Consider the following 207064-nt stretch of genomic DNA (forward strand, 5'->3'; position numbering starts at 1 on the left):
CACTTGTCCAGGGGTCTGCCGCGTGCGGCTGGCGGCGCAACGGAGGCCGGGGATGCGGCCCGCGGCACGAAGAGGCAGTCCGTGACTGCGTGCCACGCGGCCGAAGATGCGGGTGCTCGGCGGTGTCTCCGCTGGGCGAAGACCACCGCCGGTGACGGGTAGGGACCTGGCAATCATGTTGCCAAGCAATGAAGCAACAGAATGGACATTGAACATGACCTGAGAGTTGCTTTGTCTACCATCACTCCAGACACTCCTCAAAAGCAAAAAGCATTCCCAGTTCTCCCATTAGTTCTACCTAATATGTCTTAATAACTGTTTATTTATTTATTGGGTTTTTGCCTCAATGGCACTAGCCATTTCACTAGCGCTGTGATTATGGCACAATTAATGTTCACTATTACTGCATTATTCATTGTGCAAAGTATCAGTTTGTTTACTGTTTAAAAAGTGCACATGTATATATATATATATTATATATATATATATATATATATAATATACCGCACCCGAATATAGGCCGCACCCTAAAAGTTAGGTGCTTTTTTTTTTTTTAAGAAAAAAATTCTTACTAAAAAAACCCATAATGGAATAGATATGCTGCCACTCTGCTCCCTCAGATATGCTGCCACTCTGCTCCCTCAGATATGCTGCCACTGCCCCCCCGATATATGCTGCCACTCTGCCCACCCCCCGAGATATGCTACCACTCTGCCCACCCCCCGAGATATGCTACCACTCTGCCACCAAGATGTGCCCCCCGAGATATGCTTCCACTCTGCCCCCAAGATGTGCCCCCCCTTAGACTTACCAGTGCATACTCCCCGGGGTCTTGCAGGGCGGGCGGGGGACATCTACGCAGTACGTGTATACAACTTCCACCATGGGAAGTGCCGGCAAGGAAGATTGTTAACGTACACTGCGCAGACGTTCACCGGCTGCAGCGATGCGAGTGTAAACAACCTCCGCTGCCGGCACGTCTGCGCGATTTGCTTAGACAATCTCCCCTGTGGAAAGTGCTGACAGGGGAGGCTGTCTCAGCGCATCGGAGAGTAGGATGCAGGTCCCCTGCACCACTGCGGGGGATCTGTATCCTAACCCTGCCCGGCGCCTGGAACTGCATGTCCCGGGTGTCGGGCGATACGAATTGCGCATTCCTGCACTAGACCCCGAATATAGGCCGCACCCTCACATATTTGGGCAAATACGGTATATATATATATATATATATTTTTTTTTTTAATAAATGGAGATTTTAACACTATTTTCTCATTTTACTAGGGTGTTTTGGGTATTGTTTACAATTTACTTTTTAACACTTCGACGCACCGAGTGCATGTGGATAATTTTATTTATATATTGTTTAGAATTTAGAGTTTGTTGTGGGGAATTGCACACTGGTGAGCTTCATTGGGTACTGGTTTCTCCCAATATTTTTATCTTTTGTACAGAAATGTCAGACATTAAAGATACTACCCATCATGATCATCTTTTTCTCTGGCAACATAGAATGTTAGTTGTTGCATTGGATGTCCACATTATTTACGCATCAATCCTCCATGCTGGGGTAATAGATGTTGTACTCTGGACTTTGAACTATAATATGTAAATGAAGTGGGTAGAAGAGATCAAAAAGTATACTACTACCTTTCTACTTTTCATCTTTATTATGAATTTTTTTTTTTTGAGATACACTCTTCTTACAGATAGAGAGAAGAGCCATGGGGTAAGATGTTTCCCATATACACTCACTGGCCACTTTATTAGGTACATCTTGCTAGTATTAGGTTGGACCCCTTTTGCCTTCAGAACTGCCTTCATTCTTTGTGGCATGCTTTCTACAAGGTGCTGGAAATTCACTAAGGGGCCCAAAGTGTGCCTAGAAAATGCCCCCCACACCATTACACCACCACCACCAGCCTGAACCATTGATACAAGGCAGGATGGATCCATGCTTTAATTTTGTTTATGCCAAAGTCTGACCCTGCCATCTGAATGTCACAGCTGTAATTGAGACTCATCAGACCAGGCAACTTTCTTCCAGTCTTCCATTGTCCAATTTTGGTGAGCCTGTGTGAACAGTTTCCTGTTCTTAGCTGACAGGAGTGGCTCTCGGTGTGGTCTTCTGCTGCTGTAGCCCATCTGCTTCAAGGTTCGTCGTGTTGTGCGTTCAGACATGGTATTCTGCATACCTTGGTTGTAACGAGTGGTTTTTTGAGTTACTGTTGCCTTTCTGTCGTATTAAACCTGCTTGCCCATTCTCCTCTGACCTCTTACATCAACAAGGCATTTTCATCCACACTGACGGTCACTGGATATTTTCTCTTTTTCAGACCATTCTCTGTAAATCCCAGAGATGATCGTAAGTGAAAATTCCAGTAGATCAGTAGTTTCTGAAATACTCAGACCCGCCCGTCTAGCACCAACAACCGTGCCACGTTCAAAGTCACTTAAATCCCCTTTCTTCCCCATTCTGATGCTCGGTTTGAACTTAAGCAAGTTGTCTTGATCACGTCTACATGCCTAAATGCATTGGGTTGCTGCCATTAGATTGGCTGATTAGCTATTTGTGTTAACAAGCAATTAAACAGGTGTACCTAATAAAGCGGCCAGTGAGTATATATGGTAAGATCTACATGTCATAGGAGTTTGGGGGAACATAGATGACATTTTGCTTTCCTGAATGAGCTTCACCAATTATGTTTTCGAGGTGAATAAAATGGACACTAATTTGAAATTTTGTGTAAACCATGGTTAGGTAGTTTTTCTTGCCCCATATGCAGTCAACATAACAGTCACCATAAGTGACAATATTGTTCATCCACACACCAGCAGATGGTGTAAACCTAATACTTTACTTTAGTTGTGAATACCATGTACTTCTCCTTTACCACATTGTTATAGATAACTTGGTTATAATATGATAAAAAAGTTCTGTACGTTAAGACTATGAATATACTATGCACTTCTCCTGTGGCATGTCATTATAGCTAATTTGTATATCCCATGTAGAGAAAATGAGCAGGAATGACAAATGAAGCCGGTTGAATTAACAGGTTAGATAGCTGGCTATCTACATCATCTATTGATGTCTATTACACACGAACACACAGAAACATTATGACAATGGGAAGAATATATATCAAAAAAAGTGGTTCCCAAAAATAAGTAATAATATTTTAACCTTAGAAATATATGCAGATACAATGATCAGACTCCAAAAATTTGAATAACACAAAAGGAAAAAAGAAAAGAATACATAGTGCAAAAATGTACAATTGTATCAGAGAAGGGTGCCTTTTTCTATAATGCCAATAGGGTAATCTAGCAGATGTGAAAGGTAACAAGAATGATATAGGTCAGGGGCGTCCACCGGAAATTTCCCGGTGGGCCGGCTGGTCCGTGGGCCGGCAGCCCACATTCAAAGTGAATAAAATTTTTGGTGAGCAATGTTGGAATTGCTCACTCCTTTGGGCTTAGGTGGTATGATCCTCACCAAGGATATAGGATAGATGGTTTTTCCGGATAAAATATATAAAAAAGTAGAAACAAGTCCAAGAGCAAGAATAACTAACTTATTTAAAAAAAAACAAAAAAACTATTTATTCAAGCTGGTAATAAAACCTAGTGAAAATATAAAATAGAACATCACGCGTTTCGCGTAACAGCAGGCTTCCTCAGGGTGTGAAAGATTCAAAGCGGCTGTAAGACCGTGTCATGATCCTGCCCAGTCTGCGGAGCTGCATACCTCACTCTTGTTTCAGTTTCCCTGTTTTGCTTCAATCCATTCCTGGATTTCCTTTTATGTCAGGGAACTGGGTCCATACAGACGACTGTAAAGACCCAGCGCGCCCCAAAGATTGTGTTAAGGAGTTACGGTGCAGTAGTGGAGTCTCAGGACAGGGCCTGGTGAAGGGAGACTGCACTCTCCCAGGTGGTTATCTAGGGATGAGCAGCCACATAGCAGCGCCCTGACATAGCAGCAGATGTAGTCCAGAATAAAGCAGAACTAAACTTGGCTGGATGTGGAAATCCGAACAAAACTTGGATCTGACAAAGCAAACAAAACTTAGAGATATCCTACAGGCACCCTGGAGCAGGCATGAGGTATAGCACTGGAATCATGTGCAGGATGCTGCAGGCTGGGAGTATGGAAGCTAAGCAGAGTATCGACAGAAACGTAGCAAGCAAGGAGGACAGAGCAAGGAACAGGGAGACCGAGCAAGGAACATAACCAGACAAGACATACATGATACAGGGAACAAGGCAAGGAACACAGGGGAAGGAGTGAGGAGCCAGAATCCTTGGACGCTTCTCCTTTTTAAGCAAGGATAGGACTACTTAACTGGGACATGGGGAGTTGTTCATTGATTAATCGAATCGATTTTTATCTTTTATGAAAAGAGGTTTTTTTCAGAGCAAATGCTCTGAAAAACTCCTCTCCTTATATAATCCGACCTCAAACAGAGATCGGATTATAACACTAGAATCCCGATCCCCCACAACGCTGCAGGGGACCTGGATTCCCCTCACTGTCGGCCGGTCTCTCACTTCCGTCTGTCTCCCCCTCCCATACACGCCTCTGACTCCTCCCCCTCCCCCCCCCTCCCATACATCACTCTGCCTCTCTCCCGACTCCGTTACTGACAGGCACTTTCACTGCGGCTTCATAGAAGCCTCAGTGTAAGTGAAGGGCAGTAACGAGGGCTGTCTGTGCGCATCGTGCAGACCCCCACCAGCTGACAGAGGATCATCCTCTCTGTCAGCCTGTGGGGGTCTGCATCGCACAGACAGCCTCCGTTACTCACCTTCACTTACGGCGAGGCTTCTATGAAGCTGCAGTGAAAGTGCCTGTCAGTAACGGAGCCGGGTAGAGAGGCAGAGCGGTGTATGGGAGGGGGGAGGAGTCAGGGGGGTGTATGGGAGCCACCCTCCCATACGCCACTCTGGCTCCTCCCCCTCCCATACGGCACTCTGCCTCTCTACCCGGCTCCCTGGTGTCTTGTGAACCTCTGTTGCTGACAGGAGGCAGAGTGGAGTATGGGAGGGGGGAGGAGGCAGAGTGGAGTATGGGAAGGGGGAGGAGGCAGAGTGATGTATGGGAGGGGGAGGAGGCAAAGTGATGTATGGGAGGGGGAGGAGCCAGAGTGGTGTATGGGAGGGGGGAGGAGGCAGAGTGGAGTATGGGAGGAGGCAGAGTGGTGTATGGGAGGGGGGAGGAGGCAGAGTGGAGTATGGGAGGAGGCAGAGTGGTGTATGGGAGGGGGGAGGAGGCAGAGTGGAGTATGGGAGGAGGCAGAGTGGTGTATGGGAGGGGGGAGGAGGCAGAGTGGTGTATGGGAGGGGGAGGAGGCAGAGTGGTGTATGGGAGGGGGGAGGAGGCAGAGTGGTTTATGGGTGAGTTATAGTGGTGTATGGGGGTATAATGAATTTCAGAGTGGCATATCTGGGGAGGCAGAGGGGTGAATCTGGGAGAATTTCAGGGTGGTGCAGGGCATTTATGGGGAGCGGAGTGGCATATCAGGGTGCACAGTGGCATATAGGGAGGTATAAGGCATAAATGCGGCGAGTGGCATATTGCAAGTTATAAGGCATATCAGGGGGGCATAAGACATATCTGGGTGTAAAAGGTATATCAGGGGGCTCAGTTGGATATCACTGGCATATAAGGAGTATAAGGCATATCGGGGGCACAGTGGCTTATCAGGGGCACAGTGGAATCTCTGGCATATAAGAGGTATAAGGCATATATGGGGCAGAGTGGCAAGCTGGGGGTCAGATGTGCATAACTGTGGGGAAGTTTGGTAAATAAAAGAAAATATAAACAAGGCTTTTTTTCTCAGTTTTTATTAAATATGAAAAATAGTTAACATATGAATTAATATTTACTAATAACTTTGTATTAAAACCTAGTTTGAGAAACACTGTGTGTGAATAGAGAGAGGCCATTGCAATAAAGAGATGAAAGTGTAAATTGTACGTTTTTTATTACATTATTTTAAATAAAAAAAATTGCATTTTTTTTTATCCGATTAATCGAAAAAATAATCGGCCAACTAATCGATTATTAAAATAATCGTTAGTTGCAGCCCTAGTTATGAATCCCCGGTGCGTAGTCCGGGCAGCGTGTAGAGCTCTATGCGATTCGCGTAGACAACTTCCGCTGCAGCCGGGAAGAGGTGCGGTTAGCAGCGGAGGTCCATCATGTCGACCTTCCCCGGCTGTCAGAGATCACAGTATGTGTGTGTGTGTGGGGGGGGGACAGGGGATCCAGGTCGCTGCAGGGGATCTGGATCTTCGTCTCATAGTCAGACCTAGTTGATGTCTGATTATACGTCTGATATAGACTACCCGATTATAAGACGAGGGGTATTTTTCAGAGCATTTGCTCTGGAAAAAACCTCGTCTTATAATCGAGCAAATACGGTAATAAAAGGAATGGAGCACTATAGTTATGAAGAAAGGTTAACAAATGTAAATCTGTTTAGTTTAGAAAAAGGCTCCTCAGAGGGGATATGATAGCATTATACAAATATATTCGGGGCCAATACAAACCATTGTGTGGAAATCTGTTCATAAACAGGGCTATGCATAGGACACGTGGTCATGCGTTTAGACTGGAAGAAAGGAGATTTAGTCTAAGGCAGAGGAAAGGGTTTTTTTACAGTAACGACAATAAGGATGTGGAATTCTCTGCCTGCAGAGGTAGTTTTATCGGAGTCTGTACAGACGTTTAAACAGCAGCTGGATGAATACTTGGAAAAACATAATATTTAGGGATATAATCTTAATTATGAGGAAACAGCTTATTGATCCAAGGAGAAATCTGACTGCCATTTTGGGGTCAAGAATGATTTTTTTTCTCTGGTTAGTGCAAAATTGAAAAGAGCCAAACTGGGTGTTTTTGCCTTCTTTTGGATTAACACATATAGGAAAGACTGAACTTGATGGACGCATGTCTTTTTTCAGCCTATATAACTATGTAACTATGTAATAACCTACAGCCTCCCTGTGCCCTGCCCCCTCTACTTACATATCCATGCTATCACAGACATATTCATTCATCACAAACATTAATTCCCTCATTCACATATACTCATTCATACACCCTCACCCACCCTTACCTGAACTGCAGCTCTTCCGGTGCCGCTCACAGACTTAGGCAGGGGCGTAGTCTCCCTCTGTGTTTCTCGCAGTCTATTTGAACTTCTCTTAACCTGCCCAGGGGAACAGGAACGTAGCAGAGTCACGTGAGATGACGCGCATTCACGTGACTTTGCTGGGTTCCTGCATCCCCTCGACGGAGCAAGAGACGCTGTTGAGCAACACAGAGGGAAGCAGCGGGGCCCCTGCGGATGATTGTTTTCTGTGTTTTTTTCCGGCATTTTGGCGATTTTCGGCCTATACGTTTCAGCCACCGATATATCGGTGCATCCCTGCTGTCTTGGTGTGTGGGTCTCGGTGTGGCAGAGCCTTTCTTGATGTGTGTGTGTCTGGGTGTCGGTGTGGCAGAGCCTGTCCTGGTGTGTTTGGGTGTCTTAAATCCAGCTTGTACCCACAGTGTGCTCCAGCCTTGTGCAGTTTTCTTTGGCTAAACTTGTTTTAAATGGCTTGTGGACTGACTTTGATAGAATGACATATAAAAGTTGATCAAAAAACCGTCTGTCCACTGCTTTTTTCATTATCGCCAAACTAACCCTGTATTAAAATGCATTATAAAGCTAAAAGGCCATATTTTCTCTCAGTGAAAAATTAGTGCGGCCCACGCACACATACATTTCTGATGAAGTGGCCCACTGCAGAAAAAACTTGGACACCCCTGATATAGGTCAATATAAACATAGTAAATTTATTACACAAAAGTAGTACCTAGATTAAAAACATGCAGCTTCCAGTATCCATGTAGTATAATCCAGACAAAGAATCAAAATAAACAGCTCAGTGAATGTCCACAACATGTTTCATCCTATCGGGGGTTCCTCCTGGCATGTACTAAGCTTAGAAACAAAGTCCCTTTTATCCAATTTTCAAATGCCAAACTCCCAGGTTTTCCGTTAAAACGTCATCATGTTAAGACACAGATGCTGTTGCCTCCGATGAACCCCTTCAATCCCCTATAGACGTACCGGTACTTCCAAACAACGCATCCCAAGAATCCCCTATGGTCGTACCAGTACGTCTGTTATGGAACCAGAATATATCAGCAAGAAACGCTTATTGCTTTAATGAATATAAGCTGGCCTCGACCAATATAAAGGGTCACACCTCACTCAGGGATGTGGGAGACACAAGCAGCAGTGCTTTCAGTTTGACTTATATCAGTTTCTGCAATTATACGGTTGACCTAGAGAATGCTAACATAATCTTTTTTGCAGCTGGCTGCCGACCAACTATATCATTTGCATATAATGATTGCTCGCTTACAACCCCTATCACATATAAACTTTGTACAATTTTCTGCCTTGTTCCGCATAGTTTCAGGATTAACCAATTAACACGATTTACATAATCTGACGTCCCTCTTTCCGGACACTATATAATCTATAATATAAACAAAATAAAGCAGAGTGATTTTGGACCTGACCCAGAGTGTGTCGTGTGTCTTATTTCTCTCTCCGTGCACGTATATTTATATTCACATAATTTGGAGCAGTTCAACAATTGAAGAAAGGCTTTATTGGAAAGCATCCAAAACACGTCCAGCCCTTCCTGCAGTGGCAGGGACACAGCCTGGACTCCCCCCTGAGGGGGGAATTGTCAACGATTTTCATTATCGATTAGTTGAATCGATTTTTAGCGATTTATAAATGGTCTGAAAAACTCCCCTCCTTTTATAATCCAACCTCAAATAGAGATCGGATTATAACACTAGAATCCAGATCCCCCGCATCGCTGCAGGGGACCTGGATCCTCTCTGCCACCCAGTGAGGGTCTGTGCAAAACGCGCAGACATCCTCCGCTTCTCCCCTCCCCTCCACTTCCGCTTCTCCCCTCCACTCCCGCTGGGGCTTCTATTACTGAACCCGGCATCACGTGACCTTCCGGTGCGGCTTCCATCATGGAAGCCCCAACGGAAGTGGAGGGGAGAAGCGGAGGCTGTCTGTGCGCATTGCACAGACCCCCACCGGCTGCTAGAGAGGATCCAGGTCACCTGCAGCGCTGGGGGGGATTTGAATGTTAGTGCGTGATGTGCGCAACCTCTGCTACTTCCCTTCACTTCCAATTCTACCTGCCCCACCAGGGGTTAATATAGCAACAGGAGAAAAACGGGACAAATAAGCACTATTGGGTAAGATAAGCCTGGAGTCTTATCTTTATTTTTATGCTCATTTGCCCCGTGTTTCTTCCGTTGATATTTTAACCCCTGGTGGGGTAGGTAGAATTTTTCGGGATCTATTAATTATATCAGGGCTCGACTAGGTGTTTGTCAGCCTCTTACATCCACAGGAGTCTGGGCAGACAGCACAGCCACTCAGAGTCCGCCCCCGAGCCTGAGATCACTCCCACGGAGTGATTCTGTAGGCTGAAACCGCGATTGCAGGAAAACCTGCAATAGCGTTTTCAGCTGCCACAGGCAGCTTCAGGAAAGGGGGTTGAGTGTTGATTGGGACCTGACACAACATCCCCCTGCTGCCTGATCGCTCAATGAGAGCGAAAGTGCAGCGTTAACCCCTTCAATGACGCATTTTAGGGGTTACACGTTTTGTACGGGGCTCTGCTGCTGGTGGTGTGCCTGGAAGCCCAGGCAGACCAGCAACAGCAAAAATTAGCCCCCACAAGCCCTTTGATGATTCCATGAGAGCGACAGTGCAGCGTTAACCCCTTCAATTCCACAATTGTGTATAACACATTTGTGGCATTGCAGGGGTTAACATTTGTCCCCACAAGCTTGTGGCATATAGGGAGGTAAAAGGCATTTCAGGAGGCAGAGTGGCATTAAAGGGGTTAAAAGGCATTTCACAGAGCACTCTGCCTCCAGAAATGCCTTACACCCCCCCATTTAACACTCCCCCTCCCTCCTCCAAACTTACCGGTGCTTCTGAGTTGGGGGGGGGGGGGCGCGCGAGCATAACACCGGAGGATCCTGGCTCCTAACTTTTTTAGCTTGCGCCTAGATTCACAACAAATTTGTCAAGCCCTGAATTATGTGCATTCTTTAATTTGTGTTTTTTATGTTTTGATTGCTGTAATATTTGATTTATTGTTTGTATTGTCCATATATTTTTATATATTTATATTGTATTGTGTATTATCTATTCTTTTTTTGTCTATATTTATTAAAGCATATATTTTTATACCTATTTTAGCAATGTCAGTTTTTCTTATATCGGGGGGCATAAGACATATCAGGGGGGCACTGTGGCATAAAGGGGCTATAAGGCATATCAGTGGGCACAGTGGCATAAAGGGGCTATAAGGCATATCAGGGGCAAGTCAGAGGGCAGATGTGCATAACTGGGGGGGCAGGCCGAAAAAAAGGAAATAAAAACAAAAATATTTTTCTCAATCATAGCTTTTATTAAAAAAAATTCTTCACATAGTTTAGATGAATTAACATTTACTGGTAAAACTTTTTTCCTATAGGGTCGTCTTATATTCAGGCTTTTTCTTTTTTTCATAAATTAATATTCAGATTTTGGGGGGTCGTCTTATAATTAGGGTGATCTTATAATCGCGCAAATACGGTAATTAGATTAGAAGGTCCATAAAGGATATATATATATTTTTTTAATATAGAGTAATTGTGTATATATCGCAATAAAGTAGCATTTAGAATCTATGATACAAGCGATATATACAGAAAATGCATGAGACATATACACAATAACCATATTGAGATTTGAAATATGAAATTAATAATAATAAAGGCCAGAATACGGCTTTTTTTTAATTATATATATATTTTTTTTTTATATTTTTTTTTCTCCTTTTTGGGCCGTCATTTTATATACAGTTTTGTAGAAAATACAAATATAATAATTAATTTTTTAGATTTGAAATATGACATTTTCAATAAACAAAGACCGCAAACCCGATTTTTATTTTTTTTATTTTCTACCCCATATAATTGATAACCACAGATGGCAATTCTTTTTCTGTGGCTCAGTGGAGGTCCAGGAAGTGGGGAAGGACCTATTGGTACAATTTCTACCATATGTATGTGATGAACAAGGGGAAGCATTATCTCTACCTACCTTACTGTTTGTTTCCTTAGTAATTCATGTTGTTATGTTATTTGTCTTTGGATACTATGTTTTATTTTTTCATGTCTATGTAAGTTCTATTTTTATTTTTATGGTCTGTAACACGGACCCTTCTTTTACTTATGCCGGGTATATGTGTTGACAAAAATAAGATTCAAAACAAAATGGTTCGTTTCTTATCATTAAATGTGGAAGGATTAAACAGTCCTCATAAGCGACTCACTCTACTTAAGTTACTAAAAAAAGAAAAAAATGATATCTCTTTACACCAGGAGACTCACTGGCTTAATTCTATGGGAAATTATATGAAATGTAGAAATAAATCCAAAGTTATGTTTTCCTCTATGATAGGGGGAAAAAAGAGGTGTAGCAGTTATATTTACAAATAGAATAAAAGTTGATATTTTATATCAAGAGACGGATCCAGAAGCTAGATTTATAATATTAATTTGTAAGATACAAAATGGAATGTACACTATAGTAAATCTCTATGCTCCGAACATTAACTTAGTGGGCTTTGTAGAGAACCTATATATCGTAGAGTTGAAAGATATGCTAAAGGAATGCTGATATTGGCTAGAGACTTTAATTGCATTTCTGATGTTCTAATGGATAAAATTATAAAAAGAAGGGGAATCCCTTGGAAAAGAAATACCTAGATCTGCCAGATTACTGACATATTTCATTAAAAAAAAAACTTCGATATTTGGAGAGTCTTCAACCCTTCTGTTAAGGAGGTCACACATTTCTCTGCGCCACATGCTTCATGGGCGCGGATAGATTTAATTATGGCAAACAAATTACTAGTTGATCGTAGTAAGAAAGTTTTTTAATCAAAGATATACTATGGTCCGATCACAATGCTATCATTTGGGAAACTTTCTCAAACAACTGCCAAATTATATATAGGGAATGGAGGTTAAGTTCTAACTTATTGAAACAACAATCACATTTAGACCATTTAGAAACTACCACTGAAAATGTTTCGCCCCTCCTCTTATTGAGCCGAAAGCCTCCCAGGAGCTCTTGAGTAAATCTGCAGAACCTTCAGAGTGATATCTGGGAGAAGTAAATAATTCAGACACACACAAGGTGTTCGTTCTCAGTCACTTCTCAATGTATTCATTGTTGCGAGCGGTTTAAATACTGTTTCAAGGAGACTGCTACAAAACCATTCACAAAGTAAACTTCATAAGGTGCTAGTTTGGTGGTGCTATTAGGAGTCATTCTTATTTCAGCCAATACGGCTGGTAGATGGTCAGGCCATCTATGAAAGGTTCCATTTGTGCCTTTGCGCAATTTGTCCATTCAGGTTCTCCCAAACACAATCCTCTCATTAACATCATATGCTGTAGTTTAAAAGAACCCTCATTCTGAAAAGGGCTATCAGAATTCATTGCCTTAGTCCACTATATATGCCAGGGACTCTAACCCTGTATAACGTCAGGGACTCATACCCTGTATACACCAGTGAGACTCTAACTCACTGCCACAATACTTTCGGCTCAGAGGAAGAAAACTATAATTTGAGAATAGATACAGAGACACCGGGGGTCATACGGACAAAATATCACGTACTCACCCGATGCGTCTGTATCCCACTTCTAACACCAGCTGAAAATGTTTCGCCCCTCCTCTTATGGGGGACACCTCTCTTGAGCCGAAAGCCTCCCGGGAGCTCTTGAGTAAATCTGCAGAACCTTCAGAGTGGCAAGCACAGATATCTGGGAGAAGTAAGTAATTCAGACACACACAAGGTGTTCGTTCTCAGTCACTTCTCCATTTATTCATTGTTGCGAGCGGTTTAAATACTGTTTCAGGGAGACTGCTACAAAACCATTCACAAAGAAAAATGTAACACTCAGCATATAGTTCAGGGGCGTCCAACATGCGGCCAGGGCAACCGATCTTACGCGAGCCGCACCTCAAGCCCTGCTACTTACTTGTGGGAGGGTCTTCTGGACTGCACAGAGGAAGCGGAGTTCACGTGACATCCTACTTCCTCTGTGCTTTAGCAGAGAAGGCAGAGGGAGGCCGCGCCCCCTGCTGAAGTCTGTGAGCGGCATCGAGGAGCTGCAGTGCAGGTAAGGGGGTGGGGAGGGTGTTTGAATGAGTGTGTGTGATTGAGGGAATGAATCTGTGAATGAATGATTATATGAATAAATGAGTGTGTGTGTGTGTGTGATAGCGTGGATGTGTAAGTGCTGGAACCTAGGCATGATGGGACTGTGATTGCTGTTAGCAATCACACTCCTATCATGCCAAGTCAGCCAGTACATGCTGAAACCTGGCCAGCTGCCCCCCTTGTGTAGTGATGCTGCCAGCAGTATGGGGTCTGCACATCACTTACAGCCACCCTGTACCAGCATGTACTGGCTGACTTGGCACGATAGGAGTGTGATTGCTAACAGCAATCACAGCGAGCACAGTCCCATCATGCCTAGGTACCAGCATTTACACTCCTATCATGCCAAGTCATATTGCTAATTTTGTCCAATTGTGTGTTACCTACTTTTATTAAACATGTGAGTTTTTATTATTATTATTTTTAAAGGTGGGGGTCATTTTCGGTTTTGGCTAAGTGAACCCTGAATGTTTTGGTCCAGAATTTTCATTTTAGTTCATCCCTAGAATAAATCTAGGGAATCCTGAATTTGTAGTCGCAAAACTTTCAAGGCCCAGAAATCAGTGAGAGGAAGAGTAAAGGTTTTGTGTCATTTTACTTTATTTTAATCTGCATATTTTATTAAAGGCCATATTTTTTGTCACAGTGAAAAATGAGTGCGGCCCGCGCACGTATACAATTCTGATGAAGTGGCCCACTGCAGAAAAAACTTGGACACCCCTGATATAGTTGGTAATACTAATCTTATTTACACAAGAGTAAATATCTTCCTAGCATACAGACAAGTAAACATATGTTATCTCGTTACTTAAGGATGAGAAAGAAATCATTAACAAGACTTGTCTACGTTGGCAAAAGTGTCTACAACAACATGTATATTTAATATAAAATGGTGTTCATTTAAATTCTATATTTACAACCACTAACTTATATTTCCAAGAAAATGATAAGGAGAATATATCTCGTGTAACACAGTGGTGTGCTTATAAAAGTGTAATTCGGGGCCACTTGATTAAATTAGGAAGCTTGGAAAATAGTAATAGAGGTCCTGATCTTTCTACTTTATACACAAATTTATACAAACTTGATATGATAAATAAAAAATCTCTCCTTAAAAAAAGAATATATGAATTAGAATTAGAAAAAACAAAAAAAATTTAGAGCAGGTCTTCTGGCATGGAAGCCTACAGCAGTCATCAGAGACTCCCCCTGCAATGGCTGGTCTATAGACCAGCAATTGCGTCCCAGCTGCCAGAGGCAGCTTCAGGGACAGGGGAGAGGGTTCTTCGGTCTCCACATGAGTGAGGAGACCAGCCCCAACACCCCCCTGCTGCCTGATCGCTCCCTGAGAGCGACAGTGCAGCGTTAACCCCTTCAATGCCACATTTGTGTATGACACATTCGTGGCATTGCAGGGGTTAACATTTGTCCTCACAAGCTTGTGGGGACTAAATATCAGTCAATGCTGTGCTCCAATGGAACATCAGCATTGAAAGGGTTAAAAAGAAAATAATTAAAAAAAAAAACCAGCACTGACCTGAAAGTCCAGGGTGCTTTCAGGTCAAATGCTGTGGTTTTAGTAAGTGGGCTGATGATGATCAGATCACTCCTGACCAACTGTTAGTTTAAAAAAATCCTGGCTCCTAACTTTTTTACCTGGCGCCTAGATTCACAACAAATTTGTCAAGCCCTGGTCTATGCCTTGTTTACGTGGTCCAGCAGGATTAGGGGCATTGAGCTCCTCGGTAGGGTCTTGTGCAGGATGTTCATAGGTTTGTTCGGTGAGTTGTTCTGCCACTCGCAGGTCAATTCGATTGCGGTGGTAGAGACTGCCTTCCACTGCCTTGAACACAGGTACCCAGTCTCCAGCGACCAGACCAGTCCTGTCACCAATCATACGGATTGGCTCTCCAATGCTTAATTCAGGTTAGTCTTTGGCAGAGACGTCGTATGTCCGTTTGGAGATCCGTTTCCTCCGTCGCAGTTTCTCTAGTACACCTGTTACCACACAAGGTTCAAGTAATTTGTTGGCCACTGGCAATTAAGTCTTCAGTCTCCTTGACATAAAGCGCTGTGCAGGACTACTGTCCATCCCTTCAGTTGGGGTGTTCCTCCAATGTAGAATGGCTTTCCATGGTTCATTTCCATCATACTTGGCCTTCTTGCAAAGATTCTTTATTATCTTTACAGCTGATTCCGCTTTGCCGTTAGCTTGCGGGTGCCGTGGGGAAGAGATAAGATGCTCAAACCCCCAATCTGTAGAGAGCCGTCTAAATTGTTCACATGCAAATTGAGGTCCATTATCCGAGATTACCCTGTCCGGCTGTCCATGACGTGCAAACTGTGCTTTACAACGCTTGATCGTAGTTTCAGCAGACAGATTGGGAAGGAGCTCAATCTCCCAAAAGTCAGAATAGTGATTAACAATTACTAGAGGATCTTGCCCTGCATAATTCAATAAATCCATGCTTACAATTTGCCAAGGTCAGGTGGGCAGAACATGCAACATCATGGGTTCTTTCTGTTGTGCCTGTGCATATTCATTGCATGCTGAACAACGACTAACAAAGTCTTTAATCTCATCCTGCATGTCGGGCCAGTATAAGGTATCTCGTGCCTGCCAATAGCATGCTTCCCCACCAATGTGACTGACATGTATACGTGTCAGCATCTTCGATCTTAATGATTTTGGAATGATGACCCTTGACTCTTTCTACAGTACACCATCCTGAATGCCGATTTCATCTCGGAAAGTCCAGTATTCTCTCACAATTAATGCCACCTCTTCCTTTGAATCTGGCCAACCATAAAGAACAACAGACTTAAGTGCTTGCAAGCTTTCGTCGATTTCTGTGTGCTGTCTTATCTGAAGCAATCGTTGGTCTGTGACATTTAAATAGTCTGAATAATTAATCTGCAACAGGTCATCCAGGTGCAGTTGAACATTGCAAACTGTGTGTTGTGTACACTCAGGTGTACTACCCGCTGCTGTAGCTCTGCTAAGAGCGTCACTAATGTACATTTCAGGTCCAGGTTTATAGACTAGGCAATAGTTTTGTAATGTGAGCAACATGCTCCGTAGGCGTTTGGGTGCACACAAAAGTGGTTTCTTGAAGATAGATATCAGAGGCTTATGGTCAGTTTCTGCCGTGATCTCTTCACGACCGTAGAGGTAATGATGAAAGTGCTGGCAGGCAAACACAATACTCAGACATTCCTTTTCGATTTGTGCGTAGTTTTGCTCAGTAAGGGTCAGTGCCCTTGAAGAAAAAGCGATAGGCTGGTCAGCTTGCAATAGGCAACACCCAAATCCACTTTTGCTTGCGTCACTTTGAATAGTTACAGGTTTTGTAACGTCATAGTACTTTAGGACGGCTGTATCCTTGACCAAACGTTTGATCTCCTGCACCGCATTATCATGCTTAGGAAGCCAATGCCAAACTGCATCCTTGTCCAGAAGTCTTCTCAACAGCTCACAAACCTCTGAGAGATGCGGCAGGAATATTGCTAGGTAGGTAACAAAACCTATGAAGTGCTGCAGGGATTTCACATTCGCCGGCTGGGGCATATCCAGTATGGCTCTGATTTTTTCTGGGTCGGCCTTCAAACCCTCCAAGGATAGTATGTGTCCATGGAAGCGGACCTCTTTGACCTTGAACTGCAGTTTTTTCACGCCAAGTTTTAGTTTCACAACGATTCATCAGATCAACCAGTTTGCCATCATGATCTTGCTCTGCTTCCTCATCTGTATCCCCACAACCAACCACAAGGATGTCATCAGCTATTGGTTCAATACCACCGAGTCCAGCCAATAGTTTATGTTATTTATGTTGATACACCTCTGGTGCAACGGATACTCCAAAAGGCAATTTAAGCCATCTTTTCCTGCCCTAGGGAGTCCAGAAGGTTGTCATGTAGCTACTTGCATTATCCAATTTACATTGTAAAAATGCATCCCGGGCAGGCCCAGACTGGGACAAAAAATAGGCCCGGGCATTTAAGCCAGAGCAGCCCTTATTTATTTATTTATTGTTAAAGCCCACCCTTCATGTACCATCTTTGCATTTAATCATTCACACAAATCATTAACACATTCATTAATGCAGTCTCACAAATCATTCAAGCAATTCATCCACACATGAATTCATTAATTGTCATACGCATTCACACAATTCATCCACACATTTATTCATTCATTCTCATATGCATTCACACTACCCCTACTCCCCATCTTATCTGCCCCTTCTTTGTTCCCCCTTTTCACTATGTACCCCCTTTCCCACTTCTCAATATGTATCCCCTCTCCCCATTTCTCACTATCTAACCCCCCTCTGCCCCTTCTCACTGCACCCCCCTCCCTCACCCTACTTACCTTGTTGCCGGAACAAGCAGCAACTGCGACCAGGCCCGCGGCAGGGCCGGATTGACTTAGGGGCTGATGGAGCTGCAGCTCCAGGCCCCTACCTTAAAATAGGCCCAGTCAGGACTGGGCCTATACGGCCTCTATGGCCGCATTAACGCAGGGGCCCTTAAGCCCGCCGCAACTGCGACTGGGTCCGCCACTCTAAGGGGCCAGGAAGCCCCCACCAGGGCCGGCTTTAGGGGTCTGCGGCCGCACAGGGCTTAAATTAAAACATTGGGGGTTTTTTTTTAACTTTATTTAACATCCTCCATGTTAAAAAAAGTTAAAGTAAAAAAAAAAAACCTGATGTTTTAATTTAAGGCCATTGGAACTTTAAGGCATAAGGCCGGCCCTGGTGGGGTTTCCCGGCCCCTTAGAGTGGCGGACCCGGTCGCAGTTGCGGCGGGCTTAAGGGGCAGGTGCCCCTTATGCCCTGCGTTAATTAGGCCGTAAAGGCCGCATAGGCCAGTCAGTCCGGTCCTGACTCGGCCTATTTTAAGGTAGGAGCCTGGAGCTGCAGCTCCATCAGCCCCTAAGTCAAACCGGCCCTGGCGCGGCCCGGCCCACCGGGCAAATGCCCGGTGCGCCCGATGGCCAGTCCGGGCCTGATCCCGGGCATCAAGAAGTGTGAACAGACATGCCTTAGGCAGCTTATACAAAACATGCTCGAGAGTTGGCATGATGTAGTGGGATCGCCTCAGTGCCAGATTCAAGAATTTGGGATCTATACATATTCTTAGCTTATCAGGCTTCTTTACAATCACCATGTTACTTATCTAATCAGTTGGTTCAGTCACTGGTGAAATATTACCATCAGCCTCATACTGGTCGAGTTATGCCTTAACTGCCTGCTTAATGGCTACTGGCACTTTGCGTGGTGCACATTGGACTGGAGGGACACTCACGTCAAGGTCAAAATGAACTTCCCTTGGTACAGATTCTACAGGTCCAGTAAAAACATCACTAAATTCTGTAATAGCAGTTGTTTTGTCAAGGGCCCTTTGAATTGATTGTCCATCACGTTGAGCTCTGCAGGGATAGAGAAATGTATCAGCCCTAGACGCTCACAGGTTGAGCCGGATAACAGTGGCTTTTGGCAGGCTTCCACAATTTCAAACTCTAGCTTGTGCCTCAGTCCACGTATGACACATGCAGTCTTGAAGAGTCCTAGAGATTTCATAAGATCACCTGAGTATAAATTTAGTCTGGCTAACTTCATTTTGTCTCTCAAGCACATCACATGTTGCTCCTGAATAAAGCTGGCAGGATTGGGGCTTATTATTTAAATTTAAAGTGACAAACCATTTCTTTCCTCTGGTTTGCACAGCGCCGATCAATTTACCGCTGTGTGGCTCTTCCTCATATGCAGATGAATTCTCCATAGTGTGTAACTTTCCTATTGATGGCTATTGATGGCAAAATGATTTATTCTTCCACAAGACCTACAAGACTTCCCATAAGCTGGACACTGCTCTTTAATTCTTTGATGCAGAGTCCCACAATATTTGCACGCTGTAGGCTTGGCAGCATTTGTGCTAAACAGGAGGCGTTGTTGCTGCTGTTTGCTTATGTGGTGTTGCTGCATTGCAATGTTTATGCTGTCGGTCTGCTGTTTGTCCTGGTCCATAACTTTCATACGTCTGTCAGTGAGCTCCGCTGTACGGCACGTTTCAATGGCTTTGTTTAAAGTTAAGTCAAGTTAAGTTAAGTCCTTCTCTTAGGAGACGCCTGCGTGTACTCTCACTAGCTATACCGAGAACAATTTTGTCCCTTATTAATTCATCCCTTAGTGTACCATATTCACAAGTTGCTTCCTTTTCTCTCAAGCGTGTAACAAAGTTATCAAGAGATTCTCCCTCTTCTTGTTTGCAGCATCCAAACACATATCTTTCATATATGACATTTTTAGCAGGTTTGAAATAAACTTCCAGTGCATCTACAATTGCTGTAACATTCTCTTGCTGCCCTGCTGTGAGGTTCAGATTGTGCTTATACACATGCCTACAATCACTGCCCATGATTCTCCTCAGAGTTGCTGCCTGCACTGCTGCAGATTTCTCATTCAACCCTGTAGCCAGGTAATAATCTTCAAATCCAGCTCTGAAAGTATCCCAATTGCTGCTCCATTCCCTACTGATTCTCATGCCCTCAGGGGGAGGTATGCTATTCATGGCTGCCATGTTTAAGCTTCTGAGCTCTCAAATGTCAGAAACTCCACAAAGAACAGTCTTAGGTTGTAACTTGTACAGTATCCCAAAGCTGCTGTGCTCCAAACAAGAGGCTCAGTTCTGAATCTAGCCACTTCTGACACCATGTTTCATGTTAAGAAATCAAGACACTGTAAGCTGTTAGTTTGAGCCAGAGACTAGCTTAGCGCACCGACATCTTTTTTTCCCCCAGTTTGAGGAATCATGTTGAACTGTATAACTACATCCAGGTCAGAGGTTGGACCAGGGAAACAGGAAGTACAAGGCAATATTACCATAAACAAACAGTCACAGTATTTGCATAATAACTCCACCATAACAACTCCACCATAACAACACCATATCCTACAAGAATGGAAAAAAAAATAGGAAAACACTTAATCTAACTAATAGGGTTTTAGATAATATGGAATTGGATGCTATATAATCCATTATTCCTGGTATAAATTTAAGGATATGGAAAACTGTTGGAATCATGGTAATCAAATATATTTTTCTCGAAGATAATATAAAACCATTTGATCATTTGTCTTAAGAGTACAACCTACCCAGCTCAGAAATATTTAATTATCTGAGAATAAAATCTTTCTTAACACAAGCAAGATATAAAGCTGGCAAGGAACTCCATTTCAAACTTTAAAATTTATTTAATAAGAAATAAATAAAAAAGTAATGTCTAAATCATATGAAGTAATTAAGAAAATGGATGAGATTCCACCAACTTTAATTTTAACTAAATGGGCCAGAGACTCAATGAGACAAATTACAGAGAAAGAATGGTATAAAGCAATAAATATAACATATCATTTAATTCATTCTATAACAATTAGAGAAAATTACTTTAAACTTATAAATCAATGGTATCTAAACCGACAAAACAAAAAGCTATGTTTTGAAATGCCTCACATACATGTTGGCGATGTAATCAGGAAAAGGGAGATTTCCAACATATATGGTGGACTTGTAAAGAAGTAAGACCCCTTTGGAGGTTTTCTTTTGAACTCCTAGAAAATATAGATATTAAGATTAATAAAACAGTAGAAATAGCTCTTATATATATATTTCCACCTAAGTTATTCTTAAAAAAAACATAATAATTCACGTATTTGCAGCTTCTAAACTGTTGATTGCTAGGAACTGGAAAGAAAGAAAACCTTTCTCTCAATTACAACTGAAAAATCAGGTTTTATTTCCATTGCAGATGGAGAGTGGTCTCCATTGGATTAGTCTACAACAGAAAAGAAAAACAATTATATATGAGGAACGGCTTATTAAACTAAAGAATTTATGAACCAAATACTAATCGACATATATCCCCGGCCTTCTTTTAATTTTTTTTTTTTCTTCTTCTTATGGGAAGTTATGAACCTAATGTATAAATAAGCAAATTTAAGGTACAGATGTTTGCGATCTTGAATACTTACGTATAAAATGCTTAAATTTTTTAATTTTAGCATAAAATAATTGAATGAGTAATACATAATTAGTGCTGAATTATTAATACCTTATTTGTATTCTTTATCTTTGTTTTTATGTTTGTCTTTTTTCTTCTATCCTTTTTTGTATTTTGAAAATAATAAAAAAAAAAACAAATGAAAATTTAAAAAAATGTAAATGTTTAAAATAACTGGATGTTAAAAACAAACAGCAGAATAAAAATGCATTTCTTGTTTTTATTTCCCAACCTGCCTCCCCAGTTATGCACATCTGAGCCCTGGCTTGCCACACTGCTTCCCAGATATGCCTTACACCCCCTGTATGCCTTATAGCCTCAGATATGCCACTTTGCCCTCCCCAAATATGCCTTATACCCCTGATATGCCACTGTGCCCCCAGATATGCCACTTTGCCCCCCAGATATGCCACTCTGCCCCCCCCAGAGGTTGGATTCTAAAACAAATGGTATTTTTCAGAGCATTTGCTCTACAAAACAATCATCTTATATTCAATAAAATCGATTCAACTAATCGATAATGAAATTCGTTGGCAACGATTTTCATTATTGATTATTATCGACTTTATCGATTAGCTGTTGCAGCCCTAGATCAAAGAAGTATTGGCCTGAGATTGCAACACATGTCTAACTTGAGGTAATTTATAAAAATCTCTTGACAGAATATTTTAGGCTTCCTGTAGCGTCTGAAAAGATTGTAAAATATTACCCCTTAGTGAACACCAGTGTTTTTAGTTGTAAGTTTAGTTTGGTAGGATAAGTAGTTCCAATGTAGATATAGTGGTAGGGGAGGGGAGAAAGTTCCAGTAAATGAGACACTAAAAGTACGGTTAGAAAGGTAGGATTTAAGCCATGAAAGAGCCATGTCACGGATGCCATGAGCATGGAGGGTCTGTAGGAGAAGGGGGTGGTCGACTGTGTCGAAGGCTGCTGAGAGGTCCAAGAGAACAACCAGTGAGAATTGGCCTTTCGTTTTAGCTGTGAGGAGGTCATTAGTAATCTTAGTCAGTGCAGTCTCTGTTGAATGCTGTGGACGGAGACCGGATTGTAGAGGTCAAGTAGAGAGTTTGACGAGAGGTTGTTAGTTGATTGTAAATTAATCATTCCAGCAGTTTGGAAGCAGAAGTGAAACTGGCCGGTAGTTTGATGGGATGTGGGATCAAGGGAAGGTTTGTATAGAATGGAGGATGGGAATACACCAGAGGACAAGGAGAGATTAAAGATGTGGGTTAGGGTTGGGGTAAGGACACTAGAGGGGGGTGGTAGGAGATATGAAGGTGCAGGGTCGAGGGGACAGGTGGTGAGGTGGGAAGACAACAGGACCTTGGAAACTTCGAGTGGTGTAACTGGGCTGAAGCAGATGAGGATGGATTGAGGTGAGGAGGGAGGTTGCGGTATTATATGATTGACACTATGGGGGAGGATGTTATCCCTGATCATGTCAATTTTGTTTTTGTAGGTGGCAAGCTCTTGGGAAGAGAAGTTGGAGGGCAAGGGAGGTGCTCTGGGTCTGAGAAGGGTGTTAAATGTGGAGAATAGACGTTTAGGGTTACGGGAAAGAGAGGTGATTAATGAAATTAAATATGTTTGTTTAGAGAGATGGAGGGCCAATGTATAGGAGCGGAGCATGAATTTGTAGTGAATGAAGTGTTCAGGTGAACGAGACTTCCTCCACAGGTGCTTAGCGGTAAGTGAACACCTTTGAAGGAGGCATGTCTGTTTGGAATGCCATGGCTGAGGTGGACGGCGTGGGGGATTGCGTACAGTTACAGGGGCAACCATATCTAGGGCTGAGGCTAGTGTATGGTTATACTGAGCTGTAGCTGTGTCGGGACAGGATGAGGAGGATATACTTGAGAGGAGTGGCCGTAGTGTACCTGAAAGCTGTGGAGTGTTGAGGTTGTCTGATGTTACGGTAGGTTTGTGGTGGTTTCTTGGGTAGGGAGGGTATGTGTGGTATGTTGAGATTAAATGTAAGCAGGCTGTGATCAGACAGACAGATGGGAGAGTTGGAGAACTGAGATGTGGAACAAAGGTGGGAGAACACTAGATCGATTTGATGACCACCACGGTGCGTTGGGGAGTTAGTCCATTGTGAGAGTCGGAGGGAGGAGGAGAGTGAAAGTAGTTTGGAAGCAGCACGTGAGGATTGGTCATCAATAGGTATATTGAAGTCCCCTAGGATTAGTGTAGGGATGGTGGAGAAAAAAAAGTGGGAAAGCCAAGCAGCAAAGTGATCAAAGAAATGTGAGGTGGGGCCAGGAGGCCGGTAGATCACTGCAACACGAAGAGCAATCGGGGAGAAAAGGAGGTCAGAGTGTACTTCAAAAGATGAGAAAGACAGAGAGGGAATTGGTGGTAGACATTGAAAGGTGCAGGAGAGAGAATATCAACACCACCTCCCTGTTTGTCTCCAGGTCTGGGAGTGTGTCACTTTCAGCCTCCCTGTGCCCCCCCCCCCTGTGCCCCCTACACATGGATCCATGCTAACACACACTCATTAATTTACCTTACCTGAACTGCAGATCTTCTGGTGCCGGACGCAGACTTTCGTGGGGCCCGATGTTTCCCTCTGTGTTGCTTGAACAGGATTTTTCTAAAAAAGACGCGTCTTATACATGGGGAAATACGGTAATTGAAAATGATTAAGGTGAAGGGGCACAGCATGTGTTTTCGGGATGTTAATTTTGTGATAAGAAATTTGTGCCTATTGATCAAGTTGCAGCAGCGCTGGTAGTTATGTAGAAGGGTCTGTTAAGGCAACAGATACCATTTTTGACCATATCATACAATTCCCTATAAAAAAAATAATAAAATATGGGAAAAATTGAAAAAAAGTCCCTTTTCTCACTTCTATTTGAAAAATATTTTACTAATCTACCAAAGCTAATGAAAAACCTGCTAAATAGATTCTACTATTTGGCCTGAGATTAGGAATTCCTAGTGTTTTTAATATGCCGTATTGGCTCGAAGATAGGCCGCACCCGAATATAGGCCGCACCCTAAAAGTTAGGTGCTTTTTTAAAGAAAAATGTTTCTTAGTAAAAAAAAAACACTTAGTGCTGCCCCCCAAGATATGCTGTCACTCTGTCCCCCCCGAGATATGCTGCCACTCTGCCCCCCCAAGATACGCTGCCATTCTGCCCCCCCGAGATATGCTGCCACTCACCCCCCTGAGATATGCTGCCACTCTGCCCTCCCCCGAGATATGCTGCCACTCTGTCCCCCCCCAGAGATATGCTGCCACTCTGCCCCCAAGATGTGCCCCCCCCCTAGACTTACCAAAGCTGACTCCCGGGTATCTGGCGGGGGACATCTACGCAATACGTGTAGACAACTTCCGGTGCCGGCACTTCCGCCGTGGGATGTGCCGGCAAGGGATATTGTTAAAGTGCGTCGTGCAGACATTCACCGGCTGCGGCGATGCGAGCGTAAACAACCTCCACTGCCCCAGGGGAGGCTGTCTCAGCGTATCCTGACCTGTATCCTAACCCTGCTAACCCCGATACAAATTGCGCATTCCTGCGCTAGACCCCGAATATAGGCCGCACCCCCACTTTAAAGACATACGGTATATTTTTTTATGGTTATAGGGCAATAAGTACATGTAGCGTTTTGCTGTGTCAAAACCAGTTTTTTTCCCAAATCTAGCAATCCTGTCCACATGTCCTATTTGATACATCTTTGAAGCCGACCAATTCAATGTATCCCCTTGAAACCATATATGTGTGAAACTAGATACCCCAAGGTATTTCATATAGTGATATTTTAAAACTTTCCATGTGTGGATTCTACTACCAGCCAAAGTCTGTGTTAGAATTTTTTTCCACACACAAGTTGTACTATACATTTATAGCTACTGGTATACGTCACCAAAATATATTTCAGCAATATCTCCTGAGTACAGTGATACAACCTATGCATAGGTTTGTTGGGTTGTTTGGGGGCTGATTCAATTTACCCCATCAAACCATATTTTTAAAAACTAGACACCCCAGGGTATTTCGAATGATGGTATTTTAACTCATTCACATAGATTGGCAAACACCCTAATATGTGTTCAGCAAAATCTCCTGAAAACAGGGTGTAACGGGTTCACCAAAAGAGCTGTAGTAACTCCCAGAGATCACCCACATGTATCCTCCTGTTGTCCCCGGAATCACTTCCAGCACCAGTCAGCATGCGCACCTTGGAACCCTGCTATGTGTACCCAATAAGTATACATACAACTACCTTGAACTGAGTACAGCAGGAATGAACAGTTTATTGTTGTAAAACATAGACTGATATAGCCACAGAACTTAATTAACATAAATCAACATTGATAAACAGGTACATGTAGACAACCCAACCTTTAATCCCCTTTAGCTACTGAATATCCTCCTGGTAGCCATCCTGTTAATGGGATTACTTTACACAATGGAGTTCCTGCCTGTTTGGCAGCCAGGCTGGAGCTATCTCTGAGTACCTTTGGCTCCTGTATGACAGGTCATTCTGTCACATAGGGATACCACCATTCATAGATTTTCCTGGATGTTTGGGGGCTAAAAGACTACATATGGGAGGTGCACATTTTTTTTTGCTTTTCATTTTGACATCTGGTCAGTCTGCACCCGAGAAACCATACATTTTTTTTAAACTACACACCACGTGGGTATTTGAAATACTAGTATTTTAACTCTTGCCAAGCCAGGATCTTTGGGAAGATACAGTGCTAATTTTAGCACTTTTTCATAATAGTAAATGTTTACATTTTTAAAACTTTTTATTTTTTCCATTTTTTTATATTTTCACATTGTAATTAGAAAGCTGGGCTTCATTGACTTGCATGATTGAATGCAGTACCTGTATTCCACCTGCAGGGTTTCTCAGGAGGATCTGGAGAGACTCTCTTGGAAACGTTTTTCTTTTTTAATAAGTGCTGCCATCTTGTGAGAGGCAAAATCTCTTGCAATGGCGCTTGTGACTGCTTTTAATTAAATGTTAAATTTAAAAAAAATTACCACACTTTTATTAAAAGTAAGTAACACAGCAAAATTGGACAAACATATTAAATAACAATACTGGTTTCCTGGACATGATAGGAGTGTGACTGCTGTTATCAATTATATATATATATTAATATTGTCGAATTTTTGTGTCCAATTTTGGTGTGTTACTTACTTTTTTAGCTGTTAGCAATCGCACTCGATCATGCCAAGTCAGCCAGTACGTGCTGGAATCTGGGTATGCCTGGGCATGATAGGAGTGTGATTGCTGTTGGCAATCATATATAGTTAACATAGCAATCACACTCCTATCATGCACAAGCAGCCAATACATGCTGAAACCTGGCTAGATTTGGTTATTAAATAGTTCTGTGTGTGCTGTAAGGGAATTGGGAATGGCCTCATATCCCTATAAATGACTTATAATTGTTTATTGACATTTGCTGTAACTAAAGTGTAGTCAGAACGTCACCTTATGGCAGATAATAAGTTAGTAGCATGAGCTGCCTATTTAATATGAGGTCTTACCTTTTTACAACTTGTTGTAATTAAGCTATCAATATATTTAAATAAGTTGGCCGTAAGGGAAGCAATCAAGGTACACTAGGGGGCGCTCATGTAATCCATTCAGTGAAAATCCAAAGTTATATAGGAAAAAAGAAAAAATGAAAATATATAGTGTAGATGTATAATTAAATTGGTCAGTCCTACGTGTCGCAGATTTGCACTCACAATGTTCCTTAGATGATCAGTGCGTAGCAGGGGTCACATAGGGATCCAAGTTGAAAATATGTGTGTAAAAGAAGAACACAAAAAGGATCCAATAGTGTATTACTGTTATAAAGTGCAAAAACGGAAAGCGTGGAGATGTACTTACACTCAAGCAGGTGTAAATGAGCCTGTAGTTCCTGGTCACAACAAAAACAGGTCCTGTCTGTGTGATCCTCCGTCCAGTGGAACCAATAGTTGAATGTTCAGAAGTGTACAGTTTGTCATGCATTGACTGTCCACAACACAAGTGTAGTAAAATAAATATTTATTTACTGAATAACTGTCAGGCACCACCAGGATTCAAACCTGCAACCCTGTGGATTCTGGGTTTATCACCTATCCACTACTCCACCAGGTGGATCTTGGACTGCACTGTCCTTCTGCCTCTCCTTGGACCATGCTGTTCCCTAATGCTCTTGAAACACCTGCCCCTCGTTTGGTCAATTAAGACTTAATATAAACCAGGCATCAGCCTAGCCTCATTGCTAGAGCATTGTGTTCCTGGCCCTGTATACTGAGCTACTGCGTTGCTGCATTTGATCTGTCTCCTGTGTATGACTCTTGGCTATGTCAACGATCCAGTTTTGTGTACCAGACATACCTACCTGTCCAGCTGCTTCCAAGCCTTGTGCCCTGCCTGAGGGCTTCCTAGCCGCGTGCCCTGCCTGAGGGCTTCCTAGCCGCGTGCCCTGCCTGAGGGCTTCCTAGCCGTCTGCCCTGCCAGTGGGCTTCCTAGCCGTCTGCCCTGCCAGTGGGCTTCCTAGCCGTCTGCCCTGCCTGTGGGGTTCCAGTTTCCTGCCTGTTTTTCTCCTGCTCTCTCTGAACACCTAAAGATGTCGCCTAATAGAAAATCTAAAGCTAAAGTAGTGCACAGCCCTGAACTGGACGTATCAGCCGGCCTACATCCATGTTCTGAACCTGCCCCTGCATTGAGACTCCTACCTGATCCGGCACCGAGTGCCCTGACAGAATGCTCTAGCCATACTATGGAGTCCGCAGGGGTGCTATCAGCTTTAACCCAGTTAACCGAACAGATCATGCTAATGGCAAACTGCATAAAGGAGCAACACAATTTTTTTTGTATTGATTTTCAAGGACTTCCAACTCCTAAAATCCATGATTACGTCCACAGTAAAACCTAGCCAAGACAAGCTTCCTAGATCTGCTTCCACCCCTGAATTGAGGTACATGGCACAACCTTCTGCACCTGCTTTTGAAAAAACCACCCACGGTCCTGGACTATTCACTGAACAAATGCTAGTCCAGCAAAATAACTTTAAATTACTCCTAAATGAGTTAAAAACATTGAAGACTATGTTATTGCCTGTTTTGTGTCCCACACAGCAGCCTACACACAGGGTGGCCTCAGCTCCAGAGGGTTGTACCACTATTAAGGCCACTAAGCCCTCTGTGGTGGCAACCATGAACTCTAAGCTACAAGTTTGTCCCGTGCCCGCTTTGGCATCTGTCTCTACAAGGACCCGTATTTCCCAGCCCAGAGCACCCCTGTCTGTTGACAAGTGGACCCGAAGGCGGGAGCAAAACCTTTTGTTTCTATTGTGGGGAGCAGAATCATTATATTAGCTTTTGTCCTATTCAGCCCCCAAGAGCTCAGCCTAACCCTGAAAGGAGAAATACATCTCCACAGGAATCAGATCCACGGAGAACACTCTTAGTCCCCAACCAGAAGGACTCCTCAGGTACCTGCATTACCAAGCCGCCTTCAAGTATGGACTGTGTCCATTCATCCTCTGTTCATCAGGACCTTGGGTCCTATACATCCCCAGTAGAGGATGCACCCTGTGTCAAGCATGGTCTACTAACTGGTACCGTTCTGACTTCGCCTCTACAACATGGTGTCCTCACTGCAACCCACAGTAAACCCAGCAAAGCTATACAGCAAAATCCACCCACTCCTGTGACTTCAGCTTACGCAGAACCTCTTCAATTATCACCTGATCTCATGGTGGCCTCCAATGGGACCATCATATGGAGGAAAGACCAGGCTATTTTTGAGCAGGCCCTTTGTGCCCAGACACAAGGCCACAAAAAGAAACAACTCTGAAACAAGAGGCTGTCCAGAGGCCAGCATTTAAGGGAGGGGTTATGTCAGGCACCACCAGGATTCAAACCTGCAACCCTGTGGATTCTGGGTTTATCACCTATCCACTACTCCACCAGGTGGATCTTGGACTGCAGTGTCCTTCTGCCTCTCCTTGGACCATGCTGTTCCCTAATGCTCTTGAAACACCTGCCCCTCGTTTGGTCAATTAAGACTTAATATAAACCAGGCATCAGCCTAGCCTCATTGCTAGAGCATTGTGTTCCTGGCCCTGTATACTGAGCTACTGCTTTGCTGCATTTGATCTGTCTCCTGTGTATGACTCTTGGCTACGTCAACGATCCAGTTTTGTAAAGCATTTCAAATACCGAAGGGGTGTCTAATTTAAAAAAAAATGAATGGTGGCCGGGCTCAAAGACTGACGAAATGGGGGGGGGGGGCACACTTCCCAAATGGCCTTTTAGCCCCCAAACACCAGACAAACCCATGCATGGGTAGTATCATTGTACTCGGGAGATGTTGCTGAACACATATTGGGGTGTTGTTTGATAGTGACGTATACCTGAAGCTATTAATTTATACCTGTACAATTTGTGTGAAAAAAATACAAAACAAATTACTACCACAAACTTTGGCAAACGCTGGTGGTAGAATCTCATGGATATTAAGGGCTAAAATACTAGCATTTGAAATACGCTGGGGTGTCTAGTTTTCAAAAATATATGGTTTGATGGGGTGAATTGAATTAGCCGGCTTCAAAGATGGCCCTATTAGGACATGGGGGCAGTAGGACTAGATGTAAAAGTTCCAAGTTAAAAAGTGCTCACTTCCTAAATGTGGCGTTTTACCTCCCAAGCAACCCGACAAACCCATGCATGGGGGATATCACTGTACTCGGGAGGTGTTGCTGAACACATATTGTGACCTATACCAGGATCTGTAAATCCATACCTGAAGCACAATTTTGGTGATAAAAAACACAAAATAAATTACTACCACAAAGTTTGACAGGTTGGTAGTAGAATTAGTGCATAGAAAGGATTAAAATAGCAGCATCTGAAATACCTTGAGGTGTCTAGATTGCAAAAATATATCGTTCGATGGGCTAAATTGCATTAGCCAGCTTTAAAGATACCCAAAATAGCACATGGGGCAGAATGACCGGATTTGGGAAAAAAATAGTTTTAAAATAGCAAAACAGATAAATTTAGCAATTACAATAATTTTGTACAATGTTAGGTCACTACTTCACACTGTGTCAGAGGTCAGGATCTGAGAGAGCAGCGTAATCAATAATCAATAGCAAGGGTCAGGATCGGAGAGAGCAGCGTAGTCAATAATCGATAGCCAAGGGTCAGGATCGAGAGAGAGCAGCATAGTCGATAATCGATAGCCAAGGATCAGTAACAGGAATCAATTAAGAGCAATAGGAACGCAATATAGAGCTCTGTCATTTTCAATCCACCGTCAGGGGTCGCCCCGCCCCCTGTGCGTGTGGTCGTTGACGCGCATTCCCCGCTTTCTCCATTCAGGAATGAATAAAAAGAGGCAGGGGCGCGCGCGCTCCTAGACACTGCTGCACCCAAAGTCGGCTGGTATTCGGGTTAGACACTCCGTCGGGGTCTCGGCTGCGGACCCTGACAAGTAATGATACATTCTGTGGTGATGGACCGCTGATTTAAAAGAGCTTAGGAAGTGATCAGCGATAATTGGTGCTGGGGAAATGCCTGGATAGGGAGGCATTCAGCCACATAGAAAAGCCACTCCAGGTACCTAAGGAGAGCGGTTGCAAGCACCACTGCGGGAGATTTTGCCTCTCGCAAGATGGAAGAGTCCTTTAAAAAGTAATCAAGTTTCTCAGCATTTAACCATGCAGTTTAATATCTAGCTCTCTACTGACAATGTAGTAAAATAAAAAAAATAAAAAAAATAGAAAATGGTAAGATGTAAAAATAATTCCTCATTGATGTCACCATAACAAATAAAAAGTCCAGAATGACCAGATTTCTTTTAAGAAAAATTTATTTTGAAATAGTAATATGCGATTTTACTTATATAAAATAACATTTAAAAAAACCAAAAAACATTTCTAAATTCAGGACAAATAGTAGAATCTATGCAGCAGTTTATTTCCATTAGCTTTTGTACAGTAAAATATTTTTCATTATTAGAATTAGAATTAGATGAGTATCTGAAGAAATGATAACTTGTGTGGGTATACTAAATGGGAGAGGAAAACATTAAAGCTAAACAAGAGCACTGCGAAAGTGTAAAAACAGCCTTGGTCACGAGGGGTACAAAAAATAAAGCAAGCTTTTACTCAATTTATGGATCTCCTGCTATAATAACTGCAAGCTCCGTATCTAAAGTGCGGAAAAATCTTTGACACGGCGCTTCCAGGTGAGGTCATTCTTGTCCTTCCTGTGCTACATTCAGATTATTTACTCCATCCATTCCCTGTGTAGGAAAAAAAATGAACAAGGAAGAAAAAGTGAAGCCTGTTAAATTAAGAAGTTAGAAATCTGGCTATCGACACCATATATTGATGTATGTTATGCACACGCACATGCACACATAAGTTCTTAGAAAGGGAAGAGAATACATTGTTAGAAAGTGGAAAACACACACATTGGGACAAAATGAGAAAAAGATGGTATTACATATCAAACAACAATTCTTCAGTTACTATTCAGATGCACATTATGGGCTCCATATCCAGAATCCCTGGATTTGCTCACACTGCCAACACACATGCAGTAGGTCCCCCTTGTTCTGTCCACAACGCCAACACTGGTCAGAGACTTCCCAGGAACATTTTAGGTACTAAGTACCAGCGAAAGGTCCCTTTTCCATCCATTCAGGGCCTTTATAGACACAACTGGTTTGATATTCCTAATTTATAAAGACACGGAGGCTCCCATTATGCTTATCTCTTTTCTTTATTCCCTCAGCAGCAAAGAAAATGTTAACAAACAGAAAAATGTAGATGTAGAAATACACCAATCACAACATATATATCCATAGCCAATGAGGGACCTCCAAGGATATCCCTCCTCCTCCTATATACTCGTCTACATCCTGAACAGCTTCCTCTTTTCTTTGCTGCTCCCTCAGAGATAAGTATTCCTGATTTGTTCTGTCATTACCGATCGATTTTTACATTATTGTTTTCCTCCTTCCGCCCCCGTTCGTCCGGGGCGGGTGGGCTATGTCATTTTCCCGTTGACTGTGCCCTTTTTATGTGATTTTCAGCGTTTTTTAAGCTCTGTTTTCGTCCTTACCTTTTCTGTTTTCCTCCGTCTGCCGCTCTGCTTCGTCTCTCTGCGGCCTCCCGGTTTTCTCCCGTCAGGTTTCGCGCATGCGCGTCGTACGTCTGACGCGTGGCTGCCATCTTTGATCAGGTAAGTTCTTGTTTTCTTCTTGCCAGACCATTACGCACTGCTGTTTCGTGCTGCGGCGGTCATTTTCCGGCAGTTCCACGTTGTTCTGTCTCTCCCTTCACTTCGCCGAGATTACTCTCGTTTTGCATCGTTCAGGTCAGTTATCACTTGCAATATGTTCCCTTGTAAGCCATCTGCTCCTGCTGAGCTGCCAATTACTTCTGGTCAGCGTTCTTCTGGCTCACATGGTAAGGGTTCCGGCCCTAATGATTCTCAAGGGGATGCTTTTACTTCTGAGGAGTTTCATTCACTCCTTGATGCTACTATGGCCAAATCTGTTAATCAAGCCTTGCAATCTGCTATGGATGTTATGTCCTCCAATATTTAAGGCTGTGCAGTTCCCTGTTATGTGTCATAACCCTGATTTTACTGGCCTTGACAATACTGAGGTTTCTGTAGGGCGTAAAGCTTCTTCAAAGTCTCATCATACAGCTCCCCTAAAGTCCTCCAAAACTAGTAAGACGGACAAGGTACGCCCTGTCACTGAGGACGTGGTTACACCACGTAAGAGAGCCCACCATCGGGCAAAATCGATGCGCAGGTGGAAAGAGGCTAAATCCTTTTCCGACTCGTCCGACTCTGAGTCGGCTTCTGAGAAGGCATCTGATTATTCTGAACAAGCTGATATTTCCTCTTATGAGGATACTGCTCACGAGGAGAGGGAACAACCTGTTCCCGACCGCCCTGCTGTTGACGGGGATACCCTTGTGGACCCCCGGGGCGAGCCCCTTTTTGATCCGGACGACCTGCAGAACCCTAGGTCGGCGGAGTGGTTCCCGTCACCACACGTCGCTCAGTACGTGGCCTCCAGAGTGAGTAAACCGCTGGATAAAGTGGCTCGCAATAAGCTACGGGCTGAATGCCCTAGGCCGTCCGTACCGGACGACGCCTGTGCCACACCCGAGGTGGATCCTAAGACCGCCCAATTTTTGGGGAAAACGGGCTGGAAGTCCAAGAAAGGCCTTGAGTTTTCCCTCCGAAACTGTCTGGATAAAATCGTGGATATCTTGGGTCCGACTACTAGGGCCTTCGAAATGGTGGAAGCTGCTCTATCCGACAACGCCCCAGTAGATCTTATGGAGCTACGTGGCTGGATTCAGCGCATTATCTGCCTTGTTGGCAATGCCAATACTGCGGTGGCATCAGAGAGACGCAAGGCTATCTTGCTTAAGATTGAACCAAAATTGGTCAACATGGCAGTATCTGAGCCTGGCCTACAGGCAAAAGGTTTACTTTTTGGCGATTCCTTCGTCAAGGATTTGGGATCTTTTGTTCACACCTTCACGGCTTTGGATAAGGCGCAGTCCAATATGCGCAAGGTGTTTAGAGGGAAGGTTTTTGGAGGGGCCAGTAGACACAGGGGCCGTCTATCAGGCCGTGTTTCCAGAGGATCATATACCGGTCCTCGAGGCCCCGCACTCTCCAGAGCACACTTCCAGGAGCACAAGCCGACGTCTTCGTCTTCGTCCTTCTTCCCCCAACGCCCGCGACCGTGGCAGAACAGAGGTGCTAGAGGAGCATACCAAGGCTGACGCCCTTACGGTAAGTGCAAACCTAACCTTTTTACCTCCCGTATTTCAGGTCGGGGGCAGACTGCGTTTCTGCTTCAATGCCTGGAGGGCACTAACGTCAGATCCTTGGGTCCTCGATACGGTACGGGGATATCACATCGATTTTGCTCAATATCAGCTGCCCAGGGTGATACAATTCTCGGAGGCGGACAGGGCTCTGGTTTCTGCAGAGGTTCAGGCGCTGTTTGCCAAACAGGCCATAACCCCTATCTCAGACACGTCTCCAGGTTTCCTGAGCAATTTGTTTCTGGTGGCCAAAAAGGGCGGCGGTGTTCGTCCATTGATCAACCTTCGCCCTCTGAATGCCTTTGTAACCTATCAGCATTTCAAAATGGAGGGCATTCATTGCCTCAGGGACCTGCTGCAGGTAGGGGATTGGATGGTCAAGCTCGACCTCCAGGATGCGTATCTGACGGTCCCCGTTGCCGTAGAACACCAGGGTTTCCTTCATTTTCGGTGGGACTCACAGAAGTGGAAATTCACGAGCCTGCCATTCGGCCTGTCGTCGGCGCCCTGGTGCTTCACCAAACTTCTGAAGCCGGTGGTGGGCAAGTTGCGAGAGCAAGGTGTGCGTCTCATCGTCTATTTGGACGACTTGCTCATTATGTCACAAGACGTAGACACTCTCACGCTTCATTTGTCGTGGACAACAACCCTCCTGCAAAACCTGGGTTTTCTGCTCAACTGGAAAAAGTCGGATCTCACGCCCTCTCGGTCGATGGAGTTCCTGGGTTTCCTGTTCGACTCGGTTCACGGGTCCATGCACCTCCCGGCTACCAAGGTGAAGTCGATCAAGAAGGAGATCAGGAGGATCTTGAGACAGCCGGCTATCTCCATTCGGTGTCTGGCGAGAATGATAGGGACCTTGTCGGCTTCCATCCAGGCGATTTTTCCTGGACCTCTGCATTACCGGGCGCTTCAACGGCTTAAGAATCGCTCGTTGCTCCAAGGCCTCTCTTACGATGCGGTCGTTCCGGTCGATTGCGAGGCGAAGGAGGAACTCTCTTGGTGGTTGACTCAGATGCTTGGAACGGGAGAGCGATATTCAGAGCTACCCCCGACATCGTCATAGATTCAGATGCCAGCCTGGACGGTTGGGGAGCGAGGTGCGGTCATTCCTCCACAGGGGGCAAATGGTCGCTGCAGAAGCGGCTCCATATAAATTGCCTGGAACTACTGGCAGGGTCTTTCGCCATTCGGAGTTTTTTGCGAGATTCCTTAAACTGCTCCGTGCTTCTTCGGCTCGACAACGTATCAGCGGTCAGATACATAAACCATTTGGGTGGGACAAGATCTCAAGCGCTGTCGGGTCTGGCCAAGGAGTTTTGGCACTTTTGCCTGGCACACAATATCTCTGTCCAGGCGGAACATATTCTGGGCCTGAGCAATTATGTAGCGGACTGGAACTCGCGCCATCTCAAGGATTCCGGTGACTGGCGGCTGTTCTGCCGTATAACCGACCTCTGGGGGCCGTTCGAGATAGATATGTTCGCCTCGCGGCTGAACACTCAACTTACCAGATTTTTCAGTTGGAGGCCGGATCCGGAGGCTTTGGCATCCGATGCTTTTCTGCAGGATTGGTCGTTCCACAGGAGTTATGCCTTCCCTCCATTTTGCCTTCTGGCACGCACGTTGCTTCATCTTCGGCGGTGCAACACTCTTCTAGTTCTCGTTGCTCCTCTGTGGGCCACTCAACCGTGGTTCCCTACTCTGCTGGGCATGTTGGTGGATATCTCGCGCATGCTTCCCTCCAGTTTGGATCTGTTGGTGGATTGGGAGGGGTCTCCTCATCGCCTCCTTTGTCAGGGCCTACTACCCTGGCTGGCTTGGAAGGTTTCCGGGGACCCTGGTATGTCCAGGGAGTTTCGAGATCGACTCAGGAGCTCTTGGAGGGAGCTTGGGCTCCAGGGACTAGACGGGCTTACTGTCATGCCTGGAACGTGTGGGAACGTTGGTGCGTGAGACACTGTGTGGATCCCGTTTCGGCTTCTGTAACAGTGGTGTTACGTTTTCTCACTGAATTGTTTGACAGCTTCTTTTTGCTTCTCAGGATCTGGTTTGTATTCCCACCCATTTTCTTTTATTATGTGATATGTATTGTTATTATTGTTATTATTATTATTATTTTTATTGTGGTATTACATTTTATTGTTTATGTGGTTGGTGTTCTGTCACTTGGCCTTGAGGGTGTAGTGCTGATGATTGTTTGTTTTGGCTCAGTCGACTGATTTTCTTTTTCTTTCAGCTTGAGGATTCCTGATGTCCGAGTTTCCGGTTGGTTTCCTGTTTTTCCGTCCGCATGGTGGTTGCCGTGACGGTTTCGGCGGTTTCAAGTTTGTGGTTCGACTGTTTTTTCTCCTATTCTTCGGTTCTGTTCAAAGAAAAGAGGAAGCTGTTCAGGATGTAGACGAGTATATAGGAGGAGGAGGGATATCCTTGGAGGTCCCTCATTAGCTATGGATATATATGTTGTGATTGGTGTATCTACATTTTTCTGTTTGTTAACATTTTCTCTTTCTTTGCTGCTGAGGGAATAAAGAAAAGAGATAAGCATAATGCTCCGTGTCTTTATAAATCATGACTTTACATCATAAAATAGTAAAATCTGGCAATTATCTCTGCGCATTTCAAGATCATGTTTTACATGTTGTGCTGAGATAGCAAGGCTGTTATGTTTACCTCATTAGCGCTAATAGGTCTCCTCACATATCTAGTCACAAAATATTTTATTCTTAAAAAAAGTAAATGCTTCATTCTGCCGCACTCCTTCTTCTTGGCATATTTGTTCAAATGATTTTAGTCCCTTGGAGTCAAATAAATCTTCTATAGTATTTATCCCCCTCTCTATCCAACTAGTGAGGTTCATATCTAAGCGTGACAAGGCTCAGGATCTGGTTCTTCAGGTTCATATCTTTTTTTAGTCTCTCCCATCCTTGTATCAATTAATTTAATATTAAGCTTGTCTCTCCAGTTTCTTGTTTATTTTCGCTGTGTTGGTCTCACTGAAGTGGCCCAAAACAGAGAGCCTAAGTCTTGCTGGTCAATGTACGACCATGTACCAGCTTTCCTGTTTTGCTCCCTCCTGTTGGGTGGCGATTGCCTGTGCCTCTTTGATAATCATCAACATTAGGAAACCCAAGGCCTCCTTGGGATTTCCTCAGTGCCAGGCACCTCGCACCTATTCTTGGGTGTGTATTTTGCCATATAAACCTCCCCATTGCTGACTGCAACAAATCAATCCAACTTTTTGGCATGTTTAAGTTAATCGTTTTGAACAAATAGGTCCACCTTGGTAAGACATATGATTTCAATATATATCTTACTCCACCATGAAAAACCAAGTGGCTTTCCTTCTTTTAGTTGTTTGGTTGTACAAGTCAGCAAGGGGAGAAAATCGAGTTACACAATTTTCTCTGGGTCTGCACTGATAAAATAAAAAATTCTGAGACATGTATTCTCTAATTGTCTTGGATATATTACTAGCCACTGCCATAGATTTTCCAAATGTAATTTGTATCCTGAATGGTTAGCATAATCTCCTGCATTAATTCATCCATAGAGGCTGTTGGTTCTTGTAATGTTAAAATAACGTCATTGGCATACATATTTAATTTTATGGTACCTTTTGATGTTTTAAAACCTACTATTTTTGAATTGGCGCAAATTGCCACTGTCAACGGTTCCATCGTCAGCATGTAGAGCAACGGTGAAAGTGGACACCCCTGCCTACCTCCGTTACGTATGACAAACCAGTCGGAGCAAAAGCCCAGACCCTTGACTCTAGCTGTGAGACAGACATATAGAGCCAAAATTTGAGCTTTCATCTCAAACGCCTTCAGGGCCTCCCCCATGAACATCAAGCTGACCTTGTCAAAAGCCTTCTCGGCATCTAATGACAGGGTCGTCATGGGTATCCCGGCTTGGTCATTATGGACCACCCCTGCCACAACCTGCTTCAATCTCTCCACCAACACGGAAGAGTATAGTTTTACATCTGTGTTCATTAGCGCTACGAGGCGGTAATTCACAACCTTTGCCAAGTCCTTCCCCTGTCCAAAGGGACTTCTCTAGTTTTGCCGAAAGCATTAAATGCCCGCGTGAGTTCCGATTTAAGATTCTGCTTCAACAATTTATAGAACCAGTTATTGAATCCATTCGGCCCTGGGGATTTTTTTCATTTTTAATCTGTGCTACTTCCTCTTCTGAAATCGGGTGGTTTCATTCTCTCAACTGGCTATCTGGGATGTTTGGTTTTCTAAATAGGCTTTTACTCTTTCCTCCGAGATCTGTAGGGGTAGACTGTACAAGGGATTATAAAAATCGCGGAACATCTCGCCAATCTTTTTCGGGGGAGTACTTCTTTATCCCTGTCTTTAACTTGGAGATAATCTTTTTTGGCTTTTTCTTGTTTCAGTGTAGCAGTCATCCCTCTTAGGGCTTTATTGCCCTTATAATACCGAGTTCTATGCAATGCCTTCAATGATCTATTTGCTTTATCTATTAATATATTATTTATAGCTTTTTCTTTCTTCTTAATCGACTGAAACAGGTTTACCGGGGGACCTTCTTTGTTCCTAGCGACCAGCCCATAAAGTTGTACATATATACTGATAATGACAGCTCCTTATTCCTTTTTTATCTTATTGTCGTTTGTATTAAATGTCCTCTGATAACACTTTTATATGCTCACCAGGTTACAGCAGATTTTTCTTCCCCTTCCCTAATCTCTTTAAAGTACAGATCTGTTATTTTAATGATATATTCCAAATTCTCCTTCCTTTTAAATAGATGATCATTTAACCTCCATTCTGGTCCTGGGACTCTTCCAACTCCATTATAATCGCTTTGTGGTCCGGCCATGTTATACCTCTTATTAAAGATTTTTTCATCAACTTGGTCGAATCCAATTTCCCCAAGACCAAGTCTATTTGAGAATAGGTAAGATGAGATCTCCAAAAATCCTTTTTGTTTGGGGGAAAAATCCGCCGTAAATCTAACCAGATATAATTCTTGCAGTTGTCTAGAGTTACTGATCGAATTCCTGTTGGTAACTTTGTCTCGCATGTTCCTACTATCTATCTGAGAATCCATCATACAGTTAAAGTCACCCATCAAAAGAATGGTTCTGTCAGGTAACTACATCCGTCGTCCGTGGGTACCTTTACCTGGCGGGGACTCCACTGCGGACCATGTGGTCGGCGGCAGACGCTGCGGACTGCATCAGCGAAGTCCAGGCCGCATCCCGGCCTCTGGTGTGGCGTGTGCCGCACAGGGCACGTCCTGGAAAAGGAGTGAGGGCGGGGGCCATGTCCTGCGGTCCATGACGCAGGAGGGCAGACCAGGGGGCGGGATAAGTGACTGACAGGTCACCATTGACTATGGGTATAGGAGAGGGTGAGCTGGGGGAGGAGTCAGGCTTTAGCGGGCTATTTAAACCTCCAGCAATGATCCATCACTGCTTGATTCTTCAAGTCCCTTCCTGTATTCCCATACCTCCTTGCTGGATTCTTGTTTTTTGGATTCTATGGACTTTGACCTTGTCTTGCTTAACAGACTTTGCTGATTCTCTCTCCCCCAGACCACGGATTGCTGTACAGTACTGTTTTTGCCTTTTATTATTGAACAGTGGAATAAAACCTTTGCTATTGCACTGTACCCTGTTTTTTGCATCTGCTACTTTACCTGGTGTCTCTCTGCACTGTGCTCCAACCCCTACATACCTGACATAACAGTCAAGCCATTATGGAGCCTGCAGGAGTCGCTGATGCTATCATGGCACTCACACAACAGATAGCAGCCCTGCAGCTCCTCTCATTGCACCTGAACCTCAAGTACAGCTACCTGAATGTTTCTCTGGGGATCACTCCAAGTCCTTAAATCCAGGACATATGCCACGCTGCCTCCTGAAATGCCTTATACCTCCCTATATGACACTCTGCCCCATAATATGCCTTTTAAGGCATTTCTGGAGGCAGAATGGCACATAAGGGGTCAAAAGGCATATCATTGGGCACAGTGGCATATAGAGGGTTAAAAGGCATATCATGGGGCACAGTGGCATATAGGGGGTATAAGGCATTTCTGGGGCAGATGTGCATAACTGCAGGTTGGAAAATAAAATGAAATAAAAACAAAATATTTTTTTCTCAATCATAGCTTTTATTTTAAAAAAATAGTTTACATAGTTTACATGAATTAACAATTACTTTTTTCCTATAGGGTCGTCTTATATTCAGGCCTGGCACTATTAACCCCTTCATGCCCACGCTTTCCACACCGTCACTGCTTGGCAAGTAGTCCTGACCGTGACACGTATCGCTTAAAGCCATCTTAAGACAAATGGAGGGGTCTATATATTCTTTATGAAGCAAAAAAATAATCCTGGTCTTCCAAATTGTTTCTTTTATACAATTTATCATAATCCATAAAACACACGACTGGTCAGCTGTGGGACAGGTAAAAAGCCCATATAAAACAACTGTATATCTTAAAAACTGAAGGCCACAAATCCATTTTAAAAGTGGGCCTGCTTTTTTCCATATGTCTTGTGCATAAAAGCCGTTCCAAAGTATATGCAACACTGTCTCATCTTGGATACACTAATCTCTGGGGCACTTAGCAGTGTCACCAAAACCTCTCCTGTGCTGAAATTGTCTAGTTGGCAAACATTTTTGCACTACCTGTCATGCAAGATCTCTCTGAGTTGGCAAGAAAGTGGCAACATATATTCTGCCAGACTATTCTGGACTCTATGAGAGAGTATTGTGCCACTTGTTCAGTTTGTTCCTTTGATAATATAGCAGCATTTGGTCCACTATGGGGCGCTTGTGTAAACCGGTTTGCAGTTCAAAAATAAGAAGAAAAAAAAAACTATGATGGTGCAGTGGTTCTTCTTATTTTTGAACTGCAAACCTCTTTTTTTTTTTTTTCTTCTTTTTTTTCTTCTTATTTTTGAACTGCAAACCGGTTTTTACAAGCGCCCCATAGTGGACCAAATTTACCTTTCTGACACCAGGAGTGTGTCGTTAAGGGCTACAGCTGGGTATCCGGTATAAAAGGAAAGTATATACTCTTTTTCCCTTGAGACACCCTTTCATACACCTTCTTGTTTACTCTATTGATAATATAGCAGCAGTCAACTTCTTAGGATTTGATAAAATATCCGGGCTAAAATCTTGGAGGTGATAAAATTGTATTGCTTTCCTTAAAACGACATACTGCTTTGGCGGATTTAAAAGCACAGGAGAGTTAAGAGACAGATTAAAAGTTATATTTCCTAAAAATATGACCAGCCGCATTGCGTAAAAAAGAAGCAAAGGTACATTCTTTGAAAAAGTTTTTAAAACACATAGTAAAAAAACTTTATATATAAAATACGCTTCACATCAGACATCCCTTTACCACCATTCACGTTTTGTTTGCACGCTTTCTCTGTTTTTAGTTTCTCACTTCTGTAGTTCTAGAAAAACATAAAATAAACATGCATAAGTTTCTTTGCGTACAAGTCAGAAGGGGGAAATACCGCTCCTCCTAAATACATCATTATTGACAAGAGTATTGCCTTAATGATTAAAATTCTCCCTTGCGTTGTCAGCTTTTGGGTTTGCCATAATTCTATTTTTTCTAAAACAATATCCCATGATCTCTCTCCATTATTTGCATAATCAAAAACCACTCCCAGAATTTTAATACTGTCACCTTGGGTCTGGACAGCAGGTGTCTGACTGCCATCTCAATCACCAATAGCAAAACAGTCACATTTGTTAAAATTCAGCTTAAAACCAGAGGCACATGTAAAATACTCAGTCGTTCTAATAGCTCTTTTCAAGGACTCTGGGGTTGTGCAATAAACACTAACATCATCCATGTGGCCCAGAGCCTTCACCTGTACCCCCCCCCCCCGGATGGGGGCGCTCCGGAAAAACGTATCCTTTCGTAGAAGGGCTGAAAGGGGTTCAATGGCACAGATGAAGAGAAGGGGTGAAAGCGGACATCCCTGCTTCACCCCAGATTTAAGAGAGACTTTCTGAGTTAAAAAGCCTTTGATTAAAATTTTGCTAAAAGACAACTTATATAAAACATTAAAATGCTGAATAAAATCATCTGGAAATGCAATTTTCTTTAAAACCATAAAGAGATATTCATGAGATACACGATCAAAAGCTTTTTTAAAATCAAGAGATAAAATGGCCAGTTTCTGTTTACGGTCTTTATGATGCCAGATCAGATCACATATTACATTTAGGTGTTCCCAGATAGCACGTCTTGGGATACCACAGATCTGATCTGGGTGAATAATCTTATCTATGACAGAGTTTGTTCTATTAGCTAAAATCTTGGCCATAATTTCTGCATTCAATTGGAGTCAGTTCTCCCCGTCTTCACCCGTTTTAAAAATTAGCGAAATAATCCCTCTTCTCCAGGAAGAGGGTAACTCCTGGGCATTAAAAGCTTCTATAAAAATATTAAAAAGATCGTCTTGTAAAGGTTCCCAAAAACATGTATAAAATTCAATAGGGATTCCATCTGCTCCTGGGGACTTACCAACATTAAAGCTTTCTGCTTAAACCTGCTTGATCATCAGATTCTAAAACATTAGTTATGCCCCCCCAGAGTATCTATGACTTTCTCATTAAAAAGGTTTTGGTACAACTGGCCTCCATTTCTAAAATTAGGTCTCTCTTTTGAGATATTTGTTTAAAAAAGAAGCAAGAGCACTTCTCCCCTTCCTCCAAGTGCTTTACCGGGACATTAAAAATAATTTCTTTACCTTTCAAATCTAAAACCTTTTTAATCTCCTTCTTTAAATTAAAAATCAGTTCATCAGTATTGCTTACACCAGCCTCTTTCAATTTAAAAAGTGTTTACAAATGCACATTAAGATCTTTAAAAACTGGTTTGCTCTCTTTTTTCTTTTTCTTGCCAGCAACAATAAAAAAGTTCTTAATCTTGGACTTGATGGTTTCCCACCAGTCCAAAAATGTTTGACTTGGTTCTCTCTGGCGCCGCCATCGCCCATATAAGATTTTAAAATTATTCCTGATTCGTTTGTCCTCTAGTAATAATAAATTGAGGTTCCACAGACCTTTCCTAGTTTTTGATTCGTTAGGAATTAAGAAGCTAGTTTTTAAAAACGTATGGTCTGAGAATACATTGTCTTCTAAAAACATGTCCTGGAGATTAAAACCAGCAGAAGACAACATAAAGTCTATGGGGGAGCTGACCTGGCCATTAGACCGTGTATATCCAGGGTCAGAGGGTTTTAAATGCCTCCGTTTCTAAGCTGGCGAGAAGTTTCATCTACCTTATGGTTCTCACCCGCTCCACTTCTATTTTTACCCGGTAATATACAATTAAAACCACCTCCAACTAATAGAGGGGAGGAACCTGTGGCAAAGAAGGAGATATGCTCAAAAATTTCTATTCTTTCATTCTTAACTGGTGAAGCATATACATTCATAAGATGCACATTAAAACCTTTAAAAACAGCATCAATTAAAATTGCTCTCCCGGGAGCAATTTCGATAATAGAATTTAAAACCACACAGAGACAGCTCCAGTTAACTTACAGACTGGCAGTACAGACTGACAATTAAATTATGCTTCTTGGTTGCTTCTCCTGTTCAGGCTTATAACAGCTTCCCTTCATGTATAGTCTCCACCACCAGCCTTGAAAACTCTTAACTCCTTCCTGCGTTTGAAGCCACTCCTCTCTCTTCTCTGTACATTTGTTGTATTTCTGTCCACTGTAAGTCTCTTCCTCCCAAACTTTACTTCATAGTCCGTGAGTGCTCCTTCCCTACATCTTGATTCCGGGACCTGTCCTGAATCAGATGCATTGTTCAGGGCTCATCACCCCCACCGCTCCGTTCTCCTCAGCAACGCCCACGTGACGCAGTATACGTCATCGCTCCTCCCCCTGGGGACTCATACTTGGATTGCAACATCAACTGTAGACCACGATAGATTGTTTAACAAATATGAAAATGGGAAAAACACTTGATTGACTAAATTTACTGATTTCTAAAATGTGATAAATAATTAACAAATATCCCTTTGGTTTCATCTCATCTTCTTTTTTTTCCCATTTGAAAATTATACTCCACAGTCTAGTTATGTATTCAGTTGGTATAGATGATCTACTGTCAGCGATGCTGACCTAAAGTTCTACGTTCTGTTGCTTGTCATATCAATTGATGGGGCATTGATAGTATGCAGTAATTACTCACATCAGGGGACATTAAATATTGAAAGGAATAAGGACAGTAGACCTGGAAAATGAAAGTTTTTTGTTTAAAATGACCTTAAAGAAACTTGCAAATTTTTTTTTTTTTTGCAAACCCAAACTAAAAATTTATTTAAGTGTGAAAGGCACAAAAAACAGTGATCTAAACTGTCCAAAAGGAGACAGACACTTCTGGTGCGTGCCACATTAAAAAACATTCAAAATCTGGATCACTTAAAGTTTCTGGATTCGTTGAAGGTCATAATTCTGATCCTAACCCTCTACGCTGTGCTCCAGAGAAACTGTCCAGCTTCTTTGATGTATCAGTGTCTTCTTTCACTGGCTTTTAACCTAATGACCTGTATGCAGCAGTAAGATGATGCAACCCGATTCACTTGGTGGTGGGGGAATTACAAAGGAAATTTAGAGGGGTGGAAGGGGTGGGTGTAGTTATGAATTCCATTCTAGTTTCTAGCTCCGTTCTCGACCATACGCAGCCTCTCCTCCTGGGTGGCCTCTGCCTCACAGGGGTGACCAGTTCTCTCTTCTTTTGTGCTTCCGTTCACTTTGTGAATGGGGGGGCCATATGATCCTCAGAATCCAAAGCTTCGGTCACCTTTGATGCATTCTGATATTAAAAATCTATCTCCAGAGTCCTTGCTGGATTTGACCTCACTGATTCCTGAGCTCTCATCTTCCAGCCTGCCACATACCTCCTCCATATACTTCTCCGGGAGCTTGTTGCCTAAAGCTGCTCTGCTTTCTTGACTATGGAGGACCTGTTTGAGGCGAGCCTTCGCAAAATCTTTCAGATTCTTCCACTTTTCTTTCTCTTTGGCCTTTATGGTTTTCATGACATCGATCCAGAGGTGGACCTGCTCTTCGTCACTGGAGTCTACCTCTTCTTCTATGGCCTCAGAGTATGCCAGTGGAGCCATACAGATTGTGCCACTGTTATCAAGGATCTCAAAGCAGCCCCTGCAGTAAATCCATTTACAGCCTGGGGTGATGCAGGCCAGGCAGTCTTGCCCTGTGCTGCCAGTGATTATCTTGGGATATGCCATGCAGTACTGTTCAGTGGCACCCAACAGCTGAGCAAACCAAAGGGGCTCAGCGGAGTTTTGCCGCTTGGACCTGCAGGAAGCTAGAGTGCCCTTGTCCTCTGCATTCATCCTCACGCTCCTGATCAAGGAGTCCTCATGTTTGTGCATTTGGTCACCACCTTGTTGTAAAAGAAGATTTTGATGATGTCAAAAGAGTATCCCTTCCTCTCACGTTTGGTCAGGTAAAGCGAACCTGGCAGGAGGAAGTTGTAGGCCTCTCTGGTGGAAAGGAGCAGGAGGGTTCTGCGCCCTTGCTTGGCTCTCATCACGTCCAGCTCTATGAATGACCGTGTTATGTAGATATTGTCGTGGTTATCCTCATAGAGGTACTAGCGCTGGTGCCGAGCGGCCATGATGTAGATGAAGAGGCAAACAAATGTCATTGAATAGCTGAACATGCTGAGCACATCCAGATAGGGGTTCAGTGTGCTCTGCACTTCGCTCATGATGCCAACTGCCACCTGCTTGATGCTCTTGCTGGAGTTCAGGTTTATGTCGAAGTCGTGAATAACCGTCACGTTAAACTCAAACTTTTCCTTGATGTTGCGTAGCATGTTGATGATTGGGTTTTTCACATGCTTTCGGACATATTTCTGGAGATACTTTGGCAGGAGGCATAGGATTGTAACGGTTTTAGCCAGTCCACACAGCGGTTTGAAGGCGTCCACAATGTAGCACAGGAATGACAAGAATGACATCACCTGGAAGCACTGATTCCGCGCCGTGTCAAATATTTTCCTGCACTTTAGATAGGGAACTTCCAGTTCCTCGTTACAGACCTCCCCGATATTGGCGATAAAACGCCACACATTCCGCGGCACGCGTCCGATGTGCTTCACTTCCGTCTGTCACCGTCTTGAAGAACTTTCTGGCCCGATTGGCCACTCCTTTCAGCCTCTCGCCGATGTTCTTCCGAATATCCAGCGCACTCACTAACGGCCTTTTAACTTTTTCCAGGAGCTCTTTCGTCTGGTTCATGGCCAGTTCCACGCCGCAGGACACGGACTCAGATGAGCGCCGGAAATTCTCCAAGGTGTTGGCTTCAGGTCCCCATAAGGCGAGCGAGAAGGCGACCAGGAGCACGATGGTCTTCCCCTCAATTGAGAAGAGCTGGGGCAGCATAAGGAACATTGTGACCCGCATCTTCATGAAGAAGGCCATGCCGAGCGTGAGGAGGATGCGGATGACCACTGAGGACACGATGCAGTACGTCAGGTTATCGTTCTTCACAAAGAGGACGATGGCCGCATACATGGCGGTGAGAATCAACCCAAAGGTGAAGGCACCACAGCTCCTCAGAGAAGATTTCACCGCGTTGTCCTCTCGGAGTTGGGCTCTCACCTCCTTTTTGTCCTTGTCAATGTAATCCTCGGCGCTCACTTCCTCGACCTTCACTTCTTCAGGGCACAGGTTTGACTCCCGGGGGCAGTCGCAGGGGCAGTTGCAGGGGCACTTGCAGGAGCAAGGACAGTTGCAGGAGCAGGCGCAGTTACGCCGGCATAGGCCACATGTGGTTTTGCAGCCGGTACACATCCATTTCCAGGGGCCTAGTGTTGTCCCCATCTCGTCAGTTGTTTTTGCGACAATATCTGCCCTGACTTGCGATCACAAAAGCAGGAGGAGAAATGGGTCAATATTCTCTCTCTCTCTAATATATATATATATATATATATATATATATATATATATATTAAATTACATACCCTTTAAGTCATAAAATCTGGTTGTAGTCAGAAAAATCTGTGCGGCACAATTCAGTGCTTGACTAAAAGATAATAAAGGGTATGAGCCAAAATGCATGTAAGGACCATATCACGTAATGAAACCACAAGGGTTTGCTTTGAGAGCAGCCAAACCACTTTACCAGCAGTTAGACCAAAGGGACTGTAGAAAGAGACCTGAGGTATCTAAAGTGTAAAATTACAGACACATGTTTCTAATTTAAGTTGGTGGAGATCCCAGAACAGTACTGAATGCCCAATTATTGCTTTGGCAGAAATCCCTTAACAGTATGCAAGGATCTCAGCAACTCGGAAATTGGGCTCATTTGCCTCTTATAATTCTAAGTTGGTTGAAGTCTATTATTCACAGAACTTGACAAACTCACTGGGTCAGCATTGAGAGGGTTAAATACCCTTGCTATAAGGTTTTGTTTTTGCTTTACTTGTCCAGTGCGTTTATTTGGTTTTACACCATTAAGATCAATTAAAGTTTAGTCAGGTCATTTAGTCCATTGTGGCTAACTCTGCTTTTGGAGCCTCCTCGTGTATACCGCCTTACTAATCCAACAGACATCCTGGCAGAGGTGCCCCTACCATCTAGGTGCCCTGCCCAAGGTTGCCTGGATGTTCATGCCGGTCTACCTTTTGGGGCTTACATCCTAATGACATTTTCACCACACCACAAGATTGCAGAGTAGAAAAAATGTGTCACGCAGAAAGACTTCATTTCTGCGGCTTATGTGTGTATGCAGGGTGGAAGCCACCAAAACCGGCTAGGAGAAAGGCTTAGCTGTATAAGTAATAGATACATTGATACTGTTCAAACCTGACATTGATTTACCCATGCAGCTTTTTCGCTGAGGCAGCTGTTTCAAAATTCATATCAGTATATTGGAATATTTGAACTCTCCTCAGCTGACCGTATACTAACAGTTTCATAAACTAATGAGATACATTGTTTTATTAGTGCAATTTTTTAGTGATTTAGTTTACTTCAGGGAAGCTGAGATCTGTCTCACTGTGGAACAGGCAGCATTATCTAGTCATTTCCCTGCCCCTTGAAGTGTTTTGACGCATATATTAATGTCTTAAATCTGTAATCTTGAAACATCGTGGCATATGTTTTAGTGTATGGAACTGCAAAACGTAGGACTTGGGGAAAGTGAAAGGTATAAAAGGTTCCCAGAATGTATTTTAAGTAGATTCAAAGTAAACCTGTGTTTAAACTCTGTTTAAAGTTTGTTGGTTAAATTATTTTACACTACAATGAGAGATGGACAGTGTGGAGAAAAACCAACTAAGGTCTAGATTGGTTAAAGTTAAACTCTAGCCACGATATGTCTTTTGATGTTTGTGATAGCCGAGGGTCGCCTATTATTTTCCTGTTTTTTATGCAAAAGCATAGAGCGATTAATCAGAATTCGTTTGCGCTGTTTCCCCGCCCTGAGCTTTTTGCCTTGCTGGAGATGCGTTCCATTGAACAGCTCTGGAGCCGCAGTGTCTCCAGCAGGTGTTTATTCCTTTTCTTTCACGTAAACAAAACCCCAAAATATTCAAGTAGGTCCTATGTACTTTAATATGCATTAATCGTTGGTAAGGCATTTTGGGGCTGGATTAATTCCTCTTTGTATGCCAAAAGCTCAGATTTTTTCCCCCCACAAAATACTCTTTGATTTCATAGATAACAGGATGCCACACTCCTAGGCCTGATGGCAGAAAGGGTGGTGGTGTAGGCATCCTTCTCTCACCTGACTGCACCTTCCAGCATATACCAAGCCCTCCCTCCCTCTCATTCTGTTCCTTTGAAGTTCACACAATCCATCTTTTCTCTCCACTCTCTCTTCAAATTGCTGTCATATATCGCCCTCCAGGCCCTACCTCACAGTTATTTGACTGCCTGGCTCCCTTTCTTCCTCTTTCCTAATATCCCCTGCCTTATTCTGGGTGACTTTAACATTCCTTTAGATATATCTAACAACTCTGCTAGCTCCAAACTCTTCTCCCCGACATCCTCCTCTGGTCTCTCTCAATAGACGCACACTGAGGGACACTCACTTGATCTGGTTTTCTCCAGATCATGCTCCCTTTCAGATTTCTCCATCTACCCCTTCCCTCTGTCTGACCACCACCTTTTATCCTTTTCTCCAGTGCTAACCCCTAATAAAACAAACTTACATCCCTCACATTCGGTCCCTCGCCAGATCCTGACGCTTGCACCTAAAAAACATCTCTCGTGTCCGCCCACTCCTCACCCAAGAATCCACAAAAACTCTGGTTCATTCACTTATCATTTCCCGTCTTGGCTACTGCAACACTCTTCTGGTTGGCATTCAACTGTCGCTGCTTGGCTTATCTTCCTTGCACGACGCTCCTCTTCTGCTTCCCCACTCTGTGAAACCCTCCACTGGCTCCCAATTGCCTTTAGAATTAAATTTAAAATCCTGGTACTGACATATAAGGCCATCCATAATACGGTCCCTCCATACATTTCTGACCTCATTAGCAAATACTCTCCTACTCGATCCCTACGTTCTTCCCATGGGCTAAGGCTCTCCTCCTTACTTACCACCTCTTCCTTTTCCCGTCTACAAGATTTCACTCGAGCTGCCATATATCTCTGGAATCTACTCCCAAGAAACCTTCAGCATTCACCCTCCCTCCCGACATTCAAGAAACATCTCAAAACCCACTTCTTCAGAGAAGCATACCATCTTAGCTGCTAGAACTTCCTTGTCATTGATACAACCACCACACTACCTCTCACCCTTTCTCTGTGCCTTATGTTTGTCACCCCATTCCCTCAAGATTGTAAGCTTGCGAGCAGGGCTCTCTCTGTCAATTCTTGTCTTGTCATTTCCCTTGAATTCATGTACTGTATTAAGCGCTGCGTAAACTGTTGGCGCTATATAAATAAAAGATAATAATAATAATAATAATAATAATGGGGAATGAGCTATAGTGGTAAAATGTGACTTGCACCCCATCTTTTTTTTTTATCCCTATGTTCATATCTACTACAATTTAAATAGAAGCAGTACACATTAGTACTCATAAACATCTGGGACTATGCTATGCAGCTTATACTACAACATGACCATTGAATCTGAATGCGGGAATTGACCATTCGGGTAATTTTCGTTTTAGTTTTCCCATTATATATTTTTCGGTAGCATTAAAATTTAAAGAGATGCTGAAACCTGTGAATTTGGCGATTAAAGCCAGCAAAACTAAATACCTCCCAGATGCGAATGGCTTTGAAAATGATGCATCAGTCTAGTTCTATATTCAGTAGGTATAGACGATCTACTGTCAGCAATACTGACCTAAAGTGCTAGCTTCTTGTCGTAAGAATGGATTGGGCATTCAGTTTGCAGTAATGACTGACATCTGGGGACATTAAATATTGAAAGGAATACGTACAGTAGACCTGAAATATTAATCCTTTTTTGTTAGTTTTCTTAAAAAAAAAAAAAAAAAGAACATTTAAAATGTCTTAAAAGAAACCTGCTATTTGTTTTCCCAAAGCCAAAGTCAAAATTTATTTAAGAGTGAAAGGCGCAAAAAACAGTGGTCTAAACTGTCTAAAAGGACGCCGACACTTTTGGTGGTTGCCACGTTCAAAATCTGGATCACTTAAAAGTTTCTGGATTCGTTGAAGGTCATAATTCTGATCTTAACCCTCTACGCTGTGCGTTTTCTTCACTGAGAGCTCCAGAGAAAGTGTCCAGCTTCTTTGATGTGTCGGTGTCTTCTTTCCCATGTGCCCATATAAAAAAGCCTTGAAGTTCACTCAGACTTTTATGCAGCAGGAACAGGATGCAAGCCGATTCACTTGGTGGTGAAGGGATTACAAAGGAAATTTAGGTAGAAGAAGGGGTGGGTATAGTTCTGAATTCCATTCTAGTTTCCACCTCCATTCTTCACCGCCCGCCGCCCTCTCCTATTGGGTGGCTTCTGCCGCGCGGGGGTGACCAGATCCCTCTTCCTTCGTGCTTCTGTCCACTTTGTGAATGGGGGGGCCGTGTGGTCCTCAGAATCTGAAGAGTCGGTGACCTCTGTTGAGTTCTGATATTCAAAATCTGTATCTTCAGAGTCCTCACTGGATTCAACCTCACTGATTCCTGAGCTCTCATCTTCCTCCCTGCCACGGACCTCCTCCTTATACTTCTCCAGGAGCTTCTCGCCTAACGCTGCTCTGCTACCCTGGCTACGGAGAACCTGTTTGAGGCGATCCTTCACAAACTCTTTCAGCTTCTTCCTCTTTCCTTTCTCTTCAGCCTTCATGGTTTTCATGGCATCGATCCAGAGGTGGACCTGTTCTTCGTCACTGGAGTCGACCTCCTCTTCGATAGCCTCAGAGTATGCCAGTGGAGCCATACAAATTGTGCAGATGTTATCAAGGATCTCAAAGCAGCCCCTGCAGTACATCCCTTTACAGCCTGGGGTGATGCAGGCCAGGCAGTCCTGCCCCTCGCTGCCAGTGATTATCTTGGCACATGCCATGCAGTACTGCTCATTGGTGCCCAACAGCTGGGCAAACCAGCGGCACCCGGGGAGTTTTGCCGCTAGGACCTGCAGGAAGCTAGAGTGCCCCCCGTCCTCTGCATTCATCCTCACGCTCCTGATCAAGGAGTCCTCAATGTTTGTGCGTTTGGTTATCAAGTTGTTGTAAAGAAAACAGATGCGCTCCTGCTCCCGGGATGGGTAATAATAGGCACAGATTACGCGCTGCAGCCTCCGTATGTAGACGCCAAATATCGCAATGAGGAAGCACAGGCCATACATTGAGCCTATGAGTATGTATCCTTTAAAGTCTGGGGCGGACGGAGCCACTAGGCATTTCTTTGACAAAACTGTCAAGTTCCCTCTCTGAAGGATGTCAAACGCAGACACCACATTGGAGAAGATTTCGCTGGCATAACCGGAGCCGTTGATCAGCACAGAGAACGTCACCGGAGCTCTGGCAACCACGTCCGCTTGCAGCAGGTAATACACCATGTCCAGCACCCAGTAGATGATGAAGTCCATCACCATCATGAATGCGACCACCAGAACATTTCGGAAGACGTTGATGATGTCAAAAGAATATCCCTTCCTCTCACGTTTGGTCAGGTAAAGCGAACCTGGCAGGATGAAGTTGTAGGCCTCTCTGGCGGAAAGGGGCAGGAGGGTTCTGCGCCCTTGCTTGGCTCTCATCACGTCCAGCTCTATGAAGGACCGTGTTATGTAGATATTGTCGTGGTTATCTTCATAGAGGTACTTGCGCTGGTACCGAGCGGCCATGATGTAGATGAAGAGGCAAACAAATGTCATTGAATAGCTGAACATGCTGAGCACATCCAGATAGGGGTTCAGTGTGCTCTGCACTTCGCTCATTATGCCGACTGCCACCTGCTTGATGCTCTTGCTGGAGTTCAGGTTTATGTCGAATTCGTGAATAACCGTCACGTTAAACTCAAACTTGTCCTTGATGTTGCGGAGCATGTTGATGATGGGGTTTTTCACATGCTTTCGGACATATTTCTGGAGATACTTTGGCAGGAGGCATAGGATTGTAACGGTTTTAGCCAGTCCACACAGCGGTTTGAAGGCGTCCACAATGTAGCACAGGAATGACAAGAATGACATCACCTGGAAGCACTGATTCCGCGCCGTGTCAAATATTTTCCTGCACTTTAGATAGGGAACTTCCAGTTCCTCGTTACAGACCTCCCCGATATTGGCGATAAAACGCCACACATTCCGCAGCACGCGTCCAATGTGCTTCACTCCGTCTGTCACCGTCTTGAAGAACTTTCTGGCCCGATCGGCCACCCCTTTCAGCCTCTGGCCGATGTTCTTCAGAATATCCAGCGCACTCACTAACGGCCTTTTAACTTTTTCCAGGAGCTCCTTGGTCTGGTTCATGGCCAGTTCCACGCCGCAGGACACGGACTCAGATGAGCGCCGGAAATTCTCCAAGGTGTTGGCTGCAGGTCCCTGTAAGGCCAGCGAGAAGGCGACCAGGAGCACGATGGTCTTCCCCTCAATTGAGAAGAGCTGGGGCAGCATAAGGAACACTGTGACCCGCATCTTCATGAAGAAGGCCATGCCGAGGGTGAGGAGGATGCAGATGACCACTGAGGACACGATGCAGTACTTCAGGTTATAGTTCTTCACAAAGAGGACGATGGCCGCATACATGGCGGTGAGAATCAACCCAAAGGTGAAGGCGCCACAGCTCCTCAGAGAAGATTTCACCGCATTGTCCTCTCGGAGTTGGGCTCTCACCTCCTTTTTGTCCTCGTCAATGTAATCCTCGGCGCTCACTTCCTCGACCTTCACTTCTTCAGGGCACAGGTTTGACAAGCAATTGCGGGAGCAGTCACAGGGGCAGTCGCGGGGGCAGTCGCAGTCCCGCGGGCAGTCGCAGGGGCAGTCGCAGGGGCACTTGCGCTTGCAGGGGCACTTGCAGGAGCAAGGACAGTTGCAGGAACAGGCGCAGGGGCAGGTACTCCGGCATAGGCCACATGTGGTTTTGCAGCAGGTACACATCCATTCCCAGGGACCTAGTGTTGTCCCCATCTTGTCAGTTGTTTTTTTGCAACAATATCTGCCCTGACTTGCCTCACTCAGCGATCACAAAAGCAGGAGGAGAAATGGGTCAAAATGAAGAAATAAAAGTCAGTCTCTTTACTAATCTTTTGCACTACTGGAGGTTCAGTCACTACAAGTAGCTTGCTGTCTCCTCTAGTACTGAAGCTCCACGCCCAGTGCGAGGTTATTATGCTCTGATGATGTCACAATAGCACTGCTGTCATGACAGGGAGAGCAGGGCACATGCCAGCACCTACGGGGGAGGGGCACCTTGCTTTTTATTAAGATAAACTGACATAACAGTTATGAGAAGCTTATTAAACTATCTATCTATCTATCTATCTATCTATCTATCTATCTATCTATATATATATATTTATCTCTCTCTCTCTTTCTCTCTCTCTTTCTCTCTCTCTCTCTCTCTCTCTCTCTCTCTCTATATATATATATATATATATATACATACATTAAATTACATACCCTTTAAGTCATAAAATCTGGTTGTAGTCAGAAAAATCTGTGTGGCACAATTCAGTGGTTGACTAAAAGATAATAAAGGGTATGAGCCAAAATGCATGTAAGGACCATATCACGTAATGAAACCACAAGGGTTTGCTTTGAGAGCAGCCAAACCACTTTACCAGCAGTTAGACCAAAGGGACTGTAGAAAGAGGTATCTAAAGTGTAAAATTACAGACACATGTTTCTAATTTAAGTTGGTGGAGATCCCAGAACAGTACTGAATGCCCAATTATTGCTTTGGCAGAAATCCCTTAACAGTATGCAAGGATCTCAGCAACTCGGAAATTGGGCTCATTTGCCTCTTATAATTCTAAGTTGGTTGAAGTCTATTATTCACAGAACTTGACAAACTCACTGGGTCAGCATTGAGAGGGTTAAATACCCTTGCTATAAGGTTTTGTTTTTGCTTTACTTGTCCAGTGTGTTTATTTGGTTTTACACCATTAAGATCAATTAAAGTTTAGTCAGGTCATTTAGTCCATTGTGGCTAACTCTGCTTTTGGAGCCTCCTCGTGTATACCGCCTTACTAATCCAACAGACATCCTGGCAGAGGTGCCCCTACCATCTAGGTGCCCTGCCCAAGGTTGCCTGTATGTTCATGCCGGTCTACCTTTTGGGGCTTACATCCTAATGACATTTTCACCACACCACAAGATTGCAGAGTAGAAAAAATGTGTCACGCAGAAAGACTTCATTTCTGCGGCTTATGTGTGTATGCAGGGTGGAAGCCACCAAAACCTGCTAGGAGAATGGCTTAGCTGTATAAGTAATAGATACATTGATACTGTTCAAACCTGACATTGATTTACCCATGCAGCTTTTTCGCTGAGGCAGCTGTTTCAAAATTCATATCAGTATATTGGAATATTTGAACTCTCCTCAGCTGACCGTATACTAACAGTTTCATAAACTAATGAGATACATTGTTTTATTAGTGCAATTTTTTAGTGATTTAGTTTACTTCAGGGAAGCTGAGATCTGTCTCACTGTGGAACAGGCAGCATTATCTAGTCATTTCCCTGCCCCTTGAAGTTTTTTGACGCATATATTAATGTCTTAAATCTGTAATCTTGAAACATCGTGGCATATGTTTTAGTGTATGGAACTGCAAAACGTAGGACTTGGGGAAAGTGAAAGGTATAAAAGGTTCCCAGAATGTATTTTAAGTAGATTCAAAGTAAACCTGTGTTTAAACTCTGTTTAAAGTTTGTTGGTTAAATTATTTTACACTACAATGAGAGATGGACAGTGTGGAGAAAAACCAACTAAGGTCTAGATTGGTTAAAGTTAAACTCTAGCCACGATATGTCTTTTGATGTTTGTGATAGCCGAGGGTCGCCTATTATTTTCCTGTTTTTTATGCAAAAGCATAGAGCGATTAATCAGAATTCGTTTGCGCTGTTTCCCCGCCCTGAGCTTTTTGCCTTGCTGGAGATGCGTTCCATTGAACAGCTCTGGAGCCGCAGTGTCTCCAGCAGGTGTTTATTCCTTTTCTTTCACGTAAACAAAACCCCAAAATATTCAAGTAGGTCCTATGTACTTTAATATGCATTAATCGTTGGTAAGGCATTTTGGGGCTGGATTAATTCCTCTTTGTATGCCAAAAGCTCAGATTTTTTTCCCCCCACAAAATACTCTTTGATTTCATAGATAACAGGATGCCACACTCCTAGGCCTGATGGCAGAAAGGGTGGTGGTGTAGGCATCCTTCTCTCACCTGACTGCACCTTCCAGCATATACCAAGCCCTCCCTCCCTCTCATTCTGTTCCTTTGAAGTTCACACAATCCATCTTTTCTCTCCACTCTCTCTTCAAATTGCTGTCATATATCGCCCTCCAGGCCCTACCTCACAGTTATTTGACTGCCTGGCTCCCTTTCTTCCTCTTTCCTAATATCCCCTGCCTTATTCTGGGTGACTTTAACATTCCTTTAGATATATCTAACAACTCTGCTAGCTCCAAACTCCTCTCCCCGACATCCTCCTCTGGTCTCTCTCAATAGACGCACACTGAGGGACACTCACTTGATCTGGTTTTCTCCAGATCATGCTCCCTTTCAGATTTCTCCATCTACCCCTTCCCTCTGTCTGACCACCACCTTCTATCCTTTTCTCCAGTGCTAACCCCTAATAAAACAAACTTACATCCCTCACATTCGGTCCCTCGCCAGATCCTGACGCTTGCACCTAAAAAACATCTCTCGTGTCCGCCCATTCCTCACCCAAGAATCCACAAAAACTCTGGTTCATTCACTTATCATTTCCCGTCTTGGCTACTGCAACACTCTTCTGGTTGGCATTCAACTGTCGCTGCTAGGCTTATCTTCCTTGCACGACGCTCCTCTTCTGCTTCCCCACTCTGTGAAACCCTCCACTGGCTCCCAATTGCCTTTAGAATTAAATTTAAAATCCTGGTACTGACATATAAGGCCATCCATAATACGGTCCCTCCATACATTTCTGACCTCATTAGCAAATACTCTCCTACTCGATCCCTACGTTCTTCCTATGGGCTAAGGCTCTCCTCCTTACTTATCACCTCTTCCTTTTCCCGTCTACAAGATTTCACTCGAGCTGCCATATATCTCTGGAATCTACTCCCAAGGAACCTTCAGCATTCACCCTCCCTCCCGACATTCAAGAAACATCTCAAAACCCACTTCTTCAGAGAAGCATACCATCTTAGCTGCTAGAACTTCCTTGTCATTGATACAACCACCACACTACCTCTCACCCTTTCTCTGTGCCTTATGTTTGTCACCCCATTCCCTCAAGATTGTAAGCTTGCGAGCAGGGCTCTCTCTGTCAATTCTTGTCTTGTCATTTCCCTTGAATTCATGTACTGTATTAAGCGCTGCGTAAACTGTTGGCGCTATATAAATAAAAGATAATAATAATAATAATAATAATAATGGGGAATGAGCTATAGTGGTAAAATGTGACTTGCACCCCATCTTTTTTTTTTTATCCCTATGTCAGGGCTCGACAAATCCCGGGCGCCAGGTCGCCATGGCGACTGAGATTTTTCTCCTGGCGCCCAGGAGTTGTCAGCCTGTCAAAGTTTGCACCGCGGTACAACAACGAACGTTGTACCTGAAGATTCCGACGATCCCGAATGGAAACGAAGCCGGAGAAGCGACGTTACGTGACGACGGTACGCGATATCGTCACGTGACCTATCGCGCGGCACGCATGCGCGATCTAGTCTCCCTGGAAAGAGCGTGCGCAGGACTAGAACACTCTTCAGACAGCACTGTGCAACTGCAGGGTAATTGTAAAAATGTTAAAAAATAAATAAAAGATTTTATTTCAATATATTATTTGTGCTTGTGTTTATTTAATTTACACACATCCAAATTTATGCAACTGTGCCCCATGATATACCTTTTAACCCTCTATATGCCACTGTGCCCTATGCCTCCAGAAATGCCTTTTACCCCTATATGCCACTATGGCATATAGGGGGTTAAAAGGCATATCATGGGGCAGAGTGACATATAGGGGGATATAAGGCATTTCTGGAGGCAGAGTGGCATATGGTAAGTTAAAAGTCATCCCTAGAGGCAGCATGGTATTAAGGGGGTTAAAAGGCATATCATGGGGCAGAGTGGCATATAGGGGGATATAAGGCATTTCTGGAGGCAGAGTGGCATATAGTGGGTTAAAAGTAATCCCTGGAGGCAGAGTGGCATAAAGGGGGTTAAAACACATATCTAGAGGCAGCATGGTATTAAAGGGGGGTTAAAAGGCATATTATGGGGCAGAGTGGCATATAGGGGGATATAAGGCATTTCTGGAGGCAGAGTGGCATATAGTGGGTTAAAAGTCATCCCTGGAGGCAGAGTGGCATAAAGGGGGTTAAAACACATATCTAGAGGCAGCATGGTATTAAAGGGGGGTTAAAAGGCATATTATGGGGCAGAGTGGCATATAGGGGGATATAAGGCATTTCTGGAGGCAGAGTGGCCTATAGTGGGTTAAAAGTCATCCCTGGAGGCAGAGTGGCATAAAGGAGGTTCAAAGGCATATCTGGAGGCAGCGTGGCATTAATAGGCATATCATGGGGCAGAGTGGCATATAGGGGGTATAAGGCATTTCTGGAGGCAGGGTGGCCTATAGTGGGTTAAAAGTCATCCCTGGAGGCAGATTGGCATAAAGGAGGTTCAAAGGCATATCTGGAGGCAGCGTGGCATTAAGGGGATTAATAGGCATATCATGGGGCAGAGTGGCATATAGGGGGTATAAGGCATTTCTGGAGGCAGAGTGGCATATAGAGGGTTAAAAGGCATCCCTGGAGGCAGCATGGCATAAAGGAGGTAAAAAAAGTCATATCTGGAGGCAGAGTGGCATAAAGGAGGTTAAAAAGCATTTCTGGAGGCCCATCCAGTCTACCCAACCTCTGAGTACTTTCCTTTTGTACCTGCCCTTATCTTATATCTAGCTTGGCCTTATGCCTATCCCATGCTTGCTTAAATGCCTAAGATGACCTCAATTATATGACTAGGGGTATTCTGGAAAAAAACCTTGTCTTATAATTGAGCAAATACGGTTATTTAGTAATAACGTGTATACTAAAATGCAAATATCTTTGTTAATGGATTCAGAAAAAATGAAGCGTACAAGAAAAGCTGGGATGCCAGAGACTACAAAGCAACTGCGAATGACAAATTTCTTTGCAAACACCTCATCTTTGGAAAGTGCAGTGGAACTGGATACTGCAGAAACAAACAGCACAAGAGAAAAGGAACCAGCAGAAGAGTCCCCTTCGACAAGCCACTCTCAAAATCCTGGAAAAAGGAAATTTAAGCAAGACTGGTGCAAGGAACTCACATGGCTTAAATTTGACCAAACCACGGGTATAGCCATATGCGAGGTCTGTGCCTCCTTCCCTGGTATTGCTGACCAAACATCTAAAACTGTGAAAGGGTTTTCAGGGCCTTTTAAACTTGAGACCTTCAAAAAGCATGGAAAGTCTCTCCAGCATGAAAAATGTTTACAGGCCAAACATGCACTGTTGGCTCCAGAAGCTACACCATTGGCTGCATGCTTGAAGAAAATGGACGAAAGCATGTTCAACCATATGAAGGTTTTATTTAATGTGGCCTATTATATTGCAAAAAACAACAGGCCATACACAGACTTTGAAGGATTGTTAGAGTTGACAGGGAAATTAGGAGTTGCTGTGAGAGAGGAATATGCGAATGATAAGAGATGCAAAGAATTTATCTCACATATTGCAGCTTTAATAAGGAAAGAACTCATCTGTGAGCTAAAAGAGGCAAAATATGTTAGTTTGCTGCTAGATGGATCAACTGACAAAGCAGGAGTGGAGGAACTAATACTGTATGTCAGGTATATCAAGAACAATGGGGTCAAAGAAGTTTTTCTGTCAGTCCTACCTCTTGATATGGCTACTACAGATGGGTACTTAGAAACTATTACTAAAGATCTGAAGATGCATGGTCTCCTAGACTGGCTTTCTTCAAGCCACCTGATTGGCATTGGTACAGATGGTGCTGCCAGCATGATTGGAGCTGAAAATGGACTGGTGCAGAAAATACGCCAAAACCTGACCCACGTAATTGGCATTCACTGTGTTGCACACAGGTTAAATTTAAGTGTGTTAAGCTCAGTTAAACAATCAAAATTCATTGATGACCTTGACTCTGTTTTAAAGAAACTGTACCAGTTTTACCAGTACTCACCCAGGAGAATGCGGCAACTGAAGCAGGTGGCTGAAAATCTTCAGAATAAAATTCTGAAATTTCAGTACTTGCATAACATAAGATGGGTGGCCAGCAAAGTCAGTGCTCTTTCTGCACTTGTCAAAGACTGGAAATGTGTGACAGTCCACCTTGAAAGTGTTGCTGCAGAAAAAGACAGTGCTTCTGCAGTTGCCCATGGTTTGTTGAGAAAACTCACGGATTTCAAATTTGTACATATGCTCAATTTTCTCCTTGACTACCTTGAAATTATTAAGAACCTCTCCCTTTTATTTCAAAGGGAAGAACTTTTCTTAAGCACAATCGAGTTGCATGTGAAAAACACGGTATCGTCATTAAAATCACTCAAAGATGCACCAAAACAGCATGAAGAGAGATTTGTGACAGGAACATCACTTAAAGGACTGTATCAAAACGTACAGTTACATGGGCTCAGCAATACTGTGACCTTATCAATCCAGCAGGAAAAAGAGAATTTGATTAAACATGCTGTTAAATACCTGGAAGAGCGATTTCTGGGTGGGAGGAGTATTGAAAGCTCCACTGCAGTGTTTGATACTTTTGCCTGGCCATCAGGAACAGCATTACAAGACTATGGTGTTGATGACATTACAGCTTTGGCTCAGCATTTTCAGAAACAACTATCGCCACCTGAAATGCATGACAAATGCATGCATACACTCCTAAATGAGTGGTATGAATTTAAGGTCCTTGGAAAAGGAAAGAAACTGAGTGAGCTTCTGGATTTGGCACTCTCCAATACTGAGAGGTTTCCAGTTTTGGGAAACTTGTTATCCATTGTGTCTGTGCTACCTGTCTCAACCACATGTTGTGAAAGAGGGTTTAGCTTAATGAACCTGATAAAAAATAAGTTCAGATCATCAATGCAAGAAGAAAGTTTAGGTGATTTGTTAATGATCAGCATGAATGGGCCATCAGTGAAAAAGTTTGATCCTGCAAAGGCTGTGGACCATTGGTACTTTAGTTCAAAAAATACAAGGCATGTTCATGGCCACAAAAAGCCAAGTGAAAAACACTAAGATATTATATAAGATATTATATAGATATTATATATATGTGTAAATTTAATATCTGTTATTTTTGTTGTTGAAAATAAAACTTCTAGTTTAAAAAAATCCTGGCTCCTAACTTTTTTAGCTGGCTCCTAGATTCAAAACAAATTTGTCAACCCCTGCCCTATGTTCATATCTACTACAATTTAAATAGAAGCAGTACACATTAGTACTCATAAACATCTGGGACTATGCTATGCAGCTTATACTACAACATGACCATTGAATCTGAATGCGGGAATTGACCATTCGGGTAATTTTCGTTTTAGTTTTCCCATTATATATTTTTCGGTAGCATTAAAATTTAAAGAGATGCTGAAACCTGTGAATTTGGCGATTAAAGCCAGCAAAACTAAATACCTCCCAGATGCGAATGGCTTTGAAAATGATGCATTAGTCTAGTTCTATATTCAGTAGGTATAGACGATCTACTGTCAGCAATACTGACCTAAAGTGCTAGCTTCTTGTCGTAAGAATGGATTGGGCATTCAGTTTGCAGTAATGACTGACATCTGGGGACATTAAATATTGAAAGGAATACGTACAGTAGACCTGAAATATTAATCCTTTTTTGTTAGTTTTCTTAAAAAAAAAAAAAAAAAAAGAACATTTAAAATGTCTTAAAAGAAACCTGCTATTTGTTTTCCCAAAGCCAAAGTCAAAATTTATTTAAGAGTGAAAGGCGCAAAAAACAGTGGTCTAAACTGTCTAAAAGGACGCCGACACTTTTGGTGGTTGCCACGTTCAAAATCTGGATCACTTAAAAGTTTCTGGATTCGTTGAAGGTCATAATTCTGATCTTAACCCTCTACGCTGTGCGTTTTCTTCACTGAGAGCTCCAGAGAAAGTGTCCAGCTTCTTTGATGTGTCGGTGTCTTCTTTCCCATGTGCCCATATAAAAAAGCCTTGAAGTTCACTCAGACTTTTATGCAGCAGGAACAGGATGCAAGCCGATTCACTTGGTGGTGAAGGGATTACAAAGGAAATTTAGGTAGAAGAAGGGGTGGGTATAGTTCTGAATTCCATTCTAGTTTCCACCTCCATTCTTCACCGCCCGCCGCCCTCTCCTATTGGGTGGCTTCTGCCGCGCGGGGGTGACCAGATCCCTCTTCCTTCGTGCTTCTGTCCACTTTGTGAATGGGGGGGCCGTGTGGTCCTCAGAATCTGAAGAGTCGGTGACCTCTGTTGAGTTCTGATATTCAAAATCTGTATCTTCAGAGTCCTCACTGGATTCAACCTCACTGATTCCTGAGCTCTCATCTTCCTCCCTGCCACGGACCTCCTCCTTATACTTCTCCAGGAGCTTCTCGCCTAACGCTGCTCTGCTACCCTGGCTACGGAGAACCTGTTTGAGGCGATCCTTCACAAACTCTTTCAGCTTCTTCCTCTTTCCTTTCTCTTCAGCCTTCATGGTTTTCATGGCATCGATCCAGAGGTGGACCTGTTCTTCGTCACTGGAGTCGACCTCCTCTTCGATAGCCTCAGAGTATGCCAGTGGAGCCATACAAATTGTGCAGATGTTATCAAGGATCTCAAAGCAGCCCCTGCAGTACATCCCTTTACAGCCTGGGGTGATGCAGGCCAGGCAGTCCTGCCCCTCGCTGCCAGTGATTATCTTGGCACATGCCATGCAGTACTGCTCATTGGTGCCCAACAGCTGGGCAAACCAGCGGCACCCGGGGAGTTTTGCCGCTAGGACCTGCAGGAAGCTAGAGTGCCCCCCGTCCTCTGCATTCATCCTCACGCTCCTGATCAAGGAGTCCTCAATGTTTGTGCGTTTGGTTATCAAGTTGTTGTAAAGAAAACAGATGCGCTCCTGCTCCCGGGATGGGTAATAATAGGCACAGATTACGCGCTGCAGCCTCCGTATGTAGACGCCAAATATCGCAATGAGGAAGCACAGGCCATACATTGAGCCTATGAGTATGTATCCTTTAAAGTCTGGGGCGGACGGAGCCACTAGGCATTTCTTTGACAAAACTGTCAAGTTCCCTCTCTGAAGGATGTCAAACGCAGACACCACATTGGAGAAGATTTCGCTGGCATAACCGGAGCCGTTGATCAGCACAGAGAACGTCACCGGAGCTCTGGCAACCACGTCCGCTTGCAGCAGGTAATACACCATGTCCAGCACCCAGTAGATGATGAAGTCCATCACCATCATGAATGCGACCACCAGAACATTTCGGAAGACGTTGATGATGTCAAAAGAATATCCCTTCCTCTCACGTTTGGTCAGGTAAAGCGAACCTGGCAGGATGAAGTTGTAGGCCTCTCTGGCGGAAAGGGGCAGGAGGGTTCTGCGCCCTTGCTTGGCTCTCATCACGTCCAGCTCTATGAAGGACCGTGTTATGTAGATATTGTCGTGGTTATCTTCATAGAGGTACTTGCGCTGGTACCGAGCGGCCATGATGTAGATGAAGAGGCAAACAAATGTCATTGAATAGCTGAACATGCTGAGCACATCCAGATAGGGGTTCAGTGTGCTCTGCACTTCGCTCATTATGCCGACTGCCACCTGCTTGATGCTCTTGCTGGAGTTCAGGTTTATGTCGAAGTCGTGAATAACCGTCACGTTAAACTCAAACTTGTCCTTGATGTTGCGGAGCATGTTGATGATGGGGTTTTTCACATGCTTTCGGACATATTTCTGGAGATACTTTGGCAGGAGGCATAGGATTGTAACGGTTTTAGCCAGTCCACACAGCGGTTTGAAGGCGTCCACAATGTAGCACAGGAATGACAAGAATGACATCACCTGGAAGCACTGATTCCGCGCCGTGTCAAATATTTTCCTGCACTTTAGATAGGGAACTTCCAGTTCCTCGTTACAGACCTCCCCGATATTGGCGATAAAACGCCACACATTCCGCAGCACGCGTCCAATGTGCTTCACTCCGTCTGTCACCGTCTTGAAGAACTTTCTGGCCCGATCGGCCACCCCTTTCAGCCTCTGGCCGATGTTCTTCAGAATATCCAGCGCACTCACTAACGGCCTTTTAACTTTTTCCAGGAGCTCCTTGGTCTGGTTCATGGCCAGTTCCACGCCGCAGGACACGGACTCAGATGAGCGCCGGAAATTCTCCAAGGTGTTGGCTGCAGGTCCCTGTAAGGCCAGCGAGAAGGCGACCAGGAGCACGATGGTCTTCCCCTCAATTGAGAAGAGCTGGGGCAGCATAAGGAACACTGTGACCCGCATCTTCATGAAGAAGGCCATGCCGAGGGTGAGGAGGATGCAGATGACCACTGAGGACACGATGCAGTACTTCAGGTTATAGTTCTTCACAAAGAGGACGATGGCCGCATACATGGCGGTGAGAATCAACCCAAAGGTGAAGGCGCCACAGCTCCTCAGAGAAGATTTCACCGCATTGTCCTCTCGGAGTTGGGCTCTCACCTCCTTTTTGTCCTCGTCAATGTAATCCTCGGCGCTCACTTCCTCGACCTTCACTTCTTCAGGGCACAGGTTTGACAAGCAATTGCGGGAGCAGTCACAGGGGCAGTCGCGGGGGCAGTCGCAGTCCCGCGGGCAGTCGCAGGGGCAGTCGCAGGGGCACTTGCGCTTGCAGGGGCACTTGCAGGAGCAAGGACAGTTGCAGGAACAGGCGCAGGGGCAGGTACTCCGGCATAGGCCACATGTGGTTTTGCAGCAGGTACACATCCATTCCCAGGGACCTAGTGTTGTCCCCATCTTGTCAGTTGTTTTTTTGCAACAATATCTGCCCTGACTTGCCTCACTCAGCGATCACAAAAGCAGGAGGAGAAATGGGTCAAAATGAAGAAATAAAAGTCAGTCTCTTTACTAATCTTTTGCACTACTGGAGGTTCAGTCACTACAAGTAGCTTGCTGTCTCCTCTAGTACTGAAGCTCCACGCCCAGTGCGAGGTTATTATGCTCTGATGATGTCACAATAGCACTGCTGTCATGACAGGGAGAGCAGGGCACATGCCAGCACCTACGGGGGAGGGGCACCTTGCTTTTTATTAAGATAAACTGACATAACAGTTATGAGAAGCTTATTAAACTATCTATCTATCTATCTATATATATATATTTATCTCTCTCTCTCTTTCTCTCTCTTTCTCTCTCTCTCTCTCTCTCTCTCTCTCTCTCTCTCTCTCTCTATATATATATATATATATATATATACATACATTAAATTACATACCCTTTAAGTCATAAAATCTGGTTGTAGTCAGAAAAATCTGTGTGGCACAATTCAGTGGTTGACTAAAAGATAATAAAGGGTATGAGCCAAAATGCATGTAAGGACCATATCACGTAATGAAACCACAAGGGTTTGCTTTGAGAGCAGCCAAACCACTTTACCAGCAGTTAGACCAAAGGGACTGTAGAAAGAGGTATCTAAAGTGTAAAATTACAGACACATGTTTCTAATTTAAGTTGGTGGAGATCCCAGAACAGTACTGAATGCCCAATTATTGCTTTGGCAGAAATCCCTTAACAGTATGCAAGGATCTCAGCAACTCGGAAATTGGGCTCATTTGCCTCTTATAATTCTAAGTTGGTTGAAGTCTATTATTCACAGAACTTGACAAACTCACTGGGTCAGCATTGAGAGGGTTAAATACCCTTGCTATAAGGTTTTGTTTTTGCTTTACTTGTCCAGTGTGTTTATTTGGTTTTACACCATTAAGATCAATTAAAGTTTAGTCAGGTCATTTAGTCCATTGTGGCTAACTCTGCTTTTGGAGCCTCCTCGTGTATACCGCCTTACTAATCCAACAGACATCCTGGCAGAGGTGCCCCTACCATCTAGGTGCCCTGCCCAAGGTTGCCTGTATGTTCATGCCGGTCTACCTTTTGGGGCTTACATCCTAATGACATTTTCACCACACCACAAGATTGCAGAGTAGAAAAAATGTGTCACGCAGAAAGACTTCATTTCTGCGGCTTATGTGTGTATGCAGGGTGGAAGCCACCAAAACCTGCTAGGAGAATGGCTTAGCTGTATAAGTAATAGATACATTGATACTGTTCAAACCTGACATTGATTTACCCATGCAGCTTTTTCGCTGAGGCAGCTGTTTCAAAATTCATATCAGTATATTGGAATATTTGAACTCTCCTCAGCTGACCGTATACTAACAGTTTCATAAACTAATGAGATACATTGTTTTATTAGTGCAATTTTTTAGTGATTTAGTTTACTTCAGGGAAGCTGAGATCTGTCTCACTGTGGAACAGGCAGCATTATCTAGTCATTTCCCTGCCCCTTGAAGTTTTTTGACGCATATATTAATGTCTTAAATCTGTAATCTTGAAACATCGTGGCATATGTTTTAGTGTATGGAACTGCAAAACGTAGGACTTGGGGAAAGTGAAAGGTATAAAAGGTTCCCAGAATGTATTTTAAGTAGATTCAAAGTAAACCTGTGTTTAAACTCTGTTTAAAGTTTGTTGGTTAAATTATTTTACACTACAATGAGAGATGGACAGTGTGGAGAAAAACCAACTAAGGTCTAGATTGGTTAAAGTTAAACTCTAGCCACGATATGTCTTTTGATGTTTGTGATAGCCGAGGGTCGCCTATTATTTTCCTGTTTTTTATGCAAAAGCATAGAGCGATTAATCAGAATTCGTTTGCGCTGTTTCCCCGCCCTGAGCTTTTTGCCTTGCTGGAGATGCGTTCCATTGAACAGCTCTGGAGCCGCAGTGTCTCCAGCAGGTGTTTATTCCTTTTCTTTCACGTAAACAAAACCCCAAAATATTCAAGTAGGTCCTATGTACTTTAATATGCATTAATCGTTGGTAAGGCATTTTGGGGCTGGATTAATTCCTCTTTGTATGCCAAAAGCTCAGATTTTTTCCCCCCACAAAATACTCTTTGATTTCATAGATAACAGGATGCCACACTCCTAGGCCTGATGGCAGAAAGGGTGGTGGTGTAGGCATCCTTCTCTCACCTGACTGCACCTTCCAGCATATACCAAGCCCTCCCTCCCTCTCATTCTGTTCCTTTGAAGTTCACACAATCCATCTTTTCTCTCCACTCTCTCTTCAAATTGCTGTCATATATCGCCCTCCAGGCCCTACCTCACAGTTATTTGACTGCCTGGCTCCCTTTCTTCCTCTTTCCTAATATCCCCTGCCTTATTCTGGGTGACTTTAACATTCCTTTAGATATATCTAACAACTCTGCTAGCTCCAAACTCCTCTCCCCGACATCCTCCTCTGGTCTCTCTCAATAGACGCACACTGAGGGACACTCACTTGATCTGGTTTTCTCCAGATCATGCTCCCTTTCAGATTTCTCCATCTACCCCTTCCCTCTGTCTGACCACCACCTTTTATCCTTTTCTCCAGTGCTAACCCCTAATAAAACAAACTTACATCCCTCACATTCGGTCCCTCGCCAGATCCTGACGCTTGCACCTAAAAAACATCTCTCGTGTCCGCCCATTCCTCACCCAAGAATCCACAAAAACTCTGGTTCATTCACTTATCATTTCCCGTCTTGGCTACTGCAACACTCTTCTGGTTGGCATTCAACTGTCGCTGCTAGGCTTATCTTCCTTGCACGACGCTCCTCTTCTGCTTCCCCACTCTGTGAAACCCTCCACTGGCTCCCAATTGCCTTTAGAATTAAATTTAAAATCCTGGTACTGACATATAAGGCCATCCATAATACGGTCCCTCCATACATTTCTGACCTCATTAGCAAATACTCTCCTACTCGATCCCTACGTTCTTCCTATGGGCTAAGGCTCTCCTCCTTACTTATCACCTCTTCCTTTTCCCGTCTACAAGATTTCACTCGAGCTGCCATATATCTCTGGAATCTACTCCCAAGGAACCTTCAGCATTCACCCTCCCTCCCGACATTCAAGAAACATCTCAAAACCCACTTCTTCAGAGAAGCATACCATCTTAGCTGCTAGAACTTCCTTGTCATTGATACAACCACCACACTACCTCTCACCCTTTCTCTGTGCCTTATGTTTGTCACCCCATTCCCTCAAGATTGTAAGCTTGCGAGCAGGGCTCTCTCTGTCAATTCTTGTCTTGTCATTTCCCTTGAATTCATGTACTGTATTAAGCGCTGCGTAAACTGTTGGCGCTATATAAATAAAAGATAATAATAATAATAATAATAATAATGGGGAATGAGCTATAGTGGTAAAATGTGACTTGCACCCCATCTTTTTTTTTTTATCCCTATGTCAGGGCTCGACAAATCCCGGGCGCCAGGTCGCCATGGCGACTGAGATTTTTCTCCTGGCGCCCAGGAGTTGTCAGCCTGTCAAAGTTTGCACCGCGGTACAACAACGAACGTTGTACCTGAAGATTCCGACGATCCCGAATGGAAACGAAGCCGGAGAAGCGACGTTACGTGACGACGGTACGCGATATCGTCACGTGACCTATCGCGCGGCACGCATGCGCGATCTAGTCTCCCTGGAAAGAGCGTGCGCAGGACTAGAACACTCTTCAGACAGCACTGTGCAACTGCAGGGTAATTGTAAAAATGTTAAAAAATAAATAAAAGATTTTATTTCAATATATTATTTGTGCTTGTGTTTATTTAATTTACACACATCCAAATTTATGCAACTGTGCCCCATGATATACCTTTTAACCCTCTATATGCCACTGTGCCCTATGCCTCCAGAAATGCCTTTTACCCCTATATGCCACTATGGCATATAGGGGGTTAAAAGGCATATCATGGGGCAGAGTGACATATAGGGGGATATAAGGCATTTCTGGAGGCAGAGTGGCATATGGTAAGTTAAAAGTCATCCCTAGAGGCAGCATGGTATTAAGGGGGTTAAAAGGCATATCATGGGGCAGAGTGGCATATAGGGGGATATAAGGCATTTCTGGAGGCAGAGTGGCATATAGTGGGTTAAAAGTAATCCCTGGAGGCAGAGTGGCATAAAGGGGGTTAAAACACATATCTAGAGGCAGCATGGTATTAAAGGGGGGTTAAAAGGCATATTATGGGGCAGAGTGGCATATAGGGGGATATAAGGCATTTCTGGAGGCAGAGTGGCATATAGTGGGTTAAAAGTCATCCCTGGAGGCAGAGTGGCATAAAGGGGGTTAAAACACATATCTAGAGGCAGCATGGTATTAAAGGGGGGTTAAAAGGCATATTATGGGGCAGAGTGGCATATAGGGGGATATAAGGCATTTCTGGAGGCAGAGTGGCCTATAGTGGGTTAAAAGTCATCCCTGGAGGCAGAGTGGCATAAAGGAGGTTCAAAGGCATATCTGGAGGCAGCGTGGCATTAATAGGCATATCATGGGGCAGAGTGGCATATAGGGGGTATAAGGCATTTCTGGAGGCAGGGTGGCCTATAGTGGGTTAAAAGTCATCCCTGGAGGCAGATTGGCATAAAGGAGGTTCAAAGGCATATCTGGAGGCAGCGTGGCATTAAGGGGATTAATAGGCATATCATGGGGCAGAGTGGCATATAGGGGGTATAAGGCATTTCTGGAGGCAGAGTGGCATATAGAGGGTTAAAAGGCATCCCTGGAGGCAGCATGGCATAAAGGAGGTAAAAAAAGTCATATCTGGAGGCAGAGTGGCATAAAGGAGGTTAAAAAGCATTTCTGGAGGCCCATCCAGTCTACCCAACCTCTGAGTACTTTCCTTTTGTACCTGCCCTTATCTTATATCTAGCTTGGCCTTATGCCTATCCCATGCTTGCTTAAATGCCTAAGATGACCTCAATTATATGACTAGGGGTATTCTGGAAAAAAACCTTGTCTTATAATTGAGCAAATACGGTTATTTAGTAATAACGTGTATACTAAAATGCAAATATCTTTGTTAATGGATTCAGAAAAAATGAAGCGTACAAGAAAAGCTGGGATGCCAGAGACTACAAAGCAACTGCGAATGACAAATTTCTTTGCAAACACCTCATCTTTGGAAAGTGCAGTGGAACTGGATACTGCAGAAACAAACAGCACAAGAGAAAAGGAACCAGCAGAAGAGTCCCCTTCGACAAGCCACTCTCAAAATCCTGGAAAAAGGAAATTTAAGCAAGACTGGTGCAAGGAACTCACATGGCTTAAATTTGACCAAACCACGGGTATAGCCATATGCGAGGTCTGTGCCTCCTTCCCTGGTATTGCTGACCAAACATCTAAAACTGTGAAAGGGTTTTCAGGGCCTTTTAAACTTGAGACCTTCAAAAAGCATGGAAAGTCTCTCCAGCATGAAAAATGTTTACAGGCCAAACATGCACTGTTGGCTCCAGAAGCTACACCATTGGCTGCATGCTTGAAGAAAATGGACGAAAGCATGTTCAACCATATGAAGGTTTTATTTAATGTGGCCTATTATATTGCAAAAAACAACAGGCCATACACAGACTTTGAAGGATTGTTAGAGTTGACAGGGAAATTAGGAGTTGCTGTGAGAGAGGAATATGCGAATGATAAGAGATGCAAAGAATTTATCTCACATATTGCAGCTTTAATAAGGAAAGAACTCATCTGTGAGCTAAAAGAGGCAAAATATGTTAGTTTGCTGCTAGATGGATCAACTGACAAAGCAGGAGTGGAGGAACTAATACTGTATGTCAGGTATATCAAGAACAATGGGGTCAAAGAAGTTTTTCTGTCAGTCCTACCTCTTGATATGGCTACTGCAGATGGGTACTTAGAAACTATTACTAAAGATCTGAAGATGCATGGTCTCCTAGACTGGCTTTCTTCAAGCCACCTGATTGGCATTGGTACAGATGGTGCTGCCAGCATGATTGGAGCTGAAAATGGACTGGTGCAGAAAATACGCCAAAACCTGACCCACGTAATTGGCATTCACTGTGTTGCACACAGGTTAAATTTAAGTGTGTTAAGCTCAGTTAAACAATCAAAATTCATTGATGACCTTGACTCTGTTTTAAAGAAACTGTACCAGTTTTACCAGTACTCACCCAAGAGAATGCGGCAACTGAAGCAGGTGGCTGAAAATCTTCAGAATAAAATTCTGAAATTTCAGTACTTGCATAACATAAGATGGGTGGCCAGCAAAGTCAGTGCTCTTTCTGCACTTGTCAAAGACTGGAAATGTGTGACAGTCCACCTTGAAAGTGTTGCTGCAGAAAAAGACAGTGCTTCTGCAGTTGCCCATGGTTTGTTGAGAAAACTCACGGATTTCAAATTTGTACATATGCTCAATTTTCTCCTTGACTACCTTGAAATTATTAAGAACCTCTCCCTTTTATTTCAAAGGGAAGAACTTTTCTTAAGCACAATCGAGTTGCATGTGAAAAACACGGTATCGTCATTAAAATCACTCAAAGATGCACCAAAACAGCATGAAGAGAGATTTGTGACAGGAACATCACTTAAAGGACTGTATCAAAACGTACAGTTACATGGGCTCAGCAATACTGTGACCTTATCAATCCAGCAGGAAAAAGAGAATTTGATTAAACATGCTGTTAAATACCTGGAAGAGCGATTTCTGGGTGGGAGGAGTATTGAAAGCTCCACTGCAGTGTTTGATACTTTTGCCTGGCCATCAGGAACAGCATTACAAGACTATGGTGTTGATGACATTACAGCTTTGGCTCAGCATTTTCAGAAACAACTATCGCCACCTGAAATGCATGACAAATGCATGCATACACTCCTAAATGAGTGGTATGAATTTAAGGTCCTTGGAAAAGGAAAGAAACTGAGTGAGCTTCTGGATTTGGCACTCTCCAATACTGAGAGGTTTCCAGTTTTGGGAAACTTGTTATCCATTGTGTCTGTGCTACCTGTCTCAACCACATGTTGTGAAAGAGGGTTTAGCTTAATGAACCTGATAAAAAATAAGTTCAGATCATCAATGCAAGAAGAAAGTTTAGGTGATTTGTTAATGATCAGCATGAATGGGCCATCAGTGAAAAAGTTTGATCCTGCAAAGGCTGTGGACCATTGGTACTTTAGTTCAAAAAATACAAGGCATGTTCATGGCCACAAAAAGCCAAGTGAAAAACACTAAGATATTATATAAGATATTATATAGATATTATATATATGTGTAAATTTAATATCTGTTATTTTTGTTGTTGAAAATAAAACTTCTAGTTTAAAAAAATCCTGGCTCCTAACTTTTTTAGCTGGCTCCTAGATTCAAAACAAATTTGTCAACCCCTGCCCTATGTTCATATCTACTACAATTTAAATAGAAGCAGTACACATTAGTACTCATAAACATCTGGGACTATGCTATGCAGCTTATACTACAACATGACCATTGAATCTGAATGCGGGAATTGACCATTCGGGTAATTTTCGTTTTAGTTTTCCCATTATATATTTTTCGGTAGCATTAAAATTTAAAGAGATGCTGAAACCTGTGAATTTGGCGATTAAAGCCAGCAAAACTAAATACCTCCCAGATGCGAATGGCTTTGAAAATGATGCATCAGTCTAGTTCTATATTCAGTAGGTATAGACGATCTACTGTCAGCAATACTGACCTAAAGTGCTAGCTTCTTGTCGTAAGAATGGATTGGGCATTCAGTTTGCAGTAATGACTGACATCTGGGGACATTAAATATTGAAAGGAATACGTACAGTAGACCTGAAATATTAATCCTTTTTTGTTAGTTTTCTTAAAAAAAAAAAAAAAAAAGAACATTTAAAATGTCTTAAAAGAAACCTGCTATTTGTTTTCCCAAAGCCAAAGTCAAAATTTATTTAAGAGTGAAAGGCGCAAAAAACAGTGGTCTAAACTGTCTAAAAGGACGCCGACACTTTTGGTGGTTGCCACGTTCAAAATCTGGATCACTTAAAAGTTTCTGGATTCGTTGAAGGTCATAATTCTGATCTTAACCCTCTACGCTGTGCGTTTTCTTCACTGAGAGCTCCAGAGAAAGTGTCCAGCTTCTTTGATGTGTCGGTGTCTTCTTTCCCATGTGCCCATATAAAAAAGCCTTGAAGTTCACTCAGACTTGCATGCAGCAGGAACAGGATGCAAGCCGATTCACTTGGTGGTGAAGGGATTACAAAGGAAATTTAGGTAGAAGAAGGGGTGGGTATAGTTCTGAATTCCATTCTAGTTTCCACCTCCATTCTTCACCGCCCGCCGCCCTCTCCTATTGGGTGGCTTCTGCCGCGCGGGGGTGACCAGATCCCTCTTCCTTCGTGCTTCTGTCCACTTTGTGAATGGGGGGGCCGTGTGGTCCTCAGAATCTGAAGAGTCGGTGACCTCTGTTGAGTTCTGATATTCAAAATCTGTATCTTCAGAGTCCTCACTGGATTCAACCTCACTGATTCCTGAGCTCTCATCTTCCTCCCTGCCACGGACCTCCTCCGTATACTTCTCCAGGAGCTTCTCGCCTAACGCTGCTCTGCTACCCTGGCTACGGAGAACCTGTTTGAGGCGATCCTTCACAAACTCTTTCAGCTTCTTCCTCTTTCCTTTCTCTTCAGCCTTCATGGTTTTCATGGCATCGATCCAGAGGTGCACCTGTTCTTCGTCACTGGAGTCGACCTCCTCTTCGATAGCCTCAGAGTATGCCAGTGGAGCCATACAAATTGTGCAGATGTTATCAAGGATCTCAAAGCAGCCCCTGCAGTACATCCCTTTACAGCCTGGGGTGATGCAGGCCAGGCAGTCCTGCCCCTCGCTGCCAGTGATTATCTTGGCACATGCCATGCAGTACTGCTCATTGGTGCCCAACAGCTGGGCAAACCAGCGGCACCCGGGGAGTTTTGCCGCTAGGACCTGCAGGAAGCTAGAGTGCCCCCCGTCCTCTGCATTCATCCTCACGCTCCTGATCAAGGAGTCCTCAATGTTTGTGCGTTTGGTTATCAAGTTGTTGTAAAGAAAACAGATGCGCTCCTGCTCCCGGGATGGGTAATAATAGGCACAGATTACGCGCTGCAGCCTCCGTATGTAGACGCCAAATATCGCAATGAGGAAGCACAGGCCATACATTGAGCCTATGAGTATGTATCCTTTAAAGTCTGGGGCGGACGGAGCCACTAGGCATTTCTTTGACAAAACTGTCAAGTTCCCTCTCTGAAGGATGTCAAACGCAGACACCACATTGGAGAAGATTTCGCTGGCATAACCGGAGCCGTTGATCAGCACAGAGAACGTCACCGGAGCTCTGGCAACCACGTCCGCTTGCAGCAGGTAATACACCATGTCCAGCACCCAGTAGATGATGAAGTCCATCACCATCATGAATGCGACCACCAGAACATTTCGGAAGACGTTGATGATGTCAAAAGAATATCCCTTCCTCTCACGTTTGGTCAGGTAAAGCGAACCTGGCAGGATGAAGTTGTAGGCCTCTCTGGCGGAAAGGGGCAGGAGGGTTCTGCGCCCTTGCTTGGCTCTCATCACGTCCAGCTCTATGAAGGACCGTGTTATGTAGATATTGTCGTGGTTATCTTCATAGAGGTACTTGCGCTGGTACCGAGCGGCCATGATGTAGATGAAGAGGCAAACAAATGTCATTGAATAGCTGAACATGCTGAGCACATCCAGATAGGGGTTCAGTGTGCTCTGCACTTCGCTCATTATGCCGACTGCCACCTGCTTGATGCTCTTGCTGGAGTTCAGGTTTATGTCGAAGTCGTGAATAACCGTCACGTTAAACTCAAACTTGTCCTTGATGTTGCGGAGCATGTTGATGATGGGGTTTTTCACATGCTTTCGGACATATTTCTGGAGATACTTTGGCAGGAGGCATAGGATTGTAACGGTTTTAGCCAGTCCACACAGCGGTTTGAAGGCGTCCACAATGTAGCACAGGAATGACAAGAATGACATCACCTGGAAGCACTGATTCCGCGCCGTGTCAAATATTTTCCTGCACTTTAGATAGGGAACTTCCAGTTCCTCGTTACAGACCTCCCCGATATTGGCGATAAAACGCCACACATTCCGCAGCACGCGTCCAATGTGCTTCACTCCGTCTGTCACCGTCTTGAAGAACTTTCTGGCCCGATCGGCCACCCCTTTCAGCCTCTGGCCGATGTTCTTCAGAATATCCAGCGCACTCACTAACGGCCTTTTAACTTTTTCCAGGAGCTCCTTGGTCTGGTTCATGGCCAGTTCCACGCCGCAGGACACGGACTCAGATGAGCGCCGGAAATTCTCCAAGGTGTTGGCTGCAGGTCCCTGTAAGGCCAGCGAGAAGGCGACCAGGAGCACGATGGTCTTCCCCTCAATTGAGAAGAGCTGGGGCAGCATAAGGAACACTGTGACCCGCATCTTCATGAAGAAGGCCATGCCGAGGGTGAGGAGGATGCAGATGACCACTGAGGACACGATGCAGTACTTCAGGTTATAGTTCTTCACAAAGAGGACGATGGCCGCATACATGGCGGTGAGAATCAACCCAAAGGTGAAGGCGCCACAGCTCCTCAGAGAAGATTTCACCGCATTGTCCTCTCGGAGTTGGGCTCTCACCTCCTTTTTGTCCTCGTCAATGTAATCCTCGGCGCTCACTTCCTCGACCTTCACTTCTTCAGGGCACAGGTTTGACAAGCAATTGCGGGAGCAGTCACAGGGGCAGTCGCGGGGGCAGTCGCAGTCCCGCGGGCAGTCGCAGGGGCAGTCGCAGGGGCACTTGCGCTTGCAGGGGCACTTGCAGGAGCAAGGACAGTTGCAGGAACAGGCGCAGGGGCAGGTACTCCGGCATAGGCCACATGTGGTTTTGCAGCAGGTACACATCCATTCCCAGGGACCTAGTGTTGTCCCCATCTTGTCAGTTGTTTTTTTGCAACAATATCTGCCCTGACTTGCCTCACTCAGCGATCACAAAAGCAGGAGGAGAAATGGGTCAAAATGAAGAAATAAAAGTCAGTCTCTTTACTAATCTTTTGCACTACTGGAGGTTCAGTCACTACAAGTAGCTTGCTGTCTCCTCTAGTACTGAAGCTCCACGCCCAGTGCGAGGTTATTATGCTCTGATGATGTCACAATAGCACTGCTGTCATGACAGGGAGAGCAGGGCACATGCCAGCACCTACGGGGGAGGGGCACCTTGCTTTTTATTAAGATAAACTGACATAACAGTTATGAGAAGCTTATTAAACTATCTATCTATCTATCTATCTATCTATCTATATATTTATCTCTCTCTCTCTTCTCTCTCTCTCTCTCTCTCTCTCTCTCTCTCTCTCTCTCTCTCTCTCTCTCTCTCTATACATTAAATTACATACCCTTTAAGTCATAAAATCTGGTTGTAGTCAGAAAAATCTGTGTGGCACAATTCAGTGGTTGACTAAAAGATAATAAAGGGTATGAGCCAAAATGCATGTAAGGACCATATCACGTAATGAAACCACAAGGGTTTGCTTTGAGAGCAGCCAAACCACTTTACCAGCAGTTAGACCAAAGGGACTGTAGAAAGAGGTATCTAAAGTGTAAAATTACAGACACATGTTTCTAATTTAAGTTGGTGGAGATCCCAGAACAGTACTGAATGCCCAATTATTGCTTTGGCAGAAATCCCTTAACAGTATGCAAGGATCTCAGCAACTCGGAAATTGGGCTCATTTGCCTCTTATAATTCTAAGTTGGTTGAAGTCTATTATTCACAGAACTTGACAAACTCACTGGGTCAGCATTGAGAGGGTTAAATACCCTTGCTATAAGGTTTTGTTTTTGCTTTACTTGTCCAGTGTGTTTATTTGGTTTTACACCATTAAGATCAATTAAAGTTTAGTCAGGTCATTTAGTCCATTGTGGCTAACTCTGCTTTTGGAGCCTCCTCGTGTATACCGCCTTACTAATCCAACAGACATCCTGGCAGAGGTGCCCCTACCATCTAGGTGCCCTGCCCAAGGTTGCCTGTATGTTCATGCCGGTCTACCTTTTGGGGCTTACATCCTAATGACATTTTCACCACACCACAAGATTGCAGAGTAGAAAAAATGTGTCACGCAGAAAGACTTCATTTCTGCGGCTTATGTGTGTATGCAGGGTGGAAGCCACCAAAACCGGCTAGGAGAAAGGCTTAGCTGTATAAGTAATAGATACATTGATACTGTTCAAACCTGACATTGATTTACCCATGCAGCTTTTTCGCTGAGGCAGCTGTTTCAAAATTCATATCAGTATATTGGAATATTTGAACTCTCCTCAGCTGACCGTATACTAACAGTTTCATAAACTAATGAGATACATTGTTTTATTAGTGCAATTTTTTAGTGATTTAGTTTACTTCAGGGAAGCTGAGATCTGTCTCACTGTGGAACAGGCAGCATTATCTAGTCATTTCCCTGCCCCTTGAAGTTTTTTGACGCATATATTAATGTCTTAAATCTGTAATCTTGAAACATCGTGGCATATGTTTTAGTGTATGGAACTGCAAAACGTAGGACTTGGGGAAAGTGAAAGGTATAAAAGGTTCCCAGAATGTATTTTAAGTAGATTCAAAGTAAACCTGTGTTTAAACTCTGTTTAAAGTTTGTTGGTTAAATTATTTTACACTACAATGAGAGATGGACAGTGTGGAGAAAAACCAACTAAGGTCTAGATTGGTTAAAGTTAAACTCTAGCCACGATATGTCTTTTGATGTTTGTGATAGCCGAGGGTCGCCTATTATTTTCCTGTTTTTTATGCAAAAGCATAGAGCGATTAATCAGAATTCGTTTGCGCTGTTTCCCCGCCCTGAGCTTTTTGCCTTGCTGGAGATGCGTTCCATTGAACAGCTCTGGAGCCGCAGTGTCTCCAGCAGGTGTTTATTCCTTTTCTTTCACGTAAACAAAACCCCAAAATATTCAAGTAGGTCCTATGTACTTTAATATGCATTAATCGTTGGTAAGGCATTTTGGGGCTGGATTAATTCCTCTTTGTATGCCAAAAGCTCAGATTTTTTCCCCCCACAAAATACTCTTTGATTTCATAGATAACAGGATGCCACACTCCTAGGCCTGATGGCAGAAAGGGTGGTGGTGTAGGCATCCTTCTCTCACCTGACTGCACCTTCCAGCATATACCAAGCCCTCCCTCCCTCTCATTCTGTTCCTTTGAAGTTCACACAATCCATCTTTTCTCTCCACTCTCTCTTCAAATTGCTGTCATATATCGCCCTCCAGGCCCTACCTCACAGTTATTTGACTGCCTGGCTCCCTTTCTTCCTCTTTCCTAATATCCCCTGCCTTATTCTGGGTGACTTTAACATTCCTTTAGATATATCTAACAACTCTGCTAGCTCCAAACTCCTCTCCCCGACATCCTCCTCTGGTCTCTCTCAATAGACGCACACTGAGGGACACTCACTTGATCTGGTTTTCTCCAGATCATGCTCCCTTTCAGATTTCTCCATCTACCCCTTCCCTCTGTCTGACCACCACCTTTTATCCTTTTCTCCAGTGCTAACCCCTAATAAAACAAACTTACATCCCTCACATTCGGTCCCTCGCCAGATCCTGACGCTTGCACCTAAAAAACATCTCTCGTGTCCGCCCATTCCTCACCCAAGAATCCACAAAAACTCTGGTTCATTCACTTATCATTTCCCGTCTTGGCTACTGCAACACTCTTCTGGTTGGCATTCAACTGTCGCTGCTAGGCTTATCTTCCTTGCACGACGCTCCTCTTCTGCTTCCCCACTCTGTGAAACCCTCCACTGGCTCCCAATTGCCTTTAGAATTAAATTTAAAATCCTGGTACTGACATATAAGGCCATCCATAATACGGTCCCTCCATACATTTCTGACCTCATTAGCAAATACTCTCCTACTCGATCCCTACGTTCTTCCTATGGGCTAAGGCTCTCCTCCTTACTTATCACCTCTTCCTTTTCCCGTCTACAAGATTTCACTCGAGCTGCCATATATCTCTGGAATCTACTCCCAAGGAACCTTCAGCATTCACCCTCCCTCCCGACATTCAAGAAACATCTCAAAACCCACTTCTTCAGAGAAGCATACCATCTTAGCTGCTAGAACTTCCTTGTCATTGATACAACCACCACACTACCTCTCACCCTTTCTCTGTGCCTTATGTTTGTCACCCCATTCCCTCAAGATTGTAAGCTTGCGAGCAGGGCTCTCTCTGTCAATTCTTGTCTTGTCATTTCCCTTGAATTCATGTACTGTATTAAGCGCTGCGTAAACTGTTGGCGCTATATAAATAAAAGATAATAATAATAATAATAATAATGGGGAATGAGCTATAGTGGTAAAATGTGACTTGCACCCCATCTTTTTTTTTTTATCCCTATGTTCATATCTACTACAATTTAAATAGAAGCAGTACACATTAGTACTCATAAACATCTGGGACTATGCTATGCAGCTTATACTACAACATGACCATTGAATCTGAATGCGGGAATTGACCATTCGGGTAATTTTCGTTTTAGTTTTCCCATTATATATTTTTCGGTAGCATTAAAATTTAAAGAGATGCTGAAACCTGTGAATTTGGCGATTAAAGCCAGCAAAACTAAATACCTCCCAGATGCGAATGGCTTTGAAAATGATGCATCAGTCTAGTTCTATATTCAGTAGGTATAGACGATCTACTGTCAGCAATACTGACCTAAAGTGCTAGCTTCTTGTCGTAAGAATGGATTGGGCATTCAGTTTGCAGTAATGACTGACATCTGGGGACATTAAATATTGAAAGGAATACGTACAGTAGACCTGAAATATTAATCCTTTTTTGTTAGTTTTCTTAAAAAAAAAAAAAAAAAAGAACATTTAAAATGTCTTAAAAGAAACCTGCTATTTGTTTTCCCAAAGCCAAAGTCAAAATTTATTTAAGAGTGAAAGGCGCAAAAAACAGTGGTCTAAACTGTCTAAAAGGACGCCGACACTTTTGGTGGTTGCCACGTTCAAAATCTGGATCACTTAAAAGTTTCTGGATTCGTTGAAGGTCATAATTCTGATCTTAACCCTCTACGCTGTGCGTTTTCTTCACTGAGAGCTCCAGAGAAAGTGTCCAGCTTCTTTGATGTGTCGGTGTCTTCTTTCCCATGTGCCCATATAAAAAAGCCTTGAAGTTCACTCAGACTTTTATGCAGCAGGAACAGGATGCAAGCCGATTCACTTGGTGGTGAAGGGATTACAAAGGAAATTTAGGTAGAAGAAGGGGTGGGTATAGTTCTGAATTCCATTCTAGTTTCCACCTCCATTCTTCACCGCCCGCCGCCCTCTCCTATTGGGTGGCTTCTGCCGCGCGGGGGTGACCAGATCCCTCTTCCTTCGTGCTTCTGTCCACTTTGTGAATGGGGGGGCCGTGTGGTCCTCAGAATCTGAAGAGTCGGTGACCTCTGTTGAGTTCTGATATTCAAAATCTGTATCTTCAGAGTCCTCACTGGATTCAACCTCACTGATTCCTGAGCTCTCATCTTCCTCCCTGCCACGGACCTCCTCCTTATACTTCTCCAGGAGCTTCTCGCCTAACGCTGCTCTGCTACCCTGGCTACGGAGAACCTGTTTGAGGCGATCCTTCACAAACTCTTTCAGCTTCTTCCTCTTTCCTTTCTCTTCAGCCTTCATGGTTTTCATGGCATCGATCCAGAGGTGGACCTGTTCTTCGTCACTGGAGTCGACCTCCTCTTCGATAGCCTCAGAGTATGCCAGTGGAGCCATACAAATTGTGCAGATGTTATCAAGGATCTCAAAGCAGCCCCTGCAGTACATCCCTTTACAGCCTGGGGTGATGCAGGCCAGGCAGTCCTGCCCCTCGCTGCCAGTGATTATCTTGGCACATGCCATGCAGTACTGCTCATTGGTGCCCAACAGCTGGGCAAACCAGCGGCACCCGGGGAGTTTTGCCGCTAGGACCTGCAGGAAGCTAGAGTGCCCCCCGTCCTCTGCATTCATCCTCACGCTCCTGATCAAGGAGTCCTCAATGTTTGTGCGTTTGGTTATCAAGTTGTTGTAAAGAAAACAGATGCGCTCCTGCTCCCGGGATGGGTAATAATAGGCACAGATTACGCGCTGCAGCCTCCGTATGTAGACGCCAAATATCGCAATGAGGAAGCACAGGCCATACATTGAGCCTATGAGTATGTATCCTTTAAAGTCTGGGGCGGACGGAGCCACTAGGCATTTCTTTGACAAAACTGTCAAGTTCCCTCTCTGAAGGATGTCAAACGCAGACACCACATTGGAGAAGATTTCGCTGGCATAACCGGAGCCGTTGATCAGCACAGAGAACGTCACCGGAGCTCTGGCAACCACGTCCGCTTGCAGCAGGTAATACACCATGTCCAGCACCCAGTAGATGATGAAGTCCATCACCATCATGAATGCGACCACCAGAACATTTCGGAAGACGTTGATGATGTCAAAAGAATATCCCTTCCTCTCACGTTTGGTCAGGTAAAGCGAACCTGGCAGGATGAAGTTGTAGGCCTCTCTGGCGGAAAGGGGCAGGAGGGTTCTGCGCCCTTGCTTGGCTCTCATCACGTCCAGCTCTATGAAGGACCGTGTTATGTAGATATTGTCGTGGTTATCTTCATAGAGGTACTTGCGCTGGTACCGAGCGGCCATGATGTAGATGAAGAGGCAAACAAATGTCATTGAATAGCTGAACATGCTGAGCACATCCAGATAGGGGTTCAGTGTGCTCTGCACTTCGCTCATTATGCCGACTGCCACCTGCTTGATGCTCTTGCTGGAGTTCAGGTTTATGTCGAAGTCGTGAATAACCGTCACGTTAAACTCAAACTTGTCCTTGATGTTGCGGAGCATGTTGATGATGGGGTTTTTCACATGCTTTCGGACATATTTCTGGAGATACTTTGGCAGGAGGCATAGGATTGTAACGGTTTTAGCCAGTCCACACAGCGGTTTGAAGGCGTCCACAATGTAGCACAGGAATGACAAGAATGACATCACCTGGAAGCACTGATTCCGCGCCGTGTCAAATATTTTCCTGCACTTTAGATAGGGAACTTCCAGTTCCTCGTTACAGACCTCCCCGATATTGGCGATAAAACGCCACACATTCCGCAGCACGCGTCCAATGTGCTTCACTCCGTCTGTCACCGTCTTGAAGAACTTTCTGGCCCGATCGGCCACCCCTTTCAGCCTCTGGCCGATGTTCTTCAGAATATCCAGCGCACTCACTAACGGCCTTTTAACTTTTTCCAGGAGCTCCTTGGTCTGGTTCATGGCCAGTTCCACGCCGCAGGACACGGACTCAGATGAGCGCCGGAAATTCTCCAAGGTGTTGGCTGCAGGTCCCTGTAAGGCCAGCGAGAAGGCGACCAGGAGCACGATGGTCTTCCCCTCAATTGAGAAGAGCTGGGGCAGCATAAGGAACACTGTGACCCGCATCTTCATGAAGAAGGCCATGCCGAGGGTGAGGAGGATGCAGATGACCACTGAGGACACGATGCAGTACTTCAGGTTATAGTTCTTCACAAAGAGGACGATGGCCGCATACATGGCGGTGAGAATCAACCCAAAGGTGAAGGCGCCACAGCTCCTCAGAGAAGATTTCACCGCATTGTCCTCTCGGAGTTGGGCTCTCACCTCCTTTTTGTCCTCGTCAATGTAATCCTCGGCGCTCACTTCCTCGACCTTCACTTCTTCAGGGCACAGGTTTGACAAGCAATTGCGGGAGCAGTCACAGGGGCAGTCGCGGGGGCAGTCGCAGTCCCGCGGGCAGTCGCAGGGGCAGTCGCAGGGGCACTTGGGCTTGCAGGGGCACTTGCAGGAGCAAGGACAGTTGCAGGAACAGGCGCAGGGGCAGGTACTCCGGCATAGGCCACATGTGGTTTTGCAGCAGGTACACATCCATTCCCAGGGACCTAGTGTTGTCCCCATCTTGTCAGTTGTTTTTTTGCAACAATATCTGCCCTGACTTGCCTCACTCAGCGATCACAAAAGCAGGAGGAGAAATGGGTCAAAATGAAGAAATAAAAGTCAGTCTCTTTACTAATCTTTTGCACTACTGGAGGTTCAGTCACTACAAGTAGCTTGCTGTCTCCTCTAGTACTGAAGCTCCACGCCCAGTGCGAGGTTATTATGCTCTGATGATGTCACAATAGCACTGCTGTCATGACAGGGAGAGCAGGGCACATGCCAGCACCTACGGGGGAGGGGCACCTTGCTTTTTATTAAGATAAACTGACATAACAGTTATGAGAAGCTTATTAAACTATCTATCTATCTATCTATCTATCTATCTATATATATATTTATCTCTCTCTTTCTCTCTCTCTCTCTCTCTCTCTCTCTCTCTCTCTCTCTCTCTATATATACATTAAATTACATACCCTTTAAGTCATAAAATCTGGTTGTAGTCAGAAAAATCTGTGTGGCACAATTCAGTGGTTGACTAAAAGATAATAAAGGGTATGAGCCAAAATGCATGTAAGGACCATATCACGTAATGAAACCACAAGGGTTTGCTTTGAGAGCAGCCAAACCACTTTACCAGCAGTTAGACCAAAGGGACTGTAGAAAGAGGTATCTAAAGTGTAAAATTACAGACACATGTTTCTAATTTAAGTTGGTGGAGATCCCAGAACAGTACTGAATGCCCAATTATTGCTTTGGCAGAAATCCCTTAACAGTATGCAAGGATCTCAGCAACTCGGAAATTGGGCTCATTTGCCTCTTATAATTCTAAGTTGGTTGAAGTCTATTATTCACAGAACTTGACAAACTCACTGGGTCAGCATTGAGAGGGTTAAATACCCTTGCTATAAGGTTTTGTTTTTGCTTTACTTGTCCAGTGTGTTTATTTGGTTTTACACCATTAAGATCAATTAAAGTTTAGTCAGGTCATTTAGTCCATTGTGGCTAACTCTGCTTTTGGAGCCTCCTCGTGTATACCGCCTTACTAATCCAACAGACATCCTGGCAGAGGTGCCCCTACCATCTAGGTGCCCTGCCCAAGGTTGCCTGTATGTTCATGCCGGTCTACCTTTTGGGGCTTACATCCTAATGACATTTTCACCACACCACAAGATTGCAGAGTAGAAAAAATGTGTCACGCAGAAAGACTTCATTTCTGCGGCTTATGTGTGTATGCAGGGTGGAAGCCACCAAAACCGGCTAGGAGAAAGGCTTAGCTGTATAAGTAATAGATACATTGATACTGTTCAAACCTGACATTGATTTACCCATGCAGCTTTTTCGCTGAGGCAGCTGTTTCAAAATTCATATCAGTATATTGGAATATTTGAACTCTCCTCAGCTGACCGTATACTAACAGTTTCATAAACTAATGAGATACATTGTTTTATTAGTGCAATTTTTTAGTGATTTAGTTTACTTCAGGGAAGCTGAGATCTGTCTCACTGTGGAACAGGCAGCATTATCTAGTCATTTCCCTGCCCCTTGAAGTTTTTTGACGCATATATTAATGTCTTAAATCTGTAATCTTGAAACATCGTGGCATATGTTTTAGTGTATGGAACTGCAAAACGTAGGACTTGGGGAAAGTGAAAGGTATAAAAGGTTCCCAGAATGTATTTTAAGTAGATTCAAAGTAAACCTGTGTTTAAACTCTGTTTAAAGTTTGTTGGTTAAATTATTTTACACTACAATGAGAGATGGACAGTGTGGAGAAAAACCAACTAAGGTCTAGATTGGTTAAAGTTAAACTCTAGCCACGATATGTCTTTTGATGTTTGTGATAGCCGAGGGTCGCCTATTATTTTCCTGTTTTTTATGCAAAAGCATAGAGCGATTAATCAGAATTCGTTTGCGCTGTTTCCCCGCCCTGAGCTTTTTGCCTTGCTGGAGATGCGTTCCATTGAACAGCTCTGGAGCCGCAGTGTCTCCAGCAGGTGTTTATTCCTTTTCTTTCACGTAAACAAAACCCCAAAATATTCAAGTAGGTCCTATGTACTTTAATATGCATTAATCGTTGGTAAGGCATTTTGGGGCTGGATTAATTCCTCTTTGTATGCCAAAAGCTCAGATTTTTTCCCCCCACAAAATACTCTTTGATTTCATAGATAACAGGATGCCACACTCCTAGGCCTGATGGCAGAAAGGGTGGTGGTGTAGGCATCCTTCTCTCACCTGACTGCACCTTCCAGCATATACCAAGCCCTCCCTCCCTCTCATTCTGTTCCTTTGAAGTTCACACAATCCATCTTTTCTCTCCACTCTCTCTTCAAATTGCTGTCATATATCGCCCTCCAGGCCCTACCTCACAGTTATTTGACTGCCTGGCTCCCTTTCTTCCTCTTTCCTAATATCCCCTGCCTTATTCTGGGTGACTTTAACATTCCTTTAGATATATCTAACAACTCTGCTAGCTCCAAACTCCTCTCCCCGACATCCTCCTCTGGTCTCTCTCAATAGACGCACACTGAGGGACACTCACTTGATCTGGTTTTCTCCAGATCATGCTCCCTTTCAGATTTCTCCATCTACCCCTTCCCTCTGTCTGACCACCACCTTTTATCCTTTTCTCCAGTGCTAACCCCTAATAAAACAAACTTACATCCATTCGGTCCCTCGCCAGATCCTGACGCTTGCACCTAAAAAACATCTCTCGTGTCCGCCCATTCCTCACCCAAGAATCCACAAAAACTCTGGTTCATTCACTTATCATTTCCCGTCTTGGCTACTGCAACACTCTTCTGGTTGGCATTCAACTGTCGCTGCTAGGCTTATCTTCCTTGCACGACGCTCCTCTTCTGCTTCCCCACTCTGTGAAACCCTCCACTGGCTCCCAATTGCCTTTAGAATTAAATTTAAAATCCTGGTACTGACATATAAGGCCATCCATAATACGGTCCCTCCATACATTTCTGACCTCATTAGCAAATACTCTCCTACTCGATCCCTACGTTCTTCCTATGGGCTAAGGCTCTCCTCCTTACTTATCACCTCTTCCTTTTCCCGTCTACAAGATTTCACTCGAGCTGCCATATATCTCTGGAATCTACTCCCAAGGAACCTTCAGCATTCACCCTCCCTCCCGACATTCAAGAAACATCTCAAAACCCACTTCTTCAGAGAAGCATACCATCTTAGCTGCTAGAACTTCCTTGTCATTGATACAACCACCACACTACCTCTCACCCTTTCTCTGTGCCTTATGTTTGTCACCCCATTCCCTCAAGATTGTAAGCTTGCGAGCAGGGCTCTCTCTGTCAATTCTTGTCTTGTCATTTCCCTTGAATTCATGTACTGTATTAAGCGCTGCGTAAACTGTTGGCGCTATATAAATAAAAGATAATAATAATAATAATAATAATGGGGAATGAGCTATAGTGGTAAAATGTGACTTGCACCCCATCTTTTTTTTTTTATCCCTATGTTCATATCTACTACAATTTAAATAGAAGCAGTACACATTAGTACTCATAAACATCTGGGACTATGCTATGCAGCTTATACTACAACATGACCATTGAATCTGAATGCGGGAATTGACCATTCGGGTAATTTTCGTTTTAGTTTTCCCATTATATATTTTTCGGTAGCATTAAAATTTAAAGAGATGCTGAAACCTGTGAATTTGGCGATTAAAGCCAGCAAAACTAAATACCTCCCAGATGCGAATGGCTTTGAAAATGATGCATCAGTCTAGTTCTATATTCAGTAGGTATAGACGATCTACTGTCAGCAATACTGACCTAAAGTGCTAGCTTCTTGTCGTAAGAATGGATTGGGCATTCAGTTTGCAGTAATGACTGACATCTGGGGACATTAAATATTGAAAGGAATACGTACAGTAGACCTGAAATATTAATCCTTTTTTGTTAGTTTTCTTAAAAAAAAAAAAAAAAAAGAACATTTAAAATGTCTTAAAAGAAACCTGCTATTTGTTTTCCCAAAGCCAAAGTCAAAATTTATTTAAGAGTGAAAGGCGCAAAAAACAGTGGTCTAAACTGTCTAAAAGGACGCCGACACTTTTGGTGGTTGCCACGTTCAAAATCTGGATCACTTAAAAGTTTCTGGATTCGTTGAAGGTCATAATTCTGATCTTAACCCTCTACGCTGTGCGTTTTCTTCACTGAGAGCTCCAGAGAAAGTGTCCAGCTTCTTTGATGTGTCGGTGTCTTCTTTCCCATGTGCCCATATAAAAAAGCCTTGAAGTTCACTCAGACTTTTATGCAGCAGGAACAGGATGCAAGCCGATTCACTTGGTGGTGAAGGGATTACAAAGGAAATTTAGGTAGAAGAAGGGGTGGGTATAGTTCTGAATTCCATTCTAGTTTCCACCTCCATTCTTCACCGCCCGCCGCCCTCTCCTATTGGGTGGCTTCTGCCGCGCGGGGGTGACCAGATCCCTCTTCCTTCGTGCTTCTGTCCACTTTGTGAATGGGGGGGCCGTGTGGTCCTCAGAATCTGAAGAGTCGGTGACCTCTGTTGAGTTCTGATATTCAAAATCTGTATCTTCAGAGTCCTCACTGGATTCAACCTCACTGATTCCTGAGCTCTCATCTTCCTCCCTGCCACGGACCTCCTCCTTATACTTCTCCAGGAGCTTCTCGCCTAACGCTGCTCTGCTACCCTGGCTACGGAGAACCTGTTTGAGGCGATCCTTCACAAACTCTTTCAGCTTCTTCCTCTTTCCTTTCTCTTCAGCCTTCATGGTTTTCATGGCATCGATCCAGAGGTGGACCTGTTCTTCGTCACTGGAGTCGACCTCCTCTTCGATAGCCTCAGAGTATGCCAGTGGAGCCATACAAATTGTGCAGATGTTATCAAGGATCTCAAAGCAGCCCCTGCAGTACATCCCTTTACAGCCTGGGGTGATGCAGGCCAGGCAGTCCTGCCCCTCGCTGCCAGTGATTATCTTGGCACATGCCATGCAGTACTGCTCATTGGTGCCCAACAGCTGGGCAAACCAGCGGCACCCGGGGAGTTTTGCCGCTAGGACCTGCAGGAAGCTAGAGTGCCCCCCGTCCTCTGCATTCATCCTCACGCTCCTGATCAAGGAGTCCTCAATGTTTGTGCGTTTGGTTATCAAGTTGTTGTAAAGAAAACAGATGCGCTCCTGCTCCCGGGATGGGTAATAATAGGCACAGATTACGCGCTGCAGCCTCCGTATGTAGACGCCAAATATCGCAATGAGGAAGCACAGGCCATACATTGAGCCTATGAGTATGTATCCTTTAAAGTCTGGGGCGGACGGAGCCACTAGGCATTTCTTTGACAAAACTGTCAAGTTCCCTCTCTGAAGGATGTCAAACGCAGACACCACATTGGAGAAGATTTCGCTGGCATAACCGGAGCCGTTGATCAGCACAGAGAACGTCACCGGAGCTCTGGCAACCACGTCCGCTTGCAGCAGGTAATACACCATGTCCAGCACCCAGTAGATGATGAAGTCCATCACCATCATGAATGCGACCACCAGAACATTTCGGAAGACGTTGATGATGTCAAAAGAATATCCCTTCCTCTCACGTTTGGTCAGGTAAAGCGAACCTGGCAGGATGAAGTTGTAGGCCTCTCTGGCGGAAAGGGGCAGGAGGGTTCTGCGCCCTTGCTTGGCTCTCATCACGTCCAGCTCTATGAAGGACCGTGTTATGTAGATATTGTCGTGGTTATCTTCATAGAGGTACTTGCGCTGGTACCGAGCGGCCATGATGTAGATGAAGAGGCAAACAAATGTCATTGAATAGCTGAACATGCTGAGCACATCCAGATAGGGGTTCAGTGTGCTCTGCACTTCGCTCATTATGCCGACTGCCACCTGCTTGATGCTCTTGCTGGAGTTCAGGTTTATGTCGAAGTCGTGAATAACCGTCACGTTAAACTCAAACTTGTCCTTGATGTTGCGGAGCATGTTGATGATGGGGTTTTTCACATGCTTTCGGACATATTTCTGGAGATACTTTGGCAGGAGGCATAGGATTGTAACGGTTTTAGCCAGTCCACACAGCGGTTTGAAGGCGTCCACAATGTAGCACAGGAATGACAAGAATGACATCACCTGGAAGCACTGATTCCGCGCCGTGTCAAATATTTTCCTGCACTTTAGATAGGGAACTTCCAGTTCCTCGTTACAGACCTCCCCGATATTGGCGATAAAACGCCACACATTCCGCAGCACGCGTCCAATGTGCTTCACTCCGTCTGTCACCGTCTTGAAGAACTTTCTGGCCCGATCGGCCACCCCTTTCAGCCTCTGGCCGATGTTCTTCAGAATATCCAGCGCACTCACTAACGGCCTTTTAACTTTTTCCAGGAGCTCCTTGGTCTGGTTCATGGCCAGTTCCACGCCGCAGGACACGGACTCAGATGAGCGCCGGAAATTCTCCAAGGTGTTGGCTGCAGGTCCCTGTAAGGCCAGCGAGAAGGCGACCAGGAGCACGATGGTCTTCCCCTCAATTGAGAAGAGCTGGGGCAGCATAAGGAACACTGTGACCCGCATCTTCATGAAGAAGGCCATGCCGAGGGTGAGGAGGATGCAGATGACCACTGAGGACACGATGCAGTACTTCAGGTTATAGTTCTTCACAAAGAGGACGATGGCCGCATACATGGCGGTGAGAATCAACCCAAAGGTGAAGGCGCCACAGCTCCTCAGAGAAGATTTCACCGCATTGTCCTCTCGGAGTTGGGCTCTCACCTCCTTTTTGTCCTCGTCAATGTAATCCTCGGCGCTCACTTCCTCGACCTTCACTTCTTCAGGGCACAGGTTTGACAAGCAATTGCGGGAGCAGTCACAGGGGCAGTCGCGGGGGCAGTCGCAGTCCCGCGGGCAGTCGCAGGGGCAGTCGCAGGGGCACTTGGGCTTGCAGGGGCACTTGCAGGAGCAAGGACAGTTGCAGGAACAGGCGCAGGGGCAGGTACTCCGGCATAGGCCACATGTGGTTTTGCAGCAGGTACACATCCATTCCCAGGGACCTAGTGTTGTCCCCATCTTGTCAGTTGTTTTTTTGCAACAATATCTGCCCTGACTTGCCTCACTCAGCGATCACAAAAGCAGGAGGAGAAATGGGTCAAAATGAAGAAATAAAAGTCAGTCTCTTTACTAATCTTTTGCACTACTGGAGGTTCAGTCACTACAAGTAGCTTGCTGTCTCCTCTAGTACTGAAGCTCCACGCCCAGTGCGAGGTTATTATGCTCTGATGATGTCACAATAGCACTGCTGTCATGACAGGGAGAGCAGGGCACATGCCAGCACCTACGGGGGAGGGGCACCTTGCTTTTTATTAAGATAAACTGACATAACAGTTATGAGAAGCTTATTAAACTATCTATCTATCTATCTATCTATCTATCTATATATATATTTATCTCTCTCTTTCTCTCTCTCTCTCTCTCTCTCTCTCTCTCTCTCTCTCTCTCTCTATATATATACATTAAATTACATACCCTTTAAGTCATAAAATCTGGTTGTAGTCAGAAAAATCTGTGTGGCACAATTCAGTGGTTGACTAAAAGATAATAAAGGGTATGAGCCAAAATGCATGTAAGGACCATATCACGTAATGAAACCACAAGGGTTTGCTTTGAGAGCAGCCAAACCACTTTACCAGCAGTTAGACCAAAGGGACTGTAGAAAGAGGTATCTAAAGTGTAAAATTACAGACACATGTTTCTAATTTAAGTTGGTGGAGATCCCAGAACAGTACTGAATGCCCAATTATTGCTTTGGCAGAAATCCCTTAACAGTATGCAAGGATCTCAGCAACTCGGAAATTGGGCTCATTTGCCTCTTATAATTCTAAGTTGGTTGAAGTCTATTATTCACAGAACTTGACAAACTCACTGGGTCAGCATTGAGAGGGTTAAATACCCTTGGTATAATGTTTTGTTTTTGCTTTACTTGTCCAGTGTGTTTATTTGGTTTTACACCATTAAGATCAATTAAAGTTTAGTCAGGTCATTTAGTCCATTGTGGCTAACTCTGCTTTTGGAGCCTCCTCGTGTATACCGCCTTACTAATCCAACAGACATCCTGGCAGAGGTGCCCCTACCATCTAGGTGCCCTGCCCAAGGTTGCCTGTATGTTCATGCCGGTCTACCTTTTGGGGCTTACATCCTAATGACATTTTCACCACACCACAAGATTGCAGAGTAGAAAAAATGTGTCACGCAGAAAGACTTCATTTCTGCGGCTTATGTGTGTATGCAGGGTGGAAGCCACCAAAACCTGCTAGGAGAATGGCTTAGCTGTATAAGTAATAGATACATTGATACTGTTCAAACCTGACATTGATTTACCCATGCAGCTTTTTCGCTGAGGCAGCTGTTTCAAAATTCATATCAGTATATTGGAATATTTGAACTCTCCTCAGCTGACCGTATACTAACAGTTTCATAAACTAATGAGATACATTGTTTTATTAGTGCAATTTTTTAGTGATTTAGTTTACTTCAGGGAAGCTGAGATCTGTCTCACTGTGGAACAGGCAGCATTATCTAGTCATTTCCCTGCCCCTTGAAGTTTTTTGACGCATATATTAATGTCTTAAATCTGTAATCTTGAAACATCGTGGCATATGTTTTAGTGTATGGAACTGCAAAACGTAGGACTTGGGGAAAGTGAAAGGTATAAAAGGTTCCCAGAATGTATTTTAAGTAGATTCAAAGTAAACCTGTGTTTAAACTCTGTTTAAAGTTTGTTGGTTAAATTATTTTACACTGCAATGAGAGATGGACAGTGTGGAGAAAAACCAACTAAGGTCTAGATTGGTTAAAGTTAAACTCTAGCCACGATATGTCTTTTGATGTTTGTGATAGCCGAGGGTCGCCTATTATTTTCCTGTTTTTTATGCAAAAGCATAGAGCGATTAATCAGAATTCGTTTGCGCTGTTTCCCCGCCCTGAGCTTTTTGCCTTGCTGGAGATGCGTTCCATTGAACAGCTCTGGAGCCGCAGTGTCTCCAGCAGGTGTTTATTCCTTTTCTTTCACGTAAACAAAACCCCAAAATATTCAAGTAGGTCCTATGTACTTTAATATGCATTAATCGTTGGTAAGGCATTTTGGGGCTGGATTAATTCCTCTTTGTATGCCAAAAGCTCAGATTTTTTCCCCCCACAAAATACTCTTTGATTTCATAGATAACAGGATGCCACACTCCTAGGCCTGATGGCAGAAAGGGTGGTGCTGTAGGCATCCTTCTCTCACCTGACTGCACCTTCCAGCATATACCAAGCCCTCCCTCCCTCTCATTCTGTTCCTTTGAAGTTCACACAATCCATCTTTTCTCTCCACTCTCTCTTCAAATTGCTGTCATATATCGCCCTCCAGGCCCTACCTCACAGTTATTTGACTGCCTGGCTCCCTTTCTTCCTCTTTCCTAATATCCCCTGCCTTATTCTGGGTGACTTTAACATTCCTTTAGATATATCTAACAACTCTGCTAGCTCCAAACTCCTCTCCCCGACATCCTCCTCTGGTCTCTCTCAATAGACGCACACTGAGGGACACTCACTTGATCTGGTTTTCTCCAGATCATGCTCCCTTTCAGATTTCTCCATCTACCCCTTCCCTCTGTCTGACCACCACCTTTTATCCTTTTCTCCAGTGCTAACCCCTAATAAAACAAACTTACATCCCTCACATTCAGTCCCTCGCCAGATCCTGACGCTTGCACCTAAAAAACATCTCTCGTGTCCGCCCATTCCTCACCCAAGAATCCACAAAAACTCTGGTTCGTTCACTTATCATTTCCCGTCTTGGCTACTGCAACACTCTTCTGGTTGGCATTCAACTGTCGCTGCTAGGCTTATCTTCCTTGCACGACGCTCCTCTTCTGCTTCCCCACTCTGTGAAACCCTCCACTGGCTCCCAATTGCCTTTAGAATTAAATTTAAAATCCTGGTACTGACATATAAGGCCATCCATAATACGGTTCCTCCATACATTTCTGACCTCATTAGCAAATACTCTCCTACTCGATCCCTACGTTCTTCCCATGGGCTAAGGCTCTCCTCCTTACTTATCACCTCTTCCTTTTCCCGTCTACAAGATTTCACTCGAGCTGCCATATATCTCTGGAATCTACTCCCAAGGAACCTTCAGCATTCACCCTCCCTCCCGACATTCAAGAAACATCTCAAAACCCACTTCTTCAGAGAAGCATACCATCTTAGCTGCTAGAACTTCCTTGTCATTGATACAACCACCACACTACCTCTCACCCTTTCTCTGTGCCTTATGTTTGTCACCCCATTCCCTCAAGATTGTAAGCTTGCGAGCAGGGCTCTCTCTGTCAATTCTTGTCTTGTCATTTCCCTTGAATTCATGTACTGTATTAAGCGCTGCGTAAACTGTTGGCGCTATATAAATAAAAGATAATAATAATAATAATAATAATAATAATGGGGAATGAGCTATACGCTTGTTTGGCTTAATTTACTGAGTGGTAAAATGTGACTTGCACCCCATCTTTTTTTTTTATCCCTATGTTCATATCTACTACAATTTAAATAGAAGCAGTACACATTAGTACTCATAAACATCTGGGACTATGCTATGCAGCTTATACTACAACATGACCATTGAATCTGAATGCGGGAATTGACCATTCGGGTAATTTTCGTTTTAGTTTTCCCATTATATATTTTTCGGTAGCATTAAAATTTAAAGAGATGCTGAAACCTGTGAATTTGGCGATTAAAGCCAGCAAAACTAAATACCTCCCAGATGCGAATGGCTTTGAAAATGATGCATCAGTCTAGTTCTATATTCAGTAGGTATAGACGATCTACTGTCAGCAATACTGACCTAAAGTGCTAGCTTCTTGTCGTAAGAATGGATTGGGCATTCAGTTTGCAGTAATGACTGACATCTGGGGACATTAAATATTGAAAGGAATACGTACAGTAGACCTGAAATATTAATCCTTTTTTGTTAGTTTTCTTAAAAAAAAAAAAAAAAAAAGAACATTTAAAATGTCTTAAAAGAAACCTGCTATTTGTTTTCCCAAAGCCAAAGTCAAAATTTATTTAAGAGTGAAAGGCGCAAAAAACAGTGGTCTAAACTGTCTAAAAGGACGCCGACACTTTTGGTGGTTGCCACGTTCAAAATCTGGATCACTTAAAAGTTTCTGGATTCGTTGAAGGTCATAATTCTGATCTTAACCCTCTACGCTGTGCGTTTTCTTCACTGAGAGCTCCAGAGAAAGTGTCCAGCTTCTTTGATGTGTCGGTGTCTTCTTTCCCATGTGCCCATATAAAAAAGCCTTGAAGTTCACTCAGACTTGCATGCAGCAGGAACAGGATGCAAGCCGATTCACTTGGTGGTGAAGGGATTACAAAGGAAATTTAGGTAGAAGAAGGGGTGGGTATAGTTCTGAATTCCATTCTAGTTTCCACCTCCATTCTTCACCGCCCGCCGCCCTCTCCTATTGGGTGGCTTCTGCCGCGCGGGGGTGACCAGATCCCTCTTCCTTCGTGCTTCTGTCCACTTTGTGAATGGGGGGGCCGTGTGGTCCTCAGAATCTGAAGAGTCGGTGACCTCTGTTGAGTTCTGATATTCAAAATCTGTATCTTCAGAGTCCTCACTGGATTCAACCTCACTGATTCCTGAGCTCTCATCTTCCTCCCTGCCACGGACCTCCTCCTTATACTTCTCCAGGAGCTTCTCGCCTAACGCTGCTCCGCTACCCTGGCTACGGAGAACCTGTTTGAGGCGATCCTTCACAAACTCTTTCAGCTTCTTCCTCTTTCCTTTCTCTTCAGCCTTCATGGTTTTCATGGCATCGATCCAGAGGTGGACCTGTTCTTCGTCACTGGAGTCGACCTCCTCTTCGATAGCCTCAGAGTATGCCAGTGGAGCCATACAAATTGTGCAGATGTTATCAAGGATCTCAAAGCAGCCCCTGCAGTACATCCCTTTACAGCCTGGGGTGATGCAGGCCAGGCAGTCCTGCCCCTCGCTGCCAGTGATTATCTTGGCACATGCCATGCAGTACTGCTCATTGGTGCCCAACAGCTGGGCAAACCAGCGGCACCCGGGGAGTTTTGCCGCTAGGACCTGCAGGAAGCTAGAGTGCCCCCCGTCCTCTGCATTCATCCTCACGCTCCTGATCAAGGAGTCCTCAATGTTTGTGCGTTTGGTTATCAAGTTGTTGTAAAGAAAACAGATGCGCTCCTGCTCCCGGGATGGGTAATAATAGGCACAGATTACGCGCTGCAGCCTCCGTATGTAGACGCCAAATATCGCAATGAGGAAGCACAGGCCATACATTGAGCCTATGAGTATGTATCCTTTAAAGTCTGGGGCGGACGGAGCCACTAGGCATTTCTTTGACAAAACTGTCAAGTTCCCTCTCTGAAGGATGTCAAACGCAGACACCACATTGGAGAAGATTTCGCTGGCATAACCGGAGCCGTTGATCAGCACAGAGAACGTCACCGGAGCTCTGGCAACCACGTCCGCTTGCAGCAGGTAATACACCATGTCCAGCACCCAGTAGATGATGAAGTCCATCACCATCATGAATGCGACCACCAGAACATTTCGGAAGACGTTGATGATGTCAAAAGAATATCCCTTCCTCTCACGTTTGGTCAGGTAAAGCGAACCTGGCAGGATGAAGTTGTAGGCCTCTCTGGCGGAAAGGGGCAGGAGGGTTCTGCGCCCTTGCTTGGCTCTCATCACGTCCAGCTCTATGAAGGACCGTGTTATGTAGATATTGTCGTGGTTATCTTCATAGAGGTACTTGCGCTGGTACCGAGCGGCCATGATGTAGATGAAGAGGCAAACAAATGTCATTGAATAGCTGAACATGCTGAGCACATCCAGATAGGGGTTCAGTGTGCTCTGCACTTCGCTCATTATGCCGACTGCCACCTGCTTGATGCTCTTGCTGGAGTTCAGGTTTATGTCGAAGTCGTGAATAACCGTCACGTTAAACTCAAACTTGTCCTTGATGTTGCGGAGCATGTTGATGATGGGGTTTTTCACATGCTTTCGGACATATTTCTGGAGATACTTTGGCAGGAGGCATAGGATTGTAACGGTTTTAGCCAGTCCACACAGCGGTTTGAAGGCGTCCACAATGTAGCACAGGAATGACAAGAATGACATCACCTGGAAGCACTGATTCCGCGCCGTGTCAAATATTTTCCTGCACTTTAGATAGGGAACTTCCAGTTCCTCGTTACAGACCTCCCCGATATTGGCGATAAAACGCCACACATTCCGCAGCACGCGTCCAATGTGCTTCACTCCGTCTGTCACCGTCTTGAAGAACTTTCTGGCCCGATCGGCCACCCCTTTCAGCCTCTGGCCGATGTTCTTCAGAATATCCAGCGCACTCACTAACGGCCTTTTAACTTTTTCCAGGAGCTCCTTGGTCTGGTTCATGGCCAGTTCCACGCCGCAGGACACGGACTCAGATGAGCGCCGGAAATTCTCCAAGGTGTTGGCTGCAGGTCCCTGTAAGGCCAGCGAGAAGGCGACCAGGAGCACGATGGTCTTCCCCTCAATTGAGAAGAGCTGGGGCAGCATAAGGAACACTGTGACCCGCATCTTCATGAAGAAGGCCATGCCGAGGGTGAGGAGGATGCAGATGACCACTGAGGACACGATGCAGTACTTCAGGTTATAGTTCTTCACAAAGAGGACGATGGCTGCATACATGGCGGTGAGAATCAACCCAAAGGTGAAGGCGCCACAGCTCCTCAGAGAAGATTTCACCGCATTGTCCTCTCGGAGTTGGGCTCTCACCTCCTTTTTGTCCTCGTCAATGTAATCCTCGGCGCTCACTTCCTCGACCTTCGCTTCTTCAGGGCACAGGTTTGACAAGCAATTGCGGGAGCAGTCACAGGGGCAGTCGCGGGGGCAGTCGCAGTCCCGCGGGCAGTCGCAGGGGCAGTCGCAGGGGCACTTGCGCTTGCAGGGGCACTTGCAGGAGCAAGGACAGTTGCAGGAACAGGCGCAGGGGCAGGTACTCCGGCATAGGCCACATGTGGTTTTGCAGCAGGTACACATCCATTCCCAGGGACCTAGTGTTGTCCCCATCTTGTCAGTTGTTTTTTTGCAACAATATCTGCCCTGACTTGCCTCACTCAGCGATCACAAAAGCAGGAGAAGAAATGGGTCAAAATGAAGAAATAAAAGTCAGTCTCTTAACTAATCTTTTGCACTACTGGAGGTTCAGTCACTACAAGTAGCTTGCTGTCTCCTCTAGTACTGAAGCTCCACGCCCAGTGCGAGGTTATTATGCTCTGATGATGTCACAATAGCACTGCTGTCATGACAGGGAGAGCAGGGCACATGCCAGCACCTACGGGGGAGGGGCACCTTGCTTTTTATTAAGATAAACTGACATAACAGTTATGAGAAGCTTATTAAACTATCTATCTATCTATCTATCTATCTATATATATATATATATATTTATCTCTCTCTCTCTTTCTCTCTCTCTCTCTCTCTCTCTCTCTCTCTATATATATATATATATATATATATACATTAAATTACATACCCTTTAAGTCATAAAATCTGATTGTAGTCAGAAAAATCTGTGTGGCACAATTCAGTGGTTGACTAAAAGATAATAAAGGGTATGAGCCAAAATGCATGTAAGGACCATATCACGTAATGAAACCACAAGGGTTTGCTTTGAGAGCAGCCAAACCACTTTACCAGCAGTTAGACCAAAGGGACTGTAGAAAGAGGTATCTAAAGTGTAAAATTACAGACACATGTTTCTAATTTAAGTTGGTGGAGATCCCAGAACAGTACTGAATGCCCAATTATTGCTTTGGCAGAAATCCCTTAACAGTATGCAAGGATCTCAGCAACTCGGAAATTGGGCTCATTTGCCTCTTATAATTCTAAGTTGGTTGAAGTCTATTATTCACAGAACTTGACAAACTCACTGGGTCAGCATTGAGAGGGTTAAATACCCTTGCTATAAGGTTTTGTTTTTGCTTTACTTGTCCAGTGTGTTTATTTGGTTTTACACCATTAAGATCAATTAAAGTTTAGTCAGGTCATTTAGTCCATTGTGGCTAACTCTGCTTTTGGAGCCTCCTCGTGTATACCGCCTTACTAATCCAACAGACATCCTGGCAGAGGTGCCCCTACCATCTAGGTGCCCTGCCCAAGGTTGCCTGTATGTTCATGCCGGTCTACCTTTTGGGGCTTACATCCTAATGACATTTTCACCACACCACAAGATTGCAGAGTAGAAAAAATGTGTCACGCAGAAAGACTTCATTTCTGCGGCTTATGTGTGTATGCAGGGTGGAAGCCACCAAAACCGGCTAGGAGAAAGGCTTAGCTGTATAAGTAATAGATACATTGATACTGTTCAAACCTGACATTGATTTACCCATGCAGCTTTTTCGCTGAGGCAGCTGTTTCAAAATTCATATCAGTATATTGGAATATTTGAACTCTCCTCAGCTGACCGTATACTAACAGTTTCATAAACTAATGAGATACATTGTTTTATTAGTGCAATTTTTTAGTGATTTAGTTTACTTCAGGGAAGCTGAGATCTGTCTCACTGTGGAACAGGCAGCATTATCTAGTCATTTCCCTGCCCCTTGAAGTTTTTTGACGCATATATTAATGTCTTAAATCTGTAATCTTGAAACATCGTGGCATATGTTTTAGTGTATGGAACTGCAAAACGTAGGACTTGGGGAAAGTGAAAGGTATAAAAGGTTCCCAGAATGTATTTTAAGTAGATTCAAAGTAAACCTGTGTTTAAACTCTGTTTAAAGTTTGTTGGTTAAATTATTTTACACTACAATGAGAGATGGACAGTGTGGAGAAAAACCAACTAAGGTCTAGATTGGTTAAAGTTAAACTCTAGCCACGATATGTCTTTTGATGTTTGTGATAGCCGAGGGTCGCCTATTATTTTCCTGTTTTTTATGCAAAAGCATAGAGCGATTAATCAGAATTCGTTTGCGCTGTTTCCCCGCCCTGAGCTTTTTGCCTTGCTGGAGATGCGTTCCATTGAACAGCTCTGGAGCCGCAGTGTCTCCAGCAGGTGTTTATTCCTTTTCTTTCACGTAAACAAAACCCCAAAATATTCAAGTAGGTCCTATGTACTTTAATATGCATTAATCGTTGGTAAGGTATTTTGGGGCTGGATTAATTCCTCTTTGTATGCCAAAAGCTCAGATTTTTTCCCCCCACAAAATACTCTTTGATTTCATAGATAACAGGATGACACACTCCTAGGCCTGATGGCAGAAAGGGTGGTGGTGTAGGCATCCTTCTCTCACCTGACTGCACCTTCCAGCATATACCAAGCCCTCCCTCCCTCTCATTCTGTTCCTTTGAAGTTCACACAATCCATCTTTTCTCTCCACTCTCTCTTCAAATTGCTGTCATATATCGCCCTCCAGGCCCTACCTCACAGTTATTTGACTGCCTGGCTCCCTTTCTTCCTCTTTCCTAATATCCCCTGCCTTATTCTGGGTGACTTTAACATTCCTTTAGATATATCTAACAACTCTGCTAGCTCCAAACTCCTCTCCCCGACATCCTCCTCTGGTGTCTCTCAATAGACGCACACTGAGGGACACTCACTTGATCTGGTTTTCTCCAGATCATGCTCCCTTTCAGATTTCTCCATCTACCCCTTCCCTCTGTCTGACCACCACCTTTTATCCTTTTCTCCAGTGCTAACCCCTACTAAAACAAACTTACATCCCTCACATTCGGTCCCTCGCCAGATCCTGACGCTTGCACCTAAAAAACATCTCTCGTGTCCGCCCATTCCTCACCCAAGAATCCACAAAAACTCTGGTTCATTCACTTATCATTTCCCGTCTTGGCTACTGCAACACTCTTCTGGTTGGCATTCAACTGTCGCTGCTAGGCTTATCTTCCTTGCACGACGCTCCTCTTCTGCTTCCCCACTCTGTGAAACCCTCCACTGGCTCCCAATTGCCTTTAGAATTAAATTTAAAATCCTGGTACTGACATATAAGGCCATCCATAATACGGTCCCTCCATACATTTCTGACCTCATTAGCAAATACTCTCCTACTCGATCCCTACGTTCTTCCCATGGGCTAAGGCTCTCCTCCTTACTTATCACCTCTTCCTTTTCCCGTCTACAAGATTTCACTCGAGCTGCCATATATCTCTGGAATCTACTCCCAAGGAACCTTCAGCATTCACCCTCCCTCCCGACATTCAAGAAACATCTCAAAACCCACTTCTTCAGAGAAGCATACCATCTTAGCTGCTAGAACTTCCTTGTCATTGATACAACCACCACACTACCTCTCACCCTTTCTCTGTGCCTTATGTTTGTCACCCCATTCCCTCAAGATTGTAAGCTTGCGAGCAGGGCTCTCTCTGTCAATTCTTGTCTTGTCATTTCCCTTGAATTCATGTACTGTATTAAGCGCTGCGTAAACTGTTGGCGCTATATAAGTAAAAGATAATAATAATAATAATAATAATAATAATAATAATGGGGAATGAGCTATACGCTTGTTTGGCTTAATTTACTGAGTGGTAAAATGTGACTTGCACCCCATCTTTTTTTTTTATCCCTATGTTCATATCTACTACAATTTAAATAGAAGCAGTACACATTAGTACTCATAAACATCTGGGACTATGCTATGCAGCTTATACTACAACATGACCATTGAATCTGAATGCGGGAATTGACCATTCGGGTAATTTTCGTTTTAGTTTTCCCATTATATATTTTTCGGTAGCATTAAAATTTAAAGAGATGCTGAAACCTGTGAATTTGGCGATTAAAGCCAGCAAAACTAAATACCTCCCAGATGCGAATGGCTTTGAAAATGATGCATTAGTCTAGTTCTATATTCAGTAGGTATAGACGATCTACTGTCAGCAATACTGACCTAAAGTGCTAGCTTCTTGTCGTAAGAATGGATTGGGCATTCAGTTTGCAGTAATGACTGACATCTGGGGACATTAAATATTGAAAGGAATACGTACAGTAGACCTGAAATATTAATCCTTTTTTGTTAGTTTTCTTAAAAAAAAAAAAAAAAAAAGAACATTTAAAATGTCTTAAAAGAAACCTGCTATTTGTTTTCCCAAAGCCAAAGTCAAAATTTATTTAAGAGTGAAAGGCGCAAAAAACAGTGGTCTAAACTGTCTAAAAGGACGCCGACACTTTTGGTGGTTGCCACGTTCAAAATCTGGATCACTTAAAAGTTTCTGGATTCGTTGAAGGTCATAATTCTGATCTTAACCCTCTACGCTGTGCGTTTTCTTCACTGAGAGCTCCAGAGAAAGTGTCCAGCTTCTTTGATGTGTCGGTGTCTTCTTTCCCATGTGCCCATATAAAAAAGCCTTGAAGTTCACTCAGACTTGCATGCAGCAGGAACAGGATGCAAGCCGATTCACTTGGTGGTGAAGGGATTACAAAGGAAATTTAGGTAGAAGAAGGGGTGGGTATAGTTCTGAATTCCATTCTAGTTTCCACCTCCATTCTTCACCGCCCGCCGCCCTCTCCTATTGGGTGGCTTCTGCCGCGCGGGGGTGACCAGATCCCTCTTCCTTCGTGCTTCTGTCCACTTTGTGAATGGGGGGGCCGTGTGGTCCTCAGAATCTGAAGAGTCGGTGACCTCTGTTGAGTTCTGATATTCAAAATCTGTATCTTCAGAGTCCTCACTGGATTCAACCTCACTGATTCCTGAGCTCTCATCTTCCTCCCTGCCACGGACCTCCTCCTTATACTTCTCCAGGAGCTTCTCGCCTAACGCTGCTCTGCTACCCTGGCTACGGAGAACCTGTTTGAGGCGATCCTTCACAAACTCTTTCAGCTTCTTCCTCTTTCCTTTCTCTTCATCCTTCATGGTTTTCATGGCATCGATCCAGAGGTGGACCTGTTCTTCGTCACTGGAGTCGACCTCCTCTTCGATAGCCTCAGAGTATGCCAGTGGAGCCATACAAATTGTGCAGATGTTATCAAGGATCTCAAAGCAGCCCCTGCAGTACATCCCTTTACAGCCTGGGGTGATGCAGGCCAGGCAGTCCTGCCCCTCGCTGCCAGTGATTATCTTGGCACATGCCATGCAGTACTGCTCATTGGTGCCCAACAGCTGGGCAAACCAGCGGCACCCGGGGAGTTTTGCCGCTAGGACCTGCAGGAAGCTAGAGTGCCCCCCGTCCTCTGCATTCATCCTCACGCTCCTGATCAAGGAGTCCTCAATGTTTGTGCGTTTGGTTATCAAGTTGTTGTAAAGAAAACAGATGCGCTCCTGCTCCCGGGATGGGTAATAATAGGCACAGATTACGCGCTGCAGCCTCCGTATGTAGACGCCAAATATCGCAATGAGGAAGCACAGGCCATACATTGAGCCTATGAGTATGTATCCTTTAAAGTCTGGGGCGGACGGAGCCACTAGGCATTTCTTTGACAAAACTGTCAAGTTCCCTCTCTGAAGGATGTCAAACGCAGACACCACATTGGAGAAGATTTCGCTGGCATAACCGGAGCCGTTGATCAGCACAGAGAACGTCACCGGAGCTCTGGCAACCACGTCCGCTTGCAGCAGGTAATACACCATGTCCAGCACCCAGTAGATTATGAAGTCCATCACCATCATGAATGCGACCACCAGAACATTTCGGAAGACGTTGATGATGTCAAAAGAATATCCCTTCCTCTCACGTTTGGTCAGGTAAAGCGAACCTGGCAGGATGAAGTTGTAGGCCTCTCTGGCGGAAAGGGGCAGGAGGGTTCTGCGCCCTTGCTTGGCTCTCATCACGTCCAGCTCTATGAAGGACCGTGTTATGTAGATATTGTCGTGGTTATCTTCATAGAGGTACTTGCGCTGGTACCGAGCGGCCATGATGTAGATGAAGAGGCAAACAAATGTCATTGAATAGCTGAACATGCTGAGCACATCCAGATAGGGGTTCAGTGTGCTCTGCACTTCGCTCATTATGCCGACTGCCACCTGCTTGATGCTCTTGCTGGAGTTCAGGTTTATGTCGAAGTCGTGAATAACCGTCACGTTAAACTCAAACTTGTCCTTGATGTTGCGGAGCATGTTGATGATGGGGTTTTTCACATGCTTTCGGACATATTTCTGGAGATACTTTGGCAGGAGGCATAGGATTGTAACGGTTTTAGCCAGTCCACACAGCGGTTTGAAGGCGTCCACAATGTAGCACAGGAATGACAAGAATGACATCACCTGGAAGCACTGATTCCGCGCCGTGTCAAATATTTTCCTGCACTTTAGATAGGGAACTTCCAGTTCCTCGTTACAGACCTCCCCGATATTGGCGATAAAACGCCACACATTCCGCAGCACGCGTCCAATGTGCTTCACTCCGTCTGTCACCGTCTTGAAGAACTTTCTGGCCCGATCGGCCACCCCTTTCAGCCTCTGGCCGATGTTCTTCAGAATATCCAGCGCACTCACTAACGGCCTTTTAACTTTTTCCAGGAGCTCCTTGGTCTGGTTCATGGCCAGTTCCACGCCGCAGGACACGGACTCAGATGAGCGCCGGAAATTCTCCAAGGTGTTGGCTGCAGGTCCCTGTAAGGCCAGCGAGAAGGCGACCAGGAGCACGATGGTCTTCCCCTCAATTGAGAAGAGCTGGGGCAGCATAAGGAACACTGTGACCCGCATCTTCATGAAGAAGGCCATGCCGAGGGTGAGGAGGATGCAGATGACCACTGAGGACACGATGCAGTACTTCAGGTTATAGTTCTTCACAAAGAGGACGATGGCCGCATACATGGCGGTGAGAATCAACCCAAAGGTGAAGGCGCCACAGCTCCTCAGAGAAGATTTCACCGCATTGTCCTCTCGGAGTTGGGCTCTCACCTCCTTTTTGTCCTCGTCAATGTAATCCTCGGCGCTCACTTCCTCGACCTTCACTTCTTCAGGGCACAGGTTTGACAAGCAATTGCGGGAGCAGTCACAGGGGCAGTCGCGGGGGCAGTCGCAGTCCCGCGGGCAGTCGCAGGGGCAGTCGCAGGGGCACTTGCGCTTGCAGGGGCACTTGCAGGAGCAAGGACAGTTGCAGGAACAGGCGCAGGGGCAGGTACTCCGGCATAGGCCACATGTGGTTTTGCAGCAGGTACACATCCATTCCCAGGGACCTAGTGTTGTCCCCATCTTGTCAGTTGTTTTTTTGCAACAATATCTGCCCTGACTTGCCTCACTCAGCGATCACAAAAGCAGGAGAAGAAATGGGTCAAAATGAAGAAATAAAAGTCAGTCTCTTAACTAATCTTTTGCACTACTGGAGGTTCAGTCACTACAAGTAGCTTGCTGTCTCCTCTAGTACTGAAGCTCCACGCCCAGTGCGAGGTTATTATGCTCTGATGATGTCACAATAGCACTGCTGTCATGACAGGGAGAGCAGGGCACATGCCAGCACCTACGGGGGAGGGGCACCTTGCTTTTTATTAAGATAAACTGACATAACAGTTATGAGAAGCTTATTAAACTATCTATCTATCTATCTATATATATATATATATTTATCTCTCTCTCTCTTTCTCTCTCTCTCTCTCTCTCTCTCTCTCTCTCTCTATATATATATATATATATATATATATATATATACATACATTAAATTACATACCCTTTAAGTCATAAAATCTGATTGTAGTCAGAAAAATCTGTGTGGCACAATTCAGTGGTTGACTAAAAGATAATAAAGGGTATGAGCCAAAATGCATGTAAGGACCATATCACGTAATGAAACCACAAGGGTTTGCTTTGAGAGCAGCCAAACCACTTTACCAGCAGTTAGACCAAAGGGACTGTAGAAAGAGGTATCTAAAGTGTAAAATTACAGACACATGTTTCTAATTTAAGTTGGTGGAGATCCCAGAACAGTACTGAATGCCCAATTATTGCTTTGGCAGAAATCCCTTAACAGTATGCAAGGATCTCAGCAACTCGGAAATTGGGCTCATTTGCCTCTTATAATTCTAAGTTGGTTGAAGTCTATTATTCACAGAACTTGACAAACTCACTGGGTCAGCATTGAGAGGGTTAAATACCCTTGCTATAAGGTTTTGTTTTTGCTTTACTTGTCCAGTGTGTTTATTTGGTTTTACACCATTAAGATCAATTAAAGTTTAGTCAGGTCATTTAGTCCATTGTGGCTAACTCTGCTTTTGGAGCCTCCTCGTGTATACCGCCTTACTAATCCAACAGACATCCTGGCAGAGGTGCCCCTACCATCTAGGTGCCCTGCCCAAGGTTGCCTGTATGTTCATGCCGGTCTACCTTTTGGGGCTTACATCCTAATGACATTTTCACCACACCACAAGATTGCAGAGTAGAAAAAATGTGTCACGCAGAAAGACTTCATTTCTGCGGCTTATGTGTGTATGCAGGGTGGAAGCCACCAAAACCGGCTAGGAGAAAGGCTTAGCTGTATAAGTAATAGATACATTGATACTGTTCAAACCTGACATTGATTTACCCATGCAGCTTTTTCGCTGAGGCAGCTGTTTCAAAATTCATATCAGTATATTGGAATATTTGAACTCTCCTCAGCTGACCGTATACTAACAGTTTCATAAACTAATGAGATACATTGTTTTATTAGTGCAATTTTTTAGTGATTTAGTTTACTTCAGGGAAGCTGAGATCTGTCTCACTGTGGAACAGGCAGCATTATCTAGTCATTTCCCTGCCCCTTGAAGTTTTTTGACGCATATATTAATGTCTTAAATCTGTAATCTTGAAACATCGTGGCATATGTTTTAGTGTATGGAACTGCAAAACGTAGGACTTGGGGAAAGTGAAAGGTATAAAAGGTTCCCAGAATGTATTTTAAGTAGATTCAAAGTAAACCTGTGTTTAAACTCTGTTTAAAGTTTGTTGGTTAAATTATTTTACACTACAATGAGAGATGGACAGTGTGGAGAAAAACCAACTAAGGTCTAGATTGGTTAAAGTTAAACTCTAGCCACGATATGTCTTTTGATGTTTGTGATAGCCGAGGGTCGCCTATTATTTTCCTGTTTTTTATGCAAAAGCATAGAGCGATTAATCAGAATTCGTTTGCGCTGTTTCCCCGCCCTGAGCTTTTTGCCTTGCTGGAGATGCGTTCCATTGAACAGCTCTGGAGCCGCAGTGTCTCCAGCAGGTGTTTATTCCTTTTCTTTCACGTAAACAAAACCCCAAAATATTCAAGTAGGTCCTATGTACTTTAATATGCATTAATCGTTGGTAAGGTATTTTGGGGCTGGATTAATTCCTCTTTGTATGCCAAAAGCTCAGATTTTTTCCCCCCACAAAATACTCTTTGATTTCATAGATAACAGGATGACACACTCCTAGGCCTGATGGCAGAAAGGGTGGTGGTGTAGGCATCCTTCTCTCACCTGACTGCACCTTCCAGCATATACCAAGCCCTCCCTCCCTCTCATTCTGTTCCTTTGAAGTTCACACAATCCATCTTTTCTCTCCACTCTCTCTTCAAATTGCTGTCATATATCGCCCTCCAGGCCCTACCTCACAGTTATTTGACTGCCTGGCTCCCTTTCTTCCTCTTTCCTAATATCCCCTGCCTTATTCTGGGTGACTTTAACATTCCTTTAGATATATCTAACAACTCTGCTAGCTCCAAACTCCTCTCCCCGACATCCTCCTCTGGTCTCTCTCAATAGACGCACACTGAGGGACACTCACTTGATCTGGTTTTCTCCAGATCATGCTCCCTTTCAGATTTCTCCATCTACCCCTTCCCTCTGTCTGACCACCACCTTTTATCCTTTTCTCCAGTGCTAACCCCTACTAAAACAAACTTACATCCCTCACATTCGGTCCCTCGCCAGATCCTGACGCTTGCACCTAAAAAACATCTCTCGTGTCCGCCCATTCCTCACCCAAGAATCCACAAAAACTCTGGTTCATTCACTTATCATTTCCCGTCTTGGCTACTGCAACACTCTTCTGGTTGGCATTCAACTGTCGCTGCTAGGCTTATCTTCCTTGCACGACGCTCCTCTTCTGCTTCCCCACTCTGTGAAACCCTCCACTGGCTCCCAATTGCCTTTAGAATTAAATTTAAAATCCTGGTACTGACATATAAGGCCATCCATAATACGGTCCCTCCATACATTTCTGACCTCATTAGCAAATACTCTCCTACTCGATCCCTACGTTCTTCCCATGGGCTAAGGCTCTCCTCCTTACTTATCACCTCTTCCTTTTCCCGTCTACAAGATTTCACTCGAGCTGCCATATATCTCTGGAATCTACTCCCAAGGAACCTTCAGCATTCACCCTCCCTCCCGACATTCAAGAAACATCTCAAAACCCACTTCTTCAGAGAAGCATACCATCTTAGCTGCTAGAACTTCCTTGTCATTGATACAACCACCACACTACCTCTCACCCTTTCTCTGTGCCTTATGTTTGTCACCCCATTCCCTCAAGATTGTAAGCTTGCGAGCAGGGCTCTCTCTGTCAATTCTTGTCTTGTCATTTCCCTTGAATTCATGTACTGTATTAAGCGCTGCGTAAACTGTTGGCGCTATATAAGTAAAAGATAATAATAATAATAATAATAATAATAATAATAATAATGGGGAATGAGCTATACGCTTGTTTGGCTTAATTTACTGAGTGGTAAAATGTGACTTGCACCCCATCTTTTTTTTTTATCCCTATGTTCATATCTACTACAATTTAAATAGAAGCAGTACACATTAGTACTCATAAACATCTGGGACTATGCTATGCAGCTTATACTACAACATGACCATTGAATCTGAATGCGGGAATTGACCATTCGGGTAATTTTCGTTTTAGTTTTCCCATTATATATTTTTCGGTAGCATTAAAATTTAAAGAGATGCTGAAACCTGTGAATTTGGCGATTAAAGCCAGCAAAACTAAATACCTCCCAGATGCGAATGGCTTTGAAAATGATGCATTAGTCTAGTTCTATATTCAGTAGGTATAGACGATCTACTGTCAGCAATACTGACCTAAAGTGCTAGCTTCTTGTCGTAAGAATGGATTGGGCATTCAGTTTGCAGTAATGACTGACATCTGGGGACATTAAATATTGAAAGGAATACGTACAGTAGACCTGAAATATTAATCCTTTTTTGTTAGTTTTCTTAAAAAAAAAAAAAAAAAAAGAACATTTAAAATGTCTTAAAAGAAACCTGCTATTTGTTTTCCCAAAGCCAAAGTCAAAATTTATTTAAGAGTGAAAGGCGCAAAAAACAGTGGTCTAAACTGTCTAAAAGGACGCCGACACTTTTGGTGGTTGCCACGTTCAAAATCTGGATCACTTAAAAGTTTCTGGATTCGTTGAAGGTCATAATTCTGATCTTAACCCTCTACGCTGTGCGTTTTCTTCACTGAGAGCTCCAGAGAAAGTGTCCAGCTTCTTTGATGTGTCGGTGTCTTCTTTCCCATGTGCCCATATAAAAAAGCCTTGAAGTTCACTCAGACTTGCATGCAGCAGGAACAGGATGCAAGCCGATTCACTTGGTGGTGAAGGGATTACAAAGGAAATTTAGGTAGAAGAAGGGGTGGGTATAGTTCTGAATTCCATTCTAGTTTCCACCTCCATTCTTCACCGCCCGCCGCCCTCTCCTATTGGGTGGCTTCTGCCGCGCGGGGGTGACCAGATCCCTCTTCCTTCGTGCTTCTGTCCACTTTGTGAATGGGGGGGCCGTGTGGTCCTCAGAATCTGAAGAGTCGGTGACCTCTGTTGAGTTCTGATATTCAAAATCTGTATCTTCAGAGTCCTCACTGGATTCAACCTCACTGATTCCTGAGCTCTCATCTTCCTCCCTGCCACGGACCTCCTCCTTATACTTCTCCAGGAGCTTCTCGCCTAACGCTGCTCTGCTACCCTGGCTACGGAGAACCTGTTTGAGGCGATCCTTCACAAACTCTTTCAGCTTCTTCCTCTTTCCTTTCTCTTCATCCTTCATGGTTTTCATGGCATCGATCCAGAGGTGGACCTGTTCTTCGTCACTGGAGTCGACCTCCTCTTCGATAGCCTCAGAGTATGCCAGTGGAGCCATACAAATTGTGCAGATGTTATCAAGGATCTCAAAGCAGCCCCTGCAGTACATCCCTTTACAGCCTGGGGTGATGCAGGCCAGGCAGTCCTGCCCCTCGCTGCCAGTGATTATCTTGGCACATGCCATGCAGTACTGCTCATTGGTGCCCAACAGCTGGGCAAACCAGCGGCACCCGGGGAGTTTTGCCGCTAGGACCTGCAGGAAGCTAGAGTGCCCCCCGTCCTCTGCATTCATCCTCACGCTCCTGATCAAGGAGTCCTCAATGTTTGTGCGTTTGGTTATCAAGTTGTTGTAAAGAAAACAGATGCGCTCCTGCTCCCGGGATGGGTAATAATAGGCACAGATTACGCGCTGCAGCCTCCGTATGTAGACGCCAAATATCGCAATGAGGAAGCACAGGCCATACATTGAGCCTATGAGTATGTATCCTTTAAAGTCTGGGGCGGACGGAGCCACTAGGCATTTCTTTGACAAAACTGTCAAGTTCCCTCTCTGAAGGATGTCAAACGCAGACACCACATTGGAGAAGATTTCGCTGGCATAACCGGAGCCGTTGATCAGCACAGAGAACGTCACCGGAGCTCTGGCAACCACGTCCGCTTGCAGCAGGTAATACACCATGTCCAGCACCCAGTAGATGATGAAGTCCATCACCATCATGAATGCGACCACCAGAACATTTCGGAAGACGTTGATGATGTCAAAAGAATATCCCTTCCTCTCACGTTTGGTCAGGTAAAGCGAACCTGGCAGGATGAAGTTGTAGGCCTCTCTGGCGGAAAGGGGCAGGAGGGTTCTGCGCCCTTGCTTGGCTCTCATCACGTCCAGCTCTATGAAGGACCGTGTTATGTAGATATTGTCGTGGTTATCTTCATAGAGGTACTTGCGCTGGTACCGAGCGGCCATGATGTAGATGAAGAGGCAAACAAATGTCATTGAATAGCTGAACATGCTGAGCACATCCAGATAGGGGTTCAGTGTGCTCTGCACTTCGCTCATTATGCCGACTGCCACCTGCTTGATGCTCTTGCTGGAGTTCAGGTTTATGTCGAAGTCGTGAATAACCGTCACGTTAAACTCAAACTTGTCCTTGATGTTGCGGAGCATGTTGATGATGGGGTTTTTCACATGCTTTCGGACATATTTCTGGAGATACTTTGGCAGGAGGCATAGGATTGTAACGGTTTTAGCCAGTCCACACAGCGGTTTGAAGGCGTCCACAATGTAGCACAGGAATGACAAGAATGACATCACCTGGAAGCACTGATTCCGCGCCGTGTCAAATATTTTCCTGCACTTTAGATAGGGAACTTCCAGTTCCTCGTTACAGACCTCCCCGATATTGGCGATAAAACGCCACACATTCCGCAGCACGCGTCCAATGTGCTTCACTCCGTCTGTCACCGTCTTGAAGAACTTTCTGGCCCGATCGGCCACCCCTTTCAGCCTCTGGCCGATGTTCTTCAGAATATCCAGCGCACTCACTAACGGCCTTTTAACTTTTTCCAGGAGCTCCTTGGTCTGGTTCATGGCCAGTTCCACGCCGCAGGACACGGACTCAGATGAGCGCCGGAAATTCTCCAAGGTGTTGGCTGCAGGTCCCTGTAAGGCCAGCGAGAAGGCGACCAGGAGCACGATGGTCTTCCCCTCAATTGAGAAGAGCTGGGGCAGCATAAGGAACACTGTGACCCGCATCTTCATGAAGAAGGCCATGCCGAGGGTGAGGAGGATGCAGATGACCACTGAGGACACGATGCAGTACTTCAGGTTATAGTTCTTCACAAAGAGGACGATGGCCGCATACATGGCGGTGAGAATCAACCCAAAGGTGAAGGCGCCACAGCTCCTCAGAGAAGATTTCACCGCATTGTCCTCTCGGAGTTGGGCTCTCACCTCCTTTTTGTCCTCGTCAATGTAATCCTCGGCGCTCACTTCCTCGACCTTCACTTCTTCAGGGCACAGGTTTGACAAGCAATTGCGGGAGCAGTCACAGGGGCAGTCGCGGGGGCAGTCGCAGTCCCGCGGGCAGTCGCAGGGGCAGTCGCAGGGGCACTTGCGCTTGCAGGGGCACTTGCAGGAGCAAGGACAGTTGCAGGAACAGGCGCAGGGGCAGGTACTCCGGCATAGGCCACATGTGGTTTTGCAGCAGGTACACATCCATTCCCAGGGACCTAGTGTTGTCCCCATCTTGTCAGTTGTTTTTTTGCAACAATATCTGCCCTGACTTGCCTCACTCAGCGATCACAAAAGCAGGAGAAGAAATGGGTCAAAATGAAGAAATAAAAGTCAGTCTCTTAACTAATCTTTTGCACTACTGGAGGTTCAGTCACTACAAGTAGCTTGCTGTCTCCTCTAGTACTGAAGCTCCACGCCCAGTGCGAGGTTATTATGCTCTGATGATGTCACAATAGCACTGCTGTCATGACAGGGAGAGCAGGGCACATGCCAGCACCTACGGGGGAGGGGCACCTTGCTTTTTATTAAGATAAACTGACATAACAGTTATGAGAAGCTTATTAAACTATCTATCTATCTATCTATATATATATATATATTTATCTCTCTCTCTCTTTCTCTCTCTCTCTCTCTCTCTCTCTCTCTCTCTCTATATATATATATATATATATATATATATATACATACATTAAATTACATACCCTTTAAGTCATAAAATCTGATTGTAGTCAGAAAAATCTGTGTGGCACAATTCAGTGGTTGACTAAAAGATAATAAAGGGTATGAGCCAAAATGCATGTAAGGACCATATCACGTAATGAAACCACAAGGGTTTGCTTTGAGAGCAGCCAAACCACTTTACCAGCAGTTAGACCAAAGGGACTGTAGAAAGAGGTATCTAAAGTGTAAAATTACAGACACATGTTTCTAATTTAAGTTGGTGGAGATCCCAGAACAGTACTGAATGCCCAATTATTGCTTTGGCAGAAATCCCTTAACAGTATGCAAGGATCTCAGCAACTCGGAAATTGGGCTCATTTGCCTCTTATAATTCTAAGTTGGTTGAAGTCTATTATTCACAGAACTTGACAAACTCACTGGGTCAGCATTGAGAGGGTTAAATACCCTTGCTATAAGGTTTTGTTTTTGCTTTACTTGTCCAGTGTGTTTATTTGGTTTTACACCATTAAGATCAATTAAAGTTTAGTCAGGTCATTTAGTCCATTGTGGCTAACTCTGCTTTTGGAGCCTCCTCGTGTATACCGCCTTACTAATCCAACAGACATCCTGGCAGAGGTGCCCCTACCATCTAGGTGCCCTGCCCAAGGTTGCCTGTATGTTCATGCCGGTCTACCTTTTGGGGCTTACATCCTAATGACATTTTCACCACACCACAAGATTGCAGAGTAGAAAAAATGTGTCACGCAGAAAGACTTCATTTCTGCGGCTTATGTGTGTATGCAGGGTGGAAGCCACCAAAACCGGCTAGGAGAAAGGCTTAGCTGTATAAGTAATAGATACATTGATACTGTTCAAACCTGACATTGATTTACCCATGCAGCTTTTTCGCTGAGGCAGCTGTTTCAAAATTCATATCAGTATATTGGAATATTTGAACTCTCCTCAGCTGACCGTATACTAACAGTTTCATAAACTAATGAGATACATTGTTTTATTAGTGCAATTTTTTAGTGATTTAGTTTACTTCAGGGAAGCTGAGATCTGTCTCACTGTGGAACAGGCAGCATTATCTAGTCATTTCCCTGCCCCTTGAAGTTTTTTGACGCATATATTAATGTCTTAAATCTGTAATCTTGAAACATCGTGGCATATGTTTTAGTGTATGGAACTGCAAAACGTAGGACTTGGGGAAAGTGAAAGGTATAAAAGGTTCCCAGAATGTATTTTAAGTAGATTCAAAGTAAACCTGTGTTTAAACTCTGTTTAAAGTTTGTTGGTTAAATTATTTTACACTACAATGAGAGATGGACAGTGTGGAGAAAAACCAACTAAGGTCTAGATTGGTTAAAGTTAAACTCTAGCCACGATATGTCTTTTGATGTTTGTGATAGCCGAGGGTCGCCTATTATTTTCCTGTTTTTTATGCAAAAGCATAGAGCGATTAATCAGAATTCGTTTGCGCTGTTTCCCCGCCCTGAGCTTTTTGCCTTGCTGGAGATGCGTTCCATTGAACAGCTCTGGAGCCGCAGTGTCTCCAGCAGGTGTTTATTCCTTTTCTTTCACGTAAACAAAACCCCAAAATATTCAAGTAGGTCCTATGTACTTTAATATGCATTAATCGTTGGTAAGGCATTTTGGGGCTGGATTAATTCCTCTTTGTATGCCAAAAGCTCAGATTTTTTCCCCCCACAAAATACTCTTTGATTTCATAGATAACAGGATGCCACACTCCTAGGCCTGATGGCAGAAAGGGTGGTGGTGTAGGCATCCTTCTCTCACCTGACTGCACCTTCCAGCATATACCAAGCCCTCCCTCCCTCTCATTCTGTTCCTTTGAAGTTCACACAATCCATCTTTTCTCTCCACTCTCTCTTCAAATTGCTGTTATATATCGCCCTCCAGGCCCTACCTCACAGTTATTTGACTGCCTGGCTCCCTTTCTTCCTCTTTCCTAATATCCCCTGCCTTATTCTGGGTGACTTTAACATTCCTTTAGATATATCTAACAACTCTGCTAGCTCCAAACTCCTCTCCCCGACATCCTCCTCTGGTCTCTCTCAATAGACGCACACTGAGGGACACTCACTTGATCTGGTTTTCTCCAGATCATGCTCCCTTTCAGATTTCTCCATCTACCCCTTCCCTCTGTCTGACCACCACCTTTTATCCTTTTCTCCAGTGCTAACCCCTAATAAAACAAACTTACATCCCTCACATTCGGTCCCTCGCCAGATCCTGACGCTTGCACCTAAAAAACATCTCTCGTGTCCGCCCATTCCTCACCCAAGAATCCACAAAAACTCTGGTTCATTCACTTATCATTTCCCGTGTTGGCTACTGCAACACTCTTCTGGTTGGCATTCAACTGTCGCTGCTTGGCTTATCTTCCTTGCACGACGCTCCTCTTCTGCTTCCCCACTCTGTGAAACCCTCCACTGGCTCCCAATTGCCTTTAGAATTAAATTTAAAATCCTGGTACTGACATATAAGGCCATCCATAATACGGTCCCTCCATACATTTCTGACCTCATTAGCAAATACTCTCCTACTCGATCCCTACGTTCTTCCCATGGGCTAAGGCTCTCCTCCTTACTTACCACCTCTTCCTTTTCCCGTCTACAAGATTTCACTCGAGCTGCCATATATCTCTGGAATCTACTCCCAAGGAACCTTCAGCATTCACCCTCCCTCCCGACATTCAAGAAACATCTCAAAACCCACTTCTTCAGAGAAGCATACCATCTTAGCTGCTAGAACTTCCTTGTCATTGATACAACCACCACACTACCTCTCACCCTTTCTCTGTGCCTTATGTTTGTCACCCCATTCCCTCAAGATTGTAAGCTTGCGAGCAGGGCTCTCTCTGTCAATTCTTGTCTTGTCATTTCCCTTGAATTCATGTACTGTATTAAGCGCTGCGTAAACTGTTGGCGCTATATAAATAAAAGATAATAATAATAATAATAATAATAATGGGGAATGAGCTATAGTGGTAAAATGTGACTTGCACCCCATCTTTTTTTTTTATCCCTATGTTCATATCTACTACAATTTAAATAGAAGCAGTACACATTAGTACTCATAAACATCTGGGACTATGCTATGCAGCTTATACTACAACATGACCATTGAATCTGAATGCGGGAATTGACCATTCGGGTAATTTTCGTTTTAGTTTTCCCATTATATATTTTTCGGTAGCATTAAAATTTAAAGAGATGCTGAAACCTGTGAATTTGGCGATTAAAGCCAGCAAAACTAAATACCTCCCAGATGCGAATGGCTTTGAAAATGATGCATCAGTCTAGTTCTATATTCAGTAGGTATAGACGATCTACTGTCAGCAATACTGACCTAAAGTGCTAGCTTCTTGTCGTAAGAATGGATTGGGCATTCAGTTTGCAGTAATGACTGACATCTGGGGACATTAAATATTGAAAGGAATACGTACAGTAGACCTGAAATATTAATCCTTTTTTGTTAGTTTTCTTAAAAAAAAAAAAAAAGAACATTTAAAATGTCTTAAAAGAAACCTGCAATTTGTTTTCCCAAAGCCAAAGTCAAAATTTATTTAAGAGTGAAAGGCGCAAAAAACAGTGGTCTAAACTGTCTAAAAGGACGCCGACACTTTTGGTGGTTGCCACGTTCAAAATCTGGATCACTTAAAAGTTTCTGGATTCGTTGAAGGTCATAATTCTGATCTTAACCCTCTACGCTGTGCGTTTTCTTCACTGAGAGCTCCAGAGAAAGTGTCCAGCTTCTTTGATGTGTCGGTGTCTTCTTTCCCATGTGCCCATATAAAAAAGCCTTGAAGTTCACTCAGACTTGCATGCAGCAGGAACAGGATGCAAGCCGATTCACTTGGTGGTGAAGGGATTACAAAGGAAATTTAGGTAGAAGAAGGGGTGGGTATAGTTCTGAATTCCATTCTAGTTTCCACCTCCATTCTTCACCGCCCGCCGCCCTCTCCTATTGGGTGGCTTCTGCCGCGCGGGGGTGACCAGATCCCTCTTCCTTCGTGCTTCTGTCCACTTTGTGAATGGGGGGGCCGTGTGGTCCTCAGAATCTGAAGAGTCGGTGACCTCTGTTGAGTTCTGATATTCAAAATCTGTATCTTCAGAGTCCTCACTGGATTCAACCTCACTGATTCCTGAGCTCTCATCTTCCTCCCTGCCACGGACCTCCTCCTTATACTTCTCCAGGAGCTTCTCGCCTAACGCTGCTCTGCTACCCTGGCTACGGAGAACCTGTTTGAGGCGATCCTTCACAAACTCTTTCAGCTTCTTCCTCTTTCCTTTCTCTTCAGCCTTCATGGTTTTCATGGCATCGATCCAGAGGTGGACCTGTTCTTCGTCACTGGAGTCGACCTCCTCTTCGATAGCCTCAGAGTATGCCAGTGGAGCCATACAAATTGTGCAGATGTTATCAAGGATCTCAAAGCAGCCCCTGCAGTACATCCCTTTACAGCCTGGGGTGATGCAGGCCAGGCAGTCCTGCCCCTCGCTGCCAGTGATTATCTTGGCACATGCCATGCAGTACTGCTCATTGGTGCCCAACAGCTGGGCAAACCAGCGGCACCCGGGGAGTTTTGCCGCTAGGACCTGCAGGAAGCTAGAGTGCCCCCCGTCCTCTGCATTCATCCTCACGCTCCTGATCAAGGAGTCCTCAATGTTTGTGCGTTTGGTTATCAAGTTGTTGTAAAGAAAACAGATGCGCTCCTGCTCCCGGGATGGGTAATAATAGGCACAGATTACGCGCTGCAGCCTCCGTATGTAGACGCCAAATATCGCAATGAGGAAGCACAGGCCATACATTGAGCCTATGAGTATGTATCCTTTAAAGTCTGGGGCGGACGGAGCCACTAGGCATTTCTTTGACAAAACTGTCAAGTTCCCTCTCTGAAGGATGTCAAACGCAGACACCACATTGGAGAAGATTTCGCTGGCATAACCGGAGCCGTTGATCAGCACAGAGAACGTCACCGGAGCTCTGGCAACCACGTCCGCTTGCAGCAGGTAATACACCATGTCCAGCACCCAGTAGATGATGAAGTCCATCACCATCATGAATGCGACCACCAGAACATTTCGGAAGACGTTGATGATGTCAAAAGAATATCCCTTCCTCTCACGTTTGGTCAGGTAAAGCGAACCTGGCAGGATGAAGTTGTAGGCCTCTCTGGCGGAAAGGGGCAGGAGGGTTCTGCGCCCTTGCTTGGCTCTCATCACGTCCAGCTCTATGAAGGACCGTGTTATGTAGATATTGTCGTGGTTATCTTCATAGAGGTACTTGCGCTGGTACCGAGCGGCCATGATGTAGATGAAGAGGCAAACAAATGTCATTGAATAGCTGAACATGCTGAGCACATCCAGATAGGGGTTCAGTGTGCTCTGCACTTCGCTCATTATGCCGACTGCCACCTGCTTGATGCTCTTGCTGGAGTTCAGGTTTATGTCGAAGTCGTGAATAACCGTCACGTTAAACTCAAACTTGTCCTTGATGTTGCGGAGCATGTTGATGATGGGGTTTTTCACATGCTTTCGGACATATTTCTGGAGATACTTTGGCAGGAGGCATAGGATTGTAACGGTTTTAGCCAGTCCACACAGCGGTTTGAAGGCGTCCACAATGTAGCACAGGAATGACAAGAATGACATCACCTGGAAGCACTGATTCCGCGCCGTGTCAAATATTTTCCTGCACTTTAGATAGGGAACTTCCAGTTCCTCGTTACAGACCTCCCCGATATTGGCGATAAAACGCCACACATTCCGCAGCACGCGTCCAATGTGCTTCACTCCGTCTGTCACCGTCTTGAAGAACTTTCTGGCCCGATCGGCCACCCCTTTCAGCCTCTGGCCGATGTTCTTCAGAATATCCAGCGCACTCACTAACGGCCTTTTAACTTTTTCCAGGAGCTCCTTGGTCTGGTTCATGGCCAGTTCCACGCCGCAGGACACGGACTCAGATGAGCGCCGGAAATTCTCCAAGGTGTTGGCTGCAGGTCCCTGTAAGGCCAGCGAGAAGGCGACCAGGAGCACGATGGTCTTCCCCTCAATTGAGAAGAGCTGGGGCAGCATAAGGAACACTGTGACCCGCATCTTCATGAAGAAGGCCATGCCGAGGGTGAGGAGGATGCAGATGACCACTGAGGACACGATGCAGTACTTCAGGTTATAGTTCTTCACAAAGAGGACGATGGCTGCATACATGGCGGTGAGAATCAACCCAAAGGTGAAGGCGCCACAGCTCCTCAGAGAAGATTTCACCGCATTGTCCTCTCGGAGTTGGGCTCTCACCTCCTTTTTGTCCTCGTCAATGTAATCCTCGGCGCTCACTTCCTCGACCTTCGCTTCTTCAGGGCACAGGTTTGACAAGCAATTGCGGGAGCAGTCACAGGGGCAGTCGCGGGGGCAGTCGCAGTCCCGCGGGCAGTCGCAGGGGCAGTCGCAGGGGCACTTGCGCTTGCAGGGGCACTTGCAGGAGCAAGGACAGTTGCAGGAACAGGCGCAGGGGCAGGTACTCCGGCATAGGCCACATGTGGTTTTGCAGCAGGTACACATCCATTCCCAGGGACCTAGTGTTGTCCCCATCTTGTCAGTTGTTTTTTTGCAACAATATCTGCCCTGACTTGCCTCACTCAGCGATCACAAAAGCAGGAGGAGAAATGGGTCAAAATTAAGAAATAAAAGTCAGTCTCTTTACTAATCTTTTGCACTACTGGAGGTTCAGTCACTACAAGTAGCTTGCTGTCTCCTCTAGTACTGAAGCTCCACGCCCAGTGCGAGGTTATTATGCTCTGATGATGTCACAATAGCACTGCTGTCATGACAGGGAGAGCAGGGCACATGCCAGCACCTACGGGGGAGGGGCACCTTGCTTTTTATTAAGATAAACTGACATAACAGTTATGAGAAGCTTATTAAACTATCTATCTATCTATCTATCTATCTATATATATATATATATATTTATCTCTCTCTCTCTTTCTCTCTCTCTCTCTCTCTCTCTCTCTCTCTATATATATATATATATATATATATATATATACATACATTAAATTACATACCCTTTAAGTCATAAAATCTGGTTGTAGTCAGAAAAATCTGTGTGGCACAATTCAGTGGTTGACTAAAAGATAATAAAGGGTATGAGCCAAAATGCATGTAAGGACCATATCACGTAATGAAACCACAAGGGTTTGCTTTGAGAGCAGCCAAACCACTTTACCAGCAGTTAGACCAAAGGGACTGTAGAAAGAGGTATCTAAAGTGTAAAATTACAGACACATGTTTCTAATTTAAGTTGGTGGAGATCCCAGAACAGTACTGAATGCCCAATTATTGCTTTGGCAGAAATCCCTTAACAGTATGCAAGGATCTCAGCAACTCGGAAATTGGGCTCATTTGCCTCTTATAATTCTAAGTTGGTTGAAGTCTATTATTCACAGAACTTGACAAACTCACTGGGTCAGCATTGAGAGGGTTAAATACCCTTGCTATAAGGTTTTGTTTTTGCTTTACTTGTCCAGTGTGTTTATTTGGTTTTACACCATTAAGATCAATTAAAGTTTAGTCAGGTCATTTAGTCCATTGTGGCTAACTCTGCTTTTGGAGCCTCCTCGTGTATACCGCCTTACTAATCCAACAGACATCCTGGCAGAGGTGCCCCTACCATCTAGGTGCCCTGCCCAAGGTTGCCTGTATGTTCATGCCGGTCTACCTTTTGGGGCTTACATCCTAATGACATTTTCACCACACCACAAGATTGCAGAGTAGAAAAAATGTGTCACGCAGAAAGACTTCATTTCTGCGGCTTATGTGTGTATGCAGGGTGGAAGCCACCAAAACCGGCTAGGAGAAAGGCTTAGCTGTATAAGTAATAGATACATTGATACTGTTCAAACCTGACATTGATTTACCCATGCAGCTTTTTCGCTGAGGCAGCTGTTTCAAAATTCATATCAGTATATTGGAATATTTGAACTCTCCTCAGCTGACCGTATACTAACAGTTTCATAAACTAATGAGATACATTGTTTTATTAGTGCAATTTTTTAGTGATTTAGTTTACTTCAGGGAAGCTGAGATCTGTCTCACTGTGGAACAGGCAGCATTATCTAGTCATTTCCCTGCCCCTTGAAGTTTTTTGACGCATATATTAATGTCTTAAATCTGTAATCTTGAAACATCGTGGCATATGTTTTAGTGTATGGAACTGCAAAACGTAGGACTTGGGGAAAGTGAAAGGTATAAAAGGTTCCCAGAATGTATTTTAAGTAGATTCAAAGTAAACCTGTGTTTAAACTCTGTTTAAAGTTTGTTGGTTAAATTATTTTACACTACAATGAGAGATGGACAGTGTGGAGAAAAACCAACTAAGGTCTAGATTGGTTAAAGTTAAACTCTAGCCACGATATGTCTTTTGATGTTTGTGATAGCCGAGGGTCGCCTATTATTTTCCTGTTTTTTATGCAAAAGCATAGAGCGATTAATCAGAATTCGTTTGCGCTGTTTCCCCGCCCTGAGCTTTTTGCCTTGCTGGAGATGCGTTCCATTGAACAGCTCTGGAGCCGCAGTGTCTCCAGCAGGTGTTTATTCCTTTTCTTTCACGTAAACAAAACCCCAAAATATTCAAGTAGGTCCTATGTACTTTAATATGCATTAATCGTTGGTAAGGCATTTTGGGGCTGGATTAATTCCTCTTTGTATGCCAAAAGCTCAGATTTTTTCCCCCCACAAAATACTCTTTGATTTCATAGATAACAGGATGCCACACTCCTAGGCCTGATGGCAGAAAGGGTGGTGGTGTAGGCATCCTTCTCTCACCTGACTGCACCTTCCAGCATATACCAAGCCCTCCCTCCCTCTCATTCTGTTCCTTTGAAGTTCACACAATCCATCTTTTCTCTCCACTCTCTCTTCAAATTGCTGTCATATATCGCCCTCCAGGCCCTACCTCACAGTTATTTGACTGCCTGGCTCCCTTTCTTCCTCTTTCCTAATATCCCCTGCCTTATTCTGGGTGACTTTAACATTCCTTTAGATATATCTAACAACTCTGCTAGCTCCAAACTCCTCTCCCCGACATCCTCCTCTGGTCTCTCTCAATAGACGCACACTGAGGGACACTCACTTGATCTGGTTTTCTCCAGATCATGCTCCCTTTCAGATTTCTCCATCTACCCCTTCCCTCTGTCTGACCACCACCTTTTATCCTTTTCTCCAGTGCTAACCCCTAATAAAACAAACTTACATCCCTCACATTCGGTCCCTCGCCAGATCCTGACGCTTGCACCTAAAAAACATCTCTCGTGTCCGCCCATTCCTCACCCAAGAATCCACAAAAACTCTGGTTCATTCACTTATCATTTCCCGTCTTGGCTACTGCAACACTCTTCTGGTTGGCATTCAACTGTCGCTGCTAGGCTTATCTTCCTTGCACGACGCTCCTCTTCTGCTTCCCCACTCTGTGAAACCCTCCACTGGCTCCCAATTGCCTTTAGAATTAAATTTAAAATCCTGGTACTGACATATAAGGCCATCCATAATACGGTCCCTCCATACATTTCTGACCTCATTAGCAAATACTCTCCTACTCGATCCCTACGTTCTTCCTATGGGCTAAGGCTCTCCTCCTTACTTATCACCTCTTCCTTTTCCCGTCTACAAGATTTCACTCGAGCTGCCATATATCTCTGGAATCTACTCCCAAGGAACCTTCAGCATTCACCCTCCCTCCCGACATTCAAGAAACATCTCAAAACCCACTTCTTCAGAGAAGCATACCATCTTAGCTGCTAGAACTTCCTTGTCATTGATACAACCACCACACTACCTCTCACCCTTTCTCTGTGCCTTATGTTTGTCACCCCATTCCCTCAAGATTGTAAGCTTGCGAGCAGGGCTCTCTCTGTCAATTCTTGTCTTGTCATTTCCCTTGAATTCATGTACTGTATTAAGCGCTGCGTAAACTGTTGGCGCTATATAAATAAAAGATAATAATAATAATAATAATAATGGGGAATGAGCTATAGTGGTAAAATGTGACTTGCACCCCATCTTTTTTTTTTTATCCCTATGTTCATATCTACTACAATTTAAATAGAAGCAGTACACATTAGTACTCATAAACATCTGGGACTATGCTATGCAGCTTATACTACAACATGACCATTGAATCTGAATGCGGGAATTGACCATTCGGGTAATTTTCGTTTTAGTTTTCCCATTATATATTTTTCGGTAGCATTAAAATTTAAAGAGATGCTGAAACCTGTGAATTTGGCGATTAAAGCCAGCAAAACTAAATACCTCCCAGATGCGAATGGCTTTGAAAATGATGCATCAGTCTAGTTCTATATTCAGTAGGTATAGACGATCTACTGTCAGCAATACTGACCTAAAGTGCTAGCTTCTTGTCGTAAGAATGGATTGGGCATTCAGTTTGCAGTAATGACTGACATCTGGGGACATTAAATATTGAAAGGAATACGTACAGTAGACCTGAAATATTAATCCTTTTTTGTTAGTTTTCTTAAAAAAAAAAAAAAAAAAAGAACATTTAAAATGTCTTAAAAGAAACCTGCTATTTGTTTTCCCAAAGCCAAAGTCAAAATTTATTTAAGAGTGAAAGGCGCAAAAAACAGTGGTCTAAACTGTCTAAAAGGACGCCGACACTTTTGGTGGTTGCCACGTTCAAAATCTGGATCACTTAAAAGTTTCTGGATTCGTTGAAGGTCATAATTCTGATCTTAACCCTCTACGCTGTGCGTTTTCTTCACTGAGAGCTCCAGAGAAAGTGTCCAGCTTCTTTGATGTGTCGGTGTCTTCTTTCCCATGTGCCCATATAAAAAAGCCTTGAAGTTCACTCAGACTTTTATGCAGCAGGAACAGGATGCAAGCCGATTCACTTGGTGGTGAAGGGATTACAAAGGAAATTTAGGTAGAAGAAGGGGTGGGTATAGTTCTGAATTCCATTCTAGTTTCCACCTCCATTCTTCACCGCCCGCCGCCCTCTCCTATTGGGTGGCTTCTGCCGCGCGGGGGTGACCAGATCCCTCTTCCTTCGTGCTTCTGTCCACTTTGTGAATGGGGGGGCCGTGTGGTCCTCAGAATCTGAAGAGTCGGTGACCTCTGTTGAGTTCTGATATTCAAAATCTGTATCTTCAGAGTCCTCACTGGATTCAACCTCACTGATTCCTGAGCTCTCATCTTCCTCCCTGCCACGGACCTCCTCCTTATACTTCTCCAGGAGCTTCTCGCCTAACGCTGCTCTGCTACCCTGGCTACGGAGAACCTGTTTGAGGCGATCCTTCACAAACTCTTTCAGCTTCTTCCTCTTTCCTTTCTCTTCAGCCTTCATGGTTTTCATGGCATCGATCCAGAGGTGGACCTGTTCTTCGTCACTGGAGTCGACCTCCTCTTCGATAGCCTCAGAGTATGCCAGTGGAGCCATACAAATTGTGCAGATGTTATCAAGGATCTCAAAGCAGCCCCTGCAGTACATCCCTTTACAGCCTGGGGTGATGCAGGCCAGGCAGTCCTGCCCCTCGCTGCCAGTGATTATCTTGGCACATGCCATGCAGTACTGCTCATTGGTGCCCAACAGCTGGGCAAACCAGCGGCACCCGGGGAGTTTTGCCGCTAGGACCTGCAGGAAGCTAGAGTGCCCCCCGTCCTCTGCATTCATCCTCACGCTCCTGATCAAGGAGTCCTCAATGTTTGTGCGTTTGGTTATCAAGTTGTTGTAAAGAAAACAGATGCGCTCCTGCTCCCGGGATGGGTAATAATAGGCACAGATTACGCGCTGCAGCCTCCGTATGTAGACGCCAAATATCGCAATGAGGAAGCACAGGCCATACATTGAGCCTATGAGTATGTATCCTTTAAAGTCTGGGGCGGACGGAGCCACTAGGCATTTCTTTGACAAAACTGTCAAGTTCCCTCTCTGAAGGATGTCAAACGCAGACACCACATTGGAGAAGATTTCGCTGGCATAACCGGAGCCGTTGATCAGCACAGAGAACGTCACCGGAGCTCTGGCAACCACGTCCGCTTGCAGCAGGTAATACACCATGTCCAGCACCCAGTAGATGATGAAGTCCATCACCATCATGAATGCGACCACCAGAACATTTCGGAAGACGTTGATGATGTCAAAAGAATATCCCTTCCTCTCACGTTTGGTCAGGTAAAGCGAACCTGGCAGGATGAAGTTGTAGGCCTCTCTGGCGGAAAGGGGCAGGAGGGTTCTGCGCCCTTGCTTGGCTCTCATCACGTCCAGCTCTATGAAGGACCGTGTTATGTAGATATTGTCGTGGTTATCTTCATAGAGGTACTTGCGCTGGTACCGAGCGGCCATGATGTAGATGAAGAGGCAAACAAATGTCATTGAATAGCTGAACATGCTGAGCACATCCAGATAGGGGTTCAGTGTGCTCTGCACTTCGCTCATTATGCCGACTGCCACCTGCTTGATGCTCTTGCTGGAGTTCAGGTTTATGTCGAAGTCGTGAATAACCGTCACGTTAAACTCAAACTTGTCCTTGATGTTGCGGAGCATGTTGATGATGGGGTTTTTCACATGCTTTCGGACATATTTCTGGAGATACTTTGGCAGGAGGCATAGGATTGTAACGGTTTTAGCCAGTCCACACAGCGGTTTGAAGGCGTCCACAATGTAGCACAGGAATGACAAGAATGACATCACCTGGAAGCACTGATTCCGCGCCGTGTCAAATATTTTCCTGCACTTTAGATAGGGAACTTCCAGTTCCTCGTTACAGACCTCCCCGATATTGGCGATAAAACGCCACACATTCCGCAGCACGCGTCCAATGTGCTTCACTCCGTCTGTCACCGTCTTGAAGAACTTTCTGGCCCGATCGGCCACCCCTTTCAGCCTCTGGCCGATGTTCTTCAGAATATCCAGCGCACTCACTAACGGCCTTTTAACTTTTTCCAGGAGCTCCTTGGTCTGGTTCATGGCCAGTTCCACGCCGCAGGACACGGACTCAGATGAGCGCCGGAAATTCTCCAAGGTGTTGGCTGCAGGTCCCTGTAAGGCCAGCGAGAAGGCGACCAGGAGCACGATGGTCTTCCCCTCAATTGAGAAGAGCTGGGGCAGCATAAGGAACACTGTGACCCGCATCTTCATGAAGAAGGCCATGCCGAGGGTGAGGAGGATGCAGATGACCACTGAGGACACGATGCAGTACTTCAGGTTATAGTTCTTCACAAAGAGGACGATGGCCGCATACATGGCGGTGAGAATCAACCCAAAGGTGAAGGCGCCACAGCTCCTCAGAGAAGATTTCACCGCATTGTCCTCTCGGAGTTGGGCTCTCACCTCCTTTTTGTCCTCGTCAATGTAATCCTCGGCGCTCACTTCCTCGACCTTCACTTCTTCAGGGCACAGGTTTGACAAGCAATTGCGGGAGCAGTCACAGGGGCAGTCGCGGGGGCAGTCGCAGTCCCGCGGGCAGTCGCAGGGGCAGTCGCAGGGGCACTTGCGCTTGCAGGGGCACTTGCAGGAGCAAGGACAGTTGCAGGAACAGGCGCAGGGGCAGGTACTCCGGCATAGGCCACATGTGGTTTTGCAGCAGGTACACATCCATTCCCAGGGACCTAGTGTTGTCCCCATCTTGTCAGTTGTTTTTTTGCAACAATATCTGCCCTGACTTGCCTCACTCAGCGATCACAAAAGCAGGAGGAGAAATGGGTCAAAATTAAGAAATAAAAGTCAGTCTCTTTACTAATCTTTTGCACTACTGGAGGTTCAGTCACTACAAGTAGCTTGCTGTCTCCTCTAGTACTGAAGCTCCACGCCCAGTGCGAGGTTATTATGCTCTGATGATGTCACAATAGCACTGCTGTCATGACAGGGAGAGCAGGGCACATGCCAGCACCTACGGGGGAGGGGCACCTTGCTTTTTATTAAGATAAACTGACATAACAGTTATGAGAAGCTTATTAAACTATCTATCTATCTATCTATCTATCTATCTATCTATCTATATATATATATATATATTTATCTCTCTCTCTCTTCTCTCTCTCTCTCTCTCTCTCTCTCTCTCTCTCTCTCTCTCTATATATATATATATATATATATATACATACATTAAATTACATACCCTTTAAGTCATAAAATCTGGTTGTAGTCAGAAAAATCTGTGTGGCACAATTCAGTGGTTGACTAAAAGATAATAAAGGGTATGAGCCAAAATGCATGTAAGGACCATATCACGTAATGAAACCACAAGGGTTTGCTTTGAGAGCAGCCAAACCACTTTACCAGCAGTTAGACCAAAGGGACTGTAGAAAGAGGTATCTAAAGTGTAAAATTACAGACACATGTTTCTAATTTAAGTTGGTGGAGATCCCAGAACAGTACTGAATGCCCAATTATTGCTTTGGCAGAAATCCCTTAACAGTATGCAAGGATCTCAGCAACTCGGAAATTGGGCTCATTTGCCTCTTATAATTCTAAGTTGGTTGAAGTCTATTATTCACAGAACTTGACAAACTCACTGGGTCAGCATTGAGAGGGTTAAATACCCTTGCTATAAGGTTTTGTTTTTGCTTTACTTGTCCAGTGTGTTTATTTGGTTTTACACCATTAAGATCAATTAAAGTTTAGTCAGGTCATTTAGTCCATTGTGGCTAACTCTGCTTTTGGAGCCTCCTCGTGTATACCGCCTTACTAATCCAACAGACATCCTGGCAGAGGTGCCCCTACCATCTAGGTGCCCTGCCCAAGGTTGCCTGTATGTTCATGCCGGTCTACCTTTTGGGGCTTACATCCTAATGACATTTTCACCACACCACAAGATTGCAGAGTAGAAAAAATGTGTCACGCAGAAAGACTTCATTTCTGCGGCTTATGTGTGTATGCAGGGTGGAAGCCACCAAAACCGGCTAGGAGAAAGGCTTAGCTGTATAAGTAATAGATACATTGATACTGTTCAAACCTGACATTGATTTACCCATGCAGCTTTTTCGCTGAGGCAGCTGTTTCAAAATTCATATCAGTATATTGGAATATTTGAACTCTCCTCAGCTGACCGTATACTAACAGTTTCATAAACTAATGAGATACATTGTTTTATTAGTGCAATTTTTTAGTGATTTAGTTTACTTCAGGGAAGCTGAGATCTGTCTCACTGTGGAACAGGCAGCATTATCTAGTCATTTCCCTGCCCCTTGAAGTTTTTTGACGCATATATTAATGTCTTAAATCTGTAATCTTGAAACATCGTGGCATATGTTTTAGTGTATGGAACTGCAAAACGTAGGACTTGGGGAAAGTGAAAGGTATAAAAGGTTCCCAGAATGTATTTTAAGTAGATTCAAAGTAAACCTGTGTTTAAACTCTGTTTAAAGTTTGTTGGTTAAATTATTTTACACTACAATGAGAGATGGACAGTGTGGAGAAAAACCAACTAAGGTCTAGATTGGTTAAAGTTAAACTCTAGCCACGATATGTCTTTTGATGTTTGTGATAGCCGAGGGTCGCCTATTATTTTCCTGTTTTTTATGCAAAAGCATAGAGCGATTAATCAGAATTCGTTTGCGCTGTTTCCCCGCCCTGAGCTTTTTGCCTTGCTGGAGATGCGTTCCATTGAACAGCTCTGGAGCCGCAGTGTCTCCAGCAGGTGTTTATTCCTTTTCTTTCACGTAAACAAAACCCCAAAATATTCAAGTAGGTCCTATGTACTTTAATATGCATTAATCGTTGGTAAGGCATTTTGGGGCTGGATTAATTCCTCTTTGTATGCCAAAAGCTCAGATTTTTTCCCCCCACAAAATACTCTTTGATTTCATAGATAACAGGATGCCACACTCCTAGGCCTGATGGCAGAAAGGGTGGTGGTGTAGGCATCCTTCTCTCACCTGACTGCACCTTCCAGCATATACCAAGCCCTCCCTCCCTCTCATTCTGTTCCTTTGAAGTTCACACAATCCATCTTTTCTCTCCACTCTCTCTTCAAATTGCTGTCATATATCGCCCTCCAGGCCCTACCTCACAGTTATTTGACTGCCTGGCTCCCTTTCTTCCTCTTTCCTAATATCCCCTGCCTTATTCTGGGTGACTTTAACATTCCTTTAGATATATCTAACAACTCTGCTAGCTCCAAACTCCTCTCCCCGACATCCTCCTCTGGTCTCTCTCAATAGACGCACACTGAGGGACACTCACTTGATCTGGTTTTCTCCAGATCATGCTCCCTTTCAGATTTCTCCATCTACCCCTTCCCTCTGTCTGACCACCACCTTTTATCCTTTTCTCCAGTGCTAACCCCTAATAAAACAAACTTACATCCCTCACATTCGGTCCCTCGCCAGATCCTGACGCTTGCACCTAAAAAACATCTCTCGTGTCCGCCCATTCCTCACCCAAGAATCCACAAAAACTCTGGTTCATTCACTTATCATTTCCCGTCTTGGCTACTGCAACACTCTTCTGGTTGGCATTCAACTGTCGCTGCTAGGCTTATCTTCCTTGCACGACGCTCCTCTTCTGCTTCCCCACTCTGTGAAACCCTCCACTGGCTCCCAATTGCCTTTAGAATTAAATTTAAAATCCTGGTACTGACATATAAGGCCATCCATAATACGGTCCCTCCATACATTTCTGACCTCATTAGCAAATACTCTCCTACTCGATCCCTACGTTCTTCCTATGGGCTAAGGCTCTCCTCCTTACTTATCACCTCTTCCTTTTCCCGTCTACAAGATTTCACTCGAGCTGCCATATATCTCTGGAATCTACTCCCAAGGAACCTTCAGCATTCACCCTCCCTCCCGACATTCAAGAAACATCTCAAAACCCACTTCTTCAGAGAAGCATACCATCTTAGCTGCTAGAACTTCCTTGTCATTGATACAACCACCACACTACCTCTCACCCTTTCTCTGTGCCTTATGTTTGTCACCCCATTCCCTCAAGATTGTAAGCTTGCGAGCAGGGCTCTCTCTGTCAATTCTTGTCTTGTCATTTCCCTTGAATTCATGTACTGTATTAAGCGCTGCGTAAACTGTTGGCGCTATATAAATAAAAGATAATAATAATAATAATAATAATGGGGAATGAGCTATAGTGGTAAAATGTGACTTGCACCCCATCTTTTTTTTTTTATCCCTATGTTCATATCTACTACAATTTAAATAGAAGCAGTACACATTAGTACTCATAAACATCTGGGACTATGCTATGCAGCTTATACTACAACATGACCATTGAATCTGAATGCGGGAATTGACCATTCGGGTAATTTTCGTTTTAGTTTTCCCATTATATATTTTTCGGTAGCATTAAAATTTAAAGAGATGCTGAAACCTGTGAATTTGGCGATTAAAGCCAGCAAAACTAAATACCTCCCAGATGCGAATGGCTTTGAAAATGATGCATCAGTCTAGTTCTATATTCAGTAGGTATAGACGATCTACTGTCAGCAATACTGACCTAAAGTGCTAGCTTCTTGTCGTAAGAATGGATTGGGCATTCAGTTTGCAGTAATGACTGACATCTGGGGACATTAAATATTGAAAGGAATACGTACAGTAGACCTGAAATATTAATCCTTTTTTGTTAGTTTTCTTAAAAAAAAAAAAAAAAAAGAACATTTAAAATGTCTTAAAAGAAACCTGCTATTTGTTTTCCCAAAGCCAAAGTCAAAATTTATTTAAGAGTGAAAGGCGCAAAAAACAGTGGTCTAAACTGTCTAAAAGGACGCCGACACTTTTGGTGGTTGCCACGTTCAAAATCTGGATCACTTAAAAGTTTCTGGATTCGTTGAAGGTCATAATTCTGATCTTAACCCTCTACGCTGTGCGTTTTCTTCACTGAGAGCTCCAGAGAAAGTGTCCAGCTTCTTTGATGTGTCGGTGTCTTCTTTCCCATGTGCCCATATAAAAAAGCCTTGAAGTTCACTCAGACTTGCATGCAGCAGGAACAGGATGCAAGCCGATTCACTTGGTGGTGAAGGGATTACAAAGGAAATTTAGGTAGAAGAAGGGGTGGGTATAGTTCTGAATTCCATTCTAGTTTCCACCTCCATTCTTCACCGCCCGCCGCCCTCTCCTATTGGGTGGCTTCTGCCGCGCGGGGGTGACCAGATCCCTCTTCCTTCGTGCTTCTGTCCACTTTGTGAATGGGGGGGCCGTGTGGTCCTCAGAATCTGAAGAGTCGGTGACCTCTGTTGAGTTCTGATATTCAAAATCTGTATCTTCAGAGTCCTCACTGGATTCAACCTCACTGATTCCTGAGCTCTCATCTTCCTCCCTGCCACGGACCTCCTCCTTATACTTCTCCAGGAGCTTCTCGCCTAACGCTGCTCTGCTACCCTGGCTACGGAGAACCTGTTTGAGGCGATCCTTCACAAACTCTTTCAGCTTCTTCCTCTTTCCTTTCTCTTCAGCCTTCATGGTTTTCATGGCATCGATCCAGAGGTGGACCTGTTCTTCGTCACTGGAGTCGACCTCCTCTTCGATAGCCTCAGAGTATGCCAGTGGAGCCATACAAATTGTGCAGATGTTATCAAGGATCTCAAAGCAGCCCCTGCAGTACATCCCTTTACAGCCTGGGGTGATGCAGGCCAGGCAGTCCTGCCCCTCGCTGCCAGTGATTATCTTGGCACATGCCATGCAGTACTGCTCATTGGTGCCCAACAGCTGGGCAAACCAGCGGCACCCGGGGAGTTTTGCCGCTAGGACCTGCAGGAAGCTAGAGTGCCCCCCGTCCTCTGCATTCATCCTCACGCTCCTGATCAAGGAGTCCTCAATGTTTGTGCGTTTGGTTATCAAGTTGTTGTAAAGAAAACAGATGCGCTCCTGCTCCCGGGATGGGTAATAATAGGCACAGATTACGCGCTGCAGCCTCCGTATGTAGACGCCAAATATCGCAATGAGGAAGCACAGGCCATACATTGAGCCTATGAGTATGTATCCTTTAAAGTCTGGGGCGGACGGAGCCACTAGGCATTTCTTTGACAAAACTGTCAAGTTCCCTCTCTGAAGGATGTCAAACGCAGACACCACATTGGAGAAGATTTCGCTGGCATAACCGGAGCCGTTGATCAGCACAGAGAACGTCACCGGAGCTCTGGCAACCACGTCCGCTTGCAGCAGGTAATACACCATGTCCAGCACCCAGTAGATGATGAAGTCCATCACCATCATGAATGCGACCACCAGAACATTTCGGAAGACGTTGATGATGTCAAAAGAATATCCCTTCCTCTCACGTTTGGTCAGGTAAAGCGAACCTGGCAGGATGAAGTTGTAGGCCTCTCTGGCGGAAAGGGGCAGGAGGGTTCTGCGCCCTTGCTTGGCTCTCATCACGTCCAGCTCTATGAAGGACCGTGTTATGTAGATATTGTCGTGGTTATCTTCATAGAGGTACTTGCGCTGGTACCGAGCGGCCATGATGTAGATGAAGAGGCAAACAAATGTCATTGAATAGCTGAACATGCTGAGCACATCCAGATAGGGGTTCAGTGTGCTCTGCACTTCGCTCATTATGCCGACTGCCACCTGCTTGATGCTCTTGCTGGAGTTCAGGTTTATGTCGAAGTCGTGAATAACCGTCACGTTAAACTCAAACTTGTCCTTGATGTTGCGGAGCATGTTGATGATGGGGTTTTTCACATGCTTTCGGACATATTTCTGGAGATACTTTGGCAGGAGGCATAGGATTGTAACGGTTTTAGCCAGTCCACACAGCGGTTTGAAGGCGTCCACAATGTAGCACAGGAATGACAAGAATGACATCACCTGGAAGCACTGATTCCGCGCCGTGTCAAATATTTTCCTGCACTTTAGATAGGGAACTTCCAGTTCCTCGTTACAGACCTCCCCGATATTGGCGATAAAACGCCACACATTCCGCAGCACGCGTCCAATGTGCTTCACTCCGTCTGTCACCGTCTTGAAGAACTTTCTGGCCCGATCGGCCACCCCTTTCAGCCTCTGGCCGATGTTCTTCAGAATATCCAGCGCACTCACTAACGGCCTTTTAACTTTTTCCAGGAGCTCCTTGGTCTGGTTCATGGCCAGTTCCACGCCGCAGGACACGGACTCAGATGAGCGCCGGAAATTCTCCAAGGTGTTGGCTGCAGGTCCCTGTAAGGCCAGCGAGAAGGCGACCAGGAGCACGATGGTCTTCCCCTCAATTGAGAAGAGCTGGGGCAGCATAAGGAACACTGTGACCCGCATCTTCATGAAGAAGGCCATGCCGAGGGTGAGGAGGATGCAGATGACCACTGAGGACACGATGCAGTACTTCAGGTTATAGTTCTTCACAAAGAGGACGATGGCTGCATACATGGCGGTGAGAATCAACCCAAAGGTGAAGGCGCCACAGCTCCTCAGAGAAGATTTCACCGCATTGTCCTCTCGGAGTTGGGCTCTCACCTCCTTTTTGTCCTCGTCAATGTAATCCTCGGCGCTCACTTCCTCGACCTTCGCTTCTTCAGGGCACAGGTTTGACAAGCAATTGCGGGAGCAGTCACAGGGGCAGTCGCGGGGGCAGTCGCAGTCCCGCGGGCAGTCGCAGGGGCAGTCGCAGGGGCACTTGCGCTTGCAGGGGCACTTGCAGGAGCAAGGACAGTTGCAGGAACAGGCGCAGGGGCAGGTACTCCGGCATAGGCCACATGTGGTTTTGCAGCAGGTACACATCCATTCCCAGGGACCTAGTGTTGTCCCCATCTTGTCAGTTGTTTTTTTGCAACAATATCTGCCCTGACTTGCCTCACTCAGCGATCACAAAAGCAGGAGAAGAAATGGGTCAAAATGAAGAAATAAAAGTCAGTCTCTTAACTAATCTTTTGCACTACTGGAGGTTCAGTCACTACAAGTAGCTTGCTGTCTCCTCTAGTACTGAAGCTCCACGCCCAGTGCGAGGTTATTATGCTCTGATGATGTCACAATAGCACTGCTGTCATGACAGGGAGAGCAGGGCACATGCCAGCACCTACGGGGGAGGGGCACCTTGCTTTTTATTAAGATAAACTGACATAACAGTTATGAGAAGCTTATTAAACTATCTATCTATCTATCTATATATATATATATATTTATCTCTCTCTCTCTTTCTCTCTCTCTCTCTCTCTCTCTCTCTATATATATATATATATATATATATATATATATATACATTAAATTACATACCCTTTAAGTCATAAAATCTGATTGTAGTCAGAAAAATCTGTGTGGCACAATTCAGTGGTTGACTAAAAGATAATAAAGGGTATGAGCCAAAATGCATGTAAGGACCATATCACGTAATGAAACCACAAGGGTTTGCTTTGAGAGCAGCCAAACCACTTTACCAGCAGTTAGACCAAAGGGACTGTAGAAAGAGGTATCTAAAGTGTAAAATTACAGACACATGTTTCTAATTTAAGTTGGTGGAGATCCCAGAACAGTACTGAATGCCCAATTATTGCTTTGGCAGAAATCCCTTAACAGTATGCAAGGATCTCAGCAACTCGGAAATTGGGCTCATTTGCCTCTTATAATTCTAAGTTGGTTGAAGTCTATTATTCACAGAACTTGACAAACTCACTGGGTCAGCATTGAGAGGGTTAAATACCCTTGCTATAAGGTTTTGTTTTTGCTTTACTTGTCCAGTGTGTTTATTTGGTTTTACACCATTAAGATCAATTAAAGTTTAGTCAGGTCATTTAGTCCATTGTGGCTAACTCTGCTTTTGGAGCCTCCTCGTGTATACCGCCTTACTAATCCAACAGACATCCTGGCAGAGGTGCCCCTACCATCTAGGTGCCCTGCCCAAGGTTGCCTGTATGTTCATGCCGGTCTACCTTTTGGGGCTTACATCCTAATGACATTTTCACCACACCACAAGATTGCAGAGTAGAAAAAATGTGTCACGCAGAAAGACTTCATTTCTGCGGCTTATGTGTGTATGCAGGGTGGAAGCCACCAAAACCGGCTAGGAGAAAGGCTTAGCTGTATAAGTAATAGATACATTGATACTGTTCAAACCTGACATTGATTTACCCATGCAGCTTTTTCGCTGAGGCAGCTGTTTCAAAATTCATATCAGTATATTGGAATATTTGAACTCTCCTCAGCTGACCGTATACTAACAGTTTCATAAACTAATGAGATACATTGTTTTATTAGTGCAATTTTTTAGTGATTTAGTTTACTTCAGGGAAGCTGAGATCTGTCTCACTGTGGAACAGGCAGCATTATCTAGTCATTTCCCTGCCCCTTGAAGTTTTTTGACGCATATATTAATGTCTTAAATCTGTAATCTTGAAACATCGTGGCATATGTTTTAGTGTATGGAACTGCAAAACGTAGGACTTGGGGAAAGTGAAAGGTATAAAAGGTTCCCAGAATGTATTTTAAGTAGATTCAAAGTAAACCTGTGTTTAAACTCTGTTTAAAGTTTGTTGGTTAAATTATTTTACACTACAATGAGAGATGGACAGTGTGGAGAAAAACCAACTAAGGTCTAGATTGGTTAAAGTTAAACTCTAGCCACGATATGTCTTTTGATGTTTGTGATAGCCGAGGGTCGCCTATTATTTTCCTGTTTTTTATGCAAAAGCATAGAGCGATTAATCAGAATTCGTTTGCGCTGTTTCCCCGCCCTGAGCTTTTTGCCTTGCTGGAGATGCGTTCCATTGAACAGCTCTGGAGCCGCAGTGTCTCCAGCAGGTGTTTATTCCTTTTCTTTCACGTAAACAAAACCCCAAAATATTCAAGTAGGTCCTATGTACTTTAATATGCATTAATCGTTGGTAAGGTATTTTGGGGCTGGATTAATTCCTCTTTGTATGCCAAAAGCTCAGATTTTTTCCCCCCACAAAATACTCTTTGATTTCATAGATAACAGGATGACACACTCCTAGGCCTGATGGCAGAAAGGGTGGTGGTGTAGGCATCCTTCTCTCACCTGACTGCACCTTCCAGCATATACCAAGCCCTCCCTCCCTCTCATTCTGTTCCTTTGAAGTTCACACAATCCATCTTTTCTCTCCACTCTCTCTTCAAATTGCTGTCATATATCGCCCTCCAGGCCCTACCTCACAGTTATTTGACTGCCTGGCTCCCTTTCTTCCTCTTTCCTAATATCCCCTGCCTTATTCTGGGTGACTTTAACATTCCTTTAGATATATCTAACAACTCTGCTAGCTCCAAACTCCTCTCCCCGACATCCTCCTCTGGTGTCTCTCAATAGACGCACACTGAGGGACACTCACTTGATCTGGTTTTCTCCAGATCATGCTCCCTTTCAGATTTCTCCATCTACCCCTTCCCTCTGTCTGACCACCACCTTTTATCCTTTTCTCCAGTGCTAACCCCTACTAAAACAAACTTACATCCCTCACATTCGGTCCCTCGCCAGATCCTGACGCTTGCACCTAAAAAACATCTCTCGTGTCCGCCCATTCCTCACCCAAGAATCCACAAAAACTCTGGTTCATTCACTTATCATTTCCCGTCTTGGCTACTGCAACACTCTTCTGGTTGGCATTCAACTGTCGCTGCTAGGCTTATCTTCCTTGCACGACGCTCCTCTTCTGCTTCCCCACTCTGTGAAACCCTCCACTGGCTCCCAATTGCCTTTAGAATTAAATTTAAAATCCTGGTACTGACATATAAGGCCATCCATAATACGGTCCCTCCATACATTTCTGACCTCATTAGCAAATACTCTCCTACTCGATCCCTACGTTCTTCCCATGGGCTAAGGCTCTCCTCCTTACTTATCACCTCTTCCTTTTCCCGTCTACAAGATTTCACTCGAGCTGCCATATATCTCTGGAATCTACTCCCAAGGAACCTTCAGCATTCACCCTCCCTCCCGACATTCAAGAAACATCTCAAAACCCACTTCTTCAGAGAAGCATACCATCTTAGCTGCTAGAACTTCCTTGTCATTGATACAACCACCACACTACCTCTCACCCTTTCTCTGTGCCTTATGTTTGTCACCCCATTCCCTCAAGATTGTAAGCTTGCGAGCAGGGCTCTCTCTGTCAATTCTTGTCTTGTCATTTCCCTTGAATTCATGTACTGTATTAAGCGCTGCGTAAACTGTTGGCGCTATATAAGTAAAAGATAATAATAATAATAATAATAATAATAATAATAATGGGGAATGAGCTATACGCTTGTTTGGCTTAATTTACTGAGTGGTAAAATGTGACTTGCACCCCATCTTTTTTTTTTATCCCTATGTTCATATCTACTACAATTTAAATAGAAGCAGTACACATTAGTACTCATAAACATCTGGGACTATGCTATGCAGCTTATACTACAACATGACCATTGAATCTGAATGCGGGAATTGACCATTCGGGTAATTTTCGTTTTAGTTTTCCCATTATATATTTTTCGGTAGCATTAAAATTTAAAGAGATGCTGAAACCTGTGAATTTGGCGATTAAAGCCAGCAAAACTAAATACCTCCCAGATGCGAATGGCTTTGAAAATGATGCATTAGTCTAGTTCTATATTCAGTAGGTATAGACGATCTACTGTCAGCAATACTGACCTAAAGTGCTAGCTTCTTGTCGTAAGAATGGATTGGGCATTCAGTTTGCAGTAATGACTGACATCTGGGGACATTAAATATTGAAAGGAATACGTACAGTAGACCTGAAATATTAATCCTTTTTTGTTAGTTTTCTTAAAAAAAAAAAAAAAAAAGAACATTTAAAATGTCTTAAAAGAAACCTGCTATTTGTTTTCCCAAAGCCAAAGTCAAAATTTATTTAAGAGTGAAAGGCGCAAAAAACAGTGGTCTAAACTGTCTAAAAGGACGCCGACACTTTTGGTGGTTGCCACGTTCAAAATCTGGATCACTTAAAAGTTTCTGGATTCGTTGAAGGTCATAATTCTGATCTTAACCCTCTACGCTGTGCGTTTTCTTCACTGAGAGCTCCAGAGAAAGTGTCCAGCTTCTTTGATGTGTCGGTGTCTTCTTTCCCATGTGCCCATATAAAAAAGCCTTGAAGTTCACTCAGACTTGCATGCAGCAGGAACAGGATGCAAGCCGATTCACTTGGTGGTGAAGGGATTACAAAGGAAATTTAGGTAGAAGAAGGGGTGGGTATAGTTCTGAATTCCATTCTAGTTTCCACCTCCATTCTTCACCGCCCGCCGCCCTCTCCTATTGGGTGGCTTCTGCCGCGCGGGGGTGACCAGATCCCTCTTCCTTCGTGCTTCTGTCCACTTTGTGAATGGGGGGGCCGTGTGGTCCTCAGAATCTGAAGAGTCGGTGACCTCTGTTGAGTTCTGATATTCAAAATCTGTATCTTCAGAGTCCTCACTGGATTCAACCTCACTGATTCCTGAGCTCTCATCTTCCTCCCTGCCACGGACCTCCTCCTTATACTTCTCCAGGAGCTTCTCGCCTAACGCTGCTCTGCTACCCTGGCTACGGAGAACCTGTTTGAGGCGATCCTTCACAAACTCTTTCAGCTTCTTCCTCTTTCCTTTCTCTTCAGCCTTCATGGTTTTCATGGCATCGATCCAGAGGTGGACCTGTTCTTCGTCACTGGAGTCGACCTCCTCTTCGATAGCCTCAGAGTATGCCAGTGGAGCCATACAAATTGTGCAGATGTTATCAAGGATCTCAAAGCAGCCCCTGCAGTACATCCCTTTACAGCCTGGGGTGATGCAGGCCAGGCAGTCCTGCCCCTCGCTGCCAGTGATTATCTTGGCACATGCCATGCAGTACTGCTCATTGGTGCCCAACAGCTGGGCAAACCAGCGGCACCCGGGGAGTTTTGCCGCTAGGACCTGCAGGAAGCTAGAGTGCCCCCCGTCCTCTGCATTCATCCTCACGCTCCTGATCAAGGAGTCCTCAATGTTTGTGCGTTTGGTTATCAAGTTGTTGTAAAGAAAACAGATGCGCTCCTGCTCCCGGGATGGGTAATAATAGGCACAGATTACGCGCTGCAGCCTCCGTATGTAGACGCCAAATATCGCAATGAGGAAGCACAGGCCATACATTGAGCCTATGAGTATGTATCCTTTAAAGTCTGGGGCGGACGGAGCCACTAGGCATTTCTTTGACAAAACTGTCAAGTTCCCTCTCTGAAGGATGTCAAACGCAGACACCACATTGGAGAAGATTTCGCTGGCATAACCGGAGCCGTTGATCAGCACAGAGAACGTCACCGGAGCTCTGGCAACCACGTCCGCTTGCAGCAGGTAATACACCATGTCCAGCACCCAGTAGATGATGAAGTCCATCACCATCATGAATGCGACCACCAGAACATTTCGGAAGACGTTGATGATGTCAAAAGAATATCCCTTCCTCTCACGTTTGGTCAGGTAAAGCGAACCTGGCAGGATGAAGTTGTAGGCCTCTCTGGCGGAAAGGGGCAGGAGGGTTCTGCGCCCTTGCTTGGCTCTCATCACGTCCAGCTCTATGAAGGACCGTGTTATGTAGATATTGTCGTGGTTATCTTCATAGAGGTACTTGCGCTGGTACCGAGCGGCCATGATGTAGATGAAGAGGCAAACAAATGTCATTGAATAGCTGAACATGCTGAGCACATCCAGATAGGGGTTCAGTGTGCTCTGCACTTCGCTCATTATGCCGACTGCCACCTGCTTGATGCTCTTGCTGGAGTTCAGGTTTATGTCGAAGTCGTGAATAACCGTCACGTTAAACTCAAACTTGTCCTTGATGTTGCGGAGCATGTTGATGATGGGGTTTTTCACATGCTTTCGGACATATTTCTGGAGATACTTTGGCAGGAGGCATAGGATTGTAACGGTTTTAGCCAGTCCACACAGCGGTTTGAAGGCGTCCACAATGTAGCACAGGAATGACAAGAATGACATCACCTGGAAGCACTGATTCCGCGCCGTGTCAAATATTTTCCTGCACTTTAGATAGGGAACTTCCAGTTCCTCGTTACAGACCTCCCCGATATTGGCGATAAAACGCCACACATTCCGCAGCACGCGTCCAATGTGCTTCACTCCGTCTGTCACCGTCTTGAAGAACTTTCTGGCCCGATCGGCCACCCCTTTCAGCCTCTGGCCGATGTTCTTCAGAATATCCAGCGCACTCACTAACGGCCTTTTAACTTTTTCCAGGAGCTCCTTGGTCTGGTTCATGGCCAGTTCCACGCCGCAGGACACGGACTCAGATGAGCGCCGGAAATTCTCCAAGGTGTTGGCTGCAGGTCCCTGTAAGGCCAGCGAGAAGGCGACCAGGAGCACGATGGTCTTCCCCTCAATTGAGAAGAGCTGGGGCAGCATAAGGAACACTGTGACCCGCATCTTCATGAAGAAGGCCATGCCGAGGGTGAGGAGGATGCAGATGACCACTGAGGACACGATGCAGTACTTCAGGTTATAGTTCTTCACAAAGAGGACGATGGCCGCATACATGGCGGTGAGAATCAACCCAAAGGTGAAGGCGCCACAGCTCCTCAGAGAAGATTTCACCGCATTGTCCTCTCGGAGTTGGGCTCTCACCTCCTTTTTGTCCTCGTCAATGTAATCCTCGGCGCTCACTTCCTCGACCTTCACTTCTTCAGGGCACAGGTTTGACAAGCAATTGCGGGAGCAGTCACAGGGGCAGTCGCGGGGGCAGTCGCAGTCCCGCGGGCAGTCGCAGGGGCAGTCGCAGGGGCACTTGCGCTTGCAGGGGCACTTGCAGGAGCAAGGACAGTTGCAGGAACAGGCGCAGGGGCAGGTACTCCGGCATAGGCCACATGTGGTTTTGCAGCAGGTACACATCCATTCCCAGGGACCTAGTGTTGTCCCCATCTTGTCAGTTGTTTTTTTGCAACAATATCTGCCCTGACTTGCCTCACTCAGCGATCACAAAAGCAGGAGAAGAAATGGGTCAAAATGAAGAAATAAAAGTCAGTCTCTTAACTAATCTTTTGCACTACTGGAGGTTCAGTCACTACAAGTAGCTTGCTGTCTCCTCTAGTACTGAAGCTCCACGCCCAGTGCGAGGTTATTATGCTCTGATGATGTCACAATAGCACTGCTGTCATGACAGGGAGAGCAGGGCACATGCCAGCACCTACGGGGGAGGGGCACCTTGCTTTTTATTAAGATAAACTGACATAACAGTTATGAGAAGCTTATTAAACTATCTATCTATCTATCTATATATATATATATATTTATCTCTCTCTCTCTTTCTCTCTCTCTCTCTCTCTCTCTCTCTCTCTCTCTATATATATATATATATATATATATATATATATACATACATTAAATTACATACCCTTTAAGTCATAAAATCTGATTGTAGTCAGAAAAATCTGTGTGGCACAATTCAGTGGTTGACTAAAAGATAATAAAGGGTATGAGCCAAAATGCATGTAAGGACCATATCACGTAATGAAACCACAAGGGTTTGCTTTGAGAGCAGCCAAACCACTTTACCAGCAGTTAGACCAAAGGGACTGTAGAAAGAGGTATCTAAAGTGTAAAATTACAGACACATGTTTCTAATTTAAGTTGGTGGAGATCCCAGAACAGTACTGAATGCCCAATTATTGCTTTGGCAGAAATCCCTTAACAGTATGCAAGGATCTCAGCAACTCGGAAATTGGGCTCATTTGCCTCTTATAATTCTAAGTTGGTTGAAGTCTATTATTCACAGAACTTGACAAACTCACTGGGTCAGCATTGAGAGGGTTAAATACCCTTGCTATAAGGTTTTGTTTTTGCTTTACTTGTCCAGTGTGTTTATTTGGTTTTACACCATTAAGATCAATTAAAGTTTAGTCAGGTCATTTAGTCCATTGTGGCTAACTCTGCTTTTGGAGCCTCCTCGTGTATACCGCCTTACTAATCCAACAGACATCCTGGCAGAGGTGCCCCTACCATCTAGGTGCCCTGCCCAAGGTTGCCTGTATGTTCATGCCGGTCTACCTTTTGGGGCTTACATCCTAATGACATTTTCACCACACCACAAGATTGCAGAGTAGAAAAAATGTGTCACGCAGAAAGACTTCATTTCTGCGGCTTATGTGTGTATGCAGGGTGGAAGCCACCAAAACCGGCTAGGAGAAAGGCTTAGCTGTATAAGTAATAGATACATTGATACTGTTCAAACCTGACATTGATTTACCCATGCAGCTTTTTCGCTGAGGCAGCTGTTTCAAAATTCATATCAGTATATTGGAATATTTGAACTCTCCTCAGCTGACCGTATACTAACAGTTTCATAAACTAATGAGATACATTGTTTTATTAGTGCAATTTTTTAGTGATTTAGTTTACTTCAGGGAAGCTGAGATCTGTCTCACTGTGGAACAGGCAGCATTATCTAGTCATTTCCCTGCCCCTTGAAGTTTTTTGACGCATATATTAATGTCTTAAATCTGTAATCTTGAAACATCGTGGCATATGTTTTAGTGTATGGAACTGCAAAACGTAGGACTTGGGGAAAGTGAAAGGTATAAAAGGTTCCCAGAATGTATTTTAAGTAGATTCAAAGTAAACCTGTGTTTAAACTCTGTTTAAAGTTTGTTGGTTAAATTATTTTACACTACAATGAGAGATGGACAGTGTGGAGAAAAACCAACTAAGGTCTAGATTGGTTAAAGTTAAACTCTAGCCACGATATGTCTTTTGATGTTTGTGATAGCCGAGGGTCGCCTATTATTTTCCTGTTTTTTATGCAAAAGCATAGAGCGATTAATCAGAATTCGTTTGCGCTGTTTCCCCGCCCTGAGCTTTTTGCCTTGCTGGAGATGCGTTCCATTGAACAGCTCTGGAGCCGCAGTGTCTCCAGCAGGTGTTTATTCCTTTTCTTTCACGTAAACAAAACCCCAAAATATTCAAGTAGGTCCTATGTACTTTAATATGCATTAATCGTTGGTAAGGTATTTTGGGGCTGGATTAATTCCTCTTTGTATGCCAAAAGCTCAGATTTTTTCCCCCCACAAAATACTCTTTGATTTCATAGATAACAGGATGACACACTCCTAGGCCTGATGGCAGAAAGGGTGGTGGTGTAGGCATCCTTCTCTCACCTGACTGCACCTTCCAGCATATACCAAGCCCTCCCTCCCTCTCATTCTGTTCCTTTGAAGTTCACACAATCCATCTTTTCTCTCCACTCTCTCTTCAAATTGCTGTCATATATCGCCCTCCAGGCCCTACCTCACAGTTATTTGACTGCCTGGCTCCCTTTCTTCCTCTTTCCTAATATCCCCTGCCTTATTCTGGGTGACTTTAACATTCCTTTAGATATATCTAACAACTCTGCTAGCTCCAAACTCCTCTCCCCGACATCCTCCTCTGGTCTCTCTCAATAGACGCACACTGAGGGACACTCACTTGATCTGGTTTTCTCCAGATCATGCTCCCTTTCAGATTTCTCCATCTACCCCTTCCCTCTGTCTGACCACCACCTTTTATCCTTTTCTCCAGTGCTAACCCCTACTAAAACAAACTTACATCCCTCACATTCGGTCCCTCGCCAGATCCTGACGCTTGCACCTAAAAAACATCTCTCGTGTCCGCCCATTCCTCACCCAAGAATCCACAAAAACTCTGGTTCATTCACTTATCATTTCCCGTCTTGGCTACTGCAACACTCTTCTGGTTGGCATTCAACTGTCGCTGCTAGGCTTATCTTCCTTGCACGACGCTCCTCTTCTGCTTCCCCACTCTGTGAAACCCTCCACTGGCTCCCAATTGCCTTTAGAATTAAATTTAAAATCCTGGTACTGACATATAAGGCCATCCATAATACGGTCCCTCCATACATTTCTGACCTCATTAGCAAATACTCTCCTACTCGATCCCTACGTTCTTCCCATGGGCTAAGGCTCTCCTCCTTACTTATCACCTCTTCCTTTTCCCGTCTACAAGATTTCACTCGAGCTGCCATATATCTCTGGAATCTACTCCCAAGGAACCTTCAGCATTCACCCTCCCTCCCGACATTCAAGAAACATCTCAAAACCCACTTCTTCAGAGAAGCATACCATCTTAGCTGCTAGAACTTCCTTGTCATTGATACAACCACCACACTACCTCTCACCCTTTCTCTGTGCCTTATGTTTGTCACCCCATTCCCTCAAGATTGTAAGCTTGCGAGCAGGGCTCTCTCTGTCAATTCTTGTCTTGTCATTTCCCTTGAATTCATGTACTGTATTAAGCGCTGCGTAAACTGTTGGCGCTATATAAGTAAAAGATAATAATAATAATAATAATAATAATAATGGGGAATGAGCTATACGCTTGTTTGGCTTAATTTACTGAGTGGTAAAATGTGACTTGCACCCCATCTTTTTTTTTTATCCCTATGTTCATATCTACTACAATTTAAATAGAAGCAGTACACATTAGTACTCATAAACATCTGGGACTATGCTATGCAGCTTATACTACAACATGACCATTGAATCTGAATGCGGGAATTGACCATTCGGGTAATTTTCGTTTTAGTTTTCCCATTATATATTTTTCGGTAGCATTAAAATTTAAAGAGATGCTGAAACCTGTGAATTTGGCGATTAAAGCCAGCAAAACTAAATACCTCCCAGATGCGAATGGCTTTGAAAATGATGCATTAGTCTAGTTCTATATTCAGTAGGTATAGACGATCTACTGTCAGCAATACTGACCTAAAGTGCTAGCTTCTTGTCGTAAGAATGGATTGGGCATTCAGTTTGCAGTAATGACTGACATCTGGGGACATTAAATATTGAAAGGAATACGTACAGTAGACCTGAAATATTAATCCTTTTTTGTTAGTTTTCTTAAAAAAAAAAAAAAAAAAACATTTAAAATGTCTTAAAAGAAACCTGCTATTTGTTTTCCCAAAGCCAAAGTCAAAATTTATTTAAGAGTGAAAGGCGCAAAAAACAGTGGTCTAAACTGTCTAAAAGGACGCCGACACTTTTGGTGGTTGCCACGTTCAAAATCTGGATCACTTAAAAGTTTCTGGATTCGTTGAAGGTCATAATTCTGATCTTAACCCTCTACGCTGTGCGTTTTCTTCACTGAGAGCTCCAGAGAAAGTGTCCAGCTTCTTTGATGTGTCGGTGTCTTCTTTCCCATGTGCCCATATAAAAAAGCCTTGAAGTTCACTCAGACTTGCATGCAGCAGGAACAGGATGCAAGCCGATTCACTTGGTGGTGAAGGGATTACAAAGGAAATTTAGGTAGAAGAAGGGGTGGGTATAGTTCTGAATTCCATTCTAGTTTCCACCTCCATTCTTCACCGCCCGCCGCCCTCTCCTATTGGGTGGCTTCTGCCGCGCGGGGGTGACCAGATCCCTCTTCCTTCGTGCTTCTGTCCACTTTGTGAATGGGGGGGCCGTGTGGTCCTCAGAATCTGAAGAGTCGGTGACCTCTGTTGAGTTCTGATATTCAAAATCTGTATCTTCAGAGTCCTCACTGGATTCAACCTCACTGATTCCTGAGCTCTCATCTTCCTCCCTGCCACGGACCTCCTCCTTATACTTCTCCAGGAGCTTCTCGCCTAACGCTGCTCTGCTACCCTGGCTACGGAGAACCTGTTTGAGGCGATCCTTCACAAACTCTTTCAGCTTCTTCCTCTTTCCTTTCTCTTCAGCCTTCATGGTTTTCATGGCATCGATCCAGAGGTGGACCTGTTCTTCGTCACTGGAGTCGACCTCCTCTTCGATAGCCTCAGAGTATGCCAGTGGAGCCATACAAATTGTGCAGATGTTATCAAGGATCTCAAAGCAGCCCCTGCAGTACATCCCTTTACAGCCTGGGGTGATGCAGGCCAGGCAGTCCTGCCCCTCGCTGCCAGTGATTATCTTGGCACATGCCATGCAGTACTGCTCATTGGTGCCCAACAGCTGGGCAAACCAGCGGCACCCGGGGAGTTTTGCCGCTAGGACCTGCAGGAAGCTAGAGTGCCCCCCGTCCTCTGCATTCATCCTCACGCTCCTGATCAAGGAGTCCTCAATGTTTGTGCGTTTGGTTATCAAGTTGTTGTAAAGAAAACAGATGCGCTCCTGCTCCCGGGATGGGTAATAATAGGCACAGATTACGCGCTGCAGCCTCCGTATGTAGACGCCAAATATCGCAATGAGGAAGCACAGGCCATACATTGAGCCTATGAGTATGTATCCTTTAAAGTCTGGGGCGGACGGAGCCACTAGGCATTTCTTTGACAAAACTGTCAAGTTCCCTCTCTGAAGGATGTCAAACGCAGACACCACATTGGAGAAGATTTCGCTGGCATAACCGGAGCCGTTGATCAGCACAGAGAACGTCACCGGAGCTCTGGCAACCACGTCCGCTTGCAGCAGGTAATACACCATGTCCAGCACCCAGTAGATGATGAAGTCCATCACCATCATGAATGCGACCACCAGAACATTTCGGAAGACGTTGATGATGTCAAAAGAATATCCCTTCCTCTCACGTTTGGTCAGGTAAAGCGAACCTGGCAGGATGAAGTTGTAGGCCTCTCTGGCGGAAAGGGGCAGGAGGGTTCTGCGCCCTTGCTTGGCTCTCATCACGTCCAGCTCTATGAAGGACCGTGTTATGTAGATATTGTCGTGGTTATCTTCATAGAGGTACTTGCGCTGGTACCGAGCGGCCATGATGTAGATGAAGAGGCAAACAAATGTCATTGAATAGCTGAACATGCTGAGCACATCCAGATAGGGGTTCAGTGTGCTCTGCACTTCGCTCATTATGCCGACTGCCACCTGCTTGATGCTCTTGCTGGAGTTCAGGTTTATGTCGAAGTCGTGAATAACCGTCACGTTAAACTCAAACTTGTCCTTGATGTTGCGGAGCATGTTGATGATGGGGTTTTTCACATGCTTTCGGACATATTTCTGGAGATACTTTGGCAGGAGGCATAGGATTGTAACGGTTTTAGCCAGTCCACACAGCGGTTTGAAGGCGTCCACAATGTAGCACAGGAATGACAAGAATGACATCACCTGGAAGCACTGATTCCGCGCCGTGTCAAATATTTTCCTGCACTTTAGATAGGGAACTTCCAGTTCCTCGTTACAGACCTCCCCGATATTGGCGATAAAACGCCACACATTCCGCAGCACGCGTCCAATGTGCTTCACTCCGTCTGTCACCGTCTTGAAGAACTTTCTGGCCCGATCGGCCACCCCTTTCAGCCTCTGGCCGATGTTCTTCAGAATATCCAGCGCACTCACTAACGGCCTTTTAACTTTTTCCAGGAGCTCCTTGGTCTGGTTCATGGCCAGTTCCACGCCGCAGGACACGGACTCAGATGAGCGCCGGAAATTCTCCAAGGTGTTGGCTGCAGGTCCCTGTAAGGCCAGCGAGAAGGCGACCAGGAGCACGATGGTCTTCCCCTCAATTGAGAAGAGCTGGGGCAGCATAAGGAACACTGTGACCCGCATCTTCATGAAGAAGGCCATGCCGAGGGTGAGGAGGATGCAGATGACCACTGAGGACACGATGCAGTACTTCAGGTTATAGTTCTTCACAAAGAGGACGATGGCTGCATACATGGCGGTGAGAATCAACCCAAAGGTGAAGGCGCCACAGCTCCTCAGAGAAGATTTCACCGCATTGTCCTCTCGGAGTTGGGCTCTCACCTCCTTTTTGTCCTCGTCAATGTAATCCTCGGCGCTCACTTCCTCGACCTTCGCTTCTTCAGGGCACAGGTTTGACAAGCAATTGCGGGAGCAGTCACAGGGGCAGTCGCGGGGGCAGTCGCAGTCCCGCGGGCAGTCGCAGGGGCAGTCGCAGGGGCACTTGCGCTTGCAGGGGCACTTGCAGGAGCAAGGACAGTTGCAGGAACAGGCGCAGGGGCAGGTACTCCGGCATAGGCCACATGTGGTTTTGCAGCAGGTACACATCCATTCCCAGGGACCTAGTGTTGTCCCCATCTTGTCAGTTGTTTTTTTGCAACAATATCTGCCCTGACTTGCCTCACTCAGCGATCACAAAAGCAGGAGAAGAAATGGGTCAAAATGAAGAAATAAAAGTCAGTCTCTTAACTAATCTTTTGCACTACTGGAGGTTCAGTCACTACAAGTAGCTTGCTGTCTCCTCTAGTACTGAAGCTCCACGCCCAGTGCGAGGTTATTATGCTCTGATGATGTCACAATAGCACTGCTGTCATGACAGGGAGAGCAGGGCACATGCCAGCACCTACGGGGGAGGGGCACCTTGCTTTTTATTAAGATAAACTGACATAACAGTTATGAGAAGCTTATTAAACTATCTATCTATCTATCTATCTATATATATATATATATATTTATCTCTCTTTCTCTCTCTCTCTCTCTCTCTCTCTCTATATATATATATATATATATATATATATATATATACATACATTAAATTACATACCCTTTAAGTCATAAAATCTGATTGTAGTCAGAAAAATCTGTGTGGCACAATTCAGTGGTTGACTAAAAGATAATAAAGGGTATGAGCCAAAATGCATGTAAGGACCATATCACGTAATGAAACCACAAGGGTTTGCTTTGAGAGCAGCCAAACCACTTTACCAGCAGTTAGACCAAAGGGACTGTAGAAAGAGGTATCTAAAGTGTAAAATTACAGACACATGTTTCTAATTTAAGTTGGTGGAGATCCCAGAACAGTACTGAATGCCCAATTATTGCTTTGGCAGAAATCCCTTAACAGTATGCAAGGATCTCAGCAACTCGGAAATTGGGCTCATTTGCCTCTTATAATTCTAAGTTGGTTGAAGTCTATTATTCACAGAACTTGACAAACTCACTGGGTCAGCATTGAGAGGGTTAAATACCCTTGCTATAAGGTTTTGTTTTTGCTTTACTTGTCCAGTGTGTTTATTTGGTTTTACACCATTAAGATCAATTAAAGTTTAGTCAGGTCATTTAGTCCATTGTGGCTAACTCTGCTTTTGGAGCCTCCTCGTGTATACCGCCTTACTAATCCAACAGACATCCTGGCAGAGGTGCCCCTACCATCTAGGTGCCCTGCCCAAGGTTGCCTGTATGTTCATGCCGGTCTACCTTTTGGGGCTTACATCCTAATGACATTTTCACCACACCACAAGATTGCAGAGTAGAAAAAATGTGTCACGCAGAAAGACTTCATTTCTGCGGCTTATGTGTGTATGCAGGGTGGAAGCCACCAAAACCGGCTAGGAGAAAGGCTTAGCTGTATAAGTAATAGATACATTGATACTGTTCAAACCTGACATTGATTTACCCATGCAGCTTTTTCGCTGAGGCAGCTGTTTCAAAATTCATATCAGTATATTGGAATATTTGAACTCTCCTCAGCTGACCGTATACTAACAGTTTCATAAACTAATGAGATACATTGTTTTATTAGTGCAATTTTTTAGTGATTTAGTTTACTTCAGGGAAGCTGAGATCTGTCTCACTGTGGAACAGGCAGCATTATCTAGTCATTTCCCTGCCCCTTGAAGTTTTTTGACGCATATATTAATGTCTTAAATCTGTAATCTTGAAACATCGTGGCATATGTTTTAGTGTATGGAACTGCAAAACGTAGGACTTGGGGAAAGTGAAAGGTATAAAAGGTTCCCAGAATGTATTTTAAGTAGATTCAAAGTAAACCTGTGTTTAAACTCTGTTTAAAGTTTGTTGGTTAAATTATTTTACACTACAATGAGAGATGGACAGTGTGGAGAAAAACCAACTAAGGTCTAGATTGGTTAAAGTTAAACTCTAGCCACGATATGTCTTTTGATGTTTGTGATAGCCGAGGGTCGCCTATTATTTTCCTGTTTTTTATGCAAAAGCATAGAGCGATTAATCAGAATTCGTTTGCGCTGTTTCCCCGCCCTGAGCTTTTTGCCTTGCTGGAGATGCGTTCCATTGAACAGCTCTGGAGCCGCAGTGTCTCCAGCAGGTGTTTATTCCTTTTCTTTCACGTAAACAAAACCCCAAAATATTCAAGTAGGTCCTATGTACTTTAATATGCATTAATCGTTGGTAAGGCATTTTGGGGCTGGATTAATTCCTCTTTGTATGCCAAAAGCTCAGATTTTTTCCCCCCACAAAATACTCTTTGATTTCATAGATAACAGGATGCCACACTCCTAGGCCTGATGGCAGAAAGGGTGGTGGTGTAGGCATCCTTCTCTCACCTGACTGCACCTTCCAGCATATACCAAGCCCTCCCTCCCTCTCATTCTGTTCCTTTGAAGTTCACACAATCCATCTTTTCTCTCCACTCTCTCTTCAAATTGCTGTCATATATCGCCCTCCAGGCCCTACCTCACAGTTATTTGACTGCCTGGCTCCCTTTCTTCCTCTTTCCTAATATCCCCTGCCTTATTCTGGGTGACTTTAACATTCCTTTAGATATATCTAACAACTCTGCTAGCTCCAAACTCCTCTCCCCGACATCCTCCTCTGGTCTCTCTCAATAGACGCACACTGAGGGACACTCACTTGATCTGGTTTTCTCCAGATCATGCTCCCTTTCAGATTTCTCCATCTACCCCTTCCCTCTGTCTGACCACCACCTTTTATCCTTTTCTCCAGTGCTAACCCCTAATAAAACAAACTTACATCCCTCACATTCGGTCCCTCGCCAGATCCTGACGCTTGCACCTAAAAAACATCTCTCGTGTCCGCCCATTCCTCACCCAAGAATCCACAAAAACTCTGGTTCATTCACTTATCATTTCCCGTCTTGGCTACTGCAACACTCTTCTGGTTGGCATTCAACTGTCGCTGCTAGGCTTATCTTCCTTGCACGACGCTCCTCTTCTGCTTCCCCACTCTGTGAAACCCTCCACTGGCTCCCAATTGCCTTTAGAATTAAATTTAAAATCCTGGTACTGACATATAAGGCCATCCATAATACGGTCCCTCCATACATTTCTGACCTCATTAGCAAATACTCTCCTACTCGATCCCTACGTTCTTCCTATGGGCTAAGGCTCTCCTCCTTACTTATCACCTCTTCCTTTTCCCGTCTACAAGATTTCACTCGAGCTGCCATATATCTCTGGAATCTACTCCCAAGGAACCTTCAGCATTCACCCTCCCTCCCGACATTCAAGAAACATCTCAAAACCCACTTCTTCAGAGAAGCATACCATCTTAGCTGCTAGAACTTCCTTGTCATTGATACAACCACCACACTACCTCTCACCCTTTCTCTGTGCCTTATGTTTGTCACCCCATTCCCTCAAGATTGTAAGCTTGCGAGCAGGGCTCTCTCTGTCAATTCTTGTCTTGTCATTTCCCTTGAATTCATGTACTGTATTAAGCGCTGCGTAAACTGTTGGCGCTATATAAATAAAAGATAATAATAATAATAATAATAATGGGGAATGAGCTATAGTGGTAAAATGTGACTTGCACCCCATCTTTTTTTTTTTATCCCTATGTTCATATCTACTACAATTTAAATAGAAGCAGTACACATTAGTACTCATAAACATCTGGGACTATGCTATGCAGCTTATACTACAACATGACCATTGAATCTGAATGCGGGAATTGACCATTCGGGTAATTTTCGTTTTAGTTTTCCCATTATATATTTTTCGGTAGCATTAAAATTTAAAGAGATGCTGAAACCTGTGAATTTGGCGATTAAAGCCAGCAAAACTAAATACCTCCCAGATGCGAATGGCTTTGAAAATGATGCATCAGTCTAGTTCTATATTCAGTAGGTATAGACGATCTACTGTCAGCAATACTGACCTAAAGTGCTAGCTTCTTGTCGTAAGAATGGATTGGGCATTCAGTTTGCAGTAATGACTGACATCTGGGGACATTAAATATTGAAAGGAATACGTACAGTAGACCTGAAATATTAATCCTTTTTTGTTAGTTTTCTTAAAAAAAAAAAAAAAAAAAGAACATTTAAAATGTCTTAAAAGAAACCTGCTATTTGTTTTCCCAAAGCCAAAGTCAAAATTTATTTAAGAGTGAAAGGCGCAAAAAACAGTGGTCTAAACTGTCTAAAAGGACGCCGACACTTTTGGTGGTTGCCACGTTCAAAATCTGGATCACTTAAAAGTTTCTGGATTCGTTGAAGGTCATAATTCTGATCTTAACCCTCTACGCTGTGCGTTTTCTTCACTGAGAGCTCCAGAGAAAGTGTCCAGCTTCTTTGATGTGTCGGTGTCTTCTTTCCCATGTGCCCATATAAAAAAGCCTTGAAGTTCACTCAGACTTTTATGCAGCAGGAACAGGATGCAAGCCGATTCACTTGGTGGTGAAGGGATTACAAAGGAAATTTAGGTAGAAGAAGGGGTGGGTATAGTTCTGAATTCCATTCTAGTTTCCACCTCCATTCTTCACCGCCCGCCGCCCTCTCCTATTGGGTGGCTTCTGCCGCGCGGGGGTGACCAGATCCCTCTTCCTTCGTGCTTCTGTCCACTTTGTGAATGGGGGGGGCCGTGTGGTCCTCAGAATCTGAAGAGTCGGTGACCTCTGTTGAGTTCTGATATTCAAAATCTGTATCTTCAGAGTCCTCACTGGATTCAACCTCACTGATTCCTGAGCTCTCATCTTCCTCCCTGCCACGGACCTCCTCCTTATACTTCTCCAGGAGCTTCTCGCCTAACGCTGCTCTGCTACCCTGGCTACGGAGAACCTGTTTGATGCGATCCTTCACAAACTCTTTCAGCTTCTTCCTCTTTCCTTTCTCTTCAGCCTTCATGGTTTTCATGGCATCGATCCAGAGGTGGACCTGTTCTTCGTCACTGGAGTCGACCTCCTCTTCGATAGCCTCAGAGTATGCCAGTGGAGCCATACAAATTGTGCAGATGTTATCAAGGATCTCAAAGCAGCCCCTGCAGTACATCCCTTTACAGCCTGGGGTGATGCAGGCCAGGCAGTCCTGCCCCTCGCTGCCAGTGATTATCTTGGCACATGCCATGCAGTACTGCTCATTGGTGCCCAACAGCTGGGCAAACCAGCGGCACCCGGGGAGTTTTGCCGCTAGGACCTGCAGGAAGCTAGAGTGCCCCCCGTCCTCTGCATTCATCCTCACGCTCCTGATCAAGGAGTCCTCAATGTTTGTGCGTTTGGTTATCAAGTTGTTGTAAAGAAAACAGATGCGCTCCTGCTCCCGGGATGGGTAATAATAGGCACAGATTACGCGCTGCAGCCTCCGTATGTAGACGCCAAATATCGCAATGAGGAAGCACAGGCCATACATTGAGCCTATGAGTATGTATCCTTTAAAGTCTGGGGCGGACGGAGCCACTAGGCATTTCTTTGACAAAACTGTCAAGTTCCCTCTCTGAAGGATGTCAAACGCAGACACCACATTGGAGAAGATTTCGCTGGCATAACCGGAGCCGTTGATCAGCACAGAGAACGTCACCGGAGCTCTGGCAACCACGTCCGCTTGCAGCAGGTAATACACCATGTCCAGCACCCAGTAGATGATGAAGTCCATCACCATCATGAATGCGACCACCAGAACATTTCGGAAGACGTTGATGATGTCAAAAGAATATCCCTTCCTCTCACGTTTGGTCAGGTAAAGCGAACCTGGCAGGATGAAGTTGTAGGCCTCTCTGGCGGAAAGGGGCAGGAGGGTTCTGCGCCCTTGCTTGGCTCTCATCACGTCCAGCTCTATGAAGGACCGTGTTATGTAGATATTGTCGTGGTTATCTTCATAGAGGTACTTGCGCTGGTACCGAGCGGCCATGATGTAGATGAAGAGGCAAACAAATGTCATTGAATAGCTGAACATGCTGAGCACATCCAGATAGGGGTTCAGTGTGCTCTGCACTTCGCTCATTATGCCGACTGCCACCTGCTTGATGCTCTTGCTGGAGTTCAGGTTTATGTCGAAGTCGTGAATAACCGTCACGTTAAACTCAAACTTGTCCTTGATGTTGCGGAGCATGTTGATGATGGGGTTTTTCACATGCTTTCGGACATATTTCTGGAGATACTTTGGCAGGAGGCATAGGATTGTAACGGTTTTAGCCAGTCCACACAGCGGTTTGAAGGCGTCCACAATGTAGCACAGGAATGACAAGAATGACATCACCTGGAAGCACTGATTCCGCGCCGTGTCAAATATTTTCCTGCACTTTAGATAGGGAACTTCCAGTTCCTCGTTACAGACCTCCCCGATATTGGCGATAAAACGCCACACATTCCGCAGCACGCGTCCAATGTGCTTCACTCCGTCTGTCACCGTCTTGAAGAACTTTCTGGCCCGATCGGCCACCCCTTTCAGCCTCTGGCCGATGTTCTTCAGAATATCCAGCGCACTCACTAACGGCCTTTTAACTTTTTCCAGGAGCTCCTTGGTCTGGTTCATGGCCAGTTCCACGCCGCAGGACACGGACTCAGATGAGCGCCGGAAATTCTCCAAGGTGTTGGCTGCAGGTCCCTGTAAGGCCAGCGAGAAGGCGACCAGGAGCACGATGGTCTTCCCCTCAATTGAGAAGAGCTGGGGCAGCATAAGGAACACTGTGACCCGCATCTTCATGAAGAAGGCCATGCCGAGGGTGAGGAGGATGCAGATGACCACTGAGGACACGATGCAGTACTTCAGGTTATAGTTCTTCACAAAGAGGACGATGGCCGCATACATGGCGGTGAGAATCAACCCAAAGGTGAAGGCGCCACAGCTCCTCAGAGAAGATTTCACCGCATTGTCCTCTCGGAGTTGGGCTCTCACCTCCTTTTTGTCCTCGTCAATGTAATCCTCGGCGCTCACTTCCTCGACCTTCACTTCTTCAGGGCACAGGTTTGACAAGCAATTGCGGGAGCAGTCACAGGGGCAGTCGCGGGGGCAGTCGCAGTCCCGCGGGCAGTCGCAGGGGCAGTCGCAGGGGCACTTGCGCTTGCAGGGGCACTTGCAGGAGCAAGGACAGTTGCAGGAACAGGCGCAGGGGCAGGTACTCCGGCATAGGCCACATGTGGTTTTGCAGCAGGTACACATCCATTCCCAGGGACCTAGTGTTGTCCCCATCTTGTCAGTTGTTTTTTTGCAACAATATCTGCCCTGACTTGCCTCACTCAGCGATCACAAAAGCAGGAGGAGAAATGGGTCAAAATTAAGAAATAAAAGTCAGTCTCTTTACTAATCTTTTGCACTACTGGAGGTTCAGTCACTACAAGTAGCTTGCTGTCTCCTCTAGTACTGAAGCTCCACGCCCAGTGCGAGGTTATTATGCTCTGATGATGTCACAATAGCACTGCTGTCATGACAGGGAGAGCAGGGCACATGCCAGCACCTACGGGGGAGGGGCACCTTGCTTTTTATTAAGATAAACTGACATAACAGTTATGAGAAGCTTATTAACTATCTATCTATCTATCTATCTATCTATCTATCTATATATATATATATATATTTATCTCTCTCTCTCTTTCTCTCTCTCTCTCTCTCTCTCTCTCTCTCTCTATATATATATATATATATATATATATATACATACATTAAATTACATACCCTTTAAGTCATAAAATCTGGTTGTAGTCAGAAAAATCTGTGTGGCACAATTCAGTGGTTGACTAAAAGATAATAAAGGGTATGAGCCAAAATGCATGTAAGGACCATATCACGTAATGAAACCACAAGGGTTTGCTTTGAGAGCAGCCAAACCACTTTACCAGCAGTTAGACCAAAGGGACTGTAGAAAGAGGTATCTAAAGTGTAAAATTACAGACACATGTTTCTAATTTAAGTTGGTGGAGATCCCAGAACAGTACTGAATGCCCAATTATTGCTTTGGCAGAAATCCCTTAACAGTATGCAAGGATCTCAGCAACTCGGAAATTGGGCTCATTTGCCTCTTATAATTCTAAGTTGGTTGAAGTCTATTATTCACAGAACTTGACAAACTCACTGGGTCAGCATTGAGAGGGTTAAATACCCTTGCTATAAGGTTTTGTTTTTGCTTTACTTGTCCAGTGTGTTTATTTGGTTTTACACCATTAAGATCAATTAAAGTTTAGTCAGGTCATTTAGTCCATTGTGGCTAACTCTGCTTTTGGAGCCTCCTCGTGTATACCGCCTTACTAATCCAACAGACATCCTGGCAGAGGTGCCCCTACCATCTAGGTGCCCTGCCCAAGGTTGCCTGTATGTTCATGCCGGTCTACCTTTTGGGGCTTACATCCTAATGACATTTTCACCACACCACAAGATTGCAGAGTAGAAAAAATGTGTCACGCAGAAAGACTTCATTTCTGCGGCTTATGTGTGTATGCAGGGTGGAAGCCACCAAAACCGGCTAGGAGAAAGGCTTAGCTGTATAAGTAATAGATACATTGATACTGTTCAAACCTGACATTGATTTACCCATGCAGCTTTTTCGCTGAGGCAGCTGTTTCAAAATTCATATCAGTATATTGGAATATTTGAACTCTCCTCAGCTGACCGTATACTAACAGTTTCATAAACTAATGAGATACATTGTTTTATTAGTGCAATTTTTTAGTGATTTAGTTTACTTCAGGGAAGCTGAGATCTGTCTCACTGTGGAACAGGCAGCATTATCTAGTCATTTCCCTGCCCCTTGAAGTTTTTTGACGCATATATTAATGTCTTAAATCTGTAATCTTGAAACATCGTGGCATATGTTTTAGTGTATGGAACTGCAAAACGTAGGACTTGGGGAAAGTGAAAGGTATAAAAGGTTCCCAGAATGTATTTTAAGTAGATTCAAAGTAAACCTGTGTTTAAACTCTGTTTAAAGTTTGTTGGTTAAATTATTTTACACTACAATGAGAGATGGACAGTGTGGAGAAAAACCAACTAAGGTCTAGATTGGTTAAAGTTAAACTCTAGCCACGATATGTCTTTTGATGTTTGTGATAGCCGAGGGTCGCCTATTATTTTCCTGTTTTTTATGCAAAAGCATAGAGCGATTAATCAGAATTCGTTTGCGCTGTTTCCCCGCCCTGAGCTTTTTGCCTTGCTGGAGATGCGTTCCATTGAACAGCTCTGGAGCCGCAGTGTCTCCAGCAGGTGTTTATTCCTTTTCTTTCACGTAAACAAAACCCCAAAATATTCAAGTAGGTCCTATGTACTTTAATATGCATTAATCGTTGGTAAGGCATTTTGGGGCTGGATTAATTCCTCTTTGTATGCCAAAAGCTCAGATTTTTTCCCCCCACAAAATACTCTTTGATTTCATAGATAACAGGATGCCACACTCCTAGGCCTGATGGCAGAAAGGGTGGTGGTGTAGGCATCCTTCTCTCACCTGACTGCACCTTCCAGCATATACCAAGCCCTCCCTCCCTCTCATTCTGTTCCTTTGAAGTTCACACAATCCATCTTTTCTCTCCACTCTCTCTTCAAATTGCTGTCATATATCGCCCTCCAGGCCCTACCTCACAGTTATTTGACTGCCTGGCTCCCTTTCTTCCTCTTTCCTAATATCCCCTGCCTTATTCTGGGTGACTTTAACATTCCTTTAGATATATCTAACAACTCTGCTAGCTCCAAACTCCTCTCCCCGACATCCTCCTCTGGTCTCTCTCAATAGACGCACACTGAGGGACACTCACTTGATCTGGTTTTCTCCAGATCATGCTCCCTTTCAGATTTCTCCATCTACCCCTTCCCTCTGTCTGACCACCACCTTTTATCCTTTTCTCCAGTGCTAACCCCTAATAAAACAAACTTACATCCCTCATTCGGTCCCTCGCCAGATCCTGACGCTTGCACCTAAAAAACATCTCTCGTGTCCGCCCATTCCTCACCCAAGAATCCACAAAAACTCTGGTTCATTCACTTATCATTTCCCGTCTTGGCTACTGCAACACTCTTCTGGTTGGCATTCAACTGTCGCTGCTAGGCTTATCTTCCTTGCACGACGCTCCTCTTCTGCTTCCCCACTCTGTGAAACCCTCCACTGGCTCCCAATTGCCTTTAGAATTAAATTTAAAATCCTGGTACTGACATATAAGGCCATCCATAATACGGTCCCTCCATACATTTCTGACCTCATTAGCAAATACTCTCCTACTCGATCCCTACGTTCTTCCTATGGGCTAAGGCTCTCCTCCTTACTTATCACCTCTTCCTTTTCCCGTCTACAAGATTTCACTCGAGCTGCCATATATCTCTGGAATCTACTCCCAAGGAACCTTCAGCATTCACCCTCCCTCCCGACATTCAAGAAACATCTCAAAACCCACTTCTTCAGAGAAGCATACCATCTTAGCTGCTAGAACTTCCTTGTCATTGATACAACCACCACACTACCTCTCACCCTTTCTCTGTGCCTTATGTTTGTCACCCCATTCCCTCAAGATTGTAAGCTTGCGAGCAGGGCTCTCTCTGTCAATTCTTGTCTTGTCATTTCCCTTGAATTCATGTACTGTATTAAGCGCTGCGTAAACTGTTGGCGCTATATAAATAAAAGATAATAATAATAATAATAATAATGGGGAATGAGCTATAGTGGTAAAATGTGACTTGCACCCCATCTTTTTTTTTTTATCCCTATGTTCATATCTACTACAATTTAAATAGAAGCAGTACACATTAGTACTCATAAACATCTGGGACTATGCTATGCAGCTTATACTACAACATGACCATTGAATCTGAATGCGGGAATTGACCATTCGGGTAATTTTCGTTTTAGTTTTCCCATTATATATTTTTCGGTAGCATTAAAATTTAAAGAGATGCTGAAACCTGTGAATTTGGCGATTAAAGCCAGCAAAACTAAATACCTCCCAGATGCGAATGGCTTTGAAAATGATGCATCAGTCTAGTTCTATATTCAGTAGGTATAGACGATCTACTGTCAGCAATACTGACCTAAAGTGCTAGCTTCTTGTCGTAAGAATGGATTGGGCATTCAGTTTGCAGTAATGACTGACATCTGGGGACATTAAATATTGAAAGGAATACGTACAGTAGACCTGAAATATTAATCCTTTTTTGTTAGTTTTCTTAAAAAAAAAAAAAAAAAAAAGAACATTTAAAATGTCTTAAAAGAAACCTGCTATTTGTTTTCCCAAAGCCAAAGTCAAAATTTATTTAAGAGTGAAAGGCGCAAAAAACAGTGGTCTAAACTGTCTAAAAGGACGCCGACACTTTTGGTGGTTGCCACGTTCAAAATCTGGATCACTTAAAAGTTTCTGGATTCGTTGAAGGTCATAATTCTGATCTTAACCCTCTACGCTGTGCGTTTTCTTCACTGAGAGCTCCAGAGAAAGTGTCCAGCTTCTTTGATGTGTCGGTGTCTTCTTTCCCATGTGCCCATATAAAAAAGCCTTGAAGTTCACTCAGACTTTTATGCAGCAGGAACAGGATGCAAGCCGATTCACTTGGTGGTGAAGGGATTACAAAGGAAATTTAGGTAGAAGAAGGGGTGGGTATAGTTCTGAATTCCATTCTAGTTTCCACCTCCATTCTTCACCGCCCGCCGCCCTCTCCTATTGGGTGGCTTCTGCCGCGCGGGGGTGACCAGATCCCTCTTCCTTCGTGCTTCTGTCCACTTTGTGAATGGGGGGGCCGTGTGGTCCTCAGAATCTGAAGAGTCGGTGACCTCTGTTGAGTTCTGATATTCAAAATCTGTATCTTCAGAGTCCTCACTGGATTCAACCTCACTGATTCCTGAGCTCTCATCTTCCTCCCTGCCACGGACCTCCTCCTTATACTTCTCCAGGAGCTTCTCGCCTAACGCTGCTCTGCTACCCTGGCTACGGAGAACCTGTTTGAGGCGATCCTTCACAAACTCTTTCAGCTTCTTCCTCTTTCCTTTCTCTTCAGCCTTCATGGTTTTCATGGCATCGATCCAGAGGTGGACCTGTTCTTCGTCACTGGAGTCGACCTCCTCTTCGATAGCCTCAGAGTATGCCAGTGGAGCCATACAAATTGTGCAGATGTTATCAAGGATCTCAAAGCAGCCCCTGCAGTACATCCCTTTACAGCCTGGGGTGATGCAGGCCAGGCAGTCCTGCCCCTCGCTGCCAGTGATTATCTTGGCACATGCCATGCAGTACTGCTCATTGGTGCCCAACAGCTGGGCAAACCAGCGGCACCCGGGGAGTTTTGCCGCTAGGACCTGCAGGAAGCTAGAGTGCCCCCCGTCCTCTGCATTCATCCTCACGCTCCTGATCAAGGAGTCCTCAATGTTTGTGCGTTTGGTTATCAAGTTGTTGTAAAGAAAACAGATGCGCTCCTGCTCCCGGGATGGGTAATAATAGGCACAGATTACGCGCTGCAGCCTCCGTATGTAGACGCCAAATATCGCAATGAGGAAGCACAGGCCATACATTGAGCCTATGAGTATGTATCCTTTAAAGTCTGGGGCGGACGGAGCCACTAGGCATTTCTTTGACAAAACTGTCAAGTTCCCTCTCTGAAGGATGTCAAACGCAGACACCACATTGGAGAAGATTTCGCTGGCATAACCGGAGCCGTTGATCAGCACAGAGAACGTCACCGGAGCTCTGGCAACCACGTCCGCTTGCAGCAGGTAATACACCATGTCCAGCACCCAGTAGATGATGAAGTCCATCACCATCATGAATGCGACCACCAGAACATTTCGGAAGACGTTGATGATGTCAAAAGAATATCCCTTCCTCTCACGTTTGGTCAGGTAAAGCGAACCTGGCAGGATGAAGTTGTAGGCCTCTCTGGCGGAAAGGGGCAGGAGGGTTCTGCGCCCTTGCTTGGCTCTCATCACGTCCAGCTCTATGAAGGACCGTGTTATGTAGATATTGTCGTGGTTATCTTCATAGAGGTACTTGCGCTGGTACCGAGCGGCCATGATGTAGATGAAGAGGCAAACAAATGTCATTGAATAGCTGAACATGCTGAGCACATCCAGATAGGGGTTCAGTGTGCTCTGCACTTCGCTCATTATGCCGACTGCCACCTGCTTGATGCTCTTGCTGGAGTTCAGGTTTATGTCGAAGTCGTGAATAACCGTCACGTTAAACTCAAACTTGTCCTTGATGTTGCGGAGCATGTTGATGATGGGGTTTTTCACATGCTTTCGGACATATTTCTGGAGATACTTTGGCAGGAGGCATAGGATTGTAACGGTTTTAGCCAGTCCACACAGCGGTTTGAAGGCGTCCACAATGTAGCACAGGAATGACAAGAATGACATCACCTGGAAGCACTGATTCCGCGCCGTGTCAAATATTTTCCTGCACTTTAGATAGGGAACTTCCAGTTCCTCGTTACAGACCTCCCCGATATTGGCGATAAAACGCCACACATTCCGCAGCACGCGTCCAATGTGCTTCACTCCGTCTGTCACCGTCTTGAAGAACTTTCTGGCCCGATCGGCCACCCCTTTCAGCCTCTGGCCGATGTTCTTCAGAATATCCAGCGCACTCACTAACGGCCTTTTAACTTTTTCCAGGAGCTCCTTGGTCTGGTTCATGGCCAGTTCCACGCCGCAGGACACGGACTCAGATGAGCGCCGGAAATTCTCCAAGGTGTTGGCTGCAGGTCCCTGTAAGGCCAGCGAGAAGGCGACCAGGAGCACGATGGTCTTCCCCTCAATTGAGAAGAGCTGGGGCAGCATAAGGAACACTGTGACCCGCATCTTCATGAAGAAGGCCATGCCGAGGGTGAGGAGGATGCAGATGACCACTGAGGACACGATGCAGTACTTCAGGTTATAGTTCTTCACAAAGAGGACGATGGCCGCATACATGGCGGTGAGAATCAACCCAAAGGTGAAGGCGCCACAGCTCCTCAGAGAAGATTTCACCGCATTGTCCTCTCGGAGTTGGGCTCTCACCTCCTTTTTGTCCTCGTCAATGTAATCCTCGGCGCTCACTTCCTCGACCTTCACTTCTTCAGGGCACAGGTTTGACAAGCAATTGCGGGAGCAGTCACAGGGGCAGTCGCGGGGGCAGTCGCAGTCCCGCGGGCAGTCGCAGGGGCAGTCGCAGGGGCACTTGCGCTTGCAGGGGCACTTGCAGGAGCAAGGACAGTTGCAGGAACAGGCGCAGGGGCAGGTACTCCGGCATAGGCCACATGTGGTTTTGCAGCAGGTACACATCCATTCCCAGGGACCTAGTGTTGTCCCCATCTTGTCAGTTGTTTTTTTGCAACAATATCTGCCCTGACTTGCCTCACTCAGCGATCACAAAAGCAGGAGGAGAAATGGGTCAAAATTAAGAAATAAAAGTCAGTCTCTTTACTAATCTTTTGCACTACTGGAGGTTCAGTCACTACAAGTAGCTTGCTGTCTCCTCTAGTACTGAAGCTCCACGCCCAGTGCGAGGTTATTATGCTCTGATGATGTCACAATAGCACTGCTGTCATGACAGGGAGAGCAGGGCACATGCCAGCACCTACGGGGGAGGGGCACCTTGCTTTTTATTAAGATAAACTGACATAACAGTTATGAGAAGCTTATTAAACTATCTATCTATCTATCTATCTATCTATCTATCTATATATATATATATATATTTATCTCTCTCTCTCTTTCTCTCTCTCTCTCTCTCTCTCTCTCTCTCTCTCTCTCTCTATATATATATATATATATATATATACATACATTAAATTACATACCCTTTAAGTCATAAAATCTGGTTGTAGTCAGAAAAATCTGTGTGGCACAATTCAGTGGTTGACTAAAAGATAATAAAGGGTATGAGCCAAAATGCATGTAAGGACCATATCACGTAATGAAACCACAAGGGTTTGCTTTGAGAGCAGCCAAACCACTTTACCAGCAGTTAGACCAAAGGGACTGTAGAAAGAGGTATCTAAAGTGTAAAATTACAGACACATGTTTCTAATTTAAGTTGGTGGAGATCCCAGAACAGTACTGAATGCCCAATTATTGCTTTGGCAGAAATCCCTTAACAGTATGCAAGGATCTCAGCAACTCGGAAATTGGGCTCATTTGCCTCTTATAATTCTAAGTTGGTTGAAGTCTATTATTCACAGAACTTGACAAACTCACTGGGTCAGCATTGAGAGGGTTAAATACCCTTGCTATAAGGTTTTGTTTTTGCTTTACTTGTCCAGTGTGTTTATTTGGTTTTACACCATTAAGATCAATTAAAGTTTAGTCAGGTCATTTAGTCCATTGTGGCTAACTCTGCTTTTGGAGCCTCCTCGTGTATACCGCCTTACTAATCCAACAGACATCCTGGCAGAGGTGCCCCTACCATCTAGGTGCCCTGCCCAAGGTTGCCTGTATGTTCATGCCGGTCTACCTTTTGGGGCTTACATCCTAATGACATTTTCACCACACCACAAGATTGCAGAGTAGAAAAAATGTGTCACGCAGAAAGACTTCATTTCTGCGGCTTATGTGTGTATGCAGGGTGGAAGCCACCAAAACCGGCTAGGAGAAAGGCTTAGCTGTATAAGTAATAGATACATTGATACTGTTCAAACCTGACATTGATTTACCCATGCAGCTTTTTCGCTGAGGCAGCTGTTTCAAAATTCATATCAGTATATTGGAATATTTGAACTCTCCTCAGCTGACCGTATACTAACAGTTTCATAAACTAATGAGATACATTGTTTTATTAGTGCAATTTTTTAGTGATTTAGTTTACTTCAGGGAAGCTGAGATCTGTCTCACTGTGGAACAGGCAGCATTATCTAGTCATTTCCCTGCCCCTTGAAGTTTTTTGACGCATATATTAATGTCTTAAATCTGTAATCTTGAAACATCGTGGCATATGTTTTAGTGTATGGAACTGCAAAACGTAGGACTTGGGGAAAGTGAAAGGTATAAAAGGTTCCCAGAATGTATTTTAAGTAGATTCAAAGTAAACCTGTGTTTAAACTCTGTTTAAAGTTTGTTGGTTAAATTATTTTACACTACAATGAGAGATGGACAGTGTGGAGAAAAACCAACTAAGGTCTAGATTGGTTAAAGTTAAACTCTAGCCACGATATGTCTTTTGATGTTTGTGATAGCCGAGGGTCGCCTATTATTTTCCTGTTTTTTATGCAAAAGCATAGAGCGATTAATCAGAATTCGTTTGCGCTGTTTCCCCGCCCTGAGCTTTTTGCCTTGCTGGAGATGCGTTCCATTGAACAGCTCTGGAGCCGCAGTGTCTCCAGCAGGTGTTTATTCCTTTTCTTTCACGTAAACAAAACCCCAAAATATTCAAGTAGGTCCTATGTACTTTAATATGCATTAATCGTTGGTAAGGCATTTTGGGGCTGGATTAATTCCTCTTTGTATGCCAAAAGCTCAGATTTTTTCCCCCCACAAAATACTCTTTGATTTCATAGATAACAGGATGCCACACTCCTAGGCCTGATGGCAGAAAGGGTGGTGGTGTAGGCATCCTTCTCTCACCTGACTGCACCTTCCAGCATATACCAAGCCCTCCCTCCCTCTCATTCTGTTCCTTTGAAGTTCACACAATCCATCTTTTCTCTCCACTCTCTCTTCAAATTGCTGTCATATATCGCCCTCCAGGCCCTACCTCACAGTTATTTGACTGCCTGGCTCCCTTTCTTCCTCTTTCCTAATATCCCCTGCCTTATTCTGGGTGACTTTAACATTCCTTTAGATATATCTAACAACTCTGCTAGCTCCAAACTCCTCTCCCCGACATCCTCCTCTGGTCTCTCTCAATAGACGCACACTGAGGGACACTCACTTGATCTGGTTTTCTCCAGATCATGCTCCCTTTCAGATTTCTCCATCTACCCCTTCCCTCTGTCTGACCACCACCTTTTATCCTTTTCTCCAGTGCTAACCCCTAATAAAACAAACTTACATCCCTCACATTCGGTCCCTCGCCAGATCCTGACGCTTGCACCTAAAAAACATCTCTCGTGTCCGCCCATTCCTCACCCAAGAATCCACAAAAACTCTGGTTCATTCACTTATCATTTCCCGTCTTGGCTACTGCAACACTCTTCTGGTTGGCATTCAACTGTCGCTGCTAGGCTTATCTTCCTTGCACGACGCTCCTCTTCTGCTTCCCCACTCTGTGAAACCCTCCACTGGCTCCCAATTGCCTTTAGAATTAAATTTAAAATCCTGGTACTGACATATAAGGCCATCCATAATACGGTCCCTCCATACATTTCTGACCTCATTAGCAAATACTCTCCTACTCGATCCCTACGTTCTTCCTATGGGCTAAGGCTCTCCTCCTTACTTATCACCTCTTCCTTTTCCCGTCTACAAGATTTCACTCGAGCTGCCATATATCTCTGGAATCTACTCCCAAGGAACCTTCAGCATTCACCCTCCCTCCCGACATTCAAGAAACATCTCAAAACCCACTTCTTCAGAGAAGCATACCATCTTAGCTGCTAGAACTTCCTTGTCATTGATACAACCACCACACTACCTCTCACCCTTTCTCTGTGCCTTATGTTTGTCACCCCATTCCCTCAAGATTGTAAGCTTGCGAGCAGGGCTCTCTCTGTCAATTCTTGTCTTGTCATTTCCCTTGAATTCATGTACTGTATTAAGCGCTGCGTAAACTGTTGGCGCTATATAAATAAAAGATAATAATAATAATAATAATAATGGGGAATGAGCTATAGTGGTAAAATGTGACTTGCACCCCATCTTTTTTTTTTTATCCCTATGTTCATATCTACTACAATTTAAATAGAAGCAGTACACATTAGTACTCATAAACATCTGGGACTATGCTATGCAGCTTATACTACAACATGACCATTGAATCTGAATGCGGGAATTGACCATTCGGGTAATTTTCGTTTTAGTTTTCCCATTATATATTTTTCGGTAGCATTAAAATTTAAAGAGATGCTGAAACCTGTGAATTTGGCGATTAAAGCCAGCAAAACTAAATACCTCCCAGATGCGAATGGCTTTGAAAATGATGCATCAGTCTAGTTCTATATTCAGTAGGTATAGACGATCTACTGTCAGCAATACTGACCTAAAGTGCTAGCTTCTTGTCGTAAGAATGGATTGGGCATTCAGTTTGCAGTAATGACTGACATCTGGGGACATTAAATATTGAAAGGAATACGTACAGTAGACCTGAAATATTAATCCTTTTTTGTTAGTTTTCTTAAAAAAAAAAAAAAAAAAGAACATTTAAAATGTCTTAAAAGAAACCTGCTATTTGTTTTCCCAAAGCCAAAGTCAAAATTTATTTAAGAGTGAAAGGCGCAAAAAACAGTGGTCTAAACTGTCTAAAAGGACGCCGACACTTTTGGTGGTTGCCACGTTCAAAATCTGGATCACTTAAAAGTTTCTGGATTCGTTGAAGGTCATAATTCTGATCTTAACCCTCTACGCTGTGCGTTTTCTTCACTGAGAGCTCCAGAGAAAGTGTCCAGCTTCTTTGATGTGTCGGTGTCTTCTTTCCCATGTGCCCATATAAAAAAGCCTTGAAGTTCACTCAGACTTGCATGCAGCAGGAACAGGATGCAAGCCGATTCACTTGGTGGTGAAGGGATTACAAAGGAAATTTAGGTAGAAGAAGGGGTGGGTATAGTTCTGAATTCCATTCTAGTTTCCACCTCCATTCTTCACCGCCCGCCGCCCTCTCCTATTGGGTGGCTTCTGCCGCGCGGGGGTAACCAGATCCCTCTTCCTTCGTGCTTCTGTCCACTTTGTGAATGGGGGGGCCGTGTGGTCCTCAGAATCTGAAGAGTCGGTGACCTCTGTTGAGTTCTGATATTCAAAATCTGTATCTTCAGAGTCCTCACTGGATTCAACCTCACTGATTCCTGAGCTCTCATCTTCCTCCCTGCCACGGACCTCCTCCTTATACTTCTCCAGGAGCTTCTCGCCTAACGCTGCTCCGCTACCCTGGCTACGGAGAACCTGTTTGAGGCGATCCTTCACAAACTCTTTCAGCTTCTTCCTCTTTCCTTTCTCTTCAGCCTTCATGGTTTTCATGGCATCGATCCAGAGGTGGACCTGTTCTTCGTCACTGGAGTCGACCTCCTCTTCGATAGCCTCAGAGTATGCCAGTGGAGCCATACAAATTGTGCAGATGTTATCAAGGATCTCAAAGCAGCCCCTGCAGTACATCCCTTTACAGCCTGGGGTGATGCAGGCCAGGCAGTCCTGCCCCTCGCTGCCAGTGATTATCTTGGCACATGCCATGCAGTACTGCTCATTGGTGCCCAACAGCTGGGCAAACCAGCGGCACCCGGGGAGTTTTGCCGCTAGGACCTGCAGGAAGCTAGAGTGCCCCCCGTCCTCTGCATTCATCCTCACGCTCCTGATCAAGGAGTCCTCAATGTTTGTGCGTTTGGTTATCAAGTTGTTGTAAAGAAAACAGATGCGCTCCTGCTCCCGGGATGGGTAATAATAGGCACAGATTACGCGCTGCAGCCTCCGTATGTAGACGCCAAATATCGCAATGAGGAAGCACAGGCCATACATTGAGCCTATGAGTATGTATCCTTTAAAGTCTGGGGCGGACGGAGCCACTAGGCATTTCTTTGACAAAACTGTCAAGTTCCCTCTCTGAAGGATGTCAAACGCAGACACCACATTGGAGAAGATTTCGCTGGCATAACCGGAGCCGTTGATCAGCACAGAGAACGTCACCGGAGCTCTGGCAACCACGTCCGCTTGCAGCAGGTAATACACCATGTCCAGCACCCAGTAGATGATGAAGTCCATCACCATCATGAATGCGACCACCAGAACATTTCGGAAGACGTTGATGATGTCAAAAGAATATCCCTTCCTCTCACGTTTGGTCAGGTAAAGCGAACCTGGCAGGATGAAGTTGTAGGCCTCTCTGGCGGAAAGGGGCAGGAGGGTTCTGCGCCCTTGCTTGGCTCTCATCACGTCCAGCTCTATGAAGGACCGTGTTATGTAGATATTGTCGTGGTTATCTTCATAGAGGTACTTGCGCTGGTACCGAGCGGCCATGATGTAGATGAAGAGGCAAACAAATGTCATTGAATAGCTGAACATGCTGAGCACATCCAGATAGGGGTTCAGTGTGCTCTGCACTTCGCTCATTATGCCGACTGCCACCTGCTTGATGCTCTTGCTGGAGTTCAGGTTTATGTCGAAGTCGTGAATAACCGTCACGTTAAACTCAAACTTGTCCTTGATGTTGCGGAGCATGTTGATGATGGGGTTTTTCACATGCTTTCGGACATATTTCTGGAGATACTTTGGCAGGAGGCATAGGATTGTAACGGTTTTAGCCAGTCCACACAGCGGTTTGAAGGCGTCCACAATGTAGCACAGGAATGACAAGAATGACATCACCTGGAAGCACTGATTCCGCGCCGTGTCAAATATTTTCCTGCACTTTAGATAGGGAACTTCCAGTTCCTCGTTACAGACCTCCCCGATATTGGCGATAAAACGCCACACATTCCGCAGCACGCGTCCAATGTGCTTCACTCCGTCTGTCACCGTCTTGAAGAACTTTCTGGCCCGATCGGCCACCCCTTTCAGCCTCTGGCCGATGTTCTTCAGAATATCCAGCGCACTCACTAACGGCCTTTTAACTTTTTCCAGGAGCTCCTTGGTCTGGTTCATGGCCAGTTCCACGCCGCAGGACACGGACTCAGATGAGCGCCGGAAATTCTCCAAGGTGTTGGCTGCAGGTCCCTGTAAGGCCAGCGAGAAGGCGACCAGGAGCACGATGGTCTTCCCCTCAATTGAGAAGAGCTGGGGCAGCATAAGGAACACTGTGACCCGCATCTTCATGAAGAAGGCCATGCCGAGGGTGAGGAGGATGCAGATGACCACTGAGGACACGATGCAGTACTTCAGGTTATAGTTCTTCACAAAGAGGACGATGGCTGCATACATGGCGGTGAGAATCAACCCAAAGGTGAAGGCGCCACAGCTCCTCAGAGAAGATTTCACCGCATTGTCCTCTCGGAGTTGGGCTCTCACCTCCTTTTTGTCCTCGTCAATGTAATCCTCGGCGCTCACTTCCTCGACCTTCGCTTCTTCAGGGCACAGGTTTGACAAGCAATTGCGGGAGCAGTCACAGGGGCAGTCGCGGGGGCAGTCGCAGTCCCGCGGGCAGTCGCAGGGGCAGTCGCAGGGGCACTTGCGCTTGCAGGGGCACTTGCAGGAGCAAGGACAGTTGCAGGAACAGGCGCAGGGGCAGGTACTCCGGCATAGGCCACATGTGGTTTTGCAGCAGGTACACATCCATTCCCAGGGACCTAGTGTTGTCCCCATCTTGTCAGTTGTTTTTTTGCAACAATATCTGCCCTGACTTGCCTCACTCAGCGATCACAAAAGCAGGAGAAGAAATGGGTCAAAATGAAGAAATAAAAGTCAGTCTCTTAACTAATCTTTTGCACTACTGGAGGTTCAGTCACTACAAGTAGCTTGCTGTCTCCTCTAGTACTGAAGCTCCACGCCCAGTGCGAGGTTATTATGCTCTGATGATGTCACAATAGCACTGCTGTCATGACAGGGAGAGCAGGGCACATGCCAGCACCTACGGGGGAGGGGCACCTTGCTTTTTATTAAGATAAACTGACATAACAGTTATGAGAAGCTTATTAAACTATCTATCTATCTATCTATATATATATATATTTATCTCTCTCTCTCTTTCTCTCTCTCTCTCTCTCTCTCTCTCTATATATATATATATATATATATATATATATATATATATATACATTAAATTACATACCCTTTAAGTCATAAAATCTGATTGTAGTCAGAAAAATCTGTGTGGCACAATTCAGTGGTTGACTAAAAGATAATAAAGGGTATGAGCCAAAATGCATGTAAGGACCATATCACGTAATGAAACCACAAGGGTTTGCTTTGAGAGCAGCCAAACCACTTTACCAGCAGTTAGACCAAAGGGACTGTAGAAAGAGGTATCTAAAGTGTAAAATTACAGACACATGTTTCTAATTTAAGTTGGTGGAGATCCCAGAACAGTACTGAATGCCCAATTATTGCTTTGGCAGAAATCCCTTAACAGTATGCAAGGATCTCAGCAACTCGGAAATTGGGCTCATTTGCCTCTTATAATTCTAAGTTGGTTGAAGTCTATTATTCACAGAACTTGACAAACTCACTGGGTCAGCATTGAGAGGGTTAAATACCCTTGCTATAAGGTTTTGTTTTTGCTTTACTTGTCCAGTGTGTTTATTTGGTTTTACACCATTAAGATCAATTAAAGTTTAGTCAGGTCATTTAGTCCATTGTGGCTAACTCTGCTTTTGGAGCCTCCTCGTGTATACCGCCTTACTAATCCAACAGACATCCTGGCAGAGGTGCCCCTACCATCTAGGTGCCCTGCCCAAGGTTGCCTGTATGTTCATGCCGGTCTACCTTTTGGGGCTTACATCCTAATGACATTTTCACCACACCACAAGATTGCAGAGTAGAAAAAATGTGTCACGCAGAAAGACTTCATTTCTGCGGCTTATGTGTGTATGCAGGGTGGAAGCCACCAAAACCGGCTAGGAGAAAGGCTTAGCTGTATAAGTAATAGATACATTGATACTGTTCAAACCTGACATTGATTTACCCATGCAGCTTTTTCGCTGAGGCAGCTGTTTCAAAATTCATATCAGTATATTGGAATATTTGAACTCTCCTCAGCTGACCGTATACTAACAGTTTCATAAACTAATGAGATACATTGTTTTATTAGTGCAATTTTTTAGTGATTTAGTTTACTTCAGGGAAGCTGAGATCTGTCTCACTGTGGAACAGGCAGCATTATCTAGTCATTTCCCTGCCCCTTGAAGTTTTTTGACGCATATATTAATGTCTTAAATCTGTAATCTTGAAACATCGTGGCATATGTTTTAGTGTATGGAACTGCAAAACGTAGGACTTGGGGAAAGTGAAAGGTATAAAAGGTTCCCAGAATGTATTTTAAGTAGATTCAAAGTAAACCTGTGTTTAAACTCTGTTTAAAGTTTGTTGGTTAAATTATTTTACACTGCAATGAGAGATGGACAGTGTGGAGAAAAACCAACTAAGGTCTAGATTGGTTAAAGTTAAACTCTAGCCACGATATGTCTTTTGATGTTTGTGATAGCCGAGGGTCGCCTATTATTTTCCTGTTTTTTATGCAAAAGCATAGAGCGATTAATCAGAATTCGTTTGCGCTGTTTCCCCGCCCTGAGCTTTTTGCCTTGCTGGAGATGCGTTCCATTGAACAGCTCTGGAGCCGCAGTGTCTCCAGCAGGTGTTTATTCCTTTTCTTTCACGTAAACAAAACCCCAAAATATTCAAGTAGGTCCTATGTACTTTAATATGCATTAATCGTTGGTAAGGTATTTTGGGGCTGGATTAATTCCTCTTTGTATGCCAAAAGCTCAGATTTTTTCCCCCCACAAAATACTCTTTGATTTCATAGATAACAGGATGACACACTCCTAGGCCTGATGGCAGAAAGGGTGGTGGTGTAGGCATCCTTCTCTCACCTGACTGCACCTTCCAGCATATACCAAGCCCTCCCTCCCTCTCATTCTGTTCCTTTGAAGTTCACACAATCCATCTTTTCTCTCCACTCTCTCTTCAAATTGCTGTCATATATCGCCCTCCAGGCCCTACCTCACAGTTATTTGACTGCCTGGCTCCCTTTCTTCCTCTTTCCTAATATCCCCTGCCTTATTCTGGGTGACTTTAACATTCCTTTAGATATATCTAACAACTCTGCTAGCTCCAAACTCCTCTCCCCGACATCCTCCTCTGGTGTCTCTCAATAGACGCACACTGAGGGACACTCACTTGATCTGGTTTTCTCCAGATCATGCTCCCTTTCAGATTTCTCCATCTACCCCTTCCCTCTGTCTGACCACCACCTTTTATCCTTTTCTCCAGTGCTAACCCCTACTAAAACAAACTTACATCCCTCACATTCGGTCCCTCGCCAGATCCTGACGCTTGCACCTAAAAAACATCTCTCGTGTCCGCCCATTCCTCACCCAAGAATCCACAAAAACTCTGGTTCATTCACTTATCATTTCCCGTCTTGGCTACTGCAACACTCTTCTGGTTGGCATTCAACTGTCGCTGCTAGGCTTATCTTCCTTGCACGACGCTCCTCTTCTGCTTCCCCACTCTGTGAAACCCTCCACTGGCTCCCAATTGCCTTTAGAATTAAATTTAAAATCCTGGTACTGACATATAAGGCCATCCATAATACGGTCCCTCCATACATTTCTGACCTCATTAGCAAATACTCTCCTACTCGATCCCTACGTTCTTCCCATGGGCTAAGGCTCTCCTCCTTACTTATCACCTCTTCCTTTTCCCGTCTACAAGATTTCACTCGAGCTGCCATATATCTCTGGAATCTACTCCCAAGGAACCTTCAGCATTCACCCTCCCTCCCGACATTCAAGAAACATCTCAAAACCCACTTCTTCAGAGAAGCATACCATCTTAGCTGCTAGAACTTCCTTGTCATTGATACAACCACCACACTACCTCTCACCCTTTCTCTGTGCCTTATGTTTGTCACCCCATTCCCTCAAGATTGTAAGCTTGCGAGCAGGGCTCTCTCTGTCAATTCTTGTCTTGTCATTTCCCTTGAATTCATGTACTGTATTAAGCGCTGCGTAAACTGTTGGCGCTATATAAGTAAAAGATAATAATAATAATAATAATAATAATAATAATAATGGGGAATGAGCTATACGCTTGTTTGGCTTAATTTACTGAGTGGTAAAATGTGACTTGCACCCCATCTTTTTTTTTTATCCCTATGTTCATATCTACTACAATTTAAATAGAAGCAGTACACATTAGTACTCATAAACATCTGGGACTATGCTATGCAGCTTATACTACAACATGACCATTGAATCTGAATGCGGGAATTGACCATTCGGGTAATTTTCGTTTTAGTTTTCCCATTATATATTTTTCGGTAGCATTAAAATTTAAAGAGATGCTGAAACCTGTGAATTTGGCGATTAAAGCCAGCAAAACTAAATACCTCCCAGATGCGAATGGCTTTGAAAATGATGCATTAGTCTAGTTCTATATTCAGTAGGTATAGACGATCTACTGTCAGCAATACTGACCTAAAGTGCTAGCTTCTTGTCGTAAGAATGGATTGGGCATTCAGTTTGCAGTAATGACTGACATCTGGGGACATTAAATATTGAAAGGAATACGTACAGTAGACCTGAAATATTAATCCTTTTTTGTTAGTTTTCTTAAAAAAAAAAAAAAAAAAAGAACATTTAAAATGTCTTAAAAGAAACCTGCTATTTGTTTTCCCAAAGCCAAAGTCAAAATTTATTTAAGAGTGAAAGGCGCAAAAAACAGTGGTCTAAACTGTCTAAAAGGACGCCGACACTTTTGGTGGTTGCCACGTTCAAAATCTGGATCACTTAAAAGTTTCTGGATTCGTTGAAGGTCATAATTCTGATCTTAACCCTCTACGCTGTGCGTTTTCTTCACTGAGAGCTCCAGAGAAAGTGTCCAGCTTCTTTGATGTGTCGGTGTCTTCTTTCCCATGTGCCCATATAAAAAAGCCTTGAAGTTCACTCAGACTTGCATGCAGCAGGAACAGGATGCAAGCCGATTCACTTGGTGGTGAAGGGATTACAAAGGAAATTTAGGTAGAAGAAGGGGTGGGTATAGTTCTGAATTCCATTCTAGTTTCCACCTCCATTCTTCACCGCCCGCCGCCCTCTCCTATTGGGTGGCTTCTGCCGCGCGGGGGTGACCAGATCCCTCTTCCTTCGTGCTTCTGTCCACTTTGTGAATGGGGGGGCCGTGTGGTCCTCAGAATCTGAAGAGTCGGTGACCTCTGTTGAGTTCTGATATTCAAAATCTGTATCTTCAGAGTCCTCACTGGATTCAACCTCACTGATTCCTGAGCTCTCATCTTCCTCCCTGCCACGGACCTCCTCCTTATACTTCTCCAGGAGCTTCTCGCCTAACGCTGCTCTGCTACCCTGGCTACGGAGAACCTGTTTGAGGCGATCCTTCACAAACTCTTTCAGCTTCTTCCTCTTTCCTTTCTCTTCAGCCTTCATGGTTTTCATGGCATCGATCCAGAGGTGGACCTGTTCTTCGTCACTGGAGTCGACCTCCTCTTCGATAGCCTCAGAGTATGCCAGTGGAGCCATACAAATTGTGCAGATGTTATCAAGGATCTCAAAGCAGCCCCTGCAGTACATCCCTTTACAGCCTGGGGTGATGCAGGCCAGGCAGTCCTGCCCCTCGCTGCCAGTGATTATCTTGGCACATGCCATGCAGTACTGCTCATTGGTGCCCAACAGCTGGGCAAACCAGCGGCACCCGGGGAGTTTTGCCGCTAGGACCTGCAGGAAGCTAGAGTGCCCCCCGTCCTCTGCATTCATCCTCACGCTCCTGATCAAGGAGTCCTCAATGTTTGTGCGTTTGGTTATCAAGTTGTTGTAAAGAAAACAGATGCGCTCCTGCTCCCGGGATGGGTAATAATAGGCACAGATTACGCGCTGCAGCCTCCGTATGTAGACGCCAAATATCGCAATGAGGAAGCACAGGCCATACATTGAGCCTATGAGTATGTATCCTTTAAAGTCTGGGGCGGACGGAGCCACTAGGCATTTCTTTGACAAAACTGTCAAGTTCCCTCTCTGAAGGATGTCAAACGCAGACACCACATTGGAGAAGATTTCGCTGGCATAACCGGAGCCGTTGATCAGCACAGAGAACGTCACCGGAGCTCTGGCAACCACGTCCGCTTGCAGCAGGTAATACACCATGTCCAGCACCCAGTAGATGATGAAGTCCATCACCATCATGAATGCGACCACCAGAACATTTCGGAAGACGTTGATGATGTCAAAAGAATATCCCTTCCTCTCACGTTTGGTCAGGTAAAGCGAACCTGGCAGGATGAAGTTGTAGGCCTCTCTGGCGGAAAGGGGCAGGAGGGTTCTGCGCCCTTGCTTGGCTCTCATCACGTCCAGCTCTATGAAGGACCGTGTTATGTAGATATTGTCGTGGTTATCTTCATAGAGGTACTTGCGCTGGTACCGAGCGGCCATGATGTAGATGAAGAGGCAAACAAATGTCATTGAATAGCTGAACATGCTGAGCACATCCAGATAGGGGTTCAGTGTGCTCTGCACTTCGCTCATTATGCCGACTGCCACCTGCTTGATGCTCTTGCTGGAGTTCAGGTTTATGTCGAAGTCGTGAATAACCGTCACGTTAAACTCAAACTTGTCCTTGATGTTGCGGAGCATGTTGATGATGGGGTTTTTCACATGCTTTCGGACATATTTCTGGAGATACTTTGGCAGGAGGCATAGGATTGTAACGGTTTTAGCCAGTCCACACAGCGGTTTGAAGGCGTCCACAATGTAGCACAGGAATGACAAGAATGACATCACCTGGAAGCACTGATTCCGCGCCGTGTCAAATATTTTCCTGCACTTTAGATAGGGAACTTCCAGTTCCTCGTTACAGACCTCCCCGATATTGGCGATAAAACGCCACACATTCCGCAGCACGCGTCCAATGTGCTTCACTCCGTCTGTCACCGTCTTGAAGAACTTTCTGGCCCGATCGGCCACCCCTTTCAGCCTCTGGCCGATGTTCTTCAGAATATCCAGCGCACTCACTAACGGCCTTTTAACTTTTTCCAGGAGCTCCTTGGTCTGGTTCATGGCCAGTTCCACGCCGCAGGACACGGACTCAGATGAGCGCCGGAAATTCTCCAAGGTGTTGGCTGCAGGTCCCTGTAAGGCCAGCGAGAAGGCGACCAGGAGCACGATGGTCTTCCCCTCAATTGAGAAGAGCTGGGGCAGCATAAGGAACACTGTGACCCGCATCTTCATGAAGAAGGCCATGCCGAGGGTGAGGAGGATGCAGATGACCACTGAGGACACGATGCAGTACTTCAGGTTATAGTTCTTCACAAAGAGGACGATGGCCGCATACATGGCGGTGAGAATCAACCCAAAGGTGAAGGCGCCACAGCTCCTCAGAGAAGATTTCACCGCATTGTCCTCTCGGAGTTGGGCTCTCACCTCCTTTTTGTCCTCGTCAATGTAATCCTCGGCGCTCACTTCCTCGACCTTCACTTCTTCAGGGCACAGGTTTGACAAGCAATTGCGGGAGCAGTCACAGGGGCAGTCGCGGGGGCAGTCGCAGTCCCGCGGGCAGTCGCAGGGGCAGTCGCAGGGGCACTTGCGCTTGCAGGGGCACTTGCAGGAGCAAGGACAGTTGCAGGAACAGGCGCAGGGGCAGGTACTCCGGCATAGGCCACATGTGGTTTTGCAGCAGGTACACATCCATTCCCAGGGACCTAGTGTTGTCCCCATCTTGTCAGTTGTTTTTTTGCAACAATATCTGCCCTGACTTGCCTCACTCAGCGATCACAAAAGCAGGAGAAGAAATGGGTCAAAATGAAGAAATAAAAGTCAGTCTCTTAACTAATCTTTTGCACTACTGGAGGTTCAGTCACTACAAGTAGCTTGCTGTCTCCTCTAGTACTGAAGCTCCACGCCCAGTGCGAGGTTATTATGCTCTGATGATGTCACAATAGCACTGCTGTCATGACAGGGAGAGCAGGGCACATGCCAGCACCTACGGGGGAGGGGCACCTTGCTTTTTATTAAGATAAACTGACATAACAGTTATGAGAAGCTTATTAAACTATCTATCTATCTATCTATATATATATATATATTTATCTCTCTCTCTCTTTCTCTCTCTCTCTCTCTCTCTCTCTCTCTCTCTCTCTCTCTATATATATATATATATATATATATATATATACATACATTAAATTACATACCCTTTAAGTCATAAAATCTGATTGTAGTCAGAAAAATCTGTGTGGCACAATTCAGTGGTTGACTAAAAGATAATAAAGGGTATGAGCCAAAATGCATGTAAGGACCATATCACGTAATGAAACCACAAGGGTTTGCTTTGAGAGCAGCCAAACCACTTTACCAGCAGTTAGACCAAAGGGACTGTAGAAAGAGGTATCTAAAGTGTAAAATTACAGACACATGTTTCTAATTTAAGTTGGTGGAGATCCCAGAACAGTACTGAATGCCCAATTATTGCTTTGGCAGAAATCCCTTAACAGTATGCAAGGATCTCAGCAACTCGGAAATTGGGCTCATTTGCCTCTTATAATTCTAAGTTGGTTGAAGTCTATTATTCACAGAACTTGACAAACTCACTGGGTCAGCATTGAGAGGGTTAAATACCCTTGCTATAAGGTTTTGTTTTTGCTTTACTTGTCCAGTGTGTTTATTTGGTTTTACACCATTAAGATCAATTAAAGTTTAGTCAGGTCATTTAGTCCATTGTGGCTAACTCTGCTTTTGGAGCCTCCTCGTGTATACCGCCTTACTAATCCAACAGACATCCTGGCAGAGGTGCCCCTACCATCTAGGTGCCCTGCCCAAGGTTGCCTGTATGTTCATGCCGGTCTACCTTTTGGGGCTTACATCCTAATGACATTTTCACCACACCACAAGATTGCAGAGTAGAAAAAATGTGTCACGCAGAAAGACTTCATTTCTGCGGCTTATGTGTGTATGCAGGGTGGAAGCCACCAAAACCGGCTAGGAGAAAGGCTTAGCTGTATAAGTAATAGATACATTGATACTGTTCAAACCTGACATTGATTTACCCATGCAGCTTTTTCGCTGAGGCAGCTGTTTCAAAATTCATATCAGTATATTGGAATATTTGAACTCTCCTCAGCTGACCGTATACTAACAGTTTCATAAACTAATGAGATACATTGTTTTATTAGTGCAATTTTTTAGTGATTTAGTTTACTTCAGGGAAGCTGAGATCTGTCTCACTGTGGAACAGGCAGCATTATCTAGTCATTTCCCTGCCCCTTGAAGTTTTTTGACGCATATATTAATGTCTTAAATCTGTAATCTTGAAACATCGTGGCATATGTTTTAGTGTATGGAACTGCAAAACGTAGGACTTGGGGAAAGTGAAAGGTATAAAAGGTTCCCAGAATGTATTTTAAGTAGATTCAAAGTAAACCTGTGTTTAAACTCTGTTTAAAGTTTGTTGGTTAAATTATTTTACACTACAATGAGAGATGGACAGTGTGGAGAAAAACCAACTAAGGTCTAGATTGGTTAAAGTTAAACTCTAGCCACGATATGTCTTTTGATGTTTGTGATAGCCGAGGGTCGCCTATTATTTTCCTGTTTTTTATGCAAAAGCATAGAGCGATTAATCAGAATTCGTTTGCGCTGTTTCCCCGCCCTGAGCTTTTTGCCTTGCTGGAGATGCGTTCCATTGAACAGCTCTGGAGCCGCAGTGTCTCCAGCAGGTGTTTATTCCTTTTCTTTCACGTAAACAAAACCCCAAAATATTCAAGTAGGTCCTATGTACTTTAATATGCATTAATCGTTGGTAAGGTATTTTGGGGCTGGATTAATTCCTCTTTGTATGCCAAAAGCTCAGATTTTTTCCCCCCACAAAATACTCTTTGATTTCATAGATAACAGGATGACACACTCCTAGGCCTGATGGCAGAAAGGGTGGTGGTGTAGGCATCCTTCTCTCACCTGACTGCACCTTCCAGCATATACCAAGCCCTCCCTCCCTCTCATTCTGTTCCTTTGAAGTTCACACAATCCATCTTTTCTCTCCACTCTCTCTTCAAATTGCTGTCATATATCGCCCTCCAGGCCCTACCTCACAGTTATTTGACTGCCTGGCTCCCTTTCTTCCTCTTTCCTAATATCCCCTGCCTTATTCTGGGTGACTTTAACATTCCTTTAGATATATCTAACAACTCTGCTAGCTCCAAACTCCTCTCCCCGACATCCTCCTCTGGTCTCTCTCAATAGACGCACACTGAGGGACACTCACTTGATCTGGTTTTCTCCAGATCATGCTCCCTTTCAGATTTCTCCATCTACCCCTTCCCTCTGTCTGACCACCACCTTTTATCCTTTTCTCCAGTGCTAACCCCTACTAAAACAAACTTACATCCCTCACATTCGGTCCCTCGCCAGATCCTGACGCTTGCACCTAAAAAACATCTCTCGTGTCCGCCCATTCCTCACCCAAGAATCCACAAAAACTCTGGTTCATTCACTTATCATTTCCCGTCTTGGCTACTGCAACACTCTTCTGGTTGGCATTCAACTGTCGCTGCTAGGCTTATCTTCCTTGCACGACGCTCCTCTTCTGCTTCCCCACTCTGTGAAACCCTCCACTGGCTCCCAATTGCCTTTAGAATTAAATTTAAAATCCTGGTACTGACATATAAGGCCATCCATAATACGGTCCCTCCATACATTTCTGACCTCATTAGCAAATACTCTCCTACTCGATCCCTACGTTCTTCCCATGGGCTAAGGCTCTCCTCCTTACTTATCACCTCTTCCTTTTCCCGTCTACAAGATTTCACTCGAGCTGCCATATATCTCTGGAATCTACTCCCAAGGAACCTTCAGCATTCACCCTCCCTCCCGACATTCAAGAAACATCTCAAAACCCACTTCTTCAGAGAAGCATACCATCTTAGCTGCTAGAACTTCCTTGTCATTGATACAACCACCACACTACCTCTCACCCTTTCTCTGTGCCTTATGTTTGTCACCCCATTCCCTCAAGATTGTAAGCTTGCGAGCAGGGCTCTCTCTGTCAATTCTTGTCTTGTCATTTCCCTTGAATTCATGTACTGTATTAAGCGCTGCGTAAACTGTTGGCGCTATATAAGTAAAAGATAATAATAATAATAATAATAATAATAATGGGGAATGAGCTATACGCTTGTTTGGCTTAATTTACTGAGTGGTAAAATGTGACTTGCACCCCATCTTTTTTTTTTATCCCTATGTTCATATCTACTACAATTTAAATAGAAGCAGTACACATTAGTACTCATAAACATCTGGGACTATGCTATGCAGCTTATACTACAACATGACCATTGAATCTGAATGCGGGAATTGACCATTCGGGTAATTTTCGTTTTAGTTTTCCCATTATATATTTTTCGGTAGCATTAAAATTTAAAGAGATGCTGAAACCTGTGAATTTGGCGATTAAAGCCAGCAAAACTAAATACCTCCCAGATGCGAATGGCTTTGAAAATGATGCATTAGTCTAGTTCTATATTCAGTAGGTATAGACGATCTACTGTCAGCAATACTGACCTAAAGTGCTAGCTTCTTGTCGTAAGAATGGATTGGGCATTCAGTTTGCAGTAATGACTGACATCTGGGGACATTAAATATTGAAAGGAATACGTACAGTAGACCTGAAATATTAATCCTTTTTTGTTAGTTTTCTTAAAAAAAAAAAAAAAAAAAGAACATTTAAAATGTCTTAAAAGAAACCTGCTATTTGTTTTCCCAAAGCCAAAGTCAAAATTTATTTAAGAGTGAAAGGCGCAAAAAACAGTGGTCTAAACTGTCTAAAAGGACGCCGACACTTTTGGTGGTTGCCACGTTCAAAATCTGGATCACTTAAAAGTTTCTGGATTCGTTGAAGGTCATAATTCTGATCTTAACCCTCTACGCTGTGCGTTTTCTTCACTGAGAGCTCCAGAGAAAGTGTCCAGCTTCTTTGATGTGTCGGTGTCTTCTTTCCCATGTGCCCATATAAAAAAGCCTTGAAGTTCACTCAGACTTGCATGCAGCAGGAACAGGATGCAAGCCGATTCACTTGGTGGTGAAGGGATTACAAAGGAAATTTAGGTAGAAGAAGGGGTGGGTATAGTTCTGAATTCCATTCTAGTTTCCACCTCCATTCTTCACCGCCCGCCGCCCTCTCCTATTGGGTGGCTTCTGCCGCGCGGGGGTGACCAGATCCCTCTTCCTTCGTGCTTCTGTCCACTTTGTGAATGGGGGGGCCGTGTGGTCCTCAGAATCTGAAGAGTCGGTGACCTCTGTTGAGTTCTGATATTCAAAATCTGTATCTTCAGAGTCCTCACTGGATTCAACCTCACTGATTCCTGAGCTCTCATCTTCCTCCCTGCCACGGACCTCCTCCTTATACTTCTCCAGGAGCTTCTCGCCTAACGCTGCTCTGCTACCCTGGCTACGGAGAACCTGTTTGAGGCGATCCTTCACAAACTCTTTCAGCTTCTTCCTCTTTCCTTTCTCTTCAGCCTTCATGGTTTTCATGGCATCGATCCAGAGGTGGACCTGTTCTTCGTCACTGGAGTCGACCTCCTCTTCGATAGCCTCAGAGTATGCCAGTGGAGCCATACAAATTGTGCAGATGTTATCAAGGATCTCAAAGCAGCCCCTGCAGTACATCCCTTTACAGCCTGGGGTGATGCAGGCCAGGCAGTCCTGCCCCTCGCTGCCAGTGATTATCTTGGCACATGCCATGCAGTACTGCTCATTGGTGCCCAACAGCTGGGCAAACCAGCGGCACCCGGGGAGTTTTGCCGCTAGGACCTGCAGGAAGCTAGAGTGCCCCCCGTCCTCTGCATTCATCCTCACGCTCCTGATCAAGGAGTCCTCAATGTTTGTGCGTTTGGTTATCAAGTTGTTGTAAAGAAAACAGATGCGCTCCTGCTCCCGGGATGGGTAATAATAGGCACAGATTACGCGCTGCAGCCTCCGTATGTAGACGCCAAATATCGCAATGAGGAAGCACAGGCCATACATTGAGCCTATGAGTATGTATCCTTTAAAGTCTGGGGCGGACGGAGCCACTAGGCATTTCTTTGACAAAACTGTCAAGTTCCCTCTCTGAAGGATGTCAAACGCAGACACCACATTGGAGAAGATTTCGCTGGCATAACCGGAGCCGTTGATCAGCACAGAGAACGTCACCGGAGCTCTGGCAACCACGTCCGCTTGCAGCAGGTAATACACCATGTCCAGCACCCAGTAGATGATGAAGTCCATCACCATCATGAATGCGACCACCAGAACATTTCGGAAGACGTTGATGATGTCAAAAGAATATCCCTTCCTCTCACGTTTGGTCAGGTAAAGCGAACCTGGCAGGATGAAGTTGTAGGCCTCTCTGGCGGAAAGGGGCAGGAGGGTTCTGCGCCCTTGCTTGGCTCTCATCACGTCCAGCTCTATGAAGGACCGTGTTATGTAGATATTGTCGTGGTTATCTTCATAGAGGTACTTGCGCTGGTACCGAGCGGCCATGATGTAGATGAAGAGGCAAACAAATGTCATTGAATAGCTGAACATGCTGAGCACATCCAGATAGGGGTTCAGTGTGCTCTGCACTTCGCTCATTATGCCGACTGCCACCTGCTTGATGCTCTTGCTGGAGTTCAGGTTTATGTCGAAGTCGTGAATAACCGTCACGTTAAACTCAAACTTGTCCTTGATGTTGCGGAGCATGTTGATGATGGGGTTTTTCACATGCTTTCGGACATATTTCTGGAGATACTTTGGCAGGAGGCATAGGATTGTAACGGTTTTAGCCAGTCCACACAGCGGTTTGAAGGCGTCCACAATGTAGCACAGGAATGACAAGAATGACATCACCTGGAAGCACTGATTCCGCGCCGTGTCAAATATTTTCCTGCACTTTAGATAGGGAACTTCCAGTTCCTCGTTACAGACCTCCCCGATATTGGCGATAAAACGCCACACATTCCGCAGCACGCGTCCAATGTGCTTCACTCCGTCTGTCACCGTCTTGAAGAACTTTCTGGCCCGATCGGCCACCCCTTTCAGCCTCTGGCCGATGTTCTTCAGAATATCCAGCGCACTCACTAACGGCCTTTTAACTTTTTCCAGGAGCTCCTTGGTCTGGTTCATGGCCAGTTCCACGCCGCAGGACACGGACTCAGATGAGCGCCGGAAATTCTCCAAGGTGTTGGCTGCAGGTCCCTGTAAGGCCAGCGAGAAGGCGACCAGGAGCACGATGGTCTTCCCCTCAATTGAGAAGAGCTGGGGCAGCATAAGGAACACTGTGACCCGCATCTTCATGAAGAAGGCCATGCCGAGGGTGAGGAGGATGCAGATGACCACTGAGGACACGATGCAGTACTTCAGGTTATAGTTCTTCACAAAGAGGACGATGGCCGCATACATGGCGGTGAGAATCAACCCAAAGGTGAAGGCGCCACAGCTCCTCAGAGAAGATTTCACCGCATTGTCCTCTCGGAGTTGGGCTCTCACCTCCTTTTTGTCCTCGTCAATGTAATCCTCGGCGCTCACTTCCTCGACCTTCACTTCTTCAGGGCACAGGTTTGACAAGCAATTGCGGGAGCAGTCACAGGGGCAGTCGCGGGGGCAGTCGCAGTCCCGCGGGCAGTCGCAGGGGCAGTCGCAGGGGCACTTGCGCTTGCAGGGGCACTTGCAGGAGCAAGGACAGTTGCAGGAACAGGCGCAGGGGCAGGTACTCCGGCATAGGCCACATGTGGTTTTGCAGCAGGTACACATCCATTCCCAGGGACCTAGTGTTGTCCCCATCTTGTCAGTTGTTTTTTTGCAACAATATCTGCCCTGACTTGCCTCACTCAGCGATCACAAAAGCAGGAGGAGAAATGGGTCAAAATGAAGAAATAAAAGTCAGTCTCTTTACTAATCTTTTGCACTACTGGAGGTTCAGTCACTACAAGTAGCTTGCTGTCTCCTCTAGTACTGAAGCTCCACGCCCAGTGCGAGGTTATTATGCTCTGATGATGTCACAATAGCACTGCTGTCATGACAGGGAGAGCAGGGCACATGCCAGCACCTACGGGGGAGGGGCACCTTGCTTTTTATTAAGATAAACTGACATAACAGTTATGAGAAGCTTATTAAACTATCTATCTATCTATCTATCTATCTATCTATATATATATATTTATCTCTCTCTCTCTTTCTCTCTCTCTTTCTCTCTCTCTCTCTCTCTCTCTCTCTCTCTCTCTCTATATATATATATATATATATACATACATTAAATTACATACCCTTTAAGTCATAAAATCTGGTTGTAGTCAGAAAAATCTGTGTGGCACAATTCAGTGGTTGACTAAAAGATAATAAAGGGTATGAGCCAAAATGCATGTAAGGACCATATCACGTAATGAAACCACAAGGGTTTGCTTTGAGAGCAGCCAAACCACTTTACCAGCAGTTAGACCAAAGGGACTGTAGAAAGAGGTATCTAAAGTGTAAAATTACAGACACATGTTTCTAATTTAAGTTGGTGGAGATCCCAGAACAGTACTGAATGCCCAATTATTGCTTTGGCAGAAATCCCTTAACAGTATGCAAGGATCTCAGCAACTCGGAAATTGGGCTCATTTGCCTCTTATAATTCTAAGTTGGTTGAAGTCTATTATTCACAGAACTTGACAAACTCACTGGGTCAGCATTGAGAGGGTTAAATACCCTTGCTATAAGGTTTTGTTTTTGCTTTACTTGTCCAGTGTGTTTATTTGGTTTTACACCATTAAGATCAATTAAAGTTTAGTCAGGTCATTTAGTCCATTGTGGCTAACTCTGCTTTTGGAGCCTCCTCGTGTATACCGCCTTACTAATCCAACAGACATCCTGGCAGAGGTGCCCCTACCATCTAGGTGCCCTGCCCAAGGTTGCCTGTATGTTCATGCCGGTCTACCTTTTGGGGCTTACATCCTAATGACATTTTCACCACACCACAAGATTGCAGAGTAGAAAAAATGTGTCACGCAGAAAGACTTCATTTCTGCGGCTTATGTGTGTATGCAGGGTGGAAGCCACCAAAACCGGCTAGGAGAAAGGCTTAGCTGTATAAGTAATAGATACATTGATACTGTTCAAACCTGACATTGATTTACCCATGCAGCTTTTTCGCTGAGGCAGCTGTTTCAAAATTCATATCAGTATATTGGAATATTTGAACTCTCCTCAGCTGACCGTATACTAACAGTTTCATAAACTAATGAGATACATTGTTTTATTAGTGCAATTTTTTAGTGATTTAGTTTACTTCAGGGAAGCTGAGATCTGTCTCACTGTGGAACAGGCAGCATTATCTAGTCATTTCCCTGCCCCTTGAAGTTTTTTGACGCATATATTAATGTCTTAAATCTGTAATCTTGAAACATCGTGGCATATGTTTTAGTGTATGGAACTGCAAAACGTAGGACTTGGGGAAAGTGAAAGGTATAAAAGGTTCCCAGAATGTATTTTAAGTAGATTCAAAGTAAACCTGTGTTTAAACTCTGTTTAAAGTTTGTTGGTTAAATTATTTTACACTACAATGAGAGATGGACAGTGTGGAGAAAAACCAACTAAGGTCTAGATTGGTTAAAGTTAAACTCTAGCCACGATATGTCTTTTGATGTTTGTGATAGCCGAGGGTCGCCTATTATTTTCCTGTTTTTTATGCAAAAGCATAGAGCGATTAATCAGAATTCGTTTGCGCTGTTTCCCCGCCCTGAGCTTTTTGCCTTGCTGGAGATGCGTTCCATTGAACAGCTCTGGAGCCGCAGTGTCTCCAGCAGGTGTTTATTCCTTTTCTTTCACGTAAACAAAACCCCAAAATATTCAAGTAGGTCCTATGTACTTTAATATGCATTAATCGTTGGTAAGGCATTTTGGGGCTGGATTAATTCCTCTTTGTATGCCAAAAGCTCAGATTTTTTCCCCCCACAAAATACTCTTTGATTTCATAGATAACAGGATGCCACACTCCTAGGCCTGATGGCAGAAAGGGTGGTGGTGTAGGCATCCTTCTCTCACCTGACTGCACCTTCCAGCATATACCAAGCCCTCCCTCCCTCTCATTCTGTTCCTTTGAAGTTCACACAATCCATCTTTTCTCTCCACTCTCTCTTCAAATTGCTGTTATATATCGCCCTCCAGGCCCTACCTCACAGTTATTTGACTGCCTGGCTCCCTTTCTTCCTCTTTCCTAATATCCCCTGCCTTATTCTGGGTGACTTTAACATTCCTTTAGATATATCTAACAACTCTGCTAGCTCCAAACTCCTCTCCCCGACATCCTCCTCTGGTCTCTCTCAATAGACGCACACTGAGGGACACTCACTTGATCTGGTTTTCTCCAGATCATGCTCCCTTTCAGATTTCTCCATCTACCCCTTCCCTCTGTCTGACCACCACCTTTTATCCTTTTCTCCAGTGCTAACCCCTAATAAAACAAACTTACATCCCTCACATTCGGTCCCTCGCCAGATCCTGACGCTTGCACCTAAAAAACATCTCTCGTGTCCGCCCATTCCTCACCCAAGAATCCACAAAAACTCTGGTTCATTCACTTATCATTTCCCGTGTTGGCTACTGCAACACTCTTCTGGTTGGCATTCAACTGTCGCTGCTTGGCTTATCTTCCTTGCACGACGCTCCTCTTCTGCTTCCCCACTCTGTGAAACCCTCCACTGGCTCCCAATTGCCTTTAGAATTAAATTTAAAATCCTGGTACTGACATATAAGGCCATCCATAATACGGTCCCTCCATACATTTCTGACCTCATTAGCAAATACTCTCCTACTCGATCCCTACGTTCTTCCCATGGGCTAAGGCTCTCCTCCTTACTTACCACCTCTTCCTTTTCCCGTCTACAAGATTTCACTCGAGCTGCCATATATCTCTGGAATCTACTCCCAAGGAACCTTCAGCATTCACCCTCCCTCCCGACATTCAAGAAACATCTCAAAACCCACTTCTTCAGAGAAGCATACCATCTTAGCTGCTAGAACTTCCTTGTCATTGATACAACCACCACACTACCTCTCACCCTTTCTCTGTGCCTTATGTTTGTCACCCCATTCCCTCAAGATTGTAAGCTTGCGAGCAGGGCTCTCTCTGTCAATTCTTGTCTTGTCATTTCCCTTGAATTCATGTACTGTATTAAGCGCTGCGTAAACTGTTGGCGCTATATAAATAAAAGATAATAATAATAATAATAATAATAATGGGGAATGAGCTATAGTGGTAAAATGTGACTTGCACCCCATCTTTTTTTTTTTTATCCCTATGTTCATATCTACTACAATTTAAATAGAAGCAGTACACATTAGTACTCATAAACATCTGGGACTATGCTATGCAGCTTATACTACAACATGACCATTGAATCTGAATGCGGGAATTGACCATTCGGGTAATTTTCGTTTTAGTTTTCCCATTATATATTTTTCGGTAGCATTAAAATTTAAAGAGATGCTGAAACCTGTGAATTTGGCGATTAAAGCCAGCAAAACTAAATACCTCCCAGATGCGAATGGCTTTGAAAATGATGCATCAGTCTAGTTCTATATTCAGTAGGTATAGACGATCTACTGTCAGCAATACTGACCTAAAGTGCTAGCTTCTTGTCGTAAGAATGGATTGGGCATTCAGTTTGCAGTAATGACTGACATCTGGGGACATTAAATATTGAAAGGAATACGTACAGTAGACCTGAAATATTAATCCTTTTTTGTTAGTTTTCTTAAAAAAAAAAAAAAAAAGAACATTTAAAATGTCTTAAAAGAAACCTGCTATTTGTTTTCCCAAAGCCAAAGTCAAAATTTATTTAAGAGTGAAAGGCGCAAAAAACAGTGGTCTAAACTGTCTAAAAGGACGCCGACACTTTTGGTGGTTGCCACGTTCAAAATCTGGATCACTTAAAAGTTTCTGGATTCGTTGAAGGTCATAATTCTGATCTTAACCCTCTACGCTGTGCGTTTTCTTCACTGAGAGCTCCAGAGAAAGTGTCCAGCTTCTTTGATGTGTCGGTGTCTTCTTTCCCATGTGCCCATATAAAAAAGCCTTGAAGTTCACTCAGACTTGCATGCAGCAGGAACAGGATGCAAGCCGATTCACTTGGTGGTGAAGGGATTACAAAGGAAATTTAGGTAGAAGAAGGGGTGGGTATAGTTCTGAATTCCATTCTAGTTTCCACCTCCATTCTTCACCGCCCGCCGCCCTCTCCTATTGGGTGGCTTCTGCCGCGCGGGGGTGACCAGATCCCTCTTCCTTCGTGCTTCTGTCCACTTTGTGAATGGGGGGGCCGTGTGGTCCTCAGAATCTGAAGAGTCGGTGACCTCTGTTGAGTTCTGATATTCAAAATCTGTATCTTCAGAGTCCTCACTGGATTCAACCTCACTGATTCCTGAGCTCTCATCTTCCTCCCTGCCACGGACCTCCTCCTTATACTTCTCCAGGAGCTTCTCGCCTAACGCTGCTCTGCTACCCTGGCTACGGAGAACCTGTTTGAGGCGATCCTTCACAAACTCTTTCAGCTTCTTCCTCTTTCCTTTCTCTTCAGCCTTCATGGTTTTCATGGCATCGATCCAGAGGTGGACCTGTTCTTCGTCACTGGAGTCGACCTCCTCTTCGATAGCCTCAGAGTATGCCAGTGGAGCCATACAAATTGTGCAGATGTTATCAAGGATCTCAAAGCAGCCCCTGCAGTACATCCCTTTACAGCCTGGGGTGATGCAGGCCAGGCAGTCCTGCCCCTCGCTGCCAGTGATTATCTTGGCACATGCCATGCAGTACTGCTCATTGGTGCCCAACAGCTGGGCAAACCAGCGGCACCCGGGGAGTTTTGCCGCTAGGACCTGCAGGAAGCTAGAGTGCCCCCCGTCCTCTGCATTCATCCTCACGCTCCTGATCAAGGAGTCCTCAATGTTTGTGCGTTTGGTTATCAAGTTGTTGTAAAGAAAACAGATGCGCTCCTGCTCCCGGGATGGGTAATAATAGGCACAGATTACGCGCTGCAGCCTCCGTATGTAGACGCCAAATATCGCAATGAGGAAGCACAGGCCATACATTGAGCCTATGAGTATGTATCCTTTAAAGTCTGGGGCGGACGGAGCCACTAGGCATTTCTTTGACAAAACTGTCAAGTTCCCTCTCTGAAGGATGTCAAACGCAGACACCACATTGGAGAAGATTTCGCTGGCATAACCGGAGCCGTTGATCAGCACAGAGAACGTCACCGGAGCTCTGGCAACCACGTCCGCTTGCAGCAGGTAATACACCATGTCCAGCACCCAGTAGATGATGAAGTCCATCACCATCATGAATGCGACCACCAGAACATTTCGGAAGACGTTGATGATGTCAAAAGAATATCCCTTCCTCTCACGTTTGGTCAGGTAAAGCGAACCTGGCAGGATGAAGTTGTAGGCCTCTCTGGCGGAAAGGGGCAGGAGGGTTCTGCGCCCTTGCTTGGCTCTCATCACGTCCAGCTCTATGAAGGACCGTGTTATGTAGATATTGTCGTGGTTATCTTCATAGAGGTACTTGCGCTGGTACCGAGCGGCCATGATGTAGATGAAGAGGCAAACAAATGTCATTGAATAGCTGAACATGCTGAGCACATCCAGATAGGGGTTCAGTGTGCTCTGCACTTCGCTCATTATGCCGACTGCCACCTGCTTGATGCTCTTGCTGGAGTTCAGGTTTATGTCGAAGTCGTGAATAACCGTCACGTTAAACTCAAACTTGTCCTTGATGTTGCGGAGCATGTTGATGATGGGGTTTTTCACATGCTTTCGGACATATTTCTGGAGATACTTTGGCAGGAGGCATAGGATTGTAACGGTTTTAGCCAGTCCACACAGCGGTTTGAAGGCGTCCACAATGTAGCACAGGAATGACAAGAATGACATCACCTGGAAGCACTGATTCCGCGCCGTGTCAAATATTTTCCTGCACTTTAGATAGGGAACTTCCAGTTCCTCGTTACAGACCTCCCCGATATTGGCGATAAAACGCCACACATTCCGCAGCACGCGTCCAATGTGCTTCACTCCGTCTGTCACCGACTTGAAGAAGTTTCTGGCCCGATCGGCCACCCCTTTCAGCCTCTGGCCGATGTTCTTCAGAATATCCAGCGCACTCACTAACGGCCTTTTAACTTTTTCCAGGAGCTCCTTGGTCTGGTTCATGGCCAGTTCCACGCCGCAGGACACGGACTCAGATGAGCGCCGGAAATTCTCCAAGGTGTTGGCTGCAGGTCCCTGTAAGGCCAGCGAGAAGGCGACCAGGAGCACGATGGTCTTCCCCTCAATTGAGAAGAGCTGGGGCAGCATAAGGAACACTGTGACCCGCATCTTCATGAAGAAGGCCATGCCGAGGGTGAGGAGGATGCAGATGACCACTGAGGACACGATGCAGTACTTCAGGTTATAGTTCTTCACAAAGAGGACGATGGCCGCATACATGGCGGTGAGAATCAACCCAAAGGTGAAGGCGCCACAGCTCCTCAGAGAAGATTTCACCGCATTGTCCTCTCGGAGTTGGGCTCTCACCTCCTTTTTGTCCTCGTCAATGTAATCCTCGGCGCTCACTTCCTCGACCTTCACTTCTTCAGGGCACAGGTTTGACAAGCAATTGCGGGAGCAGTCACAGGGGCAGTCGCGGGGGCAGTCGCAGTCCCGCGGGCAGTCGCAGGGGCAGTCGCAGGGGCACTTGGGCTTGCAGGGGCACTTGCAGGAGCAAGGACAGTTGCAGGAACAGGCGCAGGGGCAGGTACTCCGGCATAGGCCACATGTGGTTTTGCAGCAGGTACACATCCATTCCCAGGGACCTAGTGTTGTCCCCATCTTGTCAGTTGTTTTTTTGCAACAATATCTGCCCTGACTTGCCTCACTCAGCGATCACAAAAGCAGGAGGAGAAATGGGTCAAAATGAAGAAATAAAAGTCAGTCTCTTTACTAATCTTTTGCACTACTGGAGGTTCAGTCACTACAAGTAGCTTGCTGTCTCCTCTAGTACTGAAGCTCCACGCCCAGTGCGAGGTTATTATGCTCTGATGATGTCACAATAGCACTGCTGTCATGACAGGGAGAGCAGGGCACATGCCAGCACCTACGGGGGAGGGGCACCTTGCTTTTTATTAAGATAAACTGACATAACAGTTATGAGAAGCTTATTAAACTATCTATCTATCTATCTATCTATATATATATTTATCTCTCTCTTTCTCTCTCTCTCTCTCTCTCTCTCTCTCTCTCTCTCTCTCTCTCTCTCTCTCTATATATATACATTAAATTACATACCCTTTAAGTCATAAAATCTGGTTGTAGTCAGAAAAATCTGTGTGGCACAATTCAGTGGTTGACTAAAAGATAATAAAGGGTATGAGCCAAAATGCATGTAAGGACCATATCACGTAATGAAACCACAAGGGTTTGCTTTGAGAGCAGCCAAACCACTTTACCAGCAGTTAGACCAAAGGGACTGTAGAAAGAGGTATCTAAAGTGTAAAATTACAGACACATGTTTCTAATTTAAGTTGGTGGAGATCCCAGAACAGTACTGAATGCCCAATTATTGCTTTGGCAGAAATCCCTTAACAGTATGCAAGGATCTCAGCAACTCGGAAATTGGGCTCATTTGCCTCTTATAATTCTAAGTTGGTTGAAGTCTATTATTCACAGAACTTGACAAACTCACTGGGTCAGCATTGAGAGGGTTAAATACCCTTGGTATAATGTTTTGTTTTTGCTTTACTTGTCCAGTGTGTTTATTTGGTTTTACACCATTAAGATCAATTAAAGTTTAGTCAGGTCATTTAGTCCATTGTGGCTAACTCTGCTTTTGGAGCCTCCTCGTGTATACCGCCTTACTAATCCAACAGACATCCTGGCAGAGGTGCCCCTACCATCTAGGTGCCCTGCCCAAGGTTGCCTGTATGTTCATGCCGGTCTACCTTTTGGGGCTTACATCCTAATGACATTTTCACCACACCACAAGATTGCAGAGTAGAAAAAATGTGTCACGCAGAAAGACTTCATTTCTGCGGCTTATGTGTGTATGCAGGGTGGAAGCCACCAAAACCTGCTAGGAGAATGGCTTAGCTGTATAAGTAATAGATACATTGATACTGTTCAAACCTGACATTGATTTACCCATGCAGCTTTTTCGCTGAGGCAGCTGTTTCAAAATTCATATCAGTATATTGGAATATTTGAACTCTCCTCAGCTGACCGTATACTAACAGTTTCATAAACTAATGAGATACATTGTTTTATTAGTGCAATTTTTTAGTGATTTAGTTTACTTCAGGGAAGCTGAGATCTGTCTCACTGTGGAACAGGCAGCATTATCTAGTCATTTCCCTGCCCCTTGAAGTTTTTTGACGCATATATTAATGTCTTAAATCTGTAATCTTGAAACATCGTGGCATATGTTTTAGTGTATGGAACTGCAAAACGTAGGACTTGGGGAAAGTGAAAGGTATAAAAGGTTCCCAGAATGTATTTTAAGTAGATTCAAAGTAAACCTGTGTTTAAACTCTGTTTAAAGTTTGTTGGTTAAATTATTTTACACTGCAATGAGAGATGGACAGTGTGGAGAAAAACCAACTAAGGTCTAGATTGGTTAAAGTTAAACTCTAGCCACGATATGTCTTTTGATGTTTGTGATAGCCGAGGGTCGCCTATTATTTTCCTGTTTTTTATGCAAAAGCATAGAGCGATTAATCAGAATTCGTTTGCGCTGTTTCCCCGCCCTGAGCTTTTTGCCTTGCTGGAGATGCGTTCCATTGAACAGCTCTGGAGCCGCAGTGTCTCCAGCAGGTGTTTATTCCTTTTCTTTCACGTAAACAAAACCCCAAAATATTCAAGTAGGTCCTATGTACTTTAATATGCATTAATCGTTGGTAAGGCATTTTGGGGCTGGATTAATTCCTCTTTGTATGCCAAAAGCCCAGATTTTTCCCCCCCACAAAATACTCTTTGATTTCATAGATAACAGGATGCCACACTCCTAGGCCTGATGGCAGAAAGGGTGGTGCTGTAGGCATCCTTCTCTCACCTGACTGCACCTTCCAGCATATACCAAGCCCTCCCTCCCTCTCATTCTGTTCCTTTGAAGTTCACACAATCCATCTTTTCTCTCCACTCTCTCTTCAAATTGCTGTCATATATCGCCCTCCAGGCCCTACCTCACAGTTATTTGACTGCCTGGCTCCCTTTCTTCCTCTTTCCTAATATCCCCTGCCTTATTCTGGGTGACTTTAACATTCCTTTAGATATATCTAACAACTCTGCTAGCTCCAAACTCCTCTCCCCGACATCCTCCTCTGGTCTCTCTCAATAGACGCACACTGAGGGACACTCACTTGATCTGGTTTTCTCCAGATCATGCTCCCTTTCAGATTTCTCCATCTACCCCTTCCCTCTGTCTGACCACAACCTTTTATCCTTTTCTCCAGTGCTAACCCCTAATAAAACAAACTTACATCCCTCACATTCAGTCCCTCGCCAGATCCTGACGCTTGCACCTAAAAAACATCTCTCGTGTCCGCCCATTCCTCACCCAAGAATCCACAAAAACTCTGGTTCGTTCACTTATCATTTCCCGTCTTGGCTACTGCAACACTCTTCTGGTTGGCATTCAACTGTCGCTGCTAGGCTTATCTTCCTTGCACGACGCTCCTCTTCTGCTTCCCCACTCTGTGAAACCCTCCACTGGCTCCCAATTGCCTTTAGAATTAAATTTAAAATCCTGGTACTGACATATAAGGCCATCCATAATACGGTTCCTCCATACATTTCTGACCTCATTAGCAAATACTCTCCTACTCGATCCCTACGTTCTTCCCATGGGCTAAGGCTCTCCTCCTTACTTATCACCTCTTCCTTTTCCCGTCTACAAGATTTCACTCGAGCTGCCATATATCTCTGGAATCTACTCCCAAGGAACCTTCAGCATTCACCCTCCCTCCCGACATTCAAGAAACATCTCAAAACCCACTTCTTCAGAGAAGCATACCATCTTAGCTGCTAGAACTTCCTTGTCATTGATACAACCACCACACTACCTCTCACCCTTTCTCTGTGCCTTATGTTTGTCACCCCATTCCCTCAAGATTGTAAGCTTGCGAGCAGGGCTCTCTCTGTCAATTCTTGTCTTGTCATTTCCCTTGAATTCATGTACTGTATTAAGCGCTGCGTAAACTGTTGGCGCTATATAAATAAAAGATAATAATAATAATAATAATAATAATAATGGGGAATGAGCTATACGCTTGTTTGGCTTAATTTACTGAGTGGTAAAATGTGACTTGCACCCCATCTTTTTTTTTTATCCCTATGTTCATATCTACTACAATTTAAATAGAAGCAGTACACATTAGTACTCATAAACATCTGGGACTATGCTATGCAGCTTATACTACAACATGACCATTGAATCTGAATGCGGGAATTGACCATTCGGGTAATTTTCGTTTTAGTTTTCCCATTATATATTTTTCGGTAGCATTAAAATTTAAAGAGATGCTGAAACCTGTGAATTTGGCGATTAAAGCCAGCAAAACTAAATACCTCCCAGATGCGAATGGCTTTGAAAATGATGCATCAGTCTAGTTCTATATTCAGTAGGTATAGACGATCTACTGTCAGCAATACTGACCTAAAGTGCTAGCTTCTTGTCGTAAGAATGGATTGGGCATTCAGTTTGCAGTAATGACTGACATCTGGGGACATTAAATATTGAAAGGAATACGTACAGTAGACCTGAAATATTAATCCTTTTTTGTTAGTTTTCTTAAAAAAAAAAAAAAAAAAAGAACATTTAAAATGTCTTAAAAGAAACCTGCTATTTGTTTTCCCAAAGCCAAAGTCAAAATTTATTTAAGAGTGAAAGGCGCAAAAAACAGTGGTCTAAACTGTCTAAAAGGACGCCGACACTTTTGGTGGTTGCCACGTTCAAAATCTGGATCACTTAAAAGTTTCTGGATTCGTTGAAGGTCATAATTCTGATCTTAACCCTCTACGCTGTGCGTTTTCTTCACTGAGAGCTCCAGAGAAAGTGTCCAGCTTCTTTGATGTGTCGGTGTCTTCTTTCCCATGTGCCCATATAAAAAAGCCTTGAAGTTCACTCAGACTTGCATGCAGCAGGAACAGGATGCAAGCCGATTCACTTGGTGGTGAAGGGATTACAAAGGAAATTTAGGTAGAAGAAGGGGTGGGTATAGTTCTGAATTCCATTCTAGTTTCCACCTCCATTCTTCACCGCCCGCCGCCCTCTCCTATTGGGTGGCTTCTGCCGCGCGGGGGTGACCAGATCCCTCTTCCTTCGTGCTTCTGTCCACTTTGTGAATGGGGGGGCCGTGTGGTCCTCAGAATCTGAAGAGTCGGTGACCTCTGTTGAGTTCTGATATTCAAAATCTGTATCTTCAGAGTCCTCACTGGATTCAACCTCACTGATTCCTGAGCTCTCATCTTCCTCCCTGCCACGGACCTCCTCCTTATACTTCTCCAGGAGCTTCTCGCCTAACGCTGCTCCGCTACCCTGGCTACGGAGAACCTGTTTGAGGCGATCCTTCACAAACTCTTTCAGCTTCTTCCTCTTTCCTTTCTCTTCAGCCTTCATGGTTTTCATGGCATCGATCCAGAGGTGGACCTGTTCTTCGTCACTGGAGTCGACCTCCTCTTCGATAGCCTCAGAGTATGCCAGTGGAGCCATACAAATTGTGCAGATGTTATCAAGGATCTCAAAGCAGCCCCTGCAGTACATCCCTTTACAGCCTGGGGTGATGCAGGCCAGGCAGTCCTGCCCCTCGCTGCCAGTGATTATCTTGGCACATGCCATGCAGTACTGCTCATTGGTGCCCAACAGCTGGGCAAACCAGCGGCACCCGGGGAGTTTTGCCGCTAGGACCTGCAGGAAGCTAGAGTGCCCCCCGTCCTCTGCATTCATCCTCACGCTCCTGATCAAGGAGTCCTCAATGTTTGTGCGTTTGGTTATCAAGTTGTTGTAAAGAAAACAGATGCGCTCCTGCTCCCGGGATGGGTAATAATAGGCACAGATTACGCGCTGCAGCCTCCGTATGTAGACGCCAAATATCGCAATGAGGAAGCACAGGCCATACATTGAGCCTATGAGTATGTATCCTTTAAAGTCTGGGGCGGACGGAGCCACTAGGCATTTCTTTGACAAAACTGTCAAGTTCCCTCTCTGAAGGATGTCAAACGCAGACACCACATTGGAGAAGATTTCGCTGGCATAACCGGAGCCGTTGATCAGCACAGAGAACGTCACCGGAGCTCTGGCAACCACGTCCGCTTGCAGCAGGTAATACACCATGTCCAGCACCCAGTAGATGATGAAGTCCATCACCATCATGAATGCGACCACCAGAACATTTCGGAAGACGTTGATGATGTCAAAAGAATATCCCTTCCTCTCACGTTTGGTCAGGTAAAGCGAACCTGGCAGGATGAAGTTGTAGGCCTCTCTGGCGGAAAGGGGCAGGAGGGTTCTGCGCCCTTGCTTGGCTCTCATCACGTCCAGCTCTATGAAGGACCGTGTTATGTAGATATTGTCGTGGTTATCTTCATAGAGGTACTTGCGCTGGTACCGAGCGGCCATGATGTAGATGAAGAGGCAAACAAATGTCATTGAATAGCTGAACATGCTGAGCACATCCAGATAGGGGTTCAGTGTGCTCTGCACTTCGCTCATTATGCCGACTGCCACCTGCTTGATGCTCTTGCTGGAGTTCAGGTTTATGTCGAAGTCGTGAATAACCGTCACGTTAAACTCAAACTTGTCCTTGATGTTGCGGAGCATGTTGATGATGGGGTTTTTCACATGCTTTCGGACATATTTCTGGAGATACTTTGGCAGGAGGCATAGGATTGTAACGGTTTTAGCCAGTCCACACAGCGGTTTGAAGGCGTCCACAATGTAGCACAGGAATGACAAGAATGACATCACCTGGAAGCACTGATTCCGCGCCGTGTCAAATATTTTCCTGCACTTTAGATAGGGAACTTCCAGTTCCTCGTTACAGACCTCCCCGATATTGGCGATAAAACGCCACACATTCCGCAGCACGCGTCCAATGTGCTTCACTCCGTCTGTCACCGTCTTGAAGAACTTTCTGGCCCGATCGGCCACCCCTTTCAGCCTCTGGCCGATGTTCTTCAGAATATCCAGCGCACTCACTAACGGCCTTTTAACTTTTTCCAGGAGCTCCTTGGTCTGGTTCATGGCCAGTTCCACGCCGCAGGACACGGACTCAGATGAGCGCCGGAAATTCTCCAAGGTGTTGGCTGCAGGTCCCTGTAAGGCCAGCGAGAAGGCGACCAGGAGCACGATGGTCTTCCCCTCAATTGAGAAGAGCTGGGGCAGCATAAGGAACACTGTGACCCGCATCTTCATGAAGAAGGCCATGCCGAGGGTGAGGAGGATGCAGATGACCACTGAGGACACGATGCAGTACTTCAGGTTATAGTTCTTCACAAAGAGGACGATGGCTGCATACATGGCGGTGAGAATCAACCCAAAGGTGAAGGCGCCACAGCTCCTCAGAGAAGATTTCACCGCATTGTCCTCTCGGAGTTGGGCTCTCACCTCCTTTTTGTCCTCGTCAATGTAATCCTCGGCGCTCACTTCCTCGACCTTCGCTTCTTCAGGGCACAGGTTTGACAAGCAATTGCGGGAGCAGTCACAGGGGCAGTCGCGGGGGCAGTCGCAGTCGCAGGGGCAGTCGCAGGGGCACTTGCGCTTGCAGGGGCACTTGCAGGAGCAAGGACAGTTGCAGGAACAGGCGCAGGGGCAGGTACTCCGGCATAGGCCACATGTGGTTTTGCAGCAGGTACACATCCATTCCCAGGGACCTAGTGTTGTCCCCATCTTGTCAGTTGTTTTTTTGCAACAATATCTGCCCTGACTTGCCTCACTCAGCGATCACAAAAGCAGGAGAAGAAATGGGTCAAAATGAAGAAATAAAAGTCAGTCTCTTAACTAATCTTTTGCACTACTGGAGGTTCAGTCACTACAAGTAGCTTGCTGTCTCCTCTAGTACTGAAGCTCCACGCCCAGTGCGAGGTTATTATGCTCTGATGATGTCACAATAGCACTGCTGTCATGACAGGGAGAGCAGGGCACATGCCAGCACCTACGGGGGAGGGGCACCTTGCTTTTTATTAAGATAAACTGACATAACAGTTATGAGAAGCTTATTAAACTATCTATCTATCTATCTATCTATATATATATATATATATATATTTATCTATCTCTCTCTTTCTCTCTCTCTCTCTCTCTCTCTCTCTATATATATATATATATATATACATTAAATTACATACCCTTTAAGTCATAAAATCTGATTGTAGTCAGAAAAATCTGTGTGGCACAATTCAGTGGTTGACTAAAAGATAATAAAGGGTATGAGCCAAAATGCATGTAAGGACCATATCACGTAATGAAACCACAAGGGTTTGCTTTGAGAGCAGCCAAACCACTTTACCAGCAGTTAGACCAAAGGGACTGTAGAAAGAGGTATCTAAAGTGTAAAATTACAGACACATGTTTCTAATTTAAGTTGGTGGAGATCCCAGAACAGTACTGAATGCCCAGTTATTGCTTTGGCAGAAATCCCTTAACAGTATGCAAGGATCTCAGCAACTCGGAAATTGGGCTCATTTGCCTCTTATAATTCTAAGTTGGTTGAAGTCTATTATTCACAGAACTTGACAAACTCACTGGGTCAGCATTGAGAGGGTTAAATACCCTTGCTATAAGGTTTTGTTTTTGCTTTACTTGTCCAGTGTGTTTATTTGGTTTTACACCATTAAGATCAATTAAAGTTTAGTCAGGTCATTTAGTCCATTGTGGCTAACTCTGCTTTTGGAGCCTCCTCGTGTATACCGCCTTACTAATCCAACAGACATCCTGGCAGAGGTGCCCCTACCATCTAGGTGCCCTGCCCAAGGTTGCCTGTATGTTCATGCCGGTCTACCTTTTGGGGCTTACATCCTAATGACATTTTCACCACACCACAAGATTGCAGAGTAGAAAAAATGTGTCACGCAGAAAGACTTCATTTCTGCGGCTTATGTGTGTATGCAGGGTGGAAGCCACCAAAACCGGCTAGGAGAAAGGCTTAGCTGTATAAGTAATAGATACATTGATACTGTTCAAACCTGACATTGATTTACCCATGCAGCTTTTTCGCTGAGGCAGCTGTTTCAAAATTCATATCAGTATATTGGAATATTTGAACTCTCCTCAGCTGACCGTATACTAACAGTTTCATAAACTAATGAGATACATTGTTTTATTAGTGCAATTTTTTAGTGATTTAGTTTACTTCAGGGAAGCTGAGATCTGTCTCACTGTGGAACAGGCAGCATTATCTAGTCATTTCCCTGCCCCTTGAAGTTTTTTGACGCATATATTAATGTCTTAAATCTGTAATCTTGAAACATCGTGGCATATGTTTTAGTGTATGGAACTGCAAAACGTAGGACTTGGGGAAAGTGAAAGGTATAAAAGGTTCCCAGAATGTATTTTAAGTAGATTCAAAGTAAACCTGTGTTTAAACTCTGTTTAAAGTTTGTTGGTTAAATTATTTTACACTACAATGAGAGATGGACAGTGTGGAGAAAAACCAACTAAGGTCTAGATTGGTTAAAGTTAAACTCTAGCCACGATATGTCTTTTGATGTTTGTGATAGCCGAGGGTCGCCTATTATTTTCCTGTTTTTTATGCAAAAGCATAGAGCGATTAATCAGAATTCGTTTGCGCTGTTTCCCCGCCCTGAGCTTTTTGCCTTGCTGGAGATGCGTTCCATTGAACAGCTCTGGAGCCGCAGTGTCTCCAGCAGGTGTTTATTCCTTTTCTTTCACGTAAACAAAACCCCAAAATATTCAAGTAGGTCCTATGTACTTTAATATGCATTAATCGTTGGTAAGGTATTTTGGGGCTGGATTAATTCCTCTTTGTATGCCAAAAGCTCAGATTTTTTCCCCCCACAAAATACTCTTTGATTTCATAGATAACAGGATGACACACTCCTAGGCCTGATGGCAGAAAGGGTGGTGGTGTAGGCATCCTTCTCTCACCTGACTGCACCTTCCAGCATATACCAAGCCCTCCCTCCCTCTCATTCTGTTCCTTTGAAGTTCACACAATCCATCTTTTCTCTCCACTCTCTCTTCAAATTGCTGTCATATATCGCCCTCCAGGCCCTACCTCACAGTTATTTGACTGCCTGGCTCCCTTTCTTCCTCTTTCCTAATATCCCCTGCCTTATTCTGGGTGACTTTAACATTCCTTTAGATATATCTAACAACTCTGCTAGCTCCAAACTCCTCTCCCCGACATCCTCCTCTGGTGTCTCTCAATAGACGCACACTGAGGGACACTCACTTGATCTGGTTTTCTCCAGATCATGCTCCCTTTCAGATTTCTCCATCTACCCCTTCCCTCTGTCTGACCACCACCTTTTATCCTTTTCTCCAGTGCTAACCCCTACTAAAACAAACTTACATCCCTCACATTCGGTCCCTCGCCAGATCCTGACGCTTGCACCTAAAAAACATCTCTCGTGTCCGCCCATTCCTCACCCAAGAATCCACAAAAACTCTGGTTCATTCACTTATCATTTCCCGTCTTGGCTACTGCAACACTCTTCTGGTTGGCATTCAACTGTCGCTGCTAGGTTATCTTCCTTGCACGACGCTCCTCTTCTGCTTCCCCACTCTGTGAAACCCTCCACTGGCTCCCAATTGCCTTTAGAATTAAATTTAAAATCCTGGTACTGACATATAAGGCCATCCATAATACGGTCCCTCCATACATTTCTGACCTCATTAGCAAATACTCTCCTACTCGATCCCTACGTTCTTCCCATGGGCTAAGGCTCTCCTCCTTACTTATCACCTCTTCCTTTTCCCGTCTACAAGATTTCACTCGAGCTGCCATATATCTCTGGAATCTACTCCCAAGGAACCTTCAGCATTCACCCTCCCTCCCGACATTCAAGAAACATCTCAAAACCCACTTCTTCAGAGAAGCATACCATCTTAGCTGCTAGAACTTCCTTGTCATTGATACAACCACCACACTACCTCTCACCCTTTCTCTGTGCCTTATGTTTGTCACCCCATTCCCTCAAGATTGTAAGCTTGCGAGCAGGGCTCTCTCTGTCAATTCTTGTCTTGTCATTTCCCTTGAATTCATGTACTGTATTAAGCGCTGCGTAAACTGTTGGCGCTATATAAGTAAAAGATAATAATAATAATAATAATAATAATAATAATGGGGAATGAGCTATACGCTTGTTTGGCTTAATTTACTGAGTGGTAAAATGTGACTTGCACCCCATCTTTTTTTTTTATCCCTATGTTCATATCTACTACAATTTAAATAGAAGCAGTACACATTAGTACTCATAAACATCTGGGACTATGCTATGCAGCTTATACTACAACATGACCATTGAATCTGAATGCGGGAATTGACCATTCGGGTAATTTTCGTTTTAGTTTTCCCATTATATATTTTTCGGTAGCATTAAAATTTAAAGAGATGCTGAAACCTGTGAATTTGGCGATTAAAGCCAGCAAAACTAAATACCTCCCAGATGCGAATGGCTTTGAAAATGATGCATTAGTCTAGTTCTATATTCAGTAGGTATAGACGATCTACTGTCAGCAATACTGACCTAAAGTGCTAGCTTCTTGTCGTAAGAATGGATTGGGCATTCAGTTTGCAGTAATGACTGACATCTGGGGACATTAAATATTGAAAGGAATACGTACAGTAGACCTGAAATATTAATCCTTTTTTGTTAGTTTTCTTAAAAAAAAAAAAAAAAAAAGAACATTTAAAATGTCTTAAAAGAAACCTGCTATTTGTTTTCCCAAAGCCAAAGTCAAAATTTATTTAAGAGTGAAAGGCGCAAAAAACAGTGGTCTAAACTGTCTAAAAGGACGCCGACACTTTTGGTGGTTGCCACGTTCAAAATCTGGATCACTTAAAAGTTTCTGGATTCGTTGAAGGTCATAATTCTGATCTTAACCCTCTACGCTGTGCGTTTTCTTCACTGAGAGCTCCAGAGAAAGTGTCCAGCTTCTTTGATGTGTCGGTGTCTTCTTTCCCATGTGCCCATATAAAAAAGCCTTGAAGTTCACTCAGACTTGCATGCAGCAGGAACAGGATGCAAGCCGATTCACTTGGTGGTGAAGGGATTACAAAGGAAATTTAGGTAGAAGAAGGGGTGGGTATAGTTCTGAATTCCATTCTAGTTTCCACCTCCATTCTTCACCGCCCGCCGCCCTCTCCTATTGGGTGGCTTCTGCCGCGCGGGGGTGACCAGATCCCTCTTCCTTCGTGCTTCTGTCCACTTTGTGAATGGGGGGGCCGTGTGGTCCTCAGAATCTGAAGAGTCGGTGACCTCTGTTGAGTTCTGATATTCAAAATCTGTATCTTCAGAGTCCTCACTGGATTCAACCTCACTGATTCCTGAGCTCTCATCTTCCTCCCTGCCACGGACCTCCTCCTTATACTTCTCCAGGAGCTTCTCGCCTAACGCTGCTCTGCTACCCTGGCTACGGAGAACCTGTTTGAGGCGATCCTTCACAAACTCTTTCAGCTTCTTCCTCTTTCCTTTCTCTTCAGCCTTCATGGTTTTCATGGCATCGATCCAGAGGTGGACCTGTTCTTCGTCACTGGAGTCGACCTCCTCTTCGATAGCCTCAGAGTATGCCAGTGGAGCCATACAAATTGTGCAGATGTTATCAAGGATCTCAAAGCAGCCCCTGCAGTACATCCCTTTACAGCCTGGGGTGATGCAGGCCAGGCAGTCCTGCCCCTCGCTGCCAGTGATTATCTTGGCACATGCCATGCAGTACTGCTCATTGGTGCCCAACAGCTGGGCAAACCAGCGGCACCCGGGGAGTTTTGCCGCTAGGACCTGCAGGAAGCTAGAGTGCCCCCCGTCCTCTGCATTCATCCTCACGCTCCTGATCAAGGAGTCCTCAATGTTTGTGCGTTTGGTTATCAAGTTGTTGTAAAGAAAACAGATGCGCTCCTGCTCCCGGGATGGGTAATAATAGGCACAGATATAGGCTGCAGCCTCCGTATGTAGACGCCAAATATCGCAATGAGGAAGCACAGGCCATACATTGAGCCTATGAGTATGTATCCTTTAAAGTCTGGGGCGGACGGAGCCACTAGGCATTTCTTTGACAAAACTGTCAAGTTCCCTCTCTGAAGGATGTCAAACGCAGACACCACATTGGAGAAGATTTCGCTGGCATAACCGGAGCCGTTGATCAGCACAGAGAACGTCACCGGAGCTCTGGCAACCACGTCCGCTTGCAGCAGGTAATACACCATGTCCAGCACCCAGTAGATGATGAAGTCCATCACCATCATGAATGCGACCACCAGAACATTTCGGAAGACGTTGATGATGTCAAAAGAATATCCCTTCCTCTCACGTTTGGTCAGGTAAAGCGAACCTGGCAGGATGAAGTTGTAGGCCTCTCTGGCGGAAAGGGGCAGGAGGGTTCTGCGCCCTTGCTTGGCTCTCATCACGTCCAGCTCTATGAAGGACCGTGTTATGTAGATATTGTCGTGGTTATCTTCATAGAGGTACTTGCGCTGGTACCGAGCGGCCATGATGTAGATGAAGAGGCAAACAAATGTCATTGAATAGCTGAACATGCTGAGCACATCCAGATAGGGGTTCAGTGTGCTCTGCACTTCGCTCATTATGCCGACTGCCACCTGCTTGATGCTCTTGCTGGAGTTCAGGTTTATGTCGAAGTCGTGAATAACCGTCACGTTAAACTCAAACTTGTCCTTGATGTTGCGGAGCATGTTGATGATGGGGTTTTTCACATGCTTTCGGACATATTTCTGGAGATACTTTGGCAGGAGGCATAGGATTGTAACGGTTTTAGCCAGTCCACACAGCGGTTTGAAGGCGTCCACAATGTAGCACAGGAATGACAAGAATGACATCACCTGGAAGCACTGATTCCGCGCCGTGTCAAATATTTTCCTGCACTTTAGATAGGGAACTTCCAGTTCCTCGTTACAGACCTCCCCGATATTGGCGATAAAACGCCACACATTCCGCAGCACGCGTCCAATGTGCTTCACTCCGTCTGTCACCGTCTTGAAGAACTTTCTGGCCCGATCGGCCACCCCTTTCAGCCTCTGGCCGATGTTCTTCAGAATATCCAGCGCACTCACTAACGGCCTTTTAACTTTTTCCAGGAGCTCCTTGGTCTGGTTCATGGCCAGTTCCACGCCGCAGGACACGGACTCAGATGAGCGCCGGAAATTCTCCAAGGTGTTGGCTGCAGGTCCCTGTAAGGCCAGCGAGAAGGCGACCAGGAGCACGATGGTCTTCCCCTCAATTGAGAAGAGCTGGGGCAGCATAAGGAACACTGTGACCCGCATCTTCATGAAGAAGGCCATGCCGAGGGTGAGGAGGATGCAGATGACCACTGAGGACACGATGCAGTACTTCAGGTTATAGTTCTTCACAAAGAGGACGATGGCCGCATACATGGCGGTGAGAATCAACCCAAAGGTGAAGGCGCCACAGCTCCTCAGAGAAGATTTCACCGCATTGTCCTCTCGGAGTTGGGCTCTCACCTCCTTTTTGTCCTCGTCAATGTAATCCTCGGCGCTCACTTCCTCGACCTTCACTTCTTCAGGGCACAGGTTTGACAAGCAATTGCGGGAGCAGTCACAGGGGCAGTCGCGGGGGCAGTCGCAGTCCCGCGGGCAGTCGCAGGGGCAGTCGCAGGGGCACTTGCGCTTGCAGGGGCACTTGCAGGAGCAAGGACAGTTGCAGGAACAGGCGCAGGGGCAGGTACTCCGGCATAGGCCACATGTGGTTTTGCAGCAGGTACACATCCATTCCCAGGGACCTAGTGTTGTCCCCATCTTGTCAGTTGTTTTTTTGCAACAATATCTGCCCTGACTTGCCTCACTCAGCGATCACAAAAGCAGGAGAAGAAATGGGTCAAAATGAAGAAATAAAAGTCAGTCTCTTTACTAATCTTTTGCACTACTGGAGGTTCAGTCACTACAAGTAGCTTGCTGTCTCCTCTAGTACTGAAGCTCCACGCCCAGTGCGAGGTTATTATGCTCTGATGATGTCACAATAGCACTGCTGTCATGACAGGGAGAGCAGGGCACATGCCAGCACCTACGGGGGAGGGGCACCTTGCTTTTTATTAAGATAAACTGACATAACAGTTATGAGAAGCTTATTAAACTATCTATCTATCTATATATATATATATATTTATCTCTCTCTCTCTTTCTCTCTCTCTCTCTCTCTCTCTCTCTCTCTCTCTCTCTCTATATATATATATATATATATATATATATATATACATACATTAAATTACATACCCTTTAAGTCATAAAATCTGATTGTAGTCAGAAAAATCTGTGTGGCACAATTCAGTGGTTGACTAAAAGATAATAAAGGGTATGAGCCAAAATGCATGTAAGGACCATATCACGTAATGAAACCACAAGGGTTTGCTTTGAGAGCAGCCAAACCACTTTACCAGCAGTTAGACCAAAGGGACTGTAGAAAGAGGTATCTAAAGTGTAAAATTACAGACACATGTTTCTAATTTAAGTTGGTGGAGATCCCAGAACAGTACTGAATGCCCAATTATTGCTTTGGCAGAAATCCCTTAACAGTATGCAAGGATCTCAGCAACTCGGAAATTGGGCTCATTTGCCTCTTATAATTCTAAGTTGGTTGAAGTCTATTATTCACAGAACTTGACAAACTCACTGGGTCAGCATTGAGAGGGTTAAATACCCTTGCTATAAGGTTTTGTTTTTGCTTTACTTGTCCAGTGTGTTTATTTGGTTTTACACCATTAAGATCAATTAAAGTTTAGTCAGGTCATTTAGTCCATTGTGGCTAACTCTGCTTTTGGAGCCTCCTCGTGTATACCGCCTTACTAATCCAACAGACATCCTGGCAGAGGTGCCCCTACCATCTAGGTGCCCTGCCCAAGGTTGCCTGTATGTTCATGCCGGTCTACCTTTTGGGGCTTACATCCTAATGACATTTTCACCACACCACAAGATTGCAGAGTAGAAAAAATGTGTCACGCAGAAAGACTTCATTTCTGCGGCTTATGTGTGTATGCAGGGTGGAAGCCACCAAAACCGGCTAGGAGAAAGGCTTAGCTGTATAAGTAATAGATACATTGATACTGTTCAAACCTGACATTGATTTACCCATGCAGCTTTTTCGCTGAGGCAGCTGTTTCAAAATTCATATCAGTATATTGGAATATTTGAACTCTCCTCAGCTGACCGTATACTAACAGTTTCATAAACTAATGAGATACATTGTTTTATTAGTGCAATTTTTTAGTGATTTAGTTTACTTCAGGGAAGCTGAGATCTGTCTCACTGTGGAACAGGCAGCATTATCTAGTCATTTCCCTGCCCCTTGAAGTTTTTTGACGCATATATTAATGTCTTAAATCTGTAATCTTGAAACATCGTGGCATATGTTTTAGTGTATGGAACTGCAAAACGTAGGACTTGGGGAAAGTGAAAGGTATAAAAGGTTCCCAGAATGTATTTTAAGTAGATTCAAAGTAAACCTGTGTTTAAACTCTGTTTAAAGTTTGTTGGTTAAATTATTTTACACTACAATGAGAGATGGACAGTGTGGAGAAAAACCAACTAAGGTCTAGATTGGTTAAAGTTAAACTCTAGCCACGATATGTCTTTTGATGTTTGTGATAGCCGAGGGTCGCCTATTATTTTCCTGTTTTTTATGCAAAAGCATAGAGCGATTAATCAGAATTCGTTTGCGCTGTTTCCCCGCCCTGAGCTTTTTGCCTTGCTGGAGATGCGTTCCATTGAACAGCTCTGGAGCCGCAGTGTCTCCAGCAGGTGTTTATTCCTTTTCTTTCACGTAAACAAAACCCCAAAATATTCAAGTAGGTCCTATGTACTTTAATATGCATTAATCGTTGGTAAGGTATTTTGGGGCTGGATTAATTCCTCTTTGTATGCCAAAAGCTCAGATTTTTTCCCCCCACAAAATACTCTTTGATTTCATAGATAACAGGATGACACACTCCTAGGCCTGATGGCAGAAAGGGTGGTGGTGTAGGCATCCTTCTCTCACCTGACTGCACCTTCCAGCATATACCAAGCCCTCCCTCCCTCTCATTCTGTTCCTTTGAAGTTCACACAATCCATCTTTTCTCTCCACTCTCTCTTCAAATTGCTGTCATATATCGCCCTCCAGGCCCTACCTCACAGTTATTTGACTGCCTGGCTCCCTTTCTTCCTCTTTCCTAATATCCCCTGCCTTATTCTGGGTGACTTTAACATTCCTTTAGATATATCTAACAACTCTGCTAGCTCCAAACTCCTCTCCCCGACATCCTCCTCTGGTCTCTCTCAATAGACGCACACTGAGGGACACTCACTTGATCTGGTTTTCTCCAGATCATGCTCCCTTTCAGATTTCTCCATCTACCCCTTCCCTCTGTCTGACCACCACCTTTTATCCTTTTCTCCAGTGCTAACCCCTACTAAAACAAACTTACATCCCTCACATTCGGTCCCTCGCCAGATCCTGACGCTTGCACCTAAAAAACATCTCTCGTGTCCGCCCATTCCTCACCCAAGAATCCACAAAAACTCTGGTTCATTCACTTATCATTTCCCGTCTTGGCTACTGCAACACTCTTCTGGTTGGCATTCAACTGTCGCTGCTAGGCTTATCTTCCTTGCACGACGCTCCTCTTCTGCTTCCCCACTCTGTGAAACCCTCCACTGGCTCCCAATTGCCTTTAGAATTAAATTTAAAATCCTGGTACTGACATATAAGGCCATCCATAATACGGTCCCTCCATACATTTCTGACCTCATTAGCAAATACTCTCCTACTCGATCCCTACGTTCTTCCCATGGGCTAAGGCTCTCCTCCTTACTTATCACCTCTTCCTTTTCCCGTCTACAAGATTTCACTCGAGCTGCCATATATCTCTGGAATCTACTCCCAAGGAACCTTCAGCATTCACCCTCCCTCCCGACATTCAAGAAACATCTCAAAACCCACTTCTTCAGAGAAGCATACCATCTTAGCTGCTAGAACTTCCTTGTCATTGATACAACCACCACACTACCTCTCACCCTTTCTCTGTGCCTTATGTTTGTCACCCCATTCCCTCAAGATTGTAAGCTTGCGAGCAGGGCTCTCTCTGTCAATTCTTGTCTTGTCATTTCCCTTGAATTCATGTACTGTATTAAGCGCTGCGTAAACTGTTGGCGCTATATAAGTAAAAGATAATAATAATAATAATAATAATAATAATGGGGAATGAGCTATACGCTTGTTTGGCTTAATTTACTGAGTGGTAAAATGTGACTTGCACCCCATCTTTTTTTTTTATCCCTATGTTCATATCTACTACAATTTAAATAGAAGCAGTACACATTAGTACTCATAAACATCTGGGACTATGCTATGCAGCTTATACTACAACATGACCATTGAATCTGAATGCGGGAATTGACCATTCGGGTAATTTTCGTTTTAGTTTTCCCATTATATATTTTTCGGTAGCATTAAAATTTAAAGAGATGCTGAAACCTGTGAATTTGGCGATTAAAGCCAGCAAAACTAAATACCTCCCAGATGCGAATGGCTTTGAAAATGATGCATCAGTCTAGTTCTATATTCAGTAGGTATAGACGATCTACTGTCAGCAATACTGACCTAAAGTGCTAGCTTCTTGTCGTAAGAATGGATTGGGCATTCAGTTTGCAGTAATGACTGACATCTGGGGACATTAAATATTGAAAGGAATACGTACAGTAGACCTGAAATATTAATCCTTTTTTGTTAGTTTTCTTAAAAAAAAAAAAAAAGAACATTTAAAATGTCTTAAAAGAAACCTGCAATTTGTTTTCCCAAAGCCAAAGTCAAAATTTATTTAAGAGTGAAAGGCGCAAAAAACAGTGGTCTAAACTGTCTAAAAGGACGCCGACACTTTTGGTGGTTGCCACGTTCAAAA

The 207064-nt window shown here is 44.6% G+C and overlaps 21 pseudogenes; all 21 read right to left on the reverse strand.

The window, feature by feature from the left end:
* Positions 1-51172: 51172 nt before the first annotated feature.
* Positions 51173-53836, reverse strand: LOC149302399 (DC-STAMP domain-containing protein 2 pseudogene; annotated as a pseudogene).
* An 8357-nt stretch (positions 53837-62193) lies between these two features.
* Positions 62194-64857, reverse strand: LOC149302400 (DC-STAMP domain-containing protein 2 pseudogene; annotated as a pseudogene).
* An 8341-nt stretch (positions 64858-73198) lies between these two features.
* Positions 73199-75862, reverse strand: LOC149302401 (DC-STAMP domain-containing protein 2 pseudogene; annotated as a pseudogene).
* Positions 75863-80233: 4371 nt separating this feature from the next.
* Positions 80234-82897, reverse strand: LOC149302402 (DC-STAMP domain-containing protein 2 pseudogene; annotated as a pseudogene).
* A 4357-nt stretch (positions 82898-87254) lies between these two features.
* LOC149302403 (DC-STAMP domain-containing protein 2 pseudogene) lies at positions 87255-88982 on the reverse strand (annotated as a pseudogene).
* Positions 88983-94314: 5332 nt separating this feature from the next.
* Positions 94315-96978, reverse strand: LOC149302404 (DC-STAMP domain-containing protein 2 pseudogene; annotated as a pseudogene).
* Positions 96979-101390: 4412 nt separating this feature from the next.
* LOC149302405 (DC-STAMP domain-containing protein 2 pseudogene) lies at positions 101391-104054 on the reverse strand (annotated as a pseudogene).
* Positions 104055-108475: 4421 nt separating this feature from the next.
* Positions 108476-111139, reverse strand: LOC149302406 (DC-STAMP domain-containing protein 2 pseudogene; annotated as a pseudogene).
* A 4379-nt stretch (positions 111140-115518) lies between these two features.
* On the reverse strand, positions 115519-118182 carry LOC149302407 (DC-STAMP domain-containing protein 2 pseudogene; annotated as a pseudogene).
* Positions 118183-122569: 4387 nt separating this feature from the next.
* LOC149302408 (DC-STAMP domain-containing protein 2 pseudogene) lies at positions 122570-125233 on the reverse strand (annotated as a pseudogene).
* Positions 125234-129636: 4403 nt separating this feature from the next.
* Positions 129637-132300, reverse strand: LOC149302409 (DC-STAMP domain-containing protein 2 pseudogene; annotated as a pseudogene).
* Positions 132301-136707: 4407 nt separating this feature from the next.
* LOC149302410 (DC-STAMP domain-containing protein 2 pseudogene) lies at positions 136708-139371 on the reverse strand (annotated as a pseudogene).
* A 4409-nt stretch (positions 139372-143780) lies between these two features.
* Positions 143781-146444, reverse strand: LOC149302411 (DC-STAMP domain-containing protein 2 pseudogene; annotated as a pseudogene).
* A 4417-nt stretch (positions 146445-150861) lies between these two features.
* On the reverse strand, positions 150862-153486 carry LOC149302412 (DC-STAMP domain-containing protein 2 pseudogene; annotated as a pseudogene).
* Positions 153487-157879: 4393 nt separating this feature from the next.
* LOC149302413 (DC-STAMP domain-containing protein 2 pseudogene) lies at positions 157880-160543 on the reverse strand (annotated as a pseudogene).
* A 4398-nt stretch (positions 160544-164941) lies between these two features.
* LOC149302414 (DC-STAMP domain-containing protein 2 pseudogene) lies at positions 164942-167605 on the reverse strand (annotated as a pseudogene).
* A 4412-nt stretch (positions 167606-172017) lies between these two features.
* LOC149302415 (DC-STAMP domain-containing protein 2 pseudogene) lies at positions 172018-174681 on the reverse strand (annotated as a pseudogene).
* A 4416-nt stretch (positions 174682-179097) lies between these two features.
* On the reverse strand, positions 179098-181761 carry LOC149302416 (DC-STAMP domain-containing protein 2 pseudogene; annotated as a pseudogene).
* Positions 181762-186156: 4395 nt separating this feature from the next.
* LOC149302417 (DC-STAMP domain-containing protein 2 pseudogene) lies at positions 186157-188820 on the reverse strand (annotated as a pseudogene).
* Positions 188821-193216: 4396 nt separating this feature from the next.
* LOC149302418 (DC-STAMP domain-containing protein 2 pseudogene) lies at positions 193217-195868 on the reverse strand (annotated as a pseudogene).
* A 5158-nt stretch (positions 195869-201026) lies between these two features.
* Positions 201027-202931, reverse strand: LOC149302419 (DC-STAMP domain-containing protein 2 pseudogene; annotated as a pseudogene).
* Positions 202932-207064: the final 4133 nt, after the last annotated feature.

The sequence above is a fragment of the Sceloporus occidentalis genome, unplaced genomic scaffold, assembly GCF_023333645.1.
Source record: "Sceloporus occidentalis isolate IW3139 unplaced genomic scaffold, rSceOcc1.0.p SCAF_19, whole genome shotgun sequence".
Lineage (NCBI taxonomy): Eukaryota > Metazoa > Chordata > Lepidosauria > Squamata > Phrynosomatidae > Sceloporus > Sceloporus occidentalis.